Source organism: Anoplolepis gracilipes, unplaced genomic scaffold, assembly GCF_047496725.1.
Source record: "Anoplolepis gracilipes unplaced genomic scaffold, ASM4749672v1 Contig20, whole genome shotgun sequence".
Lineage (NCBI taxonomy): Eukaryota > Metazoa > Arthropoda > Insecta > Hymenoptera > Formicidae > Anoplolepis > Anoplolepis gracilipes.
This window is the reverse complement of record NW_027328668.1, coordinates 493031-735663: the sequence shown is the minus strand read 5'-3', so window position 1 is coordinate 735663 and position 242633 is coordinate 493031. Positions and strand designations below refer to the sequence as shown.

General features: G+C 30.2%; 19 protein-coding genes, 1 long non-coding RNA gene, 2 other non-coding genes and 2 pseudogenes across 41 annotated transcripts in view; 13 read left to right on the top strand and 11 right to left on the bottom strand.

Annotated features, from left to right (window-relative positions):
• Positions 1-1527: 1527 nt before the first annotated feature.
• On the bottom strand, positions 1528-9716 carry LOC140675638 (sulfotransferase 1C4-like). Its single transcript, XM_072910232.1, is given in 7 exon segments — positions 1528-1749; positions 1751-1950; positions 6205-6299; positions 6913-7235; positions 8135-8234; positions 8968-9199; positions 9461-9716. Coding segments are annotated over 6 exon segments (1035 nt in total). The 5' UTR covers positions 9176-9199; positions 9461-9716; the 3' UTR covers positions 1528-1640.
• Positions 9717-23103: 13387 nt separating this feature from the next.
• On the bottom strand, positions 23104-39524 carry LOC140675629 (uncharacterized). The gene is made up of 7 exons (XM_072910218.1): positions 38499-39524; positions 32409-32663; positions 31933-32125; positions 28362-28575; positions 28088-28230; positions 26407-27834; positions 23104-24281 (listed from the first exon to the last, which is right to left on the bottom strand). The coding sequence occupies exons 1-7, from the start codon at positions 38879-38881 to the stop codon at positions 23178-23180; spliced, it is 3720 nt and encodes a 1239-aa protein (XP_072766319.1). The 5' UTR covers positions 38882-39524; the 3' UTR covers positions 23104-23177.
• Positions 39213-49169, top strand: LOC140675681 (ATP-dependent DNA helicase pif1-like). The gene is made up of 3 exons (XM_072910297.1): positions 39213-39353; positions 47469-47814; positions 47932-49169. Exons 1-3 carry the CDS (start codon positions 39213-39215, stop codon positions 48333-48335), a joined length of 891 nt encoding a protein of 296 aa, XP_072766398.1. The 3' UTR covers positions 48336-49169.
• Positions 43211-43330, top strand: LOC140675694 (5S ribosomal RNA; annotated as a pseudogene).
• A 1251-nt stretch (positions 49170-50420) lies between the features above and the next one.
• Positions 50421-54401, top strand: LOC140675651 (uncharacterized). Its single transcript, XM_072910255.1, has 2 exons — positions 50421-50685; positions 52747-54401. The coding sequence occupies exons 1-2, from the start codon at positions 50679-50681 to the stop codon at positions 53343-53345; spliced, it is 606 nt and encodes a 201-aa protein (XP_072766356.1). The 5' UTR covers positions 50421-50678; the 3' UTR covers positions 53346-54401.
• Positions 54402-56361: 1960 nt separating this feature from the next.
• LOC140675635 (fatty-acid amide hydrolase 2-like) lies at positions 56362-64379 on the top strand. Its single transcript, XM_072910231.1, has 9 exons — positions 56362-56686; positions 56987-57195; positions 57309-57535; positions 57698-58027; positions 58247-58539; positions 58716-58811; positions 58982-59140; positions 59519-59701; positions 62722-64379. Exons 1-9 carry the CDS (start codon positions 56663-56665, stop codon positions 62809-62811), a joined length of 1611 nt encoding a protein of 536 aa, XP_072766332.1. The 5' UTR covers positions 56362-56662; the 3' UTR covers positions 62812-64379.
• A 3378-nt stretch (positions 64380-67757) lies between these two features.
• On the top strand, positions 67758-90304 carry LOC140675625 (endoribonuclease rege-1-like). Of its 4 annotated transcripts, none has more exons than XM_072910210.1 (7): positions 67758-68100; positions 86327-86585; positions 86652-87150; positions 87263-87548; positions 87765-88095; positions 88239-88503; positions 88885-90303. In XM_072910210.1, exons 1-7 carry the CDS (start codon positions 68083-68085, stop codon positions 89240-89242), a joined length of 2016 nt encoding a protein of 671 aa, XP_072766311.1. In that variant the 5' UTR covers positions 67758-68082; the 3' UTR covers positions 89243-90303. The 4 variants fall into 4 exon arrangements, with proteins under 4 accessions (XP_072766311.1, XP_072766315.1, XP_072766313.1 ...); XM_072910214.1 differs by lacking the exon at positions 67758-68100 and adding an exon at positions 82813-83796 and having other exon boundaries at positions 88885-90304; XM_072910212.1 differs by lacking the exon at positions 67758-68100 and adding an exon at positions 82813-83816 and having other exon boundaries at positions 88885-90304.
• A 3122-nt stretch (positions 90305-93426) lies between these two features.
• On the bottom strand, positions 93427-108533 carry LOC140675667 (ubiquitin carboxyl-terminal hydrolase 16/45-like). Its single transcript, XM_072910277.1, has 13 exons — positions 108331-108533; positions 107211-107344; positions 106947-107131; positions 105761-105923; positions 105285-105452; positions 104893-105114; positions 103966-104228; positions 103673-103881; positions 103010-103493; positions 101830-102127; positions 100300-100569; positions 97459-97640; positions 93427-96659 (listed from the first exon to the last, which is right to left on the bottom strand). Exons 1-13 carry the CDS (start codon positions 108413-108415, stop codon positions 96587-96589), a joined length of 2736 nt encoding a protein of 911 aa, XP_072766378.1. The 5' UTR covers positions 108416-108533; the 3' UTR covers positions 93427-96586.
• A 221-nt stretch (positions 108534-108754) lies between these two features.
• On the top strand, positions 108755-111768 carry LOC140675670 (IST1 homolog). Of its 5 annotated transcripts, none has more exons than XM_072910282.1 (6): positions 108755-108844; positions 109243-109538; positions 110188-110629; positions 110781-110921; positions 111041-111094; positions 111300-111768. In XM_072910282.1, the coding sequence occupies exons 2-6, from the start codon at positions 109270-109272 to the stop codon at positions 111477-111479; spliced, it is 1086 nt and encodes a 361-aa protein (XP_072766383.1). In that variant the 5' UTR covers positions 108755-108844; positions 109243-109269; the 3' UTR covers positions 111480-111768. The 5 variants fall into 5 exon arrangements, with proteins under 5 accessions (XP_072766383.1, XP_072766385.1, XP_072766384.1 ...); XM_072910284.1 differs by having other exon boundaries at positions 108771-108844; positions 109240-109538; XM_072910283.1 differs by having other exon boundaries at positions 108781-108863; positions 109240-109538.
• Positions 111769-111809: 41 nt separating this feature from the next.
• Positions 111810-127007, bottom strand: LOC140675671 (uncharacterized). 3 transcript variants are annotated; one of them, XM_072910288.1, is made up of 6 exons: positions 125369-127007; positions 114282-114520; positions 112618-112834; positions 112489-112524; positions 112206-112400; positions 111810-111931 (listed from the first exon to the last, which is right to left on the bottom strand). In XM_072910288.1, the coding sequence occupies exons 1-6, from the start codon at positions 125465-125467 to the stop codon at positions 111905-111907; spliced, it is 813 nt and encodes a 270-aa protein (XP_072766389.1). In that variant the 5' UTR covers positions 125468-127007; the 3' UTR covers positions 111810-111904. The 3 variants fall into 3 exon arrangements, with proteins under 3 accessions (XP_072766389.1, XP_072766390.1, XP_072766388.1); XM_072910289.1 differs by lacking the exon at positions 125369-127007 and adding an exon at positions 116039-116162 and having other exon boundaries at positions 111813-111931; XM_072910287.1 differs by lacking the exons at positions 111810-111931; positions 112206-112400; positions 112489-112524; positions 112618-112834; positions 114282-114520 and adding an exon at positions 120056-122557 and having other exon boundaries at positions 125369-125453.
• LOC140675672 (uncharacterized) lies at positions 116495-127120 on the top strand. The gene is made up of 3 exons (XM_072910290.1): positions 116495-116554; positions 119842-120062; positions 126949-127120. The coding sequence occupies exons 1-3, from the start codon at positions 116507-116509 to the stop codon at positions 127118-127120; spliced, it is 441 nt and encodes a 146-aa protein (XP_072766391.1). The 5' UTR covers positions 116495-116506.
• A 1954-nt stretch (positions 127121-129074) lies between these two features.
• LOC140675669 (1-acyl-sn-glycerol-3-phosphate acyltransferase gamma-like) lies at positions 129075-141083 on the bottom strand. Of its 3 annotated transcripts, XM_072910279.1 has the most exons (9): positions 140939-141083; positions 140399-140682; positions 139199-139260; positions 138714-138955; positions 138457-138629; positions 138228-138389; positions 137737-138075; positions 135682-135901; positions 129075-132869 (listed from the first exon to the last, which is right to left on the bottom strand). In XM_072910279.1, exons 4-9 carry the CDS (start codon positions 138892-138894, stop codon positions 132781-132783), a joined length of 1164 nt encoding a protein of 387 aa, XP_072766380.1. In that variant the 5' UTR covers positions 138895-138955; positions 139199-139260; positions 140399-140682; positions 140939-141083; the 3' UTR covers positions 129075-132780. The 3 variants fall into 3 exon arrangements, with proteins under 3 accessions (XP_072766380.1, XP_072766379.1, XP_072766381.1); XM_072910278.1 differs by lacking the exon at positions 139199-139260 and having other exon boundaries at positions 138714-138959; XM_072910280.1 differs by lacking the exons at positions 129075-132869; positions 139199-139260 and adding an exon at positions 135400-135596 and having other exon boundaries at positions 138714-138959.
• Positions 141084-143901: 2818 nt separating this feature from the next.
• On the top strand, positions 143902-156957 carry LOC140675652 (uncharacterized). Of its 4 annotated transcripts, none has more exons than XM_072910257.1 (10): positions 143902-143963; positions 149967-150151; positions 152906-153012; positions 153145-153364; positions 153720-154016; positions 154096-154292; positions 154392-154547; positions 154753-155041; positions 155114-155242; positions 155429-155842. In XM_072910257.1, the coding sequence occupies exons 3-10, from the start codon at positions 152942-152944 to the stop codon at positions 155723-155725; spliced, it is 1656 nt and encodes a 551-aa protein (XP_072766358.1). In that variant the 5' UTR covers positions 143902-143963; positions 149967-150151; positions 152906-152941; the 3' UTR covers positions 155726-155842. The 4 variants fall into 4 exon arrangements, with proteins under 4 accessions (XP_072766358.1, XP_072766359.1, XP_072766357.1 ...); XM_072910258.1 differs by having other exon boundaries at positions 152817-153012; XM_072910259.1 differs by lacking the exons at positions 143902-143963; positions 149967-150151 and adding an exon at positions 156701-156957 and having other exon boundaries at positions 152634-153012; positions 155429-155672.
• A 3697-nt stretch (positions 156958-160654) lies between these two features.
• Positions 160655-167372, bottom strand: LOC140675627 (UPF0047 protein YjbQ-like). The gene is made up of 4 exons (XM_072910216.1): positions 166904-167372; positions 166666-166827; positions 166352-166488; positions 160655-165491 (listed from the first exon to the last, which is right to left on the bottom strand). Exons 2-4 carry the CDS (start codon positions 166823-166825, stop codon positions 165276-165278), a joined length of 513 nt encoding a protein of 170 aa, XP_072766317.1. The 5' UTR covers positions 166826-166827; positions 166904-167372; the 3' UTR covers positions 160655-165275.
• Positions 167373-168619: 1247 nt separating this feature from the next.
• On the top strand, positions 168620-184045 carry LOC140675622 (ATP-dependent helicase brm-like). Of its 2 annotated transcripts, none has more exons than XM_072910197.1 (18): positions 168620-168776; positions 169190-169514; positions 174986-176910; positions 177298-177371; positions 177877-178132; positions 178228-178366; positions 178480-178641; positions 178744-179085; positions 179189-179438; positions 179516-179706; positions 179796-179953; positions 180027-180447; positions 180535-180701; positions 180791-180982; positions 181152-181482; positions 181561-182424; positions 182511-182685; positions 182794-184045. In XM_072910197.1, exons 2-18 carry the CDS (start codon positions 169239-169241, stop codon positions 182934-182936), a joined length of 6066 nt encoding a protein of 2021 aa, XP_072766298.1. In that variant the 5' UTR covers positions 168620-168776; positions 169190-169238; the 3' UTR covers positions 182937-184045. The 2 variants fall into 2 exon arrangements, with proteins under 2 accessions (XP_072766298.1, XP_072766299.1); XM_072910198.1 differs by having other exon boundaries at positions 168626-168723.
• Positions 184046-184900: 855 nt separating this feature from the next.
• Positions 184901-185020, bottom strand: LOC140675692 (5S ribosomal RNA). The gene has a single exon (XR_012048431.1). It is a non-coding gene; the product is annotated as a 5S ribosomal RNA (ribosomal RNA).
• Positions 185021-190115: 5095 nt separating this feature from the next.
• Positions 190116-191715, bottom strand: LOC140675660 (uncharacterized). The gene is made up of 3 exons (XM_072910267.1): positions 191509-191715; positions 191052-191253; positions 190116-190703 (listed from the first exon to the last, which is right to left on the bottom strand). The coding sequence occupies exons 1-3, from the start codon at positions 191571-191573 to the stop codon at positions 190218-190220; spliced, it is 753 nt and encodes a 250-aa protein (XP_072766368.1). The 5' UTR covers positions 191574-191715; the 3' UTR covers positions 190116-190217.
• Positions 191716-195539: 3824 nt separating this feature from the next.
• On the top strand, positions 195540-202053 carry LOC140675641 (ubiquitin carboxyl-terminal hydrolase 22-like). Of its 2 annotated transcripts, none has more exons than XM_072910237.1 (8): positions 195540-195666; positions 196216-196584; positions 199116-199248; positions 199381-199596; positions 199794-200208; positions 200319-200750; positions 200973-201122; positions 201273-202053. In XM_072910237.1, the coding sequence occupies exons 2-8, from the start codon at positions 196465-196467 to the stop codon at positions 201328-201330; spliced, it is 1524 nt and encodes a 507-aa protein (XP_072766338.1). In that variant the 5' UTR covers positions 195540-195666; positions 196216-196464; the 3' UTR covers positions 201331-202053. The 2 variants fall into 2 exon arrangements, with proteins under 2 accessions (XP_072766338.1, XP_072766339.1); XM_072910238.1 differs by lacking the exon at positions 195540-195666 and adding an exon at positions 195884-196103.
• Positions 202054-206328: 4275 nt separating this feature from the next.
• Positions 206329-206448, top strand: LOC140675693 (5S ribosomal RNA). Its single transcript, XR_012048432.1, has one exon. It is a non-coding gene; the product is annotated as a 5S ribosomal RNA (ribosomal RNA).
• A 181-nt stretch (positions 206449-206629) lies between these two features.
• Positions 206630-217904, bottom strand: LOC140675639 (molybdopterin synthase catalytic subunit-like). Of its 3 annotated transcripts, none has more exons than XM_072910234.1 (8): positions 217551-217689; positions 217249-217395; positions 215894-216197; positions 214438-214627; positions 213347-213429; positions 211941-212185; positions 211689-211742; positions 206630-206818 (listed from the first exon to the last, which is right to left on the bottom strand). In XM_072910234.1, exons 2-8 carry the CDS (start codon positions 217387-217389, stop codon positions 206810-206812), a joined length of 1026 nt encoding a protein of 341 aa, XP_072766335.1. In that variant the 5' UTR covers positions 217390-217395; positions 217551-217689; the 3' UTR covers positions 206630-206809. The 3 variants fall into 3 exon arrangements, with proteins under 3 accessions (XP_072766335.1, XP_072766337.1, XP_072766334.1); XM_072910236.1 differs by lacking the exon at positions 206630-206818 and adding an exon at positions 208156-208789 and having other exon boundaries at positions 217525-217904; XM_072910233.1 differs by lacking the exon at positions 206630-206818 and adding an exon at positions 208159-208789.
• Positions 208797-211673, bottom strand: LOC140675640 (uncharacterized; annotated as a pseudogene).
• Positions 217905-223665: 5761 nt separating the features above from the next.
• On the top strand, positions 223666-228004 carry LOC140675656 (hexosaminidase D-like). Its single transcript, XM_072910263.1, has 9 exons — positions 223666-223751; positions 223873-223927; positions 224443-224658; positions 224791-225139; positions 225228-225302; positions 226434-226629; positions 226699-226974; positions 227336-227422; positions 227506-228004. The coding sequence occupies exons 1-9, from the start codon at positions 223711-223713 to the stop codon at positions 227678-227680; spliced, it is 1470 nt and encodes a 489-aa protein (XP_072766364.1). The 5' UTR covers positions 223666-223710; the 3' UTR covers positions 227681-228004.
• Positions 228005-228714: 710 nt separating this feature from the next.
• LOC140675632 (uncharacterized) lies at positions 228715-230279 on the bottom strand. 2 transcript variants are annotated; one of them, XR_012048418.1, is made up of 4 exons: positions 230099-230279; positions 229853-229974; positions 228928-229670; positions 228715-228838 (listed from the first exon to the last, which is right to left on the bottom strand). It is a non-coding gene; the product is annotated as an uncharacterized lncRNA (long non-coding RNA). The 2 variants fall into 2 exon arrangements; XR_012048417.1 differs by having other exon boundaries at positions 228802-229670; positions 230099-230272.
• Positions 230280-241294: 11015 nt separating this feature from the next.
• LOC140675680 (uncharacterized) overlaps positions 241295-242633 on the top strand; it is a 2167-nt gene continuing 828 nt past the window's right edge. Inside the window, exons 1-4 of the mRNA XM_072910296.1 lie at positions 241295-241399; positions 241700-242057; positions 242124-242262; positions 242622-242633. The exon at positions 242622-242633 is cut by the window's right edge and continues 253 nt beyond it. Of these exons, the coding sequence (XP_072766397.1) occupies positions 241295-241399; positions 241700-242057; positions 242124-242262; positions 242622-242633 (614 nt within the window). The remainder of the gene's footprint in view (positions 241400-241699; positions 242058-242123; positions 242263-242621) is intronic.

Below are 242633 nucleotides of genomic sequence, written 5' to 3'. Positions count from 1 at the left end.
TTTTATTTATACATATATATAATTACATGCAATATTTATATCTCGTTCACTGAACTCGTGTTGCACTAAACTGTATGAGTGCTGCACTAGGTTTGGTCGACACTATCTCATTTCAGTGCAACACTAACGAGTTGAGTGTTGATTGGACCTAGTGATGCACTTGTACAGTTCAGTGCAATATGAGTTCAGTGTCAGTGTAAATCTATCGAATTCACTATCAGTGCAATTCAGTGCCTTCTGCACTAATGCAATGTGTTTCAACCGAACGTACAAATAACACTGAACTGGGATAATGCAGTTCAGTCAAACACGTTTTCACTAGCATATGTTTTTAGTGAATTATCAACCGATTACACATAAGATTCTGAACCAGTGAAGGGCAAGCCAATCAAACACTAAATACTGAAAGAGTACATACACACTCAGTGCGCATTAGTGCATCCAATTCGCCATAAGTAAATGCGTTAACATTTTTAGACTATGTTGTATACCTAGAGAAGACTGTATTCATTATTTCAACAACTGTTTTAACAATAATGTAACCAACAGTAACGCACAACTACATGTAATAACCGCACAACAAGAAGTTACTCTTGCATCGATACCCGTCGAAAATAATGAAACACTTCAGTGTAGCGAAAACAATGATTATGGCGCGGGAAGACAGCGTTCTCGAAATTACCGATTATCAAATCTAAATTAATATGTAAAAATATCATCTTGTATCACCTAAAATTTATACTACCAATCGCTATATTTGTAATCAACTTATATCTTATAATTAATCGTATTATGTTAGGTTAAGCTGTATTGTATTAATCTAGAATTAAGTTACTGTTAGGACCTTCCGTACTCTATTACTTTAAGGAAGTTCTCCACTTCAAAGGGGGGAGGTGTTATGTACCGCAACTTTTTCCACGCAAATATTTCACTAATAGATATCTTATTAAGAGACAGCAGTTTTTCACGCTAGATGTGCATAAGCCACAAGACATTCTTAATATCTCTTCGCGGGATATCTCTTTCAGTTAAGCGATAAACGCATCACTCCGAGATGCCACACGACTTTATCTGCACGTGGGGACCTCTGAGAATGAAGGTCCAGCGATATAAAACGTAGTTAGTTCTCGTCTGTACTCGGCCTCAGCAACATCTCCGAAGTTTTATAATAAAAGCACTGAGCATCGTATCCCCGATTACATTTTTATTTCATTACGTCGCTTGTAACAGAACTTGATCATTGTGTACATAAACATGTATTAAATTAATTAGTTCATTACATCCACAATTACATAATTTTAATCTCATGTATATAATTTTTTATTTTTATCTATATTACCTGTCATATCAATTACTATACACTACATTACTTTACTCTATTGTTATTATTAATCGTTTAGTTTATTAAATGAAAATGTTTTAAACATCCACAAAATGTTTGCAAACATGTTTGTTAAAGCTTTTTGATGGATATTTTTACGGCTTAACAAGTAATAAAATTATAAAGGAATTTTTATAATAAAATAAGTTAATTATTTGATCAAAATATATAGCTCTTAGAAAAAATATAAATAAATAAATGCATTCATTAAACAATCAAACTTTAACATCAATATTCTTTTAATCAAATGTTTAACTCCTTAATTGTTATTGTCTTTATTATTATTAAAAAATAGGAAACGCAAATCAGTATCTCTGAGATTCTGTTCAATCCATTTGTCTGCTCTTTCATCGAGTTCCTGAGTAAACATTCTTCCATCCACCAATGCCACCTTTTCTGATAAATTCCCCTTCTTCTACAATGCCACAGGCAGATAACTCAGAGTTGTTTACCATTGGATTGTTGCGGAAATTTGTAATCTTTAAATAATCTGCCACTTTATCTATCTCTTTGTCAGTGTATGTTTTGCCTAAAAATTTTGCTACTTTCTTAATCGTCTTTAGAAAATCCTGAAAAACATTTAATATTTTTATTTCAGTATATGCATCACATAAGAGTTTTGGAAGTGAAGAGAAAGGAGAAATCAGTTAATAAATAAATAAATAAAATAAATATATATTAATAAAAGGTAAAAAACGTAAAGCGTAATAGAGATAAATATTATGACATAATTATAAACATAAAAATAAAATTAAAAATTAAAGATTTATTGTTAAGTAAATCAATAAGTTTACAAAATGACAAATTATCGTAATAAATAAAGGTTGAAAGAAACAAAATAACAATGAATAATAAAAAAACGGTAAAGAAAATTAAAATATAATAACGGTTTACAACAAAAAAAGCGGACGTTTTGGCTTGATTATTCAAGCCTTTGGTTTTTTCAATAAACAGAGTGCTCCTTTGTTTTCTTATTATTCCAAAACACGGGCAAGATTAGATAAAAAATTTGCCTCCAACCTTAATAAACAAAACGGAATATTTAAAATTAAACCTATGCACTATTTTTACTCACATTCATTTTCAGATAGATCGACACTGAACATAAATACACATGATAGGTTTCCTTCTTCCGATAATTTTCGACCACTTTATACACCTAATAATATGGAAGTCCGTATTGAGCCCTTACCTTTCTCAAAAACTCGATATGACTTACTTACAGTAAACACCAAATGGTTTATCAATTATTCGTCCTTAACCATACCAGAAAATATCACTAGTTTTTACTACTTTACAACTTTAGCTTACCAACAAACAATATTTCAAACCTTACCATTGATTTTATTAAAAATTTTGAAAACAATATAAAAAGACTACCACCTGAAAAGCGCATAATTATAAGAGGTCGCGTTTTGTTAATATTTTAAATTCATTACCTTCTTACCGATATCCGCATAATCCTCACATTTTTAAACTTTCAAAATTGAGCAACACTACGAATAAGTTTTTGAAGAACAACCCGAATCTTATTTTAACTCAAATTGACAAGGGAAATATTACTGTAGTATTGGACAGAGATAAGTAATTGAAAAAATTGAATATTTATTGGAAGATAAGAACACGTACTTATTTTTAAAAAAATGGAAAAACAAACAATATATTTCCCTGGTTTGCTATCGTTCTCTTTCCTTCAGTGAAGGTTCTCTTCCTAGAGAGCTTATGGTCTTCCTAAGGTTCAGAAGGTTAATTGCCCCTTCAGATTAATTGTCTCTTCCGTTAATACTCCACTGTATAATTTAGTGCTTTTTTTACACAAAATTATAGTAAAGAGCTTCCCTCCAGCCAAAAGTCATGTTAAAAATAGTTTTGACCTTGTCGATAAATTGTCTAATTTGAAATTAAAAAGCAATCATCGACTTATATCTTTGGATGTTGTTTCTCTCTTCACCAATATTCTTATTGATCTTGCGATTGATAGCGTTACAAAAAGATGGTATCTTATTGAGAAAAATTGTGATCTCCCTAAGTCTGAATTTCTAGATGCATTGAAACTAATTCTTAACTTTATCTTTTTACCTTTAATAGATTATTTTACCGTTAAACTTATGGTACTCCCATGGGTTCCCCCCTCTCTCCTATCATAGTAGACATAGTTTTACAAGATTTAGAGAAGGCTTTACAATCGATACTTTTTACTCCACCTTTTTACTATCGTTACGTGGACGACATAATACTGGCTGCTCCTTCTAATATGATAAATCACACATTGTCTATTTTCAACTCGCTCTATCCGAGACTACAGTTCACTTTGGAAATCGAATCAAATAATAAGCTGAACTTTCTTAATACTACCCTAATTGTTAGTAATAATAGATTAATCTTTGACTGGTTTCAAAAACATTCTTGCTCTGACAGATACCTGAATTTTTTCTCTCAACACCCGATATGTCAGAAGAGAGACACTATCATTGGACTTATTGACAGAGCTTTTTCATTATCAAACCCGCGCTTCCATTCAAAAAATACTTGTTCCATTATTAACATATTATTAAATAACAGATACCCACTCAAATTTATTTGTAACATAATTAATCATCGGTTAAAATTTTTATTTCAAAGAAAAAAATACGCTAACCTTGATAATAATATACCTAAAAAAGAAAAATCCTCATTTTTCACTCTTCCATATTTACCTTTTTTAACTGAATAATTCAAAAATATTTTTAGAGACGCTGACACTACAGTTTCATACTTAAGTTTTAATAAGTTGAACAATTTTATGAAAGTACATAAAGACAAGATTCCTAAATATTCCAATACTAACGTTGTTTACAAGATAAATTGTAATTTTTAAAATTATTAGATTCAAATCTCTAGTAATCAATTAATAATAGGTAATATAAGTAGAACGACCAAACTAGCCAATAATGTCTTTATTTAATATTACGACGACGTTTCGACCATTTGGTTGTGGTCCTTTTCAAGTTTAAATTCGAGTGAACAAAGATGTATAACAATGTGTTGTACAAGTAGAAGTTAATTAAACATTTCGCTGTTGTAGATATTGATATGACGAACCAACAAGTGACGGAACACGTCTTGTCAAACTTGTATAACACATTGTTATATATCTTTGTTCACTCGAATTTAAACTTGAAAAAGACCACAACCAAATGGTCGAAACGTCGTCGTAATATTAAATAAAGACATTATTGGCTAGTTTGGTCGTTCTACTTATATTACCTATTATAAATTGCAATGATTGTGACGCTTCTTACGTAGGACAGACTGGTAGAAAACTAAGCACAAGAATAAAAGAACATAGACAACACATACACAAGAACACCCATCTGTAGAGAATACCAAATCTGTTATCACGGAACATAGAATTAATTTCAATCATGAGTTTAAGTGGAACGATGTTGGTGTTTTAGACGTTGAGTCTCATTACAATAAACGCCTTATTTCTGAAATGTTACATATTAAAAAACAACATAACAGCTTAAATCTGCAGACCGATAATGTTTACCCGATTTATATAATAACATTATTGACAAACTCTCTGCTCCGCTACCTCAATACCAACAAGTATAAATAACGCTCTTAATAGACGAATTTCGACATTAGTTCACCGTCCCCTGTGTTGAATGCCTTCATTAGAACAACTCTTTACTACGTTCATGGTCACCTATACATCATATTAATAATTTTTTAAGTAAGTAAAATATGAATTTGCTAATTGCTGATTGTTGAAATACTTGTAATTTTCCTACACGAGTTTATCGTCGAATTCTTATACTTTAGTTCTTGTTACTTGTCTTAGATTTACCATCTTCCATTTACATCATAAAATCAAAAGATGTTACAAGAATTTTATTTTAATTTCGGTGCATACCTCTTAACCAACCAATTAGAGAGGTCAATACAGGTTGTTACTTTAGGACACTCAGTTTATTTATTGTTATTAAACTTAGACAGTGAAATATGATTCCAAATTACTTTATTATATATAAACAATTTTTTACACCTCTGACTTCTTGCGGTTTAATTTAATTTATTATGTACATTGTTTGATTACAATTATTACTTTTGCGTTCCGTCTCATTTCTTTACGCTGAAAAAGGCTTGAATAATCAAGCCGAAACGTTCGCTTTTTTGTTGTAAACCGTTATTATATTTTAATTTCCTTTACCGTTTTTTTATTATTCATTGTTATTTTGATTCTTTCAATCTTTATTTATTGCGATAATTTGTCATTTTGTAAACTTATTGACTTAGCAATAAACCTTTAATTTTTAATTTTATTTTTATGTTTAATTATGTCATAATATTTGGTTCTATTACTCCTTACGTTTTTTACCTTTTATTAGTTTTAATTATTGAGCCTGTTTATCAATTGTTTTAAATATATATTATACAGTGTCCCATAACTGATGAAAACTAAGTTACAGCTGGCTAAATTTTGCCTATTTTTTAAATTTTATTAGAGTAAACTCTATCTGAAATTAACTGAAGAATGCGTTTTGGTAATCTTTTAACTTCAAGTTTAGTTTGTGAAAAGTGCCCTTTTTTCAATTGCTCATAACTCGGAAATTATGGATGTCTCAACATTTTCGAAGAAAATCCTGAGGAAAAAAATCGTCTCCAAATGATCTCAAGAATTTGCCATTAATAGATTTTTCACCAATTACAAGAGACTCTGTATATATTAAGCTTAAAAAGTTTAAAATAAATAATTAATAATGTATATTAGATATATGTTTAAAATATATATATGTATAAAGCGCATGTTTGAAAATAAAGATAGAGTATATGCTTACATATGTCATTTCTTCGTAAAACAAAAAAAGAAGATTTGGATGATCTTTCATGCTCCAAGCTTCCTTCAAGTGGGACCAGTATGGTGACCATGGGACTAGAAAAACAAATAATTAAGAATCCCTTTCACGTTGATAAGAAATTATTTAAGTAACAAATATATAAGAAACAGATTTTATTATCAGATAGTAAGATAGATATATTGCTTGAAAATGGAGAAATTATATTTATACATTCGCGATTCTTAACCACTCATTTGTTTGATATATCTCATATTGTGATTATAAAACTAGACTATTCTGTGATTCTAGATTTCTTCAAAATTTAAATGTCTTTCAACAAGAATTATTATATTTATAAAAAAAATTAACTCAAAGTTTTAAAGATATTTGACAGATATTCAAAAAGCCTTGTTATTGTTTTTAACAATATAAAATCTCATTAATCAAAAAATTACAATACATAAAAATATTTAAGATTAAACACAAAAGTTGTATACATTTCTTAAAATTATGTAAATTAACTTGCATGCTCACAAAAATTTATAATTACAAAAAAAAAAAAATAGAAACGTCTATCATTAAAAATATAATAAATCTGTGTATAAAAAGAAATAAAAACTTAATATTTATGTCAATTATAAGTTAAATAACAAGAATATCTATAATGCAATACAGAGATCTTTTTTCTCTAGATTTTATTCTACTTACTAAGGTCGGTTTCAAAGTAGTTCCAAAAGGCGGCAAAGTTACCGATATAACCCTGAGTTTTGAATGCCTTATCCAAAAAGAACAAAGAAACAGCAACATCTTTAGGATTACGAGCCACGTAAACAATCTTGCAACCAACATCTAAAAGTCCTGGCAACATGCTGAAGGGAAAATGTGTCTTAATAAACCTGGGCGATGGAATCGCGGCGACAATCTCATAGCCAGGCTTAGCTATGTCAAGACATAATTGCTGTTTGATGGGATCGTCCTTATTGTTTTCAAGAAATTCGCTGGTCACCTCGGAATGATGAAGCAGGCTAAATCTGAAAAGATATGTATGTACAGATCAAATGATAAAAAATAATCAAAAATTATAAGAATTTACACATATATGTAATGCTTTGTATGATATACAGAACGTCCTGGTAAAGGACGTAGCAATTTCTCGTGGGCAACAGAACAGGTGTAGAACAGGTAAAAATAATCTCATAAGTTTTTATAAAATTTTTTTCTAAATTGCATTTTTCTTTAAAGTTTAAATTTAAGAATCATTTTTTTTTAATAACTTTTATATTACTTTGTAAATCTTAATAATGTATAAGAACTTTTTTTATTATTAAGTGAAGATCTTTAAAATAGTGTGATAGATTTTTTATATCATCTCGGAGAGCCAAAATCGAATCACCTGTAAGTCTTTTAACTTACAAAACTTTAAAGCCGATAGATTTTTTTATGTTTAAATTATATTTTTAGATTCTTCACATCTTTCTCTAAGAAAACGGTATTCTTGTTTTATTTCGTTAAAACTAACTGTTTAAAAAAAAACGCATTTGATCGAGAGAAAGTAAACCTTTATTCGTAATAATTGAATAATGATTTTTAAGTAAGTAAAAAAAAGATGCTTATTCCCGCGTAAAAAACTATGTATTAACTGTAAAAAAAATTTATCTCCAAAATCGTGTTATTTTACAATAAAAATATATCTTACAAAAATTAATGATGTCAAAAAATTATGCTAAGTGAAAATAAAACTTATTAAAATATTTTAATAGTTGTTTTAATTTTCTACATTATATTTTACAAAAATTACAATATCAAAATAAAAAATTATATAAAAATTAAAAATTAATACAAATAAAAAAAATAAAAATAGCACTTTTTTTTTACTTTTTTTTTATTGTAATATGTATACATGCTACATAAAAATATTTTTGTCACATACTCGAGAAAAGGAAAACGCTCGGCCAAATATTTTTTTTCCGCCAACTCAAAATTTAAATTATTGCATAGCAGCCAAACTAACTCTTGTGTCAACGTAGTTCCTGAAAAACATATAATTTCTTATTTATCTTGGTCAAACAATATTAATAAAATATTTAATTTAAAAAGATAACTCATAGTTATGGAAAACTGAAAAATTTTTTTAAATTCTAGCGCACATAGTCATGAAATATTAAAAATTAATAAAAACGCTTGAAAAATATTGGGATGCTAATTTAAAAATATAAAGAACCGGAACTTTTTAATTGAAACATATCTGTAAAGATAAATATCTTTGCAATGTCTTTTTCTTTTGACATTTTTATTGTTTGAGTGTAAAATATATTATTGTCATATTAAAAATATAAATATAGAGTGTCCTGTAATTGGTGAAAAATCTGCTAATGGCAGATTCTTAAGATCATTTGACGACGATTTTTTCTCATCAAAAATGTCAAGGCACCAATAATTTTCGAGTTATAAGTGATTGAAGAAGAGACGCTTTTTGCAAACTAAACTTTTTGGAGTTAAAAAATTACTAAAACTACATTCTTCAGTTAATTTCAGATAGAGTTTACTTTAATAGCTTTTTAATTTAAGGCTTAATTACAAAGATATGCAATGATAAAAAATTGGAAACTTGATGACGTCTCCCGATATTTTCGCTGAGGAAAAATCGACTTCAAAAATCTGTCATCAGCAGGTTTTTCACTAATTACGGGACACTCTGTATATGTCAATCAACAAATCACAATTACATTTATTACACTTAGTTCTGCAGCAATTGACATATACCTGATCTAGGATAAGATACCACCCAAGTGTCGTCTGGCCTGGCTTTGAAATTGTAGAAACCAGTACCCTGTTGTATCCACTTATATGGAAAAAAATATTTTTTTGGTCCCACAAAAACCCATCCTGTCCTTTCGCCTTTGAACATCTGCAGCATTTCTTTCGTTTTCGTCTCTGACAAAAGCTCATATTTTGGAATCTGTTGGGCCATCTTCGTGTTTTAATTCTTCTAATTCTTGATTGCGATTTAACACTAGATAGTTAGCTATAATGTTTCACACACTTGCAATTCATCGATAAAAAACTTAATAATTACTATCAAGAATCTATGAATCGAGTATGTTACTCCACAAAAAGATCTGATCATTTCCTTTATGTCAGCAAGATTTGTTTTCTTTCACACTAATTATCCTTTCTCATTGTTTTTAATTAACATTTAATTAACATTTAATATTAATATAATTTTTATCAACTATAATAATGTTTTCTAACTCACCGACGCAGATTAAGATATCCACTTTCTGACAGCCAACTAGTGAGTTAAAGAGAGTCCGTTACATACTATTTATAGTACTTGCCGATGATATAATGACCTCAAAGAAAATTCGGGTCAATTTCTCCGATTTACTGTACTTTCTTCTTGGAAAGCGCAAATGTTCTCAGAATATACGCAATGTACGTTTATGATATTCTCAGAACGTTCTTAGAATCTACATATGCTGTTAGGGTTATAAAATAAAATTGCTCTTATAAATTTCGATTCGAGCACCAAAAAAATTGTGTTCTCTATTTTAGAAGAATTCCTTCTAAAGCTTTCCTCCAATAAAATATTCTAAAAAATTCAAAATATTCCCCTCTAATGATCTTTTGTTAAGAATAGTATATGAAATAAAGAAAATATTCTTAAATTGTATCATACAAACCCTATTTGCGCTTACACCACTAGAGGGCATAACGGTATATTTTTCCCGTAGATAGAAAAACCTCTCGCAAGATATAAGAACCCCAAGAGAGCTTAGTATCGGGGCTCTTAGCCCTGAAGATGCAAACTCCACGTTTACGAACTTCATTGCGTGCATTACGCTGTTTAATCACGCGGCATCCATCCGGAAGTCTCCAGTTTAGACAATTCTAATGGCCACGAAAGCCTCAAGACTAGAAGTGTATATATATTCTTACATATTAAGAATATCTAATATTTTTCTATTTTTTAGAAGATTTCTATCTTTAGTTAAGAAAATCCTCTTGGCGCTTATTTTAAAGGAAGATGTTCTAAAAATAAGTGGTATATTCTTAAAATGAGAATATGAATTTTTCGATGAGACAAACTGAGGACAAAGTTTCCAGGTAGCAAGGTGTCGTCATTATAATGTCATTTTAAAGTCATTTTTCGTCATATGACCTCAATCGTCTAAAAATGACGTAAAACAAATGTTGATATTTTTGACGACATATTATCGTCACAAAAATGACGTCATTTAAACATTTTTTAAGGTCATTTAGTCATTTAACTTTATCAATTAATTAGTTATATATATGTTATTATAAATATGTCAGTGTTAATTTATTTTTATTTAGATTATTTTAGCAAAATAATAAATATTTTTCGATATTTATGAAGTTTATATACTTTTCTATTTATCTTCTATTTTTGAAAATACGGTATATTATTCACTTATTGTTAGCTGCTTATTTTATCCGCTTGACTTTTTTAATATTTCCATACTTATATTCATTTTATTAAATCAGCAGTTGTAAGGTTATGTAGAAATTTGCATAAAAAATAATAAAATATAATTAATTTCTAATTAAAATAAGTGATAATATAAGATTAATATAATGATAAAATTTATATCATTTTTTACATTATTACTGTTAATGCTTTACAAATGTATTGTTTGTTACTATCTCTTATTCTTGAATTGTGTAGTGACTTACATATATTACACTGCATTTTAGATGCATTAGATTATTCATTACAGTGTTAATATACATGTATGAAGCATTTATTTTTGTAGTAAATAACACAAATATGTACTAGCACTGCAATGTATTTATCTAATAAATAACACATCTACCAATAAGACGCTACACAATTCAATTAAAAGAACAAACGCAATACATTTTTAAAGTATTAGCGCAGTGATAATTTTTTGGAACACATATTTTTTCTCATTTTAATTCTTATTAAATTTCTTTTTATGTTTCAGCTGTATGTGCAATAAAAGAAAGATAAATTTCTCTATAGTAGGAGATAAAAATATAATTGTTTGCTATATATATGTATCTAGTGAAACAACATAAAATAATACACATTAACAACTTACACAATAAAATGTAAGTATGCTAATGAAAACTTTATAAATTAAAATATCTCTTTTTTATAATTTTATTGTATTTTATAATATAAACGTAGAATTTACGTATAAATTTTTATATTAATTAAAAATTTTTCTATTAATATTACATTATTAAATCAATTTTTATAATAAGATTTATATATTAATTAATTTAATTTTTACATACATATGTACGTATCTGCTTATTAAAACTTTATTTAAAAATCTTAATATCTTAACCATAAACATATCATAAAACATATATTTTGACTTTACATTTATTAAAAAGTCCAGTTAACATAAGTAATTTCATATGTTTCGAAAATTCTACATTTATATCATTTTAAGTCTTTTTTGCGATAGTTTTTTAATTTATTTATATATATGTGCGTACTCGCATGTTTGCATGCATATTATTATTGATTGAAAAATCTTACTCCTAACATATCATAAACATGTATTTTGACATATATTTTAACATATGTTTCTTTATATTAATTCCAAAAATCCAGTTAAGTAATTTTACATTTAAAAATATTATCTGTATATAGGTACACTATAATAACAGCTAGTCAAAATATATATGTTTATGATATATGATCAAAAGTTCATACATAATACATATATTATACACCTATGTGCTTATGGATATAGTTAGGAGATATTTAAACCAAGTTTAATAATATGCATGCACGCAATGTATGTATGTATATATATGTGTAATAAATTAATTATAAAACTATCGCAAAAAAAGAGTTTCTTACAATGGAAATCTCTAAGTTTTACAAAGTCGTAGTATAGTTGCACCGAAAAAATCATATTCTCATTTTAAGAATATACCACTTATTTTTAGAATATCTTCCTTTAAAATAAGCGCCAAGAGGATTTTCTTACCTAAAGACAGAAATCCTCTAAAAAATAAGTATCCTCTAGAAAAGTATTAGATATTCTTAATATGTAAGAATATATATACACTTCTAGTCTTGAGGCTTTCGTGGCCATTAGAATTATCTAAACTGGGGACTTCCGGATGGATGCCGCGTGATTAAACAGCGTAATGCACGTAATGACGTTTCGTAAACGTTAGAGTTTGCATCTTCAGGGCTAAGAGCCCCGATACTGAGCTCTCTTGGGTTGGAGTTCTTATATCTTGCGAGAGGTTTTTTTCTATCTACGGGAAAAATATACCGTTATGCCCTCTAGTAATGTAAGCGCAAATAGGGTTTGTATGATACAATTTAAGAATATTTTCTTTATTTCATATACTATTCTTAACAAAAAATCATTAGAGGGGAATATTCTGAATTTTTTAGAATATTTTATTGAAGGAAAGCTTTAGAAGGAATTCTTCTAAAATAGAGAATACAATTTTCGGTGTGTATGAATTGTCGCTTGAGAATTTTTTAAAGTTGCAAAACAGTTGTAGTCGCAATCACTCGAGTTCAATTCCTATTCCAGCGACCATGACTACTACTGTTTTGCGATTGTAAATTACCCTCTCGAGAAATAATTCATACGACTGTGTATTATTTATTATTATTAAGACTGAGTCTTCATTGTACAGGAGGTTAATGAGATAATATAATATATATAAAAGTTTTAATATATATAAAAGTAGTTAATGAGGGTCCAAGCGCAGTTATTAGTGAGCGTACAAATTTATTTATTTTTATTATTCAATACTTGCTAATCTAACTATTCAAATACGAACGTTTCGGTCAATTTTTTGATCAGCTTCAGCGCAATTACATATAACTAAAAATAAAAATAAAACGCAACATATTTAACGCAGTACCATTAAAATTACATTAAATTAAAATTAAATTAAAATTAATCTGATGGTATTGTCATATTGGTTAGACACCGACAGCCAAGAAGGTGAAGATTAACAACAAAATAAACGCTCCTCTCTAGGTGAAACGCCAGGAGGTGTGGCGGGTATTAAAACTGTATAAGATCGAATTAAAAATTGAGTGCGGTGGGTAATGTGTCAGATAAATAAAATTGTCAATACCTCAATATATTCAAGGCTATCAATATCCAATGCTTAACAATTACAATTATTTCTGATGTGATGTTTAATGATCCACAATCGAAACAAGACTAACCTTGATATGAAAATAAAACTATCAAATTTTTGATAGGTTGTTTGTCATGTCCTTGTAAGTTCGTGTAAACAATCGGTATCTGTCTATAAATTAAGACTATTTTTTTGCCTATTAATGTAAACCATTTCTGGTAATAATCTTTTGTTATAAAACTTTTCGATATCTAATATTTCTACATTATCCCAATTAAAGTCGTGATTTAACTCTATGGTTGGTAATTACTGAGCTAATCGTCGTTCGCAATTTAATATGATTCTTATGTTCTTGTGCCTAATTTTCTGCCAGTTTGGCCCACATATGAGGCTGAATCCTTACAATTAATTTTATAATTTACATTTGTTTGCGACGTCTTAAAAATAGGATCTTTATGAGCTTTAATAATGTAATTTAATTTGTTAAGGCTAAAATAAGAGACTCTGACATTTGTGGTTTTAACAATACTTTTGAATTTTTCCGCAATATCCGGTATATATGGTATGGTGAAATATGAAATTGATTCATCGTTTTTATCCTTAGTTTTGTTTATATTTAACTCTCTTTTTTTTGCTAATAAAAATTTTCAATCTCTTATGAATAGTACAGAAAATAAATTCCAAATGGTAATTGTTTTGTAATAATATATTTATGACCCCTTGAATATTTTTACTATGGAATTCTGGATGTGAAAGTAAAAAAGCTCTGTCTATAAGTCCGAAAATAGTGCCTCTTTTTTGGCATAGAGGATGTTGTGAAGTGAAATTTAGGTATCTCCCAGAGAATGTTGGTTTATGATACCAGTTAAATATTATATTATTATTTTTGAGGACTAAACTCACTTCTAAGAAATTCGGCCTATTATTGTTACTAGTTTCTAATGTAAATTTTAATCTGTTGTGGAAAGAGTTAAATATATTAAATGTGTCATTTATTAGTGTATGGGAAGCTACGAGAATAATGTCATCTGAAATAAAAAGCTGGTGTGTAAGTTAATTTTTTTAAAGCGTTTTCTTCAAGGTCTTGTAGTACTATATCTGTAATGATAGAGAAGAGGGGAGAGCCGATAGAAGTAAAAAATGTTTGTTTGTAAATAAGTCTGTTAAAAATAAAAAAAGGAAGAATTTAGGACAAGTTTAACTGCAAATAAGAATTCTTGTTTCGTTAATGCACAGTTCTTCGTTAAATAATGCCATCTTCTAGAGAAGCTATCTAAAGCCAAATCTAAGGGAGTGTCTTGAGTGTTTTGGAACTGGGACAGTTGCGAATAGTTGTTGTGACTTAAAATGCGGTGCGATTATTTCTATTAAAAATGTAGCATACTGTAAACGGCGAAAGATTCTTGTACTTACCGGACATAAATTTTTAAAAAAAGAAGATTTATTTAATATTCCTTGTTCATCTTCTATGTTTAACATTTACTGTCCCATTTGAAGTCGTGGCCAATAAAGAATGTTAGAAAATATGTACAATTATCTTGTGGAGAGGACAAATGTGCCGTTCTTCATGGATAGAACATCCAATTTCTAAAATATGGAACCTATTGTAAGTATTTTCTCAAATAGAGTAGGTAGGTTAAAAATCATTTTTATATTCCTTTTGACTAAATGTTATAAAAATAAATAGAAACAAAACCTAAAAAATTGGTTAACTAGTTCAAATAATTATCGATAACAAAATAAAAGTGATTTTTGGCTTCTGTATATAATTATTATAATTTATAGCATATTAATATAAATATTTGTACATATAACAAATGTATGTGTGTTTTAATATTATATTACAGACTGAATTTAGACTTAATAATGTAATTTTCCTAGGCAAACATCTTCAAAAATATGAAAAATATGGAAAAAAATTTCAGACAAAAGTTATTTTTGTCTAAAATCTTTTTTCATATCTTCCATGTTTTTTGATATATTTGTCTAGAAAAATTCCAATAAAACATTCTTTAGAAAATTAATGTATCTCTATTAAAAATATGTAACGTTTCTTTTTCAGCGAGCTATTCAATGGCAAGAAAAAAAAGATGCTGAAAGTTATCTGATTTAAATTCATGTACAGAAAATGAAGAGTATATATAATCTTTATTTCAGCTTTTGCTAAGAAAGGACTTGGTTTACATGACCTCTTCTATTCACTCACATCCGTCCAAACCCTTCATTCTTATTTTCTTACTTTTCCTATATATAAGTCACTAAACATCTCTGTAAAATTACATTTAAAACTTATCCTAATTGGTATCTGCCTCTTTCATTATTCCGTTTATACCTAATATCCTCAATACAATAAGCAAATGCTTCTTAATACACTAACTTAGATTCACTATATGCTATAAAAAAATAAACAATAAAACAACATAAGATAAAATATCAGATATAATAACATAAAACCTATAACTATACCTTTTGTAGATAACATATCAAATACAAGTACAAGATATGACTAGATGTTACTTTTAAAAACACCTCTTATATTATTATTCTCTGTTCGCCACATTCCCTTCTAAGTATTTTCCTATTATCTCTTATGTATGTATATATTACCCGCCATATGTAATCATTCCTAATCCCTTGTCCCTTATACAATCTGAATCTTCTGCTTTATTATTATTTTTCTTTCCCTTTTATTCGCTCGTTTCTCCTTTTTCCATCTTTTCCTTCCTTTTTAAATCCTTCCATTTTTTTCTTTTTCTTTCCATAGCTTAATTATAGTATTCGCTTTTTCCGTGTTTAATTCATCATTACATAAATTCTTTATCTTATTCTCATTATTTTTACCCATCTCTCTAAACCATTCTCTCGTGACTTTACATTCCCCTACGATATATTCCAGATTATCTTTGCCCATTTTACAAAAAATACATATTTTTTCTTCTTCCTTTATCCAATATTTATTCGCTTCTTCCATATTTCCACATCTTAGTCTCACTAATGCCCTTATACCGTCTTCTCTCCCTACTCTGTTTATGTTTTCACTTAAAAGGTTCACTTAGGTTTCCTTTGTTTGTTTTCTATTTCTTTATATCTTTTGTTATATCTCGCGTTTTTTATCTTATAATCTATACTTTGATTCTGTATATCTTGCATCCTTTCTCTGACTATACCTTCTATATTCTTCTCCTCTTTGTGCATCATCTTAATCGCCTCTGTACTCTAACCTAAACTATTATAAAATCTTTCCCTTTCTGTACTAAAGAAGTCTCTTTCACTTTCCTTAGTCTTATCCTTTTCCTCCCAACACATTTTTACTAAATTCTCTTTATCTTTCTCCCTGTTTCTGACCTCATCGCTCTTATGCCCCACTCTACCTTTAAATTCCTTAATCCTAATTCTCTGATTACCACATACCTTGGAGTACAGAAATTTATTTTGAATATCCACCTCGCATAATTCAGCATTATTTTTTCCAATTCCGTCTTTTTGTTCCTAATCCCAAATTTCTACCCCATATTCCATAACGCTTTTGACTAAATAGTTAAATAGAATTCATCTTCTCCTAAAATCATCCTTGCATACTCTCTCCTAAACCCCATATCTTATTTGCCATGATTCTTTTTTTCTTTTTCATTTCCTTTATATGTTCTGCATAGTTTCCTTTTCTATTAAACATGAAACCTAAATATTTAAAACTTTCTACCTCCTCTATTATTTTCTTTCCCCACTTCCAAATTTCCATTTTTTTCTTTCTTTTACCTACCCTATTGAAAACTATTATTTTTGTCTTTTCTACATTTAGTTCTAACATTCTTTCCCTAAGAAATCTTTTCAGTACGTTTAAAATCTCCTCTAAAGCTTCCTTACTTTTTGCTACTAACAACATATCATCCGCATATGCTACCGACCATATTCTTATTTTATCTAACTTTACTCCTCCTATATTTCTTATTTCTAACGCCTTGTCTAAATCTGCCATATACAAACTAAACAGGGATGGACTCAGGACACAGCCCTGTCTTACTTCTTTCTTCGTATAAAAACTTGCCGTTAGACCATCCTTCGTTCTTATTCTCGTTACTGTTTTTTCATATACTTTTTTTATCCTCCTTAGCAGTCCGCTGTTCACACCTTTCTCTTCCATGATTTTCCAAAGTTTTTTTCTATTTACGTTGTCAAAAGCAGTCTTCAAATCCACAAAAACTATAAATCTTTCTCTCCTCCTTCTGTTTTAATTTTTCTCTATGCACTAGATGATTTAACACAAATATGTTGTCGATTGTGGATCTCTCTTTTCTAAAACCTGATTAACTCTCCGAAAGCATACTTTTCTCTTCTATTTTCTTCTCCATTTTTCCTCTTAACACTTCCGCATATATTTTATAGGCTAAGTACAGAAAAGAAATTCCTCTATAGTTTTCTATTCTTTCCTTATTTCCTCTTTTATACAAAGATACTACTATGCTTTCCTTTCAATCTGCAGGCATTTTATTCTATGCAGAGAATGAAGAATTTTTTTAAAAAATCCAGAAAATTCAGAGCTGCCAAATCCACCAATGAATTTACTAGTCATGATGATACGGATGATGATTCATCATTTTTACTTCAGATGATGAATCATTTACTTCGGAGGTTCCAAAAGTTTCCGAAAAACATACATTTACAGATACTAAAAGATACACAAGTTTCACGAGCAGGTAAAAGCATAATAAAATAACGTTAATACAAAAAATAAACTCTAAAAAAATATAAGATAAACTGTGAAAACTACAAATTATAATAATAAAATACTGATTTCTAAATTGCAGATTGTGATTATATAAACAACCCTAAAAGAAAATATACCAAGTGTTACGTCCTGTCGGCTCCACGTTTTTCCTCCCACGAAAATGAAACAATAATCGTCCGATCGGTCACAAAAAGGATCGCGCGACGAAAAATATTTTAAACATTGAAAACGATGTCAAAAGAAACGACAGGAAAGGACCGATAGTGAGATCCTCTAAATGAATAAATAGACAAACACAGCTGCATAATCTTAAGAAAGAAACAAATAATGCTGCTACGCACTGTCAGCTCCACGCCTTCACCTCCTATAAAGATGAAGCAATAATCGCCCGACTAATCACAAAAAGGATCGCGCGACGAAAAATATTTTAAACATTGAAATCGATGTTCAAAGAAATGACCGAAAAAGATCGATAGCGAGATCCCCTAAATAAATAAATGGATAAAAAACAGCTGCATAATCCCAGGAGATAACCAAATGAAGAATCTCCAAATTTCCTAAGAGGCCGTACAGAGCTCACCAATCAGCAACAATCAAAAATAAGGAAGAGAAGGATTTTACCGAACGACAGCTTTTTACACGTCAAAATCTCAAAAATACTCCCGCCCAAAATTGTTAACACGCCCTCAAGATTTAATATAAAAAGGGAAGACTCGCGTATTACAGACACACAAAAATTCAAATCAGTCGAGTACAGCGTTAGATTTATTCAGCACAGTTACTCTCGCTCATTCTTATTTCGGTCGTTCGCTGACCCAAGGAATTCGTTTCACATATTGGGAGTTCTGATTAAGTCTTGAAAACTATTAGAGTCAGTGCCCAACAACGACCACCTGCCGAGCAAGAGCTACAACCACGATCTGACCAGCAGCTAAAACACAACAAATCTGCCTAAGTAGTAAGTCTATTTTCCTTCTCTTTTTTTTCACCGTCATTCTTTTTTCTTTATTCAACCCTGTTCTTTTATTAAGTGCCTAAAATCGCGCCGACCCGCCGATTCTCGTGAGCCAACCAAGACCATAGATCGGACGACACGACCGTGTGCGAAATCGCGCCGTACACATATTACACTTTCGTAAATCTTTATTATTTTTTTTTTTTAATAAACTATTGTAACGAATACCAACCAGAATAAAATCTTTAAAATCGCACTCGTTCCCCTTCTTTTCTAGTTGATGACCTCCGCACTTATGTAACACCCGCGATCCACACACACACGCACGCACGCACGCACGCACGCACGCACGCACGCACGCACGCACGCACGCACGCACGCACGCACGCACGCACGCACGCACGCACGCACGCACGCACGCACGCACGCACGCACGCACGCACGCACGCACGCACGCACGCACGCACGCACGCACGCACGCACGCACGCACGCACGCACGCACGCACGCACGCACGCACGCACGCACGCACGCACGCACGCACGCACGCACGCACGCACGCACGCACGCACGCACGCACGCACGCACGCACGCACGCACGCACGCACGCACGCACGCACGCACGCACGCACGCACGCACGCACGCACGCACGCACGCACGCACGCACGCACGCACGCACGCACGCACGCACGCACGCACGCACGCACGCACGCACGCACGCACGCACGCACGCACGCACGCACGCACGCACGCACGCACGCACGCACGCACGCACGCACGCACGCACGCACGCACGCACGCACACACACACACACACACACACACACACACACAAATAATTTTAAGGCCGATATCAATAAAATTATATGTATAACGTTAGGAATTAATTGAATAAATGTTAAATTAAATATTAAATGATCGGTAAATTTATTTAACTCCCTCACTCTCTCCACGCGAAAGATCACACTTGGTCCCGTCCCGCGTAAAAGAAATTCGATTTTCTTACCAAAAAGGGACCACCGAGAGAGCGTTCGCATAACAGAATAATAACGACACCCGTCGTTTACCTGTTTGCCAACCTGCAGCTCGCTCGACCGAGTCACTCGTCGATAAAACTTTTGACATCGGAACAGTTCCTGTTACGCCCTTCCTCTGACCCATCCTTTCCACGGGCCTGGACGTAACACAAGCAAAAAAAAATTAAAAAATTTAAAGAATACAAAATTGTGCAATCAATAGAAATCACAGGTTAATTTTCATAAGTATAATTTTTTATTATAAAATATGAACTAAAATATTGTATACGAATGAATATACGTTATTGTATACGAATAAGTTAATAATTATAATGCTAAATTAATATGTAATAAAAATTAATTTTTTCAGGTACACAATCAGATAATGAAGATTTTAATGTAGAATAGTCTGTTACTGTTATACAGGGTGTCTCATAACTAACGAGCCAACGCTCGTGAGCGGGTAGAGCGGGTTAAATGGAATAGAAAAGTCCTGTACCATTTTGCGATTTTCAGAATAATTATTGAGAAATTAATTTACAAAGATCGGCAAATCCGGCGCGAGTATCAGCCTGCTGCAAAAAAGATAGCGAGAAGGACGACCCACTACTAGGCCGGTCGCTAAATAATAATCGCTAATCTATTGTTCTTATCAACGCTTCTCGTCTATGCCCCTAATAACCGCGAGGCAATTGTTGTAGGATAAGAAGTTTCATAGCATAAGAGGGTCGTAGGATAAGAAGTCCGACTGTAATATTTTATATAGGTATTTATTTTTTTTAAACAGTTTAAAAATTCACTGTTTTTTGTAATGCAATTGCAAAATCTACTTACAATTTTGCAATTTCTATAATTTTTTTTAAAAGATACATTCAAGGTAATCCCTTCGTTTTGGAGGTTAAATGTTAAAATGATTTAAACGTGCTAGCCAATGAGCATGTGAACGCGCATGCGCGATAGACAAGGACAGCAGAGGCTCATGCAGCGTTCTCTTTCTATTTCGCTATCGCGTTCTCAGCCCCCTCCCGTGTTCTGCTCCTTCCCGTGCTCTATGGCCGGTATTCATAGTCCATTCTTATATTCAAGCTCATCTTAAGTAATGTCTTAAAATTCTATTCGGCCATCTGATTGACTGAACGAAGTCTTAAGTCTACTAAAAACATGTCTTAAGATGATCTTATATAAGAATGGACTATGAATATCGGCCTATATCTAATATCTCTATGATCGTAACTGTGATGTCAGTTCCCTTGCCCAAAAATTGACTTTACGCTTCGTCCAGATATTGGGAGCTTTCCAGCAAGACACAAAGTAATGCAATGTCCACTAGTGTAAGAGAGAATACATCAGTGTGTCTCACTCACACTAGTGGACACTGTGTTACACTGTAGCCAGTATTCATAGTCCGATCTTATATTTAAGGTCGTCTTAAGAGCTCGTTCAATCAATAAAATGATGCTATGCTGCTACTTCATTGGTTGAACGGGATCTTAAGATGGTCTTAAATATAAGATCGGACTATGAATACCGACCTGTCTTATTGGAAAGCTCCCATTTATAGTACGTCAATGCTCAATAATGTGTACATACGCAGCATAATGCTGAATTCACACTGTGTCCGATGATACGACATCCGATATCCAATAACAAAAGCTATCTAAAATATCTCTAACTATAAGTCCTAAAAAACAAACTCTGTTGGATATCGGATGTCGTACATCAAATATTGAACACAGTGTGAATCCAGCATAATCGTCTAGTGGCAAAGTTCAACTCGATGGGCGTTTTCCAACAAAAACACAGACGACACAGTGTCCATTAGTGTAAGTGAGACACAACGAATGTTCTCCCTCACACTAATGGACACTGTGTCACTTGCTGGAAAACACCCGATGATATGAACGCGTGATCGATTCACAAAATTCAGCTCGATATGATTTCTTTAGCTTTTAGCTTATCAAAATCAGGCATGAGTCGCACACGGAAGTCAAAATTGTTTTATTTATTTTTAATTTAATCTTTTACCAATACCATAAACTTCATGTTTAATCACAAAAATCTTATTAGCTTTAATTGTTATAAAAAATTTTTTTTAGTAGTATATTTTAACAAAATATATTCTTAATTTCAAAACTAAAACTTTTTTTGGTATATTTAATATCTAAGTTGTAACATAAAATAATCTGTTTTTATATAAAACTTGAAATCTTCCAAAAATGTGTTATATAAGAATAAAACGTTCCAAAGGGTAGATCAAATAAATGTAAATGAAAAATAATGAAAAATAATTATTTTTTGCATTTGTTTTTTTTTGTTGAATTAAGTAACTTATTTCTCTAAGAAATGTACAATTTTAATTATATTCACCGAAATGTTTGAAACATACGAGAACCCAAAATACATAGGTATATTTCAAGTTACATTTGTATGGCATAAAATGTTCAGTATATTCAGAATAAAATACAGTTATTCCTAAATTTTATACACTGATTAATTTCCTGCGAGAAAGTTAGTTGCATGAGGAATAAAACAAATTTCATAGAAAACACAAACACATTTTTCTTTAATTATACATATACATATATATTAATTATATATATATATATATATGTATATATGTATATGTATATATGTATATAGTATATATCTCATATATACTAAAATGATGTATATAATTTTTAATAATTTATAAACATGTATTTAAAAAAATCTAGCGAGTTTTTCGAAGTATCGGAAAGTTCGAACATTTCAATACTATTTTTATTGCGATAAAGATTAAACAGTCGTCGATACAGCCTGCATAGTAAATTGCATGTTAAAATATAATTTACTATAAGCTGTGAAATAATTTCTTCTATAAGGAATCTATATATACATAAAAATTTGCAGTAAAAAATAATTAAAATATTTGTAACTGTCATATGATCAAATTACATATCGATACAGAAAATTCGAATATCCTACATCTTAAAATTGAATAATATCTTAATTATTTACTAAAATTTACTTATATATCTTGCTTGTAATCTTCCTTCGTTTATTCTAAAATGGTCTATAAAATAATACGATTGAGAACCACCGGATCCAAACAGTCTATAGTTTATTACACTTCTCCCTGTGCAAATGCAAAATTATGATAGATAAAACAGAAACAGTTTTAGCGATTAGGCTCCGTGACTTCGTTGAACAGTGGTGTCAACGAATCCATATCTTGCAGGCCATCGAAATTACCGAGAGGGTCAAGATCATCCGTCTCTGTATCCGTTTCGCCAAGGAAACTGGCCTCCAAGAAATCAGCAACATTCCTGCACAGATTATTGGAAGAAGCGGTTGCGGCAGTGTCGATATCAGTGCCGGCAGTGGCGCCGGTGACAGTAGCAACAGCAACGTTTATTGTGTCGCTCTGTAAACTGAGAGAATTAAGAATAGGACTGGAAAGCATCGGCTCGCCTGGATCCTGATACATCTCTTGGGATTGTACTGTATGCAGAGGCGTTGATGGGTACGATCTAGAACCATTGCTGTCTTCGATGTACGATGGCGTATATACTGATACTGGCGCCGGCAATGGTGTGTTAGGATACGAACGTGATTGAATTATCTTCTGTAATGCGCTGCCAGCGTCGCTGAGGATACTCGACGGATCTAGCATATCTTCCTCCGACAGATTTAGATTGGTATTCGGTAAAGCAAGATTGATCGCGTTGTTCAATGTCTCTTCCGTAGTTTGTTCAGGCAACATTTGTAAATTCGGCTGGCCTTCCTCATCCAAAATCGTAAGAATATTATTAATGTTTTCAGATGTGATTTCTTTGTCTGTCATTAAAAATTGCTGCTCATCTGACATAAAGTTTGCGTCATCCAATAAGTACGTGCTTTCTTGCCCGATGGATGGACCGAAGTCATTATATTCGCTCGGTACTGGAGTAGGCGCGACGGAACTGCTCGTTGACGGATTGAAACTTTGACTTTGCACAGTCGATAGGCTATGTTGCGTCGAGATTGGAGATATTACGGACTGCATAGGATTCACCATCCTATGCAACGGTACCGATTGTGATCTGTAGAATAATTGTTCATTGCTCAAATGTCTGCCAGCATGAAGAAGTTCTGTGATCTCCTGATCGGGCGGGGGTGGCTGACCTTTTTGATATACGTTCTTGATCTCCTGTAGATTCTCTTGGCTCGGATAATTGATCAATAATTGTTTCTGCGGTGTTAAATCTAAAAATGCAGCGCACTGCGATCCCTTTAGAACAACCTGCATCGGAAAATATTTTATGTTCATTATTCTTATTATTTTACATATTCAGGGTTGAGAAGTAACGCGTTACTTGTAACGCCGTTGCCGTTACAGTTACTTCTTTTTAGTAACAAAGTAATAACGGCGTTACTAATTTTTTTTCTGTAATTATAGCGGTAACGTTACATTTTTTTTAGCAATACCGAATTTAACAGTTACTTTTATCGTTACTTTTTATATTTGGAACCTATTTTTATGGCATATTATATTTTCTATTTTCGTATATTTAATCTTCAATTATCAACAGATATTCATAGGTCCATATTTAGTATTTAGAACATGTTAACATCTTTGTAAGCGCGTTCTAAATACGAATCATAATTATAGGAGTACAAAATATCGTGTATTTGACTTTATTTATAAATTTAATGCAAACCAAAATTGCTTTTATTTATGCTTTGAGTGTTTTAAAATGTTTATGACGATTTCATAGTTTATATCAGGGATGGGAAATTTACTTTTAAAAAGTAACTAATTACCGTTATTCGTTACTTATTATCAAAAGTAACTAGTTACTTAAAAAGTAACTATTCGTTATTTTTTAAATGTTAAGCCGAGATCAGAAATTAAATAAAAAATATACTTTTGTAATCTATTTTATTTAAAAAATTAATAATAATAATTTTCCTTATTATTTATGATTTTACAAATTTAAAATAAAAAATTTTTTTTAATTTCTTGATATTTTATTAATATTTTAATTATTAATTTTTTAAATAAAATAGATTACAAAAGTATATTTTTTATTTAATTTCTGATCTCGGCTTAACATTTAAAAAATAACGAATAGTTACTTTTTAAGTAACTAGTTACTTTTGATAATAAGTAACGAATAACGGTAATTAGTTACTTTTTAAAAGTAAATTTCCCATCCCTGATATAAACTATGAAATCGTCATAAAATATTCATCGTAATATATCTCGTAAAATATTCGATTTTCGGTGATCTTATCTCAATATTCTTATGTTTTATGTAAAATAAGATGAATCCGTTAGTGTAAAAAAATACATAATTATTTTTAAGAAAAAATATGTAACTGCTCATTGTAAATTTTAACATACAAAATTATGTCAAATAAAAGTACAAAATACCAATCTCCTAAACTATTCAATTTTGACCCTCTATATATATATGTATAACTTTACACTCAATATTGCAAGAAATCGATATGTATAAAAAATCAGTTCCCTCTTCCATTTAAAAAAATTAAGCTGACTTTCACACGACATTAAAAAATGATTTTAATTAAAGTTTAAGATATAAACTTTCTTTACTTCAAAATTATATAAATTTTGTCTGATATATTTCTTGTGTAATATCAAATTTAAAAAATATAGCTGTTTATATTAAAATGAAACATCCTGTGTACATTGTACATTGTACATACACACATATATGCACGCAATTCCATACATATATGCAAATAAAATATATGATTATAATATACAATGAAAAGAAAAATTTTATAATTCAATCAAATTTTATAATTCATAATCATATTGAATAATGAAAGAATTAAATTTTATAATGTGCTTTATTTTTTTTTTTTAATTTGCATAATTTTTTATATCATTACTTTTCATAGAGAAATTAAGTTTTTTAAATAATACAATTTTTTTCGACATATGCGTGAATTTAACATTTTATCTTTTTCAATAAATATCATACTAGTCTTTAAGCTTGTATCTTAAAAATCATTATCACACAGAGAGATTGGCCAATATCTTCAATACAATTGTCAAAAAGATTTAGAAATCTACAATCAAATGTTTATATGTTTAATTCGTTCAAAAAATCTTTCCATAAATTTTTCCCATATATATGTCATAATTCTTCAGTACACATGCATATAATGAAAAAATATATAACATTCTATATAATATTCTCATTTTACACATGCATGACTAAAGATAAATATGAAGTAATGCTTAAGCATTATTAAGTTGTTAGAGATAATAATAATAAAACAAATAATAATTAAAATATCAAAGAAATACAAAAATAAAATAGATTAAAAAATACATCAAATACAAAGCTCTGACTGTAATAATCAAGCTTATTTGTATTTGCTTTCTGTCTCACCTCCGACGAATTGGTCGTTGCAATTGTCAGCACGTGTCGCGTGTGTTCCGTTCCACTCGATGTCGGTACGATAAAGGTGTCCGTCGTCTTGATGGTATATGGAACGCTGCATGAGATGGAGCGAGAGAGCGTCTTTTGGCCGCGCGTTCTAGAACTGCCAGCTTGCAAATTACTGCGTGATCTTGGAACTGGGGTATTACGCGGTGATACGAATGGACTGGCATTCGCTGAATTTGACTTGGACGCCCGACCATTTATCGGGGAATGCGGTCCAGGCGAAATCGGGGTGAAGTTAAATATCCTGCGTCGCGTATTCGGGCTTTGTGGTACGGTATTGGCCACACTTAGCGTCGTCGCCTCTTGGGTATGCTCGACGACGTTCGTTTCGAAACTAACGCGACGACGAGTATTGCTTGGATTATGATTTAAAAGAGTTGAAAGGATGAGATTGTTCTGTTTCTGCGAAGAGTCTCGTTTTTCCGTGGCGATGCCTTGCCGAACGACAGCCGCGGACGCTAGATCAATGGGAATAGTAGATGTATTTAAATTTTGTTGCAGTATCAATCGCAATTGCGATACCTTGTCCGAGCGAGAAATCTGTTCGGCATCAGAACTAATGACGCTAGTTTCCACATCCGAGCTAGACGAGCTGCTCTGTTGAAAGTACTGCAGCAACTCTTCCTCCTGCTCTTGAGAATTATTTCCGCCGTTCAAGTAATCGTTCAAGGCGTCCGTATCAATGTTTTGAACCTTTTCTTCATTTTTTAAGACCGCCGTATCCTGCAAGAGGCAAATCTGATCCTTCGTGAGAAGTCCTGATGGGGATGTTTCCACTGTACCGGTGGCGGAACAACTCGACGAATCAATATCACAGTCTTTAGCGAGCTGACTCTCCGCAGCTTCGTTCGTTTTGCACTTGATAGTAGGTTTTGAATTGCTAGCTAGTATCACTGATATTTTACCTGCACGTTGGATAGATGCTAGCTTGGGTAACAAGACGTTGGAATGCTTTGAATTCTCTTCTACAAGTTTCGTCTGTTTCTCGGGGCTCGACTCCTGTTGTGTTATTACAATTGGATTATTGGCACGTTTCCTGGAATTTTTACTTTTGATATCGCGTTGCACACTCATCATTATTCTAGGGTTGCTATTACTCTGTCTATCTTCGCGCGATAGTACTAGATTATCACAGTTAGATTCTTCGGAAACATTGCAAGACTGTTGTTGCTGCTGCTGCTGTTGATTGCAGCTTTTTGATACCCTTTTTTGCCGGTTGTAAACTGCAGTAGACAAATTCAATTTTGCCAGCGAATTCTGTGCAATTACTGTTGTCGCTACTGTGTTTGTACCTTGAGGTGATTGGTTAGACTTGACTTTTTTATATCCTTTGCTAATATTTCCCTTACCTTCAATGACTTTTTCTTTACTCTGGAAAAACAGAATTGCTCAATTAATTGTAGTTGAGTTCAAAATATTTCATACCCTAGCTCTTTTAATCATTACTAATACATAAAAAAAATTTTGAAGTTAAATATCTTGAAAATAGGAAAATAAAAATTTGCATTATGTTTTTCTAATTTCTTTATATATCTAAAAAGTGAAAAATAAATAGAAAGAAAAAAGATTAAGCTTTATACATCTCCTTTTTATATAAATTCTCTGGAGGTAGTATAACATATACCTGTATAATAGTGTCGAGATGACGACGTTTCTGATCTTTTATATGCTCCCGTTGTTGAAGTTTGCGTTGCAATTGTAATTGAGCTTCTCGGAGTTTAGCAGGCTTGACACTCATAGGCATTATTGGTAGATCCGAAATTGCCTCTAAATAAGTTAATTAACTTGGCAATTAATTTGAAAATTTTTTAAGTGTTGTATAATTCAAATACAAAGTAATTCATAAGAAACTATATTTTATTAAAATATATAATATTTGACAAATTCAATGCACTCACGTTTATTAGATAAAGCATTACGCTCGCCTGAAGTGGATAAAATGCATACAGCAGCCAGAGACCGAGTATCAACACGAAAATTATCAACAAGATGCCGCGCTAAGGCACTCAAATTTGGAAATTTCAAGCCTAATACATTCTCCGCCCATTCTCTTATCAATGTAGATGCAGCGCCTAACATTTCCTCAGTGATGTTTTCTTCTGAATGGTCTCCCTAAATTTAATAATAATTAAATAATTATTAAATCCTATATACACACATATATATATATATATATATTTTTTTTTTTTTATTATGTATGTAGGATGTTTCATTTTAATCTTATCAGGTAAATATAATTAAAATATTTCGAAAAATATGGAAGATACGGAAAAACATTTCAGATAAAAATTGTTTGACTCGAAGAGGGACATAAGATGGTGCCATTAATTTGACCTTAAAAAATCATTTGAAGGTCATCTTCAATTTTTTAAATGAAACCTGCTATTTTTTTATTGTATATTCTTATAGTTCTGACAAAGTAGTATAAAAGATTTTGTAGTATAAAATTTAATCTTGGCTATATAGTTTCATATGCTGTAGCTTATGATCTATAGAACAAAAAAAAATGTAATAGGCTCAAAAATCTAGATAATGAACAGTTAACGTGTTTGACTGGCTTATAGTCACACCGATATCTTACCATAAAAAAAACTCGATGATTTCGAAACAGATGATTTAAAGTGAATAAAATTATCGTATTTTAAAAAGATCTCGAGAAGAGCTATAAGAATATGCGATAAAAAATAAGAGGTTTTACTTAAAAAATTGAAGGTGACCTTTCAAATGACTTTCAAACGACTAAGGTCAAATCAATGGCACCAGCTTACACCTCCCTTCGAGCAAAACTTTATCTGTTTTTCCATATCTTCTATATTTTTCAAAATATTTACCTGATGAGATTAAAATAAAACACCCTGTATGTACATATACAAGGTGTCCCATAACAAATATGCTCAAATATATAAATAATATTGCGTTTAAAAAAATGTTTTGTACAAAAATTGTTTGATCTTAATGAAAACATAAAATAGTGCCATTGATTTGACTTACTTAAGTGTACATATCAAAGTCATATAGAAATCAACCTTGTTTTTTAAATAAAAAGACCTTAGTTTTTTTAATATAAATTAATTTCTCACAATATTCTATGTAAAAATTTATCAGGATATTATGGCCTAAAATTAAATAATTTACGAGATATTACATATTTTAATTTGACATAAGTTTGCATAAAACATAAAATATCTCATAAAATATTAATTTTCGATTATTTTATCTTAATAATTTTATGCACAGAATAACGAGAGGATCAATTGGTGTAAAAAAAATATATAGTTGCCTTAAAGAAAAAATATATAATTGCTCGTTGCAAATTTATATTTTTTCGTTTTTTTACTGTTATCATTATTCAAAAAGTAACGAGTCATTACAATTTCGTAATTTTTTTTATGCGACAATTTCGTAATTTTTTTTATGCGACTGCGAGGTCAAGTTACATTTAAAATATACACACACATAAAATTTACATTTATAAATTTAAACATTTTGTTTATATTAAAATATAACAATAAACTGACATATATAATTTCAATATCGATATTCCTATATCGATATAAAATATATAATTATTTTTGATAATAATTATAAATTTTCATATAATAACGTTGTTACAACACGTGCATTCATGCGAAAGCTTTTTCCATTGAGTAAATTTTAATATCTATAGAATAAATTTTATTTAAAAAAACAGTAAATTTTTTTAAGATTTTTAATTACTATAAATGTAAATAAAAAAGGTTTTTTCTTTTAATAATCAATATAATCAAAATTGCTTTTTAAAATTTTATGCAATTTTAAAATGATACGCTAATTTACAAATCAAATTCGTTTTTAGCATTATTAATGCAAAAATTTAAAGAATTATATATGTGATCTGGTTTAAAACAAAAAAGTTTTTTTATAACATTTATATAACACAAAAGTTTTATTCGCTACTATATCTATATTGAATTATGAATAAAAACTCAGATGATTGAGAAATTGTACAATTTTTTTAACCAAAGATATCGAAGGCATTAATTTTGTCGTATATCATCACTCGTATTCGATAATACAATTGATAAAATAGCAGGATAATAAAAAATATTTTTTTATCCTGCAATAGTAGATACATGTGTAATCTACATTTCCAGTAAAATAAAATTTTATAGTGGAGTAAGATCTACAATTATTTATTAATTCACAAATCGAAAATAGTCTTATTTCTCTTTAAAAATAATTTTATTTCTCTTTTTAAAAATTTTTCCATTTCGTACTGTCAAATGTTAGTGGACATATAAAAAGAAAAGAAAGAAAAAAAACACGAATTTATATTTGCAATGTATATGAAGTGTATTAAAATTGACGTCCACAAATTACGAAAAATGAGTTGAAAAGTCTTAAGCCATTTTTATCTGCGATGTTTAACGAAAGAGAAATTATTAAATATGGCGGCGCACGATTCACAATGTATGCCCGCGGTTTTTATTAAAAAACAATACTGATTAAATGAGACTTATTTAATTATTAATTACTTATTTTAATTATTAATTATCTTAATGATTGTAAATGTTATATAAAACAAAATCTGATTTAGAATTACAAAATCAGGACAATGTTTGTAATCTATTTGTAATAGGAATAATTTTGTCACAAAATTAATTATTACCTTGGTTGCTAAAGGAATGGAGAACATGATCTCTATGCTAACTTGACCACGCTTTCTTTAAATAACTTTTTAGAACTAAAACGGGAAAGAGAGTACTTAATTCTCCCCAATTTTTCTTTAGGCAATTTCCAACTTAATTTTATAATAAAATGAAAGATTACGAGTAAATTACGAATATATACGTTTAAGAGTGTAGCCCTTTATCGTTCCAAAGAAAATAAACATTCCTTATGGCAATTTGGCCGTACTCTTTATTGATAAAGATTTCAGCGCCCATATGCTCACATGCATAGATGTTTTTGTTCTCTCTTCTTAAAGAATTACTTAAAAATTTCTTATTATACATATATCTGTATGTAGAGAGTGAAGAAAAAGTATGGAAACAGTAAAAAATTTCAAAAAATATAAGTTTTACAGAAAAAGAATGTAAGAGACAAAATCGAGGAAGGATCCGGCCATCCAAGGCCAAATCTATTCATTTTTTTTTTGTTTGTTTCATATTTTGTATTAAAAAGTGTCATGACAAACTTTAAAATATCTCAGGAAATTCTTAACCAAAAGAAGTTCTATTATAGTGTTTTGAAAAGCTCTTGAGATAAGCTACAAGAATATGCAATTAAAAATAGGGTGCTCCATTTAAGAAATTGAAAGTGACCTTTACGTTACCTTCAAGGTCAAATCAATGACACCATCTTATGTTCGAACCCATACAACTTTTGTCTGAAACATTTTTCTGTAAAACATATTTGCGAGATTTTTCAAGGTTTCCTTATTTTTTCCCCTGTATATATCTATCTATATAGATGCTCGGTTGTGCTTACAGTTTGAGGGCCAGATATCTTTGGCAGTATCGGAGGATCCAATTTAATTCGTTTACGCATACCAGCGTAGCAGTAACGAGAGTTTCCTCGTGTGCCGAGCCGACGAGGACGTACTCGTGGATATACTTGTTTCATGACTTTTCCAAAATCAGCTGTCGATAATGGCTTCATAGAATTTCTTATACAGTAAAGGCTGAAAAAAGAAATCAAGTTTTATACACTTTTAAGAAATGATATTTTTTAATTATTAAACAATAAATACATTGTATTAGAAATAATATTTGTGAAAGTTTCGTTTATGTAAATAACAGAACCTTTTATTTCATTCTTTAATTTTAGGTTTTTAAATTAGAATTAAAATTGTAATTAAAAATATTTAAAATAAAACGTTATAAAGAAATGTACATCCTCAATTATAAGTCACGTGACAACTTCACATTAATTTTTGCTTACATGCTTATACACACATAACTTACTTGTATTCATCATAGACTTCTTGCTTCGGTAAAGAGACATCTGGATCTTCTTCCAAATGTGTTTTAATCCACATGATAGTTTGATGAATTTCATAACGATTTCCTAATGGATTCAGTGGCTGCCTCAGTGGATCAATGGTCCCACCTGGATTTGTCAGCAATAACGGAAGTTTCAGGTACAACAATAACTTCTCCTCTAATTTAAGTCGTTCCACTTGCGAGAAGATCTCATCCACACGTGCTCTCGATTCTTCGCTATATTTTAAAAAATTAATATATATATATTAACTGGAATTTTTCTTACTCAAAACAAAAGATTTAATCTTTTAAAAATAATAAATAAATATACTGCAAAATACTAAAATATTTAGTATAAAAGCTATTTAAATACATCACCATATATGTGATAAAATTGAAAACATAGCATACTACTATGAGTCCAAACAAAATTCTTTGTGCAAAAATAAATCTAGAGAGAGACATAAATAACACAATAAAATGTGTAAAATAAAATTTTTGTATAAAATTTTTTATTTGAAAAAAAAGTTGATTTTGAAATTAAAAAATAAAGTAGTTATGCTCGCGTTTTAGGAATAATTTTTAATAATGATGAATAAAAGTAAATTGTATATTATACATTGTCACAATACTATTAAAATATTAAGCTATTAAAATATGTAACTTAATAAAGATATAACGTCATTTCTCTTGAGAAAATAAAATTTTTCTGGACACACACAATTTGTTCAACGTGACTTAAATAATTTTAAATTGTTTTATTAATTAAAATATTGTACTTTTACATTTTTATCGTAATAGTCATTGCCGGATTTAACGATATACAAGTTTATTAGAGGTTATTAAAGTTCTTTAAAAATGTTAAAAAAAGATATAGTCTTTATTTATTAATTTTACAAATTAATTCAAAATTAATTTTTTTCGGAAACAAAATCTCGTAATATTATAAAAAATTATATTAAAGTAAAAATTTGTACTTAAAGATTGGTCAGTTTGTAGGAGCGATATGAGAGGAATACCCTTGCTCAGATTAAGTTACACTTCAAAAAATTTCAATAAAAATATTAGTTTTTTTTGTATATTTAATTGTAATGTATATAAATATATAAAACATTTATATAACAAAATACAATATTTTTTTAAATAAGATGATAAAAAATTTTCATTTTTTTTGTAGATATTCGTAAATAATCATTTTAAAACTTGAATAGTTTTTATCTATAATCTTACTGTTGCATCTTTTTATCTTATTTTGATAATGACGTTTCTATAGTACTCATAAACAGTCATGTATAATTGTATAAGATCCTAACTATAAAACTAAATTTCTCAAAAATTAAGGTCAAATCACTTGAAATTCAAACAATCGATACATTATTATTGGCCAATAACGTTTTACAAAAATTGCATATGATTTTTACCATTTTGATGATATAACTAATCAATCTCCTTATAAAATATCGTCATCTCCATTATCATTTCATTCCCAATGTATTTTTCTATATATATCTAAATAATCGCGAGATAAATTTGATAATGCATGAAATAAAATCATTTAAAAGTATTCAAACCTAAAAAAAACCGTAATATTAATATTCCAATTTTTAAAGCTAATTTTCTCGGAAACATGGCCTCGTATAAAAGATGCGCCATGTGCTTATTTAAAAAGTTATTGTACAAGAAAGTATTGCTTAAATGTATTTTTTGTTTAAATTTAATTTTTTTCTCACAAAAATAATGATATCAAAAAACTATATAATGTAAATAATATAAATATGCATGTTACATGAATGTCATGCTATAAATAGCATATTACATATATTATACTATAAAAAATTGGTTTCTTTAGTTAATTACCTTAACTCTTTTATTGTAGCATGTTTCAATTAAAATTCTTATATTTAATAATAAACGCAAATATGATTATGTATTTTATTTGAATATATATATTTTATAAATTTGTGTAAAAAAAACCTACAAAATATATACAGCACTTAACAAAAGTCTGAGCACACTTTGTGTTTTCGTCTAAATTAAAAATTCGAAAATAATAAGTTTACAAAATTATTTTAATTAAAATAAAATTATTTTAATGTTTTGAAAATATAAATATAATATATATCGATTAAATTTATTCCTTCCTGAGTGTAACATAATTGTCGAGGGGTGTGTTTCGATTTTTGTTAAGTACTATATTTTTAAAAAATTTAAAATTTCTAAAAGCGGAATGTATATCAATAAAAATAATGCTAGATTAAAAGCAAAAAAAAAAAATTTAATGCAAAAAACGTGGAGTCTATTATATATTTATTATGTTATTCAAAACGTTTATTTGTTTTAGATTGCCATTCGACTTTTGCATTAAATTTGTTTAACATGCAAATAGTAAATGATCAAATTCCTTTCCATTAAAAACTTTTTAAGTTCTAAATCATGAAAGTTGTGATATCACCGACGTTGACATTATTCAAGATACACATAAAGACAGTTATATACCGGATTTACTTCTTTTTATGTGTGCATTATGCAAAAAATCTTATAGAAATACATCAAAGATAAAATTAATCAAAAAATCCCAGCTACTCTTGAAGATATGATACAATGAAATCAGAAATGTAGCAAAACCCATGATATTAATAAATATGCATTAATCTTTCTTTCGACATATTCAATAGAATGTTTCAAGTAAATATTAATCAATTTTGAATTATTACATTGAAGTCACACATACATTAAAACAGAAGGAATTCCAAGTCATTAATACTAAATCAATATTATTATTGATTTTAAAATATTTTTAATCTTCACAGAAGATAATTCTATATTATTCTTATATTAAAAAATACTCGCGTGCACGAATATATCTCAAAATGTAAATGTTTAATTTTAAAGAATTTTAAGACTCCTAGGTTTCTTTTTATGCTGCATTAATAATTACTCATCTACATTTGTCCTACATTTTCAGCGAAAATAGATCTTATGTTAGAAATTATAAAAAGACATTATGGCCCAAACGAGACGAATTCTTAAAATATGGTGAAAATTTTCATATTGAGATTTTCATCTTTGTAGTATATATTTATTTATAGGCTGTATAGAGCAAAAATACAAACACTTTTATTAAACAGAACCAAGCTATCGATAAGCCTATTAAGAATTTTATCGGTTTTATTCAGAATTTCAATCATTATTGAGATCTAAGGTCCTCATTCTAGGTAGTTTGCATATAAATATGTATATAATCTGCCTCACTATTGTTGCATGTAATTTGGCACAAGACACTACGTTCTTAATCAAAGCTGACTTTAATTAATGATGTACAAAATTCGCGAATTCAGATTCATAAGATAGATCTCCAAGCAAATCTATTATTGAGTTTCAGAAATTGTGTAATATTAAATTTTATCGCACAGCTGATTTTGATTCATCATTTTTGATGACTGGATATAACAAAATATATATACGAAGTGTCCGATACGTGATGAAAAACCTGTTAATGGCAGATTCTTGAGATCATTTGGAGACGATTTTTCCTCAGCGAAAATGTCGAGGCATCAATAATTTCTGAGTTACAAGCGATTAAAAAAAAGATGCTTTTCGCAAATTAAACTTTTTGAAGTTAAAAAATTATCAAATTACTACATTCTTCAGTTAATTTCAGATAGAATTTATTCTAATAGAATTTTAATTTATTTTACTTAATTACACAGATATATATATATATATATATATATATATATATATATATAAAATAATAATAAAGATTGGAAACTTGCAAAAAAATGATGACGTCTCTCGATATTTTTGTCGAGGAAAAATCGACTCCAAATGATCTCAAGAATCTAATAGGTTTTTCACCAATTACTAGATACCCTGTATATACAATATATATATATACATATAATTTCTTAAATAGCTCTTTATTATTATAATATATATATATATATATATACATATATATATATATATACATATATATATATATATACATATATATATATATATATATATATATATATATATATATACATATATATATATTATAACAGAGAGCTATTTAATAAATTAAATACTAATAATAAATATTAAAATTAGATTTAATATAATCCTATTTTAACAAAATAATTAATCAACTATTTCAATTATTAAATTAATTAACTATTTAAGAAAGATTAAATAATTTATAACGGTTAAAATTTAGTATTAGTAATCAATCTGTCAATATCAGCTGATTGCCATAGTGTGTGCGTGTATGTGTGTAATACATACATGTAAGAAATAATAAAATACAACCAAATGTGTAAAAATCAATATAAGATAATTAATGAAAATTAATAATGAGTCAGTTATTATTAAGCTTAAACGCGCGAATTTTATAATTTCAATAACTTTAAGCTATAACCCAAATAATCCAAAAACTTGCACTCTCATTCAATTTTATTTTTTCTTGATAAGATATTAAAAAATTTAATTAAAATATTAAAACACCTCAGTAAATTATTATGCCTTAAAATATTGTATGGTAATTGTAAAATTCTTTCTAAGCATTTAATGATGAATATAATATAATATGATTTTATGTGAATATTACATAAAATGTAAAAAATTGTTCAACAAGTAATATAAGAATTATTATTTTCTCTCTCTCTCTCTCTCTCTCTCTCTCTCTCTCTCTCTCTCTCGATCTCTTTTTGATTGTTATGTTTCATGTGAAATAAAGTTATTTTTTTTTTTTTTTAAATATCTGACTGTTATGCACATCTAACTGTTTATATACTTATATTAATACAGAATGAACGAGGAAAACAGAACGAATATCCTAGATGTCTAAAATCTGTGCTATTTTACATGAAGACGTTTGATAGAGATTTGAAAAGAAAATAAAATAAACATAATTCAATCAAATATATCCTTAATGTATCCAAAAATATAGTTTACATGAACATATTTTTAGTAGTTTCTAATCAGCTTGTATTGTAATGTGTATGTGTAACACACAAATACACAAAACATAGAAATGTTTATTACACATAATAAATAAACAGTTCAGCAATTATAAAGAATTTTTTTGATTGAATTAAATATTCATTAATACTCATTAAAACTTTTTTAATTATGTATATTATAAATGATTTATACTTTTTTTAGCTACTAAGGCACTAGTGCAAGATGTAATAAGAAAGATGTTTTATTGTGCATAAGAGATAAGGATTTTAACATCTCCTCAGAAGTTATCCAGAAATACATACTAAAATAGAACCGTTCTTCTTACACGCTAATGTGCTAGTAACTAAATACATAAATTATGCTTCATATTGATACTGGTAGCTATTAAAAAAAAAAAAAAGAAAAAAGAAAGCATCTTGTAAATCACACGTAATATCATGCAAAGAATATTTGTGCTACTAAGTGTGTAACATTAACTCTTAAAAATCACATATGGGTCATTTGAGCGCTATCAATATTTTAACACTGATAAGGATGTATAAGTGTAAATAAAAAAATGTTTAAAATTTATGCAGTTCAATATTAACATCTCACAAATAATAATCAGTTTTTGTTTTAAAAAAAATCAAAATCAAGTTTTAATAGTTAAAATGGAGTACACACTAGTTTTCAGTTTTTGTTTCATTATATATTTATAATAATGTAAGGTGGCTAAAGAGACAACAGTTATTGTCGAAACGTCTCACCAAAGAAATTTTCTAAGAAAGACATTAAACTATTAATATAAGAACCTTTGTGTACTATTGTTCGTAAAGTCATTATTGTACATATTGTTGATTTATCTAATATAACGGAATATATATACTAAATTTAAATTGTTTAAAATTTATTTTTGTGTTACACATGATTATTTTCTGCAGACGTATAAAAATATATATATAAACTTTTGTAGACTTTTTGCATATACTTTGACAACACAGCTAATACTGCGACAAGACATTTTGACCCATACTCAACTGGAAACGATAAAAAAAAAAAAAAAAAAAAATTGTGTGACTTAGAATGATTAATAATTGAAATAAGCATGCACATAAAAAGTATTTAAAATTAAAATTGACTTTTAACCTAATGCCATCCTCTATCATAATGCGAATCTTATCCTGTTTGGAAGAAGCGCTAGAATTAGCCAACGTCGCGAATTTACTCGCGATGAGATCTTGCAGCAGATCACCATCTCTGTGAAAGCCATTCGTAGTGAAAGACCTGCCGGCCGGCAGCTGTCCTTTCTCAACGGTGATAGCAGTGGAGCTAGTAGTGGTGGTGGTGGTGGTGGTGATGCTGGTAGTGGTAACCGTTGTTGCGGAGCAGGAGACGGAGTCCGCACCGTTTTCCCCAGAAATGTCACCGCGCTCCTTCTTAATTCGTTTACCATCGAACGTATTCTCCTCGTCACACTTCCCGGGTGTCTTGCAGGATGTTTTCGTCCGATCATGACTGTCAGTACTCATATCGTAAAGCCTAAAAGCTCTCCCAGTCTCGCCCCTTCGTCTTTCCCTTCGTCACCCTCTTGGTCTCAAGCAACTCACTCGTATCACGGAATCACGTATCACCTGCCGGTGCACGACCACGACGAGTTATCATTTTGTCTGTCCGGTTGTCAGCTGGACTACTCGTCGGCATCCCGGCGCGCCATTGCTCCTACTTTTTAAAGTGGTCGAGACCGCGAGAGGAGGACTGTCAAACGACTCGCCGAAGCGCGTACGATATACGGCGACACGCGGATCTGTCATAACGGCACTGCGCGTGGTGGCCACATGATTAGAAATATTCGAGTCGAGGATGCCGACAAGCAAATGCAAACCGGACAAAAACGATGAATCGACACCCGCCACGATGGGGCCCCACAAGATCGTCTATTCGGCTATTCGTGCTCTGTTACTCGGTCCGCATTCGAGTTCTTATTCCATCGCCATAGAATATGTAACTTGATATTCCAACAGATGCATCGGAAGCTACTAAAGTACCTGCAGCTCCATAGACTATAGTATAGAGGGCGCTCCCGTTCTGAGTTTGATTAGAGACCCTCTAGGATCTCTAGAGTTCGATGTTCAAAAGTCTCGGATATTTTTATTTTTCATTGGTCGATCAAATTAGAACCGCCGCACACACTTTTACATAACGCATATACATAGATGCATATACATAGATAATGTAATCAATGCCATTTTTTTCATTCTGCGTTCGATCATATCATATCTACAAAATATAACACATATATAACACTATATATATCATATACAATCGGATCTCTTATCCTACGACATTTTCGGTCCGGAATCTTCCTCTTAAACCTCTGATCCTATGACAAAAATTTGAGAGTGAGGGTATAATTCCCCTTTCACGATCGTAGCACGAGATGATTTTTTGTCGTAGGATAAAGGCCGCAGCACATACTTTTGTATAATGCATTATGCATATGCATAAGGAATTCGATTGGTTGAATTCCTTATGCATGTTTATAGACCAATCAGTTTCCTTATGTATGTGCATTATGCGTTATGTAAAAGTGTGTGCGGCGGCCTTAAGAGGTTTCGTAGCATCAGAGGATCGTAGGATAAGAGGTCCGACTATATCTATAAAATATAACACAACATACCATCATCCGCGCCAGTGGAGCGTCTTTTCAGTTGCGAGCAACAGATATTTGTACCTCGAAGAAATTGTTTATCCGATAATATGTTCGAAAAACTATTGTTTTTAAAAAATAAAAATTTGTAATTTAACTCTAAACCTTTAATGTATTAAACTGAAATATATGCTTATATTTTTTATAGTTTTCTGAAGTGTATTATTTTTACATAAATTGTAATTTTGAATATTATCTTAAAAGTATCTAGATAAAATACTGAACTAATTTATCTTTTATCTAGATATATTTCAAATAACATTATCTTTATCTTATCTCAGATACAGACGCATATATTTTATCTTATCTATACAGTCGAATCTCTTATCTTACGACTCTCTTATGCTACGAAACCTCTTATCTTACGACAAAAAATTCTCTCATGCTACGACCGCGAATTATACCTCCACTCTCAAATTTTTGTCGTAGGATCAGTGGTTTAAGGGGAAGATTCCGGACCAAAAATGTCATAGGATAAGAGGTCCGACTGTATCTAAATTATTTTAAATTATCTAAGCGCAACACTGCCTATAACAAAATCTAGTGAATAGTGTTCTCATTTGGTCACTCGCATTTTGCGTGCAAAATACAAATCATCATCAGCTACATTTTTCCAAATTCTTTTATATTATTTAATATTATGCTATTATTTTACAAATTCTTTTTATTCTTTTTTAAATTCTATAATTCAAAGCTGTATATGTACACATTACATAATATAAATAATAATTATATAAACTCATTTATTATTATTATTATTAATGTTTATATTAATTTTATTAACTTTTGTAATATGATTGAAACGACTATAACTATTATAGTAATTAATTATAAAAACTATATTAAACTTTAAAGTAATGTATATATATTTATGTACATTAAATTTTATATATTACATACCTAAAAAAGCTTATCGTCTTATCCTTTTCACGACTTTTATAACGAGTGCTATGGTACCCTTTCACAAAACAATAACTGAGATATTTAATTTTATTTGCAATTTATATTTATCTCCTTTAAATCACAAACACAAACTGTATCTAATTTTTAATTTTTGATCATTGATGGGATGGCGCTCTTAAGGTGGAAACACTAGGGACTCTCTACTAAGGGATAGGACAAAGCCGCTAAAAGTCGCCATTAGTGGGATCCCGGAAATCGACGGGTTAATATGAGCGCGTTTTTCAAATTAATTTATATTGTTTCTTTAGATTCAGTCTTCAGTTTGAGGCAGATATAAAAAATCACTCAAACTATAAAATTTAAATATCTGAATGCATGCCGTAGATAAAATAGATTTATGTTTCTGTATCAGTATCTATATCCAGTACGATTAACATTATCCAACCATTTTTGCCTACGTAATGGAGATCTGGGGAAGTGGCACATTTTATATCCATCTTTGCTTGAATTACTACAATTTTTTGCTTTGCAATATCAAATTCTTACTAAATAAATCTAAAAATTGCAAATGTTTACTATAACTAAAAATTGCACAGGTTATTGGTTAGGTTAGCTTAATGATGACGAGTTTACCCACGCCTAACCCAAGCTTACCCACTCCCCACTTTTACAAGCGGAAGTATCCCACGAATGGCGGCCGACCAATCCGCAGCTTGCGGCCCGTTGTCCTATCCCTTACTAAAGGATCCCTAGAAAGCACTATAGAGATATTATATATAGAGCACGAGAGTGCTATGCTAGCCCGTGAGTGGATGCGATAGTGAAATAGAAGGAGAATCTGCTGTCCTTGTCTATCGCGCATGCGCAAGCTGATACAAGTGCCCCTCTCCTTTGCTCACAGAATAACAAGAGTAACATTTTTATAACGCGCATGCGCGATAGACAAAGACAGCAGGGGCCTATATGCAGCGTTCTCTTTCTATTTCGCTATCGCGTTCTCGGCCCCCTCCCGTGCTCTATATCTAATATCTCTATAGGAAGTAAATAAAATTGCAGACGCCAGATACCATAGCGCATGGCGTACGATATCTGAATTTCCAATCTACATAAAAATACATAAGCATTGCTACAAGTATAAATTCATTGTAGCCGGTTCTACTAGAATCGTCTACAATAGGTGTTGTAAGTCGTAGGCCACAAGAAATTAACCAATCACAGTTGACCTGAGAGAAGAATATCGAATATTATTGATTAATTTCTTACGGGTTACGATCGACTTACAACACCTATTGTAGACGGCCCTTAAGTGTAGTCTACAATGAGACTTTAAGACGTAAGACTTAAGAAAATAATCAATCACAATTGAGTTTGGAAAAGAATCATGAATATGATTGGTTAATTTCTTAAGTCTTACGTTTTAAAGTCTCATTGTAGACTACGCTTAAAGAGCCGTCTACAATAGGTGTTATAAGTCGATCCTAAGGCGTAAGAAATTAACCAATGATATTCGATATTCTTCTCTAAGGCCAACTGTGATTGGTTAATTTCTTGTGGCGTACGACTTACAATACCTATTGTAGACGGTTCGTAAGGCTGGTTCTACAATAGCTGTTGTAAATCGGATGTCGGAAGAGTTAACCAATCACAGTTGACTTTAGAGAAGAATAATCGAATATGATTGGTCAACTTTTATGACATCCGACTTACGACAGCTATTGTAGAATCGGCCTGAGTGAATCGCATTACAAAAGATTAAGAACGAATTTATATTGATCGACACGTAAGTATTCTCACTATTTATTTATCAACGTAACGAAAATTTAAACTGACAATGATCATATGTAATTGTAATCACTCGTGTAAATAATCTCAGTGAGACCATTTTCATTACGTTGATAAATAAATAGTGAGAATATTTACGTGTCAATCAATATAAATTTGTTCTTAATTTTTTGTAATGCGATTCATTTACAATTAGTAGAACCGGCTACAATGAATTTATACTTGTGGCTATGCTTATGTATTTTTATGTAGATTGCAAATTCAGATACCGTACGCATGCGCTATGATATCTGCCTTCTGCTTACGGTTTCTGCAATTTTATGTGCTTCCACCTTAACATATTATCTTAATTTTGCGTGTTTGAATAACAAGTTAAAGAAAGTACATTTTATGCAAAAAACAAACCTAATAGCTATTTGTTCGTAGGTGCTCTGATATATCTATATTAATCAGAAACATTATTATCGTTAATGGTCATACCACGTTGTAAACCACCAGTTCTCGTTCGATCACTGAAGTTAAGCAACATTGGGCATGGTCAGTACTTGGATGGGTGACCGCTTGGGAACATCATGTGCTGTTGACACTTCTCTTTTTTGCAAATTTAAATATTGATATATTTTTTTTTATTTCAAATACATACTTAAATTAATGTGGAAATTAAAATCTATTTTATTAATAGTAGTCTTGAAATTTTTAAATTATTAATAAGTATATAGAATGTTTCATAAAACTTTTCGAATAAAATAATATAGTACTATTATTACGAAGAGCAAAGAGATATGGATATATATGTAATAAAGGTGAAAGCACATAAAATTGAAAAAGCCGTAAGCAGAAGGCAGATACCATAGCGCATGCGTATGGTATCTGAATTTCCAATCTACATAAAAATACATAAGCATAGTCACAAGTATAAATTCATTGTAGCCGGTTCTACTAAGTAAATCGCATTACAAAAAATTAAAAACAAATTTATATTGATTGACACGTAAGTATTCTCACTATTTATTTATCAACGTAATGAAAATTCATTATCAACGTAATGAAAATGGTCTCACTGAGACCATTTACACGAGTGATTACAATTACATACGATCATTGTCAGTTTGAATTTTCATTACGTTAATAAATAAATAGTGAGAATACTCTAAGGCTGATTTATGCAGGTCGTAACTTATGCCAAAACCGGTAAAATTCAACACTGGGATTTCAATGTTTTTGTTTATGATGAATTTTCGAATGCCGTAATTGTAAAGTTAACTCAACTTACCTCCGTAAAATTAGCCAAACCACTTTGATTTTTTTATAATTAAAATTAACTAATTGTTTAGAAATCGTTCGGAGATGATTAGAAGTCTAATTAAAACGTTTGGAGGTTCATCGTTTTTTTAAAATTAAATAATTAAAATTTCGATGTAAAGTTAGCTAAACATTTTTATTTTTCGTCCAATCGAGTTAAACAAGAGTTTATTCAATGCAGAATTGTTAGGTGGTCACGAGTAAATTCTTTACAACGTTTGGAGGTCCACAGTTTATCCGAAAAATGAAAAAAATCATGCAGTAAAATTCCAAATTCTTTTAAGACTAATTCACACTTTGGAAGAAAAGCAGGTAAATGTGAAGATGAGCGGTCCTCCTCACCGATTTTATTGAAAATTTTTTTAGTTATAGATTTTGGTTCGAAACGAACGAATCTGGCAGAAAAAATCGTCGCTCTGCCACACGAAGCGAGATATAAATTTTTTAAGATGATCACTTTTGAAACTATGAAACCTGTCACTTGGGCGACGTATAGTGACATGGATGTGTGCTGCGGTCACGCGCGCATGCGTTTTAGTAACTTACACAAAATTTTAAATAAATCTTTTTTAATTTTAAATAAATCCTTTTTAATAATGTAGTTATGCAAGTTGCAAACCCATGTGGAATTGTATATGCATTGCAAAGTACATACTTAGATGGGAGTGCATAGGGCGACGGGGCGAAGTCCTGTCCCCATAAAAAAATATAACAAAACTTGAGAGCGTAGAAACTACCAAAGCTGACAGTACTGTGTGGAAGTTTCAATGTAAAATCTTAATTCAACCTATGTCCGAACTCTTACACTACATTTATAATTTTTTATTCATAATTTTACAAAATATTGGACGAAAAATAAAAATGTTTAGCTAACTTTACATCAAAATTTTAATTATTTAATTAAAAAAAAACAATAAACCTCCAAACGTTTTAATTAGACTTCCAATCATCTCCAAACGATTTCCAAACGATTAGTTAATTTTAATTATAAAAAAATCAAAGTGGTTCGGCTAACTTTACGGAGCTACTAACCTGAACATAGCAACTACAGTCAGACCTCTTACCCTATGACATTTTTGGTCCGGAATCTTCCCCTTAAACCTCTGATCCTACGACAAAAATTTGAGAGTGGGGGTATAATTCCCCTTTTGCGGTCGTAGCGTGAGAAGATTTTTTGTCGTAGGATAAGAGGTTTTGTAGCATAAGAGGGTCGTAGGATAAAAGGTCCGACTGTAATCTATAATCTGTAAAGGTAAATTTTCACGAGTCGCTGAACCGATTGTTTGAACTAGAGTCCCTTAAAATAGGATTTAAGGGATTTTAAGGGACTCTAGTTTGAACGATAAAAAGGATCACGTGACTAAAAATAAAAATATCAATTCGTCATTTTTGATCACGTGATTCTTTTTGTCGCTCAAACAATTGGTTTCATAATTTTAAGAATAATACCATATTTAAAATACCAAAATCATTTATTATGGTTGAGATTATTTATATTCACGTTTGTACAATGCATATACATAGGGCACGTTCGGGGAGACACTATTAGCGCTAATAATGTCATTCTATTTTTGTTACTCATTAAAAGTTGAACAAAGATAAAATGACGCTGATAGTGTCTCCCCGAACGCGCCCATAGAACTTAATTTTACATAAATTGTATATGTTGGAAAAAAAAATATATACTATACCCTGATATTGCTCTCTCTTTCTAGACAGGTCACGTGACCCAAGAACAATAGCTGCGCTCATTCCAATAAAGCCCGTATCACACTACGAATTGAAAATTGAAGATTGAAAATTAAAGATTAGAATTGACTAATCAGAATAAAAGGAATTAAAATTGCTTTGTCTTGATTGGTCAAATTTCAATCTTTAATCTTTACAATTTTTAATGCGTAGTCTGATACGGGCTTTAAAAATTGAGATTAAAGATTAAATTTGACCAATTAAGACAAAGCAATTTTAGTTCTCTTTGTTCTGATTAGTCAAATTCTAATCTTTAATCTTCAATCTTCAATTTTCAATTCGTAGTCTGATACGGGCTTTGACTATAGAAATATGGACTGCCAGCCCCCCACTTTTTTCATTCATTAGTAAGGCTACAAGTCGTATTATACGTCAATGCTACGAGTGTATCCAACAAAGAGTAAAAAGAAACAGGAGGGAGCATATGGCTTGAGCTAAACAGATGGAAATGCCTATATATACCAGCATAAAGGTGCCTTTTCATGCTAACGCTCGACGCTCATTTTTGGCGTCAAAACAGATCACGTGATCAAAATTGACGAATTGGTATTTTTATTTTTGGTCACGTAATGTCTTTTGATGCTGAAAATAAGCATCGAGCGTCAGCATCAAAAGGCACCTTAAAAGTGGACACTCAAAATGGCTGCTTATGGGCGCCAAAATTGAATGGCTTTTCGGAGATGCTGGAAGAACAAAGTTTTAAATATAAATATAAAATATACTTTATATTTTTAATAAAATCAACTCAATAAGATTAAATTGAAATATATAATTTTAATATGCAACAAATAAAATAATATCTATATATATAAGTAGCGTCCGTCTGTATGTATGACTGCGAACTCCTGCCACATTTGTGGACCGATTTTCGTGAAATAGGTACCAAATGTCGCAAATTTTTCGGGGATGGCTACTGTGTGGTTTTTTTTTTAATTTTCGCCCACCCACGCATCCACTCACGCGCATGCGCATTTATGGACCGATTTTCGCGAAATTGGTATCAAAATTTCGGAAATTTTTCGGAAAAGGCTGCTATGTGGTATTTTTAGGTTTTGCCCACCTACGCATGCACCCACGCATTCGTCCACGCCTGCGAGAAATTCTATATATAAGTGCGGTCCGTCTGTCTGTCTGACTGTCTGTATAATTGCGTACTACTTCCGCATTTGTAGATCGATCTCCACGAAACAGGTGTCAAAATGTTCCTAATTCTTCTGGGATTATGACGATGTGGTTTTTTTTAATTTTCATCCCATCCACGCATCCACCTACGCGAATGCGCATTTATGGGCCAATTTTCGCAAAATTGGTACCAAAATTTTGCAAATTTTTCAGAGAAGGTTGCTGTGTGTTTTCTTTTAATTTTCATTCCACCCACGCATCCACCTACGCTCGCGTATATTTATGGACCAATTTTCACGAAATTAGTACCAAAATTTCGCAAAGTTATAGAAAAAGGCTGCTATGTGGTTTTTTTTTTAAGTTTTGCCCATCAATGGTTTTTTTTTAAGTTTTGCCCATCAAAAGGTGAGAAAATAATTTCAAGGCTATACACAGTGAGCATAAAAGATAATGAAAGATTTTATCTACATCTCCTTCTCCTACATGTGACTGGAGCTAAATATTTTGAAGATTTAAGAACTGTAAACGGAGTTATTTCTGAAACATTTAAGGATGCAGCAATTGCGAAGAATTTAATAGAAGCTGACGATCTATGGTCAAAAACATTAGAGGAAGCAACAGAATCAAAAATGCCTGCACAAATTCGAGAGCTATTTGCCTATATTTGTATATTTGGAAATCCAACAGATGTACCAACACTTTGGAATAAATACAAAGATCAAATGATTGAAGACTTTGTAAACAACAATGTTGTCGACTCTGAAAATATGGCTTTAAATCATATACAAGAAATTCTGAGAAATAATGGAAGTAGCTGTGAAAACTTTCAATTGCCAAATCCAATTCCAGTGAATATTTACGTCACAGAATATAATGTGGATGAAGAAAAAAGACGTGGTGAATATTTATTATCAACACTAAATGATGAACAAAAACACGTGTACGAGATAGTCATTAGAGTGATTGACAATGAGAATGAACCTCAGCGGTTATTTTATATTGACGGATTTGCAGGAAGTGGAAAAACTTATCTATTTAACACATTTTTGAGTGTTATTCGAGGAAGAAACGAAATAGTTATTCCATGTGCTTCAACTGGCATTGCTGCAACACTTCTTAAAGGAGGAAGAACTTATCACTCTCTGTTTAAGCTTTCAATTCCAATTGATGATGGAGCTAAATCAAATATCAGAGGAAACTCTCAAGCTGCACGAGAACTGATCTCTGCAAAACTCATCATATGGGATGAAGTGAGCATGACTGTTGGACATGCCTTAACAGCAGTTGATAAACTCTTCAAGGATCTGATGAAGAATAAAAGACCATTTGGAGGAAAAATAATTTTATTTGCAGGAGATTTCAGACAAAATCTTCCCGTAGTGCCAAAAAGTACATGCACAAAAAGCAGCTTTAATTGAATCGACTGTAAAATACAACCCTATATGGAGGAATGTAACTCAGGTTAAACTACAGCAAAATATGAGAACTGGAGAAGAAAAAGAATTTGCAAATTGGCTAATGCAACTAGGAGATGGTAAATTATCAAATACTGATGGACTACATCTCGATACAATTGAAATCCCCTAGGATTTTATATCAAAAGAATCTCTTATTACTGAGATTTTTGGTGATAGAATCACCATAGAGCGGAATAGAGAAAATCCAGATCGAGCGATTCTTTGTCCTAAAAATGAGGATACTTTCATAATTAATGACGAAATCCTTCGTCTAATGGAAGGAGAAGAAAAAGAGTATCTCTCAATTGACTCCATTGTAAGTGATGATCCACAGGAACAATTAAATTTTCCAACTGAATTTTTAAACTCTTTGACACCTTCTGGAATGCCAATTCATCGACTTAAAATAAAAATCGGTGTTACAATTATTTTATTAAGGAATTTAAATACTAAGAAAAGATTTTGTAATGGCACAAGATTCATTGTTACTAATTTGAAAAATAATTTAATTTATGCGGATGTTCTAACTGGTCCTGCACGAGGACAGATTGTTATTATTCCAAGGATAGATTTAATTACAAGTGATTTGAAACTGCCATTTAAGTTTAAACGAAGACAGTTTCCTATTCGAGTGTCATTTGCTATAACAATCAATAAATCCCAAGGACAAAGTTTAGAAAAAGTTGGGATTTATTTGCCAAATCCTGTATTTGCTCATGGTCAACTTTATGTGGCATTTTCTAGAGCAATTAAAAGGGAAAGTGTAAACATTAAGATTGATGAATTCAATAATCAAGGACATCTAATTGAAGGAAGTGAAAAATGTTTTACAAAAAATATAATATACAAAGAAATTTTGTAAATTGATAAATTAAAAAAATTGTACTAATTGAAGAAAGTAAAAAATGTTTTAAAAAATATATAATATATATAGATATATAGATATATCTATATATATAAATATATAGATATATATAGATATATAGATATATCTATATATATATAAAGGTAGCGCGAAATAAAATATCAGAAAATAAAAAAAGAAATAACATAGTAGTTATCCTCAAAAAATTTATAATATTTTGATATAAATTTAGTGAAAATCGGTTCATAAATATGTAAGTAGCTCATGAGAACCGTGCGAAGCGCGGTCCAAATAAAAAGGCTTTTCTAGTCTTTTCTAGCGCGAAGCGCGGTCCGAAAAGCTAGTATATTAATAGTATTGAAATTTTAACACATTGTTTACTGTCCTTTAAACAGTATATCTAAATAAAACATAACCTTTAAAACATTATATTCTTGTTTTTATATTGATAACAATTATTAACCGATGAAATGTTATCCCATAATATCGCGCTGTTGTTGTTATGTCACAGATCTGACAATGCACCATAATTTTATTTCACTATTTTTTTTAGAATTAATAATTGTGCAAAATAATACGCACATGTGTCTCTCTGACAACAGCTGCAGACGATGCTAATAAGCGTCAAAAAAGTGGACACTCAAGATGGCGGCTTCCGTCAGCGATTAGTGGCTAGCTGCCACTACCGATACATTCCCCACAGACTTCTATACTATAACTAGACCGCTAACTTTCTTATATATTAGACCTAAAAAGTGACCCCGAAAAATATGTAGGATTACATATTTTTCGGGGTCACTTTTTTCAACATTAGTAGGATAAAGAAAAGGAGGGGCTAGATATATAATATGGCTACTATAGAAAACTCGTGTGTGAGTGACATTGCTTTAAATTCAACCAATCAGCGTGACTGTCATCCTACTAATGATGACGCATACACATAAGTTTTGTACATACTTTTCGGTGTTATGTATTTTGCCGGAGTTGGCAGTCTAGTTATATATAGAAGTCTGTGTACATTCCCTCGTAACTACTTGTTTCAACCGGAAATAGCATTTTGTTACTAGAATTTCCATTCTTTTAGCAATTAGCAACCGGACATCAACAACGCATTGTAGAACCGCCTTTACAGTTCAGTGCGTTCAATGCACAGACTTCGAAGTCTATGGTTCAATGTCGAAAGGCGTCTTGAATAAGAGTTTGCCTAAATCGAAGGACGGCTATTCTTATTGTTAGGCTTCTCTATATTATTATTGACAATGAACAAAAATCACATTAATTGCTCTATTAGTCATTAGTCATTCAATCGACATTGAACTATTGTCAAGTATTTTTCGTGATTATTACGTGTTTTTTCACAAGATAGCAATACATTACTTCTTTGTTTGCGATAAAAAAAAGCGTAAGATTTGATCATCAATCTTGAAATCTACGACACAATGTTGCGTGAGTATGCACAAAAATTTGAATCAAAATTAACACAGATATTTTCTGTAAATAATCTAGAAATATTTTTCTAGAACATTAAGATATTCTTACAATTTACTGATATAAAGTAAAAAAATATTTTATATATTTGTATAAAACAGAAAAAGCTTCGCATATTTTATAGGTATAAAACTTTTCCCGGTCAAATTGGTTGAAATTTTAATATGTTAAAGTAATAATTTAAGTGATGCTGATGAAAAATCTATGGCCATGGAGCCCAAAAATCAAAACTATAAAAGATACAATAGCTTAAAGTGAGTAAAACTGAAGCTTTAAAAATGCCTGTTTTTCTCAATACATATGTATATTAAATTAATATATATGTATATAAATGCTTGAAATATAATATGTGTGTATGTGTGTTACACAGAGTGTCCTATTTTACGCGATATTTTGTATTTTATGTCAAAATACTGAAACCTTCAAGCATTAGAACTCAAAAAGTTCTTAATGAAAAAATATTTTATTATAGTGTTTTGGAAAGCCCTCGATGTAATCTACAAGAATATCTAATGAAAGATAGGTGTCCATTTTAAAATTGAAGATAACCGATCATGTAACCTTCAAATGACAATTCAAGGTCAAACAAATGGTACCAGCTTATGGCTCTCTTCGAAACAAATAACTTTTGCCTGAATATTACATATTTTTGATTAACTTTTATTCTGCAAAGATATAATAAAAAGAGTATAATAGATTAAAATGGGACACTGTATAACATACAAACATAAACTATATATATATATATATATATTTCAAGGATTTATACACACACGTACGCACACACACACACACTCGCGCGCACGCACGCACACACGCAACACACATACACACACACACACACACACACATATATATATATATAATATATTAAAATTTTATATACATATGTACTGAGAAATAAGCATTTTTAAAGTTCCAGTTTTACTCATTTTAACTCACTTTAAGCTATCGTATCTTTTATAGCTTTGATGTTTGGGCTTCATGCCCACAGATTTTTCATCAGCACCACCTAAATTACAACATATTAAAATTTCAGTCAAAACTGGAAAAAGTTTTACCTACAAAATATATGAGGTCCTTTTTTTCATGCAGTACAGAATATTGCAGCAATGTTGCATGTTCTATGCTCTGTGTATGGGAATATAATGCAAAGAAAATTTTTAGTTATTTTAAAAATGTTCATAGAATATTTCACAAAAATAGATTATCATAATTCTAATATCATCATTAGATATCATAAATATAAATTATCATAAATATAAATTACTGTATGGATGTTTATGCAAATATATGTATACATATATATACTTCTAAAAAAATTAAAAAAAAAAAGATAAACATATATATTAAATATGTAAAAAAATCTAAATTTTATGTAAAAAAGTCGATAAATTTTTAAATTAAAAAAATTAAAATATATTGTTAAAAAATTATTTAAAAGTAAATTTAAAAATAATGTACAATGCATCAAGAATTTTTTAACTTTAAATAATATAAAATTTGAAATTTTTGTCATACATTCAAAATTATTAGATGTATCTTAAGTGTATTATAAAATGCATCAACACAAGTATTTCTAAATTTAAACTTCTAAATTCTACTTTTTTTAAATTTTCTATAGATTCTACAGATAATGAAAGTTTAATATAAAGACATGTAAGCATTTGATGTAAAGAAATATATTTTTATGTTTTAATAAAATCAATATTCCCTAAAAAATTATTGGCTCAAAAATTTTACTTATAATCATATTTAAAAAATGATAGACATTCTACAATTTTGATTTACTTTTACACGAAAAATCATTCTATTATTATTTATACTACAAGTTTTGACATAACTTATATGTATATATATTTCTTTTTTAATAAAAAAATATACTAACACATGCACACACACACACACACACACACACACACACACACACAAAATATAGCAAAAAATACAATTAAAAAATAGATAGATCTTAAATTCATTAATATGCTTTGAAGATATTAATATTGTAACTTTTTGTAGGAATCGCATTTATAATTTTGTTCTTGGCTATCTCAAGAAATATTGCACAAGAGTGCAAGGATGGAAACGTACCATGTTCTGAGCCAGTAGAATTTAATCAAGATACTGATTGGTCATCAGCTACCTCGGTCTATAACTTCCATGCAGATGATATCATGGGCAAGGACATTTCATTGGAGAAATATCGTAATCATGTGCTCATTATTGTTAATGTTGCTAGCAATTGTGGCTTAACAGATGTTAATTATAAACAGCTTCAGGAGCTGTATAATAAATACAATGAGAGGGAAGGTTTACGAATCCTTGCCTTTCCTTCTAATCAATTTGCTGGCCAGGAACCGGGTACTGCTGAAGAAATTTTTAATTTTGTAAAGGGCTATAATGTAACTTTTGACATGTTCAGTAAAATCAATGTAAATGGAGAGAATGCTCATCCATTGTGGAAATGGCTCAAGACGCAGAAAGATGGATTTATTACTAATGATATTAAATGGAATTTCACCAAATTCATCATAGATAAAAATGGTAAAGTGGTGGAAAGATTTTCTCCATCCACTGAACCATTGGAAATGGAAGAAACCTTGAAGAAATATTTTTAAACTTTTACAAAGCTCTCTCTATTTTTTAACAATATATGGATTTAATACTTATATTAAGTTAGATTTAACAATATATAGATTAATACTTGTTATTTTTAAAAAATTTTCTACTCATTTTTTTTTATATAAAAGTGGAATTTTTTCTATATTTACTTAGCATTTACTTTCTCGGGCTTTTTTAAAATGATTTTTTAAAAAGATTTTTTATAACTGTATATGTATTTGTATAAACATATATATGCACATATACTATATACTTTATATATATGGTATATATGTATGTTTGTGTATATGTGTGTATAAGCAATAAGATATACAAACATATATATTTGCCAGGACGTTTCATTTGAAATAACAATATGTTTAAATGTTTAAATTCCGAAAAAGTGAGAATTTTATGAAAAAAATTCTCATAACTTATATAAAGAGGTTTTTGAGAAGTACATAAAATAATGATATTTACATGATTTTAGTTAGTTGATTAAAATAATGTAAAAATAAATTTTAAATTTTTAAATGAGAACTTTCATCCATATTGTATGAAAGAACTTATATGTAATAATAATTTTCAAAAATATTTGAAAAAGCAAAAGAGAAAGCATCACAAAATTCAAAGTGCGTATTACTCAGGAATGTATACCTCCTATCATAAAAATAAAGACGAAAATAATCCGTAAGGTGTAAGTTGATATGAACATTTATCCAATACTCTATTATAATAATGTTCTACTACATTACTGTTGTAATAACGTTGCATAATAATGTACGTATGATAAATGAGAATTTTATATCATATTTTTACAATATATTATATTTTATTACCACGTTATATATTATTACACTAAAGTGTTTATAGTAAAGTTTCGTAAGATATTGGTACATATCTTATGAAGATTGTATGATGATATCTTATTTACATAATGCAATAACAAAGCATGTACAATTATTTTTTCCTTTTTCATATATATGTTTAAGTAATAATGTATGAACAAATATATTATGTGCATTGTATTTTCAAGAAAGATATGAATAAAAGAAATACAATTATTTTATAAATATCAGGTATTCATATCAATTATTTTATAAATATTTGGAGATTATTACGAAATATTTAGATATAATTCTTCATGTTTATATGAAGTGCATGCTATTCAAAGTATTCAAAATTATAATTTGTTTTACTTTTCTGTTTATTATATTTTTATTATATATTTTTCTCTTATAAATAAGAAAACTTAAATAAAACAATATATATTATATATAAAATAATTTAATATACATTCTATATATAATTTTATACATACAAGGTGTATAAAAAGTGTTAAGATCCTTAACATTTCAAAAAGATATTCATTTTCGAAAAAAATGTTTCAAATAAAAAAAGTTCTAGGATTTAAAAAGCTCTATTTATTGATTTTGTTAGTTTGACCTCGAATAGTGTTGGCAAAGTCTGGGCAAGGTTACTTTGAATTTTTTTTTTAATTGGAACCAGTGTTGTTAGACGGACCGGGTTTTCTCGTGCATGCGTGATGTAACGATGACGTTTACAGTTATATATACAGGAAAAGGTATGAAAACCCTGAAAAATCTCGAAAAATATAAGTTTTACAGAAAAAGAATCTAAGACAAAAAAGAGGAAAAATCTGGCCATCTAAGATAATCTATTCATTTTTTTTATTTATTTCATATTTTATATTAAAAAATATCATAGGAAATTCTTAACCAAAAAAAGTTTTATTATAGTGTTTGGGAAAGCTCTAGAGATAAGCTACAAGAATATGTAATTAAAAATAGAGTGTTCCGTTTAAGAAATTGAAGGTGACCTTTACATGACCTTCAAGCGACTATTCAAGGTCAAATCAATGACACTTGAAACTATACTTCTTTTGTTTGAAACATTTTGTTGTAAAACATATTTTTCATACTTTTTTCTCATCCTGTATCCATTTCAATTTTAGCGGACGGTAAATAAGCAAATAAATTAATGAAAAAAAACCAGTCTTTTCCTTCAACTTCACCCCAAGAAGGTTGTTATTCGATACTTTTATTTCATCATTCTTATTACAATACGTATATTTTTTACGTAAGAAAACCTCGATGAGGCACGAGTCCCCATCAGTAGGTTCGAACCCGTCCATCGGTTTGCAGTGATGACGTAGCGAATGTAGCTATACCACAGACTTCTATTATTATATAGATGTCTGTGAGCTATACACTCGTTCCTAAGTAAATAAATTAATATAATTTGTACCTATTGTGTTTATTTTGTGTTTTTAATTATATTATTAAAAAATTTTTTTAAATAATTAAACGGGAGTTATACGGAATCTCATTTCATTCAATTAAATACTTTAATACTTTTGATATATCACATTAATTTTCGCATGCGCGAAAAAAGACCGGTTTGTCTGATAACACTGAATGGACCTTTTATTATTATATAAATTGTCTGTCATATTTTTTTTGTTATTATTAATGCTAATAAATCTGCAGACGCGACAAATTAATAAAAAAAATAAAAAAAAAAACAAATTAGCAAACTTCATTACTTTGGTTGATAAAAAAAAAAAAATATATATATATATATATATAATTTCTTTTAACATTTATATTTCTTCCTTTTATATATATATATATTATAAGTTAGAGATTAAAGTCGCTAGTATTTAATTATAAACAACGGGTTAATTAAAACGACCTGACTAGCCAAAATTATTCAATTTATTCACACGACGTTTCGATTATATGGTTGTGGTCCTTTTCAAGTGTAACTATAAAGAAAATATATAACGGATCAAAAAATTATATATATTATTATATATATATATATATATATATATATTATTTCTTTTAACATTTATATTTCTTCCTTTTATATATATATATTATTTCTTGTAACATTTATATTTCTTTTCTTTTGGGAAATATAATAGTACCCTTTATTACAATGAAATATATACGCTACTGAAGTCAGCTGACGTGCAACTCTGCTACTGACAGTACTGGCTACTTGACTATACTGACACTGACAGTTTACTGACGCGGTTTGTGCACTTTAGCAAGTGCTGTGTCATCTTTATTTTCTTTTTGTATCACGTTGAAGCCAATCAAATCTAAGACGAAAAAAAATTTCTCAGTGATTTCGCAATTCTTAAAAAGTATATATAGATGCAAAAGGAGTAAAATTCGCATTACGCATTAGCACTTTGAGAAATAGTGTTGTACATATACATAATTAATACTAATTGCATGTATTGTTTAAGAAAGTAAATTCTGTTGACATCAATATTTTCGTCTGTTCCTGCTTTCACAAAATTATGTGTACCTCTATAAAAAATAAGGTAAATTAAAAATTTCTATATGTGTCATTACAAAATTTGCATTTTAACCGTTTTTCTTGTCTAAAAAAATTAATTTTATAGAAATTAAAAATTTATCTTTCTCGCTTGTTTTATTTTGATTGTAAAATCAATTGTTCTGTTTCAATCTCGTTTTCAATCTTTTAAATTACTTAAACAATGCTTCAGATGATTTTTAAAGGACATTTTTTATATCATTTTGAAGTAAAAAATATATGTGTAATTAATATACACAATAAGTATGTGAACGTTTTTATCAATATGTCATGCATATGTTTATAGAATCCCTCAGAATCTGAAGAAGTAGTGCAGTGTATCAAAATGTTGTGCTGGGATATCTTGCGATGTATAATCATACAGCTGCATTGTTTCTTTGATTGCATTGTAGATTTTGTTTTTGGCATATATTACAATCCAAAAGCGAAGAAGGTGTCAGCAGTAAAGAATAGTTTATTGTTAGAAAGTGCTATCTCTTTAGCAGAGAAAATTAGGTAAAATTATTATTAATCTTCATATATATATATATATATATATATATATATACATATATATATTTATCATGATGTATTTGTTTAATATATATATATATAATGTTTTATTTTAGAGTGAAAAAAGTAACATCAGAGGAAGTTGTAAAGACTTATATTGAAAGATGCAAAGAAGTCAATAGCTTGATAAATGCTGTTGTAGAAAATAGATACTTAGATGCAATTAAAGAGGCGAAAGCAGTGGATGCTATGATAGAAAAATGTACGGATTTAGAGAAAATAAGAATAACATTGCCATATTTTGGAGTTCCCTTTACTACAAAAGAAAGCAATTGCGCTAAAGGTAGGCAAAATAACACCATAAAGAATTATTTTTTTCTCTACAGAATTATTTAAAAAAAGTAAAAAATATGGATATATTATCTTTCCCAATGGAAAACAGATATAGATTAATTGTTTTGAATATTAGTTATATATATATAGCAATTACTAATTATTTTGTTAGGATTAATCCATTCCTTGGGTTTGCTTTGCCGCCGTAATCATCGTTCTGAGGAGGATGCCACGACAGTTCGTTTCCTCAAAGAGGCTGGTGGAATTTTGATTGCAAAGACCAACGTACCTGAACTAAATTTATGGTCAGAATCGAGGAATAATCTATATGGACAAACGAATAATCCTTACAATACTACTCGAACAGTGGGAGGCAGCAGTGGTGGGGAAGGAGCTATAGTAGCAGCGTGTGGTGCTCCATTTTCCATCTGTAGTGATATAGGAGGCTCTACAAGGATGCCTGCGTTCTTTAATGGATTATTTGGTCATAAGCCTAGTGAAGGTTAATGTCATTAAAGATACTATAATATTTAAAAAATATTTGCTGCAATTTTTAGTTATGATTAAATTTTACACACTAAAAAAAATTTTTTATAATATTTAATGAAAAACTTTAAAATTTTCTTTTGCAAATGTTATTAATAAAATAAATTTTTATTTAAATTTTCTTTAAATTACTAACAATAATAATAATAATTTATTTGGATATTATCGTTGCCAGGATTGACTCCAGTAGCTGGAATTGGATTGCGTGAGACTGATTATCCTGACACCATGGTAGCAGCTGGACCACTCTGTAAGAAGGCTGAAGATCTAGCACCTTTATTGAAAATATTAATCGGTCCTAATGTACATAGATTAAAGTTGGATGAACCAGTGAATGTAAAGAATGTAAAAGTGTTCTACCAAGAAAGTTCTGGTGATTTGAGAGCAAGCAAAGTCAACAAGACTATGCAAGCTACATTACTTAAAGTGGTACAACATTTTAGAGAACTCACAGGTTCTGCTACAAAGGTAAAAATCTACAAATCTCATTTCATAAAGTAATCAGAAAAGAATGTATTTATAAAAGTTTATTTGCATATTTAATAATATATTAATTTTTTTAAAGTTATTTTTGTTTCTAAATATCACAAATAGAATTTCCGAATTTGTGTATAAAAAAATTACAGTGTGTTTATATATTACAGATTAAAATACCAGGTTCTGAATATAGCTACAGGCTTTGGAGGTATTGGATGACTCGCGAAAATTTTAATTTTAAACTGAACATAACAAATCGAAAGGTGAATCTTATTTTAAAGCTTTGTGAGTTGTATACTTCAAAAGACAAGTAATTTATATTAATGAGCAATATTATATTTATTAATTAACAATATTTGCATTCCATTTTTCATAGAATTAGTTACAGTGAATATTTTTTAATTTTCGGTTTAAATCCATTTATATTTTGCAGTATGTCACTAATGCAAAAAGAGAAATTTTTAATCTACTTACTGGAAACTCACAATTGACATTGGCCGCTATTATCAAATTGATAGATGAAGACTTCTTACCACAGGAGAATGCTGAATGGGCAAAACAGACGACTATGAAAATGAAACAGTTCTTGATGGTAAATTATTATAGAAGAGAAATATGTGATTACATGAATATTTAGAGATACAATAACAATAGTATCTATAACACAAAAAAATTAATACTCATTTTTAATGCTGACTACAAGATACAAGTTCAAATTACTACATCACGTCACAATTTTAAGAAATTTGAAAAAAAGCTTGCTATTTTAATGTATTTTGTCATATTATTAGCTCTTTTTATTATAGAAATTATATATAATAGAAAAAAAAGTTTAAAAATTAAATATATTTTTTTATTATTTATATTAAATTCTGTATATATATATATATATATATATATATATATATATATACAGAATTTAATATAATGTATATATATTATACATTTATAATGGACATTCTTTTTATAGGAGAAATTGGGCGATAATGGAATACTATTTTATCCTTCAGCTCCATTTCCTGCCACCTACCATTATTCCACATACCTGAGACCCTTCAATTTTGGCTATTGGTGTCTGTTTAATGTTTTGCGATTCCCAGTTTGCCAAGTGCCACTGGGCTTAGACGAACAAGGTTTGCCAGTCGGTATTCAGGTATTAAACATTTATATATATTATTATATATATTATTATATATATTATTAATATATTGTCGGTTGTCGGAAAAGTCATGACGCTGTTGTGTCCCTTGTAAGGACACGGGAATTCTTGGGATAGTTGCTGGATAAGGGTTTGGAAACCGAGACTGGCTCCCGGGAAGTCGACAGCGTCTTGGAATGTTACATTGACAAATAAGGCTCGATTTACAGATTGGCTCCGCAGTTATAATTGTTTTTTGTTCAACTTATAGTACGTTGCGGCTGCGTGTTGGCTTCTGATCTTCGACGTGCTCACTGCGCTACTTTTCTAAGACTGCTCGCCTTCTTCTTCTTTGCAGGTGCTTAAGTATCCTGAAAGAGGGACTCCAGTCCAAGGGCTTGTGCCGTAAAGGTGCTCTCCTTCGAAATTTGCTGCGTCGCGTTTTCGTGACCTCCCAAAATAGCGCGTGTCCGCTGTTTTGTACGGCCTTGTCGCACTTAATTTTCCTTATCGCACTTAATTTTTCTTATCGATGCATTTACGTTATGATATCGCAATACATCCGCGCTCGCATTTTTTGTAGTAGGACACTCCCGGCCAATATGTGTCAATATGCCTTTCAGGCTATAACAACGCATTTTTTCCATGTTTTTTAAAGGTTATCTATTTATATAAAGAACAAAGATCAATCAATGATATATTGCTCGTTTTGTTCTATAACCTTTTGCCATCTTTCAGTGAGCTTCGTAATTCCTCGTTCATAGAAGGACCTGTCTTTATCGGTGAAAAACTGAATAAGATGCTGATATACAGCCTTATCTGAACGTTATACCACGTAAGGAGTTTTGAAGAGAGCGAAACAAGTGGAAGTCTGCCGGCGCAAGGTCAGGCGAGTATGATGTAGCAACACATTCCATCCAAGCTCCAATAATTTTTGACGGGTGATCAAACTTGTGTGTGGTCTCACGTTGTCGTAATGGAATACAACTCCTTTACGATTACCGAGTTCTGGACGTTTCTGTATGATGGATTCATTCAAACTATCCAATTGCTGACAGTACACATTCGAATTAATTATTTGGTTCCTTGGTAGGATCTCGAAAAACACGACACCTTGAAAATCTCACCACACTGAGAGCATAACTTCCCTCTGATGAATGTTTGCTTTCAATGTCGTTTGAAGCAAATCATCACGTCAGGACCAAGACCGTTTGCGCACCACATTGTAAACAATCCACTTCTCATCACCAGTTATTAGTCGCTTCAAAAAAAGGATCTTTTTCCTCACGTTTAATGAGCATATCGCAGGTGTTTATACGCGCCGTCAAATGAACTTTGAGTTCATGAGGAACCCAAATATCCCAGCTTCTTCAGATGATCGTGAACGATTGAGTGATGGATGTTCAATATTTCTGCAATCTCTCATGTCGTGTAACGTGGGTTTGACTTGATGAATGCCTTTATTTTGTCGTCATCAATCTCGGTGGGCCTCCCTGACCGAGGAGCATCGTTGAGATCAAAATCACCAGTACGGAATTTTGTGACCCATCGTTGGCACTGACGTTCTTGTAGAGCATTGTCACCATAAACTTTACGCAACTTTTCACAAGCTTAAGACGCGCGTTCTTTCCTTTACGAAAGTAAAACAGTAAAATATAGCGAAAATGCACAGTTTGGTCTTCCATCTTCAACTTGTTGTAAAATCTCCAAAACTCAACCAAATCGTTCAATTTTTTTTAGCTATGAAGCTAGAACTGTCAACTGTTAAATGACATAGCAATAACATAGATGCGAATGATTCTAGTACAGTCGGACCTCTTATCCTACGACAAAAATTTGAGAGTTGGGGTATAATTCCCCTTTCGCGGTCGTAGCATGAAAGGATTTTTTGTCGTAGGATAAGAAGTCCGACTGTACTTCCAAAAATGAACTAGCGCCATCTGTTACAAAAATGCATCATGATATTTCCGACAACCCAATATATATATTATTGTAAAATCAAATATTTTAGTTTATTTATGTTGATATTCGTAAGTTTAAGTTATATTAAGTTCATACTTGGTGTTAAATGTGTTATAATTTTTGCTTTTACAAAGTACTTTACAATTAATATTTTAACATTTTAATAGTGTATTCTTGAAGCAAAATTTTTTCACAGTAAATTTTTCTTAAGTGATGTTAACTTTTTTAGCTAAGTTTGGTTTATCATTTTTTATTATAGATAGTACACTATAGCAATTAAGCAAGTTGATATTGGAATTAAGAATTAATCACTACATAATAAATATTAATATTGGATTTATTAATTTATATTAGATTATATGAGATTAATAATATCTTATTCAAATGGAATAATTAATTATTTAAATTGTTATAGAGAAAAAAAATGATTAAATAATTTACATACAACAATACAGATAGAATTAATTTCGATTTTGTCAAAAGAGTTTGTCAATAAAATGAGAACCTGCTAATTTGCTAGCAACTTCTGAGTAAACTTATTATTATTGGCAATCTGCTAACATATTGTGTTTGATTGGAAAATAATGTATTTGATTATTAATATGTATATTTGAGATTTATAAATACATTTCAACGACGTTAATAATATTAAAAAGAATACAATGACACAGCTTTAAAATTTGTTCTACAAAATCTACTCGAGAATTGTTTTAAAAAATAGAAGAAATGCTGGCATAAATATATAAAAATCCAACGGGACTAATTTAAAAAAGACGAAAATAAAATCTAGCAATTTTTTAAATAGAATTTTAATGAATTTTATATAAACTAACACTAGTAAGTCTTAAAATTTTATTAAAATGCATTATAATTATTAACTGACTATTATGTTTGCTGGAAATATTACAGTTTAATAATTGGTAATTATTACTAGGGGTGACATTACATATCATTATATATTATGTATATTATTTTACAGCTTATTTGGTTAAGAATGTTTTTTTTTCTATTTTTGAAAATTATGTTTTTTGAATCTTTTAAAAATTTGTATAATATTTTCTTTTAAATTGAAGGTAGTGGCAGCTCCTTATAATGATCACCTCTGCTTCGCGGTGGCCAAAGAACTTGAAGCAACGTTCGGTGGATGGGTCCCACCATCGTGAATTGTGAACCAAATACTAAATATTATTACTCTTCATTCCTGTTTCTTTATTGCACTTACATTATGAACATATTAGAAACGAGAAGTTATTTAAATTTTTTTCTTGCAGAATACAATAGAATCCACTTTAAAGATATAGCGCTAAAAAGATGAAAAACTCGATACTTCTTTACAAAAGGAAAAATCTCGTTGATAATCTTGATCGTTATATATTTGCAGGGTTGGGAAGTTAATTTTTTTTTTTTAACTAAGTTAAGTTGAAAGTTAATTGGTAATAAATTAAATAAGTTAACACTTAAAGTTAGAAACAAAAACTAACTTAGTTAAAAGTTAAGTTAAAAAGTTAAAAATTAAAGTTAAAAGTTAATGTTAATTATATAAAACTACATTTTTTGTATAATTATTCTTTTAATTGATATTTTAATTTAGACTATAATAAAAAGATATATAAAAAAGTAGAAAATATATTTTTCTTTCTTATAAATTATAAAAGACTATCTTTTTATTATTTTTTATTTTTCTTTATATATTATTAATTGGTAAATTACATTATTAATTAACATTATTAAAATATGTATAAAATACAAGAAAAAGACAGAATATTTTTATTAAATAAATATTTTCATTAAAATATAATATTAATTATAAATACTTAATAAATTATTGGTTAATTTTAAATAGAGTTCTTCTAAAGTCCCTAATTTATTTCTTTCCCAAGCACTCTAATAATTCTTTATCTAATAACAAATCGACATATAAACAAATAAAATATTAAATATATATATATATATTTTATACATTACAATCATCAATTTTCATATGACTTTGATATTAATAAATTATTTATTAACTGATATAAAAAAAAAGTTAATAAGTTAAGTTAAAATTAACTAGTGTAAAATTTAAAGTTTATGGCATTTAAAATTAACTAAGTTAAGTTAAAAGTTATTAACTTTTTAACTTAACTTTTAACTATTTAACTAGTTACTATCCAACCCTGTATATTTGTCATATTGTAGAGATAATGATACTAATTGACATACGCATTTTGATTCGCACTAGTACATTTATTTGATATAATTAATTAAATATTTTGATGAGTTTTCGCGCAAAATAAGATTTGTCTCACAAGAATTAGCGTGATGGACAAGTTATCCGTAATGCAATATACATCTACAGAAAATGTTTCATATAAAAGAATTATATATTTTATAATTTGATATAATTTTACATAAACTATGGAATATGTCGTAAACTGTTCAATTTTTGAGCATCCTATTTTTGTATTAACTTTTTATGCCGAATATTGCGAAGAATCGATTTATATAAAAAATCTAGGATGACATTTGAAAAAACTATGTTGACCTTTCCGTGAACTTGAAAAATTACCTTAATTAAGATTCAAAATTATTAATTTTTTTTTCCTCTCAAAACTATAAATAAAATCTGAAATATTTTTTTCGTACGATATCAAGTTTCGGAAAAAACATGCCTTGTAACACTTTATGTAAAATATTCTCTGTATATGTAAATATATAATCACACATTAAAGATTGCAACATTATACAACACTGTTTATCTTTATCTCACTTAAGTTTTAATGAAATCAAGATTAAGTATTTGAACTGAAGTTAAATATGCATTATATATTACTACAGTTTTATGTAATGTTTTTATATAATTTTTTTACACATTAAGCATATTTAAAATTGTATTTTTTTACGATTTTATTAAAAAATTATATTAAATGATAACAAATAATCCAGAATTTTTTTTATAATGTTTATATAAGTTTATTACTCTATTCAATTGTTTCTTTATAAAAGTTTTAAATGGTGTTTGAATATTATAAAAATAAAAAACTTAATTTTATAAGTATTATATGTATATTAAATATGTATATATATATATATATACTTTTTATACTAATAAAAATCTCAGTTTTCAATCTTTGTTTAACTCATGTATTTAATCCTTTTCTTTATCTACATTTAAATATTTTAATTAACATCTATTTAAAATTTAGTAAAATGTTTAAGACATTAATTTTACTATATATAACTATCTTAAAAGATATTAAGTATAATATATAATTGATTAATATCTATAATAATTGAAGGTTTTAAATAGTATTTTTAGAATGAATTTGGTTGTGGAAACATCTGAAAGTAAATATAAATTAAATTTAAATATAATATAAATAAATGTATAAAGAAGTATAAATAAATTTATATGATGTTTTTGTTATTCACTTTTGATGTTAAATTATATGTATATGTTATCATTTTTTTTAGCTTTTAAAGATAAAAGTGTCCACTTGTAGTAAGACACTGTATAATCAAATAAACATATATAACTATATATATGTAAAATATGTTCACACATATTTTCGTTCTCTTACATAAGCTCTATTCATTCGTATAAGAAAAATAACAAGATTAATTATTGAAAAATAATTAGAAAAAAATAATTTTTTTTAGAAAAAGTAAAAATTTGAAGAAATAAAAAATTTCCAAAATATAACCATATATAAATTTATATATATGTATAGCAATGTATATAAATTTATATATAATTTTGTATATATAAACAATTTTCCTTAGTATGGATTATTTTTTTTCTGTAAAAATGTGAAAAATAATATCAATCTATTTTAGAGTGTCTAAAAAATTGATTTTTTAAAATATTATTTAAAAGTATGACATCTGGAGAATATGTCTTTCAAATTATATGTTTAGAAGAATTTACAAAATTAACGGAGTTGTAAGATTTTGAACAGCATGATGGATTTTGAAATGGGCTTATAAAACTTAAAATGTTAATCTCATTTCTAAAGATTTTAACGTGTGAAGAAATGTGAATATGGAGGAATGCGATTGAATTTTATAAAGTAATTGAAGATTTAGAGAGGGAGAATAGATAGCAAATCTCACACTGCTTTCTGATGTAGTTTTAGAAGGATTCGTGAAGAAAACTGTATGATTTGAAATAAATAAATTTTGAAGAAAATTTTCTGAGAGTTTTTCTTACTTTTTTTTACTCTTTTAGTGTAAGTAATTAAATCTTCGGAAAGAAGATATAGAGCGAAATTTTCCAGGAGTAGAGTTCAGAATAAAAAACCAAAGAATATTTCTTGGAAAGAAACCCTCATTTCCAAGAAACAGGAATCTATTGCTTGAGAAAAAAATTTCGTTAAAAAAAGAAGTAGAAAGAGTAATAGTTTTTGAGAAACTATGATAAAGTATTGTAGTTTAGTTCATCAAATCCCAAAAAGAAATTTTTTTTATTTTATTCGAATGAATGATGTATTTCAATTTTTTTTTAAATACCAATATTAGTTGAAAGAGAAGAAAAAATAGAACTTAGAAACTTGCTTTTGAATCTTTTAATAACACTTTCTTTCGCTTTTGAGAACATAAAATTCTTTTATAAAACGCTTTTATAAAAAAGATAATTCGCAAAGATGGAGTGTCGACGATATTATTTTAAAGTTTTTTTCCTAAAGTTTCATTACCTCTATACACTCAAAATTCCACCAAAGAGTGAGAGAACGTTTGAGATTATTTCTTTTCTTAATTGAAAGGAAAGAAAGTAGAGTATTCTTAATTGCAGATATTAAAATGTCAAATTATTTTAAAGGAGAAATTTTTAAAAATATTTTTTGTTTTATTTAAATATTAAGATTTTTTGTCACTGAAGGAAAACTTCAAGCTTTCACACAAGGAAGTAAAAAATTTTTACATTTTTTTTGGCCGCATAACATCAGGCTCACAAAGTGTGAAGAAAATTTCCCAAATTTTGTCCAGCTCAGTTTTTCATATGCAAAAATTATCAAAATCACAGAAATGCAAAAATAATAGTAACTTTTTAAATGAGGAGATTTTTAAGCTTTAAAAATTATTTTTTTGGATTAAATTTTGTTCATTTTAAACGAAGTTAGAGTTGGCTAAATTTTGCCATTTTAAAAAAAAAAATTAGGTGCTTCTTTCATTTTTGTGAGTAGTTCATTTATTAATCCTAAAAATTATTAATTTTTCATCAGATTCTTTTCTATCATAATAAACTGCGTCTTTAAAATATAGTTTAAAATATTAAAATAAAATAATTGAATATGCAAATATTTTTTATTAAGTAATTTTTAATGATAAAAAATAAAAATATGTAAGTGAAAAATGTTTTATCTTACAAAAATTATTTAGTTTTTTTCCATTACATATATTTACAAATTTTCTTTAATTTTTGTGAGTGGTTAATTTATTAATCCTAAAAATTATCAATTTTTCATCAAATTTTTTTCTATCAGAGTAAACTAGGTCTTTAAATCATACTTTAAAAAACATTTCTTTTGAGACATTTTTTATGAATACCTATGTTTGACGATTATAAAATATTAGATATGTTTAGAGCAAACGTTTATGAAACTATAATAATATTGTTATCTGGGATATAATTACACACTGCATATCCAATTTTCAGAGTAATAATATAATATATACATTATATACAATTTTCAGATGCAAAAATAATATTTCCATTTTCTAGAAAAATATGGAAAAACTTGGAATTTTCAGATTTTTTTGTACTTCGAAAAATTAGAGAATTCTCATAAAATTTTATGGAATTCAATAAAATTTTAGAAAAATTCTTTCTGATAATTTTTCTCTTTCCTTTTTACCACAATCTTTCTTGAAATTTTAAACAAAAATACCTTTGAAAAAGGTCGGAGGATTTTTTTATAAGATTTGAGTAAATACCGTGAAGAAGGAAGGAATTTCGAAAATTTTCTACGTGTCTAAAACAATTGCCACCGATCTACCATTTCTGCGTACGGCCCTAGTCGGGGTAGTCACGTGATCGCTGCGACAATCACGAGCGAAGTCTTATTGTGGGTCACGCGCGGGGCAAGGGGGAGGGAGAGCGAGCAACCCGAGCAACATCGCGCGTGCGATAGTAGTAGTAGAGGAGGTATGTCCATTCACTTGTCGGTCGCCGTCGATCGGATGTGTTTCGCGTTCACGCGTCTGCATCCGCATACAGTTATTACATTTCGTCGATCATCGCAGCGTAAACGAAAGAAATGTACGGCGCGATCTTCAACGATCAGTGATACATAATTATATAAGCGATCGGTGTGAATTATGGTGCATGCATGGTGAAATGTGTCGTTGTCCGACCGGCCATTAAAAAGTGCAAACCCACTGCCACTGCCGCTCCCGTTTGAGCAATTTTTTTGTATGTGAAAAGGATCTACGCTTCATAATCCACGGATGAGATGACGGTCGCTGGAAAGGTGAATCTATATCGAATGTCTAACTGTCAATCGAGTTGTGACGACAAGATCATTTTAGATGTATTTGCCTTTGACATATAATTCTTTAAAATCACGGAATTTATTTAAAAATTCGAGCTTTTGAGCACTTAATAAATTTCCTCTAAAAAAAAATTATTTGAAAAATAGCACGATTATTTGTTTTGACTTTTCTTCATAAAATTTTGTTTTATAGAAAGAATCGTAGAGATCCACAGATTAGTAATCATATTATTTAGAGATATTTTTTAAACATTATTGATGACAATTTATTTAAATGTAAAACTCCACCCTTTTTTGATAACTGTAATTCCTATTAAGTAAGTGAAAATATTAGAAAAATATGCATCTTTTATCTATTACGTGATATATAGCAAATAAATAAAAATTTAGCAAAAAAAATTAAAAAGTAAAAACTTATAATTCTGTTTTTTTTTTGTTACTTTTTTCATCCTTTTTCAAAAATTTGCAATTGCCACTGTTTTTAGTTATACATAAAAGAATTTATAGTCAACCCCGGATACGGCTCCAAATTGCGACACACGTAATTATCACTCATCTCGTGGCGTGATGTTAGTCGCCGTAATCGGGCTGACGTTAAACGTGACTATAATTATCTGCGCGATTAGCTGTCATCCGGTTTACATCGAATCGTCACTTGGCTGCTAATTGATCGCCCTATATTGTCGATAATATACGATAAGAAAAGAAATGAATGTTAATTAATTTTTAATTAATTTTTTATAGAATTTTCAAGTAATCAAATACCTAGTTTGAACAATTCAAATTTTAAGATCAAACCTTCAAATGTTTAAATCGTTCAAGCTTGAAGATATTCGAACAACTCGATTTATTTGAATTGAATTTATTTATTTATATTTGATATGATATGTTGCATAAAATTAGAAAATGTATCGCGAAAGAACCTGAACGAATACGAGCTATTTATTTTTTTCAATGAATAATAATTTTGTTCATAAATTTTTTTTAATATAAAGAATTGAATTTTTTATTCTTTGAAAGAAGTTGAACATTCTATTCGAAATGTCCAAAAAAGCTCAAATTATCTACTTTGGCTTGCTTGAATAGTTTGATCATACAATCGGAATCTTTTACAATAAGCCGCAACCACAGATCTCTAAATATTTTAGCATATAAATATGATGTGTGAATATTTATTACATATAAATATAGTTATAGGTTGCAATTATATATAAATATATTTGTATATTTGGAGTATTTCAAAAGAAAAAGATTGGAATCCCTTTAATAAAATGTTTTGGCTAGTTTAGAATTAATTATTTTTAACAAAAATTTCCAATTGTCAACAGAAAAGAGTCTTCGGCAAATTAAATTCTAAAAAAAAGCAGAATTGGTAGCAAAATTATATTTTTCAATTAATTTTAACCAAATTTTAATTTAAGAAATTCTAATTTAATTGTATATAAAACTATATACAAAATTAAAAGTTGTGAAAGATAATGATGTGTGATAAATGAGTGACTTTTCGATATTTTTGCTAAAGAAAAATTATCTCCTAAATGGTCAGAAAGAATATTGAAATGGCTCTTAAAAATTTATATATATATATATATATATATATATATATATATATAAATTATCAATTATAAAATTATTTGTAATGAAGGATAAAATAAACAAAAGTTTTATTTGCGAATGAAGAAAAAAAAGATTGTAATCGAAGAAAATTATGTCGGTAAAAAATTGTATTCGTACATTATCGAGGATTTGCTTCCGGGTTGAATACTTGACGTTCTGGCCTTTCACGCAATCGCAAGAGAGCATAGCAAAGTGGACAGTCGCGATCAGCTCCATTAATCACTCGAAACTCAGCCCGCGTCTGCTTTGTTGGAAGTATGTCGAATCCGGTTGAATCTCATACTACGCCTTGATGAAGATGATCACAGAAATGTGACTACTTACTATATAAACAGACATTTTATTCAGAACAATTTTCATATCGATTAAAAAATATTAATTTTTTAAATATCTGCATTTTTAAATTGTAATCGAAATTTTTTTTTATAATATTATATCCGTTTTTATTAAATAATTAAGAGACATATTATATCTCAAACACCAAATTGGCGCATTTTTGTCAGAAAGCAATATCTTCTTAAGTTAACGTAATACATTTGTAAAAATTCGACATACAACATTAAATCAGATAGTCTTCTTTAGCAATATTATTAAATGATAATCAGAAACTGAATTTTTATGAAGCGAACTTCTCATAGAAAAAAATTCGACAAACAACTTTCTTGAATTACCTTCCTTCTGGTCAGATTGCAAAGGAAACAAGTTAAAGATAATAATAATTCTAATTTTTTTGTTGAATTGCAGTCAATTAAAATATTGTCAAAATTTAAAACCAATGCAATAATTTTATTTTATTTTACCGATTAAAAATGCACATACACAATCAATAAAATCAAAGAATTCAGAAAAATCATCTTGTGTTGATAAAAATACATATGTCAAGAAGCTCCACAAAATATAATTTTATTTAAAATATTTAATTATTTAAAGTTTAAAATAAAAAAAAAATAATGTATAATTTAAAAACGCGTAATATTAAATATATGTAATTAAAAAATAAAAAAGTAAAAAGAAATGTGTTTACTTGTAAGTCACAATATATATAAAATATAAAATAGCAGAAATAAAAATTAATCAATTACAATTAAGTATTTTCCACGATTTCTACTATTCCCAAAATTGTTTGATTATGATTAAATAATATACTTATTCTCCAAGTTATGTTGTGTTTTTTTGTGCTATGATTTTCACAATATTCCTAGAAGAAATATTATCCTACAGAAAGATATAATATAGAAAGGTATATCCTTTATCATCCTGTGATAAAAAGCTACTTGAAGTTAAAGTTATGTGGAATTTCGATAGGTTAGGTTAGGTTAGGTAGTATTCGGAATTCTTCACAACATTGTGCCATCGCACTAAAATTTGTTTACGCAAGTTCTCGAAAATTTTAGTTCAGGTAATATGGAGTATGTATCTTTTAAAGTATCAGAAATTTCAAATATCTATTATGTAATTATTTATGATTCTGATCATGAAAGTATGTGAATTCCGGCTGATGAATTTTGCCACTTGAAAGTTAAAGTATGCGAATTTAATTACGATAAAAGAGATTTTTAATTATTCAAATCATAACAGTTTATAAACTGTTTGTATATGTATATGATTGTGTTTATTTACAAAAGAATTATTTCAATTTCTTAATGTTAACATTTACTTTGTAGCACATTTTACTTTATAAATTAATTTAGTTGATAAAAATATTTTTGTATGGAAACATTTTATTTCAAGTAATATTGCTCATTATTAAAAAATCGAAAATTATTATTGCACTATAAGCCTCTTTGGTGTAAAATGTGTCTTAAGATCGGAAAGTTTCTATTTATTTTTAAATTTGTATGTATTCTTACATGCAAAGTTCTGTTAACTACTTCCTTTTTGCATATTATATATTTTTTCCGAGATTTTTTTTTTATTTATAGATATTTCACTATCTGTCATTTTTCTATTTGGTTTTTGTTCGTGAAAATTCAAAATATTAAGGAGGTTGATAAGTCACTTTGCAGGAACCATAAGAGAGGAACCTGTCTTCAGGTTACACAGGAACTTTTTGTGTTATCAAGTGAAAACTGGTCAAAAATCTTCAATTAAAAAAATTAAATTTTTTTTTATTGTATAATATTTAATTGTGAGGTCTATAAATAAATTTTTACGTACATAGTGTCTTAAAAGTGATGCAATAAATATATTTGTGCATAATAACGTCGATCATGATAATCCAAGTAGAAAAGTTCTCTGTAATTTTTTTATCAAGCCATTAATTAAAACGCATTTAGGTAATAAAAATAGCTAATAAAAAATTTAATTTGACATTTAATTTGAACAGTCACTTTTTTTACACGTGACTATTCCATTATTACTATGTTGTATAGTAGTTGTCATGACAAGCATGTACTATTCTTGCTCCATTTCTGTTATCGCATCGTGATGTCAAAACATATTCAATTTTTAATATATTTTTACCATCACCATAACTGATACAGCAAATCTCGTTTGAGATATATTCGGCACATTTTTAACAACACGGAATAATAACAGGTGATGCATTTTAATTGCATTTTTCTTTTACAATATATCAGTAACTTATGTCGATAGAAAGTAAGCAATTCTGGACAGTGGATAAAAAAAAATATCTGATGTAAAGTTATGATTGGATCTGCTGTCATATTGTTGACATGTTGTTGACATTTTGGTATCTGAGATATTGATGAAGTTTTTTTTCATTAAATAAAACTCCAGAAAAGGAGATCCAATCTCGATGACCTTAACCTTGACATATGTTGTCAAGGTGAGTATCCTAATCTAAGATTTTAGCTGCTACTTATGTTTATTAAAAAGTTAAGTATGTTAGCGACATAAATGATTTTTAAATGCGATAATTTCAGTTTTTTCTTAAATCTAAATCTTATATATATGTACTTCATCTTTAGATTTATATTTACATTTACATTTTGCTATTTTATTTTACTTTTTAGCAAAGTATATTAACTCGCTGTTACATTTCTATTAATCAATATATATTATGTGATTTATATATGAGTGATTTATATATGATTTATATATGAGTAGACATCAATATATTATTAGATGATATAGTACAGGCAACTGGATTGTACCCTTTCTTTTTTTTGTCTATTTTTCTATAACGTATCACTTGAAAGTTACATATATGAAACTAATTTAGGGAATATTTCAAGCGGACACAATTTATTAAATAAGACTATTTTGTATAATGATGAGCAGCATTGAATTTTAACTTTTTGTGTATTTTAAAATAATAAAAAGCTAAGAATAGCAATAAAAACAATAATAATCCAAGTCATGAAATATGTTGCAATTATTGCTATTAGGTGTCTCTTTCTGCGTGCTGTTATCAGTGGTCGCAATATTTTTAGTTGAAAGTTGTTATAAAATATTTAATACACTTGTCGTGCTCTCCGCGACTGATTGTGAGTTGTAATTCTTTGATATATTTACATAAGGTAAACAATGATAAAATTCTATTTTTTATTACCGTAAATACATTTATGTTTTAAAATGATTTTTTCTTATTAATTTTATACTGTGTCTACGTAAATATTGATTAATTATAATTTTTTAAATGATCAAAAGTAAATAAATACATTTTGAGGCTTAATGAAATATTAGCCCACGAAATGTTGTACTTTTTATTTTTATACTAGAGAAAGAAAGAGAATATACATAGATGCTATCTTTCAAAATTAATGCCAAAAATTATTACATTAAAGGATATTTTTCCATGTTTTAAAGAGAAAAATATTTATTATAACAAGAGAATTGTTTTTATTTATTAATTTATAGTTATCATTTAAAAATACAAATCTATATTCTTATGTTCTATATATCATATTATAATGTACAACTTTTAAGAAGTTTTAGACATCAATGTTAATGAAATAAACAAGTTTTGGCGTTAGTCCATTATACCCCGCATGAAAAACATATCACGAAAATCTAGGCTTTTACTAAATCAATAATCTCGTCTATTTAAACTATTATTTTATAACATACTTGTGTTTTTTCTTATAGTGGATATTCCAAAGAATATTTTTAGTAAAAAAAAGATTGATTTATTTTTTTTTAATATGTTGAAAACTTGCTCAATGCTTACATTGGCCGTTCTACCCCACGTTCCCCTATTTAAAATATCTCTGCTATCTTAATGTGATTTAAAATTGTTCTCATTTAATTTTTCTCAATCTAATATACAACTGACATAATCTAGTGGCTTTTTATTATTATTATATTATAGTTTATTAATTATATTTATGATGAAATTTATATATATGCATATTATATAATCTCACCGAATATAAATACGTGATATTTATTTAATATAAAATAAATAATAATATTTTTGAGAGAGAAGTAGTACGGGAGAGAAAGTGACGGAACTTTCTTCGGAAAATTGGTGTTTTCCGGTTGATCTATCTTTTCGCAGACTTTCTAACAATTTGAACTCTTATTATTTAAACTTCTTAATAATCGTATCTGTTAATGATATTGTATAGATAATGTGCAATATATTTCTGATATTCTTATTATATACATAATCTTATATTCCTTCATATTAAACATATAATCAAGCATATAATTTATTATAATAATAATAAAAATACAAGTATATTTTGTGTTTGTGTGTGTATACATATATGTATATATATATATAATTTGTCATTATCAATCTTTTTTTTCCAATTTTAATTAGCTTTTCTTAATAACTCATTTTCAACATGTTAAGGGGGGAATTCGATCTAGAGGCCTGATTTTTAGGCTTTTTTTGCAAATTTTTTATAAGGAACGGATAAGATCAATTAAAATAAAAGTTTTTCCTATTTGTTAAGCAACTTTTTAAGTATCTTTAAAAATTTTTTTTATTAAAAAATTCCAAGAATTAAGCTGCACATAGCAGTTCTTCTCAACCCATAAAAAAAGTAGTTGCACGGTGCACACGATTGAGGCCGTTCTGCTTATCAGAAACAAAAAATTCAAAAAAATTCTTAGAATATATGAGTTGGGTATTGCCCGAAGTAGGATTTTTAAAAAATATGTAAAAATAACAAAACGGTGTCACTTTGAAAATAAGTCTCAATTTTTCGGCTACTTTTTTCGTCTTTAAAAGGCTGTAGAATTTAAAAAAATTAATATTTTTTGATAATTTTACTTCGGGCGATACCCAAACTCATATATTCTAAGAATCTTTTTGAATTTTTGCAATTACTTTTTTTTTAGAAGAACTGCTACATGCAGCTTAATTCTTGGAATTTTTCAATAAAAAAATTTTAAAAGATACTTAAAAAGTTGCTTAACAAATAGGAAAAACTTTTATTTTAATTGATCTTCCGTTTTTTATAAAAAATGTGCAAAAAAAGCCTAAAAATCAGGCCTCTAGATCGAATTCCCTCCTTAATATGATTTTTTTTATTTATTATATAATCATAACTTAATATCACATTATTAATGTTATTAAGAAAATTACAATAAAATGATGTAAAATTATTAATATAAAAAAAATATTGACAAGTTGAAAAGTTAGTTATTAAGAAATAAAAGTTTATGCTAATTAAAGTTCAAACATAGATTGATAATGACAAATTTAGTTTTGGATACAAATTTAGTTTATATAAATATTATTATCCATATTCATAAAAAATGACGTTGTAACAATGATAGATTTTGGTATATATAATGATAAAATGACCAATTAGTGCTAAAACCATAAGTCCTAAATAAAATCCTATAAGAAAATGACGTCGACATCAAGTTGCATCTACAAGTCGTCATTTTTTGACGCTTTTGACGACAAAAGTAGCAATATGACAATTTTAATATATACATATTAATATGTAATCTAGATAAAATAAAATTAATATATTTAGGTAATATTAATAAAACTTCTATTTTATATATCTCTCTCTCTCTTTCTCTTAAATAGACAATAAACAAATGATTTGTTATTTATTTGTACATTTATCTGTTCAATTTTTTAACAATTAATTTAATATCTAAATCTTTTATTGGAATGTATAAAAAATCAAACTGAGGAAGAATTAAATACTGCTTTTGATCTCTTAATACGCATAGTGCGTTGCATAGCGGTGGACGAAAGAACTATAAGTTATAAAAGAACTTTGGACGACTTCAAAATAGTGTTTTAGGTTGATCCAAGAAAAGACGTCTTTTAAATGTCCATTATATTAGCCTCCGATATTTTAGGCCATAACAATAGGCGTCATTATATCGTCTTTTGACATCACTTTTCTACTTGAGTATTGGTATTATACACTTATAATTAGCCAAACACACAAATCTTTATATAGGATGTTCAAAAATATATGGCTCTAAAATATTATAACTCAAGAAATCACATTGGCTTGGACCTTGTTTTACTTGAAAGGAGTCAATTTATGTATAGCTTCTTTTTTCTGCCTCTTTTTAATATTTGCTTTTCAATAGGGAGTTTGCATTAAAAAAAACATACATTTTTTATATGTAATTTAAATATATATTATTATAAACTTATTTATAAGAAAATTTTAAATTTTAATCAATAGAAAGGTATTAAAAAATTAAATTAAAATTTAATAAAATTTAAATTGTGAGAAAACGATTTTGATTGGTTGGAGTGCTTGACGTCACAGTGCAATAGTTTCAAACGTTTGTTTTCTGTATTCTGTATTGCGATATTCGGTCATTCTTGATCTCGAGGTACAAAGAAAAACAATTCATTGGATGTTTTAATTGTTGTACTTTTACATAGAGGTACAAAACAGGTTTTGTACGTGTTACCTTTGCCCATTTTCACAATAACTGGATATTTTAATAAATAAAAATAGTGTGTTGTCACTGTATATATTGGTTAGGTTTGAGGAGACGCTATTAGCGTCTTCCCGAATGCAGATATTGCACTGTGACGTCACATCGCGTTCGGGAGGACTCGGTCGTTTCCGAATCGTATTCGACAATTTCAAATAATGTAATTTTTATTATTGATTTTCTCGCTTAATTTGCATTAAAAAATTACGAAAAAAATAATTACATTTAAAACTATATATAAATAAAATGCAATTGTTTTTCAAAATTATGCAAACTCCCTATTATTAATTGGTTTTGTGAGCATCCTAATATGAAGATTTCTTACATTAAAGTAAATAATTATTGTTATTTTAATATTTCTGTAATTTTCATTAATTTTTGGATTGTACATAATAAAGTAATGTTATTTTTACACCTATTGCTCCGTTCTTGTCACATTTTGTCAATGTGTTTTATTGCAAGTCTTACTTTGTCTTGCAAAAAAAAATACTTCTTGAAACACAGAATTATAAAAATCATGTGTGTAATGTTATTTTGATAATGTACAATTTTAAAAAATGTAAAAAAAAACATTACAAAAATATTAGAACAACATTTATGATTATTTTATTTTGCCACATATACAATGAGAACTCTTAATGGAATCAAAATAATAGATTTACGTCATCTTTTTTGCTAAAAAATTTTTCTAAAATATACTATTAAACTCGATTTTCTTGCGAAACGGCCTGTTATTTCATATTTAATACAACAAATTAATATTAATAGTTTTTTGTTATGTTGGTAAAAAATGTTAGTTTTAATGATCATAGTAGCATTAAATTTATTTGCATAAAATTTTGTTTTATTCATTATAATTATTTTAATATAATATTTTAATATACTATTTTTATTGATACATATTATGTTTTGAGAAATTTTTTATCTGGAAATATATATCTCTTGTATGTTTATAGAATAAAAAATTGCTTTTAAAGTAACAAAAATAAAAATTATATACGAAATTTATTGAAAAAATATATTTTACAGGATATTATTTCTTTCAGAAGCAAGAAGGAAAAATATATAATTACAAAATAATTATATCAACTGTAGAAATATAAATAGAATATCTATTTGTATATGTAAAATAACTCATGCATGTAAAATTTGTTTATGGAATATATTATTCCTTTGAAAACAGCAGAGACTGTAAGCAAAATGTCTTTATGGAATATATTGTTCCTTTAGAAACAACGAAAATTAAGTGCAGGATTTGTTTAAAAAATAGATTCCTTTAGAAAGAAGAAAAATGTAAAATTAGAAAGAACGCAAGATTTATTTACGGAATAGATTGTTTCTTTAAAAATAGCAAAAGAACTTTTGAGGAAAATACAACTGTACTATTGATAATAAATAAGTACTATTTTTATGTGATAAAAAAATAACGTAATGAAGTAATTACTTGTACCAACTCTCTCAGAAATGCTATTATCCAGAAGAAATTTGTATAGCTTTTAACTATATATTGTAACAAATGTCCTTTTAATAACAAATTTTATGACCAATTTGGAGATGATTTTTCCTCAACAAAAATATCGAGAGAGAAAGAGAGAAAGAGAGAGAGAGAGAGGTCATTAGTTTTTGCAAGTTTCCATTTTTTACTATCATATAGTTTTATAATTAAGTCTCAATTTAAATTTCTATTAAAGTTAACTTTAGTTAATTTTCCTTGAAAAATCGATCCAATTTGATCAAGAAAATTTATTATTAAAAAAATATCCAGTGGTTTTGGAATACCTTTATCTACATGCATTAAATTTCCAAAATTTGTGTTAACAAGTACATTAAAATACAAATAATTTTTTCTATAAGTCTCAAACAAAAAAAGAGCTTTTTAGAGGAATTGTACTTGATAAATCGTGAAATTCTTTTTTTGCTAATTTTAAATAAACTTTTAATTAACTAAAATCTCTTTTAAAACATAGTTATCAAGATAGATATTTTTAAAATTTGCAAAGAGATTTTGACTAATTAAATTTTGCTTAAAGGAAAAAATACAAATTAATTTGGTTTCTGGTAAAAATATTTTGTTTTTTGTAATCAAAAAGATGCTGTTATATTCTTATATAATAGATTGAACTTCTTTAGAATTTGAAGATTACAGATCCGGATTTTTGTGTTGTTTTCATATTTGATCATATTAAATTTAATAATTGTTTTCATAATTAATATTAAAAAACTAAACACAAGTGATTTAATTATTTATATTTATGTATGCCACGTACATATCGTTCGTCGTCATTCTTCACGTGTACCCGATACATTAAGTTAGATCCGGGAGTGGGGAATGACGATGCGAATGAAGGTTGTCGAGAAATTCGTCGCGATATGTAATGCTAGTTTAGATTTCGAAATTAGCCAATCTTAAATTGTTGAATATAAGAAGTTTCTGAGGCTTATGAGTTTTACAGCTTTAACTGGCTTTAACACCTGTAACATTACATTACATTGTTGTTGTGCCGGTGGAACAAGCAATTCTGATAACCACTATACTTTTCTCTTTTTCCCTCTTGCTCTCACGTCTCTCTACTTTCACCTGGAACTCCGCAAATGGTTACATCCGCCAACCTGAGAGAGCTATGCCCTATTTACGATAATTTATTGAACCGGAGACGAGCTGCGCGCACACGAATTTTCTTATGCAGTTATTTTGTCAAATATTTTTAGTGACAATATTAAACACAGAATCTAAAAAAAGGATAATTGATTACATAAGTGGAAATAGAAATCAGTATTTCTTATTAAAAAAAAATGACATTATACTACTTGTTTCTTTTTTTTGTTTTTTATTCTTTTTAATTGATACATTATTTATTTCTTTTAATCGATAATGTTTACTGGTAGTCCTTATGCAAAATTATTATAAATGTTACTAGCTTTCTTAAAGGAAAGTTTTCAAATTTATATTAAACATTATTTAAAATTGAACACCTTAATTTCAAACTTTTTCTTATAACTTTATACATTTTGCAATGCAGAGAAAATTAAAATTTTTAAAAATTAAATTTGTTTCTATATTTTACATAATTATTTGTAATGCAAAATAAAATTTGAGATGGAATTTGAATAGTTGTTTAGAAGTAAAAATATTCATGTTATCCATTTTATGGCGATAAAATTTTTTCATAACTTTAACTTCAATTTTTTGCAAATTATTGTGAACATTTTAAAGCCACATAGACTAGACTTATAATTAGGATTTACAACAAACTATATTACATAGAAAAATCATTATTTTCATTTTTGAATTCGTAAAAAATTTTGTTGAACTGTGTAATTGGCATTGAGAAAATAAATAATATCGAGTTATAGCTACAACATAAAGAATAACGGGGGCACGATTAAATAACGGGACGGTGAAAGAAATAGTATTGTCACAAATAGAGTATGGATTAGTTCTTATCAGTTGTCGGTATGCACTTGTTACAATATGCAAATTATTTCCGCTTTTATTGATATTTAGGCACTTTAAATATTGATATTATACATACCAGTATTTTCTCATTTTAGAAACAAAATAAAATTATTTACATATACACACGTAAATGTTTTGTGTATACTATATTAAAGTATACAGAATATCCAATTTTGACACTTCAGCCGAATATTTCAAAAATTGAATTAAGCAAAAATATCTCAAAGAAAATTTATAGAATTTTAAGAGAAAAAAAGGTGGTTATCTTCAATTTTAACTAATAAATTTTACAATCCCTCTCTAAAAAAAGGCATGATAGGTATTGACATTATCATCGCTTTTCCGCGATGCTGATTGATTGTCTCGATGTCTCGTTGTCAAGTGCGTTATTGCGACTTGCTCCGCGCCTGTCGTCTGCAGCTGTCAAATTTTGACAGTTTGTGTGACAATTTGTAAAAAAATTAAATTAAAGAAAAGTTATAAAAAAAGTTAAAGAAAACGAAGAAGAGAAAAAGAAAGACAAAAGAAAGGTACATATATTAGATATGCATGTATTGTATATGATGAACCTATGTATAAACTTTTTCCATGATATTATATGTATATTAATTATGTAATTTATATTTGTGTAATTAATAGAAAAAAGAAGAGATGAAAGAAAGAAGAAGAAGAAATATAATATTAAGTAAAGAAAAAGAAAGAAAGAAAAAGAAAAAAGGATGCTTTCTTAAAACTAACGGTAAATATTAAAATTAAATATTCAACAATCAATTAGCATTGCGGAAAAAGACTTTAACGCTTAACTGTAACATACACAATATAACCATACAACACAATATATACATACATAAAATAAATAGCGCGCGCTTAAAATGTTCTACTTATGTAAAATTAAACGTTGTTTTTTTAAACACAGAAAAAAATATTTTTTATGATACATTTTTTAAAAATCACTCAGTTTTGCGTAGAAAATCATAAAAACATGTCCTAAGTTATAGCCAATATTTATGGAATTATTTAGCAATAAAAAATATAATTTCGTTAATTTTCACCAACAATAATGAGGGCGAATTTATGTGTGCATGCCTGTATGCGTATGGATAGATATATAAATATATGGTATTATATAAATTCTGGTTTTTAAAAAAGTTCTGAAAATGAAGAAGAATAGGGAAGCACTTCGGTCTTCATCGACGATTATTCCATAGTGCAAAGTATAATTTTTGTCACAGGAAAAGGATATCTTCAAAGCTTTTTAGGAATATAAAGTTTTAGTCAAAACTCCAAGAGTTTGCAGTCTGACAATAGGAAAGAGTTGTGCAATGCAGTTTTCGATGATTTTTTTGAAGAAAAATGACATTCGATAGAAAATCCAAACTGATGAAAACGAAACCTCGCAGTTTTAACTCGTCTGAACATCGCATATGTGACCTCACTCAGACAGCTTAACATCTTCCCTGCACGTCTGTCGACCTAGCCCCCCCACCTTGTAAAAATAAAAAAACAAATACTGCAAATTTACGAGCTATTTATGAGCTTTCATATCCCGCAAATTAAAAATTTTGAGCTCGTCACACTAGGCAGGAATTTAATAATTTTGGTGGGGGGGCTGAGTCGACGTCGACTCAGCCCCCCTCGCCCCTTAAAAATAAAAATATTTAATCGTTCTTTGCGGCAGAATTAGGAGCTATTTATGAGCTTTTAAAATAATATAATTTCGATTTTTGAGCTCACCGTTTTAACCCCAAAACAACCCTTTCATTATTTAACTCAAGAGAGAACTATGCTTAAAATGAAAAAATTTAACACTTTTGCGGGTAAATATTGTTTATTGATTTATGAGCTCTCAAAATACGTGTATTTTGATTATTGAGCCGCAACCCCTTTATAGAAAAACCACCCTTCGTCTCCCCGGCACAAGAGAAAACTATACTTAAAATGAAAAAATTTAACACTTTTGCGGATAAATATTGTTTATTGATTTATGAGCTCTCAAAATACGTGTATTTTGATTATTGAGCCGCAACCCCTTTATAGAAAAACCACCCCTCGTCTCCCCGGCACAAGAGAGGACTATACTTAAAATGAAAGAAATTAAATATTTCGTATTAACTGTTTTATAATTAAATATTTTATATTATTAATGCTTCTTATAGGTTCGCAAAATAATAATTTTTTTTCATTTTAAATTTACAGTTCTCTCTTATGTGAAGGAGATGCGTGGTGATTATTTTTGTAAAAAGGTTGCAACTTAATAATCAAAATCGCTCGTATTTTTGGAGCTGATAAATCGATAAACAATATTTAATCGTAAAATAAATTCTTTTATTTTAAGTATAGTTTCTTTTGTGCTGGAAAGATTTGGGAGTAGTTTCATTGTAAAGGAGTCGTAGTTCAATAATCAAAATACACGTATTTTGAGAGCTCATAAATCAATAAACAATATTTATCCGCAAAAGTGTTAAATTTTTTCATTTTAAGTATAGTTTTCTCTTGTGCCGGGGAGACGAAGGGTGGTTTTTCTATAAAGGGGTTGCGGCTCAATAATCAAAATACACGTATTTTGAGAGCTCATAAATCAATAAACAATATTTACCCGCAAAAGTGTTAAATTTTTTCATTTTAAGCATAGTTCTCTCTTGAGTTAAATAATGAAAGGGTTGTTTTGGGGTTAAAACGGTGAGCTCAAAAATCGAAATTATATTATTTTAAAAGCTCATAAATAGCTCCTAATTCTGCCGCAAAGAACGATTAAATATTTTTATTTTTAAGGGGCGAGGGGGGCTGAGTCGACGTCGACTCAGCCCCCCCACCAAAATTATTAAATTCCTGCCTAGTGTGACGAGCTCAAAATTTTTAATTTGCGGGATATGAAAGCTCATAAATAGCTCGTAAATTTGCAGTATTTGTTTTTTTATTTTTACAAGGTGGGGGGGCTAGGTCGACAGACGTCTTCCCTGCAAGAGAACACAAAATAGTAACCAAGAGAATACTACAACCCAAAGGGATGCTGTCGATACTCAATAATTCAAACCTCATCTTGAGTTACGTGAACATCGATGGGGAAGATGTATCATGGTTTGATGATCTGGTGTGCATTTACGCTATCATCGGGAGTGATCAATTGAGAGTTCAGAAAATAGCGGACTATTACATTTTTCTCCACTGGAGCGGAATACATAATTCTAGTTGTAAAGTAATTAACAAAGAATGCTGTCTACGAAAAGTCAACTTAAAACTGGAATTAAAAAAGATGATTCGATTCATTATATTCGAAGACAAGAAAAAAAAGAGCTCTAAAGCTTGCCAAAAATTCTGTGTTTCACACAAGATCAAAATGCATAAATATTCAGCATTATTTCATTCGAGAACTGATAGAAAGGAAAAAACTGATTCTGATCGAAAATCTTCATATCCAGAACGGTTACGGATATCTTTACAAGTTAAAGTTTATCGAAACCAAAACATACGATGCGTGACTCAGTTGGGTTTAAAGCCACTTGAGGGAAGCATCATCAAAGCAGTCACTCATTGATTTCGTGATCTCGAATTGCTGTATTTCCAATATATTATCCAAAATATTATAGAGCGTTTGTGTGACACATTCAATATCAAAAGAAATTTGAATATCTTCAAACTTTATCGGTTTAATATTAAAATGTCAAACAAAAGTTAGATATATAACTTAATAGAGATATGTATACCTCTCCACATAGGCATCAAGAAACACGCACAGTGCATCTTTAAAGAAATTACGCGTGAACGTGAGTGCATGTAGCCAGTGGTAAGGATAGTGATTTTTTAAAAAAAGAGAGAAGGAAAAGCGACTTTTTCTAAAGATATATATAATATTTTTTTAATAAAAAAATATACAATAAAAAAGAAATAAAAAATATTTTTAATATTTTTAATAAAAACATAAAAAATATACAGGGTGTCCCGTAATTTGTGAAAAACCTGCTAATGGCAGATTTTTGAGATCATGTGGGGACGATTTTTCCTCAGCGAAAATGTCGAGACATCAATAATTTTCGAGTTATGAGGGATTGAAAAAAAACGCATTTTGCAAACTAAACTTTTTGAAGTTAAAAAGTTACCAAAACTACATTCTTTTTAGGTTAATTTCAGGTAGAGTACTGTAATAGATACTGTAATAGAATTTTAATTTAAGGCTTAATTACAAAGATATGTAATGATAAAAATTGGAAATTTGCAAAAAATAATGTCGTCTCTCGATATTTTCACTAAGGAAAAATCGACTCCAAATGATCTCAAGAATCTGCCATTAACAGGTTTTTCACCAATTACCTGTGACATCCTATATATAAATATGTAAGGAATTACAATTTGAAATGTATATGTGTAAATATGTATGCACATGTTTCTTATTATACATAAATATGTATATTTACATATACATATACATACACATACAAAATAAAAAATAAAACTTAGTAAAACAATAAAATAAAAATATAATTAAATGAAAACATAATGTAAAAATATGTATAATATAATAATATAATTGAATGAAATATAATGTAAAATAGAGTATAATGTATAAACATATAAAATATATAAATAAAATAAATATATGAATAATAAGAATATAAAAATAAAAAATTGTTGAATAGTTTCAACGAAATAATTTTAGGTTCTTTGATAATTAAATCAACGATTCAATAAAACAATAATAAAACATTTTTTTATATATCTCATCACGTGTCAATGATAATTGTTTTTAATTTAAGATCAAATACAAGCATTAACTTTGAAGAATTGATTCTTTCTTTAAATCATGAATTGTGTACGTATAAAAAAAATATGTTCCTTCGATTATTGTATTTAACAATATTTTTCAAGGATTGGTTCTGAACAGTTATTTATACTTTTATGACCGATAAGACAACATATAAAAGTGAGTGAAGAACAAAAATTTAAAATTTAAGCAGTAAGCGAATTGATCAATTACATTAAAAATATTTTCAAGTAAATATAAGGCTGCTATTAAAAAAAATTAATGACTCAATTTATTCATTGCTTTAATTCTGCGCTTACGTTCTTTCTTTAACTCTTTGAGTCATGAATTTTTTTAATTGTCAGTATTTTATAAAATTTGGTATATAAGGGTTTTTGGAGTCGCTGATTATGAATCCGTTGTCAGATTTTCACAATTCAAGATGGCGGATCCAATACGGCAGACGAAATTTTACTTCCGCCATATTGGATCCCTATATTAAATTTTTTTTCCTTTAGATTCAGATTCTGCGATCTAAAAAACCTTTAGAGAAAAAATTTAAAAAAGAATACAACTGTTACTTTCAATTTAGAATAGAAAATATTGTTTTTATATATTTTTTATCAAAAAAAGGAGGATTTAACAAAAACAACACGATGGAAAATTCTAAAAAAATTCTGAAAAATACTTTAGAGTGTACTAAGATTATAAAAAAATTGCCGTATTTATTGTCATAATAGATTAGTAGAAAATGTATTTTTTCGTAAAAAAGTACTAATTTTGACTGTTTGTTTATATATGGTATTTTTGCAATTAACAATTAATGACTGTTCATATTTATTTTACACTTATTGATGTTCTAGAGACTCTGTAGAAACAAAAAATCCGGAATTTGATAAAAAAGCAGTTAAAACAATAAAAAATTACGAAAAAAAGGTGGGTTTCTGGGTGACCCACTGTGACTCAAAGGGTTAATTATTATTTTTTCCATTTTATTGGTATAAAAACTATTGCTTTTTATTGCATTATATAATGTAAAATAAATGTTTTGGCATACTCAAACAACATATAGTTGACCATGACAAAACCATAGACTTTCTTAAATTATCACAAAATATTAAAGGGATGAAATCAGGGAGAAGGATTAAGATGTTCAAATATGGTAATCTATATTTTTCGTAGAGTTCTAGAAAGTATACTATACAGTCGGGTCTCTTATCCTACGACCTTCTTATGCTACGAAACCTCTTATCTTACGACAAAAAATTCTCTTATGCTACGACCGTGAAAGGGGAATTATATCTCCACTTTCAAATTTTTGTCGTAGGATCAAAGGTTTAAAGGGAAGATTCCGGACCGAAAATGTCGTAGGATAAGAGGTTCGACTGTACTTATGCAAAATTCTAGACCAGTCAAAGTTTAGGAGAGTTATAGTTGACTACATGGACAGACATTCTATTTTATACATGTATATAGATTATTCGATATATAACAAAACTTTTTCCCTTTATTTTTCAATCTCTTTATCACGACTATGAATGTAAACAATTTTGCAGAGATACATAGAGTGCACAGTATTGAATGCAAGCAGTATGCCAGACGCTGAAGATTCCTCATATGACAGCGATTACGAAGCTGAAGACTTAGCGACGACAACAACGACAACAATGACGACGACGGCAATCGCACATGGTTCAGAATCACAGGTATCCCCCGCAGCGCATGCTGATATCTCTCGTACTGCATCCGACACTTTAGCAGCTGAGTTTGCAGAGTACGTTACTGTGGATGGACCTTCGTCCACACAAAACCCTGGTAAGAGCTTTTTCCTGCAAGTTCTCCTTTCGAAATCATAATAATTAACAATAAATTTAAATTCAGGTTACACCGCTCGCGTAGAATTTGCCCTGAAATTGGGCTACACTGAGAGATTGGTGCAAGCAGCTTTACAGAAACTGGGTCCGGATCCTGGTCAAAACGAGCTGTTAGCCGAACTGATCAAACTCGGAGCAACTTATTCCCCAAAATTCATTGACAGTCCTGAGGAAGTTGATAACTTGCTGGATGCTGAAGCGGACGTAGACGATGGCGAAGGGTCGATTTTGGCCTCGACAGTAACGAATGGAATTTTATCAACAGATTTGAGACCTATTGTCATCGATGGCAGCAATGTAGCTATGAGTCACGGCAACAAGGAGATATTTTCCTGTCGTGGCATCAAAATCTGTGTTGACTGGTTCCGTGCCAGGGGTCACAAAGAGATTACCGTCTTTGTTCCCAAGTGGCGGAAAGAAGCCTTTAGACCCGATAATCCGGTTGCTGATCAGGAAATCTTGAGCGAGCTTGAGAGAGATCGTTTACTAGTGTTCACACCTTCTAGGTTGGTACGATAATCAGGAAATTTGTTTTTGTTCGATTCAGGCATCTTAAAATAGTCTAATTTTTTGTAATATAAATTTCTATATCATATTGTTGTGTATAAATGTTCGTAGGTTGGTGGGTGGGAAACGTATGGTGTGTTATGATGATCGATACATCTTGAAACTGGCTGCCGAAGTCGATGGCATTGTTGTTAGTAACGATAACTACCGGGATTTGGCACAGGAGAATCCTGAATTCAGAAGGGTTGTCGAAGGAAGAATCCTAATGTACAGTTTTGTAAATGACCGATTCATGCCACCAGATGATCCGCTGGGTAGAAGTGGACCTACGTTGGAGAACTTTCTCAGGATCGCCCCTAAAAAAGTCGACCCAGCACCTCCGTGTCCTTACGCCAAGGTAATTTTTTTCTTTCTTTTATTTATTTTCGTTACATTTAAAAAAATTTTAAATCTTAAATTTAGAAATTAAAGCATTATGTGAAAAATTTTCTTTATAGATATATATACTTTTTCTAAATTAAATTAATTATATTAAATTTTATTAACTATATTAAATATATTAAATTAATTTATAATACATTTTGTAAAATTAAATTAAATATCTGCTTTTTAGAAATGCACATATGGCAATAAGTGCAAATTCTGGCATCCCGAAAGAGGATCACATCCACATAAATCCGTGACGGAGCGATTAGTGGAACATGCCCAGCGTCACCTGCAAGCTCGTGGACCTAGTCTGAGTCTACCACTACCATCCATAACTGCGTCTGTGTCTCCACAACATCCGTCACTCTGTAAAGCCAGATCTGCTATACCGCCGACCGTCGTTCAATCCTTGTCGCCTGTCCCAAAAAGTAGATCTGTGGAGAATGTCACATCTGACTTGTTCTCAACTAGTCCGGCCGTATACAGTCAACAGATGCCTCTTGCACAGAATCTTCAAAGTAATAATTTTTTTTAATGAAACGTCTTGCATATAAATTATATGTACAATAAAAATTTTTAAATTGTGCAATATAAAACTTTTTTTTACTTTGTGAACTAAGTTTAAACGGTTTAATAGCAGTGTTCATGTTTTCTATTAAAGGCTATCCTCCTGCAGTAAATTGGACCACGTCAAGAGTGAGTAATCCTGAGCCAGAACCGGCGAATATGCACCGTAAATTGCAGCGACAATTAACCCTAAACCCAGTATGCGACCCGCGACTTTATCAGCTCAGGCGACATCAACAGCAGCAGCAGGCTGATCAACTGCAGCAATCAGTCATAAGTCCTTCGCATTCCAATATGCAACATCGACCGTTAACGAGACACGCCAGTAATGAATCGTCGTATCCGGTTACTGCCATGAGGTGAGTCTAATTTATCTAAATCTATTCACATCTAAATGTGTAATTTATCTTCACAATTAATGCAATAAATTACGTATAATATTGTAGAATATATATATGTGTGTGCGCGTACGCAGTCTCCCTCTTTCTCTCTAAATATTTTTGTAAAAAAATAATTAAACGTAATTTCATTTAATCTCTAGTAACACATTTTCTTTTTCAAATATTATGTATATTTCAATATTTAATTTCAAGCATAAATATCAGTTATTTAATGATTTCGGACTTAAAAATTTAAATGTATAGAAAATAAAAACAACTGTGTTGTATGCTTAACCAAAATTTATGCCCTTCAGTGAATTAAATAACTAAATAATTGGGCATTTTTAAATCTGATTTCAGCTGGGACCATCCCGATTGTTTTCAGCATCATCATCAGCACGTGATGCGCATCGCTTCCGCTCCAGACTCTTATAAAGCGTGGCCGCCACAAAGTACCACCTTGATGCGACCATCGCCAATTCAGAGACTAGGTACTTCGGACCCTCAACTGAATCTACTACCGTCCCCGTCATCCACGAGCCTACACATACCCTGGGGCACGCACGCCCAAGATGCTCGACGTCGCCTGCATTATCATCTCGCTAACATCTTTCCCGAAGAGCAAGTGCAAACTGTTATGGCGCTTCATCCGCACGAGATCGACCCTCAGCAGATTTGCGCCGCCATTCTGGCCATGTTTCCAAAAAATCAAAATTAACGCGATTGTAAATTTTGTATAAGATGTTTTGCTATAACGTTGAATTGGAAAACTACTTGTGTACAGTTCTTTTATTTTTATAAGCATCTTGCAAAGCAATCTTAATACAGAATGTGTCTAGCAGTTATCTAGCAGTTGATGATAACATTGAAGAGATATTAAAAGGTAATATATATAGGATGAGGAAAAAGTATGAAAACCCTGAAAAATTTCGAAAAATGTAAGTTTTACAGAAAAAAAATCTAAGGCAAGATCTATTCATTTTTTGTCAAACTTTAAAATATCTCAGAAAATTCTTAACCAAAAGAAGTTTTATTATAGTGTTTTGGAAGTGAGCTACAAGAATCTGCAATTAAAAATAGTGTTCATTTAAAGAATTGAAGGTGACCTTGTGACCTTTAAGTGACTATTCAAAGTCAAATCAACGACATCATTTTATGTTCCTCTCAAAACCATATAACTTTTGTCTGAAACATTTTTCTGTAAAACTTATATTTTTTGAGATTTTTCAAGGTTATTATACTTTTTCCTCACTATAGATATATATAATATATATATTATATATACCTTTGGTTGGGTTGAAAACAGGAGCTATTTAAATATTTTTTTAAGAAAAAATAATATATTGAATATAGGTATATTTTTAATAATATATTGAAATCAAATAAATTTTTTTTTGTTTAAAACTATCTCTTTAATTGTGTGTGTGTATGTGTGTGTGTGCGTGTGCGTGTGTATGTGTGTGTGTATATATGTTTTTAAGAATTTTTTGAGTCTGATTCGTATTATATAATTAAGACAACGGTCACTGTCCGAGCACAGTGTTCATTATTGTAATGGATTTTTCGCGTAAGCATAACTTCTATAAAACAAATAATATACAAAGATTCTTCAAATATAGATCTAAAACTGTCTCCTTTATGTAACTGTTCTTTTTTAATGTATTTTGAATAGAATTGTGACAATTTTAAATTTTGATTCTTTTTATAATCTATTTTTTAATTTAAAAAATTAAACAATTTAAAAAAATTTTATATGCCGGACAAAATTCAAGATTTTAAGAATTGTATTTTTTATGTAGAATATTATATAAATATCTTAGTAGAATTCTTTCATAATAATAAACACAGTCTGTGCCAACAGTCTCATTATATACGAATTAAATTTTAAAAATTCCTAAAAATAATTTTAAAAAATATATCTGAATAAAACAAATTAATTATTAATTTCTTTAAAAAATAACTTCTCAAATGATTCTTATTTTTAGTCTATCTAAACATATATTTTTCCTTAACTGGTCAAGTGATTACAGAGAATATATTTTATTTTTTGGATTTTTACGTCTGAAATTTTGGAACTCGTGGAATTTAAATTTTAGTATGTTTTCGTTCTACTAGCCAAGAGCTAGTATTTTATGAGCAGAGAACCCGAAAGATAAAAGTTCAAAATACAACTCAGGCAATAGAAAAAAATTTCCTTCCATTTCATATTGTTCATAATCATTCAATAATAACAGAAGAGAAATGATTGTGTTTTTACGAGAGCATGTTAATGTAGGGCATTACAACATATGCGTTAATTGTTATATATGTTATTTAGAGTATAAGATAGAAGATCTATATATTTGATGATGTTTTAATTATAACGAATTTGCATTAATGATTATCGTCTCACATTAAACCGACCAATTTTTGTTTCTTTGACCACACTCATGAAATCTTGCTTTCTCATCGCATCTCATCTTATTTCCCAATTGGAAATAAACTTTATGCAGAGAGTTAAATCTGCCTACTCTGTATTTTTAACGATTTTAAATCTTTATATTCTTAGGACAATCTCCTCCAATGTTACTTATTTGATCATGCACACATAAAATATAAATAACATTTTTATTATGTATATATGTTATTGAAATAGAACGAAGACTGAGAGAAAAAGTGAAAATTTGTTTGATCAAGATGTACTAGAATATATGAAAGTTCGAATTTATTGTAATACTGTGATTATATATAATAATTAACTCAAGTATTTGAACAGATTTTGTCAAGTCCTGCTACAAATTGTTGTTAACAAAAGAAACTATAAATTTTGTACAGAAATTATTATCAATTAAATCGGCAGATTGGTGGGATTTTAATACTAATCTGTCAGAAGGCAATTCTAACACAGTTGATGCCAATTTGCTAGCAAACTGAGTCTTGAGTAAAGTCTGTTGTCACAATCTTTTGCTTATTGAATAGTATATATACACATAACATTATTTGATTTGTAAAAACAAAAAAATCATATAATATGAGTTGTCAATTTTTATTTCATCTATCACACTGTGTCATCTGTAGTTTATTTTGAGAAGAGACAACGAGACTTGAAAAATTCTAAATATTATTATAGTATATACATATTATACATGTACGCACGCATATCTGTCCAAAAGTTTTATTGTTATTAAATATAATTTGATCTAAGCATTCGAAATATTATCATTATTTGCATATCAGAAGAATCGTAAATGACATACAAAGAATTATTTTAAAAGAAATTATAATATTTAAACACATATAGGGAGCAGAGAAAGTAAAAATATCTTCTAGATGACATTTGGCAGTTTTATTTATATATGGACTCAAGACAATTGGAGATATTTTTATCAGTTAATAAACATTTATTGAAAAATACCAAATATCGATAATTTAATAATATAGTGTATTTTCGAAATGCACACCGTCAGACTGGAAATAGAACCTCTAAATATTTTTTGGAAACTATAGAGCACTTTATGTAACATATATTTGTTTTAAGATGTCATTCATCACGAAAAATTTAATTTCTCTTTCAATTCTGTCGGTATACATTTCAAAGATACATCCCAGTCAGCAAGAAATCATTAACACAATTTTATTAAAATATTTCGTACATAATGTTTTTAAATATATAGTTTTAATGCTGTGTACAATATCATAGTAAATAAACTTTGAGGCACATCTAGAGATTTCGATATATTGAATAATCATTTCAAAAAATGATACGCTAACGTTTTTCCAACATTCTATAGTTATAATAATTTTTAGATTTTTTAATGTTATAAATAATATAAATAAATAATTGATTCAATATGTGATTAAATAAAAACATGATAATATAAAATAATTGATAAATACATAAAAACTTAGAAGGTAATGAGATAAATGAATTAAATATACAATGTTAGAAATAATAATTATATTGTATAAATGTGTTACAGTAACATTAAAGAAATATTTTTAATAATTATGTCAAACTTTTATAAATAATCGATAGTTTCACATTATTAGGTAATATTTTGTGACAACTATAAAACATTATATACAAATATTTAAGTATAAAATTAAGAAAATAACATTCAAAAAAATATTTAGAATAATGTTTCTCAAATAGTTTTCAAATATTTGGAAATGTTATATTATTAATAACTTTTAAAAACATTTATACAATATTATGTAAAGAAAATGCACATCAAAATCAATATTTTAAAATTATTTATATATTGATTTTACGTTTCTTGCTTACTGGATTGATATGCGAACTGAACATTTTTTTTTTTTACTGCACATTTTTCCAACTGTCCAAATTAAAGTAGTGCAAATACCTGTAAAATTCACAATAATTTTTTTACTTTTGTTTAAAGATATATATTTTATTTCATTAAATCTACATACCTCACAGATATGTTGCCTGTGATCTTTTTTGTTCAATTGCAAGCTGATAACCTGAGATAAATTTTTTTATCCAGATTGATATAAAATATTTCACTGGATTGTTTCTCGAATGCGTTAGAATTCATGTTCTTCGAAAAATCAAAGAATAAGATTCCATTTACGGGGACATAAATTGAATAGGGAGAAATGACAGAAGATAATATATAAAGGCAACTGGCAAAAACTATAAAAGGATTAATAGAAATGAGAAACGTATTAAAAGTAGAAGAAATGGAGATAAAAGATAGAGAGGATAGAAACTAATAAAACAGGAAGGAAAGGATTATAAAAATATATGTGAGGGAGGACTTAGAGAGGAAACAAGGAAAAATAAAGAAATAGTTAGATGATGAAATGGGAGTAAAGGTGATAAAAAATACAGAGGGACATACGAGAAAAGTTCAAAAAAGGAAATATATGATTTGGATAATTAAAGAATTTCTTTCAATATATATTTGATCGTGCCTTGTTTACTGCGTTTGGCTTTTATTACCTGCTTTTATATTTATTATATCCACAAGTATAAGAAACAAGCCAGTCATAACCAGGCACATATTTATTACATTATTATACTATTAGAGTCTTATTTTCCCTTTTTATGGATAACATGTATAATTATATTACATTTTTTCAGCTTTTTTAAGCCATCGTGTTCTTTATTAAAGTAAAATTAACTAAAGAATGTGATGTTGAAATATAAATTTGTTTTTCTGATATTTGGTTTATGGAAAAGCCTTCTTTCTCGATCGCTTATAATTGTTATTACTGCATTTCCATTAAAATTTATTTTATGTGAATGACCAAAATTGTCATTAAAAAAGAATTCGCGAGAAGTAAAATCCCAAAGCAATGTATATATTTTTCTAGAAAATGCATGCATAGTTGTTACTAAAAATTTTTGTATAATTATTTCTCGTCGAATATAACGATAATCGAAATACGCTATCGAAGTACAGAAAAAAACTTCGTCTCTTTTCGCTCAACAATATATCAATTATTCCTTTGATTTATTTTCATCTCTTAGTGTAGAAAAAGTTCACTGTTGTTTTTTTCACAGATGGCGTTGATAATAAAATAAAGATATAACACAACTTAATTTATAACAGGTGATCATTTGAATTGTGTTAAAAGTAAATAATTTTTTTTTTAATAAAATTTTTGGTAAATATTTACATAAAGTCACCCCTTTCAGAAGTCAATGACCTTGACATATGTTGTCAAGGTCATCACCCTCAGTAACGCTTAAAAGGTTTTAGCCGTCACATTGTTTACTAAAAAGTTACATATAAAAATTGTTAAAAATTGACGTTTTTTCCCAATTATTTTATCAAATACTGGAAATTTAAAAAAATGTTTCAAATAAAAGTTGTAAGTCTCTTCAAAATACACATTTTATATCCTATCCATTTTTATTATACGAGTGATAGTTTTCGAGAAAAACAACGATAAAGACTATAAACCTCATACAATATTAATTATAGTATCATATATAATATAGTCTCACTGTATCCGCGCATACACTTTCCTACCCATACAACAAATGGGTTGGGTTAGGTTATTTTTTTTAGAAGTGGAGCCCCCCGCAGGGGGGCGGAACCTACTGTATCCACGCATACACTTTTCACGCATAGAAAGTCTATGCGCGGGCATAGTGGGTTCTGCGCCCTTGCGGGGAGCTCCACTTCCAAAAAAAATAACCTAACCCAACCCATTTGTTGTGTGGGTAAGAAAGTATATGTGAAGAAAGTGTATGCGTGGATGCAGTAGGACTATATTATATATTATGTTATAATTAATATTGTATAAGGTTTAGAGTCTTTATCGTTGTTTTTCTCGAAAACTATCACTCGTATAATAAAAATGGATAGGATATAAAATGTGTATTTTGAAGAGACCTACAACTTTTATTTGAAACATTTTTTTTTAATTTCCAGTATTTGATAAAATAATTGGGAAAAAACGTCAATTTAAAAAAATTTTTATAACTTTTTAGTAAACAACGAGCGACGGCTAAAACCTTTTAAGTGTTACTCAGGACAGTGACCTTGACAACATATGTCAAGGTCATTGACTTCTGAAAGGGGTGACCTTATGTGAATATTTACCAAATTTTTTTAAATAAAATTTTTTTTAATAAGAAATTTTTTTAGATTAGAATAAGAATTTTATTTAATTTTTTTATTTGTATTTCAAAATTTTCGTAAAATGGCAGTTTTCTATTGATTTCGATAGACATCTTGAAAATATTGATTTGCGTAAGCAAATTTTGCCCTTTTTTTATAATGTGTATTACTTATTAAAAGTGTTAAAATACATATTATTTTTTCACACTTAGTAATAAAAATAACAAGTCTCCTCTACAAAATGGCGTTTATTTATTTATTTTATTCGGTCTACTTGTTATGAAATAATATCCATTCACTACACAATTCAAATGATCACCCGTTATAATTTCTGTGTACCACTTGATAAGTAACACTTGACATTTTACAAAAGTAAAAACTTAAATTGATTGTATTTTACATTGAGTGTATTTTACGATTTTATTTGGCATCGATCTGAGTGTAAGAAAACAAAATATATTGATATATGAATTTGTACATACAAATTATCATTTGTTCTGAGCCTTGCAAAACAATTTAGATGGAAAAGAAATCAATTCTGGAAGATATCAAGAAATATTAAACCAATATTTTGCTGGTAAATCCTAAAAATTTTACGCGGAATCATGAACACCTGCCAGTAATCATTGAACAAAATAATCAATATGTTAAATCAATTTCAAGATACAAAAATTTTATTTTTGCCTACAAAGCAGCACGAACTTTTTTCACAGCCAATAAATTGAACTGTCTCAAGATATTTAATTTTCCATTCTCAAATCACTCCCATAAAAATCAATATATGTGTAAAACGTAATAATATATCTACCTATGAAATATTCTAGTGCAAGTTTCAAACATTTCAAATTTCATGTATTTTATAACTCAGAAGTATGAAGAAATAATATATCATAAATCGGAATTATTTTGTACAGTTTACATATAACATATAATAAATTTATTATACATATTATACATATAAAAAAATTTATTTTCTTATTTCATTATTTTTATAGATTGCTCTTATAAAAACTAGAGATCGAAATCGGTATAACATTACGTATGCTGTAGATTAATTCAATATTAAGAGAAAGAGAAAAAAAGAATAATGTTGCAAAATAATTCCGACTTGCGTTATTAAAATCTATATATAAATTTGGGAATTAAAAAATCTTAAATTTTAAATTTCTATTAATTAATTAAAATTTCTATAAAAGTTTGTAAAAAAACACTTCTCGTGGATAATTAATACATTTATCTCTAGGCTTAAGAAACAACTTAGTTTTCAATATTTCTATTAGTTTCTAATTCTTTTTCTTGTAATGTACATACATTCAATAAAATTATAGGCATTAGTTACATACCTTATGTATCCAATAACATGCAATATAATATAAAAAATTGTAGAATTCAGATTTTCATTAAAAATTCGTTTTCTTTTTGCTAGAAAGCCAGAAATGCGATTGACTACTTCGATTTTCAGATTTGTTCTGTTTCGTTCTATTGAATCAGAGAATCCTTTCATAGAATAAGAGATATGCTTGACTTTGTAACACCGTATTCTCATCTACTTCCGATACTCTGTAATAAAAAGCTGAGAATTAATGCCGAAGAAAATTAAAATAAGTAAAGTTAGAAAAATATTTTATAGTATTTTATAAAAGTAATCGTTATTGTTATATGTTATTGATTTTTTATAATAACTCGTTATTGATTTTAAAAATTGGTTATCATTACCGTTAAAAATTTACATTTTTTAATATTAAAATATAAAAAAGTAATATAATTTTGATATTAATATTGCTATCGATATAATAATTTTGATAATAATTTTAACTTTTTTTAAAGATCTTTAAATTATCTATAAGTATATAAATGAAATCAAAATTTTTTTTCTTACAATTAGTTTCTTCTTCCAAGAGATTCACAAATATAATCAAAATCACTTTTTTCTTCAAAAGACCCCTTTAACTTCATTTTGAAATTATGAGAAAAAAAAAAGAAAAAAAATATCAATTGACGTTTTTTTATTGTGATTTCATTAAAATTCAGAAAAATTCATTGTAGAAGATAAAGGAATGGAAAAGTCGGAGGAGGCACGAAAAGGGAAAAAGGGATTAGGAGATCGAAATTTCAACAGTAAAATTCAATACCCAAAGATGTGATGGTTGTCATGGGATATTTTCATGTTAATTCTGAAATCTTTTTTTTGTACAAACTATATTGATTTCAGAATTTTGAGTTTTCAAAAATCTATAATTTTTGAGTCTTATTTTTGGAAAAAATGCCTATTAATACTCTTTTAAGCTACACATTATAATTCAGATTTGATGTACGCGACAAAGCTTGGCATGTTTCTTTGATACAGTAAAATTCTTACCGAGAATCTGATACATAATACCATCTTCCAGGTGGTGGTTCTACAACACCAGGGGCTTTCGCCGATGCTTCCTCTCCTTCCGAATCCGAACTGGTACTATTTGATTTGTCATCTGCTTTAGGATCCTTATCCTTGGGAAGGAAATTCCATCGATGATCATCTGGTGGTAATGGCAATCTTGTCTGCTCACAATTCAAATAATTTCAAAATTAATAACAGCTTTTAAAAGTTTTTCAGTAAATTATACAATTAAAATTATAGTTTTAACATCTTCAGCCTCTTGTCCTTATTCTTAACTTATCTTAAATGTAATATAGATATTTCTTAACTTTTTATTAATCTTTATAGCAATCATTTATTTTGTATTTGTTATTTAATTACTTAGATTTTATTTAAATTACATATGTATAATTCTTCTTTGAAAACGGAAACGTAAAAAATTTCATGTGCAATTAATTATACTAATCTAAACGCAATGTATGAAATCTTGTCCAATATGATAAAATTTTAAAAAATATAATATAATAATGCAAAAATTTTCAAAAATTCCTACAAAGAAATAATTAAAATTTAAAAAAGTATATTTTCAAATATAATTTTATTTTTAATCAAAATAATAATGTTTTTCATTATATTAAAGAAAGAAATATAAATTAACATAAAAGAATGACTAAAATAAAAAGAAGAGAAGATATAAGAAGTAAAAAGACAAATAAGAGCCGAAGTTTGAAAAATAGCCTACCAGACTGCATCTCTTACATTTTGATTCACATTGCAAATTTTATTAGCATTAAGTATTTATAGCCTTAAATTATGTAATTTTACGTTTTTCTTTATATTTACGTATTTTTCAGATATTTTATATATTTTATATGTGTATATATATATATATATAAAATATATAAAATAATTATGTTAAAGTAAAAATGTGTAACTGCTAGTTGCAAATTCAGATTTTTTCTTGAAGATAACTATGTGTTTTAATTACACCAATTGATTCGTCTCATTATTCTGTGCATAAAAGTATTAGGGTAAGATAATCGAAAAATAAATATTTTACGAGATATCTTGTATTTTATGTCAAAATATTGCAACTTTGAAGCTTTATAAAGTACTCGGAAAGTACTCAATGAAACGTAACTTTATTATAGTGTTTCGGAAAGCTCTCGAGATAAGCTATAAGAATATGTAATAAAAAATAGAGGTTTTCATTTAAAAAAACATTAATGACCTTGACCTGATTTTGACAAGGTCACTCAAGGTCAAGTCCACATTTCCATCATGTGTCCTCTTTCAAACCATGCAACTTTTGTTTGAAACATTTTTCAATAAAATCATCGATTCGCAAGATAATTGACATCACTTAAAATAAAACACCTTGTATATGTATATATATATATATATATATATATATATATACATATACAGGGTATCCCCGAATTGGCGGATCAACTCTCGTCGGTAGATAGAGCGTGTTAAACTGAACAAAAAAATCTTATTATTTTGCTAAATTATATATAATTATATATAATTTGTTAAAAATATATATATATATTTTTTCAATATTATCTTGCTAAATATAGTTTGAAAATTTTATTCTGAAATGTTCATTCTTATATTTTCTATTCTATAATTAATTATAAGAAAAAAAATATAATACTAATGTTTATTTTAAAAAATATTATAAAGAAATAATGGCAATGTTTTTTTGTCCACAATTTTTTTAGTTTCTAATAAATAAGTTCTATTAGAATTCCATGATTTTTTAAATTTTCTGCAAATTTCAGCTTTTCCAAAAAATAGACACTATATATATAGTACCTATTTTTTGGAAAAGCTGAAATTTATATATAATTATATGTATATATATATATATATATATATATATATATATATATATATATACACATATATATTATCTATATAATAAAAAAAACTTGTTCAAATTAATAATACATCCTTAATAATTCCATGTAATTCAATAAAGAAATCTTACATATCATTAAAATTGTTGTCTTTTTACTATTAATTATTATACTTTAAATACCACATGTTTTATTATTTATTATATATTAATATAAGTAAAATCTGAAAACATTCTTCTATTTTAAAGTTTTAAATTTTGATAGCCGAAAGAGAGAGGGGAGAGAGGGGAGATAGGGGGAGAGGGAGAGAGGGGATAGGGGAGAGGAGGGGGGATAGATGAGGAGGGGGAGAGAGGGGGAGGGAAATGGGGAGGGTGTGAGGAGGGAAGAGAGGGGGAGAAAATGGGGATGGTTAGGAGGGGAGAGAGGAGGGGAGGAAATGGGAGATGTAAGAAGGGGAGAGAGGAGGGGAGGAAATGGGGAGGGGAGAGAGATGGGGGAGGGAGGGGAGAGAGAGGGGGAGGGAGGGGAGAGAGAGGGGGAGGGAGGGGAGAGAGAGGGGGAGGGAGGGGAAAGAGGGGAGGGGGAGGGGGAGAGAGGGGGGGAAGAGAGAGAGAGAGGGGAAGGAGAGGGAGAGGGGGAGAGAGAGAGGGGGGGAGGGAGAGGGAGAGGGAGAGGGAGAGGGAGAGAGAGAGAGGGGGGGAGGGAGAGGGAGAGGGAGAGGGAGAGGGAGAGGGAGAGGGAGAGAGAGAGAGAGAGAGAGAGAGAGAGAGAGAGAGAGAGAGAGAGAGAGAGAGAGAGAGAGAGAGAGAGAGAGAGAGAGAGAGAGAGAGAGAGAGAGAGAGAGAGAGAGAGAGAGAGAGAGAGAGAGAGAGAGAGAGAGAGAGAGAGAGAGAGAGAGAGAGAGAGAGAGAGAGAGAGAGAGAGAGAGAGAGAGAGAGAGAGAGAGAGAGAGAGAGAGATAAAAAAGATCTACCTTGACATAAGCAACGTAGTGACCACCATGAACGGTTCCACTGTGCTCGACGACCCCATAAAGAGCATAAAGTCGAGGTTTTTTATAATCCGTGCAAACAGGCGCTAAGTTCAATAACATTGGAAATGACACGTGCTTGAGAACTTTCCTAAAACCAACTCTCTGCGTTTGAAACCTCTTTAGATGCAATATCAATACTGGAGGTACTTGAGAGATGAGATATTGCTTGGTACTCGAAGTGCATACCATTTTCGACGAATTTTCTTGAGTCTGAAAAAAAGAGAAAAAAGAAAAATTAGAGTGAAATTATTGACCCTTGCCCATGACGAGAAGACTATAGCCGGATAAGCATACAAAAAGTGCCTCCGACGAGTTTTCAAATAATACTTGGCCTGTCATTTCCTCATTGTAAAAAAAATTAATTTTCCTCAAAATTTCAGCTCCCTAAGTGTATTATTTTCTAAGTTATTGAGAAAAACGTCATTTTTAGTTTTTATTTTTCTTTTCTGTAAATATTTGAGATAATTCCATATCGATTTTTTTCTGAACTTTTATCAACGAAAGACACAATAAAAATATTTTTTCATTAGCCCGAATAAAAACTCGATTTTTTAAAAAAGACTAAAATTAAGAAATGGCCTTTTTAACATGTTCTTTTCGTAGTTCAATCGTCAAATTTTTAGAGAATATTCTTTTTATATATCTCAAATTTTTTTAATTTTTAGAGTTGGTGCAACGTGGTAAAAAAAAAAAAATAAAAATTTTTTTATAATAGAATGGAAATTATTTATTTTTCTTGTAATAATTATAATAGTAATTATAATAATTGTAATAGTTATAATTACACTACAAAATGCAAATATTTTTTATGCAAAAACAATTTTCATAAATACAACTTTTAAATAAACTTGTAAATTGTTTTTACATAAAAAATATTTCTATCCTGCAGTATAATTATAACTATTACAATTATTATTATTACTATTATCATTATTATCCTCATATCCTATTATCCTATTATCAAAAAATAATTTAAAAAAAGATTTTTTTCATCATGTTGCACAAACTTGAAAAAATTGAACAAAATTAAGAGTATTGAGACATATAAAAAGAGTATTCTATAAAAGTTTGGTGATTGGACCTCGAAAGAAACATAAAAAAGCCATTTCTTAATTTCTTAATTCTTTTTTTTTAAATCGAGCTTTTATTCGAGATTAATGAAAAAATATTTTTTTTGTGTTCTTTGTTTCATAAATATTCAGAAAAAAATCGATATGGAATCATCTCAAATATTTACAGAAAAGAAAAATAAAAATTGAAAATGACGTTTTTTCTCGATAACTCAGAAAATAATAAAGTTAAGGAGCTGAAATTTTGAGGAAATTTTTTTTTTTACAATGAGGAAATGACAAGTCAAATATTATTTGAAAACTCGTCGAGGGCACTTTTAATATGCTTATCCGGTTATAGCCTTTGATTATTCTTTAAAAATTTTGAAAAGTATTTTTAAAAAATTTTTCCCTTTATTACCTTTTTCTCACGAGCTGTGCACGCCTCGCATACGACTTTGTTGCTTCCCGTCATCAGTTCCAGTGCAGTAAATTGATTTAAACATGACTCCACAGAACATTCGCCTTCTTTAGTTGTGTACCTGCCAGACGATTGATGTTCAGAAATTCCCAATCTGGACATCCCTGTCATTATATCGCCAAATTCAAATATGTCCAGTTCTTCAAGGTCATCACCGTTAGACGTTCCATTATTGTATTTCTTTCTATTGCACTTAGATAGAGTAGTAGTTTCCATCCATGTCTCGACACCATCCAGTCTGAAAAAATATCATGCTTATCAATATCATGCTTATGCAGATAATTATTCTAGAAATCTCGAATTTTTAAATATATGCATAATGCAGAATCCTAAATTTTGTCAAAAATGAATGTTAAAAAGTATAATATATTTAAATAAATTTTTAATTAAAAAACTATATATATATATATATATATATACAGGGTGTCCCCGAATTGGCGGATCAACTATCGTGGGTAGATAGAGCGTGTTAAACTAAAGAAAAAAATCTTACATCATTTTGCTAAATTCGCAATAATTAATGAGATATAAATTAATAAAGATCGGCCAATCTGTGCCAGTATAAGCGCGCGGCGCGAAGAAACCTTCCAGTTGTTACTTGATACTAGGCGCGCGGCAAGACATAAATGCAGAACGCACTGTACGTGTCTCTTTCAGTACGCCCTTTGTACGTCCTTTGTAGAGCGCTCCGCCTACTGTCTCGCCGCGCGCCTAGTATCAAATAACAAGTAGGAAGTTTCTTCGTGCCGCGCGCTTATCCTGGCACGTTTTGGCCCATCTTTATTAATTTATATCTCATTAATTATTGCGAATTTAGTAAAATAATATTAGATTTTTCTCTTCAGTTTAACACGCTCTATCTACCCACGAGAGTTGAGCCGCCAATTCGGGGACATTCTGTATATATTTCAATAATTTTTTAAAATATTTAAATAAATATTCAAAAAATTCATATTTGATGTGTTAATTTACTTTAAAAATTCAAGTTAAAATAAAACAAAATTTAAAATTTAAGAATTTTAAATGTCAAATTTTACAAAAATAAATTTTCAGAAATTAAAATATATGTATATATGTATATAACATATGTGTGTAAAATTAGAACATCTGAATATACAACCTTTCAGTATTATTAACGGGACTAGTGGGGCTTTCCTTAGAAGCGACGGAGCTGCTTAAACTTGCAGTGGGCGCTTCGGGGCTTGTGACATCGGAATTGGGAATCATGGAGGTAGATAACGCTGTAGCTTCGTTCTCGGAGCTGACTGAGCCGACATTCCTGTCGCTTTTCTCTGACAGTATTTTGATTTGAGTCAAGTCTGTCATCGATACATCGGTTGGACTAGGACTATTTAACACGTTAATGTTCACCAGATGTCTAATTTGCGTTATGTCCGCATTGTTACCCAGATTACCGTCTTCCAGACTGGTCAGATTGTTGCTATCGTTATTGAAGTCGTTGCTTGGATGATGATGGTGAGGATCGGTAAGTGATATAGGACTAGTAACGGCAGACGCTTTCTCCGAACTATATCCGGACTCTCCGATTTCCGGATGAGACTGATCCACTTCGATGTTGTCCTCTACGTCAGCGTCACTCTCCTCTGGAGATAAAATTTTTTTTGTACAAAATTTTATACAAAAAGAACATAAATTTTTAAATAGCTAACTTTTATGGACTATACCAGAATTGCAATTTTTAAATTGATTTTTGTATCGTATAAGCAGTCTCGAGACTAATTAGGCTAATCATATTGTTAATCAGAGCTAAAGAAAATTATACCTGACTTCGGAATGTTGTCATTATTTTCTTCCGTATGATTATTCGAATCTTTTAACATATAATTGTTATGATTCTCATGCCTTTTATTCTTTCGGTTTTTCCTGGCTGCCTTCTTCTCTTTTTTTAACTGTTTCCAAGGTGTGTCGAGAGCTTGATAATCGCGTTGCTGAATGTTTATATCGGAAGTTTCAATTTCACTGTTCTTCCTTCTATATTAGAATTATAATATACTAATTTGTAAGTTTAAAAAATTAATTATCGTATACGGAAAAAATAAGGAACTTTTTCTTTACTTCAAGAGTGGAGGCTGTGGTTTGTCTGCTGTGACGGGCAGGCTCAGGTCTAGGAATGGCTCAGTCCGTTGCGACGAATGATGACAGTCTAGACACTGTAGAGTGGACACCAACACGCCACGAAATACCGCTTCTGGTCCCAGTAGTCGTGTGCTAGCTTGGTTGCCATAGAATTTTATGCGAGACTTTAGACTCTTCTCTACACAGTCTGGTTTTGTTTTCTCGCTCAAGCCTACCTCCTTTAGAATTATGATCTGGTATCTCTACAGAGTGTACGGAAATTTTAATTAAATTTGTAATATATAAAATTTTTATTTTTGTAGAATCTTTAATTTGTTTTTTTAATGATTGTTATACCACTTTTTTCACAGTTATTTCCTATTACAATAAAATCGACTTATTTTAAGCACATGTAATTATTGAATAAATTATTATATAATAAACATTAAAAAAGCCTCTTCAAAATACATTTAATAAAATTACACCATATTTTTTTCATTTAATATTCTTAACTAATTTATTAATAATTAAAAAAAAATTTGAGTTGCTGAGTGTCGTTTTTTTCATTATGTAACTTTATAAAAAATAAAGCTAATTGAAATCAGAATTAAAAGATTATAAAGTAGAAATTTCAAGTTTTACAATTCTTTATTATTGATCTCAATTTGCGACAAAATTATGGCCATTTAAAAATTTCTTTTTAAGAGAGATTTCTTAACTTTTTCACAAAGCAGAATAGATATATTTATTAAATTAGCTATCATAATCTGACATTACTTTAAATATAAAATTTTTTTCTAAAATTTATTCTAAAAAGTAAAAAAAAATCAATCCTAGTAACATTATTAATATTAATTATTATTAAAAAATATTTATATATAGTATTTATATATTTTAATAATATTTATATATTATAATATAATTTACTCGAAGATCCTCATTCCGAACTATTTCCAGCAAATGTCGGAGTAATTCGTGCGAGTCGTGCTGTCCTCCGTCAACGCATTGCGTAGTTTTTTTCCTAAGCTTACAAAGGAGATTCAGAGGTGTATACGTTTGATAGCCATTAGTGTTCTGCATTTTCGATAGAGTTTCACAGAGAACTGATGTAAAACTGCCCCATCGCTCCAAGGTTCCCTCAATCGGTGGCTGTAAGTCAAATAAAACAAAAAAGATTACTCATAAAGTAAACAAAAACAATAAAAATAAACTACAATATTTTATAGAGCAAATCTGACATTAATACTGATGTATTTTCTTGTTTTTCCTTGAGATAAAAAAAAATAAAATAAATAATTTTAAAAATCTTAATTACATACAAGTTCTACTTCCTCTTCTGCATCAAAAGGCTTATGCTTTCCACCTGGCAAGACAAATTTCTGCCCAGGTAAACGCAGATCGTCCAGCACCTTCATTAGATAAGGAGTCTGTGCTAGACACTGAAGCACAGCATTGAAGAAGCAGGTGTTTCCTAGATTTGCTAACCCCTATGCATTAAGAAAATGTTTCCATATAAATATTATTATATACTTTTTCTCTCTCTCTCTCTCTTTCTTTCTCTTCTCACTCTTGTTACTTATATATCATTATGTATGAGTTTTGTTTTATTGTACTATTTAAATATTATTATTCAATGTTATTATATGTATATTCTTTTGTACGCATACATTATACATTATTAATTTTTTATACATTTAAAAAAAAATTATAAAAATTCCCTTAAAAAAGCATCTATTTCTAGAAAAAGCAATCTAGAAAAAAATGAAATAAAAAATAAATAATACAATTTACATACCCCAACTTTAGGAAGATTGTTTAATATTTTATGTTTTTCTTTCTCCTGCACATCAGTTATTATCTCTGTTTGACATTGGATTGCTGATGTTTTTAATTGTTGTGATATTAATGGTGTAGTGGCACATTTCTTGATAAACTCAACAGTTTCTAACAGCTTTTTACTAAAAAAATAGAAAAAACATAATATATATCTATAAAAATGTAAAAATAAATATTTTTTATATTAAGAAGACACACACACACACACACACACATAAAATTTTTATTATCTATTACATTACAAAAGTAGTATATATAAGAAAATTTTAGTGTATCAAAAAATTGAAAAATATAGAAAATATTAGAAAATATTAGCATAGATTAAAATAATATATATTTCAAATTCATTATAATTCAAAATTTTTCATACATATTTTACTTCAATTTTATAAGATTTAGTCAAAAATTTCATTGACTTTTTTCCTTAAATATTTCAATATAATAACCTTAAATTAAATAATATTTAGAAATAATACAAATTTTAATAATTTCTGCAAATTTCAAAACAAAATATTTTGAGTTTAACATTAGTTTTCAAAAGTCGAACTTTACAAATTTTCCTAAAAATTCATAGTATTTAATTATATGTAATTATATTTTATTATAAAACTTATTATTTATATTGAAATATAAATTCAGTAATTATTTAGTCATTTTCTTCTATATTTTCAATAAATTTATTATATATTTAATATTACAGTCTTCTCTCAACTTTAGTTTAAATTAATTATAACTTCAACATTATTAGAATAACCTTTGAATATCCTACAATAACTTTGGGCTGTATAGCCTAAAGTTATTGTAGGATATCCAAAAGAGATCCATGTATCATTTGAGAAAGCTTTTTTAAATTTAAAATTAACTATTATTATCCAATTTATTACATGCTTTATATCAATAGTAATATTATTCAAAATTATATTATTTTATTCTAACATAATTTTAATTTTAATTTGTAAAATATGTCTTTTAACTTTGCTTTAATACTTCTTGTACATAAAATGACAAAAACAAAAAATTTAATAAACGCAAAATTAATTATTAATCAATTATTATATAATATTAAATAATTATTAATCAATTATTCTCCTGTCATTTCATACTTTATATATGTGTACACACAACGTGTGTACATACATATTTACCTGTTATTAGGATGAAGTTCAATTTTACACTGGTAACACCAAACATTCCAATGATGAATGTCTGTCGCTATATAATGGCAGTCACTATGTGGCTTTTTATAATGCTCTACGACATGCTGTTTGTGCTCTTTGCCACAACTTTGTTCTCCACATTGTAGGCAAATCCACAATGGCTTAGAGGTATACTGAAAGTTAAAATAACTTGGAATTAGACTTCTTAATATCTTTTATGTGTTCCAATCAAATATTAAGTATATCAATTACAGTCTCTTCTGATTTTTTGGAGTCCACTTCTATTTTCCTACAAATGGAACATTCGTTTGTTATCCCAGTTCTCTTTATATTCTTCTTCACCTTGTTCAGGTTGACAGCCTTTGCTATATGCAAACATTTTGCACCTGAAACAAAATTAATATTGTAAAATGTCCATGTAAATTTCACTACAAAGTTATTTTCTGTATTTTATTAACAGAGAAAGAGAAAAAGAGAAAGGAGAAAAATGTTTTAATTTATTAAATATTATTATATTTTTAAATGCTAAATTTTTAAGTGCTAAAATTCTTAAATTTTTAATTTCTGGATTGTAATTTTGAAAATTAATATATATTTCTTTCATTATCATAAAATATATATTCATTTATAGGATTTCAAATTTCTTGACATCCTTACATTTCTAAATTCATGATTTTATAGTGTTTATATATAAATATCCTTGGAATTTTTCTAAATTGCTCGAGTCACTTTTCTAATAATTCAAAGAGATGTATAAAATACAAAGACAAGACTTCAATAAACTAAAGAGAGAAATATGATTAAGGAATGAACTAAACCCGAATTAATTATCTTAAAAATTAATAAATATAATTCGAAATTTTTGAATGTTACTTTGCGTGAAGCACTCTTGGAGTTTTTTAAAATATAAAATTAACAATTAATTTGCGAGTTGAAGTGAAGATATGTCCTATAGAATTAAAATTTTTATTTCAATGAATTTTTGTGTATAGTCATTCTATAAAATTTTTCTGGTACAGTTATTACGAGAAAGTTATTTTGGTATAGGAGATAACATTTACGATTTTGAAATTAAATTATTTCTAAATCGAAGTAAATTTTTACTTTAACTCACAAATTAGTTATATTAATTTTACATTTTTAAGGGAATTCAAAAGTGCTTTGCAAAGTGTCAAATTCACGAGTCATGAAATATATTGGAATTATTCATTCCTGATCGCAGCTGATCGGTCCAGATTTTTTTTCTTAAAAATCCTCGGATCTAGAAATATTGATCTATAAAATCGGGGTTAGGGTTAGGTTAGGTTACAAGGTGATCTATAAAAACCAGGAGTTCTATTTGTGTGTACGAATGTAAAATGCATTTTTTTACCAGTGCCTGCTTCCTCGCAAGACTCGGTGGAGGCTTCGCTCACATCGAAATTCGGATCTGGCTCTCGATTCCGCTTTTTACTCATCTCGTTGACTTAACTTGTTACAAACGGACGTTCTCATACGCACGTGCGTCAACAATTCTGCTCCTGGCCTGCTCATCAGCCGAATTCTCAAGTCTGACATTCGCGTTAAAAAAAAAAAAAAAAGACATACGGTGACTTATCAAGGCGCGCGCATGCGCCCTTTGGCTGTCACTTCGAGTAAAGATTTCTCTATTCCCGATTGGCTAATGCGATTCCTGGAAGTAGAGCAGCGTTCAACTGACCAATCAGAACGAAGAAATTTTTGTTTCTTTTACCCTGATTGGTTATTGAATCGAATGCTATTCCACTCCAAAAGGAATAAATTTTCGAACGCAACTATAGTAATATCTAGTAATCCGAGATCGAGATTTGTCATTATTTGTCATCTCGTCATTTAGCTAATAAACGAAGAGGTTACACTGTCAAAGGGTCTGTTATCAGTTCACTGGTTGTTATCGCACATATATCAAGATATATTAGATTAATCTTAGTTATATATGTACTTTTAACATTTAGAATAAAATAAGTATAAATAAAAACATTTCTTTGTGACTTAAAAAAATATAGATAGAGTAGCAGGCACAAACGACATAAGAAAATTATACCTAAATAATGATATAATTATGTAACTTTTTTCTATATAATGATGTAATTAATACCTATAATTTTATATCCATAAATTAATTTATATTTTGTATCGATAATTTTTAGATTACATTTTTTTATATCTATAAATTTATCTGTATATTTTATATCTATGTTTTATATTTGTTTTTTATCTATAATGAGATATAGTTAATATCTATAATGATACAATTTGGTAGCAGGTGCAATTGAGACGAGACGTGTCCAAGATGTTCTCAAGTGGACCAAACTATACCAAGTTAAAGACACATTTACGTCTGGCGATTAATCGGCTAAAATTACTGGAGAAGAAAAAGACCGAGCTGGCACAGAAAGCACGTCGCGAGATAGCCGATTACATTGCTGCTGGCAAAACAGAGCGTGCTAAAATTCGAGTGGAGCACATTATTCGTGAGGATTACATGGTGGAGGCAATGGAACTGCTTGAGATGTATTGCGATTTGCTGCTTGCACGTTTTGGTCTTATTCAGCAGATGAAGTGAGTTTCAGCCAGGTTTAGCAGGTCAAATTATTGCATAATCTTGTAATATGACATTATATGTATATATATTATATATATAAAATTGTTTAATTACAATTACTACATATACAATACATGTAGAATAATGATTAACTATTCTAACAATATTAACTATTATTAAATAATTAACTGTAATTAAACAATTTTAATTGAAATTATACATTTAAGATTATTTTTTATTAAAATATTGTACATACATATACGTAAATTATTCTGCAAGAGTAATGTATAAAAGTATATAATAATATAATAATATGAATATAATAATATATTAAAATAAAATAGTGAAATTTATTAGAAAAAAAAATTGAAGTGAAAATTGCTTGATTTTTAAAATCTATCTGCATTATTTTTTTCATAAGGTATTGTTTGAAATTTCGAAGTTTCCTTTTTTTCATTTATTTTTTTTTTTTTTAAGAAAGTTTTCGGAATTATACACAAAGGATTCTTTATAATAAAACATTTTTTTTTTTGTTACCTGTGTGTGAATGATATATTTTTATCCAGTGATTCTTAAGATATCAATATGTAACATTTTATTTGAGGTTCATACTGTACATATATAATTTATGAATACAATTTTAATTTATTATTTTATTATTTTCAGAAATCTCGACGAAGGTCTGGCAGAAGCAATATCCACTATTCTTTGGGCAGCACCTCGTATTCAAACAGACGTGCAGGAAATCAAAGTGATAGCAGACATTTTGACATCTAAGTATGGAAGACAATATACAGAAGCATGTCGAGAAGAGGCAATTCAAACAATATCAGAAAAATTGAAACATAAGATGAGCGTGCAGTCTCCTTCGAAATTGCTCGTGGAAAAATATTTGATAGAGATAGCCAAAAATTACAATGTGGATTATGAGCCGGATCCACAAGTAATGGCAGAAGCCCAGGACGCAATGTTAATCGACATAGGAGCCAATGGAGGAGAATTGAGGAACAATCTAGATACTGCTAGCGGAGGAATACCCCATCCACCTGGCTTTATAGGTTTCCCACAGGCGCCTTTATTGCCCGATCCTGGATCCCACTCGAATATGGTAATTTAAACAATTTTTCATTTTTTATAAAATCATTAATGTATTATCTAATTTTTATAAATAACCAAATTTGACACAATTTATAAAGGAATAATCTTTTATCTATTTTTTGTCACTATATTGTTTCGTATTATATATCATAATATTCTAGGATTCAGAAAAAGGCGCTTCATCTATAGGATTCGTATCTCCAACGTCTCCACTTTCGATTGAGAAGGATCAGAATACTCCTTTCAATCCTGCTTCATTTTCATATAACATACCTTTGGATAATGCTAACTCGAATAAACACGTGAGTAATTTGTCTTTATTATTAACAATTTTATAAATAATATTATTTATTACTAATAAGTTAATAATTTGATAATGAAATAATTTATCCATAATAATATGTATAAAATTATTAATTAGGAGGATCTGCCACCACCATACCAATCTGATTTTCCACCTGATTTAAACAAACAGGTAAAATTATAAGTTTTTAAAAATTTTATTGTAAATTATCAAAATTATTAAAATAAAGATAATATTTATTCAAACAATTTATTATTTAATCAATCATTTATTAAATATATGTTTAAAATATACATTTATTTAAAAAAAATAATTTATTGTAATCTCATAAAATTCCATCCTTCCATAAATAATCTGTGTACATTTCTTTTTTTAGTCGGATGAAAAACCGAAACCTCAACCAAGATCTAAAATGCCAATAAACAACTATGAACTCCCGGATTTGCCCGCAGTACCAACAGAGAATAATGATTCGTCTGCAAATCCGCCTGAGAATGATGATATTGATTTCGATGACTTGATGAAACGATTTGAAGATTTAAAGAAAAGGAAGTAACGCTCATTGTATATAAAAATAATATCCGGAAAATTTTCTTATTTTAATATAATGATAATGATGTTTTAGTAGTGCCTTTTATAAAAAAAGGTCTATTATATATAAGGTAATCTATACATGCTTTTATGAGAGAAATGAAAACAACTAATACAGTTATCTACATGAGAATCTAGTATATACAGTATATGTACATGTTATAATATTGGTAATATTAAGAGAGAATATATTAATAATATATTAATTTATTATGTATATATTTTGTACAATCATATGTTCTATAATGCTTCTTATAATAATTGTATGTAGTATTTTTTCAAATTATATTTTTATGAGACTAATCAATTTCTTCTACTACCTCTTTTCTTGTTTTTTTTTTTCTTTTTTTAGAGCTTATTAATTAATTGACCATTAAAATATCTGTACAGTTAATAATTATGCCAATCCTCACATCTCTGAAAAAAACGAACAATTTTATTAATTTAAATGTTAATTTTAAAGAATAGAATTTTTTTGCATCATTGAAGTCTGTTCTTATGCAATTTTAAAAAGTCAAATTTTTACTTTTATTATAAACTTACATGTATAATTATATATATATATTTTTTTCTTTAATTTATACATATAATTTATATATATTTTTAAAATTTATTTTGAGATCCTTAATTTTTTATTACGAGCACTTATAAAGTTTAAATAAGTCTATATTAATTAATTATACAGACATACTTTCTTTCCCTTTTCATTCAGGCAAGTTAGAAGATTTTGTGAATAGTAACACTTGTCTTGCCTCATGTCTAAATCCAAATAATCAAAACACTCTATAATGCCTTCGACTATAAAATCCTGCAACTCCAAATTATGTAAATTATGTGTCATAAGCTGAATAATCAAGTCCTGCTTAGGGAAGCCCTTTTGATCCACCTATTTAAAAAAAATTAAGATTGAAAAACAAGTTACCAACTGCTAGCTGTATTGTTGGTATTTTGTAACATTTTATATATATACTTACTATATTTAATTCGTTAAAGAAGCACTGGATAAGACACTACGCACAATATATAATTCGTATAATTAATATAAATTATATAATAATTTTTAAAGGACAAAAGATAATTATATATTAATATGCATATCTTACCGCTTCTTGTTCCTTGTTATTTTTAGAATTGGTGTTAAACATTTGATCATAACTTGATCTGACATCGGAGTAATCGAAGTCGTGATTGTTGCTACCAGAGAGAGACTTCTCTCTGTTGCTACTATGATCAGGATAACGTGCATTTTTCCTGTTTCCGTTTGTATAATTGAAAGAATGGTGTTGATTGTTACCATTTCTCTGATCGTTCCACCGATTTCTTAATATTAATTAACATCAATTAATATATTATATATTAATGATGTTAAATATTGACATTATAATTATATTTAATAAGATATTTTTTCATCCATTTCCGGCTATATAATCTCTGCGTTCGAATTTCACTGCCAGTAAATTGCCAGTACTAAAAATCTATAGTTTACGTTACATACACTATACATTTCTTAGTACTGGTAGTTACTGGCAGTGAAATTCGAACGCAGAGAATGACGTCATAAAATTGCTAAGGCCCTAAGGACGGTCGCTAAGCGCACGCGACGTAAATAGGCGCCATTGCCTCGCGGTTACCAGGGGCATAGACGAGAAGCGTTGATAAGAATAATAGATTAGCGGTTATTATTAAGCGACCGGCCTAGCGGTAGGCCGTCCTTCTGGCCATCTTTTTTGCAGCCGGCTGATACTCGCGCCGGATTTGCCGATTTTTGTAAATTAATTTTTCAATAATTATTCTGAAAATCGCAAAATAGTATAGGACTTTACTATTCGGTTTGACTTGCTCTATCTGCCCATGAAAGGTTGGGCGATTATTATCGGACACCCTGTATACCCAGGTAGCAAGCACATGTCATTTTGACGTCGAAAACTGATCATTTCTGGTTCAATGACGTCACGTGACCAAATAATGTCTAATTTAAAACATCTTTTTTGTGACGTCTTAATGATGTTGTAAAAAAACGTCATAATATCGTGATTCTTAAGTCATTATTATAAATCGTCTATGTATTACTGTTTTTTAACTAAAAACTTATTTAATTTTTTATAATATCTTAAATTATTCGAACAATTTTGTGTATAATTTTGATATTCACAATTCTCTATATCTCAGAGCCCTAACATGAATTTCCTCTATAACCTGGGACTTGATCATGACATTTGATCATGAATCTTTTCCTCTAGCGTGAACTCGTGAAAAGTAAAAAATTTCATTAACGAATTCAATATTTGTGAATACATTTTTCACTTTTCACGAGTTCACGCTAGAGGAAAAGATTCATGATCAAATATGTCATTAAAACGTCACTAATAGGCCTAAAATAGTCATAAAGTCACGTCTTTTTAACGTCTTGAAATGTCGTAATCGGTCTGTGACATTAGTTCGTCATTTTTCAGTCATTTTTACGTTATTACATCACGTCATATTTGGTTCGAACTGATCATATTTTGACGTCAAAATGTCGTGTGCTTGCTATCTGATAAAACTTTATTTATAATTGGAAAAATCAACGATAACATTACATATCTCGTTAATATTAGTGACTGCATGATGTCATTATATCATCCGAAACAAAATGTAGAGCGACATATGAAAAGATCCTAATGATAATTTATTTTTATTATTAGTTATTTATTAGTAATTATTGTTATTGTTGATCATCTAATCATATATTAAAATTATATATTTAGTTAAAGTCTTTTTACATTACCGATTGTTATTTGAATCCTCCCAAGATTGCGTGTTGTAGAATTTATTTCCACCAATCAAGAAGAATTTTGTGTCAATATTAGCACCCAAAGAGTCATCATTCTCATCATCATCATTGTTGTCTTCACCATTCAGTGAGGAGTCATGGCTATAATTATTATCACTCGATCGTTTCTTGCAAACTTGCAGGATCTTTCGGAATTGATTTGTCTGTTGGACACCTGTTTTGCATTTTAACGACTGCAGGCATAGGAAAATTTATTGTGAGTTTAACAATTAAAGTAATTATATATATAGTTGAAAAAAAATAATTTTTTCAAATGCAAAAACCATCCAATAATTTCTTTTATAGTTTTTTAGCTGCTAAATAGGATTTCGATTTTTTTCCAAATTGTGTGTGCTGCTTATTCATATGTCACAATTTTAAAAAATTTGCAGTTAATAATATTGCTAAAAACTATTGTTATATATTTTGTTATATAAAAGCTGGGTGTATACATTTAAAATAGCGGAATTAATATCCCAGACAGCACAAAATATTTATAGAATATTTATAACTATTTAAATATTTTATAAACATTTATCAAAGTATTTTATAAATATTTTTAAGATTTTAGATTGAATAGATCATAAATATTTACGATAAATATTTTTGCAAATATTTGAGAAATATCTACAAAATATAATAACTATAAATATTTATTTTTCACTTTTCATAAATATATTATATAAAATATTTCATCTATATCTTAAAAATATGTCGAATAAAGATTTTTATAAAATATGCATAAAATATTTATCTAATATTTCAAAATAATATATTATCATAAATATTTATAAATATTTATCATAAATATTGTGTGCTGTCTGGGGTGTGTATGCTAAAATTAAAAAATGGATTCTTGGAAAAAAAGAAAAAAAAATATATATATATTTTTTAATTTTAGCTTACACACCCCATATATGTATATATATATTTTTTTTTCTTTTTTTCCAAGAATCCATTTTTTAATTTTAGCATACACACCCCAGACAGCACACAATATTTATGATAAATATTTATAAATATTTATGATAATATATTATTTTGAAATATTAGATAAATATTTTATGCATATTTTATAAAAATCTTTATTCGACATATTTTTAAGATATAGATGAAATATTTTATATAATATATTTATGAAAAGTGAAAAATAAATATTTATAGTTATTATATTTTGTAAATATTTCTCAAATATTTGCAAAAATATTTATCGTAAATATTTATGATCTATTCAATCTAAAATCTTAAAAATATTTATAAAATACTTTGATAAATGTTTATAAAATATTTAAATAGTTATAAATATTTTGTGCTGTCTGGGATATTAATTCCGCTATTTTAAATTTATGAATTCTGAGATGGAATTATTTAACAATGTAAAAAATTGTTAATATTAAATAAATAATTGAAAGATTTGATAGATTTTTAGTGGTCTAATTCGCAAATTTTCGCACTAAATTCTATATTTAATCATAAATATTTTATTAGTCATAACTGATACATTGTTTTTGAGAGTTGAAAATTGTCCGAACAGTATACTTTAATTTTGATTGTAATAAACTTATCCAACGCATTATACTTTAGCTATAATATATATAATAAAATGCGTAAAAATATTCTCTCTTTTGTAACATTAATTACAAATTTTTCAAAATATTTTATGTTGCAGTATAGATTTGATATTGCGATATCTCTTTCGTGCAATCACTTACGATCGTTGATTTTACCAGAAACAAGCAACACAGTGCAATAAAAATCACTTTGATCATTTCGTAGTAGATTCTATTCTTCTAAATAAAACTCTTTCTTTTTTAACTACAAATGCTTATATGGTACCACTACAAATGCTTATATAGTATCACTATAAATGCTTACACATCATCAGTAAGATAAGTTGACAGATGAACAATTGTAGCAAAACAAAAAAATATTGTTCCATGCCTCCGGACGGAGATCCGCTTGACTGCTCTTTTTATGCAATTTTTTTAATTATACTGATCGGATTTCCGTGATCATTGTTACGAATAAGTTCCTTCGTGAAAGAAAACTCTATTGAACTGATAAAAAAAAGAAAAAAAGAAAAATAGAATTCAATCATGGGGAAAGTGAGAGACTATCACACGAGATTGAACGCGTTCGAGCGATCAGTTCTCTAGGGATTGTCCGCCGAATACGATATAATGTACATCAAATGCTTCATAAGTATATTTTTTGTACCTTTTATTGCTGTAAGTATATTTTTTAAAAATATATTTTTGAAAAAGATAGTGCGCATTTTTCTCTTTGTAAAAATCTAGGATCTAAACATATATGATCCGATCTTGTTTCCGAATTATAGAGAATCCTGTATTTGTTTATTTTTACAAGAGGTGTTTAAGATAATCATTTTGCATCTGAATATGGCTATACATGTTTTAACATTAATCTCTTTATTTTCTTAAATCCTTACAGGTGGTTCTCAGATATTTATCGGAAAACTTATTCAATTCTCTGACAAAGTATTTCAATATTATCAATGGGCATTTTGTAGATGATAGGTAAAATAAATTAATACGTTGAAACTTTTTTACATAAGTGTTCAGATGCAAGGTGATCATTTAGAACAACATTTATGAAGGTAAGCAAATACAGTTCTCTCAAAAACTTGCTATATATGCTTGGGAGAGCAAAATTAAATCGAATATATGTTAATATTTGATTCGTTTTAAGTGCCTTACTCTGTATCTACAGGGTGAGTCAGTTAAAGTGTTACAAATTTTATATCTCAGAAACAAAGTATTTATATTTAGAGAAAAAAATTTTGTAACTAAAAAGAATATGTAAGTGCTCGTGGCAAATTTATATTTTTTCTTCAGGACAACTATGTATTTTCTTTATACTAATTGTCTCGTCATTATTCTGTGCATAAATGTATTTAGATAAGATTACCGAAAGCTGGAATATTTTACAAGATATTTTGTATTTTATTTCAAAGTACTGTAACTTTTGAACTTCTCATGACAAAAATAAGTGTTTAATAAAAAAATATTTTATTACTAGTATTTTAAAAAGCTCTCGAGCTAATTGTAAGTTACAAGAATATGCAATGCAAGAAGTTCCATTAAAAAAAGTTAAAGTGTCCTTTATGTAACCTTCAAACGATTATTCAAAATCAAATCAATGATATCATGTTATGTTCTCCTCGAAGTCACAAAACTTTTGTATGAAACATTTTTTTCTAAATTGTTTTGTTTTTTATATAAGTTTGTAACACTTTAATTGACTCACCCTGTATATACACATATACATACACGTGTGTGTGCACACAAATGATCAAGCAAAACAATGGATCATAAAGAAGTGAAAGCGATGAAATTATGCTGCGTAGTAGATCTCGTTGTGAATCCACTTTCTTAGAAAAGACATATTGAACTGATATTCGAAATATATACAGGGTGTCCCATTTTAATTCCTTCAGTAAAATATCTCAAAAAAATATGGAAAATTCGAAAAAATGTTTTAGACAAAAGTTGTATGGTTTCTAGGGGGACATAAGATGGCCATTAGTTTAACCTTGAAGAGTCACATGAAGGTCACGTGAAGGTCATTTTTAATTTCTTAAATGGAACACCCTATATATTCATGCATATTCTTGTAGCTTATCTTGAGAGCTTTCCAAAACACTATATGATAAAATGTTTTTTCATTAAACACTTTTCGAGTTGTAAGCAAGGCTTCAAAGCAATATTTTGACATAAAATATAAAATATCTCGTAAAATATTCATTTTTCGATTATCTTACCCTAATACTTTTATGCACAGAATAACGAGACAAATCAATCGGTATAATTAAAACACATAATTATGTTAAAGTAAAAATAGTAACTGCTAGTTGCAAATTCAGATTTTTTTTCTTAAAGATAACTATGGGTTTTCTTTACACCAATTGATTCGTCTCATTATTTTGTGCATAAAAGTATTAGGGTAAGATAATCGAGAAATAAATATTTTACGAGATATCTTGTATTTTATGTCAAAATATTGCAACTTTGAAGCCTTATAACTCGAAAAGTGTTTAATGAAAAAACATTTTATCATAGTGTTTTGGAAAGCTCTCGAAATCAGCTACAAGAATATGTAATGAAAAATAGTAGGTTCCATTTAAGAAATTAAAGATGACCTTCACTTGACTTTCAAATGACTCTTCAAGGTCAAACCAATGGTACCATCTTATGGCCTCCTCAAAACCATACAATATATGTCTGAACCATTTTTCTTTCCCGGGCTTGGTTTTGGAGATATTCGACTGGAGGAATTAAAATGGGACACCCTGTATATATACCAAGGTGATCCATTTTAATAATCTATCGCCCTTTTTATCTTTACAGAATAAGATCGAATAAAAAATATACTAAAATATATCTATATATACATATATATATATATACATATACATATATATGTACATATATAATTATTTTATTATTAATTATACGTGTATATATTCTGCAATAAAATCGTGTGAAATTAAAATATAAAAATATCCAAGGTGTATACTCAAATTCTGTAAAAAGATTCCCTAAGAATTCCAGGATCTTCCAGGTATTTTTGTTGAAAATTCCAACTAAAATTAAAATATTTTTAGATGTAATTTTAAAATAAGCTTATTTATTTTAGCGTATCATTTTTTGACGTAAACAAAAAACATATATTTTAAACAATTTTATATAGACATAAACAAAAAATATATATTTTAAGCAGATTTTAAACTTAAAATATTTTAAATTTTCAAAAAAATTTTAAAATAAGTACTTCTTTCACATTTTTTAAAATTCCTTGAATCCTAACGAAATTCCATGAGAATTCCAGATTTTCCAGGTTTTTTCCCGGGAGTATACACCCTGAATATCTCGTATATATCATATACATTAATATATATATATATATATATATATATATATATCAATTCAAATGCATAAAAAAGATAAGGATTCTGAGTAAAAATGTGCATTTTTGTAATTTTTAATACTTTTTAATTGAATAAAACACTGGCGTCATCTTGTAGATGTGCGTGTTCTTTTATGTTGTTCATTTTTGGAATGGGAAGTGAGTCCACTTTCATACTTTCAATATAATAATATAGTTGGACCTAAACTTAATGTTTAGCATAAAAAAAGTCAGAAGAATTTATAAAGATGCACGGTGTCTTTTGTGTAATAATAGTAAAAGTCCACACAATAGCATTACTACGTTTTTTTTTTTTTGATTGAACAGCATTATTCTCTAAAATAAATTATAAAAATTATATTTATTTGTTTTATAAATAATATAGTTATCAGCAACAAAAAATAATATTTTACCATCTAATAGAATATATACTAATTTTAATATTTTTTTTTTAAATCTCTGTAAGAGTGTAGTGATCTTTATAAGACATTTGTAAAGCAAAAAAAAAAATAGGAGATGTGTTTTTATAAAGTAATATTAATATATTCTTGTATTAAAGAAAAACATTTTTATATTTTTTATTGTACAGCTATTTCTGAAATTTTCTTCGCTCGCAATTATGTTGCCAGTAAATGATAATAATATAAATGAAGAAGTCGCATCACCATACGCAAGCCACAGTTCAACAATTTATCATGCGATATCTAAAAGAGCAACGGAACAATTGTCAGATGAAGGTCGAATAGACTTTCAAATAAGAAATCATCGGGGATTAGGAACGTATATATTCGGTTTCGATACAGGAAGCGGGTAAATATATATATATATATATATGTATATATACAGGGTGTCCGGTAATAATCGCCTCACCACTCATATACAGGTAGAGCAGGTCAAACTGAATAGAAAAATCCTCTACCATTTTCCGATTTTTGAAATAATTATCGAGAAATTAATTAAAAAAGATTGACAAATCCACACGAGTAAAGCGCGTGCGGTGAGAAGGCCGTCCTACCGCTACGCGGTTACTAGGCTCGCTACTCATACGCATCCATTTCTAGTCGTAGACCGCTCCTCCTATCATTCTACTTCTTCTTCTTCTTATTTGATTGGCAATGATTCAGATTGAATCATTCTGCCAGAGAGCTTTTGTTTTCTTGAAGTGGTCGGCCAATGATGAGTAGGTCAATATAAGGCTGCGAGGGACAGTCAAAAATCACAATACAATATCACAAACTTTGAGGAAGGATAAGATGGGATTCAGGGTTTTAAAAGAGGGGTTTTTTAGGATAGAAACAACACTATAAGGGGGAGACAGGGAGATAGAATCGCACAAGGAAGATATTAGAGAAGCGCGTTGCATCCGGTATAGTGGGCAGTACCATAGTACGTGATCGATATCCTGATCCGGATATCCGCATCCGCACGATGGAGACGGGATCATCCCGAAGCAATAGAGACTAGAGTTAAGATTGTAATAGCCAGAACGCAATCGGTTGGTCAAGATCACCGCCGATCTCCCAAGGCCCCCGCCCGAGAATCACGGTTTAAGTGGTGTGAGCGGAAAATTCCGGAAATAATAGAATCCCGTGGAACGAGACCGCTCGATCAAACAGTTTGTGGAGGTTTTAAGGTTTTCTCTGAGAGACAGATACAAATCCGAGTAAGGAGGTTTAATGTCTAGTAGGCGACCCTCAATTATCGCTCTCTTGGCCAAGCGATCTGCCGTCTCGTTCCCCGAGATTCCAACGTTCAATGTCCTGAAGAAAGGCAGATCTCAATTTGTTCTTCAGGATCAGAACAAGAAAACTAATGTCACGGTAAGTCTTTCTAGAGGAGACCTTGTTGATGACGCTCAATGAGTCCGAAAATATTACCGCCCTTTTGATATCGTTCGAGAGGATAAAGTCCACCGCTTCCGTTATTGCCATGCATTCGGTTGAGAAGATGGAAAACCTCCCACTAGCCTTAAACATCTGGCTAACATTCAAAGATGGAGAATAAAAGGCTAAACCTACAAAATTAGAGTTCTCCTCCTCCGAGGCGTCAGTATAAAATGTTATATCAGAGTCAAATCGGGAAAAAATAATACGGAACTCCACCGAAGGCGAGGAGGAGCCGGTAATCCTCTCCACCTCCCATGCGGGAGTAACTTGTGTCTGTGGAAATAAAGACAATGTGTCGTGAGTAAATAAAAAAACAGGATTATTAGTGAATCTGGCAATTGAGTCTCCGTAATGGTTAACAGAAATGAAAGCTCTATATAGAAGGAATCTTTCATAGAGACAAGAACGATTATTAGCCAAAGATTCGGCCCTCAAGTCCCGAAGCCCCTCGATCAACGGACTGGAAACAAAAGTCAAAGATCTGAGGATCAGTCTAGAGGATAAGTAGATCAACCTAAGTTTCAGAGGACAAATACCTGTTTCAGCGTATAGAATGTTGATGGGAGTGCTGCGTCTCATCCCGATACAACATCTAAGAGCTCTACGCTGAGCCACCTCCAGACTCCCCATCAACTCCCTATTGTGGAACGGAAGAAACACCCATACTCGATGGAACCTCGCAGAAGAGACTTATACAGCATGAGGAGAGACTCGGGATCCGCCCCCCACCAAACACCGCAAAGGGACCTAAGTAAATTAGTAAATTTATTACATTTACGTATCAGAAGAGCCACATGCGCGTGACCATTCATTTTCCGATCCAGTTGGACCCCCAGAAATCTGTGTGAAGACACCGGCCTAAGGGTGATTTCCTGAAGAGTGGTAAGGGAGGGGAAATCCAGTCTCTTCTGTGAGAATAACACGAAGGCCGATTTGGAGGGGGAAACCTCCAGGCCTTTTGAAAGAAGGAAATGTGAGAGTCCGTCAGCTGACCTCTCGAGAGTCTGGATGGAACTCCGCAGTCTCGAAATGCGGGCATAAGGGACAATATCGTCCGCAAATTGTAGGATTCGATAGGGGTCCGTCAAACTACGGTTGCACTCTGAAACATAAATGTTAAATAAAAGAGGGCTAAGAATAGATCCCTGAGGGACGCCTCTGAGCGAGACGTAAGGTTGAGAGATGTCCCCATTGATCACAAATCTCAAAATCCTGCGGCTGGTCAGACAATAGACGAACCAACAGACTTTCGGCGGAAGTCCAAGGCGGACAAGGTCTAAAATAAGGATGTCAGGAACCACATTGTCGAATGCACCCTGGACATCCATAAAAAGGCACGCTGTGTCCTGAGTCGAAACACAGCTGGCATAGATCTCCGCAGTGAGAATTCCCAAGTTGTCCTGACACGATCTTCCCTTCCTGAAACCAAATTGGGAGTTAGGCAGAAGGTTAGAGGATTCCACCCACCACTCCAGGCGAGAAAGGATAAGTTTTTCGAATGTTTTGAGGAGGCAAGAGGTAAGGGAAATGGGGCGGAACCTGTCTGGGGGGCCCTTAGGAATGAGGAAAACGAGAGAAAGGGACCAAGAGTCGGGAAAGATACCGGATTTAAAAATAAGATTGTAGATTTCAAGGAGGATGAGGTATTCATCAGACAAGAAAGCTATGATTCTGTAATCTATTTGGTCTAATCCAGGAGAGGAACGGAGTTTACTTGTAGTGATAGCCACCTTGAGCTCGTCCAGAGAGAATGGTGATGAGAAAAGGTTGCATTTAGATGAGGGGGAGGCATAAGGAGTTAATGGCAGAAACGACACCAGGTGAAGGGGAGAAATTGGAAGAAGAAAGAAGAGAAGACACCCCCAAATGCCTATTTTTGAAACGTTTGATGATATTCCAAATGCGGGAAACGGGTGTGCGGGGGGAGATTTCCTGGCAGAAATCTCTCCAACCCTTTCTTTTCTCAAACTTCAAAATACACCTTGTTAGTGCCTCCTGCTTTTTGAAATTAAGGAAATTGGCATAGGAGAGAGTTTTCTTGTAGGAGGCAAGAAGGTTGCGGCGGAGATCAATCGCCTCTTGACAAGTGTCGTTCCACCAAGGAGCCGGGTTAAAAGGAATTTTTTTGAATGTTTATGGTGTTGGGATGGAGGGGGAGGGAAAAGAGAGTAAAGAGAGAAAAGAGAGGAGGGAGAATGAGAAGGATTAAGGGCAACGTTGGCAGAGGAAGGTTTTAGGATTCCGTAGGATTTGGAAGGAATAGAGGATTTGAGGTGAGAAGTAAAAAGGTTGTATTTTTTGATAGAGTCTGAGGAAGGAATTTCTGAGATGGATTTTTGGAAAGATACGATAGTGGAATCTAGATTGGTGGTAAATTGTTTTAATATCTTAGAAGAGAGTTTTAGTTTATGAGAAAAAAAGGTTCTTTTCTTAATTAAACAGTTAATTGAGGTGAGGATAGGAAAATGGTCGCTGAGATAGGTATCCGGTAAAACTGAGGAATGCGAAATAGTGAGGAGAGGCGGAGAAACGAATACAAGATCAATTACGGATTTAGACTGGTCTGGGCGAGTAAGAAAGGTAGCTTCCACATTATTAATACAGGTGTAGAGGGAATGAGACGCAGAGGAGAGGAGTTTTGGGCCCTCCCGGCAGGTTCGACCGCTACCCCAGTCCTCATGATGTGCGTTAAAATCGCCCAAAATGATAGAGTGGGAAGAAGAAGAACAGAAAGAAAAGAAGGAGAGGTACTCCTGCGAAGAGAGAGCACCAGGTGACGATAAAGAGAGGTGATGAGAAGGTTAAATGAAGAAAGGTAAATGGTGACGGATAGACTAGTGAGTTTGTCTTCAAAAATGATATTGCTATCAGAGAGAGTATATTTAAGTGAATTACGAAGTGCAAGGAGGAGACCCCCCAAACGACGAGTGAGCGAATCGCTTCTAAAAATGCAAAAGCCCGGGAGAGTCAGGTGAAAATCGGGACAGAGCCAGGTTTCAGAAAGAGCAAGCACGTCGCATTCCTGGGCCAACAGTCTGAGGATTCCACCTTGCCGAGCAATGAATGACAGTTCCATTGATTCTGAGTGAAGAAGGGAGATCACAGGACAGAGGCGGAGAAAAATCAGACACAGCCGCGGAGTTCGAAACAGACATGATTTATCGGGGTTGGGGAGAGGCCGCGGCAACGGCTGAGAAAGACTGGACAAAAAAACTCAGCAGTTGGGCCGACTCATCATAAATGCCTAACAGTTTCAAAAATGGAGCCAGTTTGTTCATCAGTGTATCCAGTATTTCCAATATTTGATTAAAAAGAGAATTAGGATTCCTCGGGAATCGAAACCCGGAGAAGAAAAGGGGGAAGGAGGTTGAGATTCAGAGATGAGCCCGGTTTGGTTATCCAGGAGGTTGGGGGATTTTCCGTTAGGGAAGACATAAAGGGAGGGGGGAGGGCGAGAAGGTTAGGAGAGGGGAGGAATTTGTGAATGGAAGCGAGGAAAGGAAAAGTTGTGTTTATTTTTGATTTGATGTTTGTCTTTAGTATTATTTTGAAAGTCGTATTTGTGTGCTGTATTTTGATTATCTATGTCGAAGTTGTTATTGTTATTGTCATAATGATCTTTTATAGAAGCCGCTTTATTATGTATTGGGAAAGAGGAAGCAGTGGCAGCAGGGACGGAAGAAGAGGGAAAAGAGAAAGAAGGAATGGAAGAAGAAGAGGGAAGGGAGGAGGTTGAGGATAAAACTTGAGAGTAGGATTTGGATGAGCGGGAAGTAGGAGAGGGAGGGGTGCAACAAGAGTTAGACATTATGGGAAAGGGAGCAGGGGGAACTAAAAGGTTTAGGGAGGGGAAATCTTAAGATTATAAAGAGAGTTGCTGGCGGGAGGGATGTTATTAAAATAAACATTCTTTGCCTCTAGGAGAGAAATATTGTTGATAGCAGCAATTTCCCTAATTTTTTTTGTTGAATATATATTTTACACTCTACACTGGAGACTTTATGGGAACCTTTGCAATTAATGCAAGACGGGGGGTCTGAATATTTCGGGCAAAAAGAGAGACCGTCTTTATGTACACTTTCCTCACAGAGGGGACAGCGAGGATGCCCCTTACAGTGGGCTTTTAAATGGCCATAGCGAAAACAAGAAAAGCAAAGGGAGTCCTATTTATAAAAGGTTGTATCGCATACCTTACTTTATATAAAAGAATATATTCAGGAAATTGTTGACCTTTAAAAGTGAGCAGTATGATTTTGGAAGATCTATCGGAAGAAGAAGAAGAAGATTCCACCTCGGGGGGGTTGTGAGGATTCCACTCGACTTGATCATTTGCTAAGTCTTTTGGCTTCCAGTACTCGAAAAGGGGAGTCTATGCCCCTCACGAGTTCCTCTTCCGGCACGTCAAAGGGGAACACCCTTGATTATGCCCCTCCTTGCGATCCTAAAGAATGGAACAAAGACTTTGTAATTTTTAACTTTTAGAATAGGATTCATCAAGCAGCTGTTTGCTGTCTTAGCGTTATTAAATCTTATTTGAATAGTAGAAAAACTAGATTTTTTAATTTCGACGATGTTATCTTTGTACAAAGGAGAGAGAATGCGGCCAATAGTTAGAGGATCAATTGTTTTAGAGTCTGTTGATTGAATAGAAATATCATAGGGACCTTGAGAGTTAAGGTCATAAGAAAGGTTATTTATATATTTGTTACTAAATGAGGAACGTGAATGTGACTCACCCGACTGAAGAATGTTAAGTCCGTGGTTAGTGGGAGTCTTTGCAAAGTCACTTACAGGTTGGGAAGGGGGGGGGAAGACCGGCAGAGCCCCTCACTCTCTTTCGTTTTTTTTTGGGATTCTTCGGCGCAGTCCGAGTCACAACTGGGAGTTCCGGGTGTTATACCTCGAGAAGAATCTGTCTTTGTTTCTCGTATTTAGGGAAGTGTCCAGCAATGCAGGAGGATTACGCTCCGTCGGCGAAACTATAACACAATCCATGTTATTGTCATTGTCATTAGGCGCAGGGGAAAGGGGAAGGATGGATGATGCAATGTAATCCAAAAGAGTTTCGTCAGGTATTCCTTTCGGACAGTCAATATCTTTTTGTTTTGAAGGATGGAGGTCATTGAGAGAGGAAATAGTTCCTCCCGGGTCATAGATAGACATGACTTACAAGAGGCAAGAAAATCTCAAACAGCACGAAGGATCCTCGGAGAAGGAAAGATAGCCAACCAAAAGAAAATGCCACGTGAATAAATGTCCGGCACGTGTTCTTCACGAATTGTAGATTTCAGCCCACTCAGGAGGCGAGAACAACGCGGCAACCAGGAAGGCGATGCTGCTCGGATCTTAGTTTGGTTGCACTTCAGGTAGAAAATCGAGTAATGTTTAGCAGAAAATATAGTCTTACGCGGAGCAACTCTCACAAAGCGTCTACACTGTTCGATGGCCGAACTCGAATCCACCCTCCTATCATTCAATGAGCGCCTAGTAACCGCTTAACAGTAGGATGGGCCTTCTCGCCGCGCGCTTGTACTCGCTCAGATTTGTCAATCTTTATTAATTAATTTTTCGATAATTATTTCGAAAATCGAAAAATGGTAGAGGACTTTTCTACTTAGTTTGACCTGCTCTATCTGTATATAAGCGGTGAGGCGATTATTATCGGACACCCTGAATATATCATTAATATAGTTAATAATTACCGTACAATAAGGAATCAACAAATTATTGTTTGTGAATTAAATATTTCATATAAAAACTTTCGAAAAAACAATAACTAAAAAGATTGACATAATTCATTTTTATTGCAGAAAAAATCGGCAATTTAAAATGGAAGAGCGTCTTCAAGACGGAAGCGTCAAGGGCCGATATGGTTTTTATAATGCAGAGGGACAACTCAAAATTATCAATTACATCGCAGGTCCCATCGATGGTTATCAAGAACGTCATCACGAAACCATTACTTATAAACCTAAAATTTAATATATTTTAGTAATAATTCCATTAGATATTGATTTTGTTCTCTCTCTCTCTCTCTCTCTCTCTCTCTCTCTCTCTCTCTCTACATTCTCATATTGAATTATGAAATCGGAAGTAAATGATTTTTTCAAGATGATAATTTTTTTTGCAAAAGTTGAAATAAAATATTTTTTGTTTTTTTAAATTTCGCATTTAATCTTTTTCTGTAGTACTGATATATTTAAATGATTATAGATAACTGTTAAAAAATTCTAGTGTTTGGCAATTTAGCTACTAGACTATATAATCAGAAAAGGACATATTTCTTTATTTAAAACCTCTGTAGCAACTAATCAAGTTTTATATTATATAACTTTTCCTTTTTCATTTTGCTTCTTCTTAATCATCCGTTTTTACTATCAATAAGTTCACAGCAGTGAACTCTACCCTATACTGGAACGACTAGTTCTTTATTTAAAAATGTAAAGAGCGAGAGGGAAAAAACTGCTATTTTCCTCCTTGTTTAGCAAATTCTGATTGGCTAATGATTTTTCTATGATCTTTTCTACTCTCTAAACGATTTACAGTTCACATATAATTCTTTATTGCATATAATATTGTTACGTTGTTAATTTTGTCTTTCTTTTCTATTTTATAATTTTTTTAATATTATAACTTATTAGCTGGTTGTAGTAGAGGTTATTACTGAACATTTGAATAAACTAATGTTTTTTAATTCGCATGGTACAAGTTTGGAAGAGGGAAATGGCAGTTTTTTCCCTCTCGCTCTTCACATTTTCAAACAAAGGACTAGCCATTCTAGTGGGTAGGATAGAGTTCACTGGTTAACAGTTATCTGATTTTTCATCACAGTCCATGTATCATTTTTTTCAATGCTTCTACTTCATTTTCATTTTTTCCCTCATTTTTGATTTTTTGCTAGACAATACTTCATTGTATGTTTGCGGTTCGTTTCTAGTACTGACATAAAATTTCATTTCATAGTTTTTATACGCTAAAGGCCCCCTCTATTGACTTCTGTCTCTTAATTTATATCCTTGAGGTAGATCTTCAATTTCTTCACATGATGCATAATCATTATTTAAATTATCTTTCAATATTTGTTCGTAATTGTCCTATGCATTTTCTTTTTCTCAGCTTTTTGTACCTTTACTCCCTTTCTTGTTTATATTGTAGCTTCCTTTTCTTCTTTTGAAGTAATATAACATCACTAACTTTTTTCATTTTCTTGCTTCTTTCTTGTAAGAAAATTACATCATTCAAAATATCCACTGTTTTTTGCTTTATGGAAAATAAATTCTATTCTCTTTTACATGTTTTGCTATAACAACAAAGATTCTCTCTTTATTTTTGGTGTCTAATTTCAGTCCTCTTTCTTTTAGTATGTGTGCTGCTACTTTTGATCTAAATACACTCATGTCAAACATCTTAGAAATACATATTTAAAAAACAATACTTGAAAAAGGAGTGTATTTTCTGTATCTGGGCTTTGTTGGATCTTTACTCTTTATGAGACTCACGAAACCCCCAGTTCATTATGTCCATATGAAAACAGTTTCTAATAATTTTTTTTCTTAAATGGTTTGGATAGGACGAAAGAATACTGTAGAATAGCTAATTTGTTCATTGAATTTTATTTTATTGATTTTTTTCTATTGTAGAAACTAAAAACTTTATCAAAAAGAAATTTGTAATATTGAAAGATATGAAGCAATATATTATTACTGCAGGCAACATTGTATATAATACATTACTTTATATCTACATTAATGACAAGTATGTGTTGCAATCATGTAAGTGTCATTAATGCCATGATTTCAATATTGTATTTATGTTGAGAATTATCACTTTTTAAACAACACTCAAAGGAGAAACAAATAATTATAATATTATATATATAGTACTATAGTCTGTTGAAATTTATGCTCTGCAGAGACATATGTAGAAAAAGTTAGAATATAGAAAAAAATATAATTTTATTTAAAAAAATGTCAATGACAATCATATGACAAATTTTATGACTTGATGTGCTTCCATTGTGCCTCGCAGGCTGGGCCTCTGTTCGACTAATGTTTTTGATGTTCTGGACCATCAATTCTTCTATGATTGTCCTCAGACATTACCGTGATTTAAAATCTCGAAAAAAATAACCATAAAAATATTTTTCTTTATTACTATATTTACCTCTTCGAAAGAGGCAACTTTGTACTAAACAATTTTTCTACTTCATGTTTAAAAGAAAAACAAGAATACTTAAATATATTATTTTGTAGATATTTCATTTTATATAATGAAAACACATCACTTATAATGTCGTTATCATTGCATAAGCATAAGCATAAAGACTCGCAGAAAGAACAGTATTATTAAAGTTAATATTAAATCAATTAATAATAAATTGATATACGTATCAAATAATTCAAATCGATTAACAAACAACATTTTTTGAGTCATACAAAATATAAGATATATAATATCTGATAAATACATATCATACAATTCAAAATTGGAAGAAAATATAGTGTGCGTTCAAAACTCAATTATTGCTGATGGCGCATCAGAAGACTGAACTTTTTATTTAACAATAATCACCGCTATATTTGAAAAAATGCTAATGCAGAAAAAGGTATAAAACAATTATATAACATTATATAACAATACCGAGCGCATACGTTCGCACGCACGCGCGAACACATATACACACAACATTACTTCCTTTCATAATTTTTTCCTTCACTTTGTAACATTGACTTGTGACTAAATCCCTATATCTCGAGCAACTACATATTTTTATTTGAATAAGCCTTAATTTCTTGAATATATGTAATTTATATACACAAAATAATAAATAATCATTCATAAAAAAGTCTAATAAAATCTTATTTTATCTTTATAAAAGTCAAGATTTTAATGGATTTTTGAGACCTTTTTCTCGTTAAAGTACTATTAAACGGTAAAACAAAAATAACTTTCATAAAAAAATCTCAATTTAAACTTATTTCATCGTAGAAAAAGGCAAAATTTTATTTTTTATTATTTAGAATGATTTATGTAAGTGATTTAATACTGTCATAGGTACGTCATAACAAATAAGAGTACTCTGTCATTCCTAAAATAATATATGGCTTGGAATTAAAAACCAAAAAGTTGCTTGCTCATGTGCGTGCGCGCGCGCATGCACATACACACATAAAAAATATCCTCACTTCTTCTTATCTTTTGAACTTTTAAAGGAGATGGATCATAACATATATATATATATATATATATATATATATATATATATATATATATATATAAAATTAAGATTTTGGCAATGACTCAAACTGAACTCTATTGTAAAATATAGTTATTTACAAAAACTATCTGTATTAAGGCTCCCGAGCACTCGCCGTGAAACTTCGATGTCGACGGTGGCGACATATAGTTCTGTCTCTTTCTCTCTTTTGGGAAATATGTCAGAAGCGAGAAATGACAGCCCAATTTATGTTGCGACCTACGTCGTAATTATTTGCTTTTTGCTAGTGTTGTGATGTGCAACGTATTTATGAAACTTGTGAAAATGTACGGCTGCTAAGCTGTGTAAAGAATAAACTGTGTAAAGTAATATTTTCCTCTCCTTTCGACAGCTGTTAAATCGCGTGTTTTTCCACATTTCAAGGGTTCATTTCGGACTCAATTTAGTTATTTATCAATTGTCAGGAGAAAGGATTACCAGCCGTACATTTTTACAGGTGTACTGAAGAGATTGGTAATATTATTTCGTTGAAATATGTTTTTATTTACATATCAGTCGCAACATAAATCAGGGTATCATTTCTTGCTATTTCTCGCTTATGAAGTGACGATTTCAATATGGCCGCGATGACTACTCGGGAGCCTTAAAGAACGAAGAGGTATGCATAATTTGTTTACAATAATGTGTAAATTTTGATATAATAAAAGTTGTAGAAGGTACTATTTGAAGTGAACATAATGATATATGATTTCAATGTAATTATTTTACATATTATATAAGTTTTATCGCCTTGAAAATTAAATTATTACATCGAATCATCGTTGTATTCCCTTCAAACAAGCTAATTATTATAACAAAAAATATGCATATTTATTCATTTCCCAATATAGATAGTTTTATAAATATCTATTATATTCACACTGGCGTTTTGTTCGAGATGGTTAATTTAATATGCAAAAACAAAAAAAGATAAATGCGTAAATGATACATGATATATGAGCGCAACTTCTGGATCTCTCGAACTTAAGGACATGTATTGTTATTTCGAGGAAAGAAATAGTAGCCGTGCAAGTGTTATTGTCTTTCATTTACTGGTTAGTCTGTTAAGTGAACGGTCAGTGTAAAAAATTGAAAACCGTTTTAAGTTTGAGATGCACAAAGTTATCAGATTTTTACAAACAGAAGATGTGAATTGGAGTGAAAGTCATCGATAAGTAAATGAATATTTATGAGCACAATTTCCAAGAACACACCACAATATGGCAATAAATTGGTTAAATATTAACAATGTTTTGGCGAATATTTTCCAATACAAAGCTAATATTAATTATTAACAAAATGTAATTACATCTACTATCTATATCTGTATTCAAATTTTGAGAAAATATAAAGCCTGCAAAATGTAACAAATAAAATGATAACAAATATTACTATCAGTTTAAATTCTCACTATACAGAGAATTCAGATATATTAAACCGATTTTTGAAAAATCGGACAGCTAAATGTGCGAATGAATGAAAAAGTCTGTTTATTGTCTATTTAAAATATAAAATAACAGTCTAATTAATATTAACTATAATATTTAACTATAAAATTCAGTTGTATTTATATTATATTAATATGTATTATTACATATTAATATTATGATTAGTAAAAAAATTTTGATTAAAGATGTGTATTTCTTCAATTTTAAAATTTGTTTAAAAAGGGGGAGCATTTTACAATATTGAGCCAATATGAGAGTTTATATGTAAAAATATGTTCCAATGTAAAAAAATTTAGTATATATTGAGTATATATTGTTAGCCAATATTGCTGCAATAAGGTTTTTTATTACTAGGGATGCTTTAAGGTAAAAAAATGTGCGTGTAGTAACAAATTAAAAAATGTGCTATACATGTTATGGTTGATCTCCCTTATAATTAGTTTAAAAAATAAAAGAGAATCCAATAGAATATCTTGTATATATACAGGGTGATACTAACTCGCGTGGATTGGCCGATTTTTAAAAATTAATTTCGTTAATAATTGCGAAAATCGATAAAGGAGTGTTTTTCAAAACTTTTCTACTCGATTTATTAACTCGTTCTATTTGCACACGAGAGTTGTGCGTTATTATCATATATAAGCATATGATATGCACACCTGTATAGTATGCACGCCTGTATACATTGGTTGTGCGTACACATACATGTGTGTATGTACTTAATGTATATGTAAATCTGTGTGTATATGTGTTACATATTAAATCCATACAAAAAGTTTGCCGCTGAATAAATCACATGGAAGTATAAATCAAATGTATACATATCTGACTTCTTTTATAATTTCTTTCTCTTCCCTTTAAACAACCTGGAAATCTTCCTGATTCCTGCTTTGACACTTCTTTTCAGGAGTTGTCCTTTATTAGCAATTGCTCCAAAATTATTTATCCTTTTTTGCATCTGCCGCGCCATATGACGAACCCTTACTTATTTCTGACATTCCGAGCGTTTTGTACATTAGCAGATAAACTGTAATTCAATTTGTTTTCGTTAACAAATTATCAAAATATTTAAAAACATGGCACATAAAAAATAAAGAAACAAGACAAACTGTAAAGTTTCCTAAGCAAATAAATCAAATAATTGCAGTTATTATTAAAAATTTAAATTTAATTGATATTTGTTACATGGAAAAAATTTATAAGTTAAATTCAATTTTTTTAATATGATTACTTCTTTCAGATTAATATCATAAACAATAAATGTAACAAAAGACAATAATACATGAGTAAATATAATAATAATAATAAAGTAAATCAAAATTTCTACGAAGAATCATTGTTGAAGAATGTATGTTCATTTTGCTACAATCAAAAAGAAAGTATCAATATTTCTATTTTTCAATTCATTTTTAAACGGAGGAGAGACAATTAAAAAAGGTTTAGGGAATTACTGAGAAAAGCGTGAAAACAAGAAGAAATATTAGGCGAATGGAGGGAAAGTATAATTGTCCCTGTGTATAAAAGAGGAGAGATGGAGAAAGTAGAAAATTACAGAGGTATATCTTTTCTCTGCACAGCATACAAAATTTATGCAGAAATTTTTAAGAAAAGGTTAGAAAAGGAAGTGGAAGAAAAAGGTTTATTACCGGAGAGTCAAGTTGGTTTAGGAAAGGCAGATCCACAATGGACAATATATATATTTTGAACCATATCGTGTAAAGGGAAAAAGAAAAAAATAAAGATGAAGAAAAGTTTTTGTGGATTTGAAAGCAGCTTTTGATAATGTCGATAGGAAGACGCTATGGGATATATTGGAGCAGAAAGAAGTTAACAGAAATCTAATCAGGAGAATAAAGAATATATATGAAGAGACAAGAGCTTCTGTAAGAACGAAGGAGAGGGTTTCAAGAAGTTTCTTGATAAAGAAAGGGCTTAGATAGGGATGTGTTCTGAATCCGACTCTGTTCAACTTGTATATCGCGGATCTAAATAGATTATGCGCTAGGAAGTAGAGGAATAGGAGGTATAGCAGTTAATAATGAGAGTCTAATGGGTAGGTATAGCAGTTAATAATGAGAGTTAATAATGGTCGTTAGCATATGCAGATGACATTGTTCTGTTGGTGAAAAACAGAGAGGCATTTAGTGGATATGATGGGTACTTTGAAAAGATTTCTGAAGGAAAGAAAAATGAAATTATGGACAGAAAAGTCAAAGGTATTAATATTTAATAGTTCCGGGAAAATTAATAAAGAAAAATGAAATTGAGATACAGGTAAGATTGAAAAGGTAAAAAGTTTTAAATATTTAGAATTTACGTTTAATAGGAAAGGGAATTACACAGAACATGTCAAAGAATTGAGTAGGAAAGGGAAATTAGCTGCAGGAAAGGTTTGGAGTTTAGGGGAAAGAATATGTAAAAATTATTTTAAAAGATGGATGTTACATAGATATTTGGTACAAAGGTGTGATAACGTATAGGGTAGAAATATGGGGATGGAAAGAGAAAAAAGAATTAGAAAAGGTGATGATGGACTATATTAAATGGGTTTTTAGGATTGATTTTTGTACGCCGAGATATATTATATATAGAGAATTAGGTTTAGAGAAACTCGCTATAAGATGGGGAACTAGAGCATGGAGATATAAGGAAAGAATTAGGACAAAAGAGGAGGAAAAATTAGTGAAGAAATGTTGGAAAGAGAAAGAAGGTATGATTAAAAAAGTTATATAGTAGAGAAAAAGAATATTTCTTTAATAACTTAGGTTGGGGATTAGAAGCCATAGAAGGTATGAAGAATAATAAGATTAAAATAGAGAAATTAATAAAAGAAAGAGAAAGGGATATACATAGGCAAATAGAAGGTGCTAAAATTAGGGAGGCAAGATACAATAGTAGATATAAAGAGTTGGACAGAAATATAGAAGGGCCTAATTATTTGAGAAGTGAAATTATTGATAGGGAAGAATATGCAGATAATATAAGGTCTAGTAAGATTTAGGTGTGGGAATATGGAAGAATTTAATAAATATTGGAAAGAGGATAAAAGTAAAGTATGTAGATGGTGTAGAATAGGAAAAGATAACTTGGAACATGTTGTGAAGAAATGTGTAGAGTTAAAAGGATGGTGTGAGGAGTTAGGCTGTAGCAACGAAGAATAAAGAACATTTTGAATGATGAATTAGATGTATCAAAAAGAATATTAAATAGATTTTAGAAAGAGAGGGAGAGGGAGAGGAAGGAAAGAGAATGTAGCGAGAATAATATTAAATTGAGCGAAAATGGTTGTGAAAAGACAGATGTATAGAGGAGTTGAAGTGAATTATATTGAATGGAATTAAATAGGTGTGATACTAGCGGCTTTGAGTAAAGTAATGTAAAGTTAGTTAGTTATTTATTGTTGTATTTATTAATTTCATTGTAATGTAATAATAATAATAATGATATTAATTTTAATTTTAAGTTTAATTTTGGTTGTAAGTTAGGTTGATTTGATTTAATGGATTAATTAATTAATTAATTGATTGATTGATATAATTTGATTAGCTAATGGATTAATTGATATAATTTGTTTGGATTAAGTTAGTGCAGAATTAATATAATGTAGCCTCCCTAGGATAAACTTATTTGTTCATGTTATAAACTACTTTTTATAACAGGAAGGTGGATTAAGTTAGACAAAGATGTTAAGGTATGGATGGAAGTGCGTGTGTAGATTCCCTCATTGTAAACCAAGCCCCTTCTTGGCAATTTGCTGAATAAAAAATTTGATATAATATAATAATAATAAGATAATAAAAAGATAATAATACAAAAGTCAGTATGAGGATATTACTTACATAAAAAGATAATTGCAATTCCAATGGAAAAGTACAGAATCGACCCGGATAGGAGAAGCCTTAGAAGGTAATACAGCATTGGTACAAGGACAACTATCACCCAGCATATAGTGTTAATGAGGGAATAATATCTTCTTTTCAGTTTAAACGAATCTGTCCTAGGCACACCGCTCGTGGCAAAAAAATCGCCAGTCTTGTAAAAACTCTCCGTCATACGATCCTATCAAATAGAGTTTATCTAACATTATTGTATTATATTAAATATTAAATAAATTAATGTAAACTCATTTAATAAAAATCGATCTTTGTGCACTCAATATCATGAGAATTTAATGAAATCTCTTTATTTGTAATGTGTTTTTCCTGTATATAAAAATAACTTCAAACTGATATACTCAATTTAAATGGGTCATTGGCAATGATAATAAGCAGGTATCTTTTTGTCAAACATAATTATTCAAAACTTTCTCTATTCCATTAAACTCTATTCATCTATTCAAGAAACATCAACATATATATATATATATATATATATATATATATATATATCAATAGAGATGTATATATATTTTTATTGATAAAGTATATCAACATAGATATATATTCAATAAATATAAACAATCCAATGTGAGACTGATGCAACAAATTTTTTTAAAAATATATACAGGCTATCTAGTAATTCGTAAAAAACTGTTTGTGTCCAGATAGAGCAGATTAAACTGAACAAAAAAAGTTTTATATCATTATGCGATAAATCTAATTATTATTAATTAGAATTTCTTTGATATCTCCTATCAGGTCTATATCATCTGAACACATTGTATATATTGTATATATACAGTGTTTCATTTTAATTGCCTCAGGCAAATATCTCGAAAAATATGGAAAATACGAAAAAATATTTCAAACAAAAGTTGTATGATTTCGAGGGAGACATAAAACGGTACCACTGATTTGACCTTGAATAATTATTTGAAGATCACATAAAGGTCACCTTTAATTTCTTAAATGGAACTCTCCATTTTTCATTGCATTTTCTTATAGCTTACCTCGAGAGCTTTCCAAAACACTATAATAAAATGTTTTTTCATTAAATACTTTTTGAGTTATAAGGCTTCACAGTTGTAATATTTTGACATAAAATACAAAATATCTCCTAAAATATTCATTTTTCGATTATCTTACCCTAATATTTTTATGCACAGAATAATGAGACAAATCAATTGGCGTAATTAAAACACATAATTATGTTAAAGTAAAAATGTGTAACTGCTAGTTGCAAATTCAGATTTTTTCTTAAAGATAACTATGTGTTTTAATTACGCCAATTGATTTGTCTCATTATTCTGTGCATAAAAGTATTAGGGTAAGATAATCAAAAAATGAATATTTTACGAGATATCTTGCATTTTATGTCAAAATATTGCAACTTTGAAACCTTATAAATCGGAAAGTACTTAATGAAACGTAACTTTATTATAGTGTTTCGGAAAGCTCTCGAGATAAGCTACAAGAATATGTAATAAAAAATAGATTTCATTTAAGAAATAAAAGATGACCATTATGTGATCTTCAAACAATTATTCAAGGTCAAATCAGTGGTATCCTCTTATGTTCCCCTCGAAGCCATACAGCTTTTGTCTGAAATATTTTTCCATATTTTCCATATTTTGCGAGATATTTGCCTGGGGCAATTAAAATGAAACACTGTATATATTATATATGTATATATATTTTTTTAAAAATTTGTTGCATCAGTCTCACGCGGGATTGTTTATATTTATTGAATATATATCTATGTTGATATACTTTATCAATAAAAAAAAAAATATATATATATATATATATATATATATAATAATATATATATATAATAATATACACTTTTTCTGCTCAGTTTAATCTGCTCTATTTGTACACGAAAAGTTTTTTACGAATACTCTGTATATATATTTAAAAAAATTTTATCAATTTCATGCAGGATTATATACCTTTATTGAAATAATATAAATTTTTGTACTCAGTATAATAAAAAATGTACATGTAGCATATTACCTTTTGCTGATAAAGTTTGTGCAGCCATTCGGCAGCAGCCTCTTCTTCCTCTGGGACTTCTTCAATGGGGATTCTTTTGGCATACATATGTCCCTCTATTGGTTTTCCTAAAAGAAGGTTCTTCATGGTTGGTTTTATTGAATCAGATGGTTTGAAAGCTATTTGAATATCATAAATGGCCGCTGCTTTGCCTCTCATGTGCGGAATGCTGGCAGTAAAGCCTTTTGTGCGTGGTGTTAAGTGATATTTTAATACTGGTAGACCTCTTTCAATAGCGAATTTTTGGCTGGCTTCCAATTTTTTTGATGTGAAGCGCGTACCCTCGGGATAGAGCAGAAGCTATAATCAATCCGTAGTTACTTTTACTTGTTTATTTATTTTTGGATGTAGCAATAAATTATTTATAATTTATATTGTTTATTTTTTAAACAAATATTTAAAGGACTCATCGAATACATTTGCACTTAGATAAAAGAAACAGAGAGACATACCCATATCGTGTCAGGATAATCGATCAACTCTTTTATTTGATTCTTAATCTTCTCCCTGTCTCTGTCCCAACTTCTGTCCAGGAAAATGCTCTCAGCAAATTTCCATGCCCATCCTAGCGTTGGAATATATTGTATCGATTTTTTAGCATATGCTTTGCAATTCTGAAGAATAAAAATTAAGAGATATTTTTTTTTAATAAATATATATAAATATTGTTTATATACTTACGCCTAACAATCTCACGCGGTCGCACAGTAACCAACCTATCAACCAATCGGCCTCGTAAGTATGATTCATTAAAAGGTAACCATGCTCATTGCCGAAATATTTGTCAAAATCCTTTTTATCTATATACAATATCAGATCCGATCCTGCCCACCATTCTGCCATAAATACTAATTCTAGTAAAAATAAAAATCAAAATGTTAATATCTTGGAAATAAAAATGAAAGATTAAAATAATTCAAGAGATAAAATAAACTTACGACAATAGAAGGAATAACAGAGATAATAATTAATCTTGCGGTACAGATACTTGGAAAAGGGTCTTAGTCCAAAATATAAAATGCATTGGAAGAAATTTATTATCAAGCCAGATGTAAAAAATGTAATAGCAAACATAAGGTGTACCACTGATGATTGCTTCATGGAGGAGAGCACTCCCATGGTGATAAGCAAATAATATTAAACTGTACACTTTATAGAAAACATAAATGTTCACTTTTTTCTACCTGCAACAAAAGCACATCAACCAATCTTTTAATTAATAAGATAAAATTACATTCACGCACACATACTTACAAAAAATCTTAATTTTTTCAATTTTTGTAAAAATTTAATTGTAGCAATTATCATTACACTCAAAACTATTATGGTGAAAGTTTTAAATAATTTCAAAACGATATCTTATGATAACAGATAACTATATGAGCAACTATTTACACAACTATTTACACAAGTAAATAAGAACTTGCCTGAGGATGAAAAAAATTATTGTAGTGTCGTTATGTACAATTTTCTGATGCCTGGATGCTGTTATACAAATTAGCGAATAAATTGTTCTAGTATTAATTGGTTCATCATTTAAATTCATTTGATAGAGGAAATAAATTAAAGTTTATATATATTATATAACATAATCATAAAAATATAGTACACAACAAAATTAAATTTTCTTGAGAAGATATAAAATGTAGAGACACAAGTTTTATAAGTAATAAAAACATTTGCTTATTTCTTAGATACAGACAAGCAGAATGCATTTTCTACTTTTTAATACACTCAAGAGTAAAAGAAACATTAAGTTATCATTCATGTCAATAATTTGGTTATAAATAAATAAATAATTTTTAATCAATTTTAAAATTTTAATCAAATTTTAAATTAAATATATATACTTTTATTTATTTAATTACTGAATAGTCAAAGACGAAAATGTAAATTACAAAACTGATTTATTAATAAAGTAACACTAAATAAAAAGAGTTTTTGCTTTATTATACCTAACTTTTATTTAGTCCGATTTCCTGTAAGTGATATTACTCATCAGTGCTTTCAATTTAGTTTTAAATTCATTAAAAATAATAATAGTAATAATAAATAAATAATAATAATAAATTTATTTATTTAATTTTAAGTGCTATTAATTATATAAGATTTTTTAAAATTTGCTTCTTTTTTCTTAAAGTTGAATAAATTGGAAGAATCAAGAATTAAACTTGTGTTGCAAGCTTTTGAAAAATTTAGAAATTGAATTACTACAATTATATACATGTACCAGAAACATAGAAAAAATATTATGTAACAGGTGTGTCAAATTAAGTAAAAACTTAAGTATTAATTCCTGAAAATATCAGCAACCATTATTACAATAACATTACATCATTTACAAGTCTCCTCCAATCTAGATATCATAATCATAACAATATCTGAAACTGACAAAAATCTATATAATACTATCAGGAATAAAATTGATAGTTAAAAAAACTAATAGCATGAAAGATTGCAGAAATTTGGAGATGTCTAATATTTGGGGCCATCATAAGTGATAAAAAATTAAATATATAATGAATTATAATAAACAAATATTTGTTTTTCTATGCTTTATTTTATCCCAATTTACTTAAATATATAGTCATAAATATTCATGACAATGTTGATTATAGCTCACCTAATTTAGCGTTCCCGGTGAAGAAAAACGTGTGAAGAAAAAATCGTGTGCGGGCCACGGAGAGGTTGAATGTAGAAAGGATCAAAGTGCGAAATTCCGAAGTTCACTAACAATGCGTCAACAATAATGTGCTTCAATGTGTGCGCCTTGGTGTGCGCGTAGGTGTTTTGTTGCCGTTTTATGCTTCACAAAACAGTGGAATTACGCTTCCATGCCGTGCGCGTGAACCCAAATGACAGATAACAATGTGATAAAACGAATGGCTGGCTGTTCACGCGCGTGATCTGGGTTAGAATATTACAAAATGGAAATATATATATATATATCAATAATTTTGCAGGAAAGTTAAGGGGAAATTAATTAACGCTTATGATCTATGTCTATTCTTTGTCATATCTTGAGTCAGTATAGCCACTTATATGCGCGAGACGTATTGCGATTTGGATCTTGGATAGAAATATATATATGTATATATTATATACGTATGTATGTAAGTACCGATATGTATGTGAGTACCGACATACATATCTATTTACTTACCCTACTACTACTCCCTTACCGAACCCTAATTGTAAAACATACTGAAACGATCTCTTTGGTCAGCTATGTGATTCTAACAGCACCTTTAAGGTACCTTTTCATATCGATGCTCATTTTCAACATCACGTGACCAAAAAATAAAAATACCAATTCATCATTTTTGTTCATGTGACATCTCTTGACACTAAGGCCGAGTCTACAATAGATGTAGTAAGCCTTAAACCGTAAGAAATTAACCAATTACAATTGACTTTAGAGAAAAATAATGAATATGATTGGTTCATTTCTTACGACTTAATGCTTACTACAGCTATTGTAGACCCGGCCTAAAGAGACGTTTACAATAGGTATTGTAAGTCGTAAACCGCAAGAAATTAACCAATCACAGTTGACCTTAGAGAAGAATATCGAATATCATTGGTTAATTTCTTACGCCTTATGACTTACACTTATAGGTCATCTACAATGGCCGTAAAACGTAAGGTCGCAAGCAAATTGACCAATGACAGTCAAGCATTTTCGAAAATTCGGGAGTAACGAAATGGGCAAATCCCATTTCATACTCCTTACTTCTTACTTCTTACTCTGTACCGCTTACTGCCATTATAGACCGGCCTTAAAGCCTCGTCTACAATAGCCGTAGAACGTAAGGTCGCATGCAAATTGAGCGAATTGAGAGTAAGAAGTAAAAAGTAAGGAGTATGAAATGGGATTTGCCCATTTCATTACTCCCGGCTTTTAATTCGTCAGTTGTTACTTCTTACTCCTTACTCTGTATCGCTTACTGCCATTGTAGACTGGCCTTTAGGCTGACGTCCCATAGAGCGGAAATCTGTAGCAGAACGGAACGCGCGGAACCAGCGCGACCAATCACAACCATTCCATTCTTTTCATGCTGTTCCGTGATTGGTCGCGCTGGTTCCGCGCGTTCTGTTCCGCTACAAATTTCCACGCTATGGGACGTCGGCCTTACGACTGACGACTCTATTGCAGACAAGGCCTAAGGTCGGTTCTACAATAGCTGTCGTAAAGCCCTTTGCACAATGCCAGGCAATAAGAAATAAGAACAAGGAATAACGTAGGAAAGAAAGAGAGAGAAGTACATAGCGGAAAGCTATAAAGGCTGTGGTACATAAAAAAATTTAAGCAGTAAGATGTAAAGACCTATAATCAAAGATGCGCTAATGGCGAACACAATTTTGATTGGTCATTTGAATCATGTGTTTTATTCGCCATTACGTGCCCATGCTGGACAAGTATATTAGATATTAGGTTAAGGAAATGTGTTGTCAGAAATTATAAGATAAGATCGTATTTTATGTAATATTAGATGTAATGTATAATATTAGAAGTTTATAATATAGTTATTTTATATTTTTGTCTTAAATTTTTTTAAAAGAATATAAAAATTTATAAATACATAGAACTATATATGTATACATTTACTTTTTCAAATAAACTCTTGATTGGGTATATAATTACTCTCTTATGTAATTTGTTATACAAGGTGTCCTAGAACAACCTTCCGGCCGTAAAATGACGTATTCCTGACACAATTTTAAGACAATTTTTCCTTTACCAAAATTTGATTTGAAGCTTAGTTTTTGAGTTATAAGCAAAAATAGTTAGTAAATCACGCGTCGAGTACAAAAGGCAGATAGGAACGGCGCGGCACACCGCGAGCGCGGGCGCGGCTGACCATTCGACGAGTGATTATCGCCGCATGAGTCGCTAACTATTTTATCTTATAACATAAAATTATGCTTTAAATAAAATTTTGGTAAAGAAGAAAATGTCTTATAATTACGTCAGGAATAAGTGTTCCTTAAAATAACGTTGGATGCTGCAATCAGCTGATTGCTACACGCATGTCTCTCAGCTGAGCCGGAAAATCAATATATCGATCAGTCTGAAGTCGTTGACGACAATGTCGATGACAATCGAAGGAGCGTCGCCGTCGCGGAAGCGGTTATTTCTCTCTCTCTCTTTCTTTCACTCACTCTGTTCCTTCCTTTTACGCACACACTCAGACATATACACATCGCGTGTAGCAATCAGCTGATCGCAACGTCCGACGGCCGGCGATTCGGAACAACTTTTGGTCATTAAAGTAATGTTATTTTAAGGAACACTTATTCCTGACGTAATTATAAGACATTTTCTTCTTTACCAAAATTTTATTTAAAGCATAATTTTATGCTATAAGATAAAATAGTTAGCGACTCATGCGGCGATTATCACCTGTCGGACGGTCAGCTGCGCCCGCGCTCGCGGTGCGCCGCGCCACTCCTGCCTGCCTTCTATACTCGACGCGTGATTTGCTAACTATTTTTGCTTATAACACAAAAACTACGCTTCAAATCAAATTTTGGTAAAGGAAAAATTGTCTTAGAATTGTGTCAGAAGTACGTCATTTTACGGACGGAAGGTTGTTCTGGGACACCCTGTATATATATATATATAAACCTAACCTAGCCCCAGTTGGTCAAAGGGTCACCTTAGGGCGCGTTCGGGGAGATACTATTTAGCGCTAACAGTGTCGTTCTGCCTTTGTTACTCATTAAAAGTTGTACAAAAGATAGAACATTGCTGTTAGCGCTAATAGCGTCTTCCCGAACGCGCCCTAAGGTGACCCTTTCTGCGCATGCGCTGACATGTGCCGACGCCATTATGATCAGTACATGTACTTCTAACCTGCTTTCGGTCTCTAATTCTTGTCAGAACACATGTCATGTTAGTAAAAAAAGTAAGAAATATAAATATTAAATTATGGGATACAAATGTGCAGTTATTTTATATCTTTTATATAAGCTTGTTATCATACTTAGTATGTATATATATGCATGCAACACACGCCTTCACAGCGCATGCGCAGAAAGGGATATCATACATACTTGTTTGTACATAAAATTAGAGCTGCTTTATACATAAGGAGTTAGCAGTTTAGTATTATATATGTAGAAGTCTGTGTGCTTATACATAAGGAGTTAGCAGTCTAGTCCCACATAGCAAAAGTTAATCCGAGGTATGTCCATCGGATGTATTTGTAGGAATTTTCAGATATCCAAAGTTCATCCGTGTAAAACCCGAGGATGTATTTGGGATATACTGAGGATACCAAAACGTCCGCTCATTAGATATCTGTACCCATGTAGCACATGTTCGTTTTATAAACGTTTTCTAAATGTATCCAATATTTTTTAACCGTCAAGCACCAATAAGAAACGTTTCAACAGAAACATTTTTAAAATCATGGTTTAAGAAACGTATATTTTACGTTTCTATAAATAGAACAAAAATTAATGTTTTAATTCAAAATTATATATATACACATTATTAAGACTGTACTTATTAAGACGATCCCCAGATAGCACAGAAAACTAAAAGATGTCTAAAAGATGTCTTCTAAAAGTCATAATTACGTTAAGTCGACGAAAAGATGACTTTTTGATCATCTTTTCGACAAGACAAAAAAGATCTATTTTATAATATACTAATATAATATAATTTTATAATATTTTATAATATTTTATAATATAGTGTTCTTTTGTTTGCCGCTACGTGGCGTGTTCAGATTTAACTCGTATTCAAGTTTTCATAACATGTATATAAAACCTAAAAAAACAGGTACTAAAAGTATAATTTAAATTATGTCAGTATTTTTGTCAGTTTGACTTCTGATGTAATCTCGAGAAGAGATTCAGAACATGAAAATAGATGTATTATATCCATATTTGCATTATTTTATTGAATCTGTGGATAAACAAATTTTTTACAAATAAAGGAAAAAAATCGTATTTTGACAGTTTCTTAAACGTTTTTTTTGTTAGAAAATGACGTTTCCCTTAACGTTTTTTAAGTGGACATTTTAACCAATCAGAAACGTTTTTAAAAGGCGGTTTTAAAACGTTTCGCAGAAACATTTGTGAAACGTTTTTGAAACGAATATGTGCTACTTGGGTATGAAATCCAAAAATGGATATTCTTATATAATAGATAATTATCCTAAGGATATCCTTAGGATAATTAATAATAAAATTCGATCCCAATAGTGTCCACTAGATGTTTCTAAATGCCTATTTGCTATCCTATAGGTTAATCAATATGCACTAATAGTGAATTCGATTGGATACATTAGTGCGCACTAAGTGCACATAAAGGTACCCAGACAGCACAGTCGACTAAAATTATTACTAAAACTGGGTATATTTTTGTCAAAGACATCTTTTAGTCGAAGCGTTTAATCAACGGAAAATTGACTTAAAGCTGTCTTATGAGCCGAATTCAGTCGCTTATAAGCCTATCCATATGTTGACTAAAAGATATGACTTGTAGATATCTTTCAGTCGTCTTTATAGCTTCTTTTTAGTCATTTCTAATGTTTTTTTTTGACGTTTGAATTATAGGTTATCTTTATAGGTTATATTTCATATTATGTATCTCTTATTGGGATTATACCAGAAATTAAATTGATAAAAAAATATACTTTACATTTCATATTTAGTAGTACCTGTTATTCTTTGTACTCTTTATATATTACATGTTATGAAAACTTGAATACGAGTTATAGTCTGAGCACGCCACGTAGCGGCAAACAAAGGAACGCGTATATTATAAAATAGATCTTTTTTGTCTTGTCAAAAAGATGACTAAAAAAATGATCAAAAAGACATCTTTTCGTCGATTAAAATTAATTATGACTTTTAGAAGACATCTTTTAGACATCTTTCAAAAGATGACTCTTTTGTGGGCAGAAAGATATCCTTTTAGAGATTTTTAGCCTTGTCAGAAAGATGACTTAAAAAAGACATCCTCTCGTCATCTTTTAGTATTATGTGCTATCTGGGGTGAATCGGGGTTTTCTATCCTTTTTTCACATCTTATACAAGGTGTTCGGTAACAGGTGGGACAAAATTTAAGGAGTGATTCTACTTGATAAAATAAGACAGAAATCAAGAATAACAAAATTGCGATAGAGGCTTCGTCTTTTAGTTATAAATATTTGAAAATTTGCGTAAAAGGTGCCCAAAGCATCGTAAACCGCAAAATTTTTGGCGTGCGTAGACTACATCGACTGAATCGCTCTGTGAGGCAAAAATATGCAGCGAATTGCTGAGCTTTATAGATACCTTTTATGCGAACTTTTAAATATTTATATAGGCTAAAAAACGAAGCCTCTATTGCAATTTTGTTTGTATTCTTGAGTTTTGTCTTATTTTATCGTGTAGAATTATTTCTTAAATTTTATCCCACCTGTTGCCGAACACCCTGTACATAATGGAAATAAAGTACGCTCATTGAGTACGCTTAACCCAATAAACTTTAATGAACTAAAATGACAATAAAATATGTAATGTATAATACAAGTAATCAATATATCATAATTATGTGATAGAATATCAAGAAAATAATTCATAAGTATAAAAAGACATATTTTATTCAAAATATAATAACCGCATGTTTACAATTATATTTAGATTTTCTAAATGTCTGATAGACATTTATTTTGCGATTCTCTTTCTATCTCGTAAAAGAAATCTGTAAAATATTTAATAATATTACATTATTAGTATTAATTTGTCTTAAAATATAAACAATTACATGATTTAAATCTTTTATATATACAGGGTGTTTCATTTTAAGTGATATGGTCGATTATCTTGCGAATCGATGATTTTATTGAAAAATGTTTCAGACAAAAGTTGCATGGTTTGAAGGGAGATATATGATGGAAATGTAGACTTGACCTTAAGTGACCTTGTCAAAATCATGTCAAGGTCATTAATGTTTCTTTAAATGAAAACTTCTATTTTTTATTACATATTCTTGTAGCTTATCTCGAGAGGTTTCCGAAACACTATAGAAACTAATAAAGTTACGTTTCATTGAGTACTTTCCGAGTTATAAAGCTTTAAAGTTGCAATATTTTGACATAAAATATAAGATATCTCGTAAAATATTCATTTTTCGATTATCTTACCCTAATACTTTTATGTACAGAATAATGAGACGAATCAATTGGTGTAATTAAAACACATAGTTATCAATTAAGAAAAAATCTGAATTTGCAACTACATTAACAGTTACACATTTTTACTTTAATATATATATATATATATATATATATATATATATATATATATATGTTTTAATTACACCAATTGATTCGTTTCATTATTCTATGCATAAAAGTATTAGGATAAGATAATCGAAAAATGAATATTTTACGAGATAGTTTGTATTTTATCAAAATATTGCACCTTTGAAGCCTTATTATAACTCGAAAAGTATTTAATAAAAAAATATTTTATTATAGTGTTTCGGAAAGCTCCTTCTTAACAATTAAAGTACTTATAAAAACAACACACGGGAACTAATAATTTTATATAAAAATGATAAAAAATTTAAAAAATGATAGTTATGTCGTAACAAATATTTATTTAATATAAAAATAAGTTCTACGGTGTATGTTCATCGTGCAAGAGATATATAGCGTGCGCGTTTGGAATAACATAACATAATATTATTAAACTTTTGGAAATGACTTTAGAAGTCTAATAAAAAAGATTTTCAAAATATATAAAAAATTACTCTCGTGCATCTGTGTGAGTGTGCGAGATTGAAACACAAACTCACGTCAAACGTCATTTCTAAAAGTTTACAAATATTCCTTCATGTAATTCTTAGCAAAAACCTATCTTATTTTGTGTATATAAATTGCAAAACTTTTATATTAAGCAAATATATTGTCTTGTTAGGTTAAATTTTGGTCGATAATATAGAACAGCTTTTGAATCCCCTTAAAGTCATAATTGCGACCAACAATTGATTTCCTATTACTTTGACATATAATTAATTTAAAAATATTAAAAATTTTTATTATTAGGTAGACTTTCTTAACTTCACATTGATATATCTATTTTGTTAATAACAATTAAACTAATAACAAACGTTAAATTCAGGCTAGCATAAACTGCCGTTAAATTTCATTCAGCAGCGCACTGCGGGAAGTAGGCACCCCCTCCTTCAATTCATTGAAGGATGGGGTGTCCAGCGGGGATGGGTCCTAGTCATAGATCTTGAGACCTAGACCGAGCAATCCCCATCTAAACGTGTTTCAAAAATGGATGAGAAAAAAAAGAGAGAGCGAGCGTGAAGACGGCCATATTTCTCTTTTTCTAAGATTGTGATTGGTTCTCCTAGTATTACGGCGTTGAATAGAAAGAGATAGAGAGTGGCCGTCTTTGCGTCTTTTCTCTCTCCTTTTTTCCGATCACTTTCACCGATAGATGGCTCGGTCCAAGTCTTAAGGTCTATGGTCCTGGTAGAATGCGAAAATCGTCCCCAGGACCCACCTGTTCAACCCCGCCGAGGAAGGACCACCGGGTTTAGTCGGTAGGAGTCCGACATAACCCGCTCCTCTCTCCGGAGGGACGGGTATCCATGACGGATTTCCCTACGTAAAAAAAAAAGAGGCTAACAATAACCAACAAACAACCATCAACAATTAATTATTGAAAGTTCGAAAAATTAACTTAGTTGGCTATCTTTACAGAGCTTAAATGCACTCTTCAAAACTTCAATTGTTAAAAAATGATAAACTATAGTACATAATAGTGGTTTCGAGGTATAAAAAAATTTTTATTAACTGAAATTAAAATTATGTGTGTGAGACAAATTATAAATGTATGTATCTGTATATCATATAATAATATATAACCACAGTATATACTGTGATATAACTGCATTTATTTTTCTTCATTATTTTTACCTGTACATACCTCGAGATTAGTAACAGTATTATTTTGTAAAAATTAAAATTTTGATGTTTTATATGTATTAATTTGTTTGTGTGCAGCTTCGGATTATCATTTAATAAAAAAGTATTATAAAATAAACTATTATTTCATTTTCCGAAAGTTGAAAATATTACGGATGTGATTCCTAAATAATTTCATGCTGATTGAAATAAAAAAAGATTTTTCTAAAATTATGCCTGCTAATTATGCGCTTAATAAATTTTCCTTAATTATAAATAAACTATTATTTTCTAGATATCGATTATGTAAGTTTTCCTTTAGAGCGGAAACGTAAAAAGTGAAAAATTTTACCATTAAAAGTAATATAAAAATTTTCACTTTTCACGTAGGGGAAAAGTTACATAATCAATATATACCTTAAACTATATATTTCCTAAACTAAATATATTTCTAACTTTGTCCAAACGATTCATTGATTTGTTAATATATATAGAAATCAGTGAAACAATTTCCAAATGATTACAATAATAAAAAATAAGAAATTACCTGCTAAATATCTACAGAGATGATTGAAGTAGTAATTAGGCGAGTTTTCACCGATTTCAATCTCGTTTCACTCTGAATTGAAACCAAGTCAAAGGTTTTGGAAACTAGAACATTAACTTTACTCGGCGTTATCATCTGAAAATGGCATTGATGAACCGATAGGTTCGTGAAGGTTGTTTCGAAACCAAGCAAATTATAATAGTAAAAAATAACATATATAATTATAATATGTCCATGCATGTTTTTTTTCTCTTTATGTAATTTCTGTTCTATAATTTCGTTCTAAACAAGAAAAATAACAAAAGAAGAATTGAAAAATAATTTAAAAAATAATTTTTGCATTTTTGTTTTTGGTTTTTTATTAGCAAATAAAATTTGAGAAAATTCTTTTGCAATCATTTCTTTAACTACATTTTTTCTAAAAAAGAAATGCGAAAATTATATTCTTTGAAATATTTTTTAATTATATATTTTGTCCTAATTTTTTCCCATATTTATAGACTATTTTATTACACTATATATTTCTAGGATAATGATTTGCTGCATTTTCTTTATATGATTTTCTTTAAATATTTTTTATAACTTCTTTTTAATAGCATTATATATTTTCCATACTTAAAATAAAACAATTTATATTCAAAATCTAAAATCTAATTAAAATCTGAAGGCAGAGAAAATCAATATTTGAAAGATACAAAATAAAACTTGTTTTTCATTTAAAGGTTGGTAATGCTGCACGAGTAATTCGACTCGGAGAATTTTTAAAATCTTTATATCTACTGGCGCATACAAGCGCGAGATCGGGTCTTTGCAGTTCCTCACTAGTCGCGTCAGAAAACAGTAGTCTCTGTGATTGAATACACTTATGCTACACGCTTTTTCATCAGAAGAATAATAAATTCCATAGGTGAGTAAAGAAAAACAAAAATCAAGCCTTTTTCGCTATCGATATAGATATATTTGTATAGATATTTTTGATTGTATATGTTCGATCTTTCCTTTTTTACTTGATTTTTACGAAAAAGAACTAACAGACGCTATTCATCTATCTGCGATACCGCCTCTTATTTTATAATCGCATTTTTTCCCATCTTACTCGCTTTTTTGTTTATACATATATCTCTGGTTTCAATTTATTTAATTGTCGCGCATTAAAAACGCGATTTATATCATGATTGCATTGTATATATTTTTTATATCACGAACTTTTGCATTTATTGAGAATTTATTAAGAATTTCGTCAATTAAAATGGAAAAATGCTGTTTTTAAGACTAATTGAAATCGATAAGTCGTTTGATTAATTTTTTCTTTTTTTAAATTTTTTATTGATATTATATGTATTGAAATTTTTCTCTCGTCGATTATATAGAGGTGCACCTTGTACAAAGTCGAACAAATTACGTATGTGTGTATGAAAATATTAAAATTTAATTAATTTTCTTACAAATATAAGTTTGTTTTTCTTATTGCATTATATTATACTTTTCATTTATTATACTATTTATTTATATATTTTTTCATTTATTTATTGCATTCAAAATATATACGTACATATATATATAATATTAGAGAAAAAAAATAAAAAAGAAAAATGTAAAAATATATAGATAAAAATTAAATTTTTTGCTTCAAACAAAAAAGTTTATATTAATATTTTATTATAATTTTTGAGAACAAATTTATTTTTTATTAAATTTTAGCTATTTAATTTAGCTAATTAATATTTTTAGTTCTTTAAGCACTTTCATATATTTTACCTTCTCTATTTAAAGTTTCAAATATTATCATTTTTCTTTCGCTTTTCCTGTCTTGGATTTTTAATTTTAATATATATGGTTCTAAAGATAATTATATATTATAAATATTATATATAAATATATAAAATTGATGAATTTATAAAGTTTTTGAAATGTTAGATCTTCATGTTTCTAAAATATAGGAACTTTAATCTGCGAACTCTACATATTTGAATTCTTAAAATAGAAATATAGAATTTCTGGGTTTTTAAAATATTAAAAATATTAAATATATATCTAAACAATTAAGAAATTTTTCCAATAAGAATGTTTGTTAAAAAATAATGGCTATTTACATTAAAATTATATTAACATAGTGCACGTCATATAGTTACCAGATTTCTTAGCATTCTATTTATAGTACAACATGAATGAGGAATATTCCTTGTTCTCAGAGTAAATTGTGTACATTATACTATTCACTCTTGCTCTTTAAATAATTGTATATATATATATATATATATATATACAATATATATAAATATATATATATATATATATACACAATATATATAAATCTGTTTATTAAATATAATAAAATATAATAAATATAATAATATAATAAAATATATATAAAGACTTAATAACTACATAAAAATAAAAAGAATAAATTTCTTATTACTGAGAAAATTTATTGTTATTATATTTTGTTTATTTTTCTTTTTATACACACACGTACATTACGTACGCATGTATGTATGTGTGTATACAACAATAATAATAAAAAGATTAAAATAAAGTTCAATCGTCTTAATGCAGTAACTTATTTCACATCTGTTATGCACTATAGTGTACTTATATAAAAGATGAAATAGATCTGTTGCACTTGAAACACATGGCTTGACGGCTATAATGGCTCACATGACTTCTTGAAGGAATGCTTATTTACGTATCCATAAATAGCTACACACATCTCATTCCTTCATCACTCCCATAGACGAAAGGAGTTGTGTGCTTGAGAAAAGTTACTTAGTAAATGCATATTCTATGAAAAAAAAATCTTTTAACTGACTTTTGTTTAAGCAAATAAAAAAAAAATATTTAAATTTATAAAGATATTTATAAATTTAAATTCGAAAATAATATGCATATATATGTAAATATATAAAAGTTTATATATAAATATATATAAAATTTATATATAAATATATAAAAGTGGATATATTTAAAAAAAGATAAATTTTAGAAGATTAAAAACTTAAATTAATTAATTTTGGTTTAGCAAAGAAAGTTAATATTTTATAATCAATATAGGGATCCAAAATAATATTGTATAATTAAAGCTACAGGTCTAAAAAGAATAATATATATATATATATATATATATATATATATATATATATATATATATATTAATATATACATATAATTATAATAATATGTGTTATTTATAAATTAATAAAATAATATTCAAACAATCTAACATTATAAATGTTTACGAAATCTAAATCTATGAACAAATGTTAAAATTAGAATAACATACAATAATAAATATAATTAATTAAATAAATTATAATATGTTTTTTCATATATATGCTAAGAAACAGAATACATTGCTGTCTTCTACGCGTTTAAACTGATGATTAAGAATGATTTATTGTGAATGATTTCTTTCTATATTTCTTGAGGTCATCATGGGTGACTTCTTATCTCGATGGAAGTTCATTCAATTAGACGCATGGAGAAAGATTATAGCTTACGCAGAAGTAGTGACAACCTTATTTGTGTTTGGTATAATTTTATTGATTTTCCACTGGCTTCTTAATTTGTATCAGATTTTATCAGCGTTCAACATCGACCAAAACTCTTCGATTAACATAATACACTACTAAGCAAAACAATACTCCAATACATATTAATATAGATTACAGTTCCTTGGACAAGCAGCAGTAACAAGACAATGAAACTATTCATTCTTTTGATGCTCTTATATTGCTTTTACATCAATATTGGTCACACCAGAGAGATAACGTATGTAATTTATTAATTACTTAATTATAAATTTATATTTTGAATATGCTCTTCTTTTTTTAAATTTACTTTTCAGTATATTATTGTTATATTTAGTCTATGTCCTATAAATGATTACATCAATTTTTATAGTCACGAAGATATTAAAGATGCTATGTTGAGCTTAGTACATATGATGCGAGAGAATACAGAAAAGCTCGAAAGGCATGAAGCAAGAGAACGACAGCTAGGTGAGCAATTAAAGAAAACCATAACTATCCTGACGAAGCGTGTATCCGCCGTAGATGGTCTAAAATTGCAACTGAATAAATTGGATGAGAGGATCTCAGGAATAGAGAATCTGTTTGCACAGGTTAACCATTTAAGTACTTAATAAAGCGAATAAAAACGCATTATTTTTTAAGTAAATAAATATAAGTGAACCTCGTTAGTCTTTTCTAGCTTATCTCCGTTTAATTTTTTAAGGTGTTTCGATAAATCCTCCCTCTTTATCCCAAGTAGCAAGATGACGTCTTAATAATGTCTTAACGACATCTCCTACGTCAATAAGACGTCATCATTAAAACGTCATCTTGGGATCTTTTTATATCACCTGTTGTAGCTTCAATCTTTGCTCGACTCTTCTTCATTTGCATTTTTCTATTCTTTTTTTTTCCTATCCTATTTTTTTGGAGTGTTAATAATGTTTTTCTTTTTTTTCCACGTAGAGGGATGAGAGAGAACGTATACAGATGCAGAAAACGATGGATAGTTTGGAGGAACTGGAGAGCCGCTTGGAAGGTTGGCTCACGGATATTGAAAATAAAGTTGCAGAGATAAAGAATCGTCCAGAAACTACGTCGAACAATAATAACTTTACCGACATTCTCAACAAATTAAATAAGATCGAAAATGATTCGATAGAAGGGATCGCAGGACTGAAAGATAATTTGCATAATAATATGGAGAAAATGAATAGAGAATTAATTCCGCTAATGGAGAAGGCGCATGTAATCTTTTTAGAGGTAATCTATTTATGCGAAAATAACATCTCTTTTTCCTTTATTATTTTCAAAAATATAAATCGTCCGTTGAATCATATAGATACAAGACGTAACCACCAGGATCGGGGACATCGAGAATTCTTTAGAGAAGATGAAACAGTTGACGCAGAGCGTTCAAGAAAAACCATCAGAACGGCAACTGGATTTGACTCCAGCCTTTGATGAGCACATCAAGACATTAGTGCGAGTGCAAGAGTTAATGGAGAACTCTTCTGACAGATTACAAAAATTATCCAAGTAACTTTATACTTGAAACTCTCATGATTAAATTTAAATTGTCTTCATTGCGCAAATATATAAGAACATTTACAATATTTTAATGTTTTAAATATATAGGATAAATGAAGTGCAAGCGCTTCACAACGAGACGCAGGCCATGTTGCAGGAGACTAAGCACGCATTGAAGGATATCGTTACAAATAGTATGAATAATATTGAAGATAGAATAACAGAAGCCAAAGAAGAAACGAAGGATTCAGTGGCAGCATTACGGTAAATTTTATTTGTCATCTCGAAGAATCATAATAGTTAAATGTTGTTCTTTTCTCATCTTTTATAGGATATCAAAAATCATCTTTACATTAAATAAATAAAAATCAAGGTCAGATGATTATATTTAACATTAAAAATATAAGTCTCAAATAATATATTGTATGATTCTTTTTTTTTTTAATTTTGAGGTTTTTTTATGCTACAGGATGGATTTGGCTAACAACGCAGAACGTGTTAGTCAGGAACTACAGGATTTGGAAAAGGGTCAGTCCGTGATGGTTTCCATGGCCGATCATGTGTTAGATACAAAAAAAAGAGTAGAGTATGGCGTACATCAGATCTTGTTGGAAGTGGGCGACCTGGTAAAGACACAAAGCGTCAATATCAATAGTACTCTAAGTCAGAGATTCGATGGAATTTCAAACGATATCATGGATAACCAGAATGGCGCCTTGGCAAATCTTACTAGCAAAATGGAACAGGAAATGAACAAAGTAAATAATCTGCTTGCTCACTGAGAAGTTAGCTGTTACTAGAATTTAATCATAACTATCTTTATATTATAGGTTTGGCGGCAGATCAATGTGATGTATCAGCAGATGTCAGAGAGTGCTCGAGCTTTAGACAAACTACATCAACAAAATGAAGCCTACGTTAACGGTACGACATCTACTATGGGTGGAATGGAGAGTAAGGTAATAATAAACATAATTAAATTAAAACATAATAAGAGATTAATGCAAAATTTCCCTAAAAATAATAAGTAATCAGATGATGTTATATTAATATAGATTATCACATATGTATTATTCTGTATACTTTACTTATCAACATTTCCTACGTCATAGAGAAAGTAATCACGAAAATCTGAAATCTTACAGGTCGGTGAAATAACAAAACGCATGACGGAGGTAGACGAGAACTTAAACTATCTGCTCGGTCGCTTGTCATTAGTGACGCAAGAATTCAATCAGATTAAGACTGGCTTAGGAAATGCGTTAGACAATATCAAGGCTTCTTTCAAGGTGGTCCAAGAAAAGGCGTTGGACTTGACTCATCCAGGTCCTCACCCGCTTCCGGAAAATTACAAAAATCCGAGCGAATCTGAGACCAGAAAACCAGACGGTAAGCCTCTGTCGGACCTTGTAAGTCATATCTTCAACGTACCTTCCAACTGACTACAAGGTTTTTTCAAAGGTTTTTACCCAGTAAATACTGTTATATTAATATTATATAAAAGCAATAAAACGGAATACTATAATATACATAAATATTACCGATAAGTTATTGGTTAATTGTAATTTCCCATTCATAAATGTAACATGTATAATATATATGTTACAGTTATATTCTATATAAACTTCATATAAAATTGTTACAATAATTAAATAAATATATATAAAGTGAATTACTGCATTTAATTTATAAAACTCAGAATTTAATTTATATAGAAATTTCGATTTTTTGCTTCAAATAGTAAATGGATTATTTCCAATTTATCTACTCAATTTCAAATAATTTGCTTAATATACTGAATCCCTTGTTGAAATCGTATTATAAATTAAATTGACTTAAAAATAAGAGATATTTATTTTAAATCTTATGTTAGTAAGTTCTTTGTAGATTTTATATTTATTTTATGGAAACTTGAATATGAAATAATTAAGTCTGGTTTTATAGTTTCGCGTAGTGGCAAACGAAATAAGCTATATGTATATGTAACAATATTATGCAATAATATTCGATTACATTACTATTGTAATGTTGCAAAATAATGTGATATAACGTATATGATGTATTATAATTTTATATTATATAGATAACATATACTGTATTATTATTAGGCTGCGTTCCGATATTTACTGTCAGTACTGAAAATCTATAATGTACGTGACGTAAATTATATTAGCAGATTTTCAGTACTGACAGTGAATATCGGAACGCAGCCTTACTTATTGTTATATTTTATTTGTTCCACATTACTGCAACAGTGTTTACTGGGTAAATAATTTCATTTGTTCATTAAAATAATGTAAAGTCCTGTAAGCAGCACAAAGAATTCTCGTAATATTTTTTATATAATTACCAACAAAACACAACCTTACAAATTTTGTTGTTGTTAATTTCTTTTTTACGCAAACTGTTTGTTTTAGTTGTGACCGTAAAGTAAACCATATCCGACTCTCAGATTAAACAGTTGGTTTTGGGCTACTCTCAGCGGAAAAGATAGTTTTTTCATCTTTATAATGAATTAACATCTAATACCACCACCAGCATCATTATATCATCATAATTTACATTATAAACGATTGTAAGATATATTGCGATTTTCTTTCGAATATTATTTATATTCTTAATCTTTGTTTTTTTCTTTTGGTTTATTGTGGTTTAAAAATTTTTATGAAAAAAGCTAATAAATCAATTATGTAATGATCTAATTCATTAAAATATAATTCATTATATAAGAATGTAATTAGAAAACTGCAGATATTTTATGTAAATGCATATTTTCATAGAAGATTGACAAGATTTACGAAAGATGTTTATTTTTTTGTCAGAAAGCTTTAAAATGCACAATTTCTATTATATATATATATATATATATATATATATATATATATATATATATATATATACACGTTTTTAGCAACTAGTTTTCCACGAATTAATGTAAATCTTATGTGAAGTAAGATAAAAAAATATTATATATTCCATACTTTTAAGCTGACTTTAACAAAATTTTAGTTTATAGATTTTAGTTTATAGATTTCAAATATTTTTAATATATATTAAATAATTAAATTATACCTATAACTTGATTTTCTCAAGATGTTTTTTTCTCAAGAAAAAACGATTCCAGATTAATAAAAAATCTAACATTAAAATTTGATTCGGAGAAACAGAACATCTTATATATTTCTTCTGTATATATTTTTTAAATATTGTGATGTATTTTCTTGCATATACAGAATTGTCCACATAACTCTTTACAGCTCGATATCTTGAAAAGTTTGTCATTAATTTTAAAGATTTAGGTCTTTAATTTTATAAGTGCTGATGGACCTTTAAACGTGAATGGAAGTTGATTTTCAGACCTCGATTGGGAGTAGGGCGGAGACTTTGAAATTTTAAATGGGAATTTCTATACAAAATTGTTGGCTTTTGTGGAAGAAAACAATTTAGTTATGTATTTGAAACGTAAGAATAATCACACAAATCACAACACTCTAATATACTTTGATTTATTCAATTTATTAAATGTTCAAATTGTCCTTTTATAGATTTATAAACATTTATTTATCCGAATTAACAAAGAATTATTAACATTTGATATTTTTATAGAAGTCACTAAAGTCCAAGCATCGTGTATTTTCACAAAAAGTATTAATTTTTGTTTCTTATGGAAAATAATGTTTGAACCGTCGATGATGAAAAAAAATATGAAGTAAAAGTTAGGAATACTTTATTAATTTGGATAAATAAATATTTTCATATCCATATAGAAGACATTTTGAAGATTTAATAAATTGAATAAATCGGAGTATTATTAGTTTCCCAGTTAGAAATGATTCGTCGAAATGACATCGATTCGACGAATCATTTCTGACTGGGTTGTTTTGATTTAGCTTATTCTCACGTTTCAAAAAGCTATAGGTCAAAACTTTAAACAGTCATATTTTTTCACATAGAAGCATGTGACAAAAAATGTTTCGGATAAAACTTATAAGTTGTTTTTTCCCATAGAATCCAAGAATGTAATTTTGTATAAGAATTCCCATTTAAAATTTTAACATTAATTCTCGCCTCATCCATACAAGGTTTGGAAATCAACTTTCATTCACGTTTAAAGATTCTTATAAATCTAAATCTAAATCTTTAAAATCGATGGCATACTTTCTGAGATATCATGCTGTGAAGAGTACAGGGTATTTGGTAATTGGTGAAAAATCTGTTAATGACAGACTCTTGAGATCATTTGGAGTCGATTTTTCCTCAGCGAAAATATCGAGAGACACCATTTTTTGCAAGTTTCCAATTTTTATCATTTTATATCTTTGTAATTAAGCCTTAAATGAAAATTCTATTAGAGTAAACTTTATCTGAAATTAACTGAAGAATATAGTTTCAAAAAATTTAATAGTTTGTGACAAACGCCTTTTTTTCAATTGCTTATAACTCGGAAATTATCGATGCCTCAACATTTTTGCTGAGGAAAAATTGTCTCGAAATGATCTCAACCCAAGTAGCACATATTCGTTTCAAAAACTTTTCACAAATGTTTCTGCGAAACGTTTTAGAACCGGCTTTTGAAAACGTTTCTGATTGGTTAAAATGTCCACTTAAAAAACGTTAAGGGAAACGTCATTTTCTAACAAAAAAAAACGTTTAAGAAACTGTCAAAATACGGTTTTTTTCCTTTATTTGTGAAAAATTTATTTATTCACAGATTCAATAAAATAATGCATATATGGATATAATCCATCTATTTTCATCATGTTCTGAATCTCTTGTCGAGATTACGTCAGAAGTCAAACTGACAAAAAAAATATAATTTAAATTATACTTTTAGTACCTGTTCTTTTAGGCTTTATATACATGTTATGAAAACTTGAATACGAGTTATTTAAGTCTGAACACGCAACGTAGCGGCAAACAAAGGAACACGTATATTATAAAATAGATCTTTTTTGTCTTGTCGAAAAGATAATGAAAAAGACATCTTTTTGTCGATTAAATTTAATTATGACTTTTAGAAGTCATCTTTTAAAAAATTACTTTTTTTTTGTAGGTAGAAAGATATTCTTTTAGACATCTTTTAGCTTTGTCAGAAAGATAACTTAAAAAAGACATTTTTCGTCACCTTTTAATTTTCTGTGCTATCTGGAGATCGTCTTAATAAGTACAGTCTTAATAATGTGTATATATATATATATATAATTTTGAATTAAAAAATTAATTTTTGTTCTATTTATAGAAACGTAAAAAATACGTTTCTTAAACCATGATTTTAAAAATGTTTCTGTTGAAACGCTTCTTATTGGTGCTTGACGGTTAAAAAATATTGGATACGTTTAGAAAACGTTTATAAAACGAACATGTGCTACCTGGGAACAATCTGCCATTAGCAAGTTTTTCGCCAATTACCGGACACCCTGTACAGGCTATTATTCTGTATACAGATTGAGGAAAAAGTATGGAAACCCTAAAAAACCTCGAAAAATATAAGTTTTACAAAAAAAGAATCTAAGGTAAGATCAAGAAAGGATCCGGCTATCTAAGGCGAGAGCTATTCATTTTTTTACTTATTTCATATTTTGTATTAAAAAATATCATAACAAACTTTAAAATATATCAGGAAATTCTTAACCAAAAGTTTTATTATAGTGTTTTGAAAAGCTCTCGAGGCAAGTTATAAGAATATGTAATTAAAAATAGAATATTCCATTAAAAAAATAAAACGTGACCTTCACGTCACCTTCAAGCGATTATTCACGGTCAAATCAATGGCATCATCTTATATTCCTCTCGAAACCCTACAACTTTTGTCTAAAACGCTTTTCTATAAAACTTATATTTTTGGAGATTTTTCAGCGTTTCCATATTTTATTCTGACCCTGTGTAAACATCTGCAATCAAACAATTAGTATAAAATGGACAATATGATCTAATTAACTCCCATCTCTATTTTAAAATATCAGTATTTTTATGCAGGAAAAAAGGAGGCAGGATACTATATTAGAGTTGGGTTTCATTGGAATTTTATATTTCTATTGCTACTATTTTATATAAAAGATAAATAAATCGCTACAAAGAAAAAAAATTTGAAACGTGCAAAAAAAAAGTAAATCTTTGAAAATTATAAAATCGTTGTTAACTTTACTGTTCTTATGCAAAGATTATTGAAGTCGGTATACTTTCGTAACGTATTTTAGGTTGTCATTGTAAAACCGCGGTACATGTTCATGTTTATTTATGCGTTTCACCTTCTTCCTCTTTTTCATTTTCACACATATACTTGCCTTTATATATCCACATACACACGCGCATGCACGCAAGCACAGGCGCACGGATTTAATAATTGATATAATATATATGTATGTGCCATGTTTGTTGTGTTATAACAGTTCTTTATTTCTAAACGGTAGAAAATACTTTTATTTACGCAAGAGTGCAAAGAGGGACTGACGGAGTCTGCATGCGTTGCAATAATTAATCCGCGTTCGCGCGCACGCTGCACGCAAGCGGAAGCCTACGCTTGGAATGATGAATTTTATCTTTCTCGTTCTGATAATTCCATTTTTGGCATACAAGTAATCATAACTCTTATAGTTTTTATACGCATCAGAAAGAGCCCAAGGATCTCCAAGAATCCAAATTTAACATTAAATAATAAAGTTTTTAAATGCAAAGAATTTATAAAAACTTTTCGCACAGAAAAGATTAAAAGCAACGTTCCAAAAGTTCATTTAGAAAGATTTGAAAAAAAAAATCGAAAACACAATCTTATTGTTTTCGTAGTATAATTTCACGGTAAATATTCACATATTTACCAATTTCACGATTTGAGATTTTTCCAAGAAGAGAAATATTTCAAGAATGTCTACTCGAATTTTATGGCATGCATTTCTCACTACGAAGGAAAAACGTAAAATCTCTTAAGTTTCAAGTGATTTGTAAATGCAAATACACTGAAAAAAACTGAATAACTTTCATATAACATTTTCATTTTTTATCGTTAAATCCACGTATCAAAAATTATAATAAAGAATATATATTGCATATTCAATATTTTGTCAAGACATTGAATATACAAATAGAGATATAAATATATATTTATAATATATTTTAAACACACAATTCACTTGGCTTGCCGATTGTATACAAAATATCAGAGCAAAATTATCAAAGAATTTTTAAAAAAATTTCTGTCCCAATAAAATTCCATGAGAATTCTCCGATTTGTCCAAGTATAAAAGAAATCCCTGAGAGTTACAGGTTTTTCATGGTTTTTTCAGGGAGTAGACAACCTGAATTATTCCAAAGATTCCAAAAATAATATTTTTTCGAATCGTAACTTCGAACGTCTGATTGAAGGAATAAAATAATTCGCGCACATTTGAGGATTACAATCTTTGAGAAGAGAGGAACTGGAGTTCCCTAGACCCTATAGATCGCGCTAAATATATAACATACCTTCTAAAATCTCGACCAACACACCTTCGTTTGAGTTCAGCAAACCGTTATTATTTACAATATGCATGTGTACAGATTAAAATACTAATCGCCTCACTTTAAACCACGAACTGTGTGGTGGGTGACTGACTAGCCGTCAAACCTAAAGTTGCATTCGTGAAGGCATGTTTGATAACCGTAGAAAGAGAACCGCGAAGGTATCACCTTTGTGCATATATGAGTTTTCCTTTCGTATCTCCCATGCCCTCATTTTGCGCATTCGGAAGGGCAACACGTACGATGACCTCGAGAGAGACAGTGTACCACATCACATTATATTACATTATACTTTGAGCTCCGATAATGTCTTTTTATAAGCTATGTGAACTGTAAATAGAGAGACATATTTTAAAGCATAGGTCCATTTAATCACATAATGGACGACAACGCGTTTTTTTTCTTTTTGCATGCCTATGTATACGTTAAGAATTAACGACTAAACGACAACACTTGTCCTGCTTGTCTCTCCGTTTCGACGACACGCTGCAACAAGCTCATAATAAGCATCGATTAATAACATTATGTAAGCAGTTCTGTTAGTTCATCACAAAGATTTGTTCGGCTCCTTCTCTTGCGCCGATAATCTTTGGAATAGAAAAAAAAAATGCAAATTTTTATATTTTTGTGTCCAAAGATTCAAAGTTCTGAGGACTAAAAGTGACTAGAATTTCCAACATTTCCAAAGAGTCAAAAGTGCAAAGAAAACTCTCTCGAAAATTGACACCGCTTAATCTTCGCGATGAATCAACGTTACAATTCAATGCAGTGCTGGATTCTTTAAAATGATGCCCGATGTATTATAAACTTCAAAATTTATTTTTTAATAAATAAAAGTTAATTGCATCAACAGTTAATTCCTTGTTCCTACAAAATTAAAGAATTCAGTGTAATAAGTAAGTGATCTAATTTACTTTCTTTAAATTTGAGAAGTCATTCTTTAATATATAATCACAGTATACTTATACTGTGATATAATCTTCAAATTTAATCTCATCCTCCCTACTATATTTATGTTATAATAATATCTGAAAAATAAAATAAACTTTTTCTTTGCATTTGTCAAAATTAGTTTTTTAAATTTCACTCCAATTCGGTAATATAAATTGCTAAAATATGAATCTAAAGAAAAATCTGTTTCTTCTCTCTCTCTCTCTTTGACAAATACACACACACACATATACATATCAAGTATGTTAAAAAACTAATTTTTTCAAGATTATATAAAAATTTACATAATTTCTTGCTTTTATAATGCCACAATTTAATAGCAGTAACAAAGAGAGATTAGTTGTCTCAATATTTTATAAAAAAAAAGTTGCACTAAATTCCTCAACTGAATTTAAAAACTGCAGTGATAAATCATCAATTCAATTTTTTCATAATTAAACATTTTGTATTAAAAGATCTTTTAATTTTATCTTAGATTAATAAATTCAGAATACTTCCAATTTATCTGTAAAAAGAACATTACAGTGAAAAATGTATACAATTTAATATTTGTAAATTAAATGTAAATTAATCTTAGAGAACATAAAACAAAAAAAATTAATTTTATACACTTTTTAAAAATGTTAATATTTGAAAACAATACATCAAGTTCTTTGGCTTAACAGAATAATATGGTTGCTATAGTACAAATGTGAAAAAATAATTGACGTTGATGCAATTAACTGTTTAAGTATAATAACGTTGCTTCAATTACACAGGATATTACAAAATTTAAGCATAAAAATCTTCAACACAAAAGTTCGCGGTTTATTAAATAGTAAAAAGTGCCATCTTTTAATTCTAAGCTTTCAACAACTTTCTAAATATAAAAATTTAAGATTTAATTAAATCATAAGCTGTGATTTAAAACTTCTTTATCTTTATCATGCACATAATAGTATTAGTACATAATCTTTTATTAAGCAATCGAATAATGTATACAATTATTAACATTATTAACGCATGATTCACAGATAGAAAACTTATCAATCACAGTTCGTGATTGATCGACAAAATTTTAAAAATTGTTACATTTAAAGAGTTTGTATAAAATAAAAAAAATTGCATTCATTTTAGTCTTTCACACATAAACTGCAATGTTTTTATGCTTAAATTTTGTGACATTCATATATACTATAATTCACATAGGAAAATGTAATCGCGCTATGTGCCCATGATATAACATACCTTACAATTCTAGCAAAAACGCGCACAATGGCAGAGAATCATCGCTCTTTTCCCTATATACATATACACACTCCTAATGCATAGAAACATTATTCGCGAACGATTTAGCTCGTTATTTTTTAAAGCTACGAGTCAAAAAGTCCGCAATTTTCGAAAGTTTGCAACAAAGTCGTAAAGTTTCGCACCTTACAGTCTCTCACTCTTGTTACCCTCTTTCTGTTTCTCATATTGGGACAGCTTAAAGGTAGCAGAGTGTAAAAAAGGATGCAAATTTTTGCATGTGTGTGCTTGCTTGTATTCGTTAACTTCATTTATACAAAAGGGTCTCCTAAATAAAACTACGTAAATTCGGAGTATTGGACGCGTTATCGGAATGCATAGATTCATTCTTCCTTCTCTCTGGCTTTTTCTTTCTAATTGCTTTCCTTAGAGCGTATCTTTCCCCTCTTTTGCTTTCTTCTTTTTTTAATAGTGAGGCGAAAGAGCGCTGGATACTCGCATTTAATTCGTTTGTTTATAAAAGACAATGCGCGCATACGCAGTGGCAGTTTTTTTTTTATTTCTTTTTTATTTCCTTTATATTCCTTCGCGTCTTGTATTATTATTATTATTATTATTATTGTATTATTATTATTATTATTGAATATCGAAAATGTATATCACGTGAAAATGCGAGCTAAAAAAACTAAGAAAAGAGAAGCATTTTAAATTCTTACAAAAAGATTAATTTTCATGAAAAAGTTCCACAAATTTTAAAACTTTCAAGCCTTTATATAAATTCCACTATTTTTGGAACCAAAAAACTTCCAATGACCTTAGTTTTTGTATTTTTGAATATTTTTTTAATCTGATTAGACCTTTTCATCTAATTAATAATTATGCAACTTTTTAAGCAGAAAGATTTCCTTAAAAATCTTAATTTTCAACGTGCAAATTATCGACACAAACTCAAAAGTTTTTATAGTATCATTTTCAATTTCTCTTGTCTAGAGAACTCTTATAACAGCTCCAAAGACTTAGTGTCATTTAAATAAAAATAAAAAAAAAAAAAGAAGATATATTCTTGCAGAATGATGTTGGAAACATTAATAAAACTTAAAAACACATACACACGCGCAGAAGCGTTATGAACAATGCGCGATATCGATTTTTGTCCACGATCGACGCGGATGGCTAAATTTGCGAGGTATCCGACTCACTCTTCCTCAATGGATTGTACTTTTATAAGTCGACTAGCGCTTGTAGCGGCTGCTAGCTTGATTCACTCGAGGTGGACACGCGTAGCTGACGCTTGCCACGCCTTTGAGGATGCGAGTGGTCCTAGCTGCTGGTAGAGGCGATAGGACTGACCGGGCTGAGAGGGCTACGCGCCGAGTCCCTTAGAACACCAGTTAACGTTACCACGAGCTTGCGACTGCCAGCATGATCGCGGTGTTCGCCTAACCAAATGCCCTGCCATGTACCTAACGCCAGTTTACCATCGGTGATTGGAATGCTCAGCGATGAACCCAAAAAACAAGCCTTTACATGCGCCGGCTATAAAACATTAAAAGTAATTGATAATACTGATTACTGTTTTACTGATGTTCTAAAATTGTTTTTGCTCAAGAGAGAACTTTTGAATTTTTCTTTTCTTATAAAAATTAGTGTACTTCTTTCTGAAGAATAATTATTTATAAAGAGATTTATTAACACATTGTGGACAATATGAAACTTTGTAAAAAGCTAATTTCTGTGCATTTTCAGAACATATTGTGCATGCATTAATTAAAGCAATAGTAAGCAAGGCTCTATCTCAAGTTTTTCATTACTGAGGTTTCTAACTTCAGTCATTCAACAAGAGATGCACATTCTTTTTTTACGACATGAAAGAAAAAATCACTGTTACTATTGTTATTATTGTTGGAACATCTGATAGAATCAGTATAACAATTGATGCTATATTTTTAAATAAAAGCATTTTGAGAATATAGAAGTATAATCTACTAAAAAATTGAAAAATTATTTTATCAAGTTCTGAGAAAACACTTAATATAAAACACTTTGTTCACTTCATATCAACACAATGCATTCCTAAAAGCATAAATATTAATTATTTTATGAAGTTTATCCCTTGTGTATGCTGTATATAAATATTTGTCCAATGCATTGTGAATATTTAAGACATTAATCGATATCTTTGGTCTTTAATTTTTCAAAAACCAAAGACTTCGATTCATGTCTCTGTATGCAATATGTTATATAAATAAATTAATTTAGTGAGTCAAATTAAATTAAAATGCATAAATATATATATATATATATATATATATATATATATATTATTGAAAATAAATAATAATAAATAATAATGGGATTATTAAAAAAATAGAATATCTTAAGAAATTTGAATTTACCATATCATCAGGCCCTTCACAGCTATGTCTGTATTCCAAGCCTTCAGGAACTATTTTATTAAGCATCATTTCCATATCATCTCTCACATCTGGATCCCAGCTTTCATTTAATGCTAAACTAGCTGAGGTGTGGAGAACTATAGAAAAAAATTAATAGTGTAGCATTCATTGCTCCATTCAAGAAAATATATAAATACATGTTGCAATGTAGTAATTAAATTGACATTAAATAAATAAACTATCAAATTTTTCTGGTCACCTATAAAGATACAGGACACAAAATTATTGTATTCAATCAGATTGTTAGTGCTCACTTTGAATATGGCAGAGACCAATGGAAAACTGACAGAGCTCAGGGACCTGCCTGAGGATCTCCTCAGTGACAAGGTGAACGCCCCGATGCTGCGGTCTGAGGTTAATCTTGGTCTGGAACCAGCCGGAGCCGATTTGGATACCGCGGTTAGAGGAGGCCATGGCTGCACACAGTTGAACGATACGAAGGGAGAGAGAGAAAGAGAGAAAGAGAGAGAGAGAGAGAAAACAGGAAGAAACCTGAAGTTTCTCTTATAGAAACGCTGATCTTCAGTACTCCAAGGTGGATTACTCCAAGTAGTCGATGTAGGATTCCATTTTCCTTTCGATGTTTATAGATAATCTATCGCGCCCCAATTTCTGCCAAGCGCTCGTCGAGCCGCGAAAGGTTAGGTTAAGTTAGATTAGGTTAGGGGAAAAATAGATAGGAGACGGTAAGGAGAAGAAAGGGGAGAGAGAAAGAGCGAGAGAGAGAGAAAGAGGATACGTATACAAGGCGTGCTCGCACTTACGCATTCACGCGTATGCACGGAACACCTGTCACTGCGACACCTGTCACTCACCTACCTATATTTATAAGCAGCAATACTCGAAGGTAGCGACAAACGTTACCAGACCGTAACCTCGTGAGGAAATATCATGAAATATATATATATGTATATATATAAATATATATATATATATATATATATATATATATATATATATATTTAACATCAGGTTAACGAACAATTAAAAACGGTGGACGGCATACAGCGTGTGCCGTGCCTGTTGTGCACTAGTTTTTGATAACCGAATGCAGATGGCGCATGCGCGTAGGTACTGCTAAAGTCACTAGATATAATCTAGTGACTTTAGGTACTGCCAGAGAGACGCAGCTTCGTAAAGTTAGCCGAACCACTTTGATTTTTTTATAATTAAAATTAACTAATTGTTTGGAAATCGTTTCGAGATGATTGGAAGTCTAATTAAAACGTTTGGTCATTCATCTTTTCTTTAAATTAAATAATTAAAATTTCGAAGTAAAGTTAGCTAAACATTTTTATTTTTCGTCCAATCGAGTTAAACAAGAGTTTATTCGATGCAGAATCGTTAGGTGGTCACGAATAAATTCTTTACAACGTTTGGAGGTCCATAATTTATCCGAAAAATGAAAAAAATCATGTGCGGTAAAATGACGACGGGCGACGTATAGTGACATGGACGTGCGCTGTGGTCACGCGCGCATGCGTTTTAGTAACTTAAACAAAATTTTAAATAAATCCTTTTTAATTTTAATAAATCCTTTTTATGTTGCTATGCAAGTTGCAAACCCATGTGGAATCGTATATGCATTACAAAGTACATGCTTAGGCGGGAGTGCATAGGGGGACGGGGCTTCGCCCCGTCCCCGTAGAAAGATATAACAAAACTTGAGAGCGTAGAAACTACCAAGGCTGACAGTACTGTGTGAAAGTTTCAATGCTATTTTCCTAAGCAAATGCTATTTGACTGAAGCGCTGTTAGGCGAATGGCTCAATGAATCGTGCATTCAGTATTTATTTTGTAAGATTAAGAATAAAAAATTATAAATATAGTGTAAGAGTTCGAACATAGGTTGAATTAAAATTTTACATTGAAACTTCCACACAGTACTGTCAGCCTAGTTTCTACGCTCACAAGTTTTGTTATATTTTTTCATGAGAACGGGGCGAAGCCCCGTCCCTCTATGCGCTTCCATCTAAGCGTTCTTTTCTAGCATGTATGTAAAGTACATCTTGGACCAATCATCACCAAACGATGACCAAACGATTAGTTAATTTTAATTATAAAAAAATCAATGTGGTTTGGCTAACTGTACGGAGCTAGTCCTGTCGACCTTTAAGAGGTTTTTGGTCTTCAAATTTTCGCGCAATTTTGGGCTATCTCAACACGCTCTAGCGGCGGATTCTACTGAATACTTTCTGGCAGTCCTATCTGTGGCTCTGTGGGGTTCTCTGTGACCAGGACTATAAACTATAAACACATATTCTGTGCTAAATATGTATCGCTACGTTGTAATTTTATTTACAACGTCAAAGGTAAACTCTGCAGCTATGTTGGTGATTTAGGGAATCTTCAATTAACCTCTTTGGTAATTATTCAGTTTAGCTACAGCACTTCAAATATCGATGAAATTGTATTTATTCAATGCGTTTTTGCACGAAATGAAAGTATCTGGTAGAAAAAAGTGTCGCTCTGTCTCGCGAAGCGAGATATTAATCGTTAAATTAGACGACTTAAGAGGTTATGAAATCTGTCATATCTCTTTTTCGAGTATCAACGAGCAATTTCTCGGGTCTTTTTTCTCTCGCGAGAAATATTCGTTATTTCGTTTATATATAATATTTTACATTCGGCTCGCATGATTGATTTTTACTTTTCGCGGAAATTTTTTGCATCTGTCGAGAATAGTTTTACTAGGTTTTTCATATTTATTTAAATGTATCGAAAAAGAGCAAAAACATATGACATATTCTTAGACTAACGTTAACTTCAACTTTTCAGGAGGTAATTCCCTTTCTTGGATAAACTGGAATCTTTTGAGCATAATAATATGGCGAGTCCTTCGCCCCAATCGTCGCCTATGCCACCTCCTCAAGCTCCTAGTCCGATTGGTCCTTTGCAGCAGGCACCCTCTCCATCTAACTCGCAAGGCAGTCCAATGGGACTGCCACAGAATCATCCTCATAGTCCAACGCAGAGTTATCAAGGTGGACCACTGATACCACAAGGAGGACTACCTATGTCACAGCCATTGCAACAACTTCCACCTCAGCAACAGAATTATCAATCTCACCTGCAGCAGATGCCACCTAATATGAATCCACAGGTATTATAGATTTATCAAAGACAATATCTTTGTGTTTTTTTTAGAGTTGCATTTGTTATTTACGATAATGTATGCCTGGAATACTCAATGCAGATTATGAGACAAAAAGGGGAATTTTTCTGTTACATTTGTAAGGCTAATAAATTTGAACCCTTAATATATGGTGTGAATAAACAATACTTATTATTTATAATGATTTATTGATGTACGTAATATTTATTAATTTTAGTTATCAAAATAATAAGTACATCAATATAGCAGATAAGTATTAAATGTATGTATCCCTTATACAGTTCTAAAGCATAGTCTACACTGAGACTTTAAGATGTAAGACTTAAGAAATTATCCAATCATATTCATGATTCTTTTCTAAACTCAATTGTGATGGATTAATTTCTTCAGTCTTACGTCTTAAAGTCTTATTGTAGACTATGCTTAACATATAATCTTTTAATTGTAAATACAAATGCAGCTCTCTTTAGTCACATTTAGTAATACTTCTTTAAGTCTGCACACAAAGACATATATGAACAATTATATAACATAAGTTATATAAAATATACATTGCATATATGTTAGCATGTGATCAATTTAAGTTTGTTAAATATCTCTGAATTGACTTTCTTGAAAAGATCCACGAATTGTGCAATTTATTGATTACATGCTGCTACAACTCTTGGTGTCATTAAGTGAATATAGGCCTATTAATATTCCTTAATTAATATTATTTTAAGGTATGTGAACGCTGAATTAGGTGCTCGTTCCGTTTGGCAGAATTTCGGACTTAAATCATAGGCACGTCAACTAACTTACAAGAGTAAAGTGGTTTAAAAAAAATTTTTTTTTATATATCTTAATGGTTTCTGAGAGCACCTAATTAGCACCTAATTATTATGTATTTGTTTTTTTTTTAATTATTTTATTTATATTTTTCTTAATGGGGGGCCAACTTAACGTTAAGTCAGCTCCATCCAATATAAATTTAATTTTCTGCCAAACGGTTTGACCACTTAATTTCAGACTTCAGCACCTAATTAGCACCTAATTTTAATATTAGTTTAATTAATTTGCTCTGGTGGGGGGGAAGGGGCTAACTTAATAGGGGTCTGCTGCACCCCGCGCTATGTACGCCATGCTTAGTGCGGCCGATCTAAGGGTTCTCGTTCTGAATTTATATAATATAAAAATATATATTTTTACTATAAAAAATAATCTCTCTCTTAATTTAATATCGCGCTTACATTATAGAGATAGAGCATATAATTTGCGAACGAGTACAGTGATTATATATTGCAACATCATTACGCGTTCACTGTAAATTATGTGAACATAAATTTGTGAATTTTAATATTTAAGAAAAATTATATCGAGAACATAAAAGTACTCTATTTTAATGCGAAATATAGATATTTGCAGAGACGATCTATTTTTAAGATAGGAACAAATTTATCATTGTATAACTGAAATATACATAATTATATATTTCAATTATAATTGTATACATATATATTATTTTATTTACACTTTTGTAACCTCGATTATAGCGCTCGTTCTGCTGACAAAAATATCCTTGCGTTTTTTATGCATAAGTTGTATAATTTTTGGCTCAATCAACTGCACTGTTTTCTCCAGTTCTGCAAAAAATTGGAAGCAATGAGAATGATAGATTTTTTTTATATACATCAAATATTTTTTATCAGTTTGTTGCGAAATTATTACGGTTCTTTCCCTCGAATAAATCATTAGTGTAAATAAGGTAAATAGCAATTCAGAGATTTATAATTTCTCTGGTCGTTACTGAACCAAAGGCATATACAGGGTGTCCCAGAGCACTTGTGCCAACGCTCGTGAGCAGGTAGGGTACAGTAAACTGAGCAAAAAAGTCTTATAGCATTTTGCGATTTTCGGAATAATTATTGAGAAATTAATTTACAAAGATCGGCAAATCCGACGCGAGTATAAGCCCGCTGCAAAAAAGATGCGAAAATCGTAAAATGGTAGAAGACTTTTTTGCTCAGTTTACTGTACCCTACCTGCTCACAAGCATTGGCACAAATGCTCTGGGACACCCTGTATATATATATATATATATATATATATATTTTTAGTACAATATTTAACGATATTACGATGCTAATTTGCTATCCTTTGCCGAATCGTGTTAAATTTATGTTGATAGTGTATACTTTAATCCTTAAAATTTAAATGCATCTTTCTTATTATTTTGTTGTATATCAAACAGTATGAGCTTGTGTGCAACAGGCAAACAATTGTTGGCAAATATATTATAGTCTGATCAAAGTTAATGTTTCGCATTTGAATTATATATGGTAGCAGTGTGTTATATATATATGTACAGTCGGACCTCTCATCCTACGACATTTTCGGTCTGGAAAACCTTTGATCCTACGACAAAATGAGGAACGATTCTTTATTTCCACTTTGCAGTCTATTCGGAAAGATTCGGGTTCCGAACATTTCCGAATCGTGCAAAGCGAAACTTTGTATTATAACTATGCATATACTAATATATATAAAGGCAAAATATATAAATTACGAAAACAGATCACAAATAATAATAAATAAATAAAATAAACTCATTGTTACGTAAATTGTACATTTTTTTGTTATTAAGGTTCGAAAGTGCAATCTGCGGTCCTGGAATCCTGAATTCTGCTCAAGGTTCGAAAATCTAATGACCTGATATTGTCATGTAAATTTGAGAAGTGGGGATATAATTCCCCTTTCGCGGTCGTAGCATGAGAGGATTTTTTGTCGTAGGATAAGAGGTTTCGTAATATAAAAGGATCGTAGGATAAGAGGTCCGACTGTATACCTATTCTATAATGAGATTCAAAACGTAGCAATAATCGAGTTCTTCTTGAGTAGTCATCTTCACGAATCTTTTCGAATTTCCGATATGCCGCTTCTTTCAATAAATTTGGAAATAATGTACCACGAAACGTATCGCTCCAGTTAAAGTATCGTCAGGATCGCGGGAGAGTCGTTCTAATGGCACGATTGTCACCCCCTCCCACTATTATGAGCATCTACTCGGCTTAATAGGAATATTGAATACTCTCGGATTCTTTTCCATGCTCTCTGTAATGTGCCATATTAGACATAGAGTCGAAGTCCCCATCGCTATTTTTGTTATGGAAAAGTCTGCCCTAGTGACACCTAACCGTGACGTGTCACTTATGTTAGTTACGCTTTAAATTAAAGCACGATTTCAAGATAAAATTTTTCGTTTTTTCAATTGTAATAAAAAAGCACGACGTTGCATAACATTTTGAAGAAATTATACCGTTACATCGATAATATCTTTTTTTCTAAAATTTTCACGCAATGTCGGAGCAAGTTCGTTTTATTATTAAATTGTATAGATAAATACGTATTTGATTATAATTATCTGAAAATATCCCATAGAAAAAAAAGAAATAATTATTATCTCAAAGTTAGAGGCGATACGTTATGAGAACATTTTTATAAATTGTAAAAATATCTTATGTCTGTACAGTCAAATCTTTATACAGGGTGTCCCATTTTAAGTGTCCATCCCAAATATCTTTCTTATTTTTTATTTTAGAGAAAAATGGTTCAGACATGCGTTATATAGTTTCGAGGGGGATATAAAATGGTACTATTGGTTTGACCTTGGATAGTCACTTGAAGATCACGTGAAGGTTACCTCAATTTTTTTAAATGGCACCCATCATTTTTTATTACATATTCTTGTAGCTTACCTCGAGAACTTTCCAAAACACTATAATTAAATGTTTTTTTATTGCGTACTTTTCGAATTATAAGGCTTTAAAGTTGCAATATTTTGACATAAAATACAAGATATCTCGTAAAATATTCATTTTTCGATTATTTTATGCTAATACTTTTATGCAGAGAATAATGAGATGAATCAATTGGCGTAATTAAAACACATAGTTATATTTAAGAAAAAATCTGAATTTACAACTAGCAGTTACACATTTTTACTTTAACATAATTATCTGTTTTAATTACGCCAATTGATTTGTCTCATTATTCTGTGCATGAAAGTATTAGAGTAAGATAATCGAAAAATGAATATTTTACGAGATAGTTTGTATTTTATCAAAATATTGCACCTTTGAAGCCTTATTATAACTCGAAAAGTATTTAATAAAAAAATATTTTATTTTAGTGTTTTGGAAAGTTCTCGAAGTAAGCTATAAGAATATGTAATAAAAAATAGGGGGTGCCACTTAAAAAAATTGAGGTAACTTTCACGTGACCTTCAAATGACTCTTCAAGGTCAAACCAATGGTACCATCTTATGGCCCCCTCGAAACCATACAACACAAGTCTGAACCATTTTTCTCTAAAATCAAAGATAAGAGAGATATTTGGGGTGGACACTTAAAATGGACACTTTGTATATTTATTAACTATAACATATCTCAATATCGAGTTTTAAATCAGAATTTAGTATGTTTCTATTATTATTGAAACGACGAGAGAGATTGAAAATAAGAAAATTATAACACGCAAATTAAGAAATTTTGAGGGAAAAAAACGATTTCAAAAAATCGAAAAATGTGTCGAGAAGATTTTACGAAAGATTTTATAATATTTTATAATATTTTTATCAAGGCATTCTTGTATTACCGGAAGCTTGTTGCGCAAATTACAACAAATAAAACGTTAAACAGTATCAACTGTTCCGCTGTTAGTCATTGTCTTCTACGATAACCGAAATTGGTACTGATGGAACATGCTCCAAGAACGTGACATCACTCGTTCGACGGCGTGAACGAGACCTGCAGGGCTATTCTGTAATTTTTAACGTATGCGTTACGATATCGCTTGTTTTTTCTTTCTTAATAAGTAAGAAAAGGATAGCCATATCGTAACGCATGCGTTAAAAGTTACAGAATAACCCTGCTGGATGTCTGGATGTGCGCGCTCATATGATTGTAATAAAAAAATAATTTAATGCTCGAACTGGTGTATCGGTATCCTTTACACGTTACTTGCATCTGTCTACGTGCTTTTCGATGTCTCAGCGTGAAATTATCTCGTTGATTGTCATTGATTTTTGTTAATAGAAATTATCCCTATCATCGTATCTCGGGATATATATATATTCATCATAACGCGCGATAAATACATTTTGGTTCTTATCGTTTTTAGAAGTTTTCACTAATTTTTATAGGCGCTAAACTATTTGCAAAAATTGGTTATTATTATCTTTACGCAATTAATTTTTGATTTTTTTATTAAAAATATTTTTTTATACGTACCTTATTTTTATCACATATATCCAAACTTATAGAATATATTACGATATATCATACATATAATATTAAGATACAATATTAAAGAAAATTTTGTATGAGTCAGTTATACTGAAATTAAATAACTGAAATTTATGTTCAATTTTCAGTATTTTTTACTTTAAAGTGTTATAGCTTACGTGAAATTTTTTTTTACAGAATCAGGGTCCAGTCGGGCAGGTACCTACTTCTCAACAAGGTCCCGGAGGACCAATGGTGCCCGGTCAAATGGGTCCAAATGGACCACAAAGTGGATCGCACATGATGCAAGCTGGCCCGAATCAAATGAGTTCTAATGGACCTGGACAGATGGGTCCTGGCGGACCCGGACAAATGGGACCTGGTGGATCTGGTCAGATGGGTCTTGGACAGATGGGACCAGGAGGCTCTGGACAAATGGGTCCATCTCACATGGTACAAGGCGGAGATTCTCCCAGCGGTCCTCACATGAGACAAGGTGGACCAGGACAAATGGGTACCGCAGGTCCCCAGAGCTCGCAAATGGTTTCTGGAGGACCCGGACCTGGACACATGGACAGACTTCCAAGTCACATGAACACAGGCGGCCCACCAGGTCCAGGCTACATAACTACAGGCGGGCCCCCCGGACCGGGACACATGAGCGGCGCAGGACTTTCAGTATCAGGACATATGATCGCCAGTGGACTGCCTGGATCAGGACATATGAACGCGAGCGGTTCTTCTAAACCGGGTCACATAAATACTAGTGGATCTCCAGGATCGGGTGGTCACATAAATCCTGGTCCTTCAATTCCAAGTTATATAAACACAAGCGGTTCGCCAGTATTCACATATATAAATGCAATCGGTACAAGCAGTCACATGGGTCCGGGTGCTCCCGGTCAGATGCCCGCGAGTGGTCTCGCAGGACATAATATAAGTCCAGGTGGTCCAAATCAAATGGGTCCGGGTGGTCCAAATCAGATGATACCCATAAGCCAAACGCAAATGGGTTCTGTAGTATCGATAAGACAAATTGGACCAAACGGACCCGGACAAATGGATCATAATGAATCGTCGCAGATGGGTCCGAACGGACTTACGCAGATGGGCATAAGCAGACCACTCGGACAAATGAGAATGAATGCACCAAACGGACAAATTGGGCCTGACGGACCAGGAAATCAAATGGGATCTACAACACCAGGCAGCGAAATGGGACCAGGTGCACCAAGCAATCAAATGGGCCCTGGCGGTCCAGGCGGACAAATGGAATCAGGAAGTGGTCCCGTCGGTCAAATGGGACCGACCCTCGGACAGATGGGTACGGGAAGTAGTCCAGGAAGCATGCCAATGACAATTAGTGGACCGGTTTCTATAGGTCCGGCGAGTGGGGCTAATGGACTTACCAATGTAGGTGTAGCTACTGGATTTGGTGGACAATTGGGCGCCACAGGTCCTGGAAGTGGTTCTGAAGGACAGATGGGATTAGGCAACGGTCCTGGCGCGCAAATGAATGCCAATAGCGGACCAGGCGGCCAAATGGCACCCGAAAATGGTCCCGGAGGTCAAATGGGACCAGAAAGCGGCTCCGCTGATCACATGGGACCAGCAGGACAAATTCCATCTTCCGGTCCAGGACAAATGATGCAAGGAGGCCCGGGCGCTCAAATGGGTTCGAACGCTCTGAGCAATCAAATGAGGCCTGGGGGACCAAGTAGTCAAATGGGACCATGTGGTCCAAATAATCAAATTGGTCATATAAACGTGAGTGGGCAAATGGGTTCTAACGGTCCGACCAATCAGTCTCCTATCACTCAAATAAGTCCTGGTAATCAAAATCAAGGTCAAGTTTTTGGTAGTACAGCACCAATAGGATCAGGTGCTCCAGTAAATCAGATGAGTCAAACTGGAAGTGGACAAATCGGACCTACTGGGCCTACAGGACTTCCTGGACCAGGACAAGAAAATCTGAATGCACTCCAAAAAGCGATTGATTCTATGGAAGAAAAAGGGCTACAAGAAGACCCACGGTACAATCAATTGTTAGCTTTAAGAGCTCAACGTCAAGGAAGTGGCATAGAGAAACAAGCCTTTAGTTCATCACAATTGCAGCAATTACGGTATGTCTTAGTAACTATATTACATGTAGATTAATAATATAAGTTTATAACAATATGAAAAAAATATGAAGAAAGATTCGACAATTATGGAATCGAAATAGAAATGCAAAAATTAATGAACTGGATGAAAATATGATAAAGATACATATACATGAAGGAAATATGACGATAAAAATATGGATATATTTGTATCATTTGAATTTTGTAAAATATAAATCTTTTAGATAAATTATTGCTGTTATATGTATTTATAATTTTAGGATTTGCATATACATATTATATTTATAAAAATATTTATAACAAGTTCACTAAAATAATAAATATAAATAAATATCTTCTCTACGTACGCTATTCTTAAAATTCGGCATCCTTAATTTACATTTGCAGAGCTCAAATAATGGCATATAGATTGTTGGCAAGAAATCGGCCAGTACCTCAACAAGTTGCAGTAGCTGCACAGGGTGAGTTTCCATAAGTATTTCAATATAACTTATGCATTCTGGGTGACTACTCCATCTTTTATATCGCTTTCTGCCACATGAGTTTATTTTGTTTATTTATAATATAGAATCTTTTTAATCGATATTTTTTTATTTCTCTATTTTATATATGTTTGCTTTTATTTTTACATATATTGTATGTCTTTAAGATTATAAAAGTATACGTAAATATTAATATGAGCTGCCTTGTGTATTTTCTATCGTCTGTAACATACTAGAAATTTGTATATGATGTTCCTATAGCAATATTTTATTTCAAGCGCTTTTAAATGCGTGTTGCATTATTAAAGATATTTGCGGCATTAACTTGTTTTCAATCTATTATATTATGCAATTATGGAAAGATTATGCTTACCGATAGATTAATGCTTACAACATTTGTAGACTATGTAATAAAAAAATAAATAAAAGTTGGATGTGACTGTTGTATTTACAAAAGTATAGGGTAGAATGATCCTGATTTAAGACGGATTTGGAGGCGCTCCTCCTCCTCCAGGGATGGGTCAACGCCCTATAGATCAGTCTCAAGGCCCTGCTACAACAGCTGGGCCACAAATACCAGGTCCGAATGTTACTAGTCCCGCAGGTCCCACTCCTAGACCCGATTGTCAAACGCCGCAACAGCAACAACTTCAGCCTGGCACTAAGACAAATCGAGTATCGAGCGTGACAAAACCCGTTGGATTAGATTCGTTGGTAATATTGCAAGAACGAGAGAACAGGTATAGAAACAAACTTGTAGGAACATATGGTTTATTGCAATATATTTATCAGTAAAGCATAAATAATAACAATAAACTTTGCACTTGATAAACAGAGTAGCAGTTCGTATATCGCTTAGAATGGATCAACTTAGTAATCTACCAACAAATATGCCAGAAGATCTTCGTATACAAGCTCAGATCGAACTGCGTATGCTCAAAGTATTGAACTTCCAGAGGCAATTAAGAACAGAGGTATCTATTGTAATCTATTTTATAGATCTGTATCATTTTATGTACAAAATTAAAAGGATTTTTTTTATTTATATTCTTTTTTAAATTTTCTTTATTAATTTTTTTTTTCGTAGATAATAGTGTGTACTCGAAAAGACACTACTTTGGAAACCGCAGTGAATGTGAAAGCTTATAAACGTACGAAACGGCAAGGATTGCGCGAAGCTAGAGCTACTGAGAAATTAGAGAAGCAACAGAAATTGGAAGCAGAACGTAAACGGAGACAGAAACATCAAGTAAGTTTATCCATATTTAAATTATATAAAATAAAAGATTATCAATATAATATATCAATACTGTTATTAATGAACGAAATATATGCATGATTATGTTTATAGGAATTTCTTAATTCTGTTCTGCAACATGGCAAAGACTTCAAAGAATTTCATCGCAACAATGTCGCAAAGTTGGCTAGGTTTAACAAAGCAGTGCTCAATTATCATGCAAATGCTGAACGGGAACAGAAAAAAGAACAGGAACGCATCGAGAAGGAGCGTATGCGTCGGCTTATGGCGGAAGACGAAGAAGGATACAGAAAATTGATTGATCAGAAGAAAGACAAACGTTTAGCTTTCTTACTATCTCAAACGGACGAATACATCAGTAATTTGACGGAAATGGTTAAGCAGCACAAAATTGAGCAAAAGAGAAAGCAAGTTGGGGAACAAAAGCGTAAAAAGGTAACGTATAAGCGCCTTTTACATGTCTTTAAAAATATAACTATTATTATATAATGATTATTATATATGAACTATAATATCAATGAAATTTTACATACAATAGCAAAAGAAGAAAAAGTTACAAGATGGCGAGAATGCTGAAGATGGTGGTGCCAATGATGATACTCGTATCGGTGTAATAGATACGGCCACTGGTCGCACATTAACAGGCGATGAAGCACCATTGATGAGTCAACTGTCGGCGTTCTTGGAGACTCATCCCGGATGGGAGCCAATTGAGTCAGAAAGTGAAGATGATGAAGAAGATGATGAAGATGATAAAGATGATAACGGAAGCGAAGAGAAATCTGACAGTAAGTTTCTTATCTTTGTAAACTTTTGTACACAGATTGTATTTTTACTAACTTGATTTACGAAATGCGAATTATAGGCAAGGATAAATCTAGGGGTGATTCTGAAGAAGAAAAAGTAAAAAAGACGATACACAAGGCAAAAGTGGAGGATGACGAATATAAAACAGAGGAACAGACGTACTATAGTATTGCTCATACTGTTCACGAAGTGGTTACGGAACAACCAAGTATTATGATGAATGGAAACCTAAAAGAATATCAAATCAAGGTATTTTAATCATTCTGATTTTAATTTCATAATATATTTCCTACTGTGTTTTTTTTCTATGAATTAAAGAATTTAATCAATGATTTTAGGGATTGGAATGGTTAGTTTCATTATTTAACAACAATTTGAATGGCATTTTGGCAGACGAGATGGGTCTCGGTAAAACAATTCAGACTATTGCTTTGGTAACATATCTTATGGAAAAGAAGAAAGTCAATGGTCCATTCCTAATCATTGTTCCATTATCGTAAGTTTCTTCTATACCTAAACTCTAATTCTTATAAATCCTATTTATAACGTATCTAACATACTGTTTCTAGGACATTGTCGAATTGGGTTCTCGAATTTGAAAAATGGGCACCGAGTGTCGTCGTGGTATCATATAAAGGTTCTCCAGCTGACAGAAGAGCAATACAATCTCAAATGCGAGCCAGAAAGTTTAATGTTCTATTAACAACTTATGAATATGTTATAAAAGATAAGGGTGTGTTAGCAAAATTACAATGGAAGTATATGATTATCGACGAAGGACATAGAATGAAAAATCGTCATTGCAAGCTTACCCAAGTATTAAATACGCATTATTTGGCCCCTCATCGACTATTATTAACCGGCACACCATTGCAAAACAAACTGCCAGAACTGTGGGCTCTTTTGAATTTCTTGTTGCCTTCGATCTTCAAATCCTGTAGTACGTTCGAACAGTGGTTCAATGCTCCTTTCGCCACTACCGGCGAGAAGGCAAGTATATTTTGCAAGCGTAAAGTAGATTCAATACTTTTACAATATATTTTTGTTTAACATTGCTGTCACTATGCTGTTTTATAGGTGGAACTCAATGAAGAAGAAACTATTTTGATTATTCGTCGTTTACACAAAGTCTTGCGACCTTTTTTGCTAAGACGCTTGAAGAAAGAAGTAGAGTCGCAGTTGCCCGATAAAGTGGAATACATCATTAAATGCGACATGTCTGGCCTACAAAAAGTTCTTTACAAGTACGTTAATTTACGATGTCTGTATGCTTCTAAATATTATGAAGTTTGCATGTAAATATATTGGCGAAAATACTCTTTTTATATTATAGACACATGCAGAGTAAGAGTGTACTGCTAACCGATGGATCAGAAAAAGGAAAGCAAGGAAAGGGCGGTACTAGAGCTCTTAAGAATACAATCGTACAGCTGAGAAAATTATGCAATCATCCATTTATGTTCCAAGCTATAGAAGAGAAATATTGCGAACACGTAGGAACACCAGACTCGGGTGTTATTACTGGGTAATTATTATCTCGATGGTTTTTTCGAAGAACTTAAAATATTTATTTGATTTTTTAATATTTAATATTTTTATTGATTTTATATTACATTATATTACATTATTATTATTATTTTAATATTTATTTTATATTTATTTTTGAATATTTACTCAATTTTTTTTGTTGTCAGTCCCGACCTATATCGTGCATCTGGAAAATTTGAACTTCTCGATCGTATTCTTCCCAAGCTGAAGGCTACGAATCATAGAGTATTATTGTTTTGTCAAATGACACAATTAATGACAATTATGGAAGATTATCTGAGTTGGCGTGGATTCACGTATCTGAGATTGGATGGTACAACAAAAGCAGAAGACAGAGCAGATCTGTTAAAGAAATTTAATGATCCCGGTTCAGAATACTTTCTTTTTCTATTATCCACACGTGCAGGTGGTCTCGGTTTGAATCTTCAGGCTGCCGATACCGTTATCATTTTCGATTCCGATTGGAATCCTCACCAGGTACGTGATATCATGTATAAAATATAATGTCGATTAAAGCGAAGTTAAATTTGAATGTAATATAATACTCATTTGCAGGATTTGCAAGCTCAAGACAGAGCGCACAGAATTGGGCAAAAAAACGAAGTGCGCGTGCTCCGATTGATTACTGTCAATTCTGTCGAAGAGCGAATATTAGCAACAGGCAGATATAAGCTAAACATGGACGAGAAGGCTATTCAAGCTGGTATGTTTAATCATGAGTCCACCGAATCGCAGCAAGAACAGTTCCTTCAAAATATTTTACATCAAGACGACGCTGATGATGAGGAAGAAAACGAAGTGCCCGACGATGAAACAGTGAATCAAATGATCGCTAGGTCAGAAGGTGAATTTGAGATATTTCAGAAATTAGATTTGGAACGGCGACGCGGGGAGGCTGCATTGGGTCCTAATCGCAAATCACGGTTACTGGAGGAAGCTGAGTTGCCTGATTGGTTAGTGAAAGACGACGAGGAGGTGGAAAGATGGACCTATGAAAAGGATGAAGACAGATTCCTCGGAAGAGGATCGAGGCAACGTAAAGAAGTCGATTATACGGATAGTTTAACCGAGGAAGAATGGTTGAAGGCGATCGACGATGATGGTGCCGAGTATGAAGAGGAAGAGGAAGACGATAAAAAGAAGAAAAAGACACGAAAGCGAAAGAAGAAGGGCGAGGAAGATGACGAGTCTATGCCGAAAAAACGAAGAGGAAGCGGTTCTTTAGTCGATCCTAAAATGAAGCGAACTATGAAGAAATTAATTACATTAGTCGTTAATTATACGGATAGCAGTGACAGTCGATTATTGAGCAAATTTTTTATGACATTACCCTCTCGAAGGAAATTACCAGATTATTACGAAATTATTAAGAAACCTTTGGCTATTAATACATTGCTGGAGAAAATCAAGGAAGGCAAAGTAAGTAAATTCTATATATCGTATATTCTTTCTTATATATTTGTATTAAATATGCATGTATAATTTGATAATTTTATTTATTCAAGTATGCTGACTTAGACGAGCTTGAAACGGATTTTATGCAACTTTGTAAGAATGCTCAAATTTATAACGAAGAAGCATCTTTGATTCACAAAGATTCGATAGTATTGCAATCTGTTTTTACAAATGCGCGTCAGCGTCTTGAAGAGGAGGGTAATAATTCCGATGGAGATGCTAAAGGTATGTGCTGTACTTGTTTATATCATGTAATCGTTCAACAAAAGCTAAAATTTAAATGACTACGAGATGCTATTTCTTTTTTTTCAATCTTTTCTTTTTCTTATGCAGATGGCGAAGGTTCTGACGCAGATTCTAGTGTAAGAATGAAAATTAAACTGAAAGGAAGAAAAGGCGAAGGAAGAGGCGGTCGTAAAAAGAGAGTTACTAAGAAGTATATATCTGACGATGATGATGACGCGGATGATAATTAAAAGAAATGTAAGATAATTAAGTTATCCGCACTAAAAAGTCAAATTTGACGCGTTAAATTTACGAACGTCAGCTCGAACCGCTTACTATTTGCGATAGTCAATTTTCTTTTGATGCGCGGACACAATTACAGACCGAAGGTCCGGGAACTCGCGGTCAGGAAAGGATAACGAATAAAGGCTTCGATTACCACCAAGTAACGATTTATTCAGAGAAGTTTTACAATACGTAGACGCTTCGAACGGAGCACGAGTTTACTGGCCGTTAGTCTTTTTATCTATTTTTCCACTTAAGAGGAGGCCGATTTTTAAGCGTTACGTAAGACTTACGGTATGGTCGGTTTAAATTATTCTACCGTATTGGCTATCGACATTATCGATTGTTTAGCGCATGATCATGTGGATCTCGTTCCTGCGTGCTGCGCGTTTGTGGTCGATACGACGGCGCTATCGGAGCAGCAGAGATTCTCCTCTTGGGGAGCTCCCATCCGTGGTGTTCAACGCAATGATTTCCTTACAGAAATAACTTTTTAAAAATCAGACTATGATAGAAATATATGAATTACATAAGTAGTTTTGAATATTTAGAATTATATTTAAAATTTCGTTATAATATATGAATGTAATAAAATATAAGAGTACAACCACAAGGAACGTGACCTATAGCAGAGGAAAGTACTGTTATATCTTAAACAGTATAATGTGGTATAATGCATGCTGTACCATTGTAAACTTATAATTAGTAAACTTGTGATGGATAAAATAGTATCATAAGTCTATATATGTAGAGATCTGAGTACACAATCCTTATAAACTGTATTACTTTATATGAATTTGAGAGTAGCAAATAGTTACAGCACTATTATACAGAAAAGAGACTAGCTATTTATTTTAGATATTCTTGTTTTAATCTTATACTACTCGTGCGATATGCGAAGCTGAATTGAGCTTGATTATATTTGATTGCTGAAATTGCTTTGAATTTTGATTATTTATCTCTTATTATCTCTTAAAAGCGTCTTAAGAAAAACGGGCTCATGGCGCCTCTCAGGTTTCTCTCTGCTAACACCATAGACCTAGACCGAGCAATAAACTAAAATATTTTAGACTTATTTTTCCGGTTGGTTTTTGTTTAGTTTACGTACGCATTTAGTTTGTTTTAATATATATATTGTACATATATATATATATACACATATATATATATATATATATACACACACACACACACACACATACATACAGGATGTTCAAAAAGTACAAGAAATTTTTTCAAAAATACATACTTTTCGTAATATTAAGCGCTTTCAACACTTTTTGAACATCCTGTGTATATACAAAAGTGCGTCCCGAAAGTTCCCGGACTAAATTTTTCAACATGTTGCAATTAAAAGTTTGAATAAGACGGAAACGTTCGCCAGACTATTTTCTTTTTCCAAATAAGATAAGGTTGCAATTGAAAGAAAACCGATTTAACACGATTGAGGACATTCAAAAAGCACTAATCGAGAAGCATGTTTGGAAAATTGAAAAACACTTTATTTAGCATATTGGTTATTCAAATTAAGGTGGAAGCACATAAAATTGCAGAAGCCGTAAGCAGAAGGCCAGATACCATAGCGCATACGTACGGTATCTGAATTTCCAATCTATATAAAAATACATAAGCATAGCCACAAGTATAAATTCATTGTAGCCGGTTCTACTAATTGTAAGTGAATCGCATTACAAAAAATTAAGAACATATCCACCTTTATTACATATATATTCAGAGACTCTTTGCTCTTCGTAATAATAGTACTATATTATTTTAATCGAAAGGTTTTATGAAACATTCTATATATTTATTTATAATTTAAAAATTTCAAGACAACTATTAATAAAATAAATTTTAATTTTCACAATAATTTAAGTATGTATTTAAAACAAAAAAATATATCAATATTTAAATTTGCAAAAAAGAGGAGTGTTAACAGCACATGGTGTTCCCAAGCGGTCACCCATCTAAGTACTGACCATGCCCAATGTTGCTTAACTTCAGTGATCGGACGAGAACTGGTGCTTTACAACGTGGTATGACCGTTAACAACAGTAATATTTCTGGTTGATATAAATATAGCAAAGCACTTGTGAAAAAATAGCTATTATAGGTTTTTTTTTTACATAAAACGTACTTTGCTTAAGGCCGGGTCTACAATAGCTGTAGTAAGCCTTAAGTCGTAAGAAATGAACTAATCATATTCATTATTCTTCTCTAAAGTCAATTGTAATTGGTTAATTTCTTACGGCTTAAGGGTCGAGAAGACCCACGGTGGAGACCTCATGCGGAGACTTCGAAACTACAAATTCTTTTCGACGATATTTCGGCTATAAATATGAAAGAATCATATTTAACAATGATATTCTTATTCAGGAGGATTTCTCGCAGCCCGCTAAAGAGCGATTTTTTGGAAAAAAGGCTTAAAATAAAATTTCATAAAATTGACATGAATAAGGTATACTGATCGTGAATGAAGTATATAGACCAGGTGCACCGATTGTAATTATTATAAATTTTTTTAAAGCCAAAATGCAAAATCCGGCTCTTTAGCGGGATAATAAACTTAAAAGGAATGTAGCAAAAAAAGTATTATAAAGAAATACTTCTTCGAGGCAAAATATTACCGAATAGAATATTGTATCTGTACCTAAAGTGCAAGTGCAGCTAATTGTAAAAAATTGAGTTGGCAGCATCGCTTGCTAAAGAGAGACAATAAAAGACAATAACATCGTCTTTGTCTCTCTTAAAATGCAATGATGTACGTATACAGACATACACCAATACATTGAATAAGAATTCATTTCTCAATGTTGGTGACAGTAGACCCTTAAAGGTCGACAGGACCGACAAGAAAATTCCAGCGTCACTGTCACCAAAATTGAGAAATGAATTCTTATTCAATGTATTGGTGTATGTATACGTACAAATATTGCATTTCAAGAGAGACAAAGACAACATTATTGTCTTTCATTGGCTGCGTTCAACAGAAATAGCAAATCAGCGAGCGTTTAGTGATTCTTTATTCTGATTGGTTTTTGCACTTAGATCCAACGAAGATCTAACTGCGAGAACCAATCACAATAAAGAATCACTAAACGCTCACTGATTTGCTTTCTCTGCTGAACGCAGCCATTGTCTCTCCTTAATAAGCGGTGCTACCAACATCGATTCGTTAGCTCTATTATAGGTACAGATAGCGATATTCTAATTTTTCGTATTTAGCTTTGAAAAAGTACTATTTCTTTATGAATTTTGTTTTAATATATTCTTTATAAAAATTGGAAGGTTTCTATAGAAAGCCGGATTTTGCAATTTGACTCTTAAAAATTTATAATAAATTTAATTCGAATTCAAGGAGCAACTACACCTGATCCGCGGTCAGCAGCACATTTTTGGAAATTTTATTTCGACCTTTTTTCAAAAAAATCGCTCTTTAGGAACATGCGGACAATGTTGCTGATTAAAAATATCATAATTTTATTGCGATTTTCTCTAAATTTTAGCTGTAATACGACAAAAACGAATCCGTAGTTCGCAGCCGGCCGATAGGAGTCTTCACAGTGCCTCCTGGGCTCCTGACTCGCCGCGAAACTTCGATGTCGACGGTGGCGACATCTAGTTCTGTCTGTTTCTCTCTTTTGGGAAATATGTCTGAAGCGAGAAATGACACCCCAATTTATGTTGCGACCTACGTCGTAATTATTTGCTTTTTGCTAGTATTGTGATGTGCAACGTATTTATAAAACTGATGAAAATAGACGGCTGCCAAGCTGTGTAAGGAATAAACTGTGTAAAGTAACATTTTCCTCTCTTTTCGACAGTTGTTAAATTACGTGTTTTTCCGCATTTCATTTCGGACAATTTACAGTTATTTATTAATTGTCAGGAGAAAGGATTACCAGCCGTCCATTTTTGTGCACAGGTGTGCTGAAGAGATTGGTAGTATTATTTCGTTGAAATATGTTTTTATTTACATGTCAGTCGCAACATAAATCAGGGTATCATTTCTCGCTATTTCTCGCTTGTGACGTCACGATTTCAATATGGCCGCGGTGACTACTCAGGAAGTTTAACATATCGTTCCAAATCAGTAGGTTGGTCGACCACGGAGGTAACTTTTACGACCGATCAAAATCGAGAAGTTGTAAAAGTTACCAAGGCAAACGATAAAGCCAGAAACACGTAAATTCCGTAATCGTAATTTTAGCTGTAACCGAAAAAATCAACCAATAACGAACGTCCATTGACGGCATCGCCGTTGAGACGCCATCAATGGACGCTCGTTATTGGTCGATTTTTACGATTATAGCTAAAATTACGATTACGGAATTTACGTGTTTCTGGTTTAAGAAAAAATAACATTTGTCGCTAAGGTCCGAATTCAAGAAGGATCCCAGTTGCGCACAGACCGATTGGACACAACCAATCATATCAACCGATGCTTAGGGTTACTAGCACGATTAGCCAATCAAACTAGTTTGTGTTCAATTGGTCTGTGTGCAACTGGGCTTCGCTCCAGAATTCATAGTCAATTCTCAAATCTTAAGACTTAAGGGTCGACAGGACCGGCAAGAAAATTCCAAAGTCACTGTCACCAACATTGAGAAATGAATTCTTATTCAATGTATTGGTGTATGTCTGTATACGTACAAACATTATTGCATTTTAAGAGAGACAAAGACGACGTTATTGTTTTTCATTGTCTCTCCTTAGCAAGCGATGTTACCAACATCGATTCGTTAGCTGTACCTTAGGTGCAGATATCCGCTTCTACAATATTTAGCTCATAAAGAAGTTATATTTCTTTGTGAAACTTTTTTTATATATTCTTTATATAATAACGTAGGTCGCTACAGAGCCAGATTTTGCATTTTTGACTCTAAAAAATTTATAATAAATTGATTTCGAATTCAAGGCGCAGCTACACCTGACTGCGGTAACTTTCGCGATCAGCAGCACATTTTTGGAAATTTCATTTCGATCTTTTTCTCAAAAAATTGCTCTGTAGCGACCTGCGAAATATCTTACTGATTACGAATATCACAATTTTATTAAGATTCTCTTTGTATTTTGGGTGTAATACTGTTTTTGCAAAACAGTAGTTCGCAGCCGGCCGATAGGAGTCTTCACAGTGCCTCCTGTCGACCCTTAAGAATTTTTTAAATCTATCCTATTCAACCAATGAAATGGTCGCATTTGAGAAACGACTATGGGCGCGTTCGGGAAGACATTATTAGCGCTAACAGCGTCATTCTATCTTTGTTACTCATTAAAAGTTGAACAAAGATAGAACGACGCTGTTAGCGCTAATAATGTCTCCCCGAACGTGCCCTATATGAATTCGGATCTAAGACGTTAGAGAATTTCGCCACAGGATTTGAATTATTTCAATAGATTATTTTAGTTAGGTATCATAGATGATTAATATTAATAAAATGAATAGTATTAAACTCGTAAAAGGACGTCACTCATTAGCACGCGATATAAATCAAGAAATACTTAAAAGTCCCAGTATTAATCTATTAGTTTATGATAAAATGAGTAAGTAATATAGGTTAAAATGAAAAAATTAAATTCTATACTTTTTGTGTTAGTTTTTTAATTTATTATGTTTGTACATGTTTTTAAGGTCTATTTCTTTTTTAATTACCACCATTGTTAGAGATAATATCATTTTTTAACCTTTGCATAGAGGAAATTCAAAGTAAAATAAATTCTATAAACTATTTCTCGTATAAATTCTTCGTCGCCGTCAGTATTACTGTCACTTTCCCATTCTGTAATAATACTCATAAAATGTTTACACGCATTAAAAATTCCGAGTGCTAGAAGTCTCTTCTTTTTTTTCTGCCATATTTGCTTTTACCGTTGTGTGTCCTAACATAGCAATATATGGGCGTTTTACAGCAAGTGACACAGACGACACAGTGTCCATTAGTGTAAGGGAGAACATTCGTTGTGTCTCACTTACACTAATGGACACTGTGTTACACTGTATCGTCTGTGTCTTTGCTGGAAAACGCCCATGATGTCTATGGTCCTAAAACCCGTTCCAAAACAACTGTTACCTTGGATTACCAAAGAGGAAAGAAACTAAGGAGGGAGCATTTGGTTTTAGCATGGGGACGGATATGCTATATATAAAAGTCGGTGCCCAAGATGGCCGCTCATGAGCGCCAAAATTGAATAAGTTTTCATTACAATATGATGGAAATAACTTATATATTAATTTCAATTATGGATTCTGAGAGTAGGCGATAAAAATAGGGAATGGAATAAAGTTTTGAATAAAATACTTTTTATTTTATTTTGAATAAAATTTTATTTTTGGACAGAATATTTTTTATTTTATTTAGAAAATGAAATATAATTGAAAAAAGTAAATTAAGTAACTAAAATAATATTAAATTTAGATTACATTTATTAAGTAAATATGGTATAAACTTTGTATATACCGAAACATTACATTTATTCAATCCTTTGTTCTTGTTTATAAAACTGATCCAGGCATTTTTTTGACTTTCGTTTTTTGGAAATCTGTTCTTCGTAAAAAAATATTTAGTAAATCAGATTAAAGCTATAATTTTAATATTATATTATACATAAACAAAGGATAAAAAAACAAGAAAAAAGTTTCTTTTTACCCTCTTAGACACAAAGGATAACCTGTAAATTATTAAATGATCATTATTTTTATTTAAGTTATTAACAAACCGATGAAATGTTATCCCATAATTTCATGCTTTGTTGGATACGCCACACGCTTGACAATATACCATTTTGTTCTTTAATTCTTATTTTCTTTAAAATAGGTATGTATAAGCAAATATACAGCATAAAAATACGTTATAGCTATAGAAAACATGCGCATTGCGCATGTCACAAAAGTCGGTTTCTAAGATGGCTGCCCAATTACTTCCGTTCTAAGTGAATCGTACCCCCACTACCGATATGCTCCCTCCTTAGTTTCTTTCCTCTTCAGATTACCGCATCCCCTACCACATCAATAACCTCCGAGGTTGACTAAAGTTAGTTTTGGAACGCAAATTATTGAATTATTGAATTTCTTACGCACATAATTATATGCTTTCCCTGAAAAAAAAGTGTAGTGTTATAGCGAATTTTCTGATTTTTTCTTGACATTGTTTTGAAATAGTGCCTTTATTAGTTGTTTTTTTAAATAATCTATTAATCAGTTGCTCATTTAGTCCAAACTCTTGCATTATTGTATAAACATTATCACTTCATATCAAGTTTTTATTATTAATCTTTTTTATAACAGATTTTAATTTGAATATTTGTTTTTGTTGATTCCAATTTTTTTTTTGCAATTTTCTAATAGCATTCGATTTTTCAGCAAGTAACCATCCCAACGATGCAATTTTATTTTTTAATATTTTCTTCGACGTATCGCTTGGTAAAATTTGCAATGAAATATCAGTTTCATGACTAAATATACTAGTGGAAGGCAACGATTCTATGTTGACATTTCTATTAGATGGTGGAGATTCTATATCATTTACATCGCTGAGTTGTGATACATCCGTTTGCAATGTATTAATATCAGCTGATTCTTCATTAAGTTTAGAAATATCTATATCGGAACATTCTACCAGTGCTGTATCTATTGTCGATGTGCTAGTTGCTGTGGTATCTATTAAAGATGTTTCATTAATATTTTCTGTCTGCAAAGGTATTGTCAGTGCACTGACTGATTTACTAATTTTTTCCTGCAAAGAGATATATTATTGTTACTCATTAAATTTTACTATCATGGAACTTTTATTTTACATTTACACTGCATGATGTCCAGTAGTTTCCATAACATTTGTCAATAATAATGTAATAATGACAATATTAACTGAAACAAGCTAATCTTTTTTCTTGGTTTTTTACTGATATAAATTTGTATACTATTATTGTATATACTATTGTATATATAAAAATTATTCTATTTTTTATAATTATTTTTATATTGTAATAACTAAGTAAAGTGAACTAAGTTAATCTTATACTGCAATACTATATTTCTAGTATAGAATAACATTCACTTTTTCCAGTATTTTATTAATACTTACGTATTTTGATCTCAAAATATATATTGTTGGTATTGAAAACGGTTTCAAACGAACTTTCACAGTGGAGGTTTTGTCAAAACATGATTCCTCAAAGTGTTGCGAACAGATCATTGTGCATTTGAAGTTTTGTATTTCGTGTAACCCTTTGTGCTTCTTAATAAAATTTATCCAAGCACATTTTTGATTTTCGTTTTTCGGGAACCTGTAAAAAATTATCGGAAGGATCTCAGTTGCGCACAGACCGATTCGACACAACCAATCATATCAACTGATGCTTATAGGGTCACCAGCATGATTAGCCAATCAAACCAGTTTGTGTCCAATCGATTTGTGTGCAACTGGGCCTCACTCAATTATCTAATAATTTTATGTGGATCTAATGATTTGAAAATTGTATATCTAAATAAAACATAACCTTCAAAACATTCTTGTTATTATATTAATGACAATTACTAACCGATGAAATGTTATGCCATAATTTCGCGCTGTTGTTGTTATGCCACAAGCCTGACAATGTACCATTTTATTTCATTATTTTCTTTAGACTTAATTGTGCAAAATAATACGCACATGTGTCTAACAACAGCTGCAGACGATGCTAATAAGCGTCAAAAAAGTGGACACTCAAAATGGCGGCTTCCGTCAGCAATTTGGCTAGTCCCCACCACCGATACATTCCCTCCTGTTTCTTTTTACTCTTTGGGATCCAGCCACGTAATTCCGCCGGCCGTAAAATGAATCCAGTTAGCGCCACTGTACGGCGGAGAAAAAGCGTTCCCTGAAAAACGGCGGCATGACCCTTCTCAGGTTTCTCTTTGATGTATATATGTACAGTCGGACACAGACTTCTATACTATAACTAGACGGCTAACTTCCTTATATATTAGACCTAAAAAGTGACCCCGAAAAATATGTACAACATTAGTAGAATAGAGAAAAGGAGGGGATAGATATATAATATGGCTACTATAGAAAACTCGTGTGTGAGTGACATTGGCTGCGTTCAGCAGAGAAAGCAAATCAGTGAGAGCTTAGTGATTCTTTATTGTGATTGGTTCTTGCATTTAGACCTTCGATGGATCTAAGTGCAAAAACCAATCACAATAAAGAATTACTAAGCGCTCACTGATTTACTTTCTCTGCTGAACGCAGTTATTGCTTTAAATTCAACCAATCAGCGTGACTGTCATCCTACTAATGATGACGCATGCGCATAAGTTTGTACATACTTTTCGGTGTTATGTACTTTGCCGGAGTTAGCAGTCTAGTTGTATATAGAAGTCTGTGGTCGGAGTTCTTATCTTACGACATTTTCAGTCCGGAATCTTCCCCTTAAACCTCTGATCCTACGACAAAAATTTGAGAGTGAGGGTATAATTCCCCTTTCGCAGTCGTAGTATGAGAAGATTTTTTGTCGTAGGATAAGAGGTTTCGTAGCATAAGAGGGTCTTAGGATAAGAGGTCCGACTGTATTTTTTACTATGGTCGGTATTCATAGTCTGACCTTATATTTAAGATCATCTTAAGATCCCGTTCAACCAATCAATTAGTCGTATAGCATCATTTTATTGGTTAAACGAGATCTTAAGACGATCTTAAATATAAGATCGAACTATGGCCGGTATTTATAGTCCGTTCTTATATATAAGATCATTTTAAGACATGTTTTTAGTTTACTTAAGACTACGTTCAGCCAATCAGATGGCCGAATAGAATTTTAAGACTTTACTTAAGACGAACTTGAATGTAAGAACGGACTATGAATACCGGCTTGAGACCCCGTATGTTACATTTGTATGTACATATATATCATAGGTATTCATAGTCCGTTCTTATATTTAAGCTCGTCTTAAGTAAAGTCTTAGGCTCGTATTCTAAGCGTATATTTAGTGGCACATTTATAGATCACTTTTAGAGGTGCTGATAAATGTTCTGGTAATACGACTAAAATCCGTCATATTCTCACCCTTTGACTATATAAGTATAGACTGCTAATACTCCCACTTTTCCCATTAGAGCAAGTGAGAGGTCTTTCAGCCAACATTCATTGACAGGTCAAATACCAAAACCCCTGGAGATTCAAATCATAAAGTAATATTAATTGTAAAAAAAATAATAATACTTTAAATTTTATTAGATAAATTTTATTATATAATATGAAAAAATTATTAGATATAATATTTATTATATTTTTTTCTTTTATTTTTTACATTTTATAAAATTTTTATATACTTATCCTATTGATCAGAAAAAATAACAGTTTTCGTTAGCGTGTGCCTCACGAATGTTTTGTACTGATTTAATGTACTTTCTTTGCCAAAATAACTTAATTTAACTTTAAAAAAATGCTTAATATTAACTTAATTATGAAATATTTATGATTTTTCATAAGATCCATATCTTTTACATGATAATCAAAAATAATAAATATTTTGGACATATTAATGTATCTTAAGGTAAGTATAATCATTTTTTGCATAACGTTCTTAATTTTTAATTCATTTTTTAATCTAAAAAAATTGAATATTTTTTCCGCAGCTGTTAAAATTATTAATGTATCCACTCTCGGATATCGCAAAAAGTCGAAACTCTTTCTTTTTATAATTGAGGATGGTACTTCGTTACATTCATTTAATAATTGACAACAAGTATTACATTTAATCTTTATTAATATTTGTTTTTCAATGAAACCTGCAATATATTTGGCTGTATGCGCAGATACAGAATTTATTATATGCATAGGTATGTCATCTATATCGTACCCTGTATCTATTTCATTTAATTTTTCAGTATTTATTTTTTAGATAGCAACAGACATGACGTCACATTTTAGTTCGCCGTTTTATCGTTGGTATTTTATAGCGCTGTAAGCACTTTACTTGTATAGTCAAAGTTCTCACCGCACATTTATAGCGCCTTTAAGTTAGAGGTACATTTTGACTATCATGTCATACATCATGCGAATTGCTCGTTTATGGCGGCACTGTGATTGGTCGTCGCGCGGTCAATTACGCGCCATAAGATAAATTTACAACTTCATTATAAATTTCAAAAGCATCTATTCTATTTCGAAACATTCGCGACTCAAGTTCACGTACTGCATTTATTTCCCGAACTCCAATCGCATGATCAGTATCTTCCAAAATACATCCATGATTATTTACTTTCGAACTTTTGTATATATTTTTGTATTTATTTTGTACTTTTGTATGTACTTTTCTAGTTTAGTACTATTGTATTAACTTTTCGCAATTTATATACTTTGCTTTACACACTGATGCACTGTTAAGATAAAGAAAATTTTTAAAGTGCCTAAATATCAAAATTATTGTTGTGTAAAATCTCTATTAATTGTAAGAAACTCGATATATATCTATTTTATTAACAAAATCAATCATATAAAATCAATTAAACTTGTCAATCGTACCGTAACTGTTACGCACAGAGTGCTTTTATCTTGCTAAAAGGTGCCTCCGACCATATTTAGCGGCGCATCTATCGATATGGCATAAATGTGCTACAAATGTGGCTCAGAATAGGATTTTCACCATAAAGTTGCGCTTTTAGGCTAAACATGGCGGTCCGCCTCTAAATGCACTGTTAAATGTACGCTTAGAATACTGTCACATTTAGCGCGTCATCTAAGGCACATTTAGAGGCACATTTAGCGATAAATGTGAGCTCAGAATACGGGCCTTAAAATTCTATTCGACCATCTGATTGGCTGAACGTAGTCTTAAGTCGACTAAAAACATGTCTTAAGATGATCTTATATACATGAACGGACTATGAATACCGGCCCTTGTTTCTCTTTTTCAGAGAGCTTTGCGGCTCCATAAAGTTAGCCGAATCACTTTGATTTTTTTATAAAAATATTCGGCTAACTTTACTTCAAAATTTTAATTATTTAATTAAAAAAAACGATGAACCATCAAACGTTTTAATTGGACTACCAATTACTACCAAACGATTTTCTATCATGTAAGACCAATTTGGACAAAATTGCTTAATAAAAAAATATATTGATGCGGCTAATTTTACAGTCATGTCGTCATTTTACCGCACATGATTTTTTTCATTTTTCGGATAAACTATGAACCACCAAACGTTGTAAAAAATTTATTCGTGACGACCTAACGATTCTGCATCGAATAAGCTCTTGTTTAACTCGATTGGACGAAAAATAAAAATATTCGGCTAACTTTACTTCGAAATTTTAATTATTTAATTAAAAAAAAACGATTAACTACCAAACGTTTTAATTAGACTACCAATCACCACCAAACTACCACCAAACGATTAGTTAATTTTAATTATAAAAAAATCAAAGTGATTCGGCTAACTTTATGGAGCTGAGCTTTGCGCATGCGCGAAAAAGAGAGAGAACGCATCAAGCCATTCAGAGTGTGTTTTTTTCTACCTGAACTTACCCCCACTCTGACTATGGCCAGTCTATTCTTACCATGTCTATGGCAAAAGCTCTATGACGTTATCGGCATCTGCCAGATGACGCTTCTTTTGCCGGCGTCGACAGTGACCGGTTGATGTCCGTGATCGGATCAGAGCGAAGTCGGAGAACGTGGGATATATTAAAAAGACGAGAATTGAAGCGAGAGTAAGAAACCTATAGTGTGTTATAATTGCTATTGTTTTCCTCTCTTTCTTTCTTTCTCTCTCTCTCTCTCTGTTTCTCTCGCTCGTTCGTTTGTTCGCTCGCCATTACTTGTCGCGTTTCTCTCTCTCTCTCTCTCTCTTTCTCTCTCTCTCTCTCTCTCTCCCCCTCCCCCTCCCCCTCCCCCTCCCCCTTCTTTCACCACGATTGACACGAGCAGAGTTCGACGATCACGTACCTAGTTCAACATAGTTTGTTGCCGCCCGTGAAGGGGAGTGGATGTATTCAAATGTGTTTAGTTCTTATTTTTTATTTTTGTTCTCTTCTTAAAAGGATTTTGAGAATATCATATTTCTTATATTTTTTTTACATTCATTCATTTTTTGTTTACTTATTTTCACCTATCGACGGCCAGATTAGACCCCTCTTTTTGGGTCAACGTAGGTCTCTAAATTAAATACTTGGAAGAAGAAGACCGATTACGTTCTCGCACGTGAACGGAAGTAGCGAGTTCGGAGCTTCTCCTCGTACCTTTTTTTTCATTTTCCCTAGGCCCACTCTCTTTTCCATGTCAACAATACGCGCGCTCCTGCCAAGGCCAGCAGTGAGCTACGCCCCTCACGTCGTTGCCGTCGTTATCGGAGGATCGTTTCGTACATCGTATTCACGGTGCCATCGCAAGATCTCGAGGATTGTCGACGGCATCATCGAATATCCGGAGTCGATAAGAAAAGGGCGGACGAGGGGAAGGGGGAGGAGGAGAACGTGCGGTCGTGTTGGCGTTGCTCCTGCCAGCCTGAGATGAGCGACCATGGTTGCATACATTTGAATAATTTTAAAGCAGCCAAAGGTATCCAGCCGTACAAAGTGATACACTCGTATTTTGTGACTAGTACATCGACCGAGGCACGTGTCAGAAAGGTATATATATGTTCTACCTCTTTCTCGCGTACGATATAAAATTCGGATTCTTTATCGAGCATTTTTCGAGATTCTCCGCTTGATTTTCGTTGGGTCTTTTCTGCTCACTTATTTAAGGAAGAATTTTATCAGTTACCATCGAAAGTATATTTTAAGAATTATGAATTTGACATTAGGCACTTTTAACCTTTCAAACTATAAAATTAATAATTAATTTGTTGAGTTCAAGTTAAGATTTATCCTATAGATCTAAAACTGAGGGATTCGTCACTAACAGTTATAATATACAAAAATTACCCTTTGATACGGATTATCCTTAAATTATATCTCGGATTACTTAAGATTACCTAATAGTATCTCAAATTAAAAATAAATTTTGAAAAAGAAATTTTACTTTAAATTATTTTAACGCTAAAGATTATTTAGATTTACCAAAAATAACCTTACCCAAAATTTTGTTGGGATTGCCGCTGAATTACCTAGCCCTTGTACAAAAATTACCTCAGTGACCTCAGTACCCCTCATCTAAAACTTATTTTTATGAATTTTTGTGCACAGTTTATTCTATAAAATTTTCATTTTATAAAATAATAGTTACTAAAAAAGTTAGTTTGATATAAGGTAATATTTACGATTTAAGATTAATTTATCTTCTACAGGACAAATTTTTTACTTTAACTCATAAATTGATTATTAATTTTATATTGCAAAAAGTTTTTGCAGTGTCAAATTTATGAATCTTGAAATTTATTTATTAACTTTTGACATAATTGATCCATTCTCCCTTAAATCTATAAGTATCTCTTGTCTGTTTTATTTTATATTTTCCTCTGCTTTGTTTATTTTAATTTGATACGTATATATATTCTAAAGTCATAAACAATTTAAATCATTCAATCAAACAAAGAAATCTCCTTTATTCTGATTGGTCAATCATTCCATTAAAAAAACATTTTAAGTGTTTAAAGTCTGCAAATAGAATAATGTACAAAATTATTGTTTTTCAACAAGTTAAGATGTTTATTGTGTTGTCACTTAGTATATTCAATAAATTTTACAATTATTGGTTATAAATTTATGGTTATTGGTTTATTTATGTTAATATGAGCGTAATGCACATAAAAGTGCAAAATAAGCATTTTTTAAATGATTAAGAGGATGCTGGACTATTGATCGAGTTCTAACAAAACAATATATTTGCTTAATATAAAAGTTACAATTTATACACATAAAATAAAATAGGTTCTCCCGGGACAGAATTGCATGAATGAATATTTGTGAACTTTTAGAAATGAGTTTAAAAGCCTAGATAAAAAAAATTTCGTTGCAGAAAATATTGTTGGCGTACAACATTTTCTGCAACGAAATTTTTTTTATCTAGGCTTCTAAACTCATTTCTAAAAGGTCACAAATATTCTTTCATGCAATTCTGTCCCGGGAGAACCTATTTATTCATTTTTATGTGTATAAATTGCAACTTTTACATTAAGCAAATATATTGTTTCGTTAGGTTAAACTCGGTCGGTAATCTAGCATCCCCTTAATATTTTTATAAATATTTATATAATATATTAAATATGTTGAAGAGTTACTAATTAAAATTGGACAAATTTTTTGTCAAATTATTAATAAAATTAACATTATTAACAATTAATTTTTTATTTAAAATTTATTTGTTAGTAAAGTTAATAACTTTTACTTTATTTTTATTTTAGTTATATATCAGAATTTATTTAAATAAAATTTTATGTTTGTGTATGTCAGAGAGAGAGAGAGAGAGAGAGAGAGAGAGAGAGAGAGAGAGAGAGAGAGAGAGAGAGAGAGAGAGAATGAACATATATAATTGTGATAAATAAAAAAGATTATAATTTTAGATCACAGATCTTTAATTTTGAAAAAAATTGCTTCTTAGGAAGATTGATTAAGTTTTGAATGTTGCATATTAGATGTCTTCCATTTAGCAATACAAATCGACACAAGTATCTTTCTGTTTTTTTTCAACATGTGATACTAAAGATAAAATGACATCAACTTGTGTCGCTAAATGGAAAGCACTTATTGTATAGAAATAAACAATAATATTTTTATATAAAGAAAACTATATTTTGCATTTTCCTTTTTTATGAGATGATTATTAAATTATGAAAAATATTTTTCTATTGCCATCTTGACTTGCAGTTAAACATTTATGTTTAATTGTAACAATGAATAGAAGAACCAAAGAATGAATTGAAAGATGAATGAATTATCTTAATAAAGAAATATATATTTAAGGTAAAATAAGGAATGTAATATTATATAAAAATATAGAACTGTGTTAAAAGCACGAGACTTTGTTAAAAATTATAATTTAAAAAAATTGTTCTAATTAAGCTTAAAATTGATAAGGTAGTGACTATTCTACATATTTAATCTTATCTTTTATATGCATTTTAAGATTATTAAATGTGCATATATATATAATGTATGTATACACAAAGTAAAGTAAAACATAAAAAAATGAAATCAATACTGAACATTTTATTTTACAGGCTGTGAGCTGTTTATGTCACATATGTAAAACATACAAGGATCGTCTACATTCTTGTCTTCATTGTATATTCTTTGGTTGCTATATAAAAGGTCACATACAAGAGCATGCAAAAACGAAGAAACATTTTTTAGGTAACGAAATAAATTTTAATTTTAACTATTTTATATATCCAAACGTTATTAAAAATAAAATTATACAATATAAATCTTAATTCTATTTATTATTTATATATATTCTATTATTTTACAACTAATTGATTTTAGCCGTGGATCTATGTTATGGAAATATCTTGTGCTTCCAATGTGGCGATTATGTATATGACAGAGAGTTGTTAGCAGTGGCAAAGGTACAATGGAGCGAGTCAGCAAAATCCTTGAGCTTCGGGGAGTTTTACCGGGCGTGGGAACCCTCACAGATAGAAGCAGAATTGCTCAGAAAACACCCGCGCCGAAGACGTGTCGTAGAAAATACCACTATAGGTATTTAATAGAAAAACTTTTAGCATTTAATCTAAATATCTAAATAGAGTTAATGTTAAGTGTATCTGTACAATTTTAAATTTGATTTAGTCGCATACCATATCATTTTCAGAGATGAATAACATAATTTGATAATTAAGATCCAATTGTCACTTCTTATATAACAGTATAAAAATCTATTTTGTTTTGACCTATAGGTTTAAGAGGATTAATCAATCTCGGACAAACCTGTTTTATGAATTGCATCGTACAAGTGCTGATTCATACTCCCTTGTTACGAGATTACTTCCTTGCTGACCGTCATCACTGCCCACAACCGAGTCGCTGTCTGGTCTGCGAAGTATCCCATTTATTCCAGGAATTTTATTCAGGCAACAAGGCACCACTGACGCTTCATAAACTTCTTCATCTGATTTGGACACATGTCAAACATCTGGCGGGCTATGAGCAGCAAGATGCCCACGAATTCTTTATTGCCACACTGGACGTTCTTCATAGACATTGCGAAGCCGCTCCAATATTAGTCAAAGATAATCCTCATCATTGCAATTGCATCATTGATCAGATATTTACTGGAGGCCTTCAAAGCGATGTTGTATGCCAGGTTTGCAAGTATGTTAATTTTTCATCTTTAGAGAAAGCGTATCTAGTCCATAAGAAAAGTAAATGTATAATATATCATATATAAATTTGTTTCAAAGTACCTCAATTTGTTGTTTTAGCGGAGTGTCTACTACAATAGATCCATTTTGGGATATATCTTTGGATCTAGGTCCGGCTGCTGATAGTTCTGGTTCCGATTCATCTGGGCTTCCTACTTCTCTGTTAGATTGTTTGGAAAGATTTACTAGAGCTGAGCATTTGGGTTCTACCGTAAAGATCAAATGTAGCAATTGTGAGACTTATCAGGAAAGCACGAAGCAGCTAACAATGAAGCAGTTGCCAATCGTGGCTAGTTTTCATTTAAAACGTTTTGAACACTCTAGCATCCAAGATAAGATATGTAAAAAGGAGAAGATTTCCACATTCATCTCTTTCCCAGAACAACTAGACATGACACCGTTTATGTCGCACAAGCGTAATGGTAACAACAATAGCGCTCTGATGGATGGTTTATCAAAAAATGGAGAGAATATGACTTTCAGTGATAATAGGTAGTGATAATCCACATGAATTAATTTTTAATTCTTTTTTGTTCTCATTCGTTTAATCAAGTATATTGTTTTACTACGCGAATTTTTTAATTCATCAATTGCTCAATCGCATGATGCGTAAATGCAGCATGTATAGCTGTATTGACGCTTTATGCGATTGATTAATCGATGAATTAAAAAACTTGCCCTATTTTAAATTAAAAATCTAATTGTTAATAATAGGTACTCTCTATTTGCTGTGATAAATCACAAGGGTTCTTTAGAGACTGGACATTATACTGCTTTCATCAGACAACAGAGGGATCAATGGTTCAAATGTGATGATCATTTAATTACAAAAGCTAGGTTGAAGGATGTCTTGACTAGTGAAGGGTAAAATAATAGGCACTATACTTAGAAAGAATAAAAATAAATAATCTAAAATTATTAAAATTTTTGGATTTATATCTTTTTTGTATTCTTTTCACATAAAAGATATAAAAAAGAAAATCTTGGTCATTGTTTAAAGTTTTTGCTTTTCAGATATCTTCTATTTTATCACAAGCAGATTTTGGAGTATGGTCGGAATAATAAAATATAAGACAGAGACGAAGAAAGAAAAGATGGATTAAGATAAATAATTTAACAAAGAACTGCTATTTCCTTCCTCCCCTGAAGTTAGACATTGATGACGCTTTACGTTTGCCGGAAATAAATTATTGTCACCGTCATTTTTTCATTTTGCCGGTGCATTTTGTGTTCGATGGGTTACGCCGACTGACTGTCCAGTCGAAATATGTGTGTATGTTCTAAACATAATGTAAGCATAGATATTAAGATTAGCTCAATTTTTTTAAATCAACTTATTACAATTTTTGTAAATCGCTGATTATTGTTATACTCTGACCTGACACTTATATACATGATGTGCTGGGGATAGGCCTCGAGTGCATCTCTTAATTTTTGCACTTCTGCCAGCAGAATGTCATATTACCGATCTCTGAAATGTTCCAATGTACTTGATATTGGGTTGTCGCAAATACAAAAGATATTTTTAACTGTTTAATATAAAAATTAATAAGTTTATAATATTTTTTATATTTACAAATTTAATTTTTCAATTTCCAATACAATTGAATAAAATTTCGTACGTGATAAAACAAACTAATTCTCTCCTGAGTACTCGCCGTGCAACTCTGATTTGACGGTGGCGACATGACAAATTACAGAAATTGTTTTATTATTGAATTCGATATTTTATGTAAGACAACCTGATATTTTTTTGCATGCATATAGAAGTGTATACCAATGTAGTGATATAATTTCTTAATTATAATGGCTATCCCTAGACGACTCAATTTTGTGTACAGATGTAATAACAGTAAATATAAGAATATTATATATTTCAAGGCGGATGGACTTTCTTGCTGAACTTCGTATAATAAAAATCTCTGATATGTTGTTCTGGTTAGTTTTTCTTTAGTTCCCTTTATGTACATATTTAGTTTCTTATAATATATGTTACACACACACATATATATATATATATATATATATATATATATATATATATATATATATACACACACACACACACATACAGGGTGTCTCAAAACGACCGTACCACCTCTCGGGTGCAGGTAGAGCGGGTTAAGACTCCTGAGTAATCACCGCGGCCATATTGAAATCGTGACGTCATAAGCGAGAAATGACACCCTAATTTATGTTACGACTGACATGTAAATAAAAACATATTTCAACGAAATAATACTACCAATCTTTTCAGAACATTTGTAAAAATGGATGGCTGGTAATCTTTTCTCCTGACAATTGATAAATAACTGTAAATTGAGTCCGAAATGAACCCTTGAAATGCGGAAAAACACGCGATTTGACTGTCGAAAGGAGAGGAAAATGTTACTTTACACAGTTTATTCCTTATACAGCTTGGCAGCCGTCCATTTTCACAAGTTTCATAAATACGTTGCACATCGCAACACTAGCAAAAAGCAAATAATTACGACGTAGGTCGCAACATAAATTGGACTGTCATTTCTCGCTTCTGACATATTTCCCAAAAGAGAGAAAGAGACAGAACTATATGTCGCCACCGTCGACATCGAAGTTCCGCGGCGAGTACTCAGGAGCCTAGAAGGCACTGTGAAGACTCCTATCGGCCGGCTGCGAATTACTGTTTCGCAAAAACAGTATTACAGCCAAAATACCAAGAGAATCTTAATAAAGATTTGATATTCGTAATCAGTAGGATATTTGACAGGTCGCTACAGAGCGATTTTTTGAGAAAAAGATCAAAATAAAATTTCCAAAAATGTGTTGTTGATCGCGAAAGTTACCGCGGTCAGGTGTAGTTGCGCCTTGAATTCGAAATCAATTTATTATAAATTTTTTAGAGTCAAAAATGCAAAATCTGACTCTTTAGCGACCTGCGTTATTATATAAAGAATATATAAAAAAAGTTTTACAAAGAAATATAACTTCTTTATGAGCTAAATATTGTAGAAGCGGATATCGCTATCTGCACCTAAGGTACAGCTAACAGAAATATTGGCAGCATCGCGTGAGACAAGATAGAAAAGGATCGTGCATCCTTGTTCTTCTAACATATCGGTCTGAAAATGCTTTCTGGTCTCGTGGCAGAAAGCAGTAATGTAACAAGGCTAATGGGCGCCCACTTTTTGTGAAATTTATATTTGCATATATACATATATGTATATATATGTCCAAGTGTAGTTAAAATTATATATACGATAAAATATTGTTTGATGATGATGAATAATAACAATAGAATAATTGCTAACAAAATAAACTATTATAGTATGTAGAACACGGGCGCCTGTTAGACTTGGCATTTTATTGCTTTTTCGCTATCAATATTTTATTATTTTATTATATATATCATCTGCACGATGCGATCTATGATTTCGCAAGAACAATATTACGGCTAAAATATATAAAGAGTTATAATAAAATCATGATATTTGTAATTTTTATTTATATTGGTCAATGACATCCTGCATCGCTTGGGAAGTAGTGGCGCGAAAAATTTTGTTAGATAAGCGCTAAAAGGAGTTTTTAGTGGGTACGAGTCCTACATAACCCCTCCGGAACAGCCGGTGGAGTATGCATAAAGCATTTTCCCCTCAAAAAAAAAAAAAGATAATGTATTGTACTCAATAATATATTTATATATATATTTTCGCTACTGACGTAACTGGTTAAACTGTGGTAGCGTCGGCACCTTTGATGTTGAGGTTTATGAATCACATGACCCATCGCCATATTCTTGGTTGGAAAATGCGCCAAGTATAAATGTGAAATTAAAAATATCAAAAGTAAAATATTTTTATTTAAAAATTAAAACATACTAAAAATTTTAAAAAATAATATTTTGAAGATATATTTATAAATACTTTTTTTTATATAAAATATATAATAAGTAAGATAATAAAAAAAAAACATACTAAAAAGTAAATTATACATATTTTACGTATAAGATAACGCAAATGAATAAGATTTATATATGCATTTTATAAAAGAATATATAATTATAAGATAATTTATTTTGTTCTTAAAAGTATGAACAAAATACACATAAATAAAAAAATATAACTAATTTTTAAATTCTTTTTTTATTTCTTAATTTGTTATCAAAAAAGTTACAAATAGTTGAAGTGTTAAGGCACAAATAATTATGTTCACATCCTGATGTTTTGCATTTAGCAAAAAACTAAAAAGAATCAAAAAATAATGAAAATTAAAAATAATAAAATAATTTAAACTAAAAATAAATAATAAAATTATAAAATAACAACAAAATAATAAATTAACAATAAATTAAAAATAAAAATTTTATCTTTTAGGATCTTTCGGAAATCAAAAAAAAACTAATTCCCTTTGTACCCGTAACATTTTTACAATTTGTTACTGCACAAATATATCCGCCCAATTTTATTTTATATGAATAGGCCTAACCTGTTCTCCATTCACTCTGACATAAACACAGACTTCTATATACAACTAGACTGCTAACTCCGGCAAAGTACATAACACCGAAAAATATGTACAAACTTATGCGCATGCGTCATCATTAGTAGGATGACAGTCACACTAATGATGACGCATGCTAATTGATTGAATTTAAAGCAATGTCACTCACACACGAGTTTTCTATAATAGCCATATTATATATCTATCCCCTCCTTTTCTCTATCCTACTAATGTTGTACATATTTTTCGGGGTCATTTTTTAGGTCAAATATATAAGGAAGTTAGCGGTCTAGTTATAGTATAGAAGTCTGTGGACATAAACCAACAACGCTGTCATATTGTTAGTTGGATTTTTCGCGCATTCCAGTGAGAAATGACCCACCGATCAATATCAAATTGACATCGAATCGACATCAAATCATCGAAATTACATCGAATTGAGATCAAATTGATATCGATTTGATAAGTCATTTCTCACTGGGATGTGCACTGCAACTCAGGACCTTGATTTTTGTCTACTGTCGTAACTGGTTAAACTGTGTTTTCAGGCCGTATCCCGGTAATCCGATTTGCTTGAGGAGTAACAAGAACAGCGCAATTGCGCGATATTTAAAATTTTGTATAAGTTACTAAAACGCATGCGCGCGTGACCGCAGCGCACGTCCATATCACTATACGTCGCCCGTCGTCATTTTACCGCACATGATTTTTTTCATTTTTGGATAAACTATGGATCACCAAAAGTTGTAAAAAATTTATTCGTGACCTAACGATTCTGCATCGAATAAGTTCTTGTTTAACTTGATTGGACAAAAAATAAAAATGTTCGGCTAACTTTACTTCGAAATTTTAATTATTTAATTTTAATAAAACGATGAATGATCAAACGTTTTAATTGGATGACCAATCATCACCAAACGATGACCAAACGATTAGTTAATTTTAATTATAAAAAAATCAATGTAGTTCGGCTAACTGTACGGAGCTGGTGCAGATAGCGATATCCGCTTCTACAATATTTAGCTCAAAAAGAAATTATATTTCTTCGTAAAACTTTATTTATATATTTTTTATATAATAACGCAGGTCGCTACAGAGCCAGATTTTGCATGTTTGACTCTAAAAAATTTATAATAAATTGATTTTGAATTCAAGGCGCAGCTACACCTGATCGCAGTGACTCTCGCGATCAGCAGCACATTTTTGGAAATTTTATTTCGATCTTTTTCTCAAAAAATCGCTCTGTAGCGACCTGCAAAATATCCTACTTACGAATATCACAATTTTATTAAGATTCTCTTTGTATTTTGGCTGTAATACTGTTTTTGCGAAAGAGTAGTTCGCAGCCGGCCGATAGAAGTCTCCACAGTGCCTCCTGTCGACCCTTAAGCCGTAAGAAATTAACCAATTACAATTGACTTTAGAGAAGTATAATGAATATTATTAGTTCATTTCTTACGACTTAAGGCTTACTACAGTTATTGTAGACCCGGCCTTAAGCAAAGTACGTTTTATGTAAAAAAAAAACCTATAATAACTATTTTTTCGCAAGTGCTTTGATATATCTATATCAACCAGAAATATTACTGTTGTTAACGGTCATACCACGTTGTAAAGCACCAGTTCTCGTCGGATCACTGAAGTTAAGCAACATTGGGCATGGTCAGTACTTGGATGGGTGACCGCTTGGGAACACCATGTGCTGTTGACACTCTTCTTTTTTGCAAATTTAAATATTAATATTTTTTGTTTCAAATACATACTTAAATTATTGTGAAAATTAAAATCTATTTTATTAATAGTTGTCTTAAAATTCTTAAATTATAAATAAATATATAGAATGTTTCATAAAACTTCGATTAAAATAATAATACTATTATTAGGAAGAGCAAAGAGTCTCTGGACATATATGTAATAAAGGTCGATATGTTCTTAATTTTTTGTAATGCGATTCACTTACAATTAGTAGAACCGGCTACAATGAATTTATACTTGTGGCTATGCTTATGTATTTTTATATAGATTGGAAATTTAGATACCGTACGTATGCGCTATGGTATCTGGCCTTCTGCTTACGGCTTCTGCAATTTTATGTGCTTCCACCTTAATTTGAATAACCAATATGCTAAATAAAGTGTTTTTTAATTTTCCAAACATGCTTCTCGATTAGTGCTTTTTGAATGTCCTTAATCGTATTAAATCGGTTTTCTTTCAATTGCAACTTTATCTTATTTGGAAAAAGAAAATAGTCTGGCGAACGTTTCCGTCGTATTCAAACTTTTAATTGCAACACGTTGAAAAATTCAGTCCGGGAACTTTCGGGACGCACCTTTGTATATACACAGAATGTTCAAAAAGTGTTAAAATTGCTTAATATTACGAAAAGTATGTATTTTTGAAAAAATTTCTTGTACTTTTTGAACATCCTGTATGTATATATATATATATATGTATAATATATACAGGGTGAACCATTTTAATCCATCCAGTCGAATATCTCAAAAACCAAACCCGGGAGAGAAAAATGTTTCAAACAAGAGTTGTATGGTTTCGAGGGAGCCATAAGATGGTACCATTGGTTTGACCTTGAAAAGTCATTTGAAGGTCACGTGAAGGTCACTTCAAGTTTTTTAAATGGAACACCCTATATATTTTTACATATTCTTGTAGCTCATCTCGAGAGCTTTCCAAGGCACTTATGACAAAGTATTTTTCATTAAGTATTTTTTGAGTTATAAGGCTTCAAATTTGCAGTATTTTGACATAAAATACAAGTTATCTCATAAAATATTCATTTTTTGATTATTTTACTCTAATACTTTTATGCACAGAATAACAAGACGAATCAATTGGCATAATTAAAACATGTAATTATGTTAAAGTAAAAATCTGAATTTGCAACAGTTACACATTTTTACTTTAACATAATTATGTGTTTTCTTTACACCAATTGATTCGTCTCATTATTCAAAGCAATTTCAGCAATCAAATATAATCAAGCTCAATTCAGCTTCGCATATCACACGAGTAGTATAAGATTAAAACAAGAAAGCAACCTTTGCTATGATTGGTTGGTTCCCAATGTTCAACAGTAACCCCAACCACAACCGAACCCGCAACCTATAGTGTCATCACGGCTTTACACGGTTACTGCGTGCGACTAGCAACCGCGTGACAGCAGGCTGGCTTTTCTCACCACATGCTAATACTCGCAGGAATTAGTCGATATTTTTAAATTAATTTCTCAATAATTATTGCGAAAATCGCAAAATGGAAAAAGACTTTTATGTCCAGTTTAATGCGTTCTATCTGCTCATGAGTGTTAATTCAATTTTTATCAAACACTCTGTATGTAGAAACATAATATATATAAGATATATAAATATTGTTGTTATTAAAATTATCATCATCAATGATTATATATATTATGTTTATTTCGTACTGGTAAAATAAGTAATATATAGCATGACTTTTCTTACAAAGGTTTCCTTAAAATGAAACAAATATTTGCTAAAAAGAATAAACATAGCTCAATTTAAATAAAAAAATGATAAAATATGTAATATAAATTTTATAACGGAAACGACCTCTCTCGAAGTCACGCAGAGTAGCTTTTAGCCGAGATCAGAGCTCGAGAGAGGGGAGAACATGAGACTTAGATTGGTAAAAAAAAAAAAAAAATTTAATATAAATCGCTGAGCTCACCGACAGCGAGATTACAATGATCATATAACGTCTGATTGCGTAAGCTGAATGTGTGTTGTACAAATATGCGTGGATGTCTATTATATATATACAAATTGTGTATACGCGCGCGTGTGCGTGTTATGCATACATGCACGGAAAAAAATATTATGTAGAAAAGTAAATATAATTTTGGTAATTTATTTTAAAGTTTTAATAGAAAATTTTTATTAGTTTATATTTAAACTATATATTTTTTCATATGAAATTATATATATTTATATATTAAATAATCCCTATTTCATCTTTTTAACATATTTGTCTTCTAGTTCATATAATTTAAAATCAAGTTCTGCCGTGGAATATGTCTGTGAAATATATTTGTCAATGTCATTATATGTATATGAAACAATTATAATGTAATACAAATAAAAATTTAAAGTAAAATGATATGAGAATAACTTGATATGCACACAATATAATTTATCTATGTATATATACAATATATATATATATACAGGGTGGACCATTTTAATCCATCCAGTCGAATATCTCGAAAACCAAGCCCGGGAGAGAAAAATGTTTCAGATAAAAGTTGTTTGGTTTCGAGGGGGCCATAAGATGGTACTATTGGTTTGAAGAATTATTTGAAGGTCACATGAAGGTCACTTCAATTTTTTGAAATGGCATCCCTTATTTTTTATTACATATTCTTGTAGCTGACCTCGAGAGATTTCCAAAACACTATAATCAAATGTTTCTTCATTGAGTACTTTTCGAGTTATAAAGCTCCAAAGTTGCAGTTTGAAAAAATTCAAAATATCTCGTAAAATATTCACTTTCCAATAGTTTTATCTTACATGATTCAACTAGTCAAGGCAAGATCTGGACATGATCCAACCAGTCAAGGTAAGATCTAAACATGATCCAACCAATAAAGATAAGATCCGAGTATGATCCAACCAATCAAAGTAAGATCTGGACATGATCCAACCAGTGAAGATAAGATCTAGGCATGATGTAGCCAGTGAAGGTAAGATCCGAGTATGATCCAGCCAGTCAAGGCAAGATCTAGGCATGATCCAACCAGTAAAGATAAGATCCGAGTATGATCCAACCAGTCAAGGTAAGATCTTTATCATAGGAACTGTTCAAATTTATGTTTCAAAATTATCTCCATTGTCTTGAATACATAATTCCAACCTATTTTTGAAGTGCCTGACCGTTTTGAGTAAGACAGCTCGCGGTATATTTGCGCAAGCTACTCTTATTCTCTCTATCATATCTTCTCTAGTTGTAGGCGCATGCTCATAAATCACATTTTTAATATACCCCCATAAATAAAAATCAAGTGAAGTTAGATCAGGTAATCGTGGAGGCCATGCGATGGCCCCTCGTCGCCCAATCGATTTGTCATTGTATTCTCGATCTAGATAAGTTCTTACTATTGCCGCATAATGAGGTGGCGCCCCGTCCATTTGTATCCACATTCTTTGACGTGAAAATCAACATCTTCAAGCAATTGTGGTAAATGATCCCTGAAAAGTTCCAAAAAATTTACACTATTAACATTTCCTTCAAAGAAATAAGGACCAATCAAGAAACCATTTATAATACCACACCAAACATTCACACTTCAGCGATGTTGATTATCTTCTTGTCTATGCCAATGTGGGTTAACATCCAACCAATAATGGCAATTATGTCTATTCAATTCACCATTATTTTTGAACGTCGATTCATTAGAGAACATAACATAAGAAGAAATTCGAATCAGCTCGGATCATCTGTTGTGCCCATTGACAAAATTGTACACGCAACGGCGTATCTGCTTGAGTAAGAGCTTGTGTTAACGTGATATGATAAGGATGGTACTTCATTTTCTTCAAAATTCTTAAGATTGTTGTTCTCGGGATACCAATTTCTCTAGCCATAATGCGACTACTTATATGAGGATTAAGATGAATAAATGCCAAGATAACGCACACGCACATCATCTTCATCATACACATGATGTGCTCTTTGACGTTCTAAACGGCCTTGACAAACTCTTAGTTCGAGGTCCCGGATTGTAGTATGATTCGGATGTTGTTCTCTTTCGGGGTAACGATTCCGGTAAACTCCCGAAGCTTTATGATAATTTAGTTGATTCTCTGAGAACAAGGAGAATATCAACAATCTCTGAGGAACGATAATCAGCCATGGGTATTGTCGGCAGACGTAAGCTTCTGATTGTGAGTAATAAAGTTTGATACTCCGATCAACAGTGGAAGAGATTTTTGTAATCAATTGATTCCTAAATAGTGACAAATAAATTTTCTGGTCGATATTTTCTTTGGAAACAATAGAGGGTATATTATTTCAAAAATAGACTATTTGAGATGAGTAGAACATCAAGAACAATCAAGGGATCAATCAGGTTTGTACTTCTGCGAACAGGATTTGTAGCAATCGTCTACATGAGCCGATTATCTATGTGTGTGTAAATGTGGGATGTGTATGTATAAGTGTGTGGGATGTGTATGTTAAGTGTGTGTGAGGTATGTGTGTGTGCATAGATTATGTGTGAATGTATGCGGAATGTGTGTGTGGAGTGTTCGTGTGGTGTGTGTAAGAGCATGTAAAGTGTGTGTACATGCGTGTAGGTTATGTCACATAACCTATGTGTGAGTGTGTGTGAAATATGTGTGTAGGGTGTGTGCAAGTGTATGTAAAGTGTATGTAAAGTGTGTACGTGCGCATATGTGTGTAGGGTATAGAGCATGTTCGAATCTTACCTTTACTGGCTGCATCATGCTCAGATCTTGCCTTCACTGGCTGGATCATGTTCCGGTCTTGCCTTGACCGGTTAGATCATGTTCAAATCTTGCCTTAACTGGTTGAATCATAAGATAAGACTATCGGAAAATGAATATTTTACGAGATATTTTGAATTTTTTCAAACTGCAAATTTGGAGCTTTATAACTCGAAAAGTACTCAATGAAGAAACATTTGCTTATAGTGTTTTGGAAAGCTCTCGAGGTCAGCTATAAGAATATGTAATAAAAAATAGGGGATGCCATTTAAAAACAATTAAGGTGACCTTCAAATAATTCTTCAAGGTCAAACCAATGGTACCATCTTATGGCCCCTTTGAAACCAACAACTTTTGTTTGAAACATTTTTCTCTCCCGGGCTTGGTTTTCGAGATATTCGACTGGATGGATTAAAATGGTCCACCCTGTATATATATATATATATATATACACAAAATATTTAATACTTACTCTTTTCCGGATACATGTTGAAATATTCTTTAAGTTAGTAATATCCTCTGTTGCCTATAACAGATTTAAAATTATATATATTATGTTATAATCTATAATTAAAATTTGAAAAAAAAAACAATTTTAATTAAATAATTAAATAATATTGTCTTTTATGACATTTGATAAAGAAAATATATTTTAGATCAGGAAATATATATTTTATTCACAAATATATGTGAATCCAAAATATGCAAGATAGAATTGCTATACCCAAAATTCCTTGTATTCTGGTGATATGCTTTCTAAATATAATATTCTATCTTCAATATTTTTCAGTCTTTCATAAATATCTTTGGGTACAGGTTTATTAATCCCTATTATACGTTCTGTTGTGGAAATTCTATCATCCAATACAGGAAAGCAACTAGTGTTATGACTTGTATTATTCAAAATTGCTTTGTGTAAAATTGATTGATCCATTGTTTGGGGTCCCCATGTGTTTAAGACTCTGTGAACTGAAAGTAATTACAAATAAATATCAGAATTATTCTTCAAGCATATGCTTTTGTCTGATATTTAAAAAAAAACAGAGAGAAGAAACAGATATAAGCATTTATGTGCTTTTGCTGAAAATTTAAATCTAAATTTAAAATAGTTACATAATTTAATTATTGTACATAATTAGTAAAATTTCAATTATATACAAATTATATATAACTTTTATATATTTTTACATATAACAATTTGGTAAATATGCATAAGTACTACTCCAAAGAAAAATTTTTTTATTATAATCAACAAAACTAGTGCGAAGATAGTATGTACAAGTGTTTTTACGAAGGCGCAAGTCTTTCTGAAGAAGTTATGACGATGGAGAATACTAATATTCAATTTCGAGATATGCGAATTTCAAATACTAATAAATTTGATTTTTATTCGCATAGAATAATATAAATATAAACGAGGGAATATTTTCATGACTATATATATACATACATACACACACGCACGCACGCATGGAGGAGTGCAAGGGGGGCCTTCGGCTTCCCTCCTGCACCCGCCCCGTGCACTTCGCTTCACGTAAAAAGTTGCAAACCCATATAAACTTTGCTTTGTCTTGCAACGTACATGCAAAGCGAGATAGATGGGGTAGGTGCGGGAGGGGGGCCCTAGGCCCCCCTTGCATCCCCGTCCCGTATGTGTGTGTATGTTGAAACTAATATACATGTTTTTTTTCCTTTCTATCAACTTTTTTTGAAGATCTTATGATGATAAATAAATTTATTTATATAATTTTTTCATTTAAAACTTATAAAAAGACTTGCGCCTTCGTAAAAACATTTGTATGTACTATCTTCGCACTAGTTTTGTTGATTACAATAAAAAAAGTTTGAGTTTTTTTTGGAGTAGTACTTATGCATATTTACCAACAATTTTTATATATTGTATAAAATTATATATAATAATGACAAAAATATTGAAATAATCTAATTTAATCTAAATCTTACAAAAAAATTAAAAATTATATCTATGAAAACTAAAAAAAGTGAAAGTAAAAGTAAAAAAAAGATAGAATGTATAAAATATATACCGAATAAATAAAAATCATATATATCATATCAAAATTACACAAAAAATTACAGAATAATTTTATATTACTTTGTATTTTATATTACCTCTCACATGACTTTTGGAATCTTTGCGTCGAATAAGAATGGCATCTACTCTTGCACAAGAATTTTCATTATCATTTCTTTCACTATGAATATATATTTATTGTTAAAATAATTAATTAGTTATAATAATTATGCTTAACTAATAATAACAAATTTTCAATAAATATATTTTAACTAATTTTAGCCAGTGTTTTCTGTTAATGTATTTTGTCTAGATAAAATTATCTAGATAATCATTTAGATGAAGCAATTGCCTTATTTCATCTTTATCTAGATAATAATGGGATTATCTAATTTTTATCTTAGATGGAAAAATGCATTAAATTATTGTAATAATATCTGTCTTAAATTATTTAAGATAATCAACTGATTGGTTTTTAGATTTATTTCTAAAGACAATCCAAAGATAAGATCCAATGAAATTAAAAACTATTAAACATTTATTAAATGTTTTGCTGAACACAACTAATATTAGTATATAGTATATAGCATACACTAACTTACTGGTGTCAGATTTGAAATCTTAGCAGTATGCTACTAGTGTTTTGTATACATTAGACGATTATAGTTTTCATTTTTTCTTTAATTATATATTTTTAAAGCAATGTTATCTTAAAATTATCTAGATGCTTTACAATTTTATGTATTATCTAGATAAACTTGAAATAAATCATCTTTATATTATTTGAGATAAAATATTATGTCTTATCTTTATCTAAATGATTTCAACGTTATCTACATGAAACACTACCAATGGGAAACATCAGTATTCAGCTAAATACGAAAAGAAAATCTTTGAAAGAAAAATCTTAATAAACAATAAATAACAATCTTAGATCGATTTTAGTTAGTTTGAAATGTTTGGTCATATCAAGAGCATCTTGAAATATATTAATTGAAATCCATATCTTTTTACATGGTTTAGTTTGAAAGATATAGATTTTAGAAATATAAAGTATATTACCTTTACATACTATACAGATCGTATACTATAATTATGCAAATGTATTATTTAATTGTTATATATATGTAATTTGTTTTATATATGTATATATACAGTTAAATTTAAAATATTAGCAATATTAACGAACCTGTGGCAACAAAATTCTTGCACATTTACAGTATTTACTTGCTGACGTTTTCGTTCAATGAATGATTTTATCCTACGATTCAATTCCTCCGAATCTGCTTGAATTTGTACGAGGTTTGGGTCAATAGTAATTTTACTTGATATTTCTTCATTTATATTTCTAGCCGTTTTAACATCTCTACTCTTCAAAGCTATAGACATTATGTATAATATAATGTATGTTATACTATTATATATTAGCATGTATATTATAACATATACTGTTGTATATGTTTTAGTCAACACTAATAAAAATGTTGCATTTTGTTTCACATGTAGCATATTTCATTTAGTATTATGTTACATATTGTAAAAATACCACTTTCAAGACTTTTGTAGCATTACTGTAGTAATATTGAATTTTGATCAAAAGTGAAGTCATATGAATTTTTCTCCAAAGTACATTGATACAAATTAATTTTTTTTTTGTATGCCATATATTTAATAATATGGATTGATACTATTTTTACAAACTTCCTTTTAAGCTTGCATAGTAAATGCATATATAATTTATCTGCATATACTGAACATTTTCACCAAAAATTAAAAATTATGATAATTTGTAGTAATTAAGATTACAATTTTTTAATAATCAATAAACTAAAAATCTTCAATATATTGAATTAATTTATATTATTAAATGTGACAGCATGTGAAAAAATTAATTTATTTTGATGTACTTCATAAGAAAAACTTTTTATATCTTGAGCATAATTTTTCACTTTTGACATTATACTTCAACATATTAGTAAGCTACTAAAAGCCTTAAGATCACATAGTAGAAAATAATAAGACTTGTTATATTTTTAATTAAAAAGTTTATATTTACTTATAATAAAGACATTAAGATGCAAACAATTTTAATAATCAAATAATAAAACTATCATAAACAAACACAAATATTTATCTATGCAATAGATACTAAAAATTTAGTATTTTAAAAAAATTGTAAAATATTTTTTTTTTAATAATCTGTTAAAATGGTAAAAACAGAAAATTTCATTATAAAATCTGTGAAAAAAAATTTTAAAAGTTTTAAATAAAAAGAAGCAGTTTTAAATAAAAGCAGAAAAGAAGAAATTTTAAATAAAGAAAGCATATTTTTATGATATATTTGCACAAAAGAATAGTAAAATAAAATTAAGATTAGTTCGATTTTAGAAAAAAATTTAAATAAAAGTAAACAAGGACTAGTATAAGTCAAAAAGGACTAGTATAAGTCAAAATATTTATACAATAGTTCAATATTAACACTATATCAGTATATGGTAAACCTTCCTCGAACCTTTTCTTACTATAATGTAAATATTGACAGTATAATTAAGAAAATATAGTCGCAATCATATCTATTGCATGCATTTTGAAAGATAGATTTTGACTTTAGAAAAATTCAAATTTTATAATAAAAAATTATTTACTATTTATCCATGCACACTCCTTGTTTTCTTTCCATTGTGTTTCTCCTGTTTCATATACTTCTTTTTTCCAAATAGGCACTGATGCTTTGAATTCATTGATAGCATATTCCACTGCTTTTAATGACTCCTGTCTATGAGGAGAGGAAACTGCTATTACAATACTTGCTTCAGATATTGGTACTTCTCCAATACGATGGTATATAGCAATGCCTTCTATATTCCATTGTGCACGAATTTTGGTACAAATATTAACCATTTCTTTTAAAGCCATTGATTCATAAGCTTCATATTCTAACTTAATTACCTAAAAAATTACAACAGATTTTAATTCACAGACATTAATAAGAGGAAAGTATTATTATTCACTTATTAAATATTTATATATAAGATTATTGTTAGTCATAACTTTCTAAATTTTTTGAGGGCCAATTATATATCTTTCTTTCTTTCTAAAATAATATACAGTACTGTAATTTTATTTTACATACACCTTGCGTTTGAGACAAAATATCATAGTTCATAGCTTATATATATATATATATATATATATATATATATATATATATATATATATATATATCTTTTAACATAACTTTATAAGTACTTAAAGCATCTATAAAACATATATCTAAACAATATGTTAATAAGAGAATTCTTAATTTTATCAAGAAAAATGTTCTAATATCTATTTTAATGCAATTTTTATCTAATTATTCTTTTTAACAAAAATTATAATTTTGTGTAAAGCAATTTAATATATATAAAAGCTGCTATTATTAAATGCAACAATCTGAATGCTATAACGCTTACAAGAGTAACTTACATGGTTTATTCATATTTGCAAGACAAGTGAAAATTTTGTTATTGTTCTTTTACATGAATTTATATTATTATATTATAATATATTCTTTTTATGCAATATTGATTTAAAATTTTCTTTTATATAAATATATATACTTTTGTCTGTTCAGTAGACTAATAATATGCAAGTCATGATAACTTTATTTTAGATAGATAAAGCAACAATTCATAAATTATATACTTAAACAAAAATATGTTTACACATATATTTAGTATATTCATTTATTAGATACACTTTTCCAAATATTTTCACCATTTATATATTTCTATAATAATATAACAATGAGCGCTATATATGAACGTTTTTCTGGAATTGAGTATAAACAGATAAATGTTTTAACATTTATATGTATATTCAAAAAATAGGAGCTTAGAGCCTTAATTTATATAATATTTCTATATCATAAACATATTAAAATTTATGTATGTAAATAGTCTATATTATAAAAAAATATATTTAACATTTTTAATTAATTTTTACTTATATACTTTACCTTTTTATTTTCAAAATTATCTCGAGTGATTCCGATAAAATTAGATATTGCACCACAATTAGAAAATGTTACTAGATTTATGATTTCTGCAATATTTAATTCTTCCTGCTGTAACTTGACAAAATTTTTTGACATTTCCATATTATCCTAAAAAAGGTGTAAATAATACAATTTCATTCGTTATTTATTGTCAATAAATATTTATCTGCTCAATTTAAAAAAAAATATACATTTAATTAATGTCTTTCTTTTTACATAAAAAATGTCAAACTTGACATTTTTATCATATTTGTTAGACAAACCTCCACTAAGCGGTGGAATAACTGCAATTTTTGCCTTCTCTGATAGCGCGAGAATACTGTTTGGAGCAACAAATTCTTCGTTTACAGCTAATATTAATTGTTTACGTATAGCTTCCAATTGAAAAGTACAGATAATTTTGTCAAGAAGGTCAGCCGAAGATAATTTTCTCGGTACATAAATTTGACATTCCTTATTTCCAGTTAGTTCGCGTGCTTTTGCAAAAAATAATATCGTAACCTGAATTTTCGTAATCTCACTCGTATCGTCGTCCATCCCAATTAAGGTGCGTTCGGGGAGACACTACCTACTGCCTAGCGCTATTTAATGCTATCACTGTTCGGAGAGTTAGCTAGTAGCACGTAGCACTACCAACTCTGCGTTCGAATTTCACTGCCAGTAAACTGCTAGTACTAAAAATCTATAGTTTACGTTACATACACTATACATTTCTTAGTACTGGCAGTTACTGGCAGTGAAATTCGAATGCAGAGCAAATACTACCGTGACGTCACTGATGATAGTGTTTTACGTCATCATTTTGCGCAACCAACGCTATTCCTTCCTTCAGCTCCGTACAGTTAGCCGAACATTTTTATTTTTCGTCCAATCGAGTTAAACAAGAGGTTATTCGATGCAGAATCGTTAGGTCGTCACGAATAAATCCTTTACAACGTTTGGTGACCCATAGTTTATCCGAAAAATGAAAAAAATCATGTGCGATAAAATGACGACGGCGACGTATAGTGACATGGATGTGCGCTGCGGTCACGCGCGCATGCGTTTTAGTAACTTATACAAAATTTTAAATAAATCTTTTTTAATTTTAAATAAATTCTTTTTAATAATGTAGCTATGCAAGTTGTAAACCCATGTGGAATTGTATATGCATTGCAAAGTACATCCTTAGATGGGAGTGCATAGGGGCTTCGCTCCGTCCTCATAAAAAAATATAACAAAACTTGAACGCGTAGAAACTACCAAGGCTGACAGTACTGTGTGGAAGTTTCAATGCTATTTTCCTAAGCAAATGCTATTTGACTGAAGTGCTGTTAGGCAAATGGCTCAATGAATCGTGCATTCAGTATTTATTTTGTAAGATTATGAATAAAAAGTTATAAATATAGTGTGAGTTCAGACATAGGTTGAATTAAGATTTTACATTGAAACTTCCACACAGTACTATCAGCCTTGGTAGTTTCTACGCTTTCAAGTTTTGTTATATTTTTTTATGGGGACGGGGCTTCACCCCGTCCCCCTATACACTCTCACCTAAGCATGTACTTTGTAATGCATATACAATTCCACATGGGTTTGCAACTTGTATAACTACATTATTAAAAAGAATTTATTTAAAATTAAAAAAGATTTATTAAAAATTTTGTATAAGTTACTAAAACGCATGCGCACGTGACCGCAGCGCACGTTCATGTCACTATACGTCGCCCGTCGTCATTTTACCACACATGATTTTTTTCATTTTTCGGATAAACTATGGATCACCAAACGTTATAAAGGATTTATTCGTGACGACCTAACGATTCTGTATCGAATAAGCTTTTGTTTAACTCGATTGGACGAAAAATAAAAATGTTCGGCTAACTTTACTTCGAAATTTTAATTATTTAATTAAACAAAAAACGATGAATGACCAAACGTTTTAATTGGACGACCAATCATCACCAAACGATGACCAAACGATTAGTTAATTTTAATTATAAAAAAATCAATGTGGTTCAGCTAACTGTACGGAGCTTCTTTCCGAGGTAGTGTGTCGATAGCGTTTGCGTTGGTAGTGTGATCCTCGAACGCACCCTTAGTGCAAAAAAACACAGACGATAGATATAAAATTACCACAGATATATAGGGCGCGTTCGGGGAGACATTATTAGCGCTAACAGTGTCATTCTATTTTTGTTACTCATTAAAAGTTGAACAAAGATAGAATAACACTGTTAGTGCTAATAGTGTCTCCGCGAACGCGCTCATAGAACTCTGTGGAAATTATTCATATTCACAGACATCTATATAGATGTCTGTGCTCGCGTTAAATATAAAATCACTAGATATAGTGACTTTGTTCAAAGTCACTAGATGTAGTGACTTTATTACAGACTTCTATATATAACTAGACTGCTAACTCCGACAAAATACATAACCCCGAAAAGTATGTAACTTATGTGTATGCGTCATATAGACTTCTATATAATACTAGACTGCTAACTCCTTATGTATAAGGCAGCTCTAATTTTATGTACAAAGAAGTATGTATGACATCCCTTTCTGCGCATGCGCTGTGAAGGCGCGTATTGCACGCATGTATATACATACTAAGTATGATAAACAAGCTTATATAAAAGATATAAAATAACTGCACATTTGTATCCCATAATTTAATATTTATATTTCTTACTTTTTTTACTAACGACATGTGTTCTGACAAGAATTAGAGACCGAAAACAGATTAGAAGTACATGTATTAATCATAATGGCGTCGGCACATGTCAGCGCATGCGCAGAAAGGGTCACCTTAGCGCTAATAGTATCTCCCCGAACGCGCTCTTAGTATATAAAATTCGAGAACACTTTATATAAGCAAAATCTAGGGAGTTAGCAGTCTAGTATTATATAGAAGTCTGTAATGCGTCATTATTAATAGTATGACAGTCACGCTGATTGGTTGAATTTAAAGCAATGTCACCACAGACTTCTATATACAACTAGACTGCTAACTTCGGCAAAGTACATAACACCGAAAAGTATGTACAAACTTATGCGTATGCGTCAGCATTAATAGGATGACAGTCACGCTGATTGGTTAAATTTAAAGCAATGTCACTCACACACGAGTTTTCTATAGTAGCCATATTATATACCTATCCCCTCCTTTTCTCTATCCTACTAATGTTGTATGTACATATTTTTTGGGGTCACTTTTTAGATCTAATATATAAGGAAGTTAGTGGTCTAGTTATAGTATAGAAGTCTGTGAATGTCACTCACAAACAAGTTTTCTATACGTTAAACCAAAGAGTAAAAAGAAACAGGAGGGGGCATATGGCTCGAACTAAACGGACGGAAATGCCTATATCCAGCATAAAAGTGGACACTAAAAATGGCTGCTTATGGGCGCCAAAATTGAATGGCTTTTTGAAGATCCTGGAAGAACAAAGTTTTAAATATAAATATGGAATATACTTAATATTTTTAATAAAATCAACTCAATAAGATTAAATTGAAATATATAATTTTAATATGCAACAAATAAAATAATATATATTAATAATATTGAAATTTTAATACATTGTTTATTGTTAAATAGTATATCTAAATAAAACATAACCTTCAAAACATTAAATTCTTGTTATTATATTAATAACAATTATTAACCGATGAAATGTTATCCCATAATTTCGCGCTGTTGTTATTATGCCACAGGCTTGACAATGCATCATAATTTTATTTCACTATCTTTTTACTCTTTAGGCCGCCGCACACACTTTTACATAACGCATAATGCATATACATAAGGAATTTGATTTGTTGAATTTCTTATGCATGTGTTTATAGACCAATCAGTTTGTTTATGTATGTGCATTATGCGTTATGTAAAAGTGTGTGTGGCGGCCTTTTGGTTTAACGCAAAGAGTAAAAAGAAACGGGTGGGAGTCTATTGACAACGTCGCCAATTGGCCAGTTTAAAATGAGGCTCTCTGATTGGTTAATCGTTGCTGATGACCCTAGGCATCGGTTGATATAAGTGGCTGTGGTCAATCGTGACGTGGTCAAACGGGACGCTCCCAAAAGAAACAGGAGGAAATGTATCGATGGTGGGGGCTAGCCAAATCGCTGACAGAAGCCGCCATCTTGAGTGTTCACTTTTTTGACGCTTATTAGCATTGTCTGCTGCTGTTGTCAGAAAGATACATGCGCGTATTATTTTGCACAATTATTAAAAAAATAGTGAAAAATAGTGAAATAAAATTATGGTACATTGTCAGATCTGTGGCATAACAACAACCAACAACAGCGCGAAATTATGGGATAACATTTCATCGGTTAATAATTGTTATCAATATAATAACAAGAATTTAATGTTTTATTTAGATATACTATTTAAAGGACAGTAAACAATGTTAAAATTTTAAAATTATTAATATATATTATTTTATTTGTTGCATATTAAAATTATATATTTCAATTTAATCTTATTGAGTTGATTTTATGAAAAATATTAAGTATATTCCATATTTATATTTAAAACTTTGTTCTTCCAGGATCTTCGAAAAGCCATTCAATTTTGGCGCCCGTAAGCAGCCATTTTGAGTGTCCACTTTTATACTGGTTTAATATAGGCATTTCCATCTGTTTAGCTCGAGCCATAGTATAACTAGTAGGAGCACTCTTTGTCGGCACTTTGTTTTTTTGTCTTTGATCACGTGGTATTTCGCCATGTTTTTGGACTAATATTCAGTGGCGTATCAATCGTTCAAAGAATCTGCGTTACATTTATGCCGTGAAAGGAATGTATACAAATTTTATAAATTTTAAAAAATTAAGAAAAAGTTACAAAATTACGTAAAAAATAAAAGAAATAAAAATAATTTATAGTTTTATATTTACAAATATATAATATTGTTACCTCTGTGATGCACTCTCACAGATTTCACGGTAATTATTCAAAAGAGCTGCCTCACCTCAGATTTTGATCAAAATAGATTTATTCGACGCGTTTTGGCTCGAAACGAACGAATTTGGCAGAGATAATCGTCGCTCTGCCCCGCGAACCGAGATATTAATTGTTAAAAATGACAGATTTCACGGTTAGGAAATCTGTCATACTGACTGAATCTAGCGATATGAGCATACGCTGCGGTCACGCGCGCATGCGTTTTAGTAACTTAACAGCACTGTGCACGAAATTTTAATATGTAAATCCTTTTTAATAAGGTAGTTATGTTGCAAACCCATGTGGAATTATATATGCATTGCAAAGTACATGCTTAGATGGGAGTGCATAGGGGGACGGGGCTTTGCCCCGTCCCTATAAAAAAATATAACAAAACTTAAGAGTATAGAAACTATCAAGGCTGTACTATGTGACAGTACTATATGGAAGTTTCAATACTATTTTTCTAAGCAAATGCTATTTGACTGAAGCGCTGCTAGGCAAACGGCTCAATGAATCGTGCATCGATGCATTCAGTATTTATTTTGTAAGATTATAAATAAAAAATTATAAATATAGTGTAAGAATTCGGACATAGGTTGAATTAAGATTTTACATTGAAACTTCCACACAGTACTGTCAGCCTTGGTAGTTTCTACGCTCTCAAGTTTTGTCATATTTTTTTATGGGGACGGGGCTTCACCCCGTCCCCCTATACACTCTCACCTAAGCATGTACTTTGTAATGTATATACAATTCCACATTTGCAACTTGCATAGCTACATTATTAAAAAGGATTTATTTAAAATTAAAAAAGATTTATTAAAAATTTTGTATAAGTTACTAAAACGCATGCGCGCGTGACCGCAGCGCATGCTCATATCGCTAGATTCAGTCAGTATGACAGATTTCCTAACCGTAAAATCTGTCATTTTTAATAATTAATATCTCGGTTCGTGGGGCAGAGCGACGATTATCTCTGCCAGATTTGTTCGTTTCGAGCCAAAACGCGTCGAATAAGCCTATTTTGATCAAAATCTGAGGTGAGACAGCTCTTCTGGATAATTACCGATTTCACACTACCACATATACAATAATTGTCTGATTGGTTCCTCCCAAAAACATGGCGGATGCGCAGAACGGATCGATGCAAACCCCGAAAAAGCTCGGAGTGCTCTACTATGCTCGAGCCATATGCTTCTTTCTGTCACCGTTCTGAAACTACATATTCAGGAATCAACCAATCAGAGTAAAGCATTCTCGTAGTAAAAATGCTCGACTGCGATTGATCGATTTGTTTATGGTTTTAAGTGTTACAACTGAAAAAGACTTTTTTACGCGCTTTAATGGCCTTTAATAAAGTATAAAAGTAATAGTGCAACTATGAAAAAAATGAAAGGGAATCTAAAATTTATACGAATTTATGAATCTATTTATTCCGGCAATAAATTATCCTTTTTTCTCTTTTGATCAGTCTTAACCTAACAAATGGAATGGGAGAAAAGATGGACGCTTTAACGTTAGGCTCACATAGGTAAAGTAATCGAGAGAGAGATTGACATGTATAAATTTCCGTATAATATTTTTATATAATAATATGTATATATATGAGAAAAATATTTCATGACATTTTCACAAATTATCTTCCTTTTCAGACTGGTTCATCTTGATTTAAAAGGTGCACCACCGCGGACTTGTTATTTTGAAAAGGTATTCGTTATTCGTAAACACTTAAGTCTTATTTCATTGACCGGATATTTTAGAATTTATTTTTAGAAATACTGATTCAAAATTTTTTACAATAAAAATATGGAGACATTTTAATAACTAATTTTTTTCTTTTTATTATGAATTGTTTTGAGCTTGCATTTGTTTACGCTCAATACTGTTACACAGTTATTGATAGTATGCAAATAGGTGTAAAAAATTATATCTTTAGATTTTAACTGATATTTATAATTGTGTGTGACACACGAAAGAATAGAAAGACATTCTGTATTTATGTCTAAATAACAATTTAGAAAAGATATTGACATTTTGACTTTTAAGTAATTAAAAATTTTATTTTTTCCTTTAATTTTAAATGAATTATAATACATAATTTTAATCCCAGTACAAATAATATTTAACATGTTGACAGATAAATAGTCATCATTAATTATAACTTTCTTATTTTTTTCATTTGTACTTATTTTTATTCTTATAATTTAATGGAATATTTATAGCTTTTTCCATTATTGCGAACATGGGGAGCTACTGGATTATTGCTGGAGTGGGAGGATACATTTCCTTACAATCGAGAGCTTTCTCCAATAGGAAGTAATGGACCAAGTAGTTTAGCAAGTGGATATACAATTCAAGAAGCCAGACACATTCTGCAAATAGCAGGTGATTGTGGCTTGGCAGTTGTTCCATTAGTACAAACTTTTGGTCATATGGAGGTATGCAAAGGACCTTTTACATATATTTCACATTTATTTTGTTAGAAATTTGTAAATCTTTATGGTTGAAATCAATAATTTAAGAATATTTATTTAATTTGATTTATTCATTTATTAAAATTTTAATTGCAGTTTATCCTGAAACACGACGAATGGAGATCATTACGTGAAGTGGAAGCTTTTCCAAGTTCCATTTGTCCATCAAATCCGAGAACTCTACCACTGGTCAAGTCATTAATACGTCAGATTGTTAGTTTTCATCCTGACATACAATATCTACATATAGGTTCTGATGAAGTGTGGCACTTAGGCCTTTGTTCAGTCTGTACTAAACGAGCTGCAGCCAGTAAATATGGCAAATCTTCATTGTACTTGGAACATATTTTGGCAATAGCCCAATACATTCAGGAAACTTATCCATATTTAAAGATTATCATTTGGGATGACATGTTGAGATCAATAGACTTACAGGTTTTGAACGGTATCTCGTTAGCTTATTCGCGTCATGTGGTTATGCAAATCTTTTTACCGATAAAATTAATCTTTTCTTCTTTTTTTTTGTTTTGCAGAACATTACATTGGAAAATATGTAGAACCTATGGTATGGCATTACAATCCCAGGGATAATTTTGCATTGCCTAATGGTACCTTTTTAATCTTTTCTAATATTACTTTCAGAAATATTTGTAGATATATATTTCCTTATAATGTTTGGATTATAATTGCAGAGATTTCTCTGTTGTCACTTTTTGTTACTTTTTACATGAAATATCACATTTTTTGTATTTGTACGCAAAAAGTCATTTTTAGTAACTTTTTTATCATTAGCTATTCTGAATAAAATTTGGATTTTTATCTTTGTTGCACGCGAAAGTTGCATAAACATTAATCGCGTTCAGGAAATACAACAATTGTAAAATTGTTGAGTAATAATGGTTTGTGATTAGTACATACTCGCACTATATATACAGGGTGTTCTCTAAAGTTTAAATTTGAGAATCATTTTTCTTAAATAACTTTTATATTACTTTGTAGATTTTAATAATGTATAAGATTTTTTTTATTATTAAGTAAAGATCTTTAAAATAGTGTGATAGATTTTTTATATCATGTTAAAGAGCCAGAATTAGATCACCTGTAAGTCTTTTAACTTATAAAACTTTAAAGCTGGTGGGCTTTTTTATTTTTAATATATTTTTAGAGTCTTTACATTTTTCTCTTAAAAAAAGGTATTCTTGTTTCATTGTGTTAAAACTTATTGTTTTCAAGAAAAACGCAGAAACAAATATCTTGGTAGAAATGCATTATAGAAAAAAATTTTATAGGAACTTATGAGGTTTTTTTTTATCTGCTCTACATGCTCATGAGAGATTGCTCATCTTTACCAGAACACCCTGTATATATTCTTTTTCTGCTATGTGATTTATGGAATATAATTTTTAATTATTATTTACATTATTTACTGGTATAAAATCAGCATAAAATTTAATTGTTTTTTGTTCATAATTTTTCTTAATAATTTTCATTCATAATAATTATAGAAATAATATATTTCATAGCATTTTATAGCCTTTCTATATAATTCAAAATTTCTACTCTTCTCTTTTTTTATTGAATTATAATGTATATTTTTCTAACAGAGTTGTTTTTTTTTTTTTTTGAGAGTATTACTTGTTACCTTGAATAGTCTTTCTTTAAATCATCCTTTGACTTTTTATAAATAAAAGAAGAGTGGAATTTCTGTTATTATTACATTATTATGTTATATTTGTTAGGACTATGGGATAAATACAGCGCAGTCTTTCCCAATATCTGGATAGCAACTGCATTCAAAGGAGCCACTGGTTCCACGCAACATGTACCTATAATTCGACATCATATAAGCAATCACGAAAAATGGCTAGAAGAATTGGGAGTTCATGTCAGTAAGGTACATGAATTTCGAGGTACAGCATTTACTGGCTGGTCAAGGTAAGAAAAATCAGAACAACCTATACACCATCTTAAAACATAACTAAATGATTACAATTGTAATTTTAGATATGATCATTATGCTACAATGTGCGAATTGTTGCCCACAGCTATACCATCGTTAGCTTTATGCCTAAAAGTTTGGCTCTATGGTTATTCAGAGGAGACACATGCACAAGTTGCAAAGAGCTTAGGATATATTGATCATCCATTGCATATAATACCACAACCTAGACCAATCCCGATACCTAGTAATCTGCTTTTTCCTGGATGGCAAGTAGCTGTGGGTATGGAGTGGTTTCTTAATTTCAAGACGAAATTTCATAATATTGTTGTCAGCGATCAGTAAGCACACAAAAGCAATTTATATATTTTTTTGCAATATAAATTTTGAAAATTTTGTTCTAAACTTATAAAATAATTTTTAGTTATTTGTTTATATGTGATTTATTTAAGAAATCTATTAGAATATTGATAATTATTTAAATATAGTATACAATTATCAATATAGTATATTCATAATTATTTAAATATAGTATACAATTATCAATATAGTATATTGATAATTATTTAAATATTATATACAATAATGATTATATTTTTAAATGGAATAAAATACTTTTTTGAATGCTTGAAATTTTATAATAAGTTGAGAATATATGCATTTGGATCTCAATTATATTCAAAAAGTATTTATTCTCAATAGAATTATGACGTGGATGAATCCATGGCAAGTGGCAAATAATTATACAAATCCCATGCAATTGGAGAATTTGATACCTACTTTTACAGAGTAAGTATTTTCACAGTAATCAACATGAAAATATACTATACTGTAATTTTCTTGACACATTGTACCATATATATTTGTTTAAGATTACTATTAGAATTGTCTTCCTTGGAAGGTTATCTACGAATGCAAATGGAAGCAATTTTCTTTTCATCAATGATTGAAGAATGGTTAGGTACCAATATTCAACCGCTGAAAGTAAAATTAATAGAATTGAAACAGACAACAGAAAATCAACTAAAAATAAATAGTCGTATGTAGTGCTTTTTTTCCACTTGAAAATATGTCACTCATAATATGAAGTAAAGCAATCACGAAAAATTCCACCTGAAGAGACTAAAAAATGATAATTAATAATTAAATCATTATTTTTTGGATCTAGAGTCAAATTATTTTTATATATAAGTTACTATACGTATATAAAATGTAAGATGGTCTACTACTTTAATTTTAGTCTATTTTTAAAGAAGATCATTAAAAAATAAAAATACAATATATAGTTTTCTAAGAAAGAAGAATATTATTGTTTCAATATTATATAAGTACAAAATACTTGAAAGAGAGAAATAGAGAGAGAGAGAGAGGAGAGAGAGAGAGAGAGAGAGAGGGGAGAGAGAGAGAAGAGAGGGGGGAAGAGAAAGGGAGAGAGAGAGAGAGAAGGAGAGGGAGAGAGAGAGAGAGAGCAAAACATTCTTATTTATATATGATATGCTCTGTGATACTTGGCTATGAAAGAGTAACTATGTTTAAATATACAAGTGTAATTTAATAATTAAAGAAAAATCGATTAATATAATCTGTTATATTTATTTTAAATGTGTATAAATATAAATATTTAATAAACAAATTTCTTTTCTAATGTAGATTAGGTAGCAATCTAATAAGATTATATAATCACAGTAGAAAGATTGAAAATTATATATAATATAATGTAATAAAATAATACTTATATAATTTCAATTATATCATTTACAATCTTCTTTATAAATAAATGTGTAATTTATATCCACTTATTACAAAATATTTTATATATAAATAATATTGTGTACTATATACATAAATATCTTTCACATCTCGTCGTAATAAATAATAAAAAAGAAAGTTTTGAAATTTTATAATAATTTCAATATGATGTACTATATATTTTGTATATAATGTCTTCTTATTTTTTAATGATGAATAATACTGTAGCTATTTATCTAACAGTTGTTGAATATAAGCAATAATATTTTAATATAATATATTGTATATAAGAGAAAATAAATAAAATATAAGATAATTTAAAAATAGAAAACACATTGTATAATATACATAATTTCTATTTGCATCTTTATGTAATCTTTTTAATATTTATTTTATTTTATTTAGTACAATATTTTCTTTATTATTGGTAAGACCGGCGTACTATTTTTCCATTACCTATAATTAAAAATTTTATTGTTTAAAATATTATATATTATATAATTTATTTTTAATAATTTTTTGTATTATTTTGATTTAATATTTACTACAAACTGGATAAAAATATCGATTATCATTGACATAAACTCGTTCAAATCCATTTATGCATTTATGACTAGACACTAGACGCTCTTTAACAATTTCTTTACAATCACCGCAAGTATTTACAAAATTAAGGGTCGGCAGGGCCGACCAGAAAATTCCGGCGTCACTGTCACCAGCATTGAGAAATGAATTCTTATTTAATGTATTGGTGTATGTCTGTATACGTACAAACATCATTGCATTTCAAGAGAGACGAAGACGACATTATTGTCTTTCATTGTCTCTCTTTAGCAAGCGGTGCTGCCAACTCAATTTCTTACAATTAGCTGCACTTGCAGTTTAGGTACAGATACAATATTCTATTCGGTAATATTTTGCCTCGAAGAAGTTATATTTCTTTATAAAACTTTTTGCTACATTCCTTGCAAAGTTTATTACCCCGCTAAAGAGCCGGATTTTGCATTTTGGCTTTTAAAAAATTTATAATAATTACAATCGGTGCACCTGGTCTATATACTTCATTCACGATCAGTATACCTTATTCATGTTAACTTTATGAAATTTTATTTTAAGCCTTTTTTTTAAAAAATCGCTCTTTAGCGGGCTGCGAGCAATCCTCCTAAATAAGAATATCATTGTTAAATATGATTCTTTCTTAATTTATAGCCGAAATATCGTCGAAAAGAATTTGTAGTTCCGAAGTCTCCGCATGAGGTCTCCACCGTGTCGCCTGCCGACCCTTAAACTGAGAAAAATTAATTAGTAATAAAAAAAATATTTAGTAAGAGAGTTTACATAGTCACAAATGTTCCATTACTAGTCGCGAAGAATAACAATTATGACACTATGATTTTTACTTTCACATTTCTATCTTATTTATTTATCTCTTAAAATTTATATTATTGACATATACAATTTAATACATACCTCACTCGATGTCATTTTATTTTTTCTTCAGCAAACTTTAGATTAGATATTAGGCACTTTTGATGTGTATGTATGTACATACATACACTATGTTTTAATGTTTTGCTGTTCATTTGGTTGAACTTCATAGCAGCAGAGAGCAGTGAACCAAAATATAGGGGAGTTTATTATACATCATACATAGGTACAAATTTTTAATCAATAGCAGCAAACTGCTGCGACAGTTTGCTGCTCATGAAATGTTACCTTTAAGATGACCAGACGTCCCGGATTGTGCGGGACAGTTTCGAATTTATTTATATGTGATTGGTAGTCCAATTAAAACGTTTGGTGGTCAATTATTAGATTATCACGATTCTAAATTCATTTGGCAGAAAACACAGACTTTTATATACAACTAGACTGCTAACTCTGGCAAAGTACATAACACCGAAAAGTATGTACTTATGCGCATGCGTCATCATTAGTAGAATGACAGTCACGCTGATTGGTTGAATTTAAAGCAATGTCACTCACACACGAGTTTTCTGTAGTAGCCATATTATATATCTATTCCCTCCTTTTCTCTATCCTACTAATGTTGTACATATTTTTCGGGGTCACTTTTTAGGTCTAATATATAAGGAAATTAGCGGTCTAGTTATAGTATAGAAGTCTGTGGCAGAAAAGCAGAAAGCAGACAAGCAAAAGCTAATCAAAACTCGCGTTGGTGGTAAGTTTACTAGATAAATAAACTTCCATCTAAGCGTTCTTTTCTAGCATGTAGTCCGTCGGCAACTTCAGGATCATGCGCATACACATGAAGTTAGCATATATGTATACGTATGATTTCTGTTGTATGTGTGTAACGCTGAAGTTGTCGACGGAAACCATTTCTGCCGGTACCCGTACATAAAGTAGATCTTGGAAAAGAACGCTTAAATAGGAGTGCATAGGGGGACGGGGCTTCGCCCCGTATAAAAAAATATGACAAAATTTTGGCTAACTTTACTTAGAAATTTTAATTATTTAATTTAAAAAAAACGATGAACGACCAAACGTTTTAATTGGACGACCAATCATCACTAAACGATTACCAAGCGATTAGTTAATTTTAATTATAAAAAAATCAAAGTGATTCGGGTAACTGTACGGAGGTTAAGTTTGCGGTACAGTCGGACCTCTTAGGGTGCAGTCCCATTAAGCACGGATCGGAATGACGGATCGGAATGACGGATCGGATTCTGCTAGGGAATTGTAGTAAATTCTTGTTCCTGCTATTCTTTCCGATCGGAACGCGTATATCTCCTCAATTCCGAACGGATCGGATAAATACCGCACTTTAAAAACGTCATTGTGTTATTGTCAATTGTCACAATCAAGACATGGCGGAAGCGGAACTTCAAAGACGATAAATATTTTGTATTAAGCAGCCATAATCGTTATTTTTGTTTAATATTTCTTAGCTTTATTTTATACTAATTACAATTATTTTATACCAAACATTACATAATAAATAAATAAAACATTTAATTATATAACATAAAAACATTTATTTCTATTTTAATTAAACCTGATAAATATTTGAGTCTGAAAGAAATGAATATTTTGTTATTACATATATGTGTATGTAAAGTTCATTAAAGTGTACAATCTTCTATTTATTTTGATTTTCAGAAGAAAAAAAATTTCTTTATTATCTTATAATAAATAATACATACATGATAGAGAATATAAAAAAATAATACATATATACTACATGATAGAAATTTAATACTCATTCAAGTGGATTCGAAGTTTCAAAATACGTAAATTTACGTTTCTTTCTTATATTTTCCTGCTTTTCCAATAAAACGATGTAACCTAAATACAGCTTTCGCACTCTCTCGAACACTGATACAGCATGCCAAGTTGGCAAATTATTCCCCGTTCGCAGTATTTTTAACATAACTAATAAGACTGTTTTTTCATCCATTATGATGTGTTTCAAAATATTATTTTCGCACGTTTAAAGTTAAAACTGTACAATATTACAAAGTATTGTTTACGTTTTTTTCACACATTCTACATGGGACTGGTAGAGGAAATTTTTACGGAACGGAACAGACATGTGCGGTTGAGTTGGGAGAGAATTTACTACAATTCCATAGCAGAATCCGATCCGTCATTCCGATTCGTGCTTAATGGGACTGCACCCTTATCCTACGATATTTTCGGTTCGGAATTTCCCCTTAAACCTTTGAAAAACCCCTTAAACCTTAAAAATTTGAGAGTGGGGATATAATTTCCCTTTCGTAGTCGTAACATGAGAGGATTTTTTGTCGTAGGATAAGAGGTTTCATAGCATAAGAGGGTCGTAGAATAAGAGGTCCGACTGTACTTTATAATTTAGTGACTTTAGTAATCAACGATATATGCTGCCCTCTAGAGGTGAAAAATAGAAATATTTGAAGGTAATTGGTAAAATCTCTGAAAGTAACCCAGATACTTCCACAGTATTGGTACGGTGAGCGTACGTCGTACTTTGGGCGGGTTCGGGGAGATACTATTAGCGCTAACAGTGTCGTTCTGTCTTTGTTATTCATTAAAAGTTGAACAAAGATAGAACGATGCTGTTAGCGCTAATAGCGTCTCCCCGAACGCGCTCTTTGTGTATCAATATTGTACCTACCACGTACGTGCGTACCGTAAGCGTACGTTACCAGTACACTAATTGATACGTGGTACGGCTATCGTAGCGCCACTGTGCAATGATATATAATTATAATCGTACGGTGTACTCTCACAATACTAGAACAGTACTAGTACGATACCAGTGCAATACTAACACAAAAAAAGTATGAAAATTAAATAATCTATATATATTGTACTAGTATCGTACTGGTACTGTACTCGTATTGTGAGAATACCAGCTTTCCTCCCCTTTTCACCTCTCTTTTATATTATTTTTATTATAAATAAAGATATAACATGGTTATATATATTAAAAAACAATATTATATTTATTTTAACTTTATAATTAAAAAACATTTATTTGTTTATTTATAATATTATATATACATATAATTTTTTACAAAAAGTTTTACATATATATTATTTATAACGTATATATGCGTATGTACATATAGATGTGTATATATATATATATATATATAATATGTATATGTATAATATATATAATACTATAATAAATATATGTGTTATATATATATATATATATATATATATATATATATATATATATATATATAATGTACAATATATATAAAATTTATAATATAAAATTATATCTATAATTAACAAATTTTAATAAAATTACTTTAATTAAATTATAGATTAAATATGAATTAAATTATAAATTGAGTTAAATTCTATTTATATAAATTATAAATTAAATTTAAAATATTTATTATAAATTATAAAAAAATTATCCAGCAAACACAAAGCTACAATATATGAATACTGTTATTTTGTGTTTGCTGAGATGAAAGGGAAAGGGCCCCATCCCCGCCCTTTTCTGTGAGGCACAATCAAACAATTTGCCCCTCCATACTTTACATCTGAAAAAGAAAAGAAATGAATTAGGGGTGATAACGGCCCCTCCCCGCCGTTCTCTGTGAAGCACATCCGAATTTAATTCTGCTTGTCCAAAGTAAAAAATATTGCCATAAATACTTTTACCTTATCATAAATAATCTGTCTTCTAGCTCTTCCTGCTGTTCCAGTGTTTCCATGTCGTTTTCTTGTCCTGTGTTCTACAGGATCTTGCTATCGTCCATGTTATTTTCTGTTTCGTTGGTGTCATCTTCAATTTCATTGGCGTGATTTTCCAGAGTGTCTTCAATGATGATGTTATCCTCTCTGGTGACAAATAAGAATTCTTAGACTTTCTCATAAAAATTTTATCAGATTAGCATATCTGAAAATATCTGAAATATTTTCATAATCTGAGCAATCTTCTGCTCTATCTTTGAATGCATTTCATTTAGCGATACAAAGAACGCAAAAGTCATTCTATTTTTAATTTCCATTGAATAATGACGTGTTAACGTAAATCGACACATCTCATCTATCTTTGTTCGCTATTTAAATGGAAAATAAAGATAAAATAATATATTCATGTTAATTTATATATCTGTACAAATAAAATGCTCTCAAAGATAGTACAAAATTCTTTATAAATTTAATTATGGAAAATAAATTATGAAAATTGTTTTTTACCATGTTCTCCGGTTCTCCGATTTCATCTGTCTCCTCAATTTCCTCCATGTGCTGGATCTTTCTTAAATTGTCGCCGTCTTCGGTTTCTTCCGGAATGTCCTGGAATCCTGCATTTTCCTGTAATCATAAATTTATTCTTTTTAAAAAATAGGCTGCATTAATTTAGAGTTTATCTTTTTTTCCACATTGGAAGAATAGTACAGTGTCTGTCATTAATTCGTTCCATTTTCTTACTTAATTTATATAGGATATATCGCTAGGAAAATGAAACAAATTAATGACAGACAGTGTACAACTAGTAAAAAGTAGTAAAAAAGGAACACAGACCTCATATTCGTCGTCTATTCGCCGGCATCGATTCGGTGGGACTTCCTCCTTATTTTCTTGGCGTCATTTTTTATTATAACGCCATTTTCACGTTTTAAGGCTTTTCAAAGTCTTTTCCAGGGCGTCATAAAATTTGACGTTGTTAGGGTTGGCGAAATATTTATTTGAGTTCATGGCATCTGAAAAAAATTGACGAGAAACACTTTAGTTATGTATTTAATAGGCTGTACCAATAAAAATGAGCATGACTTTATACTTCAATTTTTTTGAAGCAAATCCTTAAAGTTATGTGATTATTTTAATCATATATCTTTAATGATTTGCTCTAAAAAGTTGAAGTATAAAGTCATGCTCCTTTTTATTCATACGACCCATTGCCTACGTTTACCCTTAATCAGATTTAATAACATCCGTTCTAAGACTGATCAATGACAGTCGTTCCATTTTTTAGAAGAGTGACTGTGATTAGACAATCTCAGAATGGAATTATTAAATCCGACTAAGTTTGACGTGTAAACGTAATTAATATGTAGAACATAAATACTGAGAATTTTTTACGAACCTTGACATGCCTGAGTAAAGCGACTGTCTCACAATTTGCAACCCCCTGGTCCACTTTTTCCATTTAAAGTGAGTTGTGGTGATACCTCCTCATCTTCTGGAAATACGCTGCGAAAATATTCCGCAGCGCAATCCACTGGATTAGTCCGTCCCAGATAAATGAAGTACCCCACCTAATACAAAATTTTTGTAATAAACTGAATAACTGTATATTTAGAAAACATTATATTAAAGAAAAATTCTTACCAAATCATTATAAATTTCTTCATCAACTTTTTCGAAGACCAAGAAATCGTCCATGGTTTTAAATAATATTTCCTGAGGTTTTGTTGGTTTTTTAAATGTAGACTCTTTTAATAGTCTTTTAATATTTTTCACATTTTCACTGCAAGAAAAAAATAAAATTATGGGATTAAAAATTTATTTATAATAAGTTACTTGCTATTCCTTAATAAAATCATTAATACTTACTCGGTTTTCTTTTCAATAGAAATTTGTTTATTTTCCATTCGACGTAGTTGCGCCATGATCATTCTAAAATAAAATTTGATGTCTTTATTCATACACATAGATGACTATTTACCTTTATTATAATCATTTTTATTACTGTAGAGACTGCTTTATATCATAGGATATTTCCTCCTCTTTCATAAATTCTTCTTGTCTGGCTAGTGATAGACGTGGTTGCGTTGTACAGATTCTGATATTGTTTGTTTACTGTTTGTTTGTTGTGATGGTGATTTGAATGATGGATGGTTGTTTCGCGTAAATGTTTGTATAGGTAGTGAAGATGAGCGTGATAATGTTTGTTTATTGTTTGTTTGTTGTGATGGTGATTTATATGATGGATGGATATTTTGCGTGAATGATTGTATGGATGGTGAAGGCGAGCGTGATAATGTTTGTTTGCGTTGTAGTGGTGAAGGAATGTTTTGTGCGCATGATTGATTAGCTAGTAAAGTTGAATGTAATAAGATGGATTTATTTTGTAATGGTACTGATGGAGGAGGCATGTGTTTATGTGATTGTTTGGATGAGAATGATGATGATGAAACATGCAATGATGCTGAAGATTGTGAATAATGTTGATATTTGGATACTGTCTGTTTTTGTATAGTTTTGTGAGGTGTGATTTCTTGTTTTGTTTTATATCTTTCAAGATCTTTATTTAATAATTCTAATGCTTTTTTGCATTCAATGTCTGCATTTTTTCCTCTTCCTCGTCCCAATTGACTCATCTTAAAAAAAATTACACCCTCCACAAACGCTTTCATAATTCATTACGTAAACTTATTAATTGTAAATCTCTAAAACCCATACATAAACTTAAACTTTAATCAACAAGAGAAATTATAACGTTTTTATTACGTTACGTTTCTGTTTATGAGTTGAAGTTAGAGTTTATGTACGAATTTAGGTTTACGACCAGTACTTATAACGTAACTCATTATGAAAGAGTTTGTGCAGAAAGTCTTATAGTGAATAGATCTAAAAAAACCTATGAAATTCCTAATCTACCTAATAAAAATCATGATATTTTTAATTTATGGTATGTAGAATGATTGCAACTATCCAGATATCACTAATAGGATCTTTATGTCCTTCAGTGTACCAATAAGGCATGCGAAAACATTTATTTTGCACTTCATTGAAATCTATTATGATAACTTTATCAGATAATAAAGAACATTGGAAAACACCTACTGATGATGACAATGACAAACCAATATTGAAAAAATCTTCAACTTTGCAAAACTCTTTAACTGCTAATTGATAATGATCACGAAAGAGAATAATGCTCTGAACGAGACAAATCTTCGAATTATTTAATATTATCGTATTATCCTGATCTTTTACCGATATACGAAATTTTCCTATGTCTAAAATCTGAAACTGGCAACTATCTAGCGGAGCATCAAATTCTACAGGACTAACCCACGGTCTACTAGAACGCATCACTTCTTCAATATTTACAATATTTTGTGTAATTTGGAACTTTTCATATCGTCTATTTACGATTTGCTGCAAATGTTGATAAGGCTTACGACAAGCATTGGGGAAATACATCATATTATTTTCATATGGAAACATAGATAATTCATTTAATGAGTCAAAGCGTCTTACGTCATCTACGAGATGTAAAAGACAATGAGTAATGTAAAAAAGAAATTCTGGACCATATATGTTCTCTGCTCTATTCACAAAAATGCTTAATGCTGTATGTGCAAAATTAAGACGGTCTTCCGATAAGAAAGAACTGACTAGAACTCGAATAGCAGAATGTAACAGCAGAAAATGTTTGTACACAGCAGGATTTATAAGTCCATAATAAACAACTGGAGCAGTATGTAAAAGAAGTTGGCGATTTTCCGTAGCTTTAAATCCTCCATACTTTTTCATTAATTGCGATTTTCGTGAAAATTCCTTAGGACAGTAATTCTTAACTTGCTGTAGACGTGTAGTCATAATTTCAAGTGATCTGGCTGAAAGTTTTAGACTTGAATTAAATTTTCCATCAACAAAAGCGCTATTTATTTTGGGAATAACACCAAGACAAACGGTGTGCATATAGTCAAAGACTGTTTGAGTTACTAATCCCATCTCTAAAGGAAACAGAGCGGAGTCAAAATCTGCATAATGTTTTCCATCAATATGATGTCTGTATTCTTCGTCTGTACGAGGTCTATGATTAATACCACGATAAGCTACTACTCTACGACGAAGCCAATTTCCCCGAACCCAACATTTCGAACACGGAAATATACTACCGTGGCCTTTGTGACCCAATACAAAAGCCCGTGCAGGAGAATCAGCTATGAAACACCTCAATTTAATCATTTTTAGTTGATCATGGAAAACAACTCCCCCACGATTTAATACATCCTGAACTTCATCCACAAAATATTGAAATAATTCCTGCGCATTAGTTGGTTTCGATGAACCTCGCCAAACGCCTACGATTTCGGGTTTACTTTGAGGAATATTTGCAATCCTAATTTGTATCGGCCACATTTGAATATTGCCCTGCCCATCTAGTGTGGCACCATCTGTGCTAAAGTCTACCATCAAAGTGTCAAGTGGAATCAATTTCGGAGAAGTTCGTTGAAGAATGGAAAAAATTCCTGCTTCAAATCTTAAATGAAGATATTCACCTCCTGCAATGTTAAATGTGGGATGCGCGATTCGTGGAGTTTTTAAAAGCGTCTTACAATCCTTTGGCATGTGGGTAAACAAGGATGTGTTCGAATAACTTATAAAACAGCATTTATTTGCGTATGGGACATATTATGACGTACGAAGGCTTCAGCAAGGAGTTCTTGAAAACTATCAATAGTATTTTGTTCAATATCTGAAGCCGTATCATCATAATCTGAAATGGATTCAGCAACGTCTGACGAACTTAATGCCTCAACTTCATTATAAGCAAATTGCACATCACCAGCTGATACATCAGAAGATACAAAAATTTCATCTTCAGTCTGACTACATTCCGGAAGAATTTGACCTTCGTTAACAAAATTTGAATCGGTTCTAGAATTATCAATATCTAAATTCTGCTGTTGTAAGGATTCGTATTCATTATGTGCAGTTTTTTCTATTTTTTCCAAACGACAATGATGAACTGCAGATAGTAAATGATAAGGCTTGCGACTACGCCTGTTCGCCAAACGTAACATATTAAGTATATATATAAAGTAAAATATAAACGATAGAAATGAACAAAATAAAAAAGTAATTCAAAGAAGAATAAATAAAGTTTGAAATAAAAAAGTTTAAATAAAAAATAAACAAGTTTTTTAGTCTACTTAAAACTCAATAATATATAATAAAATCTTGAAAGAAATAAGAAATAAGAATTAAATAATTTATTATGGATTAATATGCTTGCAAGTGATTGAAGAAAATAATGTCTAGCATATCAAGTCTAGCGGAAAATAATTACATATATGAAATAATTTCATATAATAAATAAAAAATAAGATTAATAAAATACTTGTAACAAATTATACAAACTTCGTCCGTTGTAATTATCTTAGCAATCTGACCTGTGAATTAAAAATAAAATAGTGTTGTACAATGTATACAATGATTGAAAATACATACAATTAAACAAATACACTTGTTTGCTGTAAAATTATCACGGCAAACAGTTGGCAAAACGGTTGTTCTGAATTTATCTTTAATGAAATAAATCGTGATCAAAATTAATAGAAATAAATTTAAATAAAGAAGCACTTTTTATCCATGAGTGTCAAAAACCAATATATTATTAATGAAAAAAACCAATAAATCAATGAGAAAATGCATAGAAGATTCATATTCAATCAACGAAAGAATAATTTGTTAAATCTATTCGAAAGAAAATGAAATATAATTAGCATGAAAAATATTGAAGAATTGCTATTAAAATATGCAGAAAAAATATAGACTGTACGGTAGAATATGGTAAAGAATAACATTTGCTTAAAATAAAAAACTATTATGACATATATAGCTACAGAAAGAGTGAGGCAAAATGGACACCTTAAGATAAATATTTCTTTTTATTTAGTATGTATGAATAATAAAAATGCAAAAAAAGTAAAAATTTTTGTTTATTATCTAAAAGTGACTTAATCTCTTCTGCCTTCTGCCTTACTCACCCCTGAACAATTAGAGCAAAAAAAGTTCTTTTGAATAAAGATGAGGATCCTAAAGTTCTATAGAAGAATAAATATATCAAAAATTATTAATACACAAGAAAAAGCAACAATATTTAAAAAAATACAATAGATATTTAGATTTTTATTAATTTCAGAAGAAAAGACATAAATATCTTTTTATATTAAATAATTTTACGATTGGCCAAGAGTTTTTAAAAATCAAAGAAAATTTCAAAGTCATAATATGGAACATATTAATATGTTTAATTAATATTTATATGTTTAACATAGAGGGGAATTGCAATTTTTGGATCGATATATATACAGTGTCCCGAAAATGCCGGTAAATATTTTAATGGCAGGTTCTTTAGAACATTTTAAGAAGAAAAATTTAATACAAAAATGTCGAGGCTACAATAGTTTTCAAACTGGAAGCAATTATATTTCACGAATGATAGGGCTGAGATTTCGCGCTTTCAGGTACGGTAAAATAACAAGTGATAATATAATATTCATAATATCGTGAAAAGAGCGCTATTTATAGCACTTATATCCTTTACATACTTTTATCACTTGTTATTTTGCCGCACCTGAGAGCGCGAAATTTCAGTCCTATCATTCGTGAGATATAATTGCTTCCAGTTTGAAAACTATTGTAGCCTCGACATTTTTGTATTAAACTTTTCGTCTTATTAATGTTCTAAAGAACCTGCCATTAAAATATTTACCGGCATTTTCGGGACATCCTGTATATATATACATATATAAAATGTTATTTTTCATAAATTTGTATATGCTTATATATATATTTGTTACATTATACATGTGTGTGTGTGTGTGTATTTGATACTTTGAAAATGTACTGTAAACAAAAAAATATACTTACAATATAATATAATATAATATTATTAAAGTCTTGCATATCCTGAAAAAGAAAAATATAACTTCATCTTTGAAATATTAATACCGTATAAATAAAGTATAAAAAAGTTTTTCCACAAGAAAAACATATATTTTAAAGTCAAAACAAAAATTATCTATATTAATGTATTTACTATAAATTAACTTTAATATATGTATAAGTATATACACATTTATAAAAAATAACATTTCATTTTACACAATATATAAGTTAAAGTTATATATATACAAATTTTAATGTAAAAAAAAAGCAAAGAGCAAACTCTCTCTCTCTCTCTCTCTCTCTCTTGCTCTCGCTCTCGCTCTCTCGCTCTCTCTCGCTCTCGCGCTCTCGCTCTCTCGCTCTCTCGCTCTCTCGCTCTCTCTCTCTCTCTCTCTCTCTATACAGGGTGATTCAAAACAACCTGATGTCCTTAAAATGACATATTCTTGAGCGAATTCTAAAACAATTTGTCCTCTACCAAAATTTGATTTGAAGCGTATTTTTTGAGTTATAAGCAAAAATAGTTAGCAAATCACGCGTCGAGTATAGAAGGCAGGCAGGAGCGGCGCGACGCGCCGCGAACGCGGGCGCAGCTGACTGTCCGACAGGTGATTACCGCTGCATGAGTCGTTACCTATTTTATCTTATAACATAAAATTATGCTTTAAATAAAATTTTGATAAAGAAGAAAATGTTTTATAATTACGTTAGGAATAAGTGTTCCTTAAAATAACGTTACTTTAATGACGAAAAGTTGTTCCGGATCGTCGGCCGTCGGACACTGCAATCAGCTGATTGTTACACACGATGTGTCTCTCAGCTGAGCCGGAAAATCAATATATCGATTGGTCTGAAGCCGTTGACGACAATGTCGATGACAATCGAAGGAGCGTTGCCGTCGCGGCGGAGACGGTTATTTCTCTCTCTCTTTTTCTCACTCACTCTGTCCCTTTCTTTTACACACTCAGCATACACATACTGACGCCTCATCACAGGCTAGGAGCAGTTCTTTCACAAGTTCAGGAAGGAACCGAGAAAGTAATTGCCTATTTTAGTCGAGTATTTAGTAAAACGGAAAGAAATTATTGTGTGACTAGACGGGAATTGTTGGCTATTGTAGAAGCATTAAAATCATTTCATCATTATTTGTATGGAAGGAAATTTTTAATTCGTTCAGATCATATTTCTCTTAAATGGTTAATGTCATTTAAGAATCTTGAGGGCCAACTAGCACGATGGATTGAAAGACTACAACAATACCAATTTGAGGTTGTTTATCGGAAGGGACGGATACATCAAAATGCTGACGAATTATCCAGATGTCCTTGTGAAGGATTTGAATGTAATTATTGCAAAAAAGTGGAATTAAAAGAGAACTTAGTAGCTCGAATTGTTTTAGAAGAACAGAATTTGGAAGAATGGCGAAATAGACAAATGGAGGATCCCATCATTTCAATTTTTATTCAGGGAAAAGAGTCAGGAAAACGCCCTCTTCGAGAGGAAATTGCTGAATTAGATATTTCAGCAAAAATTTATTGGTCCTATTGGGATGCATTAATCTTACAGAATGGTGTTCTTTTTAAAAGATGGGAATCTACAAATTTAAAATATAGTATTTTACAAATAATTGTTGCAGAGAAATACATCAATCAGATATTAGAAGAGGCCCATGATTCTGTATCTGGTGGACATTTCGGAATAAATAAGACACTAGAAAAGATTCGTAAACGTTTTTATTGGGCTACATGTAAAAGCGATGTGGAACATTGGTCTTTGTAAGATCTGTATAGCAAAGAGGGGTCCTTTAGAAAAAGGAAAATCCCTGTTACAAGTTTATAATGTGGGAACTCCATTCGAAAGAGTACAGATGGACATACTCGGCCCTCTTCTGATAACTAATGCTGGGAATCGATATTTGTTGGTCAATTGTTGGCTCGGTAGTCGATTGTTTTATGAAATGGGTTAAAGCATTTCCATTAAAAAATATTAGGGCTAATACTGTAGCTGAAGTTTTTGTTAGTTAGGTAGTTTCTCGTCATGGAAAACCACTGGAAATCCATACGGATCAAGGGAAGAATTTCGAGTCAAAAATCTTTCAAGAGATGACACATTTATTAGGAATTAAAAAAACCAGAACAACTGCTTT

Excerpts from the sequence above, each read along its gene's own strand:
- LOC140675667 (XM_072910277.1), bottom strand. The coding sequence starts at position 108,415 with ATGAGTAAAAAGCGGAATCGAGAGCCAGATCCGAATTTCGATGTGAGC. Across the intron at positions 107,132-107,210 it reads CCAAAAAATCAGAAGAGACT|TATACCTCTAAGCCATTGTG; the intron begins GTAATTGATATA and ends TTTAACTTTCAG. Across the intron at positions 103,494-103,672 it reads TGACAACATTCCGAAGTCAG|AGGAGAGTGACGCTGACGTA; the intron begins GTATAATTTTCT and ends TTTTATCTCCAG.
- LOC140675641 (XM_072910237.1), top strand. The coding sequence starts at position 196,465 with ATGAGCGACCATGGTTGCATACATTTGAATAATTTTAAAGCAGCCAAA. Across the intron at positions 199,249-199,380 it reads AACGAAGAAACATTTTTTAG|CCGTGGATCTATGTTATGGA; the intron begins GTAACGAAATAA and ends AATTGATTTTAG. Across the intron at positions 200,209-200,318 it reads GTTGTATGCCAGGTTTGCAA|CGGAGTGTCTACTACAATAG; the intron begins GTATGTTAATTT and ends TTGTTGTTTTAG.
- LOC140675652 (XM_072910257.1), top strand. The coding sequence starts at position 152,942 with ATGAAACTATTCATTCTTTTGATGCTCTTATATTGCTTTTACATCAAT. Across the intron at positions 154,017-154,095 it reads CGCATGTAATCTTTTTAGAG|ATACAAGACGTAACCACCAG; the intron begins GTAATCTATTTA and ends TGAATCATATAG. Across the intron at positions 154,548-154,752 it reads GATTCAGTGGCAGCATTACG|GATGGATTTGGCTAACAACG; the intron begins GTAAATTTTATT and ends TTTATGCTACAG.
- LOC140675670 (XM_072910282.1), top strand. The coding sequence starts at position 109,270 with ATGTTCTCAAGTGGACCAAACTATACCAAGTTAAAGACACATTTACGT. Across the intron at positions 109,539-110,187 it reads GGTCTTATTCAGCAGATGAA|AAATCTCGACGAAGGTCTGG; the intron begins GTGAGTTTCAGC and ends TATTATTTTCAG. Across the intron at positions 111,095-111,299 it reads CACCTGATTTAAACAAACAG|TCGGATGAAAAACCGAAACC; the intron begins GTAAAATTATAA and ends TTCTTTTTTTAG.
- LOC140675635 (XM_072910231.1), top strand. The coding sequence starts at position 56,663 with ATGTGTACCTCTATAAAAAATAAG. Across the intron at positions 57,196-57,308 it reads TCTTTAGCAGAGAAAATTAG|AGTGAAAAAAGTAACATCAG; the intron begins GTAAAATTATTA and ends GTTTTATTTTAG. Across the intron at positions 58,812-58,981 it reads TGAACATAACAAATCGAAAG|TATGTCACTAATGCAAAAAG; the intron begins GTGAATCTTATT and ends TATATTTTGCAG.
- LOC140675681 (XM_072910297.1), top strand. The coding sequence starts at position 39,213 with ATGCCGACAAGCAAATGCAAACCGGACAAAAACGATGAATCGACACCC. Across the intron at positions 39,354-47,468 it reads ATTCCATCGCCATAGAATAT|GATGCAGCAATTGCGAAGAA; the intron begins GTAACTTGATAT and ends GAAACATTTAAG. Across the intron at positions 47,815-47,931 it reads GGATGAAGAAAAAAGACGTG|GAAGTGGAAAAACTTATCTA; the intron begins GTGAATATTTAT and ends ACGGATTTGCAG.
- LOC140675629 (XM_072910218.1), bottom strand. The coding sequence starts at position 38,881 with ATGAGTACTGACAGTCATGATCGGACGAAAACATCCTGCAAGACACCC. Across the intron at positions 28,576-31,932 it reads AGATATCTGGCCCTCAAACT|GGAGACCATTCAGAAGAAAA; the intron begins GTAAGCACAACC and ends TATTAAATTTAG. Across the intron at positions 28,231-28,361 it reads TAATGCTTTATCTAATAAAC|AGGCAATTTCGGATCTACCA; the intron begins GTGAGTGCATTG and ends TAACTTATTTAG.
- LOC140675669 (XM_072910279.1), bottom strand. The coding sequence starts at position 138,894 with ATGGGAGTGCTCTCCTCCATGAAGCAATCATCAGTGGTACACCTTATG. Across the intron at positions 135,902-137,736 it reads ACAAACTTTATCAGCAAAAG|GATCGTATGACGGAGAGTTT; the intron begins GTAATATGCTAC and ends TCTATTTGATAG. Across the intron at positions 132,870-135,681 it reads AATTGCAATTATCTTTTTAT|TTTATCTGCTAATGTACAAA; the intron begins GTAAGTAATATC and ends ATTGAATTACAG.
- LOC140675660 (XM_072910267.1), bottom strand. The coding sequence starts at position 191,573 with ATGGTACATTGTCAGGCTTGTGGCATAACAACAACAGCGCGAAATTAT. Across the intron at positions 191,254-191,508 it reads TATGGCATAACATTTCATCG|GTTCCCGAAAAACGAAAATC; the intron begins GTTAGTAATTGT and ends AATTTTTTACAG. Across the intron at positions 190,704-191,051 it reads ATATTTTGAGATCAAAATAC|GAAAAAATTAGTAAATCAGT; the intron begins GTAAGTATTAAT and ends ATCTCTTTGCAG.
- LOC140675672 (XM_072910290.1), top strand. The coding sequence starts at position 116,507 with ATGTACATCAAATGCTTCATAAGTATATTTTTTGTACCTTTTATTGCT. Across the intron at positions 116,555-119,841 it reads TTTTTGTACCTTTTATTGCT|CTATTTCTGAAATTTTCTTC; the intron begins GTAAGTATATTT and ends TTTATTGTACAG. Across the intron at positions 120,063-126,948 it reads GGTTTCGATACAGGAAGCGG|AAAAAATCGGCAATTTAAAA; the intron begins GTAAATATATAT and ends TTTTTATTGCAG.
- LOC140675625 (XM_072910210.1), top strand. Across the intron at positions 87,549-87,764 it reads CTCCGTGTCCTTACGCCAAG|AAATGCACATATGGCAATAA; the intron begins GTAATTTTTTTC and ends TCTGCTTTTTAG. Across the intron at positions 88,504-88,884 it reads TATCCGGTTACTGCCATGAG|CTGGGACCATCCCGATTGTT; the intron begins GTGAGTCTAATT and ends ATCTGATTTCAG.
- LOC140675627 (XM_072910216.1), bottom strand. The coding sequence starts at position 166,825 with ATGGCCTCCTCTAACCGCGGTATCCAAATCGGCTCCGGCTGGTTCCAG. Across the intron at positions 166,489-166,665 it reads TGGTCTCTGCCATATTCAAA|TTCTCCACACCTCAGCTAGT; the intron begins GTGAGCACTAAC and ends TTTTTTCTATAG. Across the intron at positions 165,492-166,351 it reads GTGAAGGGCCTGATGATATG|CCGGCGCATGTAAAGGCTTG; the intron begins GTAAATTCAAAT and ends AATGTTTTATAG.
- LOC140675639 (XM_072910236.1), bottom strand. The coding sequence starts at position 217,824 with ATGGACGACGATACGAGTGAGATTACGAAAATTCAGGTTACGATATTA. Across the intron at positions 217,396-217,524 it reads CTAACAAATATGATAAAAAT|GATAATATGGAAATGTCAAA; the intron begins GTCAAGTTTGAC and ends CACCTTTTTTAG. Across the intron at positions 216,198-217,248 it reads ATAATTTTGAAAATAAAAAG|GTAATTAAGTTAGAATATGA; the intron begins GTAAAGTATATA and ends GTAATTTTTTAG.
- LOC140675622 (XM_072910197.1), top strand. The coding sequence starts at position 169,239 with ATGGCGAGTCCTTCGCCCCAATCGTCGCCTATGCCACCTCCTCAAGCT. Across the intron at positions 178,367-178,479 it reads AGAGGCAATTAAGAACAGAG|ATAATAGTGTGTACTCGAAA; the intron begins GTATCTATTGTA and ends TTTTTTTCGTAG. Across the intron at positions 181,483-181,560 it reads CCGATTGGAATCCTCACCAG|GATTTGCAAGCTCAAGACAG; the intron begins GTACGTGATATC and ends ACTCATTTGCAG.
- LOC140675671 (XM_072910287.1), bottom strand. The coding sequence starts at position 121,768 with ATGGGGAGTCTGGAGGTGGCTCAGCGTAGAGCTCTTAGATGTTGTATC.
- LOC140675656 (XM_072910263.1), top strand. The coding sequence starts at position 223,711 with ATGGGAGAAAAGATGGACGCTTTAACGTTAGGCTCACATAG. Across the intron at positions 223,928-224,442 it reads GGACTTGTTATTTTGAAAAG|CTTTTTCCATTATTGCGAAC; the intron begins GTATTCGTTATT and ends GAATATTTATAG. Across the intron at positions 226,630-226,698 it reads GCATTTACTGGCTGGTCAAG|ATATGATCATTATGCTACAA; the intron begins GTAAGAAAAATC and ends TTGTAATTTTAG.